The 288,358-nt window shown below is 39.8% G+C and overlaps 2 protein-coding genes across 4 annotated transcripts; one reads left to right on the forward strand and one right to left on the reverse strand.

The window, feature by feature from the left end:
* Positions 1-13,322: 13,322 nt before the first annotated feature.
* TAF4B (TATA-box binding protein associated factor 4b) lies at positions 13,323-142,201 on the forward strand. Of its 2 annotated transcripts, XM_054583480.1 has the most exons (16): positions 13,323-13,561; positions 13,678-14,130; positions 35,101-35,246; positions 36,337-36,444; positions 40,532-40,693; positions 40,799-40,921; positions 46,812-46,901; positions 50,258-50,872; positions 58,746-58,881; positions 59,254-59,359; positions 87,612-87,781; positions 90,233-90,363; positions 96,010-96,135; positions 102,047-102,103; positions 116,014-116,124; positions 141,805-142,201. In XM_054583480.1, the coding sequence occupies exons 2-16, from the start codon at positions 13,788-13,790 to the stop codon at positions 141,970-141,972; spliced, it is 2,592 nt and encodes an 863-aa protein (XP_054439455.1). In that variant the 5' UTR covers positions 13,323-13,561; positions 13,678-13,787; the 3' UTR covers positions 141,973-142,201. The 2 variants fall into 2 exon arrangements, with proteins under 2 accessions (XP_054439455.1, XP_054439453.1); XM_054583478.1 differs by having other exon boundaries at positions 13,323-14,130.
* A 54,787-nt stretch (positions 142,202-196,988) lies between these two features.
* KCTD1 (potassium channel tetramerization domain containing 1) lies at positions 196,989-284,258 on the reverse strand. Of its 2 annotated transcripts, none has more exons than XM_054583482.1 (5): positions 284,170-284,258; positions 239,105-239,283; positions 216,047-216,191; positions 201,351-201,656; positions 196,989-197,908 (listed from the first exon to the last, which is right to left on the reverse strand). In XM_054583482.1, the coding sequence occupies exons 2-5, from the start codon at positions 239,266-239,268 to the stop codon at positions 197,750-197,752; spliced, it is 774 nt and encodes a 257-aa protein (XP_054439457.1). In that variant the 5' UTR covers positions 239,269-239,283; positions 284,170-284,258; the 3' UTR covers positions 196,989-197,749. The 2 variants fall into 2 exon arrangements, with proteins under 2 accessions (XP_054439457.1, XP_054439456.1); XM_054583481.1 differs by lacking the exon at positions 284,170-284,258 and adding an exon at positions 282,029-283,836.
* Between the last annotated feature and the right edge of the window lie 4,100 nt (positions 284,259-288,358).

Genomic DNA, 288,358 nt, shown 5'->3' on the forward strand with positions numbered 1-288,358 from the left:
TTACTCCATATCTGCTGGATCTCTTCCTTCAGATTCTTTGGGGACAGGGCCCAGCATACATGCATGCAGCTTCACAGTAAAGGAAACCAGCTTTTCTTGCAGATCACCAGCATCATTAAGGTTGCAGATGGTGGGAAATACATGTGGGTACTGTTTGTCCTTAGGGGTTACAGTTTGTTCTCTCCCTTCTCACTTCACATCCAATTGTCCCTCCTGACTGCCAGACTGAGCTAAACGTAGTGCAATCAGATCCAACACAGAAGCAACAGTTATGCAAAGCCTTTTCCATCACAGGGAATTGCTTATCACAGTGGTTTTTTCCTCTAATTGAACCCAAACTGATATATTACTGATTCAAACTATTTTGGCCAATACATAGGTAAAATCTCAATACTTTTTACTTAAATTTTTTTTCAATACTTGATTTGCATGTTCTTTTATTATAATTGATGTCAACATCTTTATGTTTGATTTAAAGGCTTTTTTGAATTTTCCTTCCACTTATTGTACACATCCTTTGCCTAATTTTTCCAATTAGGCTTTGGGTATTTGTGTATTTTTCTCATTGACTTATAAGACCATTTTATATATTTGAAAATCCCCCTTGGCTTAGTTAAGGCAATGTTAGCTGCCATAATAAATGAACCACACAATAGAAGTGAATTTCTCAATAACAAATCTCACTACTGATAGAAGTTCTCAAAGCAAAAATCTAGGAACAAGCACTCCTCCCAATTTGTGCTTCCGCTATGTTTAAGATTTTCAAACACTCCCAAGATTTCTGTATCCACGAGCATTAAGCTACCAAATGAGAAAAAGAGTTGTGTTGACTCAGTTGTGATGCAAAACAATGTAGTAAACTAAAAATAGAAGGAGACTTCCTTAGCATGATATAGAGCATTTACGAAGAAGAGCCCAAAGCTGGCATCATACTCCACAGTGAAAGCCTGAAATGTTTGCCTCCAAGATCAGGAACAAGACAAGGATGCCCACTTTTGCTACTTCTATTAAGTCTAGTACTGGAAGTCCTAGTTAGAGAAATTAGTCAAGTAAAAGATATAAAAACTATCCAAATTGTAAAGGAAGAAGTAAAATTACCTCTGTCCAGAGATATTTGTTTATACCTTCTAACATCTTTTAAATAAAATCTTTTTTAATGCTAATTATTTTAGAAAACACTTTTTTGTAATATTTTATTTATTTTTAGAGAGAGGGGAAAGGAAGAGAGGAAGAGAAACATTGTTGTGCGAGAGAAACATAGATCAGTGAAACACTGATCATTTGCCTCTCGCATGTCCTCAAATGGGGACCTGGCTCGCAACCCAGGCATGTGCCCTGACTGGGAACTGAACCAGCACACTTTAAGTCCATAGGCCAGTGCTCAATGCACTGAGACACACCAGCCAGGGCTTAAATAAAATCTTTAGAACAGAAAACAAAGTTGCAGGATAAAAAGTCAACATGCAAAAATTAGTTGTGTTTTATACACTAACAATTAACAATCCAGGAAGAAAATTTAAAAATCCTATTTACAATAGCATCAAGAAGAATAAAATACTTAGGAATAAACATCCAAGGAGGTGAACAACTTATACACCGAAAACTACAAAACATTGCTCAAAGAAATTGAGAAGACACCAATTAATGGAAAGATATCCTGTCCTCATGGATCAGAAGACTTAATATTGTTAAGATGTCAATACTATCCAAAGCAATCTACAGATTTAATGCAATCCCTTTCAAAATCCTAATGTTTTTGCAGGAATAAAAAAAATCCATCCTAATAGGAAAATTAAACAAAAGATGCTAATTGTACTTCCTTATTTCTGTGGAAGAAAGTTACTTACATAATCTAAACTAGTGCTTCTCATACTTTAATGTATATATGAATCTCTGGGGATCTTGTTAGAATGCAGGTTCTGATCCAACAGGTCTGGAGTAGAGTCCAAGAGTCTTTTCTGTCAAATACCCAGGTGAAGCCTAAGATGGATGCATGCACATTACTTAGGAATGCGTTAGATCTTGTTAGCTAAGTATTGTGGACTCTGAGAAAGAAGATACCTACCAAAAAGGGCCCCTAGAGGCTAACTTGGCTCAAATTAAAAAACCAACCAACCAACCAACCCCAAAAACCCAGAGCCTAGCAGCCATGTGTGTACAGGGGCCTCTCATGCAAACTGTACTTCAGGGAGAAGCCTGCACTGAACCACCTGCCTCTGCACTGAATTGTCTGCCTATACTGTCTGAACCAGCTCTTATAAAGGAGTTCCTAGAATCCTATTTCAATGAACAGAACCGAAGCTTCCTACATCCAATCAGAGCCATGCAGCTATGGCTTCATCAGCTTCTTCACAAACCAATCAGAGTGGCTCTGTTTTAACAAGTCAGGACAATGTCTTCTGGGCCACAAATTTTGAGGGTTTGGAGTCCGCAGTTACATGAGAACAAGCCACTCAGGGACTTCTGTCTATATAATTCAGTCCCTATCTGGCTGTGAGAGAGCATTTTCCCTTTCCACCGTAGACTGAAGACTTTGTCCCTGGCTGGAGTTGAAACATTTAAGATGAAACACTAAATATGTCTCCCAAGAGCAGAACTGAGCAGAGAACACCAGGGCAGCTGAGAGCAGAGCAGACAGACACAAAGCAAAGCAGAGCTGTCCAGCAGGTGAGTGGCCTGGCCCCAAGGATGCTTGGCCCCAAGGCCACTTTGCAGCCATGCTGTATCACAACTAAGCTGTTTTGCACCAAATAAATTTTCTTTCTCCACTGCATCCCAGACTGGCAGTTCCTGTCGACACCAAATTGGCACCAAAAGCATTGGTTGATAGTAATTAGGAAAAATCTACATGTAGCCCCTACTGTGGCCTATGTCCTACCCCCACCTCTTTGCTTTACCGCCTGCTGGTGCAGCTATTTCTGCCTTACCTTCTACAGACACTCTTGCCTCCCCACTGTTCCTCAAATACATTAAGCAGGCTCCTTCCTCAGAGCCTTGACACTAATTGTGTCCTCTGCATAAGGAACATAACAGGAGAAAATACAAGGAGGAAAACAGAAACATAATGGAGGGTATTTGTTGGGGAGGTTCTGTAAGGAAAGCTTTTCCCTTACCTTTTCGCCTGTCAAGAGGAGCATGGTATCACAAGAAGGTTGGTGTGGGAAGAGAGAACTGGCTGGAAGTGATGGTAAACAGGGTCATGCCATGACATCTATGTTTGGGTTTTACTCTTATTTTTTTAAAGATTTTATTTATTTATTTTTAGAGAGAGGGGAGGGAAGGAAAGAGAGAGAGGGGAGCATTGACAGGTCTCCTCTTGCACATGCCCCAACCAGGAACTGGGCCTACAACCCTGTCATGTGCTCTGACTGGGAATTGAACCAGCAACCTTTCACTTTTTAGGATGACACTCAACCAACTGAGCCACGCTGGTCAGAGCTGGGCTTTACTCTTGAGGCCTTGGGGGAGGCCGGGGGGAAGGGAGCCATGGAAAGTTTTAAGTATGGAAGAAACCTCACATTTTTGTTCTAGAGAGGCAAACATTAAACAATTAAACCACTTGAAGAAATATATCAAGATCAAGACTAAGAAGCATATCATTTTTATTCAACATTTTAATGGAGATTATATATAATCAATGTAATAATAATACAAAAACTCATGATCTATAAATTCATTTATTCAGTCAACAAAATTTATTAAACACGTACTATAAGCCAGACACTGTTCCAAGCTATAAGAATATAGCTCTGAACAACAAAATGACCCTCGTCTTCATAAAACATCATTTTAGAAGAGACAAATTGAAATCTTGTTTACCTCTCAGCATTTCACTTAATTAACGCTTTATCTTGACTTCTTGACTTTACCTGTTTTGATTTTTTTTTTCACCTTAACTTTCTAACTTACCGCTTTGGGTTGTTTTTCCCTATTTCTCCAGCCTCACCTACTTCTCTAGTTCTGTTTTTTGGCTTCTTTTTCTATGCTACCACTAAAATGCTGAGGTTTGATATGAGTTCTCTCTTTACTGTACCTTCTCTCTCAGAGGTTACAGTCTCATTAGCTCAAATATAATCTATACTCTGTAAGGAAGTGCAGGGGAGAAAGTGATACAAAACATAGTCTGGGTTTCACTTTCAAGTTCCACTTGATCTTTCTTGAACTTGAACTCTTGATCATTCTCATCAGAGCTGCTCCATTTCCAATCAGTGTGAATGTAATCACCATCTACTCACATTTCTCAAGCAAAAATTCAAGTGTCATTTTTAACATTCTCACTCCCTCAGCTACTTTATTCCATCTACCACTAAGATCTATTGATTTTTACCTTCAAAATATACTTCAAGTCAGTCCACTGCCACCACTCTATTTCCATATCCACTACCTCCACCCTGTTTCCAGCCACCTTCATGTCTCATCAGACTTACTACAATAGCCGTCCAACTAGTTTGTTTCCTCCTTTGCCCTCTCGAAGTCTGCTTTCCATGTAATAACTAGAATGATCTTTTAAGAATGTAAGTTACTCAAAAAATGTAGTTTACTCAAAAAAGAATGTAAGTTACTCAGAAATGTCAAATAAATACAAGAGACAACCTCAAGGAGATCCTACTGTCCAAATCTGGGACAATTTGAGAATCAAAACAAATTGTGATAATAGCTGATCACAATTCATTGACTTAAAAAGAATGCATAAATTCATACTGATACATACATGCTAGCATGAAAAAAACTATATCTGGTAGAATGTCAAACGACAACACAGAAGAAATGACTTAGGAAAAAACACCATTTTCCAGCTATCATAGTACTAATTGATTCGGCCAAGAGTCACTAATGATACAAAAATTACCAAGTCAAAGCTTGATGAAGAACAGGAAATTTACATACTCCCAAAATATGTTTCACATACTGCATATTAATTATAAAGAGGAAAAATAGTAACTTCACAGTGAGAAACTTCACAGATACCATTACAAACAAGTGATCAAATTTAATGTAAACATTAATTACACTAACCTTACATCATGTGTCCCTTGATGTGATACAGAGGACAGAACATCACTCATGCAGTTTCTCTGTCAAAATGCATACCTGGAATTATCATGAGAAAACAATAGACAAACACAAATTGAGGACATTCTACAAAGTAAGTGGCCTGTTCTCTTAACAAATGGTGACATGAGCCCTGGCCATTGTGGCTCAGCTGATTGGAGCACTGTCCTGTAGACCAAAAGATCACAGATTTGATTCCCTCTCAGGGCACATACCCAGGTTCCAGGTTTGATTCCCAGAGCGTAGGAGAAGAAAGCAACCGATTGATGTTTCTCTCTCATATCGATGTTTCTCTCTCTCTCTCTCTCTCTCTCTCTCAAAACAAAGAAAATGTCCTCAGGTGAGGATTTAAAAAATGATAATATGAAAAAAAAAAAAGCTGCAGAACCGTTCTAGATTGAAGGAGACTAAAGAGATGAAAAGTATATGTAATGAATGGTTCCAGATTGGCTCCTGAACTAGGAAAAAAACCTGCTATAAAGGACATCATTGGAACAATTGGTAAAAATTAAAAAAGATCTGTTGATTAAGATCTGTTGACTAAATAATTATGTCAATGTTAAATTTTGTAATTTTGTTAATTGTATTGTAAGTGCAGATTTAGAGGAAATATACATTGAAGTATTTAGAGGTAAAGGGGCATGTCTGCGACTTTTCAATAGTTCAGGGAAAAAAGGGTATATACAGTTGATTCTTATTATTTGCAGTAATTATGTTATACTAAGTCACCAGAACTAAGTGAATAAATACTCAATTGCTCATGAAGGAAATACAGGGTTAGGGTCCCATAAGCCTCCAGTGTTAACATTTGTGTCCCCCCCAACAATATATATCCCGGTTTTATGCGTGTTTCTGTTTAAAGACACCTTGTTTGACATATGTAGTTGATTCATTAACCAACCGCACTATAATTCACTCCTAAATGAAGGTTAGCCAATACAAATTTTCTCTGTAAGGCACGTCACAACCTTCTTGTGCTTAGGAACATTAACACTTCATTCACCACTGCACTTGGGGTCCATTTTAAACAGCAAAATCACCAACAAAAAGCACAAAAATATGAAAAATGTGACACTAAATAAACTGCAAAAAGGACATGGGTTTACAGTATGAGAGCTAAAACAAGAAGGCAGAGCACCACCTTCTTCAGCCTCCACTGGGAATGTGAATTTTTGGCGACTCACATTTTTTTGCTGCTCTGTACATATCTGCAAAAGACCTTGAAAGCACAGTGAGTATTGATTTGGGGGGTACAAGTACATTTTAGAAAGTAGGTGAATATGCAAATATGGAATCTGCAAATAACAAGGATCAAGTGTGTATGTACACAAACACCCACATATACCAAAAGAGAGAGAGAGCAAATGATAAACAAATCAAAGTGTTAAAATTTGTGAATCTGGATGAAGGCAGTATAGGAGTTGTTGGCGCTGATTCTTGCGACTCTTCCCTAAGTCTGAAGTTATTTCCAAATAAAATGTCAAAAAATGTAAATAAATTTCTTTTATTCCTCTGCTTAAGACATTTCAATTGCTTGCATTTGCATGTCACACAAGACCCTGAAAGGGGTCAGGCCCCTCTCTACCTCTCCAAGTCTTTCAGGACACTCTTCCCCTAATTTACTCTGCACCCATGTTCATTACAATGTTCTTGTAATTCCTGGAGCACTCCTCTAGCTCCCTAGTTAAATTAGATCCTATTATCCTCTTTTAAAGCACTTTGTTCTTTTCTTTTGTAGCATTTATCACAATTTGTAATTATGTATGCAAACAGTTGTGCTCTTATTTATTAAATACCATGCATAAAATGATAATTATGAGGACATTTTAGAAATATGAAATTGTGCAAGTGATCTGATTTAAATGTTTAGGCATGGAAAATTAGGTAAAATTAAGTTCTATGTTATATACAAAATCAGACATACACTTCATATACTAGCAAACATATAATGGGCAAAGATTTGACAGTACTAAGCAAAAATGAGAATTCAGCCAGAACGAGGAAATTAGAAATAGTTAAAAACAGAAATTATTGTCTTTCTAGATTCCTTTCAGTAAAAAAGAAAAATAATCCTAAACCAAAAATGATGATAAAAATTATAATGTTAACACTAAAAGAACATTTTGAATAAATGCCTTTCTGATTGCAGACCACAGAATAGAATGAAGGAGAAACAAGGCTGGAGACATGGAGGGAGACCAGTTAGCGTAATTTAAGTGAGCTCACTTGGATATGAACTAAAAGAGTGAAAATAGGAATTAAAGAAGTCAGTGGACCCCAGAAATGTTATAGGGATGACACTAGGATTAACAAGATGTAATGACTATTGAAATAGGGATAACAAAAAAAAGGAGGGAAAATTCAAGGTCGATTCCTAATTTTATATCTTGGGCAACTGGGAGGAGTTTGACTGGCTCATTGAAATAGGGATCATGAGAGAAAAAGCAAGTTTGAAGATGAGATAATGAGTTTGGTTTTGAACCTATGGGATATGCAGATGGAAATAATAGACAGTTGCCTACATAGATCTGTAGGCCATGACAGATATCTGGGCCCAAGACAGATAGGTGTGAAAGTTATAATCATATAGATAGAAATTAACCCTGTTTGGTGTGGCTCAGCGGATTGAGCGCAAGCCTGTGCACCAAAAGGTTGCAAGTTTGAATCCCTATACAGAGCACATGCCTGGGTTGCAGGCTGGGGCCCAATTTGGGGACAAACAAAACGCAACCTATTGATATTTCTCTCCCTCTCTTTCTCCTTTCTCCTCTCTCTGAAAATAAATAAATAAATAAATAAAAAAGATATTAAGATGTAACTGAGAAATTTATCACTCAAAGAAACTATAGACTGGAAACAGGAAGCTGAAATATCAACCTCCTATTATTATATGGAGAATTGCCTTAAACGCCAGAGTTATACAGACAAGACAAATTCCCTACCCCTAGGAGCCAGTCTTAGAGGTTGCGAATGGGCTATGAGTCAGAGATGCACTCCTTGTCAATTATCTACTATTAGGTTCTCTCTTCTGATCCTGAGATAACATGACAGCCTCAAATAGCTATCAGGAAGTTCATGGTTTTTTTAATAGGAGAGGATACACAAGAAAAACAACTTGAAGACTATAATTTAATAAGGGCTATGGGAGAAGAAAAAGAGACACTGAATTCATCCAGTGTAGGTTACTGCCTTTTGAAGGCCCAAATGAAATTGGCCAGGTAGAACGTGAGTTTCAGATGGGAAAGGTCTTTGAAGGGAGGTAAAAACAATGTATGAAAATGATGAAGTTGAGAGTTTAGGATATTTGGGAAATTCCTGTAGTTATCTATAAGAGCAATGAAAAGTGTCCATGGGAACATGGTAGAGTAATATTGCTTGGACAAATGAGTAGGTACCAGATGGTAGTGAACCTTATATGCCATGATAGCTATTTGAGATTTTATCCTGTGGGTAATGGGAGGATGTTAAAAAGTTTTAAGTGTGAAAGTTACATAAATAGATTTGCATTTTAGGAAGATCAATCCAGAAACAGTAAGAGATATAGGTTAGATAAGACCCTGGCCCTTTTCTTCTCCATTTAAACTCCCTTTCTCCATGATCATATTGAGTCCAATAGTGTTAAAAAATACTATCTACATCCTGTGAATGTATGCATGTATATATGTATGTATTCAGCCTGGATCTCTTCCTTGAACTCTGGGTTTGCATTCCCAGCTTCCTATTGCGTACTCTATTTGTATATTATTAAACATTTCAAAATGAGCCCCTAATTTCCCAACCCTCACAGCAGTTGTCCCTATTCCAGTTAACAGTAACTCATACTTCCAGTTTGCTAAACACCTTCGAGTCACCCTTACCTCTTCTCTTTTACCTCACACTTGATCCATCAGGAAAATCTGTTGGATCTGTCACAGTATTCTCCAAATATCACTTTTACCACTTCCAATGGCATTAGCTTAGTCTAAGCCATCATCTCTCACTGAATTTTCAGTGGCTTCCTTGTCCTTTTGGTCTATTCAAACAGCAGCCATAGTGAGGTTTTAAAAATATAAGTCAGATAATGTCACTGCTTCTCAAAATCTTCTAATGCCTTTCCATCTCACTCAGGGTAAAAGCTAAAAAATTTACACAGGGCCCATGATAACTTTGCTGACTTCTCTTTTTTCCCTCCTCAACAGACCTACAGTATTTCCTATGCTCTTGTTTTATTTTCTTTTGCATGGCATTTATCATCAGCTAATATAATTTACTTTTTCATTTTGTCTTTTTCTACTGGAATGTATGCCTCACAGGGACTGAATTTTTGTCTCTTCTTTTTCAATTGATATATTTTCTACTGCCAAGCACATAGTAAGCATTCAGTAAATATTTGTTATGTGAAGAGAGGTACAGAGGAGGGGGTCCTAAGAACACATAATTTAAGAAAATAAGCTCTAGAATGGCAATGCAAGTACAAAATTCTGTGATTGAAGAATCTTCTAGAAAATATAAGATTATTTCTGGGATTGTGGTTTCTTGAGCAGTCTCATTACTTTTTCTACACTTAATATGAAATTAAAGGAAGTGCATACTCACACTATTAGAAAATGATCCATATTCCTAGGTTAAAGCAGTGTTTGTAGTGAGCTTTTGCTTGGCATAGCTCGAGCAGTCTAATATATTTGCCTTGCTTCATAAAGTTGAGTGAGGTTTCTTTGGTGCCATAAAGAGGAGACTAAGGAGTAGTTAGTTATACTTACAGAAATGTTTCTAAGAATATATATTTTAAGGAAAAAACTTGCAATTTTTTATTATGAAAATATTATTAACCCATTGTAAAAAAATTAGAAAATACAGAGAACTAAAAAGTAAATGACCACTTAGAAAGTCTCCAAACAGTGATGTTTTCTGTTAATAGTCTGGTATATAACTTAGATTTTCTTATGAACATATATTTATCCACTTATTGGAGAAAAGTTGTTTTTATTTACAAAAAAAAATCATACTTTAAATATTATTTTATAATTATAATCTCATTTTTTATTTAACACTATACACTGTAATCATTTTTCCATGTCAATAAATGTACCTCTACAAGTGTAAATCTTAATGGCTGGTTAGTGTTCCATAGTGTGAAAGGATCTCTTATATTAGGATTTGTTGTTTGTATCTAGTTTCCTTAGGAGCATTACTTTTAAATACTAAAAAATTAAGAAGTGTCTCAGTCCTCATTAAAACTTTAATGAAGGCATCAACATGGTTTCACATTAATATATATATTAATCATTACATTATACACCTGAAACTAATATATTAGGTCAATTATATCTCAATAAAAATGATAAAATATGATAAAGTGTTAAAATTTTAAAAATGGAAGTCATTAATAAAGTGAAAACTTTTTAAAAGTATAAGATGCATTCCTTTAAGAGCAAAGAAATGACAGACTGGTGTTGTAGAAGTGTGCTCTGTTGCAGAAAATTTTAAATGCTTTGCTGCAAAGGCACACAGATATTGAACTATATTCAAGGTACAAAACTTAAAGGTATTTGTTTCTGGATTTCTTTGAAGCTGATGCCATGACTATCTTAGCCAAATAGTTGTCTTCTTGGACACATTTTTAAACTAGTCTCGTCACAGATAAATAGTGTTTCCACTTTAAATTCTACACAGTAGAAACTTTGATTTATTTTCTGAAGAGACTGTAGGCACTTGAAAAAATTGTAAGGACAATAAGAATAATTTATATTGTCTACCAAATAAGTAGACTCTTGGCTTTCAGTTTTGCCTAAGTTAAATTGTGTTCTTGTGTGTGGTTGTGTGTCTAAAATAGCAAAATATTGGAAATAAAAATGTTGTGTTTATTCATAGTTTCATTACCTAAATTGATGAGCAGAATATTTGGACAATAAATGATGAAGCCCTTCATTTAAAATCCTTCATTTCTTGGTAAGAATGTTTGTGTCACTCCCAAATTGAATATTGAAATGTTTGTGTCACTCCCAAATTGAATATAGAAATCCTAACTCCCAAGGATATTAGTAGGTGGGGCCGTTGGGAGGTGCTTAAGTCTTGAGGGTGGAGCTCTCAGAAATTGAATCAGTACCTTTTAAAAGAGGCTCCAGAGAGATCTTTTCCTTGTTCTGCTTTGCAAGTCACCTGGACAAGGCCTCAATCTGGAAGGCCCTCACCTGTCCATACCAGCATGCTGGCACCCTGATCTGACTTCTGGCCTCCAAAACTGTGAGCTAAATTTCTGCTATTTATAAGCCACCCAGTCTGTGGTATCTTCTTACGGCAGCTCGAACAGACTAACATAGAAGGTACTGTAAATAAATATTTTTCAATTATCTTTAATTTTACCAATATTTTAACAGATAATCATAATAAAGTCGAGGTATAATCTTCCTCTTCCATTTTTTTTGTTATATATAGTGATAAAATGTATTTTGCCTTCTTACATATCCTGTTTTAGTAATACGTTTCTATAGGAAGGAAGTATAGTAAACATAATTATTACTAAACTCTAAATTCAGGACAGTAGTTACCACCTGTGCTGAGCAAGGAGTATATTCTTTCCAACTAGAGAATTAAAATCCCCATCAGTGGGTCAAATTATAAAGCAAACAAACAGTTATAAGAAAAATATGCTAGGTCACCTTAAGAAGAAAGTATGCTTACTCCACCATGCCTCATTGTAGCTTGATTGAGGTTATTTACATACTTAAACAAAATATGTGAGTTGGGGGTGGTGGTCTAATGGAAACTTGAAAATGGAGATCTCTCAGCACAAACTATGTGTTCCTTCCACAAGTGTTTATTGAGCTCTCTTATATGGAAAGAAAAACACCAAAGCTAAATAATTTGCTCAGCTAGTGAAGAGCAGATCTAGGATTCAAATCCACTTCACTGAAAATGTTGCATGGCTCCATTTAATTAATTCATTTAGCACATAATGTAAGTATCTTTTATGTGCAGTGCATTTTGTCAGGGGCAATGTGGGATAGGGTGAATCAGACGTTTGTAGAGTAGTGGAAAGAGATGTACTTTGACATTATACAAACTGGTTTGAATACAGCTTCTTGGATAAATTACTCCTTTAATTGCACTTTTTAAGTCAGTAAAATGAGCTCGTCGGGGGGAAAAAAGACAAGGAAACGTATCTCTTAGTAATCAGCACACTAAGAGGTGCTCAATTAATTTAATTTTCCTCCCCCCAACTCCACTACCAGTTTTCTAGAAGGTAAGTGATAAGGTAAGTCTTCATGGAATGAGGAAGGATGCGATTGATTTGGGTCATAAATAGGTTCTTGATTTGGACTTGTTCAGATGCTGGAGACAGTAAACCTGTAAAGACTGAGTAGATCTTGTCCATTGGAATTTACATGGAGGAAGAAAACTTTAAGCTGTAAACGTCGGGTTGCCTTTCTACTTGTAAAATCTCCTTCAGTTGTCAGCTCCTACAAACATGTAATATTATTACAATAGCCTGAAATCAAGACATCTGTAAGGGGCAAGTTTTTCCATGTGGAACTGTATTATTGATTCATTCAGCAAGCACTTTTAACTTATTCAAACGATATTTATGATCGCACTTAAGTGTTAGTTCTGAGGATGTAGAGGTCAAAAGTCGCTGTCCCAGCTTTCAAGGAGACAGACAGGGAAACAAATAATTTAAATAAGTTTAGAGGTGAAAAAACTATAACAGCAAGAAGGAAGAAACAGATTTTCCTTGGGGGCAGCTCAACTCTAAAATTACATGAAAATAGGCACCTCCTACAGACTATGCAATACTCTTAAACATTTAAAAGGGGGAAAAAAGGGATATTAAAAAAAATTCACAACGTCAATTTTAATGCTAATTTTAGCGACGCTTTAGAGCAAAGCCCGCAAAAAAACACTGAGGAGGCTGGATAGAGTTCTTACTGAGTTACTGTTTTCCAAAATTAGTTTTCCACATTTTTTGCTTATAAAGTAGCATCCTGTGGAAAGTCTTGTCTTGGCTTTTACGATACAAGTAACTGAGGACATCTAAGAGAGGAACCCAGAGGCCGCAGTTTTGGGAGTGCGGTTTGCTCCTCCCACACGCTAGACTTTTCGCTACTGGCCTCTCCAGACTCTGGATTCCGGGGAAGATTCTAACGCCCCTCTGGAGCAGTCCCTAGTGACGTCACGGACGCGATTCCAGTGTTTGGCCAATCACGCGGCCGGATTCCGGGGAAAGCCCGGGGCGGAGACGCTGGCCTGTGCGCGTGCGCGAGGTCTCCGCGTGGCTATATAAACATGGCTGGCGTGGTAGGGCGGCTGGGCTGTGCTGAGCGTGCAGAAGCTCCTCTGGGTCGCATAGGTTTGGGGTTTTGAAATTTCTGACGGGGTAACCAGGGCGCTCGGTTAGGCTGGGAGGTGACAGCCAAAGTGACGCCCTTCTGGGAGCCGCACAGTCCCAAGCGCTGCTGCAGCGGGACCCGAGGCTGAGGCGCCTGGCTGAGGCAGCGCACGTGGGAGCGCCGCCGAGGAAGCGGCAGAGCAGGTATTGCTGCTGGCGGGGCCACGCGGACGGGAGGAAGGTCTCGGAAGCGTGTGTCCTGCTTCCCAGCCGGCGCCTGTCATTGACTTCTGTGTCGCGGCCCCTGCGCCTCTTCTTAGCGATGCTGTGGAGCCGGAACTTAACTGGAGTCGGCTGCCGCTTGTCAAGCCTCCGCTCGCTCGTGATCCTGGAACGCAAGCGCTGCAGCTGCCACTGATCCACCTGGGGGATGTCCGCGGGCCTCACGGAACCGGCCGGCGCCGTTCCCCCCGCTGGTGTGACCGCCTCCGGTACCCTGACTGGGGCCCCTGCCGGGACTCTGCCGACCCGGGTTGGAAGCACTTCCGTGGCCCTGGGTGCAGTGACTAAGGCTCCTGCCAATGTCTGCGTGGAGTCCACGGTGTCCCAGCCCCTACGGTCCCCCGTGGGGGCACTGGTGACCAAAGTGGCTCCTGTCAATGCTCTTCCTAAACTCAGCAGCGGCCCTCGGCTGCCTGCTCCTCAGATAGTCACCATGAAAGCCCCGAACACCACAACAATCCAGTTGCCTGCTAATTTGCAGCTTCCGCCAGGTATGTTGATCACCTTTGCCAGTTTATCCATCTGTCCAGCCAGCGGTGACACAGGAAGCGTCAGAGTCGCTGATTGAGCCTTCTTGCTGGTAGCTTTACAAAAATAACTCAGCCAAGAGAACCTTTCATAATCTTGACTTTGCAGGACAGTGATTTGGCAATTGAGACAGCCTCGTTGACTACTTATTGCATAGTTTTTCTTTACATAGTTAAGGAAATATTATTTCACCTACGTGACAGTAAAAGCTGAAGCACAATATTCTGGAAGGCCTTTGAGGCACTGGCTCCTACTTGGGGAAGTATAGCTAAGTTTATTTCCACGTGGAGAAAGAATCAGTTTATATATTCACACACATTACGATGTTAACAAAAAGTATATATAAAAGGTTCTTGGGTGTGAAGATAGAGATAATTTTAAATTTAAGAAAAGTCAAAAATTTAAGCAAGGTTAATGCTTTATAGTATCAGGAAGGAATAATGTTGCTTTGTGCACAGTCTTTAGATGTGTGATGTATCTTGTGGTTAGGAGACTCCCTCTTCCAGGAAGAAAGTGTCAGAGTTGACAAGTAGATCAGAGCAATGCAGCTGTGACATTTGAAGCGGACTGTGAATGTTATAGTTTATGAGTATGCGACTTCTTTTTATCCTAGAGTTTACTCTTTTGGGCTCTTTTTCATGATTTATGCAAGAGTTTTGCTCTATGATCATTTAAATATAAATATGATGAAGGATATTTGAGTGTTCTACTTGGTTTCCTCAACTGAAAGTCTCTTGGGATTTCAGTGGGTTGGGGAGAAAGCACATCTCACGTTCCTCGGATTTTTCTCAGCAGTAATTGAAACTCTAACACAGCAAGATGGTAAAGAAGTCAAAACATTTGATTTAAATGATTTCAGTATCGCCTAGCAAAATGATGAGGGTTCTTTTGTAGCCAGTGTTCTATTTGATCATGAACATTGCAGAAATACTATGTTCTTCACTTCTGATAAATTTATGTTTCAGTTTTGTATGGTACACAGGTACATATATTTGTTAAGCTGTGCTATCACTGGATACATTTTCTGCTAGCTCTGAATTGTCATCCTGCATGCATTCTTATAAAGTAATGAATGTGTTTGAATGAAGTCACCCCCTAATTTGTTAGAACTAAACCTAGTCACTGAAGCCTGTTTAGAAACAATAAAAAAAAGTATCACAATGAGAGAACTTCCAAGAGTGAACACTTGCTGATCACTTACTGAGAGCATACTGATCACTTATTGAGAGCTGGGCACTTTTAACATATTATTTATATATTTTTTGTTTGTTGATCATAATAGGTAGAGAAATAACATTTCTCTAAGGTAATTTGCAAAACTCAGAGGTGTCAGGGAATTTGAATCCAAGACTGTTTTACTTTCCTCTTTCCACAACACTCTGCTTACCAGTTGGCATGTGTGTACAGTATTTCTCATTGAGTATCAGACTAAAAGATGATTTCTAAAATTTTAGAGCCTAATCTTTTTAATACATGGAGAAACCAAACTGAAACTTGCCAGAGCTAATAGCAGTAAACCAGGACTATAGCCTAAGTATGCATGGCAGTAACACATTTTATTCTGTTGATCATGGAGAAATTCCCATAGAAGAGAGGAGATAAATTGCCTTTAGCAATTGTTAGTTACAGAGAAAGTGGAAAGGTGCTTTTGAGGAGCATCTTTTGGAAATTTCTGCTGATGTGTGACAGAAGAGCATACTAACATTTGTGTTCTTATTGGTGCAGAATAAGACAAACCAGTAGTTTGAAGGATGAAATGGAAACACTGATAAACATTTTTAAAAGGTTATGATTCTCGTACTACTTCTTTTATATACTGAACATTAGCAATTGATTATTCAACGATGCTTTCTTAAATTATATCGAAGTCTTATGCTCTCAGTATAGTATACTTACAGTTAAAGTATTTGTTTTTCTCTTTACTTCATAATTTCCTCTGTGGACAGAACTGGTTTAAAAAATATAAATACGCACCACAGGTTTTTATAGGTTAACAGGGGCTGGAGCTATAAGGTAGGGGGTGCATTAGTGAAGAAATGAAAGAAACTATAATGAAGTTCTGAAAATTATTCTTCTGTTGAATGTTTTTGGTAACCTCTTCAGTCTTTCTTTGTGAAGATCAGGGATTTTAGGCCAGACTATGGTTCTTTTTGAGAGCGATGAGCAAGGGCTTGTTTATTTCTTTTATGTCATGAACTCTGGTAAATTCTGCTCGACAGTCACACTGTACAGAAAGTTACTGCTGAGACCATTGAGGTCCTTTTTCATCAATTCCTTCACGCTGAGATGTGGCTTAGAATTCACAGTGCTGCTGGGTTTCATGAAATGAGTGACTCTTCTTTTCAGTGCTCATCTTGTGCGCCATTAGCTCGTTGGATTTCAAAGGCTGTGGAGGCGGCTTAACCCTGATAATGTCAATTGCATTATTAAGTCTATGGATAGTCATCCCTCAGCTGGTGCTCCATTTGAGCAGCTTTTTTTCAAGGCAGGATTAGGTTCTCCTATTTTGTGTTCTCACTTGTACTCTGTACTCTCACCACCATGCGACTCACACTTTCGTTTTATTGTTTCCCTTTTTATTTCTTTATTTTTAGAGAAGGGGAAGGGAAGAAGAAAGAGAGGGAAACATCACTGTGTGATTGCCTCTTGCTGCCCCTAGTGGGTACCTCACCTGCAACCCAGGCATGTGCCCTGACTGGGAATTGAACCGGCAACCATTTGGTTCACAGGCTGGCATTCAATCCCCTGAGCCACACCAGCCAGGGCTATTGCCTCCCTCTTTGATGATAAGTTTCACAGTGAGGTAGGGACTCTATGTTGTGACTTTGTTATCCCCAGGGCCTAATATATTTCTTGACACAAGGGAAGGAACTAAGTATTTGAATGCACGCATGCGTGTATGTGGAGAGAGTAGGTAGGGGGCAATTGGGCTGTATCCTTAAGGGATTCCAAGGGCCATCACACATATGAGTGCATTTTATTTTTCATTTCTTCGCTTATTCTGCTTATAAAAGTGGTATATGTTCATGTAAGAAAAAATGTTCATGGAATGTAATACCGACTTCACCAGTGTATTACTATTAACAATTTTTTGTATCTTTTTCATGTTAGTACCTAGGAGTTGTCCTCATTTTTTGAATTACTTAGTAATCCATTGTGCTGATGTACCCTCATTTTGGGAACACTTTCCTATTTTTAGATTTAAAAAATATATACATTTTAAAATTATTTTTTACTTTAGAGAGAGGGGAAGGGAGGGAGAAAGAGAGGGAGAGAAACATTGGTGTGAGAGAGAAGCATCAATTGCCTGGCTGCCTCTATTCATAATCAGGGACTGAACCTGTAACCTAGGCATGTGCCCTAACCTGGAATTGAACCAGAGGACCTTTAGTTTGTGGGGCTACACCCAAACACCTGAGCCACGCACACCAGGGCTATTGTGTGTATTATTTTCTGCTATTACAAATGATGATATAATAAACTTCTTTGTATGTATATTTTGTGTGGCTTTGTATACGCCTTTTTTTTTTTAATGAACCTGTCTTTTTTTCTAAAGATAAATTTAAAAAAAGATTTTTTAAATTTACTTTTAGAGAGGGGTAAGGGAGGGAAAAAAGAGAGAGAAACATCAATGTGCAGTTGCCTCTCGCATGCCCCTACTGGGGAACCAGGCCCAACCCAGACATGTGCCCTGACTGGGAATTGAGCTGGTGACCTGCTCAATCCATTGAGCCACACCAGGCAGGAGTGTATACACATGTTTTTATAGGACAGATTGCTAGAAGTAGAATTGTTGGTTCAAAAGGTAATATTTTAATAGGTATTAACAAGTTTTTATCCCCAAAAGATTGTTTAAATACAGAATTAACAATGTTAATACTTAATTTTTTAAAAAGCTACCTAAGAAGTCGCTTTTTAAAATGACTTATAAGAAGTCATTTCCAGGCTTAACTTTAATTAAAAGTAAGAAGATGAGTCTTATAATTGAATGGAGAGAGGAAAATTTTGAATATAGAGAAACGTGGACTGAATGATGATGACATATAGATTTGTTACTTACTGAATAACTGTGCCTAAGAGGGCTCTTGTTAGCTTGAAGTAAAGTATATAATAGTATATAGTAGCTGGGAAGATTTAGTTCAGGGCCACAGAGTAAGGACTAGGTAGTGTTCTAATCAAGTATGAAGATAACAAGGGACTTGGAGGATTAGCTTTTTGGGGAAAATAGTGGAATGTAGCAATATAGGGTAGAATATTGACCTTGGAATCAGCAGACCTGGATTTGAATTCTAGCTCTTTGACTTAATAGCTTTGTGATCTTGGGCAAGTTTTTCATCTTATCCTAAACCTCACTCTTCTGTCTAAATAGTGAATCACACCTTTTTCTTAGAAGTATTGTAAGGATTAAATAAAATAAAAATACAGGCCCGCAAGTCATCGAACATTGAAGGCGATTTGTGTGGAATATAGTGTTGTATAGCAGGAATGTCCTGAATATTTAAGGTACCTGTATAATAACATTTGGCTCTAGGTACTCTGTGGTTGCTATGTTAATATGTATTAGCATCGACAAAATTCTAAATAGGATAGACATTTAAATAACCTCAATTGCCTACCTTCCCCTATTTTTTAAACTTGAAAACGGTAATTGTTGTAAGAAGTTTGGAAAACCTAGAAGAATTACCCCAAAATATTTTGAGTGTTGCTTTTTAGTCTTTTTTTAATACCAACTTTATTGAGCTACAACCAACCACTGTTAATTTTTTTAAAAGGAACATATTAACAGTGAGTTTTGAAAAAATTGACAAAGGCATAGCCACCACTGCAGTCAAACTATAGAACATTTCATTCCCCAAAAGTTTCTTTGGGGGAAAAAAATACACGCATACTTCGTCTATTTTTGCATAATTGGGATTCTTGATGTAATTATTATATCTTACTTTACACTTACCATTAGATAGTGATGTTATATGTTATAAAATCCAACATTTAATTTTAATGGCTATATAATCCATTATTTAGTCACTCTTCTATTTTGTCCATTTAGGTTACTTATCCTCTTTTGTTTAAAAAGTTACTATGGCCCTGGCCAGGTGCCTCCGTTGGTTAGAGTGTTGTCCCAATACATCAAGGTTTCAAGTTTGATCCCAGTCAGGGTACATGTAAGACTCAACCAATGATAATAAATAAGTAGAACAACAAATCGATGTTTCTCTTTCTCTCTCTTCCCTGCCTTCCCGTCACTCCCCCTCCCTCTCTCCCCTCATCTCTCTTTAAACTCAGTCAGTTAAAAGAAAGTTAACTTATAAATAAAAGTAAACCAAACATTTTTGTATTCAGATTGTAGTTTGCAACTTGATTATTTTCTTAGGACAGATAATAAGAATTGAAATTTCTGGATCAAGGAAATTTGAATATTTTAAAATACTCAAATATCTAAATATCTAAATACTAAAATGTCTTTAAAGATAATAATTTTTTTATGTCCTCATACATTTCAGGGCTAACTATATGCTAAATTCTATGCAAAGTATCATGGGTATATTAGTAAATAAGGTAGAGCTCTGGCCAGTGTGGCTCAGTTGGTTGGAGTGAGGTCTGGTAACTGAAAGGTTGCTGTTCGACTTCCGGTCAGGGCACATACCTAGGTTGCTGGTTTGATCCCATAGGGCACATATCCCCTACTGGGGATGTAAGGAGGCAACCAATCAATGTTTCTCTCTTGCATTGATGTTTCCCTACCTCCTGTCCTCTCTCTCTCTCTCTCTCTCTCTCTCTATCTAAAAGCAATGAAAAAGAAAATAAAAATGTTCTTTGGTGAGGAAAATAAGGTAGACATTATTCCTGTCCTGGAAGCCAAATAGATTTGCAGAATTTTCTTAGATTACTCTAAGCTTAATTTTCTCCAACAATCCTTTATCTTGTTGTAAGTTAATAAATGTACATATAAAAACAAAAGAAATATGAAAAGTTAAAATGAAGGTAAAAATCACCTGAAATCTTATGATCCTACTTTTAAAAGATGAAATTTAATAGAGGTAAATGGAAGTTCTCTTTTGACATATCAATTGTGTAAGTGGAGGGTGAGGGAGATGTACCGTAACTAATAGGAGAATCTGGGATTAAAATTTATTGACTGATTTAACTTTTTCTTTCTTTCTTTTTCTTTCTTTTTCTTTCTTTCATTTACTCAGTGAATTATGGGGATAAAGGGAATAGGAAAATTTAAGTGACTTTAAGCTTAGCAGAAGAAACTATGATATAAGAAAAATTAGAGAGATTGGGCCCAAAGTGCCTGAGGAAGAAACAACTTAGGATATGTTACCTACCTTTAAGTGTTTAAAGGACTGTCCTGTGGAAGTGAAAGTAGGCTTATTTTATGTGGTTGCATAAGGGTCTGTTGCATTTATGAATATTAATGAAAAGCACAGTTTGGTTCCTTATCAAGGAAGAACTTTGTATTTCTTATCTACCTGTGGAGTGACACTTGTACATCTCTGCCTTCCTAACTGTGGACTTATTTGACTAAAGACTAGAAGGTCATCAGTCGGTTGTTTATGTATAGGTATTAAATTTTAATCAATGAATTCTAAAGTTTTTCTGGCCCTTAGATCTGTTTGGGTCTGCTCTCCACATGGTAAATATTTACTATGCTGTGAATGTGAAGAAACCAGAGCATCCAGATTAGCTTGCCACCAAGACAAAGTAGGAGAGGCATCTTGGGACATAGCAGTTCACTGGGCAGAAAAATAACGTATGTTAAATTATGTACCAGATTAGAGGGTGGATACTGGACCACTTTATATAGTTTACTATCCTAATATTTTATAGGAAATGTGCTTTGTAACCTAATGTATGATTATTTTCTTTCAACATGTCTGTGGAATAAATAGTCCAAGGTGGCTGTTTTTTCATTATTGGAAAAAAGGAATCTTAGATACTTAATCAGGATTGGATTCAGAGAGATTTGGTAAGTGGTCTTGAGAAAAAAAGGCTAATGTTCAGTTTCCTTTTTATGTTTCTAAATATTTTTAACTAGGTTCTTGCCCATTGGAATTGGGCTTTTGGGCTAGATAGACACTTCAGTCAGAAGAATATCCAGAGTTCAAATGAGCTACCATATTTTACCATCTATAATGTACACTTTTTGCTCAAATTTTTGAGGGAAAGATAAGGATGTGCATTATACAATGGTAGTACTAATTCCATATTTATATAAATGTTTTTAATTCTTTTATTTATGCTTACGCGTTGAAAGTGCAACTCTGGAAAGCAATAACAATATCCATATGCAAAGTAATACCTTGGAATACAATAATCAGTTTTGTTAACAACGAACCTGCAATGAAAGCAGTTTTGGCCATTGATTCAACAAAACGTAATGAAGAGTGATGTATTGTTATCCACAGGGAAAAATACATGATGCTGATTGTTATTCACTTGGTAAGATAGGTGGCACCAACTTTATTGACTTTATTACTGTAGGGTGAACTATGCGACATTTCTCTTCATACACTTTAAGTGGGAGAAATTATTGGAAATTCCCTTGAAAAATATTGAAACAGTTTTCATTATTAACTTTTGCAAGCTTCAAGTTAAAAGTTATTAAATATGCTAAAAAGCATGGTAACAGAACTGCCGAGAGACACTTTGGACTCCTCCCACAGAGACTGTCATCAGACTGTGGAGGCAGCTGGAAGAAAAGCTTCATCAGATGCCAGGACAGAAGAAGGCAATGTGAGGGAAACCTCCAAAGTGGCTGGAGGTGGAACAGGAGCTGAAGACCTGGATTCTGGTGCATTGTCAAACTGGGATCTCAGTTTTGACCAAGATGATACAAGAAGAAGATAAAAGGATTGTGTGAGAAAAAAACAGTGATGATTTCTCAGGGACACCTAAACGGTTCTTTAACTTTTTGAAGAGAGACGGTTTGAGCCTGAGGACACGACGAAATTTGCCCAGAAACTTCCAGCGGCCTATGAGAATCAAGTTTTAGAATTTCATTCTTTTGTTATCAATCTTTGAAAGACTTTTAAGTTTGAGCTGTCCCAAATCGCCAATATAGGTGAGGTCCCGCTCACATTTGATGTGCCATCCAACAGTACTGTGGATGTCAAATGAGCAAAGAACATAGCTGTTAAAACTAGTGGTAAGGAGAAAACACATTTCACTGTTGTTCTAGCCTGTTGTGCAGATGGGACAAAGCTACGACCTATGATCTTTAAAAGAAAAGCATTTCTGAAAGAAAAGTTTCTAAGTGGAGTTATTGTCCACATGCATGAAAAAGGATGGATAAATAGAGAAGGCATGAAAATCGGGTTTAACAAAGTCTGGTCATGGAGGCCTGGAGGATTTCTTAAAAAACCAGCTTTGCTTGTTTTTGATCACGTCAAAGCCCATGTCACAGAGTGTAAAAGCAATGGCAGTGGACTTGAAAACCCAGCTTGCTGTGGTACCTGTTGCGCTAACCAGCCATCTGCATCCTCTTGATGAGTCAGTAAACAAGCCCTTTAAGGCCCTAATGAAGAAAGAGTGGACGTTGTGAATGCAGTTAGCTGGTAATGATTTAACATCTGCAGGCAGGATCAAAAAAATCATCCATCACCCAGTTTTGTGATTGGATCCTAAGATCGCAGGATGGTGTCAAGAAGGAAGTGGTTGTGAAATCATTGAAAAAATGCGGCATCAGCAATGCTATGGATGGAATTGAAGATGATGAAATTCACCAGAATGAGGAAAGTGACTCTTCAGAAGACACCTGTGATGTAGAAATTGAAGATGATGCTTTTGGTTGGCAGTGATGGAGTTCTTGGCCCTCTGTGATGCATAAATATTGTAAATTTGTTACCAGTACATAAAATTTCTCATACCATGTATATGTTCTTGTGTTTCGTAATTGTTACATAAAATTTCTTGTACCATAATATGTTAAAAAATAAATGCTAAAATTCCCTTATAACCCAAAAAACAAGTATCCAAATATAAATAAATAATTGAATTAAAAAAAATTTTTTTCCCCTCAAAGTTTGGGCAAAAAAACGTGGGTGTGTATTATACACGGCAAAATATGGTAGTTATTTTATTCTCAGTACTATAGTTCCTCCTTACCTAAGGAGGGATATGTTTTAAGACCCTCAGTGGATGCTTGAAATACAGATAGTACCGAACCCTGTATACACTATGTATATATTATATATAATATAGTATATAATATATAATATATATTATACATATAACAATACGTGTTAATATATAGTAGTATATGTTAATTTTTTTTGCATACACATGCACTCACAATATCTTTTTGGCCTATCTGAATTGCCAGCATCACTACTCTTGTACTTTGGGGCTATTAAGTAGAATAAGGATTACTTGAACAGAGGCACTGAGATACAGTGATAGTCGGTCTGCTAACCAAGATGGTGACCGATAGGTGGGTAGCATATACAGCGTGGGTATGCTGGACAAAGAGATGATTTAAGTCTTGGAGGGGACTGAAAGGGAAGGGGTGAGATTTCATCATGCTACTCAGAATGGTGTTCAGTTTAAATCTCAAAAATAGTTTATTCCCGGAATTTTTCCATTTGATATTTTTGTTGCACTGTTGACTTTGGTTAACCGAAACTGCAGAAAGTGAAACTGTGGGTAAGGGGGGAACTATTGTATTGTGCATTTGCTGCTATTCAAATCTTATCTCCTTGTGATACTTTGAGTACTTAGTTGAATAAAAGTGTGGATTGTGGAGTTTTTGGCATTAGTAACAACTATTACTGGTAACTTTAAAATATGAACTATCTTGCCCTGGGCTGGTGTGGCTCGGTGTGTTGAACACTGGCCTGTGTGCCAAAAAATCGCTGGTTCGATTCCCCTAGTAGGGCACATGCCTGGGTTGTGGGCCAGGTCCCCAGCTGGGGGCTTGCAAAAGGCAACCAACTGATGGTTCCCTTACCCGTCAGTGTTTCTTTCCCTCTTTCTCTCTTCCTCTCTCTCTGAAAATGAGTAAATAAAATCTTGAAAACAAATAAAACATGAACTATCCTATCAAATGTATTGTCTCATTTGATCCCTTTAACAATCCTGCAAGTTAGGTATTAAGTCTCTTGATGATGGGGATGTCTTTCTATTTATTTAGATTTTCCTTAATTTCCTCAAAGACATTTTGTAGTTTGCAGAGCATTAGTTTTGTACTCATTTTGTTAAATTTATTTCTAAAGTGTATTATTCTTTTTGATCTTTTGTAAATAGAATTGTTTTCATATTCATTGCAAGTGTATAGAAATAGTTACTTTTTGTATACAAGATTATATTACTGTGAATAGTTATACTTATTTCTAATCTTGATGCATATTTCATTTTCTTGATTAATTGCTCTGGCTAGAACTCTCAGTACAATGTTGAACTGCAGTCATGGTTGTAGGCATCCATATCTCATTCCTATCTCAAATATCTTTGTCTTGTTCCTGATCTTAGGAAGAAAACATTGAATCTTTCACTATTAAGTATGGTATTAATTGTGGGTCTTTTGTAGGTTCGCTTTACGAGTTTGAGGACATTTCATTTTATTCCTATTTTGTTGAGTGTTTTTATCATGGAAAAAAAGGTGTCGAATTTTGTCAAATACTTTTTTTTCTTCTTTTGAGATCACCACGTGGTATTTTTGGCTTTTATTCTTTCGATAGGGTGTTTTATAGTAATTAATGTTCAGATGTTAAACCAGCCTTTCATACGGAGATAGCGCTTGGTTATAGAGTTGCATACTCTTTATATGATGCTGGATTCAGTTTGCTAATACTTTGTTGAGAACTTTTGTTGAACGGTGAAAGTGGACATCCCTGTCTTGTTCCCAATCTTAAGGGAAATGCCTGTAGTCTTTGCCCATTGACACTGGCTGTGGGTTTATCGTATATGACCTTTATTATGTTGAGGTCATATTATATTCCCTCTATTCCCATTTTGCTGAGAGTTTTTATCATAAATGGGTGCTGGATTTTATCAAGTGTTTTTTCTGCATCTATCAATAGGATCAAGTGGTTTTTACCCTTCATTTTATTTATGTGGTTTATCACATTTATTGATTTGAGAATACTATATCAGACTTGCATACTAGAATAAATCTTACTTGATCATGGTATATATTTTTAATGTACTGCTAGATCTGCTTTGTTAACATTTTGTTGAGGAATTTAGCATATGTGTTCATTAGGGATATTGGCCTATAATTTTCTCTCTTTGTAGTCTCTTTGTCTAATTTGGAATTAGGCTAATGCTGGACTCATAAAATGAGCTTGGGGAGACTTCCTTCTTGAATTGTTTGAAATAGTGTGAGCAGGATAGGTGTTAGTTCTTCTTTGAATGTTTGGTAAAATTCACCCGTGAAGCCATCTGGTCCAGGACTTGTGTTGGGAATTTTTTGATTACTGCCTCATTTTCATTAGTTGTAATCTGTCTATTCAGAGTCTCTGATTCTTCCTGATTCAGTCTTGGAAAATTGTATGTTTCTAGGAATTTATCTATTTTTTCCAAATTGTCCAATTTGTAGGTATATAGTTCGTAATATTTTCTTACAATTTCTCGTATTTCTTTGGTGTCAGTTATTTCTTCTCTCTTTTTTTTTTAAATTCTACTTTGCATCTTCAGAATAAACTTTGTTATTCCATAGCTTACTGCTTATTTGGCCCTGATAAAAACAGCCAGCCTGGGGGAGTTAGTAGTTGGGTGGGAACCAGGGGAATGTGGGATGAGAAGCTTTTTTTATTTTTAAGTATATTTTATTGATTATGTTATTACAGTTATTTCAATTTATTTTCCCCTTTGCTCCCCTCTGCCAGGTACCCACATCCTTCCAGCAATTCCCTCCCGTAGTTCATGTCCATGGGTCTTGCATGTAAATTCTTTGGCTTCTCCATTTCCTGTATTATTCTTAACATACCCCCTGTTCATCTATTTTGTACCTATAAATTATGCTTCCTAATCCCTATGCCTTTTTCCCCATTCTTTCTCTTCCCCCTTCCTACTGATAGCCTTCCATATGATCTCCATATCTTTAATTTTGTTCCTGTCCTAGTTGTTTGCTTAGTTTGCTTTTTAGTTTCAGTTGTTGATAATTGTGAGTTGTTGTCATTTTAATGTTCACAATTTTGGTTTTCTTTTTCTTTGATAAGTCCCTTTAACATTTCATATAATAAAGGCTTGACGATGATGAACTCCTTTAGCTTTACCTTGTCTAGGAAGCACTTTATCTGCCCTTCCGTTCTAAATGATAGCTTTGCTGGATAGAGTAATCTTGGTTGTAGGTCCTTGCTTTTCATGACTTAGAATACTACTTTCCAGTCCCTTGTTGCCTGCAAAGTTTCTTTTGAGAAATCAGCTGATAGTTTTTGGGTACTCATTTGTAGGTAACTCCCTGTTTTTCTCTAGCTGCTTTTAAGATTCTCTCTTCTCTTTAACCTTTGGCATTTTAGTTATGATATGTCTTGGTGTGGTCTTTGGATTCAACTTGTTGGGATTCTTTGTGCTTCCTGGACTTACATGTCTGCATCCTTCACCACATTAGGGAAATTTTCTTTCATTATTTTTTCAAATAAGTTTTCAGTTTCTTTCTCTTCCTCTTCTTCTGACACCCCTAAGATTCAGATGTTGGTATGTTTGGAGATGTCCCAGAGGCGTCTTATTTGATCCTTGTTTTGTTTTTTGTTTTTAATTCTTTTATCTTCTTGCTGTTCTGATTAGAATGTGTTTTTTCTTCCTATGTTGCAAACTATTGATTTCATTCTTGGCTTCATCCCCTGCACTGTTGGTTCCCTGTGGATTTTTCTTTATTTCACCTAAAGCAGCCTTCATTTCTGCCCAGGTCTTTTTTATGCTGTTGCGGTACCCAGTGAGTTCTTTGAGTATCCTGATAACCAGTGTTTTGAACTCTGCATGTGATAGATTGCTTATTTCCATTTCTTTTAGTTCTTTTTCTGGAGATTTGTTCTGTTGTTTCATTTGGGCCATATTTCTTTGTCTTCTTAATTTGGCAGCCCCCCTGTGTTTGTTTCTGTGTATTAGGTAGAGCTGCTTTGACTCCTTTCTTGGTGCACTTGTTACCGTTTTAAGGGGTCTTATGTATTTGCCAGGGTGGGGCAACCCACTTCTCTGCTTTGTGGCAGTGTATGTTCGGAAGGGATTAGAGAGGGAACAATGCCACTTGCTTGGCCCTTGCCTGATCTGTAGTCACTTCACCCACTTCCCCTATGCGACTGATGCCCCTATAGCTATTGCCCTCGTGGTGGTTCCCAGAGTGGGTGGGTTTGTGTACATTCTAGTACCATGGTGGCCCTTTATGCAGACTCACCTGAGACTGGAAGTTTTTTCTGCTACCTGAACCCCCATTTGTTTTTACAGCCAGAAGTTTTGTGGCTTTATTCACTGGCTCGATAATCCCGGGCTGTGCGGTCTGGCCTGGGGCTGGGATCACTTGCTCCTCAGGTGTTCCTCCAGGTTTTTATCTACCACACATGAATGTGGGACTGCTTGTTCCACCAGCTTCCTCCTCAGTGCTGCCACACCGCGTCCTCTCTGCCTTGGCTCCCTGTCTCTGCCTCTCCTACCTGTCTGGATGAGTATTTCTTCTTTAAATCCTTAGTTGTCAGACTTCTATACAGTTTGATTTTTCTGGCAGTTCTGGTGGTTTTTTGTTTTGAGGTTAGTTGTGTTCTTTCTTATGGTTGGGCAAGGAGACAAAGCGTGTCAGGCAAAGCATGTCTTCCTATGCCTCCGTCTTGGCCAGCGATGTTCTGCTTCTCTTCTTTTATTTCTGATTTTATTTATTTGGGTCCTCTCTCTTTTTTTCTTGATAAGTCTGGTTAAAGGTTTGTCAGTCTTGTTTATCTTTTCAAAGAACTAGCTCTTGGTTTCATTGATCTTTTTTTGTTTTGCTTTTTTAGACCCTATTCCATTTATTTCTGCTCTGACCTTATTATTTCCTTCCACTCATTCTGGTTTTTGTTTCTTATTCTTTTCCCCAAGTTCCTTTAAGTGTAAAATGAGATTGTTTATTTGAGATTTTTCTTGTTTCCTGAGGTAGGCCTGCAATTTTTTTCTTAGGACTGCTTTTGCTGTGTTCCATTTTTTGGGTTGTTGTGCTCTCATTTTCATTTTTTTTTCAAGTTATCTTTTGTTTTCTTCTTTAATCTCATTGTTAACACAGTCATTGTTGAGGAACATGTTATTTGTGTGATTTTCAGTTTTCTCATTGTGATTGATTTTTAGTTTTATAGCATTATGGTCAGAGCAGATGCTTGCTGTGATGTCAAACTTCTTAAATTTATTGAGACATTTTATGTACTAATGTGGTGTATCCTAGGAAATTTTCCATGTGCACTTTAAAGGAATGCATATTTAGCTCTTTTGGGATAAAATGCTCTGAGGTTATCAATTAAATCCATCTGATCTAGTGTGTCATTTAAGGCTGGCTATTCCTTCTTGATTTTCTGTCTGGAAAATATATCCATTTATGTCAATGAGATATTAAAATCCCCGACTATGACTGTATTGCTGTCAGTCTCTCCCTTTATGTTTATCAAAATCTGCTTTACATATTTAGATATCTGTGCAGGGTGCATAAATATTTAAAAGGGTGATATTCTCCTGTTGGATTGCTCCCTTTGTCATTATGTAGTGTCCTTCTTTGTCTTTTACTACAGCCATGTTTAAAGCCTATTTTGTCCGATATATCTGTTGCTACCTCAGCTATTTTTTTCTCTTTGCATGAAATGTCTTTTTCCATCCCTTAACTTTTAGACTGTCTGTCGTTCATTCTGAGATAGGACTCTTATAGACAGCATATATTTGGACTTTGTTTTCTTATCCACTCAGCTACCTTGTGTCTTTTGATTGGAGCATTTAAGCCATTTACATTTAAAGTGATTGTTGATAGGGACATATGTATTGCCTTTTTATTCTTTAACTGTGTTCCTCTTTTTTTTCTCTTCTCTCTCACTTCTATCCTCTAGTCCTCTTCTGCAGTCCGTCTCTCCTTCCTCCCTCCTTCTACCCTTCCTTCAAAGACCCTTTAACATTTCTTGTAATACTGGTTTGGTGATGACATACTCCTTTAGCTTTTTCTTGTCTGGGAAGCTCTTTATTTCTCCTTCAATTTTAAATGATGGCCTTGCTAGGTAAGGTAGTCTTGGTTATAGGTCCTAGATTTTTATCACTTTGAATATTTCATGCTAGTCCCTTCAGCCATGAAATATTTCTCTTGAGAAATCAGCTGACAAATCTTATGGGAGCTCCCTTGTGAGTAGCTGTCTTTCTCTAGCAGCTTTTGATATTCTCTCTTTGTCTTTAAGCTTTACCATTTAAATTATGTGTCCTGGTGTGGGCGCTTTTGGGTCACCCATCTTATTTAGAAGACTCTGCACTTCCTGGGCTTAATGTTTCTTTTTCCTTCACCAGGTTAGGGAAGTTTTTGGTGATTATGTCTTCAACTAGTTTCTCAACTCCTTGCTCTCTTTTTCTGTTACCCCTTTGATGCAGATGTTGTTACACTTCATGTGGTTAATAGTGTTACAGTATCTGATTTCCTTGTCGATCTTCTTTTTAGTTGTCTCTTCTTTATTCAAAGTGTAAATAGGTGTTAACAGTCTCCCAAGTATTGTTCAATTGTCAGAATTTTCATTTATGTCAGCTTTTGCTTCATATATTTTTGGCTCTGTTGTTCGTTGCATACAGGGTGGGGGAAAAGTAGTTTTACAGTTGTTTGTATGGAAAACAATACAATAATTAATGAATAATAATACAAAAATAAGCTCTGTGTTTTGCATACTCACAACTGTAATCCTATATTTGTTGTCCCCCCATATGTTTAGAAGTGTTCAATTTTTCTGACCCACTGACTGTTTAATCAATTAAAATGCCTTTTTAGTAAGATTTTTTTGTTTTATTTAGTCTGATATTAGTATGGCCATTTCAGCTTTCTTGTGGTTACTGATGCATGATATATTTTCCCTGACCATTTACTTTCAACTCTTTATGTATCTTTGAGTCTAAATTATGTATCCTATAGCATATATTTGAATCCTTTTTTAATCCAGTCTAACATTTTTTGCCTTTTGATTGGATTATTTAATCCATTCATTTTTTAATATTGATATATTGTAATTAGGTCTGTCATTAACTTTCTTTTCTATATGTTTCTCTCCTTTCCCCCCTCTATTTTTTCTTTCCTGCTTTCGTTTGCATTAAGTGAATATTTCTAGAGTAACATTTAATTCCTTTATAATTTTAAAGTACATGTATGTATCTGTGGTTGCTGTAGGGCTTATACATTTTACTGAATCTGCTTCACATTTATATTGTTATTTCAACGAGATATAAAAACATTTAGCTCAATTTTCTTTTTATTTTTGTGCTATTACTGTTCTCCATATTACATTCAGAGATGTTACAAACCCAACAATTCTTCCTTGTTGTACTTATTATTTTATGTAATTTTATATCTTTAAAGAAGATGGCAGAAGAAAGAAAAGCGAGGATGTATTTGTAATATTTGTTTTATTACCTTCTTATTTACCATTTCTGGTTTCCTTCATTTATTGCTGTGGATTCAAGTTACCATCAGAAGTCAATTCCTTAGTGCAGTATAGCTTTGCTTTTACCCACTTCCTTTGTGCTATTATTTACAAATGTATTACATTTCTATGTTATTGTTGTAGGTCCAACAATATAATTACATACATATTGTTCTATGTGATTGTTTTTTAAAGCTACTAAGAGATGAATGGAAATGTTATATGTATTTATACTGTCAAATTACATAATTATCTTTGTTAGTGTTCATTTTTCATGTGAATTCAAATTACTACCTGGGGTCACTTGTTTTCAGCTTGAAAGTCTTTATTTAGTAGTTCCTCTATGGTGTGCATGCTAGCAATCAATCTTCTCAATTTTATGTGGGAATGTCTTTATTTTGCTTTCAGTGTTAAAAGATATTTTTGTGGATATCTGATTGTTGGTTAGCAGTTTTTTTTCTTTTAGCAATTGGAATGTTTTATTCTACTGCCTTCTGGCCTCCATTGTTTCTAATGAGAAGTCAACTCTTAATCTTGTTGGGGAGCTTAGTACATAATGAGTTATTTTACTTTGCTCCCAAGATTTTCTCTTATCTTTGAACATTTTTACTATGATGTGTCTTTGTGTGGATCTCTTTGAATTAATCCTACTTCAAGTTTGTTGAGCTGTTTGGATGTCTAGATTGTTTTTTTAATCAAATTTAGGAAGTTTTCAAGTGGATTTTCCTTGATTTTTTTTTTTTCCTGCTCCCTTATATATCTCCCTTTCTCCCTCCTCTTTCTTATATTCACATTATTTTTATGTTGGTGTCTTTGTCTGTGGCCCATGTTTCTCTGAGGCTCTGTTTATTTTGTTCATTCTTTTTTCTTTCTGTTCTTTGAATTGTGAAATCTCTATTAATATTTTTTGATAGGCTTTATTTACTTTTAATTTTATTGAATTTATTAGGGTGACATTGATTAATGAAATTATGTAGGTTTCAGGTGTATATACATCACCTGTATATTGTATTGTGCATTCACTACCCCAAGTCAGGTCTTCCTCCATCACCACTTTTCCCCTTTTTCCCTTCTTCTACCGCCCCCACACCCTTTTCTCTGTTAGGGCCAGTCAGAGCTGTCAGTCTGTTCTTTGTATCTATGAGTCTATTTCTATTTTGCTTGTTAGTTTATTTTGTTCATTAGATTCTATATATGAGTAAAATCATATGGGACTTGTCTCTCTCTAACTGGCTTATTTTACTTAGCCTCATATTCTCCAGATCCATCCATGCTGTTGTAAAAGGTTTCCTTCCTTTTGATGGCCAAGTGGTATTCCACTGTGTAAATGTACCACAGCTTTTTTTATCCACTTATCTACTGATGGGCACTTGGGCTGCTTCCAAATCTTGGCTATTGTAAATAATACTGCATTGAATATAAGAGTGCATATATTCTTTCAAATTAATGCTTTGAATTTATTCACATATGTTCCCAGAAGTGGAATCACTGGGTCATAATCTGTCCTTAAGCTCATTGATCTTTCATTTGCTCATTCAAGTTCATGCCCTCTAGTGAATTTTTATTTCAGTTATTGTACTTTTTAACTACTCACTTTTAAATTATATCTGTCTTTCTAATGGCATTCTTTTGTTTGATAAGATATCATTATATCTTCCTTGACTACTTTAATCATAGTTTTTGTTAGTCTTTTGAATGTATTTGTAATGGTTACTTTGAAGTCTGTTAAATCTGACATCTAGTCCCTCTCAGTGGTGGTTGCTGTTGCCTGACCTGTTTTTCCCCTTGTCTCATACTTTTTTCTTTGCATGTCCTGTTATTTGTGTTTCAAAACTAATGTATTGTAACAATCTGGTACTGGGCTCTACCACCTTGAGTGTATTATTGTTTGCTTGTTTATTTTTTAAAATGTCTGGCTGAATTATTTTGGTGAAGTCTGTTTTCTCTGCAGTGGGAAGCCTCTTATGTTTCTCCTTTTTTTGAGGGCATGCAGCCTTGGGCATGAGGACAGGCACCCTGGCTGGGATGGCAGTAGTTATAGTAGGGCTCTTTCTTTGATGTTTCTGGAGAGCTGTTTGTCTTTGCTGGTGTCACACCCAGCTGTTGGGCTGTCCTTGTTGATTTCTCTATTGTTTCAACAATGTCCTGGGGCCTAACTTGCTCCATAGTCTGATTTAATTAAAATTTGGTCTCCTTTACAGGGGTAGTTTTTAAGGTCATTGTTTGAGATTTGTTCTGATCCCTGGAGGGCTTTTCTTAGTTGTCTTCTTGTCTGGTTCTCTCTGGTAAACTAGAGCTAGGCCTATGGCTTAGTTTGTATCTGTCATGAAACTACCAGCCTTCTTTCATTTGTCATGAAGCTACCAGCTTTTTTTCATTTGTTCCATTAGATTTGGGAGTGTCCTTAGCCTTGGGCTCCCCCACACTCTGAAATAAAAAGTTTCTCTAGGGAGATACTTGGGGCAGGTGCCAGGACTGCGGCTTGCTTCTCTGTAAGTAATATCCATGCTTTAGAGGTGAGTGTGCGGGTTATGGATGGTGGGCTCTGGTCTTCTCTGCTTAAGTCTCCCAGCATGATAAATCCACCCTACAAAAGAACTGGGGCGAGGGCAATCAGAGCCCAAGTATTCTCTGTTCTATACCTGACATAGAGTCTTCCATATGTGAGTGGGGATGTGCAAAATAAGGTGGAATCTCTTGGACAAATTTGTCCTGTTCAGTGTGCATCTCAGGGTGGGGGAGATGAGAAAAGCTGGTGGCCTGCTCCTTGCATGAAGATATCATAGCCCTTCACTGGGAGTCTGGGAGACAAGAGAGGTTCTGCATTGGCCACCTTGACTGGAGTGGAGTTCCTGTAATGTTGAGAAGGAAAGGGAACATGGGTTGTAGATCATATGCCACAGATTCTTGCTGTTCTTCCTGAGTTTTAGTGGATTTTCTTTAATAATTGTGTAGCCATTTCCTGAATGCCTTAGGGCAACTTTGAAAGACTTTGTTGTTTTTAAACCAGTAATTTTTACCAGTTATACTTGTTTTGCTGGGGAGTGGGTTTATTGAGATCTTCCTGCTGTCATTCTGGAATATGAATATTCTTGATTGTGTCTTCTACTGACATGGATAAGAATTTCTTTAGATTTAGAACTGCTGGGTTAAAGGTTATGAAAATGGAAGTTAGTATGGCACAATCATATAGAATTGAACAAAGAACTTGTACCAAGTTATACTGCCACCACCAAAATAGAGTTCCGTTTGCTACACATCTCTGTAACACTCATATTGTCATAGGATTACTTAATTTTTGCCTACCTGGTAGTATAACGTGATATCTCACTGTAGTCTTAATTTACTTTTCCCTGTCATTGGTATCTGTGTTCCTATTTGCATTTTGGGTATTCATCCTTTTAATATATGTGAACTAAAATATTCTCTCATATTGTGGTTTATCTTTTTTACCTGGTGGTGCTTTTTGCTAAACAAAAGTTCTTTGATATGTTCAAATCTATCAAACATTACATATTTAAGAAAATCTCATTCCAAGTTAAGAAAGAACCCTGGCTGGTGTGGCTCAGTGGATTGAGTGCTGGCCTGAGAACCAGAGGTTGCTGGTTCGATTCCCAGTCAGGACACATGCCTGGGTTGTAGGCCGGGCCCCCAGTGTGGGGCACATGGGAGGCAACCACACACTGATTTTTCTCTCCCTCTCTTTCTCCCTCCCTTCCCTTCTCTCTCTAAAAATAAATAAATAAAATCTTTATAAAAAAATAAAACTAAAAGAACCCATATAGTTTGTTTAAAACAGAAATTATAAATAACAAAATATTTTTAAAAAAGAAAGATAATTTTCTACATTGTTTAAGAGTTTTAAAAGTTTTACTTTTTTACCCTCATATCTTTAATGGTTTTTGTGTATGGTGTGAAACTTTCCATTCTTTCCATGTAGATAATTTATTGACCCAGTACTAGTTATTGAATAGGCTCTCTTTTCTTCATTGATCTGCCATGTCTCTTAGGAAAATTTGATATTACATATCTCTATAAGTTATTTTGTGGTTCTTCCATTGGTCAGTTTGTGTAGTCTTAGGCCCTTACCATACCATTTTACTAACTGTAGCTTTATAAGTAGTTTCATGACATGAAGAAAAAGTATTTGGCCTCCTCCAGGAGTATGTTAGCTCTATGCTTAGACTTAAGATTTTAAGTAGTTTTGAGTAAAAACATTTTTTCATATTATATATCATAATAGGTAGACATGAAATTCAGTATGTACTAGTCACTTATTCAGACCATTTACATTATTGGAAGAAATAGGAGACGAAATATATGATGATTATGCTTCATTTATTAGCTGGGTCACATTTTTTTTCTTTTTAAATATAGGAACGGTTTTGATCAAAAGTAACAGTGGTCAGTTGATGTTGGTATCTCCTCAGCAAGCTGTAACAAGAGCGGAGACCGCAGGTAACATAATTTCAAGGCCAGCTGTACCAACGAATACTCAAACAGTCAAAATCTGTACGATGCCGGTAATGTACCTTAAAGTTTTTATTTCACATTCTTTAGTTTTCCAGCTGTTACCTTCATATAAACATGTATGTAATTTGCCAGTAAAAATAATTGAGGGGTAGTTTAGTTCAACTTTTGCAATTAAGCTACCTTCTTTGAATATATGCTAATTTAATCAAGATATTTGTTTTTGTTGTTTGGTGATTGCTAAAATAACAACAATTCAATCTTCATACTCAAATATTTTGTAGCCCTCAAGGAAATGTTCACAGGGCTATTTACATTTCTAAATGGAAAGAAAACCATTCTGCTTCAATTTGAATTTATGGCAAAATGTTAAGACTATAGTATTCATTTTTATCCATATCTTATAGGAATTGCCTTTAAGAAATTCAGAACTCTGCTGTAATATTTTATTAATTTGGCATTGTTAAGGAATCACTTGTTTTACATACATGATGATCTTTCTAGGTACCTGAAGCTTATCTTGTGTGCCGGAGTTTAAAATATATATATATATACACACACACACACATATATATATATATTTTTTTTCCTTTGGTTTAACAGAAAATGCTGAATGTACTACAATATTTTCTTGATGAGTCAGACTCATCCTTAAGAAAGATTGCATTGTTTTCTGTGGTTAGTATCACACCCTGCCTGGTTAAAATCCTCCCAACTCCCTTTTTTTACTCTTCTCATCTGATTCTGGGTTCTCAGCCAAACACTTTTCTCTTGTTACTGTATCTGTCAGTCCCTTTCTAGTTTGCTTTATTGAACGTTTTCTAGTTTGTTTATAATTAGATGGCAGATGAGAATCCATGTTTCTGTATGTGCCAAAGAGTAGAGTTCAAGATTTTAATGCTAAAATACTGTGATATTTATTTGTTCAATTAGTTGCCTCCTTAGGTATACAAAATGAGTTACCATCTTGCCAGTTGACCAGTTAGGTTCATAGTAGAGAATGTACATAGCATTTATGAGGCTATAAAGCCAGTTATAACAAATAAATTTGCTATGGTAAAGTGTTTTAATGTTTGCCATAGTACAGATTGATTTTAAATTACTAATGCCAGTGACTCTGTATTATTCCCTCAAACCTCCCAGAATTCTAATTCGCAATTAATCAAGAAAGTGGCAGTGGCACCTGTTAAACAATTGGCACCAATGGGAACTACTGTGGTAACCACTGCTCCGAAGCCTTCCACAGTACAAGTAAGTTGTGACAGACTTGTGGCCATGTGCGCACAGGTTATTCTCTCATCCTTCTTTATTATTTAGTTATTTTCTGTCAGATGTGTAAGTTGTTGAGTATGGGACATTGAAGAGAGAATTCAGTGATACGTGATGACACTTACCAAACTGGTAACTGTTGGAAGTTTGGGAAACACAAGATAAACAACGAAATACACTTTTGGAATATCAGTTCTACTTGAAAATACTAAATTAGTACAAATGTATCAAATAATCATGTGTCGCAGTGTCAGCAGGTAGGTGCTGAAACAGAATTTGTTGTATGGGATATTAATTAGGGAAGTGATACCTGTGGAAGGGAAGGGAGTGTAAGTAAGAGTTTGGGCTAGATGAAGGCCCAATAAAGCCTCCGTGAACCTGGTGGAGAATTTTGGAGCAAATATGGCCTGTCAGAGAGTTGTCCCATTGTGTGCCAACATGGTCTGCTGGGCCTCAGTCTCCCCTTGTGGTCAGTCATTGGATGGGAATTCTCCAGGGAGAGTTGTGCTCTTGGGCAAGGTAATTTTCTGCAGCTGAGTTAAAACCTGAAGGTACTGACAACTAGGTTTTCCAATAGCATTCCCAGCAGCTAGGACAACGCAGACCTTCCTTTGTGGTGGCATATCACAGTATACTCCTTGCATTACTGGAATCTCCTTCATCATACATTTTGAAGACCTGCTCTTTTGGGATTCCAGTGGATTACTTCCTCGAGGAAACAAGGAAGGAAGTTAGCAGGACTAATAACTCATCTAAAACTCATCATCTCTTTCTTTCATTATTATCCAGAGTCCTGTTACTCTCAACTACCACTCTGCTGGTCATGATAGCTTAACTGGTAGTCTGATCATACTACCAGTTAAGCTGGTAGTTAAGCTGAACCCCTCAGGGATATGAGGTCCTAATCACCATGTTCTTTTGAGGCAAGAGTTGCTGCTCTTGTGCATTTATCATCACATTTGGGCAGGGAAATACTAAGAGACACTTAAGTGGATCTCCTGTATTTACCATACATACTTCTCTTTGCTTCCATTATGTAGTGGTAACCCTATCTGTTCCAGATGTCAGGTCATTTACCCCATTATGGTAGTGAATCCTCACTTTCCTTCTGGTCTGGACACAAGGAATCTGAAGAGCCTAGGAGACAGCCATGGCGTCTAGTTTATAGGGACTCTTGCTATGTCCTTTGGTGAAAGTATGGTGGTGGCCATATAGGTGGAGTACCCAGACAGTGGGCTCAGCCAACCAGATGGGAGGCTGAGAGACTGTGTGGGGACAAGTGCCTTTATTGAAGGCTGGTCGGGAGTCCACAAGCAAAAGGCATGAGGAGACTTTATTGGTGTGTTTGAATGTCACTAGGTCAAAGTCAGAGGGGGACAGGCAGGCACCAACTTTATCACACTGGTACACCTAGTCACCTTGATGGAGTGCTCAGAGACTATTTGTGGGGATGTTGAGACGTCAGAAAAATAGGAAGTTTAAAGAATTTATTATATGATTATTTTATGAAAGGATTTTATGACTTCAGCAGTACTTTGAGTATATGAGCTTTTTCATTGAATCTATTTCTCAAAGATTTAGTACTTAAAGTTTTTCTAAAATGGTATACATGGGTTGTTAGTTCTTTTCCTTGGATTTTTAAAATCTATATATCTACCATTGCTATTTCCATGTAGATTATAACTTTTTCTACTTTAGTTCAGTGCATATTCTAATGTAGGCTGCTCCTCAGTGGTAGGCCAAAGCAGTAGAAATTATCAGAGTGGAGTTAATGATTAATATCTGTTTTTACCTTCAAGGCTAAAGCATCTCAGTTTTATACATTTCTTGGAAATAAGGAGCTAGAACTTGGAAATGAGAGAAGATAGAACTACGTGTATTTGACTAATAGATGATAAAGGCAAATGCATGTTAAGAAATTTTGAAAAGTATTTTCCTATTTGTAGGTATTGATATTTATTAAAATGGCTTAAAATGTGGTCTGGTCTAGTAAATATAACACAGGAATTAGTTTGAAATCTGTGTTCAGTTTTATATTGTATTAATGATGAAGACATAGCTTGATCCATTGTAAGGTTGGAATATAATATGCAAATGATTACATTTAGAATTAGTATTTCTAATTACAAATAAACCCAAAGTTGATTGCTTTTTCAGACAGGTGTAGAAAATTATCCTCCTTGAAATGCAGTTTAGTCTACTAAATTTGCATACACCTCATTTTACTGGCTCTATGTATAACTAATTTTTCACAGATTACTTCACATACGCCCCAGGTTGTTTTCCCCTCCTGTTCTGCATATATGCCTTGTCAGTGCCAGTGCAGTCTTGCAAGGCGTGGAAGTACCTACCACTGGCTGGTCTGTAGAAAGTCTAAGGCAAAGTTATGATTGAGTTTAAGGTGGTTTATCCATTATGACAGTGAGATTGTATAGCTAAAGACTGAGATTGTGTACCTTTCCATGCCTTTTAAGAGGTAGAATTCATGTGGGAAATGCATATATCTTACAGGGCCATGAGGACAAATTTGGTCCCAAGCACAGAATAAAATATTGACAAGGAATGTAAAAATGACATAAGTGCTTCCTCTACTCAAAAAAATAGGACACTTTTCCTTTGCCCATATTTCATTGGGCCTTATGAGAGGGACAAAACTCCCTGGAGAATCCCTGCTACCAGTATTGAAAGGTAACAAACTCATCAGCTAAAGTTCCACATTACACCTCTTAAATATAGTAACACAAAGAGTTAATGACTGAATATAAAAATATAAAATAGACTCACTGAAGAAAGAATATTTACTTACTGTACGTAAAGCTAAAAAGTTAATTAGAAAAATCTTGAAAAGAATTCAGAGGGAAGTGTTCAGTAGTCCTTGGAGAACAGAACTAAGGATAGGAATAAGAAGGAGACAACATTTCCATTTTTGCCTTTGAGATCTGGTCATACTTAATAAAATTGTACTCATTTAAGTGCAATTTTTTTTGTTTTAACATTAATTTAATATTTAATTTTTTTAAATTTTTTTTTGCTTAACATTTATAGGCATAATCACCATTATTAGTCAGTGTTTTTAACTTGTCACTTTTACCCTCAAAACATTCTTGTCTAATACATGCTCCAGTTTTTCTAAAGTAGTATATTCAAGTTTACCTACTTTTACTATTACAGAAGGAGATTTTCTTGAAGATGATGACAACCTGATCTTTCTGTGCTATATACCTATAGAACACAGGCATTTAAATTAAAATGGTTGCTGCAATGTTCAGTTTTCTGTGTGAATTGTAAATACTATTCTCCCTATACCCCCAAACTTTACTCACAGTCTGTGACTTTAGTGCCTGTCTTTAAAATAAGATTGTTGCTTTATCTAAATGTGGTTTTCTAAATTACTACCTGACTTGTGATTTCTTGTGTGAAACTTTTTATCCTGCAGGTGGTGCTATAATCATACCTCATTTCAATAGAGGGTGGAAGAAGCAACTGAAAATCTTTTCAGTGTGAAAATAAGATATCACTTTCGTAATATTTGTAATGCTTACTCTTATGATCTGCATAAAAGCAGCTTATCTGAATATAAGATGACCAGTAATCTCTCTGCTTTATCCTTATGAAAAAGCAGAGAATTACAGAAACAAATTCTATATTTTCATATAAAGGCTTACTATTTCAAATTCTTTTTAAGAAATATTATTAATATTTTTGTGAGGACTGAGTACTTGGCACTGTGTTTCACAAACGACTCTGAGATAGTTCGTACCATTGCTATTCGTGTGTGTGTATGTTTCAACAGGAATCAGAAGGTTAGAGGGATTAAGTAACTTGTCTCCTGAAGTCAACACTTAGTAGGTATCAGTGAAAAGGAGGGAGGTAGGTAGGTAGGTGAGACCAAAACTCAGATCTGCTAGAGACCAGAGTGTATATACCTGTTACATTGCCTTAGACTAGTAGGGCATAAAATACCGGCAAAAATTTCAAGTCTATTTGTAGTCTGGTAGGTGTGAAATGAGACACCCACTATGATACATATCATAGTAATACATATCTAAATATATACTTTTAATTTCAGTCTGTGGCTGTGCCAACCAGTGTTGTCACAGTTACTCCTGTAAAGCCATTGAATACTGTAACTACTCTGAACACTTCAAGTTTGGGAGCATCACACACCCCCTTAAGTGAGCCCAATCTCAAAGCAGAGAACTCAGCAGCTGTTCAGATTAATCTTTCTCCGGTAAGCTCTCAGTTCCACCTTACATAAATACATCTCTTTATAATTTTTTTGAATTCTCTTTTCTACCTAACATTTATGAATGTTTGTTTATATTTCTTTATGTAGACGATGCTAGAAAATGTGAAGAAATGTAAGAACTTCCTTGCAATGTTAATAAAACTAGCATGTAGTGGATCACAGTCCCCAGAAATGGGGCAGAATGTGAAGAAGCTGGTGGGACAACTTTTGGTAAGTTAGTAAGAATCCATAGAACAAGTTTAAAATGGAAAATAAGTAATTTTAAGTAAGATTTATTTTTAGTGGATTTTTTGATAAACTTTGCTTTTGCTTCTTGAAAACTTTGTAATGATTATAAATCTTAGACAATGAAATCTGCTGTAGTATATTACTTTCTGTCGGTCTTGCTTCTCTTAGCCTGAAAAGGGCCTTGGAGAGAAGGTTGACTGGTCAAATAAAAAGTAATTGTAAATGCCAGAAAGCCAGGCTATTAGTAAATAATAAAATTCAGTTCTGTATATGTCCAAACAGCAAACTTAGGGACCTGTGGAAGTAAGTTAAGTTCCTCGTGTCTGTTTCCTTCTCTATAAGATGAGAGGAATAAATGCGATGGTCTTTGAGGTTTATGTAAGTGCCAAGATACTATGTCTTTTAGTTACAAAATTACACATCCTTGGTTTCTTCTGTCTTTTTCCAGGCACAGTGCTTAGATATGTTAAAAAACAGATAAAGGTGGAAATTAGCAAATATTGCAGATCATATGCTTAAGAAATATCCTGAGGATATAACAGAAAAATATAATTTTAGATTTTTCAAAAAATTTTTATAAGAGTTTATTTGAGCCAAACTGATGGCATATACTGAGGAGCAAGATTCCAAATGCTCTGGAGAATAGCAGTTTTGCAGCTTTGTTTATGCAACCCATTATTTTTCCTTTGGATTTTGTTTGTTGTTTTGGTGGGAGAAAGTGGCTCATACTCTTCCGAGGGAGGGTGTAACCTCCTAAGCATATTGTATGGGTGGAGGTCTGTTAACTCAAAATTTTTATCTTGTTCCAGAGCACCTCTTGTTATCCTGTTAAAAACAGATACATGGCTGGAGTCAGTTAAAATTATTTCTGAACTTTTCCTGCTAGTACTCTGGGCCCCTCCCACCCCTCCTCCTTCTCTTAAACTTACACCTAACAAAAGAAAGCAGTTACCAACTTGGCATTTTCTCTACCACACCTTTGCAGTAGTGTAAGATGTCTCATTTCAAAAATGTCAGCTCATAACTTTCTTCATCTAAGTATAGCTAAAACGCCCTGTGATGCATGAAGGAATGCGAAAACGGAAAAATGGATAGCCATGAAGCAAGGAGGAACCAAGCAGCCATCCGGGCTTGCCACGGCCCCGACTATTTGTTTAATGTACAGCCGTTGCTTATCTATATGATATATGCTAGAAGTTTTCATCATTTATTTTACAGTGCTTCTCATGCAATTTTAAATATCTTAAGATGTTTTGAAACTCTGCAGAGTTATTCCTACATAAACTGAACTTTTTAACACTTGAAACCTTAATTTCTAGTGAAGACTAGGAAGTAAGCAATTAACATTCTTTAACTCAAATATTTTATAAACTCTAGAAACATTTTTTATAGATATAAAAGTCAATTATTAATGGATTTATTTTATAAAACTCAGGCAAAATAAAGACTTCTGTTACTTAAACCAGCAAACTTAAGCTAGTTTTTATTGGTTTGGCCAAAAAGTCCATTACTTTTTTCTGTACGATGGCTCTAGTAGTTCTTAGTTGTCCAATTTCATTTGTAACAATTTTGCTAGATGGGATTGTGACAGCTGTCATATCAGTGTGCATTTAAAAATAACTTTTCAAAATTGGTGAATTTTTGTGCAGCCATTTTAATTTTGAAGATATAGAACATTTTTGGCATATTATGCTTTATTATTTCAAAAAAGGAAAACGCACAACTGAAACACACAAAAAAAAGATTTGTGGAGTATATGGAGAAGGTGCTGTGACTGATCAAGTGTGTCAAAAGTGGTTTGTGAAGTTTCTTGGTACTGTTGACATTTTGGCCAAATAATTCTTTGGTGTGGGGCTGTCTTATGCACTGGAAGATGTTTAGCAGCATGCTTGGTCTCTACCCACTAGAAGCCAATCGCAAGAGATGGCTGACATACTCAAAATATCCAAATCAATCAAGTTATTGGTGAAAATGAAAAATATGTCTTTTATTTTACAGAAAAAACCTAACCATACTTTTTGGCCAACCCAATATTTACTAAGGATTAATCTTAGTTCATGTGAACTTCAAAAGCATTTAAGTTAGTTCTCTATTTCTGGGAATTTTAGAATACCCAGTCCTTATATGTGCCTGCTTTTAACAATATCATCTGAAGGTAGAAAATTATCTTACATTTGAACACACATAAATAGACAGACAGATACAAACAGTTGCATCCAAGTTTTGTTTTCCAGATATTTACAATTTATATCTGTCTTTTCAAGTCAAGTTCCAAATGACCTCCCCGCTTTTAAAATGACAGCCATTAATACCTTAAAGAGTTGGACTGATACCTACATAACATGATAGGTTGATCAATTTATCGAAATCCTTATTTGAAGCTCTGAGAGACCAATAAATGTTATTTATTCATTGTGCCTAATACATAGCCAGCTTTTTCTAATTGTGTGCACAAAAGATTAATTTAGAAGTATCAAAGGATCTGCTTCTTGACCATCTTAGTATTAATGGGAGGCTGGTGACTGTATGTCATGGGGCTTGTTGGCATCTGAGGCAAACTTCCCATGTTAATATTGAGATTGATAAAGCCCAAACAAATTTATAGGGAAAACTAGGCCTAATGTGTATGTCTGCAGATGAGCCAAATGTTGTGGATCTCTCTATAAGGACTGCTTTACACTCTAGAGGAAAGTTTCCCTCATGCAACCCCACGAAGATTCTTCGTCATCTAAGAATACCCAAGCAGGGGCCAGTGAAAGCTTATGGGATGCTGGAACCATAATGCTTTCCAAGGCCCTGGCCCTTATCTCAGGATGAATCCATTCCAGGGTGCCCTGCCCCTCTCTTCTCCTTGGGCCTTCCTGAGGCTTCTCCGAGATTGGCTGTGCTACCATGCTAGACAGCTCCTGGCTAGTGGTATTGTTACCTAGCAAAGTGAGATTCGGCTGCCTGCCGACGTACACACGCATTATGCAGTAATTGGTGAGGGATGAAAACGATTTTTACTAACAGGGTTACAAATTTGGAGGAGCTGGGGGCTCCTCTGCTCCAAGCCATTCTCTTCTGCAAAACATAGAAATTCCCTTGTTCCCCCAAAAACTGAAGTCCAAATCCATATGCAGAAACTGCCCCCTCTGCATTTCTTATCTACCCTTACAGAGTCCAAGGCTGCTACGCAAATGAGTCTCCATCTCTTTAGCTCCAGGTGCGCGTGCGCGCTCTCTCTCTTTCTCTCTCTCTCTTCCCCCCCCCAGTACTTGTGAGATCAGGATCTCCATTGCCTTGCTGCACAGCTCCTTCCTTCTCCCAGGGCTGGGGTGCACTGCCAGATCACTGCAACTGGTTGTGCTAAGGACTCCATGTGTCCTTGCTTGTGCCCCTGGTGACAGCAAGCTTTGCTGGCTTGCGCATTTGTGCACTCCTCTCAGAGTGAGTGAATGGGAGCGGTCCAGGGCCCCTGGCATACAGTGGGAGTGTCCAACTTGTTAGCCAGTTCAGGCTAACGTCCACCACGTGTGTCATCTTGCACAGTGTCTCTGCCCCTCCTCTGGCCACCATGATCTGGAAGCGGGTAGGATGGTTTTCTAGCTGCCTACAGGGGCACAGTGTCTTCCCCGGGTGAGGTGTCATGTACAGTTTGTTTACCCTTACCCAGGTGTATGACACACCCCAGCTGTGGCTTCAGTCACCACCGCCTTATGGTTCTGTGACCCTTCCTGCTTCTCCAGGTAGGGCAGCCTCTCATGCTGGATCAGTGTTCCTCCAGTGTTCCTACGCTCCCAGCGATCTGGCGCGTCCTCTCCCTGTTTCAGTATGAACAAGTTTTTAACTTTTGAGTATCTTAAGTAAGCATTGAGCTTTTGGCCTTCCATTTTCAAGGTATGCTAGTTTTAGAAGGGGACCTGGAGGCTTGTTTTTCTGAGATAGAATACTCTAGATCAGGAGGCATGATAGAAAGCAACATGTATTGAAGAAAACATTAAAATATTTCTAAGTACAAGGAATTTCTATGTATTTTGTGGACAGCTAGGGGCAGTTAGGAATTAATCAAATATCCTTTCTAGCATAAGACCTATTTAGCTTAGAACAACAAATAACAATTCTCAAACATTTTGGTCTTAGAATACCTATATATTCTTAAAAATTGAGGACTCCCAAATTCATTTTGTTGTGGGATTGGGATTAAAACTGAGAAATTAAAAAAGTAATAATTCACTGATTTATTTAAAAATTACAATAAACACATCACATGTTAATATAAACAACATATAAATAAAGATTCTGGTTTCCAAAACCAAAAATTTGAGTGAAAAGAGTGGCATTACTTTATATTTGTACAAATTCCTCTGATATTTAGCTTAGTAGAAGATAGCTAAGTTGTAATACCTGCCTCTACATTTAATCTGTTTCTTGATGTGTTATTTTGGTTGAAGTATTTGGAAAATATTCGACCTCATGCAGAGTGATGGTTTGAAAAGTGAGTATTTTATGAGCTTTTTGCCAGATAATTGTGGATATTCTTCAGATCCACTGGTTTATTTTGCACTCTGAATGGATCTTTTACTCATGTGTGATTATTGTAACAGAATGCATTTTGGTTATTTGGAAAATGTTGGTTCACTGAGTTGTGCAGATCTTCTAAATGCTGATGGATTTATTTAAGTTACCAGAAAATGATACTTGTAATCTGACCAACAATCTCATAAAGAAATTCTTTAAGTACTAAGAAGCTATCAAACTCAGGATCATGGTTACAAATATTCCAAAATTTTATAATACTTGATCTTAACCAAAAGGCCTAGAAGCCATCCAAAATTCTGATTTTGGCTTGAGGGCTCTAATTTTGATTTTTAACAACAAATGCTATCAGTTTTTTTTCCTTATAGTGACAGGCTTGGTTGGTTGGTTTGTTTTTGAGAAAAAGCCTCTCAATCTAATACCCAGGTCTTTTGAATAACCACAGTTGGTTTGACATTCTTTCCAGTAAATGAAAAAAATTGGCTAGTTCAGTTAGCAACTCAATCACAAAGTACTTTTCCTTGATCATCTTAATTTGGTCTGCAGCAGAAATGCTCTATTTCTAAGAAATGCTCTATTTTCTTATACACAATTTAAAAAATATATTTACTGAAGGATTGAGATTTAGTAAAATTAATTTTCACTGCTTCATTGAGTACATTTAAAAATGAAACTGGCTCTATTTTTTGTTTTCACCAGTAGTGTCTAGTAATGTAGAATATGATGACACCTTTTTTAATTTGTTGCTGTTGTCTCTCTTACCAGCAGTTTTATCTGCTCTTGCTTTTGTACCCTCAGTGCAAATCTCAGCACAGTGAAAAAGGCAAAAAACTTTTTAGGATTAATGTGAAAATAATTTAGACCTCATAGACCCCTGAAATACTTAGAATGTAGGGCAGTATGGAAGGTTTCCTAAGTCCTTTGGAACAATAATATATCTGTTATTATGGGCTTACAATAGCATTCTAAAAATCTAATATTATCCTGATTAAGGTAATTTCAAAATTGAAAAAGCAAAACAAAAAACCTCAAGGCCCCCAAACCAAATAACTTCTTATCTTCTGCCCTATGAAATTTAGGACTCCTGTGTCTTCACTTCTTAATTGTCCTTAGCAGACTGTGATGCAGTAGCTTTATTCAGGTTGCCAGCTCTACTCTTATTTTGCTTTCTGGGATGATCCCTGTTTGAACAAACATCTCTATTGTTTATGAATATTCATTTCACAAATGACATGAAAAAAAAAGTCTCCATTTTCACAGTTCAGAGCTTATATAGCTACAGTCATGAATACATTCTGCTCCTCTTTTAAAGTATTTGTAGACTTAAAAGTGTTGTTTTTTTTCCCATCCCCAGGATGCAAAAATTGAAGCAGAAGAATTTACTAGACAATTGTATGTTGAACTCAAGTCTTCACCTCAGCCTCACCTCATTCCTTTTCTTAAGGTAGAATTATGTATTTATTACATTGAAGAAATTCTTTGTTTACTTTAAAATAACTTAAAACCTGAATATTTCAACATGACAGGAACTTAAGGTGAAGATAACTAACAATGTAGGAGAAACCTCTCAGTGTTGTAATCTGTAAATCACACTGATAGTTTATATTCTTTGGGTTGGAACATATCGGGAAAACAGAAGTATATTCTGATTAATGAGTATAACTTGATTATGTTTTTTAATATCTGTATATGAAAAATTCTTTTCTTAATATAAATTTCTTTTTTTTTAAAGATTTTGTTTATTTATTTTTAGAGAGAGAGGAAGGGAGGGGTAGAAAGAGAGGGAGAGAAACATCAACATGTGGTTGCCTCAGGTGTGCCCTCTACTGGGGACCTGGCCCACAACCCAGACATGTGCCCTGACTGGGAATCGAACCAGCGACCCTTTTGTTTGCAAGCTGGCACTCCGTCCACTGAGCCACGCCCACCAGGGCAAAATTCTTGACACTTAAAAAAAAGTTGGGCCTTCTGCTTTGTCCTAATGACTCATATTTTCTTATAAATCACAAAATGTCAAATTGAGTGAAAAGGCTATTTTAAAAAAGTATTTTGTTAGTAGGCATATTGTTTTCTAAGATTTATTGACTAAAATAGAATTTTGATGGAGAACAATAACCTTAATAAAAAGAAATGGGTTTGGCAGTCTAACAATATATATTTTTGGATACTCACAAGTATCCAAATTGAATTGAAATTTATAAAGTCACTGAAGACCTGGGACTGTAGTGAATCAAAGACTCAGCCATAAATTTTGAAATAATGGAATATGGCATTGCCTTTAGAAAAATTTTGCTTAATTGTCTAGGGGACATGAAAGAGGCTTCATAGTGGAAGACTTTCTTTGGTTGCCTCATGAAAAAAAGGTGGGAAGGGAGATGGAGCACCACATTTTCAGAAGGAAAGGGAAGGTTGAAGGGTCAGCATAGTATCTAACATCAAATGACTAGTGTTCTTTTTTCAGATGACTCTCTTGATTGAGAAGTTAAAGTCAGTTTTCTTTGGGTCCCTTTCAGTGCAAAGGTTCTGTGAGCCGTAGGTACTCTACATGACACTGAGAGTTCTGTTGAGTTTACAGTCATACCTCGGTACTTGTGGCCTTCAGAACTCGTCAAACCCTGTACTCGTTGGTATTTTGATGAGAAAATAATGTTTTGGCATTTGGTGCTTGCTCAGGACTAGTGGCGCTTGCTCAGGACTAGTTGCACTTGTTAGAAGTTGTATGAGTCATGACGCCACCCAGCAAGAGAAGATGCTTCATCACTTGTTGCTTGCTCGGTACTCATTGGTTTCAGCACTCATCACGAGTTCCCGAATGAATAAACGATGAGTACCCAGGTACCACTGTGTTTTTATTTCATACTCACTGGAGACACCACGGGGAAAGAGAAATTAGTAAGCACCTTTTGAGTGTCTGATGCTTTGCTAGATGGTTTACTTTTAATTTGCATTGTTTTCACTTAATTTTAATATCAGTCTTTTGAGAATAGCTGCTAGATAGTATTTTCCATTTTAGGGATGAGAAAACCATGGAAGTTGTCTAACTTTAAATCAAACTCACAGGTCTAGCACTTAGCCTATCTGACTCTATTTCCTAGCAAAACGCTACCTTAAGTTTCCAAAAATTACTGTGAACTAGATGTACTTTTTATCTGTTTTCTAAGGACCTAGTAAGCCTTATGCATTTTCTTGAGACTTTTTTCCCCCTCATTTTTTGGGAGCTTTCTGGGGGTTGGATGTTGCATAGGGATGAGGGATTCAGACTTTGTTTTTAACTCTAACTAGGGGATCAAGAGATAATTTAGTGTCTTTTTAAATCTTACTACTTTAATATTTCTTTCCAATTGTGGTGTTCTCTGGACTCCCTTTTCTTAGATTTCTAGCTTAAATTTAATTAATCAAATCACTTCATTTGTTCATGTATTTTTGAAAAGGCATGTTTTTTTCTACTTTTAAAGTTTGGAAAAAGATTATTATGGAGACTTTCTCCTATTATTTTTTATATATACTTGAAAACCTCTTTGGATAAGAATTTTATCAATTTCTTCTAATAAAAAAATTAAGGGAAAGGAAAGAAAGAGGAACAGTAGTTCTCATTTGCTTTTTAAATGATAGCATTCTGACAATTTGTCAAAATAAGGAAGTCTTCCAAAACAGCCCATAAAATTGCCAAGATAGCCTACTATCCACTTACTTTTTCATCTTTTTTCTTACTCAAAAAAACCCCAAAACCAAACATATAAACAAACCCCAAATCCCCGGGATGAAAGGCAGACCCATCTACTTTTTAGCTTGAACTGTCTTTAATTCTTTTAACAGGATATAAAGATAACCAACTTAAAATTCAGTCAGAAAATATTCTAGCTCAATTAAGAAAAATTGACCATGTTTGTATTAGCTTTATTTTGATAGGAAGACTATTTCTAACAAAAGTTTGAAAGTTAGCCCTGGGTAGTATGGCTCAGTTGGTTGGAGTGTCTTCCTGTAGACTGAAGGGTTGTGGGTTCATTCTCCTGTCAGGGCACATACCCAGGTTACAGGTTCGATCCCTGGTCAGGGCACATATTAGATGGCAACCAGGTAATGTTTCTCTCTCCCTTCTCCTCCCCCTTTCTCTCTAAAGGCAATGAAGAAAATGTCCTTGGGTGAGGATGAAAAGAAAAAGTTGTTGAAAGTTGTTTAACAAAAAATTTGTTTAGTTTGCTTTTGTTTAAACAAATGTACAGATACTGAAGTTGTTACTGGTCTATTATGGGATATAGATGGGTAAAACCAAGTATGAAACTTTTTATTTTATTTATTTTTAAGATTTTATCTATCTTTAGAGGGAGGGGAAGAGAGAGAGGAAGAGAGGGAGAGAAATACCGATGTGAGAGAAAACACTGATCAGTGGCGTCTTGCACTTGCCCTGACTGGGGACCGAACCCACAACTCAGTCATGTGCCCTGACCTAGAATCAAACTGGCGACTTTCCACTTTCCAGGACAACACCCAATCAACTGAGCCACACCAGTCAGGATGAAACTGTTTTATTTTAACAAATTGATTTTCAGGCACACAAAATAAGCTTAATCCCCAGACATAATTTTGTATTGAAAAATAAAGCACTTTTGGGTTTTAAATTAATTGAATCTTGGATATAGACAGGATATAAATAAGAGATATCAGATTTCCTCAATTGAACTACTTGATGTACTTTTGAATTATTTTCTATTGAAAAGGTATAAAATACAGAATATTTCTATTATACTTCTAGCTAATTTATTCAGTTACTATTTTTTTTTCCCCCTTCCCTGTTTCTAGAAAAGTGTGAGTGCCTTACGACAACTCATGCCTAACTCCCAGAGCTTTATTCAGCAATGTGTTCAGCAGACTTCTGGTGACATAGTCATTGTTACCTGTACCACACCAGTAACGACTTCTGTGGTGACAACAACAGTTTCCTCAATCCAATCTGAGAAGCCTGTTATTGTTTCTGGAACAACAACACCCAGAACTGTGTCAGTACAAAGCCTGAATTCGCTTGCTGGTTCAGGGGGAGCAAAAACTGGAGTTGTGACACTTCATTCTGTGGGCCCAGCTGCTGTAGCAGGAGGAACAACAGCTGAAACTGTTTTGCTTCAGACTCCAAAACCACTTGTGACATCTATACAAACTACAGTTACAGATGTCTCACTTCATCCTGAAAAACCAGTAGTCTCCGGGGCAGGAGTGACACTGGCTCTTCCATCGGTAACTATTGGAGAAACTTCGGCATCAGCTCTTTGTCTTCCATCTGTGAAACCTGTTGTTAGTTCTGCTGGGATCTCGTCTGACAAGCCTGTCATTGGCGCTCCAGTCCAAATCCAGCTTACGCAGCCGGGACCCATCCTTCCGCAACCAGCAGGTGTTCCTCAGGCAGTTAAAGTCAGACACCTAGTGAGTAACATTTCATTCCTTCTTCCCCAGTTTCTTAATTTGAAAGTTTCAAACATTCAGAAAACTGGCAAGACTAGTGAAATGAGCCCCTGTGTACCCTTGACCAAATTTGACCAGTTGCTACATTTTTACCACATTTGCTTTGTTCTTTCTCTCTCTATTCACATACTACAAAACATACACATGTATTTTTTTCCTGAACCATGTGAGAGTTGCTTGCAGAAGTTGTGACGCTGCGCCCTTACATACTGTGTATCCTTTAAGAAAAATTCTGGGATTTTTTTGGTAATATAAGTACAACATATGTGGAAATTAATATTGGTACAATATGTATTTCCACAGCTGTCCCAACAATGTCCTTTATAGCTATTTTTTTCTCATGTTTCTGATAGATTGAATATTACATTTACTTGTCATTTCTCTTTAGGCTCCTTTAATTCTAGAACAGTTCCTCAGTCTTTTGTGGTTGCTTCTTATGTTAAAATATTTTAAGTGCCTGGGCTAGTTGTTTTGCAGAGTGTACTTTATTCTGTTTTGTCTGATTGTTTCCTCAAGATTAGATGCAGATGAAATATGTTAGCAGGGCTATTACATAGATGATATTATGGTAACATTTCTTTTAAAAAATGTGCTGAGGGTAGAGGGAGGGACGTGGTGAAAGGAGCAGATAAGAAGTTGTGTTGTTTCCTAAATTTGGTAGGTTGGGAGGTTCTTGGGTGAAAGAAATCTTAGCTGTTTACCGATGAGTGTTTAGAACATTCTACTTTATGCAAGACAAGAAAAGTTTTATGAGAAGACTGTGAAATATTGTTAACCTGTGTGAGATAGTACATGGTGAATTAATTAAAAATCATGTTTCTTTTTTTAAAGTTCTTCCCTACCTTATATGATAATTAAGCTAGCTGTTTTTTATTTTTGGTGATTCCCTTATCTGTTTTTGTAAGACTTTGTGGTAAAGGCTGTGTTTTGAATCTCTTTTTTTAGTTTATCCTGCTTGGAGTAGTATAATCTAATAATCTTCCCAGTCTTGTTTGTGTGATCAGGAGAAGAGGTTAGCATTTGTGGATGATTGTCCTTGAGGAAGAGGATAGCTTTGAATGTAGAATGAAAGGAGAAAGATTAATTCAGACAGCCTTCAAACTCTTGGCTAGGTAGGAAATAATAGTCATTTCCTGGATGCTAATCTTTTTTTCATCTCTTTCTGCTCTGAGTCTGATTTTCAAATGGAGAAATGTGCCTGCCTTGCAGAGGTTCTCTTGAGTGTCTGACTTTAATCTCAGTTGGAACCTTTTTAGAAGTGGTGATTCTTAAACACTGGTCAGATTTGGGAACCACTGGAACAGAGTAATTGCCCCAAGAAAAGGCCTCTTTTTGGCAGTACTGAACAGAATTGAAATCCTTTTTCTGGGTTGTAGCTGATTCTCAAATCAGTGTTAATCTTAATGGACCATCTATAGCATATTGGTCTCTGAAATGAAATAATGCTTTATAGCTACATAGAGTTTTAAAAGTATGTCATGTATGCACTGTGGATTTTAAAATAATTTTTTGATGCCAAAAGTCAGGAAGAAAACTGAGAGTCTGGAAATTTTAAGTGATTCATCCACTGGCATTCAATGAGTAACGGATCTCAGACTAGAACCCAGTGTCCTTCCCATTAGGTTATGGTGCTCAAGACAAGAACTTCTAGGTTTCAGAAATGTCCTGAAACAGAAAACTCTCTGGTAATAATATTTTGGCAGCATTTACATTTTGTAGTTTTGACTCATTATACATTAGAAATAATTTCCATTAAAAAAGGTAACAGAATCCATTGGCAAATATTAAGGATTTTTTTAAACTTCCTATTTTTGTCCTTGCAAGATTGTGGAATAATTTAATTTTACTTGTGAATTTTGCTTCTTGTATGGCCTCTATTTCAATTTTAGTCAACAAATCTGATGTCAGTATTCATACCTTCCCATTTAAAACAGCAAAAAATGGAGCAGCTAGATGCTGCATACGCATTCTAATCTGTTTTACAACAGATTTTTAAATTGATATTTATTTATTTATTTGTTTAACCCTCACCTGAGGACATGCTTATTGATTTTAGAGAGAGGGGGGAGGGAAGAGAAAGAGAGAAAATTGATGTGAGAGAGAATCATCCATCAGTTGCCTCACACATGGGGACCCAACTTGCAACTTAGGCATTGCCCTGACCAGGTATTGAACTTGATACCTTTACGTTTATAGGACAGTGCTCCACCCAACTGAGCTGTACCAGCCAGGGAAGTATTTATTTTTACTGCTTACACTATTGCAGATGTCCCTATTCCCTGCTTCCCCCGCCCCACCCCCGCCCCTGCTTTGTCCACCTCCACCCAGACCTTGCCCACCCTTTCCTCAGGCCACCACCACACTGTTGTTTGTGTCCATGCGTTAGGCATATACAATATCATCTTTTGGCTAATTCTTTCATCTTCTTTCATTCAGTCCCCCCGTTTTACAACAGATTTTTACCTGGGGCACAAAGTGACATAAACTGTTCTCAATGGTAGTGCAACAGAGAGGACTGAGCTAGGCTCAAATTTGAATTAGTATTTTTTGAGTAATTTAGACTATCATCAGTAAGTCCATCGCAGACCATAGGCCAGTGTAATTCTACGTCTAAGTGAGGAGGAACGCTTAGGGTGCTAGAAACATAAGAATATATTTAATGCAGCTTAGAAGAATTATGGCAAATAATGATTTAAAATACGGGAATTGCTAAACTGGATCAAATCTGTGGTTCATGTGACTCAGGATGCAGTCCCCCAAAATGGTCTGAAGAATACAAGTATGGCTGTCTTGTTCAGTGCTAGGTTTAAAATTTGTGTGAATTCCTTTAATAATTGACCATGAATTTAAAAATTTCCCTACTTTATTCTAGCCTGTGCAAGTTTTTCTGGAGACGTATATAGGTTTCCTGCCTTCAGGATAAGACCTTTTAAATGCCACATTTTCAAGTTATGAAAATCTTGTCAACCTACCATTGCTGGGTTTAGGTTTTGTACTGTTGCTGTTATTATTATTTTATGAAAGTAGAAATTTTTTCAAATTAAAGAGATCCTTCCCAATTTTTAAAAAATTTAGATTTATCTTATTGATTAGTGTATGTTTTCCCTGGGGATCTTCTGAAGCTCTCATCAAATAAATGAACTAAAATTGCTCAGTTTCTTCAGGGGTAAGTTTTTAAATTTTGTACCAATAATTCAGTGTTTTGTATATTTTTTTGGTCCTCAAATGCTTGAATTGTTGAAGTATGGACCTAATTAGTACTTCTTGGGATTTCACAAGAATCTAGTTCTTATAAATGGTTAACCTTATTATTTATCAAGTCTGGTTTAGTTATTATATTATGTTAAATACTCCAGCTAAATGTTGAGCTTAACATTTGTTTAAAAGTTATGAAAGAGAGTGAAATTGGATTATAGTATACTGATGATGGATAGATAATAAGTAGAAGCTTTCAGGAGTTTCAATGCTAAAAAGATTTTCTTAGGATATTTGTGAAGAAACTTATGCTAATAACTGAGCAAAAGCTAAATTAAATTTAAAGACTTAATTAAATTTAAACTTAATTAGCAAAAGCTAATTTAATTTTTAAAAACCTAAATTTTAATTTGATAAGTTTTAAAATTAAACTTTGGTAAATTTTAATGACCAATTTTACCACATAAAATTAAACAGTAAGCCTTTCAAATCCATAACGTGTGAATAAAGTTCATGAATGAGAAAGTTAATGGAAAATTCCTGATCTCTGTTTTTGGATAAAAGGTCAATAATTTTATAGAGTAAATTGTATATTATTACTCTTAATAATGTTATATTTATATATCACTTGAATAGCTGTGAGGATAATTTATACTTGGAGTTAGGGCAGGAAGTTTTAATATTGTCATAGATATTTTTTCTTGCTTCAAATACATATGTTCCCCCAAGAGACTCTGTTTGCATTTCTTCATTAGTGGAATTGTAAACATTTGACAAATAAGTGGCTAAGTGTATTCAACAATAATTCTCCAAATATCACTGCTCTGTGGATATAAGAGAAAAACAAATAATTATTATTATATTACTAAAGTGACAGTTTTCCATTTCGTTGTATTGAAGTAGAACTTATCCCCTAAAATTGACCCAGAATATTAGAAAAAAAATTTTGTTGTTGCATCATATGTTTTTGCTAGTACCTAATTATTTTGAAGTAATGAGGAACCATTAAAGAATTTTCAACAAATACATTTTTGTATGAAGTGCTTTGTGAGACTTAATTCTGCTAATTATCTCTGACTTCAGTTCTCACTGAATAATGAGAAAATTTTTTAAGGTATAAATTTTAGTCTCTGGGTATGCTGGTTGCCAGTATTTTCATTACAGAAGCTGAAACAAAAATTGAGTAGGAAAAAAAGAAGTATCATTGGTTGTTTTATTGGCTCAAGTTTGGGTGAAACAAGTTTAATATGAAACTCAACCTCAGTTAAGTTTCCAAACTTAAGATCCAAACTTAAGCTGTTTGTCTATTTTCTTCCTGTTTCTGCATTGTGCTAAGAGTGACTGTACATATACTGCAATGCACAAATTTTAAGAGTACTACTGGGTAAGCTTTCAATTAGTGCATACCTCTGTATAATTCAAAGCCCCTATGAAGATAAAGAATGTTACCATCACCTTGAAGTTTCCTGTGTCCCTTCCCAGTTGGCCCTACCCCCATTCCCTCAGAAGCAAGGACTCTTCTGATAATTTTCTCCCACAGATTAGTTTTGCATGTTTTAGAACTTCATATAAATCAAGTCATACAATAAGCACATTTAAATTTTTTAAACAAATTTGTGGGTTCTTGATTTGAAGCAGCATTTACTAACTCCTAAAAGCTGGTGATATAATTAAAAAATTCATTTGAGCAAAACTTAAAAAGTGTTTAGAAGGCCCTTTAAATTATAGAAGCAGCATATCCTGAGGTTTGAGGTTGAGTTTTAAACTAAATTGGACATGACATTAATTTCAGCTCCCATTGTAGAATTTTACTTGAGCTCTGTGTTCAGAGATATTCTGAAGCTGGATGTGGGCACATAGAATAGCTGGCATTTAGTGGAATATGCTATTGTTCCAGAAGATAAGGAATAGTGGCACAAGACCCACGCATTGGCTGTTCCTGGGAAATAGTTAGCAACTAACCTGTATTTTTTTTTCTTTTATGCTACATTTTTTGTTTACTTGGAGCCCTCTGTTTTCTAGAACTTAACCTTAGTGAGTGCATACCAGTAATCACATATTGAGTATTAAATAGAAATTAGAAGAAATAGTAGCCGCGATTCCATTAACTTTGTGTGCATATACTACTTGAGTTATTTAGAGGTAAGTATTTGGTTGCTGTGTATTTATGAATAGGGAGGTGGATGTGGGTTTAAATACAGAGAAAGCATAGTGTGCAGCATTATTCTCATCAACTTGTTTAATCCATACTTGTGTTTCTGTGGTTCCTTTCCATGTGGAATTTAAGAACAGTTCCTTGTCAGATATCCCAGATCATGGTTATGTAAAATCATAATTAATGTAAAAAAAAACCCCTATAACTTAGAGAATATTTTGTAGCTCTAGAACCATATTTTCTATAAACAACTAGAACATCAATTTGTTAATATCAAAACATCAGAATTTAATATGTTAAGAGAAGATGCTAAGGTATTTATTCTTCCTTTCTAGCAGTTTTTCGGAGGGAGAGTAAATAAAGGACTTAAGTTTTAAAAAATAGAATAGCTTTTTCTCTTGCTTGCCAAGAAGGAGCAAATATCTCTTGGGCCAATTTCCATCGCTCTAAGATAATTTCAGTCTCCGTAAGATGCCTGCTACAGGGGTGGGAAAAGATAGGTTAGTAATAATGATGATAACAAATAATACGATGATTAATAAATAATACAAGAATAAACTCTCTTGTACTCACAACTGTAAACCTACTTTTGGTCACCCCTGTATTGTATTTTAAATGGTACTTTCTTTGATAGAACACTGATGAATTCTCTTACATATTTTCACTCATAATTTTACTTTGTTCTCCAAATGTGCAGGAGTATGCTGCATATGTGCTGCCCCAAGAGTTACAGTTACTAAGATGGACAATGATGAGAATCCAAGATTGTTAGTCCCAGTTCAAATCTTTGTGATCTATATAAATATTCCATATTGTTCATTATATATACTTATATATGTATCAATATGAAATTTATATAGATGTGTATATCTTTTTTTTTTTAAATGGCACGTTTACCTCCGGCCAGTGGCATGAACTTTACCCTGATTGGTTTCTAGACCAGGCCATGAATAGCCCTGATGTGAGCTGGCACTGAGGTGCACCTTCCCAACCTTGTTCTGTGCTAGGGTGATACAACCAGCGTCTGGTCCAGTTGGGGCTGGACCCCTGCCTCATACCCTGAACCCCTCCTGCCTGGTCCCTGGGGAGTGGAGATTCAACCCCTCTCCACCTAGGGGCGGACTTCCAGGCTGTTATATTTTTGTGTACTCATCAAAAATAGTATGAAACTAACCCATAAACACATTTCTAACATTTTATTATTACCTTTCATAATTAAAATACTGAAAAGAATGCCTAACAAAAGATATAAAGGAAGAAAATATGAACAATAGGAAAATAGGCCAGAGTTGTTGATGAGTGTTTTTGTTGAGTTTCTTTCTGAATGTGTAAATGAGGCTCTGAATGTGTATGTATTACTTTGTAGAATTTTAATCTGACCACTGAGATCTTATAATACATTAAGTATGATAACAACTTGCTGAAATACATCATTGCTTCGAAGAGCTTTTTCTGTCTTTCGAGAGTCTGTTCTCAGAATGATGGAAATTGCATTATTCCAATTTGTATTTCTCCTCTAGAGGCATTAGTTCCTATAGGATTAATTTATTGGGGGCATTTTGAGTGTCTTATAAGTTACTTTTGTTTAGTGATGCACCCTGGATTTTAAATTTTATTTACAAAAAATTAAAGTATAGAATAAATTGTACTTTGAAAATTCTGTTTAGAAGTCTTATTTACTTACTCATTTATATAAGCCAAAAATGAGTTGAAGGACTTAAAAATAATTCACTATCAAGAGCTGACTCAAATACATGGTGACAGTTTTCTTCTTTCAGCTGAAATGAAAAAAACATGAAGCCCTGTTATCTGTTTTTCTTCTTTTTTGAAGCTAAAAATAAGGCCCTCCTATTACCTTAATTTTGCTTTCTTTATACCCAACTCTCACCCTCTCGATTTCCTGAACTGTTTATTTTGGAGAATGCCTTTACCATTGTCATTTTCCAGATATTTTTTTAAAACAGCCCATTAAAAGTCTTTATCTTTTTGGAGATATATTTTCAAATATTTATAGATAAAAAGATATATCTAAATGTGCTTTAAAATAATTGAGGATGGAAGGTGAGTGGGTAAAGATGTAGGCAAAATAAGATTGGTATTGAATTAATCATTGTTGAAGTTGGGTAATAATGACACAGCTGGTTTCATTCTATTGTTTCTTCCATTTTTGTGTATATTTTGAAATTTTCCATGATAAAGGTTAAAAAAATGAAGAAAGGATTTATATAAAGGTTTAAATTGGGCAGTATATAATATAATTTTGAATTCTACTCTAAAAAAATAACAAAGTGTGAGATACCCATAGTTTTCACTTTTGAACAAGTTAATCTTGCTACATACCAATGTAAATTTTAAGTAGGCTTTCTTGTTATGCTAAGATCAAGGTATTATATTTACAGTTAGGTGAGCACAGTTCATTGTTCTGTTGTTACAACTGAAGCAGGTTTGGCTGAATGACTATAATGATAATTCTCACTGTTTCAGGTAGTCCAGCAGCCTTCAGGAGGCATTGCAAAACAGGTGGCTACACTTTCCCATTCCTCAGCATTGACCATTCAGAAGTCTGGACAGAAGAAGCTGCCAGTGAACACTGCAATAACGACTGTTCAGTCATCTCCAGGTAGGCTCTGACCTGTCACACTGGGTTTGAAACATGATGGGGTTTTGTACTCAATTTTTATTACGCATTTTTAAAATCTACTAATATAAATGATACATTATTAATATGTTTCTTTCACCTTCTCTGAACAATATATTTTAGTGTTGGTAATTCTTTAGAAAATTTGAAGACTGGAGTTCTTGATTTTAGTAGATTATTTTGTGTTCAGGGAATAAATTCATTGTCATGTTTAAATTTAAACATAGTTTTAGGGTGGTTAAAATTTTTTTACATTATTGTTTGTATATTAAAAACTTTTGTCCTGAATTTTTCCTAATGTGGTGTGATTGCCCTTTTTTTATTATTATACTTTTTTCTTCTTTTGTATTATAGCTTCCATTCTAAAGCAAATTACCCTGCCAGGAAATAAAATTCTGTCACTTCAAGGATCATCTATTCAGAAAAATAAAATAAAAGAGAATGGAACAACATCCTTGAGGTAAAGAAAAATATGGTTAAAACTTGGTTTGGTTTAAGGAAGTAATATTTTTTAAAAGAATAAAAGAGATGACAGAATAATAGTTAGAATAAATAAATATATTTATGTCTTTTTAAAAAGCTAACAGTACTTGGAGCACAATTTATAAACAAAAAAGTGCACAGATTATAAGTGTACATCTCAATAAATTTCGACAAACAAACCTGTGTAATCATAATCCAGATCAAGATGTTGAATATATTCATCACTTTTATACTCCTTTCACATCAACTATCCTCAACCCCTGACTGTAACAGCCACTATTTTTGTATCTGTCATCATCGATCATTTGTGTCTATTCTTGAACTTCACGTAAATGAACAATTACATTATCTGCTCTTTTGCATCTGACTTTTTTCACTATGTTTTTGAGATTCATATCCTATGTCATTTTGAATATCAGAAGGTTGTTCTTTGTATTGGGGAAAAGTATTTGTTGTATGAATATAAGTTTGTTCTCTTTCCTGTTGATGAACATTGGGTTGTTCCCAGTTTTTGACAACTATATATAAAACCGCTGTAAATATTTACATACATCTTTTCTTTTTTAAACATAGTTTCTCATGTCTATGTAGTAAATATCTAGGAGTCAAATGGCTTGTTTAGTAGGTAGGTACATGTTTAGCTACAGAAGGTCCTGGATTTACTTCAGTTTTATGGTTTTTTGACCCTTTTAGTGGTTTGAAAGCTCTGTGCATTCTGTAGAAACCATACTTCGAATTTTGGGGGGAAAAAAGAAACCATATTCCAGTTTTGAATTTTTATTATTTCCTGGGCTAACAAAATGCCTTATTATAATCTTAGGGTGTGGGGCGGCAGCCACCAGATGATTTTGCCCCGCTGTCTGCTAATCTAAGTGTGCTGAGCAGGTTTAAGATAGACAAGGCTAAGCTATTGGATTCGATAGGTTAGGTGTATTAAATGCATTTTTGACTTACAATGTGTTTAACTTGTAATGAGTTTATTGGAATGTAACCCCATCATAAGTCCAGGAGCATCTGGAAACTATCAAACTGTTTACCAAAGAGACTGTACCATTTCATATTCCCACCAGCTGTGATGAGAGTTCCAGTTGCTCTCCAACTTTGGCAATGCTTGGTATTTTCAATTCTTTTGATTCTTACTATTTTAATAAGTGTATAGTGGTTATTATTGTGGTTTTAATTTGCATTTTCCTAATAACTGAAGATGTTGAGCATCTGTTTTTGTGCTTATTTGCTATCCACATGTTACTGGCAAGACGACGAGACCTTGGTTCTTGTCTTCTTGAAGGAAAAAGTGCAATCAAGAGGCAAACTGCTGCAAAGCAAGGAAGAATTTATTGGCTGCAGCAAAAACACTCAGGACAGTGAAATGAGGAAGAGCTTAGCATAGAAGAAGCAACAGGAGAGCCTAGGCTGGGCTGCTTTGGCTCACTGGGAAGTCAGAGAAAAGGGGGCCTTGGAGACAGATTCAGAGCTTAGCCTGGGATGAGCTGCGGCTGCCCATTGTTCTCTTGGTCGCAAGTCTTAAGGGGTCCCTTGGAGTTTAGGAGATGCCATGGGGGAAGAAGCGGGGAAACAGAAAGGCCTGGGCATGCTCCCTAGAGGGAGAACACGCTTTGTCCTGAGGATTTTTAATCTGTCTCTTGCAGGTAGGAATCTTAGGGGAGGTCTCAGGGAAGGATCCTAATAGACTGTTCATCAGCTTTTCAGATGTGTCCTTTCAGGGTTGTGGTCTCCACTGATTGGTTGATGCCAGGGAAGGGGGTCATTAGTCAATGCAGCTGGTCCTGAGGCAGCCATGGCATCACTTGTCTGGTTTTGATGCTTTTCTGGGCCTGGAGCGGAAATACAGCTGAGGCCTAGGTGCTCTCTTGAGGGAGGAAAGGTCAGGGGTTCCAAAACACATGACGAGTGATATACTAGGGGACAAAAGTTTACCCTGAGGGTGAGATCTTGGTTTCCCAGTTTAATCCGTTGCTAGGCACCCTGAGCTCTCCCCTCTGGTGCCCTTCTGTACCTGGCCCACGGTCCTCATTCTGCTCATCTCTTTCTAACTGCATACCACACACTTACCTTCTTTGATGAAGTTCAAACCTTTTGCTCATTTTTCCTTATTGAGTTGGATTTTTTTCTTCTGGTTGAGTTTATAGAGTTCTTCATATATTGAAGAACCAGATCCTTTGTCACATAAAGGATTTGGAAATATATTCTGTGGTGTGTATTATTCTCTTACCAATCTCTTTAACAGAGCAGAAGTTTTTAATTTTGCTGAAGTCCAGTTCATTAATTTTTTTTGTAGGTTATGCTTTTCATGTTTTATCTAAGAAATGTTTGTGTAATCCAGTGTTAGAAAGATTGTCTCCTATGCTTTGTTCTAGAAGTTGTACAACTTTAGGTTTGTTCTTTTTGTATTGATGTTGTTGAACTTTCATTTATAGTGTATGTAAAAATCAATGTGTGATCATCTATTTTCTTATTTCTCTGCCATTTCCAATTTGTAGCTACATTTTTTTTTTTTTTGGTCAAAACATATAAACATTTGTTATTCTTCCTTCCTCATCATCCTTATCTACATTTTAGTTGCAGGTCTGCTTTCATATTAAAATATTCATCTTTGGTCTTTTCTCTGAAGCTTTCTCAGTCATTTCTTGGTTAGATAAAGTTCATTGCTCAAGAAAGACTCATTGGTGTAGAATTCCCTAAGTTCTTGCACATTAAAAATAGGTTTTTAGTGTCCTTGATAATTGAAGGACAGCTCATCTGGATATGAAATTAACACTTTTTGTGTTGCATTTTTAAAAATGTCACTCCATTATTATCTTGATTTTTTTATGTTGTTTTTAATTTATTTGTTTTTTTTTTTTTTATTCTGAAGCCCTTGAGAGTTTCTTTACCTTTGAAATCTAATAGTCTTATACTAAGATATGTTGTGAAACATTCATCATTCTGGCTTAATTTTCCCAGTTGACCCTTTTAATAATTCTAGTTTTTTAAAATTTCTGGAAAGTTTTCTTGGATTATAGTTTTTAATATTGGTTTTAGTCCATTGTTTTGTGTTTTCTTTTCCAGGGACTGCAATTGTATAGATTTTGTTCCTTTTACCTTTCTCTTATTTCCATTATTTTGTCTCTAACCTTTTTATTGATCTCATTTTCATTCCCTTAGTTGTTTTTCCACCTTTCTTCATTGCTTTTTAATAGATTTTTTTTTTGTTTGGTCCCTAATTTTCTTGTGATGTCTTTGTTTTTGGTAGCAGGGTAATAGTGGCCACACAGAATGGGTTAAGAAATATTTCTTCCTCTTTTATTTTGGGAGGGGGATGTATGAACTATTGACATTTATTTTTTTAATATTTCATAGAATTCACCAGTGAAGGCATCTGGGCCTTGGCTTTTCTTTGTGGGTAGTTTTGTTTTATTTTGTTCTCTTCTTTGATTACTAATTCAATCTCTTCTTATAGGTCTATTCAGATTTCCTATTTTTTTCTTGAGTCAGTTTTAATAGTTTGTGTCTTTCTAGAAATGTATCCATTTCACCTAATTTATCTCAGTCTTTTTTTAAAATTTATTTTCTTTATTTTTTCAAATACATTTGTCTCTGCCTTCCCCCCACCACCTTCCCCTGTCCCCTCCCCCACAATCCTTCCCCTTTGGTTTTGTCCATGAGACCGTGCTACACGTTCCCGACCCTCCCATTCCCTTCCTTTTCCCCGCTCCCCCCTCCCTCCATCCCTCTTGTCTCTGTTCCTTTCTTTTCCTTTCAGTGTTGTTGGTCTTATTTTCCTTGCATCTTTGTATTGCTGGTTAGGTTCCGTTTACAGGTGAGATCATACACAAAAATAAACTCAAGATGGATAAAAGATTTTTCTTTGCATCAATTTGCCTTTGAAAACCTGTTTGATTCTGTTTTGGCTGCAGCACTTTAAATTTTCTTTCACCAAAAGGTGCTTTCCTCTCTCTTTTTTGCTCTCCCTCATGCCCAAGCTTATACATTTTAAAATTATGTTAAAATGAATGTAGTCCATGGTTTGCTCTACCAGGACACTAGTATTTTCTTATTTGGGATATATTTAGTCTTCTTGCCAGCAGTTTAGTCATCCTTGTGCCTGCCACTGATTCTCAGCTCTCTCTCTTTTGCAGTTTTTCTCAGTCTGCTTTTGCCATCAGCCTTGAGTTAAAGGAGGTTTGGGTGAATGGGTTGGGGGGTGGTGAGCAGGGAGTTCGGGTGGGGAATTGGTTGCCGGAGGACAAGGGAATAGGCACTGGAACTTGTTTTCCTTTTTTGTTATACTTATGTTGAAGTGTTGGTTCTACTTTGTCTTCAAGTTATGCTGAGGCTGTGGTTTTTGTTATTCTATATTGTTTTGGGAGGAAATGTTGGAAGATGGTGATTTAGATAGTTATTATTGTCTTCCAGGGCAGTAAGTTTTGACAAAAGGTTAAATTTATGTACCAGTACAACACCTGTAACCCATTTAACATTTCCATCAATAGTTCACAAGGGTTTAAATTTCTCTACATCCTTGTCAACACATCCTTGTTATTTTCTGGGTTTTTGTTTGTTTAGTTTGCAATTTTTAAAAAAACATAATGGCCACTCCAATATGTATAAAGTGATATTTCATTTTGGTTGTGATTTGCATTTCTATAATGATTAGTGATGTTGAGTATTTTTAATGTACTTATTGGTCATTCAAGTACTTTGCTCATTTTTAAATCAGGTCATTTTATTATTGTTGAGTTTTAGGAGTTCTTTACATATACTGTATATTAATTTTTATCAGATGTTTGATTTGCAGATATTGTCTCCTCCTGTTCTGTGGCTTTCCTTTTTACTTTGTTTATAGTGTTTATTGATATGCAAAATTTTAAAATTCTTATGAAGTTCATTGTTTTTCTAATTTTTCAGTTGTTACCTGTGCCTTTGGTGTCATATCTAAGAAATCATTGCCAAATCCAGTGTCATAAAGCTGTTGTCCTGTACTCTGTTAAAAGTTTTATAGTTTTAGGTCTTACACTGATGTCTTCAATTCATTTTGAGTTAATTTTTATAAATGGGGCTGGTAAGAATCCAACATCATTTATTTGTATGTGGACGTCTAGTTTTCCCAGCATGATTTGTTCAAAGTACTACTGTTTCCCATTGAAAGATCTTGGCATCTTTGTCAAAAATCATTTGACTATATATGTGAGAGTTTATTTTGGGGCTCTCTGTCTATTCCATCTGGCTATACATCTGTATTTATGTTACTGCTACACTGTTTCGATAACTGCACCTTTGTGGTAGGCTGGCATGGTTTCTACCTTGCACACCAGCCCTCATGGTGGACTGCTTCACTACAGACTGCAAAGCTTCTTGCTGCTTTTTCCTTCAGACCTCACGGTCAAATCCTCCTACTTCATGGCTTCTTCCTCATGGTTGCCTCCCCACTCTTAGCCCACCCTTATTTTCAAATGCTGACCAGGAACTTTATGTGTCCTCATATCCAGCCCCTCCTACAATGTGCTGCCTTTTGCCAGTTTCCCTGTATTTTTTTTACCTCTTTTTGGCTGCCATCTTTAGTCAGGGCAAGAGTACCCCGTGACACAGGAGCCTCTGGCTCCTGCTTCTCATGCAGGTGCTTTATAAGCTTCCCCAGCTGCTTCACAAGTCACTATATGGACTGAAAGATCTTTTACTTGGGGCAGCAGCACAAGCATCAACTAGCTATCAACTTGTCATTGTTTTGAAAAGTATTTTAACTACCATATCATTCCCTTCCCTCATCCCCCAACCATGGGTTGTGGGGAATACTTTGGGGGACCCCTGCTTGGCCCCTCATTTCAGTTGTACAAGTCTTTGCCTCCTTGTTTAAGTTATTGCTAAGTATTTTCTTTTTTTAGGCTCTTGCTTTCTAAATTTTCTTTACAGATCGTTCATTGTTAACGTATAGAAATGTAGATGATTTTTGTGTGTTTATTTTGTATTCTGCTACTTTGCTCAATGAATTTATTAGTTTTAACTTTTTTGTGAAATCTTTAGGGCTTTCTAAGATATGGGATCATATCTGTGAATAGATAATTTTACTTCTTCCTTCCCAATTTGGTTACCTTTCATTTCTTTTTCTTGCTAACTGCTCTGGTTAGTACCTCCAGTACTCTGTTGAATAGAAATGGCAAAAGGGGGCATCCTTTCTTGTTCTTGATCTTAAAAGACAAAGGTTTCAGTCTTTCATCATTGAGTATGGTGTTTGCTGTGGGTTTTTCATATATATTTCTTCACTAGGTTGTAGCTTCTTTCTTTTCCCAGTTTTTTGAGTGTTTTTATTATGAAAAGGTGTTCAAGTTTGTAAATTCTGTACATCAGTTTAGATGATCAGATTTCTTTTCATTTTTGTTAATGTGGTGTATTACATCGACTGATTTTTGTATGCTTGACAAGAGTAAATCCCACTTGGTCATGGTATATAATCCTTTTAATATGCTGTTAAATTCAGTATATCAGTATTTTGTTGAGGAATTTTGCATCAGTGTTCATAAGGGATATGGGTTTATAGTTCCCTTTCCATACTGTCTCTGGTTTTGGTATTATGGTAATACTGGCCTCATACAATGAGTTAAAAAATATCCTCTTGTCTTTAAATTTTTTTTTTGAAAACTTTTAGAAGATTTGGTATTAGTTCTCTTTAAAATGTTTGGTATAATTCACAGCGAAGACATCCGGTCCAGGAATTTTCTTTGTTTTGGGATATTTTGATTACTGATCCAATATCCTGTAATTAATTTGTTAATTTGACAGTTTTACTTTTGTTGGTGATTTCTAACTCCATCCCATTGTGGTCAGAGAAGATATTTTGTATGTTATCTTTTCAAATCTATTGAGACCTCAATTGTAGGCTAACATATGGTAAATCCTGGAAAATGTCCCCTGTACACTTGAGAAAAATACGTATGCTCTTGTTTGGGTAGCATATTCTATAATATATGTCTGTTAGAGTTAATTGGTTTATTGTGGTTTAGTTTTTCTTTTCTGTATCAAGACATTTGTGTCAGTCAAGAGTGAGAGATAAAGCTTGCCAACTCTAGCCTGTTTTCAAGGGTGATGCTGCTGGATTAGCCAAAACTTTATTTTCTCAACATGTTGCTAATCCATTCAACCAGTGTTTGTTATATAGATGACTGGGTTGTTATTATTCTAGTTTTATTCCATATTGTCTTTCAGGAATGTCATGAGGCATTTAGAAATTATTATTTAGAAATTAATCATATCTTTAGTCCTAGGCTTTCCTTAACGTGCCAATCGAGAGACTCATTTAAAATGTAGTAACTTGGCAGTTTCCAGTTATATTTATTCACTCCTTATACTGCACTGGGTATTGTATTTAGAAGACAAGTTTTATAACATCCGCTTTTCTAAATACCTCAGTGAGGTAGACACTGTCATCATATCCGTCTTATAAAGGAGGACATTAAGGTTTAAGAAAAATTTTATTATTTGACCAAAATTACATAGTTAGGGTAATGGTAGAGTCAGGATTTGAGCTCAGACTGCCCTGTATTAGCGATATTTGCAGACTCCTGACAATCCTCCCTCCCTCCATTCCTTCCTTCCACCATTCTTTTCTTTTTTTAATTAATAAAACTTTTTCTAATCTTTTATTTTAAAAATTGCCACCTGTCAATTTTGTGATAGGTACTCAGGTCTGAATTGAAATCTGAAAACCTGGGTTCAAGTCCTAGATTTGTCATGATTTAACCTTTGATCTTTGACCCTAATTCTTTTCACCTGTAAAATTGAGATTAAAATTAACTCTTTTACATAGAACATGCAGATTTTAAAAGGATAAAAATGATAACATTGGAAAATACCTTGAAAATTGTATCACTAATATAAAAGCAGAATATGTGCACTCTTAGAAACTAGTGTAAGTGTAGTTACACTGCTTTACAATTGCACAGACCTCCACAATCCATGATCTATATAATCTTTATAGTTTTGAAGAATCATTTTACTCAAAACAAGTAGGAAGAATTTTTATATTTAAATTTTGTGCTGTCACTATAATTTTATATGTCTAGAAATACACTAATCAAGTCCAGGCTTGAATAAAAGGGATATTTGGGTAAATCTAAAACTGGTTCTGTTCCATCATGCCATATTTGTTATACCATGTAAGAGAGGTGTCTCAGCAATGCCTACATCTAGAGTTCGTCTCTACCTTATTCATAACATGAGTCTAGTCTATTAAAAAGATTTTTTTGTTTTACTTTGTTAAGTCCTCTGTATCTTTAGTCATCTTTTGTCAGTTCTATCCATTATTGAGAGTGGGGCATTGAAGTCTCCAACTGTTACTGCAGAATTGTGTATTTCTCTTTTCAATTTGTTTCATACATTTTGCTAGTTTCTTAATAGGTATGTGACTGTTCATAATTATTATATCTTCTTGCTGTATTGAACCTTCTTCTTATATATAATATTTTTTTCGTCTCTTGTAACCTTTTTTGATTTAAAGTCTATTATGCCTCTTATTAGTATAGCCATTCCAGCTCTTTTATGGCTACTATTTACACAGAATATCTTTTTCCATCCTTTCGTGTTTAATCTGTGTTTTTGGATTCAAAGCAACTGTCTTATAGACGGCATACAGGGTGTGGCAAAAGTAGGCTTATGGTTATTCATATGGAAAATACAATAATTAAAAAATAATAATGCAAGAATAAACTCTGTTTAGTATCTCACAATTGTAAACCCACTTTCCCCAACCTTGTATATTAGGATGGTGTGTTTTTGTTCATTCTGTGAATTGCTGTCTTTTGAATGGAAAGTTTAACCATTTACATTTAAAGTAATTACTGATGAGGACTTTTGTCCTTTTGCATATTTTTTTCTGTGTGTCTTACAGCTTTTCTGTCCCTCATTTCCTGCATTACTATATTCTTTTGTATTTAGTTGACTTATTTTGTGTAAAATGTGTAAATTATTTTCTCCTTTTTAAATGTATATTTTTTAGCTATTTTCTTCATGTTTACCATGGGGAGTACATTTAACATCCTAAAATTGTAACACTGTAATTTGAAATTGCACCCATGTGCCACATAATGATGTTTCGGTCAGTGGTGGACCACATATACCACAGTGGTCCCATACAATTATCTTGGAGCTGAATTTTCTGTAAGAAATGGAAGGATATATGGTTCAGGAGTAATTATTTCTTTCTCTGATGGGAGCAATGTCTGTGGGGATTGGCAATTGATTTCCTCTCACTCACAGCACCTCAATTTTGAATGCACAGGTTATATCCTAAATAGTCAGTCACTGACCTGTTTTGACACCAAGGTGCCTGTCCCCACAGTGTTGCATATTTAGAGGGTGCTACAGTCCTCTGAGGTCTAGCTTTATGGTCTTCAAAATACATTGCTATAAATTTTTTGTTGAGGGGCTAGGATCCTATGCAAGGACACAGGTTCACAAGAGCTATCTTAACAAGTATTAAGTGCTACTACCACTTTAGTAAAGCTTTCTGTGATAGTGTACAGCCAGCCTGTTCCTGTACTTAGGAAATATTTTTAGATTGTAATGATCTAAAGCACAGATAAGTTTTATTTCTTCCATCAAGTCAATGCCACGGAGAGCCCTTTATGCCAGATAGTGTCAATGGAACCAAACACAAACTTCCGAAGTCAAAATGAGTCCTCAGTTGTATACCTTTTCCATTTTAAACCTATCTTTTTTTTTTTTTTTATGAATACCACAGAGTTCCTTAATCTGATCACTGATTCAGTATGCACTGGCCAAAACCACATTGCTGTGACAATTCCCTGTGTTCCTTGATTGCTCCATCTTGATTTCTTATTCCTGCTGTTTCTCAGCCCACTTTTCACTCCTTCCTGACAGATTACTCCCTTCTGTACTTCCTGGTGATCTGTACCTTACCTGGTTTTGCTTTGATATTTTCAGTCAATTCAGTTCACATCCCTGTTCATGGAGCAGCATTGGCAGCTTAAATGTACTTTTTCTGATCCTATCAGAAAGACTCAGGAGGAGGGCTTGTGAGACAGTTTTTATAAAGTCTACAGTAGTGTAGAGTAATGGTCTGGGCCTTCGTATTCACTCAACACTCATTCACTGACTCACGCCGAGCAACTTGTAGTTCTGCAAGCTCCATTCATCGTGAGCTATCCACGTGTACCATTTTTTGATCTTTTTTTTTACTGTATCTTTTTTATGTTTATATATACAAGTACATAACCATTGTGTTACAGTTGCCCACAGTATTCAATACAGTAATATGCTATCAAGGGTTGTAGTCTAGGAGCAATAGACTATATCATATAGCTTAGGTTTGTAGTAGGCTATTACCATCGAGGTTTGTCTAAGTTCACTGTGTGATGTTCACACAATAACACAATTGCCTAACGATGCATTTCTCAGAATGTGTCCTTGCTATAAAGAGACATATGACTGTATACTAGCTTAACTTATATGATGTACAAAAACTCTGCTTCTTTCTTGTTATTTCCCTATTCCTTTAGGTTGTTAATGTTGCAAAATTACGTCTTTACATTATACATGCCCCAAAACATAAAACTTAAAATCTTTTAAATGCATTGGTCTCTTAAATTATGTGGAAAACAAAATATGGAGATGTAAATCAAAGTTATAATAATTCTAGCTTTAAAACCAATAATTGTTTTTATTTAGTGTTTCTCTAAAGTCATAGAAAACAGAAAGAGGACTTAAAACCATTATGAAAATAATGCTAGTGTTTATAATTGCCCATGCATCCTTTATTGAGATTAATTTCTTTATGTGGCTTCAAGTTACTGTACAGTGTCTTCTCATTTTACCCTGCAGGACTCTGTTGAGCATTTCTTGTAAGGCAGGTCTACTTGGGCAAAAAAATCTGAACTCCCTCAGATTTTGTTTCTCTGGGAATGTCTTAATTTCTTTTTCTCTTTAGAAGGGCAGTTTAACCACATATGAGGTTCTTGGTTGACTTTTTTTTTTTTTTTTTTTTAAAGCACATACCTTCTGGCCTCCAAAGTTTCTGATAAAAAAATCTCAATCTCATTGAGGATGCCTTGTATGTGATAAGTTGCTTCTTTCTCAGTGCTTTCAAGATTGTGTCTTTGTCTTCTGAAAGTTAGATTATCATGTGTCTCCAATGGGTCTTTGTGAGTTATCTGGGAGTTTTTTTGAGCTTCTGAGGTGTTTATATTCATGTCATTCCTCAAATATGGAATGTTCTCAGTCATTATTTCTTCAGATATTCTTTCTGCCTCTTTCTTCCGCCACCTTGTGAGACCCTTGCAATAAATGTGTTTGACCTGATGGTATCCCAGAGGTCCTGTAGGCTTTGTTCATTTTTCTTCAATCTTTTTTCTTTTCCTCACAATCAGTAATTTCCATTTTTCTGTCTTCTAGATCACTGATTCTTTCTTCTGCCTTCTCTAGTTTGCATTTAAATCCCTCTAGTGATTTTTTTTTTTTTTTCCATTTCATTTATTGTACTTTTCAGGTCCAGAATTTCTTTTTGGCTTCTTTTTCAGTTTTCTATCTCTTTTTTTGATTTTTTTTTTCCATTTTGCTCACACATCATTTCTTTGATTCTCCCTAACACCTTTAAAACAGATTTTATTTAAAATTTTTCTAATCCTCAACTGAGGACATTTTTTCATTGCTTTTAGAGAGAGAGGAAGGGAGAGAGAGAAACATCAATGTGAGAGAGAAACATCAATTGGTTGGTTCCTGTATACACCTGGACAGGGGATTGAACCCGCAACCTAGGTATGTGCCCTGACCAGGAATCGAACCTGCAACCTTTCAGTTATGGGACAATGCTCCAACCAATGAGCCACACCAGCCAGGGCTAAAACAGTTGTTTTAAAGTATTTGTTCAGTACATTCATCCTCAGATCTTTTTTCAGGGACAGTTTCTGTGGATATTTTTTCTCCCTTTGAATGGGCCTTGCTTTTATGTATCTTTGTATGTCTTGTGATTTCTTTGTTGTTGTTGAAGACTGAACGTTTGAACCTAATAATACAGTAACTATGAAAATTAAATTCTCCCCATCCCCCAGGATTTGCTGTATTTTGTTTCAGTGGTTTTGTTTGTTTGTTTGTTTGTTTTTATTGTAGGATAAACCTAAGAGTTGAGCTTTAGATCTTTTCAGATGTTCTTTAGCATGTGTTCTGAGTTTCTGTTTCCCCCAACATGTGCAGTTATCTTTGAATGTCCTAATCTTTTATGTCCATTTTTTAAAAGGAAAAAAAGAGGAAAGTGAGGGGAATGGGAGAAAGAAGGACTGACCCTTTAAATGCACTGGAAGTTACTTTGGCTGGAGGGTGAGAGACTTGCAACAGAGGGAAGAGTTACAAGCAGGGCCTCTCACCTAACTGTCTGCTCCTCTGAGATCAGAAACAACAATCAGAACACGTAGTACTGATATTTGGAGGACAGATCGTTTTTGTTGATCTTAGCTCCCCCAGGTGTGGGCAGACTGCTCCAATACATGTGCATAGCTGTGTCCCTCAGGGCAGGGGGATTGGTAACCCCTGCCAAACTGACAGCTGAAGTTGACTATAATTAACCACAATTTACTCTCTAAGCCTTCCCCTGGAAGTTGTAAGCCTTCTGTAGACTCCAAAGTTCCACAGTATTATCAGGCAGATGGATTCCTGTTGCCTACTATTCCACCATCATCTTAGAATCCTCCTCAGAGTGCTTTTCAATAAGCTCTTTGCTTGGCCTCTCTGACTTTAATTCTGCAGAGCTTCAGTGCTAAATGCCTTGAGGCAAAAATCATCAGGACTGCTTCTTTTGCCTCATTTCTGGATAGGGTTATGGCCCATCCCTCAAGTCTTGGCAGCCTGAGAAGCCTTAAACTCTGACTTTTTTCTGTCTTTATGAGATTGCCTAATTCTCTCTTAGCTTTTCTCCTTCTTAGTAGCTGCCCTCTCCCAGGGTCTCTTAGTATCTTGTTCCACATCAAGATTAGCACGTACCCAATGGAAAAATAATGGAAAACATTGGGATTCCTTCAGTGAGGTTCTTTTCTCTTTGGATTGTTGCCCTTTAAGACCTGGTTCCCTTGGCACATCTCTGCCTTCAAACTTTTTTTTAAAAATCCTTACCTGAGGACATGTTTGTTGATTTTAAAGGGACAGCAGGGGTAGGGGCGGAAAGACAGACAAACAGACATCAATGTGAGAGAGAAACATTGGTTGCCTCCTGCATGCGCCCCGACCAGGGATCTAACCCCCAATACTCTTGGTGCATGGAAGGATGCTGTAACCAACTGAGTTACCCCACCAGGGTGCAAACAAACTTTTAAAAATTACTTTTCTGGCTTTATTAGTTTTTCTTGATCAGGACAATTACCTATTATAAGTGATAGTCTACAACACAAGCAGAAGTTCTTGTGTAATTCTTTATGTACTATTTATTTGTATCCAGATATTTATTGGAGTTAGTAGTTTCAACTCACTTTATAGTATATTTTGATGACTAGAAGTTGCTAATTTCGAAGTAGGTGAACTTAGCAATTTATTTTATGAATCCTTTATTGATGTTTTATTTATCCTCCTTGGTATCATAAAGAGTCTCCTTTACAGTCTTCTAAATGTTTTGAAATTTTCCTTTTAGTATTGAAATCTTTGTTATGAGTATTTAATTTTTTCTCCTAGGTGTAGGGTAGGGATAGTGGTTTACTTATTCACATAAATCCCGTGGTACCTCGGTACTCACTGTTAATACATTTTGATGAGTGGCAAGCAAGCGACGATTGAGGAAGCATTTTCTTATGTGGGTTGTGTCGTGACTCATACCAGTTTTAGCAAGTGTGACCAGTGGTGAGCAAGCGCCATGCGCTGAAACATTTTTTGTCATCAAAATGTGACAGGTACCAGGTTTGACAAGTTCTAAAGACGACCAGTACCAAGGTACCACTGTGTTATCATTTGTCCCACAGCATTAAGGAATAATCTGTCTTTCCTCGCTGATCACTCTTTTATGTCATACATGCATGGATCTTTTCTGTGCTATCCTTCTAGTTTATCTTACTTTTATCTCTCTTTTATCTTATTGGTTAATTTGTTCATTTTCAGTAGCAGCATACTCTCAGTTTATTATAACTTCAAAATAAATTTCGTATCTGTGAAGGCATATTTCCTACTTACCTCTCCTTTATTTTCTTTCCTCCACCTTCATATCCCCCTGCCCTGTTCTTTTATGCATGTCTTTAACATCTTGCAATAAAGTGATATAATTTAATCTGTACAGTTTATACACAATTTAATTTACCTGTAGGGCTTATTCCTAGGCAACTTTTTATTGTTATTACAGATAATATTTTTGGGAATTGCCATTCTGTTTTTAATTTATAGAAAACAGGTTTTTAAAAAAATAAAACTCATAATGCCAACTGCCTTGTGAAGTTCTTACTACTGACAATTTTTAGATTGTTTTGGGTTATTCATATAGGCAATGTCCAGAGTGAGATTATAATTATGGGTTACCTTTATTTTCCTCCCCTTTTAGCACTTTAAAAATGTCTTTTCATTGTTTTCTAAAATCCATGTATGTGTTTACTTTCAAAAGTAAAACAAACAAGGAAAAGTCACCCTGAGTTAAACCACAGGGAAACAGCAAAGCATTTGGAACTCTAATGACTTCAAACATTGGATGACCATATATTCAGTATTAAAAACTATTATAAGGGGGTTAAAAGTAAAATGTGGAATCACAAAAATGAGCAAGTAAAAATGATCTATTAAGAAATGAACACAAAGATTTGAAAAAGAGCCAGTTAGACATTGAGAAGTGAAAAATGTAATTGTTGAATTTAAAACCTTATTGGATAGGTAAATTAGGTAAAGCAAATCGAGTTTGCTTTACTCCAAAGAGGATTTTTGACTGTTTCTTGTAGCAAACAGGGATGACTATTGACTTGAGACCACTTTAGCCTTTTTCTAGGAAACCTGACTTAGATAAAATTTCTACACTTTAATAGAGGCCCAAGAACTAACGCTAGCCACAGGCATTTGCCCCTACTGCAGTTCTACCTTTACACTGTGCTTATTTTTACTGACACTTTTTTGACAACTTCTGTGCACTCAACACTGGAATGAAAATGTCTTATGCCGGTCTAGTTGTAATGCCATGTAATTTCTCCTCAGTAAATGTAGTCCACTTACTGCCTGAAGCAAAATTGTCACCATTAGTATGTTCTTTGGGAAATTTCTAGCTTATTACTTTTCCTCATTTATCTACCCAGTGCTTATTGCTTTTCACATTCACATGAATATGAATGATGATTTGTTATATATGTTTTAAATATTTACTCTCCAGTATAACTTGTAACTTTGTTTTTAGTGTCTTTTATTATGTGAAGATTTTGTCGCAATTAGATTCCTATATGGCTGTTAAATTTTACTTTATTCTAAGAAATCCTTCCCTATTCTGAGCTTATAATGATGTGATCCGATACTGTTTTTCAAGATATCTATACACACACCCCTCACATATGCACACATACCTTTTTTTTTCCTCCCCTTTATTCCCCTCCACCCTATATTACTCCACCCCTCAGCCTTCCCCTCTTAGTTCATGTCCATGGGTCATACATATAAGTTCTTTGGTTCCTCCATTTCCTAATACTATTCTTAACCTCCACCTACCTATTTTGTACCTACTATTTATGCTGCTTATTCCCTGTACCTTTTCCCCCATTCTTCCCCCTCCCCTCCCCTCTGTTTTACTGTTAATCACTTTTGATCTCCTTTTTCTTAGATAAGTCCTTTTAACATTTCATATAATAAGGGCTTTATGATGATGGACTCCTTTAACTTGACCTTATCTGGGAAGCACTTTATCTGCCCTTCCATTCTAAATAATAGCTTTGCTGTATAGAGTAATCTCCAATGTACATCTTTGCCTTTCACGATTTTGAAAACTTCTTTTGAGCCCCTTCTTGCCTGCAAGGTTTCTTTTGACAAATCAGCTGAGTCTTATGGGAACTCCTTTAGAGATAACTGTCTCCTTTTCTCTTGCTGCTTTTATGATTCTCTCCTTATCTTTAATCTTGGGTAACTTAATTATGATGTACCTTGGTGTACCTTATGGTGTGTGCTTCCTTGGGTCCAACTTCTTTGGGACTCTCTGAGTTTCCTGGATTTCCTGGAAGTCTATTTCCTTTGCCAGATTGGGGAAGTTCTCCATTATTTTTTCAAATAAGTTTTCGATTTCTTGCTCTTCCCCTTCTCCTTCTGGCACCCCTATGATTCTGATGTTGGAATGTTTAAAGTTGTCGCAGAGGTTCCTAAGCCTCTTCTTATTTTTTTGAATTCTTGTTTCTTCATCCTGTTCTGGTTGAATGTTTATCTCTTCCTTCTGCTCCCAGCCATTGATTTGAGGCCCAGCTTCCTTCCCTTCACTGTTGGTTCCCTATATATTTTTTTTGTTTCACTTTGCATAACCTTCATGTTTCCCTCCATTTTGCAGCCATATTTAGCCAATTCAGTGAGCATTCTGATTACCAGTGTTTTGAAAAGTGCATCTGATAGGTTGGCTATCTGTTCATCGCTTACTTCTATTTTTGCAGCTTTGATCTGTTCTTTCATTTGGGCCATATTTCTTTGTCTCAGTGTGCTATTATGTTGGATGAGGCAGAGCCTTAGGTATTCACCAGGGCAGGACATCCCAGAAAGAGGAGTTTTGATGCTCTCTGTGGGGAAGGGGTCCGAGAGGGAACAATGATGCTTGCTCGGGTTTCAGTCACTTCCCCCTCTACTCACATGCAAATTGGGCTCTTCTGGTGTTGATTTCCAGGTGGGTCGTTTTTTGTACCTTTTAGGTCCCTATGGTCTTTCCAAGGAACACTCCCGTGAGGTCGGGAGTTTCTCCTGCCACCGTAACCCCCACAGATCTAAAATCTTTTTATCTCAAGAAGTTTTGAGGTTTTCTTTTCCCACACTGGAACCCTGGATTGAGGGGTCTGTCTCGCTCCCCAGCTGTTCGTCTGGTTTATCCACATGCAAATATGGGACCACCCTGTCTCCCAGCCACCGCCTTGCTCCACTCCTCTCCGCCCTGACTGCTCATCCTACATACCTTCTCATATTCAGAAATTCTTGATTTTATCTTTGTAAATGTCTTACGCTACAAATTCTTTGTAACTGAGTTAATATTTGCCATTTTGCAGCTTCCTGTGAAGAAAAAAATGACTTTAGATTATGAATTCTATTCAAATAGTGACTTAAAGTAGGGTCCTGTTCTGGACAAAGGAAATTAAGAATTTTTCCAAATTGGATTGCTTATCTCAAAAGTAGTTACTGAAGAATTCATCATTCTTACCTTTCTAATTTGAAATGCTACTATTTATCTTATAGCAAATTCTCATTTATACAAGGGTACATTTATAGAATTTCATTTTAGTGCTGTGTTTTGTTTTATTTCTATACTGATATTTTTGCATTTTCAATTATAAGTTCGGTATTTTTATGTCTGATAAAGCAAGCATTTTCTTTTTATTCTTTTTTAAATCAAAGGTATATTGGTTTTCCTTGTTATTTTTCTTTTGCAGATTAATTTTAGACAGGACAGTTTTTTGAATATTTTATATTGAGATTATATTATTTAGGTTAATTGGGGAGGATTGACTATTTTATGAACCCTGGTTGTGGATAACAGAAAAAGTAAAAAACAGTGGTTTAAGCAAGATAGAAGATAATCTCTCATATTCAGGTAAACTGGAAGTAGGTATACCATTGCAAGTAAAATGGTTCATGGTGTTAGGGACGGGAGCTCCTTGTTTGCAACTCTTTCTGGTTTTTAAAAATTTATTAACTTACTTATTTTTAGAGAGAGGGGAAGGGAGGGAAAAAGGGAGAGAAACATTCATCGGTTGCCCCTCGCTTGACCATAACTGGGGGCCTGGCCCGCAACCTAGGTGTGTGCCCTAACTGGGAATGGAACTGGTGACCTTTTGGTTCACAGGCTGGTGCTCAGTCTACTGAGCCACACCAGCCAGGGTTGCTTTCTGTTCTTAAACACACTAGCTGTGTCCCCACTATATTTTTTAGATATGGCATTCCCTGGACTCTCAGTTTAAAAGTTGCTATCTTTTATTTTTGCACTAAGCTACAGTTTTCCATTTTGTATAATGCTGACTAATAATTTGAGTCATGTGTGGTTTTATACACATCTTTTTAGAGTGATATATTTTTATTTCAGTTTGCATTCTTGGATATTTAATATTAATATCATTTCGGTTATTGTTGATGTGAAGTTTAAAATAGATCCTTGATGTTGACTTTTTTGTTAAGTAAGAGGAGGTATTGTGTGGCATTAAATCTGGTCTTCACGTAATGGAATGAGATATAATAACAGAGTGATATCTGCCTATGTTTTCAAAACTACCTCTTCAACTGAAAAAATTTTTTCCACTTAGAAAATCATATTTTCTCTTCTGCTCAGTGTACCTGGGATGAGTAAGGGAAGCAATGTAGTTCTGAAACACCAGAGGGTGCCAGAGATTCATGTTTTATTCTTACTGTTTCAGAAGTAACAAATATATAACCTCTGCATGTTTGTATAGTTAGGGCTGTTTAAACTGACTGGCTGTTTGATGATAATAAGGAATTGTTGATTTTTTGAAAATGTGATAATGCTTTATGGTTAACTTTTTTTAGAGTTCTTACATTTTAGAGAGAAATGAAATATTTATGGATGAATAATGCATATACGAGGTCTGTCCAGAAGGTATCCAGCCATGTACTATGAAAAACAGAGACATTTATTGAAGACTATACAAGATATAAGAAACATTATACATAGGACAATGACGCCTCAGTCCCCTTCAAACTAGGCACCTTAGGAACCCACACAGTTCTCCCAGTTGCCATCAGCTGCCCTGTTGTTATTTTCCTGAATCTCATCGGAGCTGTGGAATCTCTTCCATTTCAAAGGTGATTTTAGTTTTGTGAAAAGCCAGAAGTCACAGGGCACCAAATCTGGGCTGTAGGAGGTCTGAGTCACTTGGGTGATTTGATGTTTCGCCATAAAACTCTGCACTAGATGTGATGTATGAGCAGGTGTGTTGTTGTGATACAGCTGCTGATCACCAGTTGCCCATAGCTGTGGCCTTCTGAATCATCTGAATAGGTTTCCATGGAGTATTATTCAAGCTTAATGCAAAATTCGATGCAGGTTCGTTGTTCTACTCACTCATTTTGAGTGTGACAGCCACACAGTACATATGCTCACTCAGTGGAGTCTATCGCCCCCTCTGACTAGTACAGTGAAGTCATTACTGTCCTCGCATGCACATTCCAGCCCACTCCTTGGCTGCCAGGTTACATCCAATGTCATGCAAACCATTCTCATATTAACAATGGTTGGACTTTTTCCAGACTGACCTTGTATATTACTTGTTAGTGAAGGTCTTTTAAAAGCTACGTGTTTAATGTGATGTTTAAAACTTTTCTCTAAATTTGCTTTTAGAAAATAATAGAGGACAAGGGTACATGCTATTTGCATAGATAGTATTATCCCACCAACTTCAATGTCCACTTTTTCATGTCGCAGGAATCAGATTCTCTAGTGTAGATTAAACATGTGTTCTACCCTGCCTCATACAAAATTTATTGTTTTATTGTATTAAGAGGCTGTTTGTCCTTAAATGTACAAGTGTATCAATAATACATAATAGTCATATAATATATGGCATAGTGTATGTGATTAAGTAATTACAGAGCAGGGACTTAAAGAGAAAACAGTCTCTAACAACAAAAACTCTCTCATCTTGGAAAGACAAAGGAGACAGCAAAGAAGCATCCATGTGAGCTATGCCCAGATAAACACCAAATCTAGGATGATAAGTCGACAAAAAAAGTCTTTTTAGAGGACTTTTGCTCTAACAAGCTAGAGCTTGTTAGAAAATGGGTTCTTACACATTCCTCACAGGGAGATTACAGGAATGAAGACTTGGAGATAAGATTGTGACATCTTTCGAAGTTTTTAGTCAGATTTTCATCATAGAAGTTTTATCTAAGAAAAATTATATTTTTTACTTTCATGCAGATTGAGCTGGGAAAGAGAGACTTTAGAGGCAAAGGTTGAAATTAGGAGGGCAGGAGACAGCGCATATCTTTTTCATATGCCATGGGCATCTTCAAGAAGGATGAAAGAGCCAGTGATAATACTATGGTATGATTTATTGTAAACATTCTTAACAGGATTAATCATTCAATTAAGAACATATAATATAGGAAAGGGATGGTAGATTCTTTTGAAACAATTTATAAGTATTTTATAGTATAGTAGAGATCAAGAATTTCAGAGTTACCCAGGGAACTTGTTAAAATTCTTGATTGTAGGGCTCATCCAGAATGAAATCTCTGGACACTGGACCTGGACGGGGATCTATATTTTTTAATTGGTATCTTTTTATATTCAGTATAGGTTTAGGACTATAAGTACAGACCATCGGGTCCCAAATTGTGATCTATAGAAAATAGTTTTGAAACTGAGACTCTTTCTGGGAGTTTGTGGTGTCTCTACAGTTTTTATCATCATCATCATCATCATCATCATCATCATCATTATCATCCATGTTATTTATCCTTTTCAGTATATTATTTGCATTGATGGTTTAAAAACCATGGCGGTGAGAGAGCTGGCACATTAGTATTGATTAAGACAAGGGCACAAAACCTTACTTGTAGCCATTTATTCTTTACACACACAGTAAATAAAAAGAAAAACTTTTTTTTTTAATAAAAATGTTTTGAGTGAAGCAGCACACATTAGTATTTTTATGAAGTCTCAACCCTTGAGTGCATACCTTTTTAATACTCAGTATGACAAAATGAGAAGTTTGCATAAAGCTCTTCTTTCTGTTCATGTCAAAGTGTTGTGGTTGCCTCGAGTATTGGTGCTTCTGTTTCAGGTGAGAGAGCTGAACTAACTACTTTTCCCATGGAGTATAATTTTCACTTGAAAGAACAAAGAACAACTGACAAACTGGTTACTTAGATTTGGGAATTTGACAGGCATTTTCTTGAAAATGAAAAAGTGAATCTGTCACTTCAGGGAAAGCAACTGACAGTATTTTTTGCCAGTAATAAGGTTGGAGCTTTTCAAAGAAAAAAAATAAAATTTTAGGAAACCTGTATCAGCTACCATGGACTTAACAAAATCTCAAACTTATATTTTCTGATTAGATTAACATGTGATTTTGGATTATGTGTAGTGAGTCTAAATTTGGAAGATCTGTGTAACTCAATGAACCAGTGTTTTCTGAATTACCAACACACTGTGTTCTAAAAAGAGCCATCAATAAAAAGAGCCATTCAAAATGAAGAGAGCCAATGGAATTTTAGATTTGCAAAAATAAAAAACATTTCCACTCTTTTAATTATTTTTAAATTTTGATATTTTTAATTTCCATAAAAATGTTATCTATGTTAACGTGTAACATTTTATTGTATTTCAATGAATAAATAATGTTCACTTTTAGTTTCTAATACAGTTTTTATTCAAAATTACATAATAGATACAGTTCTTACCTCCATTCTGCAGATCGGGGAATTGATGAATAGAGATGGCAAGAAGCGTATTCACAGTCATCCTTTTAATAATTGCCAGAGCAGGGATTGAAACCTTGGCCTCTTTAACTACGGAATTGGTACTCTTAATTTTATTAGCTCAGTATTTTTCCAAGCTTGTGTAGTTCACAGACTATTTCCATCAGTCACTTAAGTGTGTTTGTTAGAAAACTCTGGGTTTCTGGTCTCTGTCATAGAACCACTGAATGAAAATCATGGATGCTATGTGGCTGTGTGTTTGATTGTAAGATCTACATTTTAGGAACTCCTAGGTGGTTCCTAAAATCACTAAAGTTTGAGGAGTACTAAAATATGCTATGCTACGTCCGACTTCATAAGAAGAAAGACAATATCCTATGAGGAAAATGACTTCAAAAAAGGCATAGAAGGAAGAATAAACAGGGTGCTGGTTAATTTACATACTTAGTGAAGTTATACCCCAGTGTGGTGAAAAAGGGATGCTGAATACTCTATACCAGGAATTAGTAATCTAAGGCTGTGCTTTTCAACCTTTTTCGTCTCATGGCACACCAAAAAACATGTACTTTTTTGCCAATCTGATGAAAAAAATAGCTGTAATTTTGCTTCATTCACACCAGATGGCTATTATTGTGTTGCTGTTGTCCTTTTTTTGGGGGGGGGGGCAATATAAGGGGAAAGTGAGTGCCCCTAACTAGTCAGATATTGCATATTTTAAAAATTCTTGCTGCACACTTGTTGAAAATAGCTGATCTAAGGGAAGATCTTGATATTTGTTTTTAACAAAAATTTTAAAGCAATTTATTTACTTGACTAAGTAGTACATAAATTTTTATACAATTCAGAATGTACAAAATGATAAAGAGTGAAAAAAACAAGGCCCTTTATTGCTTATTTTTCACTCTGCTACCCAGGCCCAGCCTAGAGCTAACCACTCTTAGCAGTTGCCTATGCATCTTTGTAGAAATACGTAATGTTTACATTTTCGTTTTTGCATCTTAGTAGTAATAAATCTTGGAGCTTGTTCTAAATCAGAACATATTTCATTGTGATTTTGTAACTTTAGCAAAATAAAATAATGATGAACATTTAGGTTGTTTCCAATGTCTTGTGCAAGGGAAACAAAACTACAATGACTGTCATTTTACATAATTGCTGGGAAGAACAGTTTATTCATTTTAAATTGTCAGATAATATCAAACTACTCTTCGTGGAGGTTGTGTTAACAAATTATACTCTGACCAATAAAGCTTAAGGTAGCATATTTTCACATGTTTTAGTAAACTTAAAAAATTTTTGCCAATCTAACAGGTGAAAATTTTTATTTGCCAATCTAACAGGTAAAAACTCATATTTCTCTTATGAATAGGGTAGAACATCTTAGAGTTGAGTCATTTTAAATTTACTCTTAACTGAAGATTCATATGCTTTGTTTATTTTTTCCATTGGACCCTTGGTCTTTTCCCTGGGAATTTGTAGGAACTCTTCAGGATAATTTTCCTGTGATATGAATTACTTCTTCAATCCTTAGTGTAAGGTGTAGGGGCCATACCGTCCCCATTTTACTGAAGATGCAAATGTAGAGAGGCCAATTGATTTGCCTTATTTCACATAGATTAATAAGTGGCAGAGTCACTACTCTATGGTATATAATTTGACTAAGAGCCGTCATCATTGTTACCTGCTATTCTGCTTCCCAGGATGTTGTAATAGAAGAACAGCACACTGTCAGAGTACATAGAAATTCCCCAGCCATTTAAGTACCATTTACATACTATGCCAGGAATGAGAGGTAATAAAGTTGATTGACTATGATCAATAAAAAATCATTTGACTTGGAGTTTAACATTGGTTATTAGAAGACTGAGTAAAACCTACCATAGCAGAGATAAAGTGTGTTCTCAGAAGTTCAGAAGTTATAGCAATTGGATGAATGCCTTAGAAGTACAAAAACAAATTAAACCAATGTTTCTAAAGTAGGCATTTGAAGTAGGCCTGGGATATAGATAAGGCTCTGACAGATGAAAGATAAAGCAAAAGGAGTCTGTGACTAGAACAGGTGGGGAATAGCCTGAGCAAAGGCCAGAATCAGTGGGAGCTAGTTGATGGTTGAATAATGGGAGCGTAGAGGGCTAGTTAAGGTCCTGGAAGGCCTTGAAATCAGGTCAAGTTCATGGGAACAGGAAAAGTTTTGAACAGTTAAGTAATGTAATTCACTCTACTCCTGAAGAGTTAGTAGTCTGGTGCTATTACTGAACTTAAGAGGATGGAAGAGATTTAAGGCAGGCACAAGTAGTGGTTAGCTCTATCAAAAGCTAAAGAATTAGATCAGTTTCAGAAACCAGAATGCAAGGCATTAATGATAATTAGGTAATACTTCTTTAATTTATGCATAGTACCCTATTACACTCCACAGAATTTTAAGTTGGAAGCCTTTTTCTATAGAGACAATATTAAATTTCTTTTTTGTATGTCTTTTAAAACAAAACAAAACATTGTTTTTCATGGAGCTTTCATCAGAATTCACTGCATTAGACCAGAACACTTGAAGATGTGGTTCCAAGATTCTCACTTTCTTCTTTAAAAGTTAAGCCAAACCACAATCACATATATGCCTCAACATCAAAACCTTTATTACTATCCAGGCCTGTTTTGCTTTATTGATAATGCTGCTAAATCACTGTGCTGTCTTTGCTTTCCTTCAGTCTGCCTCCTTTCTTGGAGGAAGTTTTAAATGGCTTGGGTACTATTTATTGTGGCACCTTTTCCTCTTCCCTCAGGGGGGGTCTTCCTCTAACTCTTGCTGCTCTCTGTAACCATAGCAACTGACAGCTGTACTAGAGGGAGCTGTGTTCTGCTTAGGGCCAAATATGAGGAGGGAAGACAGGAAAGAACAAATCTTAATGGGTGGTTAGTTCCCTGCTTATTTGCAGAAAAGGGCTGCAAGAAGATGCTATTAATACAAGCTGGACTGCTTCCTCATTGATGAATTCTGTTGCATTCTAGTACTGTGCTAAGCACTGGTAGTAAGTAGGCCTGGCTTGGTCTCCCCAGCCTATGTGTGAGATCTTAACAGGGACTGTGCAGAACTCTCCTGTGGAAGCAAGGTGCAGTTTGCAGGGCCCGTGTACCTGGTGCACATCTTGTAAACAGTCAATTGTGTGTATCTGTGTGTGTGTGTATAAAGACTGTATTTTATACCTTACACAATTCTGATTTTATTTTTTAAAGAAAGGATAAGGTTCTGTGTATCAAATACATCTGAATTTCTAGCTCCAGTTTTTTTTCTCTAAATGTTTATTATTTTGTAAAATATCACTATCACTTTGGGTAATCTGTATATACAGAAAGTTATATAATATGGCATAAGTCTTCTTTCTATCTCTGCTTCTCTATTTCCCTCACCAAAGGAGAATTTTCATGTATCTTTATAGAAATATGCTATGCCCATGTGTGTATGTGTGTGTGTGTAATTTTTTCAAGGTACGTTGTATTCTATGCCTTATTTTGTTTTTTCCCTTCACAGTACACCTTGGTGACTGTTCTGTATCAAGTCAAAGAGAAATGCCTCTTTTAAGTGGCTGAGAGGGAACTTAGCACCTACTCTATGTTATTCATTTTTCAGAGGAGGAAAAAAACCGAGTCCTATAGATATAAAATAACTGGTTAGGATTCTGCTTTGGAGTAAACTGACTTTTCATTGGTGTGTACTTGGTCATTTTGAAAATAGACTTTGTTTATTAGAACAGTTTTAGGTTCATCATAAAATAAAGTGTAAAGAATTCCCTCTGCTTTCACACATGCAGAACCTTCCTCATTATCAACATCCCTGGCCAGAGTGGTCCATTTTTTAAAATTGATGAACCTGCATTGATACATCATTGTCACCCAAATCCCATAGCTTAAATTATGGTTCTTATATTCTATAGGTTTTGACAAATGTATGACATGTATCCTCCTTTATAGTATCACACAGAGTAGTTTCACGGCCTTAAAAATAACTCCTGGGAGCCACTGGTCTTTTTACTGTCTCCATAGTGTTGCTTTTTCCTGAATGTCATATAGTTGAAATTACCAATATGTACCTTTTGAATTTATCTTCCATCACTTAATAATATGCATTTAAGTTTCTTCCATGTCTTTTCATGGTGTGGTAGCTCCTACCGTTTTAGTGGTGAATAATATGTCATTGTCTAGATGTACCACAATTTATTTACTTACTGAAGGACATCTTGTTTGTTTCCAGGATTGGGCAGTTATGAGTAAAGCTGCTACAAACATTTTGCACATAGCTGTAAATATTCATCTCCTTTATTAGTAAACACCAAAGAGTAAAGTCTCTGGGTCATATGATAAGAGTATGTTTAGTTTTGTAACAAACTGCCCAACTGTCTTTCAAAGTGGTTGTACCACTTTCTATTCTCACCAGCAATGAATGAAAGTTCATGTTGCTCCACATCCTCACTAGTATTGGGTGTTGTCACTGTTGAAAATTTTTACCATTTAATAAACATGTAGTCATATCTCATTGTTTTAATTTGCATTTCCCTGTTGACATAAGATAGATCCTCTTTTTCATATGCTTATTTGCCAAGTACTTATCTGTATTCTTTGTTGAGGTTTCTGGTCACGACTTTGCCCCAGTTTTTAACTGGGTTGTTTTCTTGTAGTTGAGTTTTAAGACTTCTCTGTACATTTGGGATAACAGTTCTTCATCTGATGTGTCTTTTGCAAATATTTTCTCTGAGTCTGTGGCTTGTCTTTTCAGTCTCTCTTTTCAAATTGTTTTTTAAAAATTTATTTATTTTAGAGGAAAGGAAAGAGAGAGAGAAAAGGAAATGTTGATTTGTTGTTCCACTTATTTTTGCATTTATTTGTTGATTCTTGTATGTGCCCTGACTGGGGATCAAACCCGTAACTTTGGTGTATCAGGATGATGCTCTAACCAACCAAGCTACCTGGCCAGGGCTGTTTTCATTTTCTTGATGCTTGGATTTTTAAAAATACTTTTTCTCAGTTCTCTTAAAATGTATTTCTAGACATATTACTTTATTTACATAATTTACATAGATAACAAATTGATTCTTAGAACCATTCTAAGCCTCTCATACCTCTAATATTTGATAAGGTGGAGTCCAACCATTTACATATGGTTTCTTTATAATCCATATTTAATTTGGCAGTATGAAGTAGTGACTTTTTTTTTTTACTTTTTTCTCTTCCTCATTGCAGAAACACACCTTTTAATGCTGAGCTTTTAAATATACTGTTCTGATTATAAGACCATTGTTCTTTCCCTTACTTTTCACTGCTGAGTCTAGCGCTGCACTTTCTGTCATTGGTTTTGCATCTCCTATCTATGTTTTGAATAGGAACCCTTCCACACCCCAGTGTACTGCTTTTTAAACATCAGAGGCCCTTATTTCTTGAGCACTTGACAATTATAATTTATTTCCCTTTTCTGTGCACAGTGCATTACCACAGGGAGGTTCATAACTTAAATCTGTTGACATGAGACCACATGATATACCATTTGGCTCATGTAGTAAAGAGAAACATCTTTTTATATTATCATATTTGTTAAATTATGTTATACAGTGGTGTGTGAGTTATGATTGGTAATGTGCTTATTATTATATATGGTGATAAAAGTGCTGTGAAGGAATTTTAGTCTCTCTCCTCCTCCTTCCCTCTTTCTGTCCGTTCTTCCCTGTCTCTCCTCCTCCTCCCTCTTCCCCTTAAACATCTATACTCTTCTTAATACTGTAGCCATGTAGCAGTTTTATTAGATAAAAACAATTATTTAATTTTGCTGGTGCAATATAAGATTCTCAGACCTATTTTGTGTTTGATATGTATGTCTTTTATGCCTGTGTGTGTACAGTTTTATATGTTATAAGTAGGCCCTTTGCAGCCATTTGCTTGAGGTTGTGGTTTAATGAATACAATTCGTTCAGTTGGAGCACACCTAAAGTCTGAAGCGGAAAAGCCAAAATGGTTTTAACCATTTGATTTTAGAATAGCTAGTCAGCAAAGCTTCTTCTCAAGCGCCTTTATGTGGGTATGAACTTTTCAGGGCTGGGTAATTTCTGCTGTCCCCTCAGTGGAACAGTAGAGTGCACTTGGGAAATCCGAGGGGCTTTTAATCATCCTGGATGAAAACAAAGAAGTCTTGTTTTCATTGTAGGGGATTTGTGTATAACTTAGTATAAGTTGGTCTATCTCATGTATTAAATCATGAGAGGGAGAGATGGGCATTAGAACAGGGGTCCTCAGCCTTCCTCCTCCCTAGCCTGAGCTCTGCCTCCTGCCTCCCCCGCAACAATGCCCACCACAGTCTGTGGAAAAGTTGTCTTCCATAAAACCAGTCTCAGTCTCTGGTGCCAAAAATGTTGGGGACCGCTGCACTAGAAGACAAAGTTGCTTCTGATTTATTTTTCTGATGTTAAATATACACAATGGTTAGAGATACCAATTAATTTTAAGAGCTTACAGGGAAAGATAGCAGCCAGTCTTCATTTCTTCTCTTGCTTGGATGAATTGAATAAAATCATGTTTTTTGCTGTGAGGAGAGATTTGTAATTCTTTGCTCCCTTAAATCTTTCATACACATCAACACCACCACCACCACCCCTACCAAAAAGCTATATCTTTTTTTCTATTAGAGATGAAGATGACTTCAATGATGTGACTTCCATGGCAGGGGTCAACCTCAGTGAAGAAAATGCCTGCATCTTAGCAACAAATTCTGACTTGGTTGGCACACTTGTTCAGTCATGTAAAGATGAACCATTTCTTTTCATTGGACCTCTGCAAAAGAGAATTTTAGACATCGGTAAGTGCCAATTTATGATTGTTGACCTGATAGGACAGCCTGTTCCAGGGAAAATATTATCAAGAAACAGTCTTGGTTGATCTTCCTGGAACCATAAGGCTTACATGAGACTCTGGAAATTCAAGCTTTCATGGGTGTTATAGAAAGAAATACTTTATTTTATTTTTCATTTATTTATTTTCTTTAATCCTTGCCTGAGAATATGTTTATTGACTTTAGAGAGAAAGGAAGAGGGAGGAGGGGACAGAGAACACCAATGTGAAAGAGAAACATCATTCGGTTGGTTGCCTCTTGTACTTTTCAGTTCTTGATGAAGCACAAACTTGTATTTTAATATGACAAGAAATTGCAAAACTTCTGAATTAACTAAGCTTTACAAAAAAGACTATAGAGTAGATGGAGTTAGGTATTTCTAGAAATATTTTTCATTTATAGTACAATTCCCTTTTTACAGAACAGTTAAAAACTAAGACCATTCCTTAATAACTGAAATTATAAATTTACCCCAAAAATATTTTTGGAAAAAGATTTTTCTGCTTAAATATCTTAGGAGAGTGAACATGCCAGTGTTCTCTCTCTGTAATTACCTAAATTAAATTGCACAGACATTCTGTAAAATCACATGACAAGCTTGCAAGCACCAACTATGTCTTCTTAATCAGTTATGTTAACTTTTTTTAGGTGTTTTATTTAAAAGTGGGAATTTTTACAGTATTCACATTGTAAATTTGTCATTTTCTTGTAGGTTTAGTGAAGATATTGAAACATTTGATTGTTCACTAACCCCTAGAAATTTTTGCAAATCCCAGCCTCGTTTATTTCTAATATTTTAAAAATACAGTCTTTTACCTAGGATCGATTATTTGTTTTAGAAATACATGTAAAATTATTTTCAAAGTTTCTCTTCAAAACCAAATATTTTTAAATGTTTGTTGTCTTAATTTAAGCAGGAACTGGCATATCATTCCCTGTCTACTGATGTTTGGTTGTAATTTTAATCATTGGATTGTTTTGAAATTGTACTGTCCCTTCTTGTAGAAAGCCCCCACTATTTGTTTATGCTGATAGTTTTAGTAAAGTAGATTTGACTTTGTAGTTTTTGTTTTTTCCCGTCTTGAATCTAAAATTGGTGATGAATTCAGTTTTGCTAGAAAGTAATAAACTATATTTTAAAGGTTTGGCTTAGGAGAAGCTGGATAATTTTATACCTTCTTCCTGTCCTGTTTATTTTAGTCCTCATTCTGAATTAAAGTTTAACATTTATTATCGAATAATGTTGAAGAATGTATGTAAGATTTGTTGGCTTTTAATTAAAGTTTCTTTTTGCTATACTCATTCATATTTTGATGAATATATAAGAATATTTCAGATAGATTGCAGTACTAAACAGTGATATTTTAAAAACTTCTGTGTATATACCTTGTTAAAAATGAACACAACAACACGGCTATTCTTGTTTTTAACGGAAGAACTATGGATAGTTCTGTTTTCTTTAGTGATCTGTACTCTGCTAACACTCCTATTCCTTTTAATAAGTTAAATGATTACATTGAATGCTAATACTGGTGCCACTCCTTATCATTGTTGACTGCTTTTAGAAAAAAATTAAAAACAAGAATAACCTTGTTTTAAAATTAAAAGCTCATTTAAATTAGACTCCCTAATTGTCTATATTTTTAGATTTAGGTCTCTGTTGATATAGGTGGTTTCACTAAGCTGAACAATTACTACTTAAATAGTGATGAGGTTGATTTATAAATGAACTTCTCTCTTTGGCTGTGTGGTCCAAATTGTTTTCCTAAAAGTTTCTTCCTAGATAGCAAAGGAAAAATAAAAGTTTGGTTCGTTTATGCAAGGAGATATAGTGAAAGAGAAGTTATTCACCTGGATAGGTGAAATGATGAGGCTTTGAACCCATTTCAACTTATAAGTTAATTACCAGGTCAATTTATCTGAGCACAGCATGATTGGTAGTGGGCAAAAAGAGTAGAGGTATATCTGTAGACAAGGCGTTAACAGAGATTCAGAATCTGAATTCATTGAAATGTCATAAATTGTTACCAGTGTCAAATAGGACTAAGTGTAATTTTCCATTTTTTTAATTACTAAAATTAACAGAATATGGCATGATTTCTGCAGTTACCATTTTTCTCCCTGAACACTAGACTTGATTTGTGTTCCTATTAACTTTGTCCTATAAATGACCTTGCAAGGAGAATGATTCTAGAGGCTAAGTAAAACAATGTCTATATTTTCTGAGGCTTCAGGCTAGGTTTTATTAATATAATGTCTAAGATCTTTGAAGTTGTGACTTTACCAGGAAAATCATAATCTCCAAACCTTTATTCATAATGGGTATGACTTCCAGGGGGAACAGAATACCTGCTGTGCTAATTATTTCAATTATCAGCCTCCACTAAAACATGTAATGGATTTTCTCTGCTTCCACAGGTAAAAGGCATGACATTACAGAACTCAACTCTGATGCTGTGAATTTGATCTCACATGCAACACAGGAGCGATTACGAGGCCTTCTAGAAAAACTGACAACAATTGCTCAGCATCGAATGACAACTTACAAGGTAAAGGGAATCATTAGAAAAGTACAGACTCTTTTTCCTCTTTGTCATGTCCAGGGTAGTTTTTAGGTATGGATTAATATTCTAGGTATATTTTTAGAGAAAATGGTTGAGACGTATTTTATGTTGCTAGAAAATCAGTCTCATTCCTAATTTGCTTTATTTAGATACACTTACATGACAAATAAAATCAAAATAGAGTTTAAAATGGTATCCAAAGCATCTCTGTTGGTTTAAATTGAAATATGCATTTGTTCTGCCTGAGGCTTCTCCTCCTAAAGCTTTTGATTGGGAAGGAAGATATGTTAGTATGGAATATTGGATAGTTCTGTTTTCTTCAGTGATCTGTTCTCTGCTAACACTCCTATTCCTTTTAATAAGTTAAATGATTACATTGAATGCTAATACTGGTACCACTCCTTATCATTGTTGACTGCTTTTATAAAAAAATTAAAAACAAGAATAGCCTGTCTGTCCCTAATGGTATGAACCAAATCACTTACCATCATCAAATGAGAGCCCTTGGTTTATTTTAAATATGGTTTTGAAGGAGAGGTGATGAGGGATGAAAAAGAAAAAAGATAAACCTTTTCCCTCTATATCAAGAAGTGTTTATAGCTAGATTTTGTACAACATGGTGTGGGGGTAACCTGAGATTTTGAGTTTGGAAGAATGGTCATTGTGATGATGTCCTAGCCTTAGGTTATATGGAATCAAGGACAGTATCAGCTACCACATCACTGGTTGTTCCCTGGAGGAGTCATTCTGTTTTCTCTCCTTTCTGTTTAATTTAGAACCTTAGAAGGACTATTTGTATAGTCCTGAGGTCCTCACTTGTATAAGTCTTTGTGAGAATTTGCTGCACTGACTTAAAAATCATCAGAAGAGAAAGATTTTAAAAAGAACCAGTGTCAGTATTTCTTTGTGTATATTTCTAGAATTTCTCTGTTTCTTCTAGGTTATCTAATTTGTTGGTATACAGTTGTTCATAGTATTCTCTTACAATCTGTTTTATTTCTGTAAGGTCAATAATGATCCCACTTCCATTTTGATTTTAGTTCCTTAAGGTGTAAAAGTAAGTTACTGATTTGAGATTTTTCTTTTTAAATGTAGGCATTTACTGCTATAAATTTCTCTCTGAGTAATACTTTTACTGTATTTATGTTTTGATACATTGTGTTTTGTTTCTATTCATCTCTATTTTATAATTTCCCTTGAGAGTTCTTTGATTCAGTGATTGTGTTAGAGCAGCAATATTCAACTGGTGTGCTGCGGCAGGCGCACTGGTGTGCCACAAGAATTTGTAAAACATGCAGTACCTGACTATTTAGTCAGGGGCACTGACATCTTTTCCCTTAGATGGACAAATTAAAAAATGACAACAGCCAACACAACAATAACGATCCAGTGTGAATGAATCAAAAGTATACCTTTTTCTTCTTGTCAGATCAGCAAAAAATGTAATACATTCTTTGGTGTGCTATAGAATTTTAATAATTAGTTTAGGTATGCCATGAGATTTAAAAAAAAGATTGAAAGTTGCTGTTTTAGGGTATGTTGTTTAATTTCCACATATTTTTTAAATTTCCAGTTTTCCTTGTATTGTTGATTTCTAGCTTCATTTTATTGTGATCTGAGAAGATTGTATAACCTAATCATTTTAAATTTATTGAGGCTTGTTTTGTGGCCTACCTTATGGTCTGTCTTGGAGAATATTCCATGTGCACTTGCAAAGAATGTGTATTCTCCTATTGCTAAGTGGAGTGTTCATATATTTCTGCTAGATCTAGTTAGTTTATAGTGTCATGTTGTCAATTTCCATAATGGTCTTATGTCTAGGTATTCTCTCCATTATTGAAAGTGAGGTATTGAAGACTTCAGCTGTTATTATAATACTATGTATTTCTCTTTAGTCCTGTCACTGTTTGCTTCATATATTTGGGGGCTCTAGTGTGTATATCTTGTTATATCTTCTTAATGAATTGACTCTTTTGCTATTATATAATGTTCTTGTTTATCTCTTTTAACCATTTTTGACTTAAAGTCTATTTTGCTTGATTATCGTATAGCCACCCCTGCTTTCTTTTGGTTTTTACCTGCATAGAATATCTTTTTCCGCCTTTCACTTTCAACCTGTTCATGTGCTTTCATCTAAAGTGAATCTCTTGCAGACAGCATATAGTTGGATTATGTTTTTCGTCCATTCCGCTAGCTCTCTACCTTTTGATTGGGGAGTTTAATCCATTTATATTTAAAGTAATTACCATAAGGAAGAACTGCTCTTTCACTTACAGCTTTTTTTGGCTTTTATTTCCTCTGTTAATGCCTTTTTTGTTTGTTTGATCTATTTACTGTGTACTTCTCATTTCCTTTTGTGTGTGTGTGTTTTTTGAGATGTTTTCTAAGTGGTTACTTTAGGGATTATAATTAACATCCTAAATTTGTAATATTTTAGTTTGAATTGATAACAACTTACCTTCAATTTTAGGATGTGGGAGATTTAACCTTCCTTTTTTGGCTTTTTACTGTAACTTTTTAAAGAGTCTTATAATTTTTCTTTTTCCTTTTTTCTTTTTTTTTTTGCTTTTTAAATGCATATTTTAATTGAGGTAAAATGTGCTTTAACAAAATTTTATCCTTTCAACCATTTTTGAGTGTACAGTTCAGTGCATCAAGTACATTCATATTGTTATACAATTATCATCACTATCCATCTCTAGAACATTTTCATCTACCCAAACTGAAACTCTGGTACCCTTTAAACAATAACTCTCCATTCACTCCTCCCTGCAGCCCCTGGTAACCACCGCTCTGCTTTTTTTCCATATAAAATTGACTATTTTAGTTCCTCATGTAAGTGGAATCATACAATTTTTGTCCTTTTGTGCCTGGCTTATTTCACTTAGCATAATGTGTTCAGGTTTCATTTATGCTATAGTGTGTGCCATAATTTTATTTCCTTTTAAGGCAAAATAATATTTTTTTGGTTTTTTATATTTGATATTATTTTTTAAATGTATTTATTTATTTATTTGGTTCAAATACATTTGTCTCAAACTTGGTTTCTCCCCTATTCCAATCTCAGTCACCCCATTGTTTCGTAGATACATAGTGTACTTTCAATTACAATGGGCAGTTTCTATACAAAATGTAATGTGTATAATTTAGTATGACATGGAATTTTTCCAGGTAGAGTTTACTATTCTGAGTGGTATCCAAAGCTCTATTGTGTACGGCCTTCGGATGGAATTCTCTTGTCAATAGCATATGTTCCAAGGATTTAGTTACCCTTTGCAAAATTGACAGTATCTACCCACCTGGAAGCTCCCTGAATAATTTATTTTAAAGCTAATACCTCCTTAACCTTCTGTCTTGTACACATCCTATCCTGATTGATTTTCCCCTTCTCATTCCTTTCCCCACACTCATTCCTTAATACAGCTAATACCCCTGTCTGAATTTGTACATAAAGAAAGGTAGATACATTATCATCCTTCTTTAAACAGAAACAATCATCATTTAGCTAGATTGGAATCTACTTCTAAATTATACGTACTTTGTAGACTTTGATTGTAATAATCTATGTGTCACAGATTTGGTCCCATCCTCATATTTCAGTTCATCTCTGACAGGATTTATTTTTATCTGTACAATGTGGAAAATTTTACTCTATAAATTTCACAAAATGAGCTACTTTTATTAAAAGCAAAATCCCACCATTTTTTCCTGTTTGATATCATTCTACTTTTGATAATCTTTCACCTGACAAATACAACTCTCTAATCAATCACAGTTCATAAACTGAGATTTCAGCAAAGAAGTAGAAAGTGACATGTGGACAAAGCTTTTGATCTTTCTGGCCGGTGGTTTTGCACTGAAGGAAAATTATAGGCTTCTGCATGTCAGTGGCTGTGGAGAAGCTTCAGTGTTTTCCAACTGAAAGGGGCTGTAATGTTTTTTTAGGTAGAGTTCACTTGATGGTGTTATCATTTGATCTACATCCTTATATTTTCGTTGCTAAACCACTGTATTCTGTTGCATGAAGACTTTCCTTAGGTCAGCTGGGGAGACAGGAAAGAACATGATAAGATTGGGGTTACTGTGGTTTAAATAAGGTTGGGGACTCAGTAGGAGTAGGGGATGCATTCACTTGTTTTGTATGTGGAAGACTGAAGGAAGAATGCATACATTAAGCCAGAGGTGGTTGTATCCAAGTTGGAGGAGAAAGGAGAAATCTTAGCCTGAGAATGAGATTGATGAGATTGGGTTAAAGTTTAGAAAATCTGTGTCCCTTTTTCATTTAGTGTTTGTTGTCTTTTTAAAATTAAGTTGTCAGTAAACTCTCTCCAATGTATCTGAACACAGAAATGGGAAAGATGAAGTACTTAAAAAACTGCTGGTTACTATGTTTATATTTCTGTGGTTGGCCTATAATGTATTCCATATTCTCTCTTGTATTATTTAACTTTACAAGCATTTGAGAATTCTTTTTGTATTATACAAGAAGTAAAATAAGTAGCATTAATAACACATCCTTGTTCGTTATACTATGTAATACTCTTTTGATCTAGTTAAATACCAACAATAAAAATTTAATTTAAAAAGAATCTTGGACATACGAAATCTCTCAGTCCCAGTTAATTGAATCAGCCATAAGCATGGAATAAAACAAAGATGGGAGTGGTGCTGTACCCATGATTTACAAGCCAGGCACTGACTGTTGAACTGAATGTTTAAAAACATTCCGTTTTCCAGTTATACACTTTCCCTCACTCTCTCTCCTGTAGCTTGGATGTCTGAATTACTGAGGTGAGTAGATGGCAGGATGGCTTAAATGCTGATTGGGAGACTTGTCCTCTGCTGTGCCCTGCTGCAAGCACACACTCACTCATATATGTATTAGAGAGGAGGGACAGGTCATTGTATCAGGTGAAGAAAATAAAGTATTTGCATTGGAAAGCACTGTTTTATACTCTAGAATATCAGAAAAACTGGAACAATGTAAATTTTATCATTTTATGAAAGAGTTAAATAATTATACTTATGGCTCTCATTTATAAATTGTATACTTAATTTCTTTGCTTAAGGGAAACATCAAAACAGGTTTGGGATCCTAATGTTTGCCATTTTTTCTTATGCTGTTATTCTGAATGGGAGTTGTGTTCACTTGACAAGACCAATTCAACAATGGAAACAAGAATGATGACTTTCATCTTTGGTATATTTTTCAGTGAAGTGGTTGTTTTTTGTTTTTTCTTTCACACACCTAAGATTTAATTAATCACGTTAAAGTCTGCTCAGATGGACAATAATTTAACTAAAAAAATTTAGATTATAGTTAAATGCTATACTCCATTTGCTTTCTGCTTCCTGTTTTAGAATCTGCTTGGCTTCATTCCCCACCACTTCCCCAATGAGGCTTACTAGGAAAGCTCTTTGAAATTTAAATGCTTAATCACTTCTCAAGTCTTAAGGTGATTAAAGTTCTTCTTTTGTGTTATGTTTGTCTAACAGAAATAAAAATGTTACCTCCTGAAAATTTAGCTCCCTATATATGTTGGTGTTGTCAACAGCCTTTAGCTGATTTATAACAATACCTAATGTAGAATGTGTTGCCTGGGATCATCATAAGACTTTTTGTTTTTTCAGACAAGTGAAAATTACAGCCTGTCTAGTGATACCAGGTCACAGCTCAAATTTCTTGAACAGCTGGATCAATTGGAGAAGCAGAGAAAGGATTTAGAAGAAAGAGAATTGTTATTTAAAGCAGCCAAGGTAAGTGCCTGCCTGATTTATGAGTGAACCTGGCCTGGCAGGGAGGTCAGAATTGGCGTTGACATAGGTTGATTGTCTTGGCTTTAGTGGGATTTTAGATTCTCTGAAGGATACCTTAAAATAAAGTTACTAATAAAATCTTTCACACCTAGGATGGTATAGTACAGTAGCTTTCAGTTAGTTTATTTTAATGAGATATCTTTTGTCTCCACATTCTCAATTCTGTGTGCTTAGCGTCATCCTTACGCCCTCCCCAAAAAATGTTTTATACAATTTTCATGGCGTTTTTAATGATATGATTGATACCTGCCATGTTGAAGTTGAGAAAGGAAAGTTTAGAAAGTAGACAGGCAGAGTATGAGTAAAATGAAGAGTAATTAGGATTATATGGAACAAAATATAGGATTCCAGAAATGGGTTAGAGAAAGAGAATAAAAGACAGAACAGGTGAAGCTATTATTTATTTCCTTTCTCCCTTATTTAAACATTTTCCTGGACTCTTAGTGCCAGTCAGATTGAAAGCTAATTCCATTACAGTTTGCATTTTGTTTTGCTCCACATTTCTTTGCAGGTCTAGGGCCTTTGTGTGTAAAGTTTGGGCACCAGTTTTATTTTGTGTTTTAAACACCTTAGTTTTAATTTCTAGTGTTCTTAGCAGCCACCCCTTTTAGAGTATTTGTTCCTAATCACATGTGCATCACTTTATAGAAACTATTTATTTTAAAATTATGTCATACTTACAGAAAAGTTGCCAGAACTATACAAAGAACTCTCATGTCCTTGACTCAGACTGCTCACTTTTAACATTTTAGTGCATTTACTTCATGTCCACCCTTCTAGACACACATACTCATTATCATTTTTCATTTTCTGTTCAATGGAGGGTTTTTTTTGTATATTTACAATGTTGTGCAACTGTCGTCTCTATTCTTTTTCTGAACCCTTTTGAAAGCAAACTTTAAGCATGATGTCCCATCACTCCTCAACATTCTAGTATATATTTGTGAAAACAAGGACATCCTTTTATGTAACCTTCCAAGTCAGGGTGTGAACGATGTTAATACTACCATCTAATCCACAGACCCCGTTCAAATTTTACCAACTATCTCAGCTCTCTTTTTCCTTCATGGTCCTATACAGAAGTATGTGTTACATTCAGTTATCATATCTTTTCAGACTCTTTCAGCAGATTTCCTCAGTGTTTCTTTTTCTTTAATGTCTTTGACGGGTTTCAGGAATATAGTTCTTAACTTCTGTAGGCTGACTCTCAACCTAGGTTTGTCTGGTATTTCCTCAAGACATAACTTAAATCATGTATTCTTGGCAGGAATAGATAGAAATGATGCTACATTCTTCTCAGCTGATAATATCAAAAGGCCACCTTGATCACCTGGTTGTGTGGGTGCCTACCAGTTCTCTTCATTTTAAATTTGCCATTTTCTCTTTTGTAATCAATTGTTTCTCATAGGAAGGTATTCCAAGATTATATATACCAGTATGTCCCACTCCTCATCAAACCTCTACATATCAGCTTTGTTTTTTTTTTAAAGATTTTATTTTTTTATTTTAGAGAGAGGAGAAGAGAGGAAGAAAGAGAGGGAGAGAAATATCAGTGTGTGAGAGATACATAGATTGCTTGCTTCTCTCATGCCCCTAACTGAGGACCTGGCCTGCAATCCAGGCATGTGCCCTCTCTGGGAGTCAAACCAGCGACTTTTCTGTTTGCAGGCCAGCACTTAATCCACTGAGTCACACCAGCCAGAGCCCAACTTTAGCATTCATAGATGATGTCTACCTGAATCAGCCACCTCTATGATGTTTGTCAACTTGTTGTTCTTTATTCTCACCATCTCTTTTATACTTACCAGCACTCTACTATATGGAAAAGCTTTCCTTTTTCTCTTATTCATTCATTCATACATGCATTCATTTATATCAGTATGGGCTCATGAATGTCTTTGACTCGACAGATTGTAATCTATTACTATCATTATTTATTTTGATGCTCAAATTGCTCCTGAGTGGGAGACCCTTCCAGCTGGCAATTCTGTCCATTAGTCTTGTCTCTATCATTCAGTGAACATGTCCTTACTTTCTGGCGCAAGTTATTCTAGGCTCAGCTTTTACTCTTCCTTTCCAGCCCTGGAGTCAGCCATTTCTCCAAGGGAATCCTTCACATTTATATGAAGTCGAGGACGATATCCAGAAACCAATTAGAGCATTTTGTGTGCTCATCACTAAAGGGATGTCATTACATGTAGGCCCTCTCAATGGACAGATCTAGAAAGTACATGTATAGTATTATATTTGTACGCATGTGTGTGCATATACAATTATACATCTGTAGATGTATATGTATGTACATGCACACAGATTTATCTGTGTGTATATGTTATAAAACCATGAGTTTATATGGACACCTCCAACTCAATCAATACCTTAGGGTTCTTTCTAGACTTATCTTTTCCATGTTTATAAATACTTTCTCCATAGTCAGAAACTTGGCTCTCAGATTTACTTATGTCCTCGATTTAATTATTTGATCAATGTAATTAATCACCCCAATAGCCATGCTAGGTGACTCCTCTTGTCTGCTGCTACTGTGACCATGACCCTCATTTCAGTGTCCGTGTCATTGGCTTCCGTTCCCACTGGCCCATGCCTTGGTGAGTCCCCGAGTTTCCCTCATTACCCTGCATTCTTGGCCTCTGGTCTATACCTTCATGTGCTCCAACCCCCCACAAGGATGTGGGGTACCACGACCTTGTCGTTGGGCAGCTTTCTGCTCTCCCACAGCCTCAGTCCCCATGCTGACTCCTGTGATGGGAATGGCAGCTGGGAGAGGAAGGTGCTCTTCCTTGAACTTTCAAGTATTACAAGCAAGTGGACAGCCAGTGTAATGAAGTGGTTTATGGGTGTTTTATTTCTAATTACCGTGCTGTAAACAAGGTCTTACACTTAAATACTTGCTTAGTTATTATTGGATATAATATATTCTACTTCCTCTCACTCCCTCTTGGTTTCTTCTCCTCTAACAGACTTCTAAATATTGGAGTGTCCCAGGATTCAGCTCTAGGCCTTCTTGTCTGTCTGTATTTCCTTATAAATTTATATTTCCAGCTCAGTCTATATTCTGGAACTCTGGACTCATATAGCTAACTGCCTACTTGAAATCTCCACTAAGTTGGCCAGTAGGTACCTCAAATTTAATGTATCCAAAAGAACTCCCAATTTCCTCCCACTCAAAATACTTTTTACTCTTACAGGTTTTCTTAACTCAACAAATGACACCATTATTCACGTGGTTCAAGCCAAAAAGAACCCTAGGAGTCATCTTTACTTCTTTCCTCTCTCTTTACATCTGTTCTGTTTCTTAAATATATCCATCTTCTCTTCATCACCATCATCACCACTCTTAAGTTGTCTTTCACATGGACTTTTACAATGTTTTCTGACTGATCCATTTTTAAATACATTTTTATACTACCTTCAGAATAATGTTTCTGAAGCCATGTGTGTCTCTGTTGCTTCCCCTGCACTAAAATAAAACCCAAGCTTCTTACCAAATTTGCAAAGGTCTTACATGATCCTGCACCCCCCTGCTGCGCTGAACTTGCCTCATATCACTCCCCTTCTCACTTAGTCTGCTGCAGCCACACTGCTTGTGGCTCCCTACCCACCTTAGGATATTAGACTGCTACTTAGCTTTAAAACTGAACATTGAATTCCCTTCCCCTAAGTCTGCTTTAATTTCTTTACAAAGAAGTTTAACTCATTTACGAAGAAGGTAAAGCAGATTTAACTTCTCACAAAGTTGAAATTATCTTCCTGGTTGCTTAAGACAGAACCCTAGGAGTCATCCTCGACTCCTCTTTTTACTTCATACCCCCCATATCTAATCTGTCAATAAATCTGGTTGGCTCTACATCCAAAATATATTTAGAATGTAATCATTTACCATCATCTTCTCTATGATATTAGTCTAAGCTGCCCTCATCTTTTTCCCAGTCTTGCATTTACAACATTTGTTTTAGAACAATCTCCTATTTGCTGTGTGCCTGAGCCTCTAGTCCTGATGCCTGTCATACACCCTCTACATAGCAGACAGACTGATCTTTTGAAAGTGTCATGTCAGTGGCTTCTTCTTCCTGTGCTCCATACCCTCTAGCAGCTTGTTCTTATAATTAAACCCGAACTCCTTATCATGGCCTTCCAGGCAACCCATGGTCTCCAGCCTTGTCTCCCTCAACTTTTCTCTGTGTTCCAGCACAGGCTTTCTTTCCTCAAGTATTCCAAGCTTGTTCCCATTTTAAGTTTTGGCAATTACTGTGCCTTCTGCTTGGAGTGTTCTTCCCCCAGATCTTTGCATGGCTGCATCCTTCTTGCCATTCAGATCTCTACTCAGATATCACTCCTCAAATATGTCTTCCCTCCTATCCTAGCTAAGGAAGTGCCTCCCCCACCCCTCTCTCTTCCTTTCAATCATTTTACTTTTTTCGTAGCTCTTATCACTATCAGTAATTATTTGTATTTTATTTTTCCCATCATAAATGCCTTACATATTACATGTGTGTTTACCTTTTATAAAATTGTTTTATTTTTCTTAAAATGTAAATTACTTGAAAACAGAAACTCTGTCTTGTTATTTCATTTCTGTATCTCCAAGGCCTAGAACAGTGGCACAGAGTAGAATTTGTATTATGGATAACCAATTAATATTGGTTAACAAAGAATCAATAGTCAAGTGTACCTATGTTATACTGGGACAAAAAAAAATTACGCACACATATACACATATTTTTATATAAATACATAAATATATACTCATTCTCTTATAATATTATAGGTGGAATAACAAAGGAATTTGCCTTAGTTTGAGCTGAAGTGAAGTTGTTTTAGTAGTTTGGGAACAAAATGAAGAAAACAATTACTAGTTTGGGGTAGAATCTTAGGTAGGTATTTAGCTAAGATGTTTAAAATTAGAAGGCACTCTTAAATCTAAGCAGTTTCTTTCTTGTGTTTTCTGTTAACAAAAGTACTAATAAACCAGTAAACCTATCACGTAAACTTAATAAATTAGAAAAATAACTTCTAGCTTTTATTTTGGTAGTTATCTTCAATTAGCTAATGTTGCATTTTATAAAACAAATATTCATATTTTTAAGAAGCTAAATAGATTTGTTAGAATGAGGATACACCTATTCCAAGCATATTTGTCAGTAGACAAATGTTCATGGTATCAGAAATAAAGCTCCTCACCCTTTGTTTTACCACAGCATTAGCAATCCTGTAAGACTGTTCCTGTTTAGACTGTTAAACTGAACCAGTGTGGAAAGTGACATTCAATAGTCATTTATTAGAGGACCCAAAGATGATAAGATGCTCTAATGGAAACATTGGGATGTATTTTCTACTTAATTTTTTTTTTTTAATTATACTTTCCAAGAGAAAGAGATTTGGTTCAAAGCTCATCGGGTTCTTGATTTTAATAGTCTTTGAAATACCATATGTTTTTTTCCAAAATAGGTTCACCTGAGGTTTAGCCAGTGTTGATTGTTTTCATTCATTTAAGCCAACAGTTATCCTCCTTTTCTTTTCCCTCACCCATACCATTCGTTTCTTAGTTTTCAGTGTTCCAACAGGAACAACGTCATGCCTCAACTGGACCTGACCGCCGTTGTTAGCATCATTTTCGGTATAGGCTTCCTCCGGGCTAGAACTGCAGCGGCGGCCCAGGCGATGAGCGGGAGGGGTGGTCAGAGAGGGAGTGCACAGGACTAGATTGAGGCATTTTCCCCTGGAGCTAAGGTTTTCAATCACAAGAGAAAATTGTCATTTATTAAATATTTAACGGCAACTATAGTGTTTAGATGCTAGTAATTTCTATTAAAATTTTCTCTTCCTTTGATAGAGTCGTTCCAATAAAGAAGATCCAGAACAGCTGAGATTAAAGCAGAAAGCCAAAGAGGTAGGACTTTCAAGTTACCATGTTTGTCTTTGTGTTCGAGGGAAGGCTGGCAGCCCTCTCCTGGCAATTAGGTCAGGGTTTATTTCGCTGTTGCATACCATTTGCAGAAGCCTTGGGGAAGGACAGGAACTGCTGAAGGCAAGGGCAGTACTTCAAATGAGGTCAATGAGTGATGTGCTCTCTTTTAAAATTTATTTTCAAGGCTTAGACCTGTCTAGAAATGGCTCTTTGTAAACTACAGCAGCACACTTGGAGGAATATAATGTGGGATTAAGAAAAAAAAGAAACTTCTGAGATTTAGCATCTGGGACTGTACAATAGGCTACATTTTTCCAGGGTAATTGTTCGTTTTGTAAATCTGATACTGCTTATAATTCTTTGGCTGGGAGGCGGTACTGGGATTTAGTTTTAAATGGAAAATGCCTCTGGCTTTTAATTTTCTGGGCCCAGCAGTTTTCTGTTCTGGAATGGAGCCCTTGTTTCACACAGTTCATGTTTAGCTGCAGGGGTTTTAGTTTATAGCTTAGACTGGTTAAGCTTTTACTCCCAGAGGCCTCTGCATAGCAACTGTAGAAATCAACAAATAAGTTCATTTATGTCTGCAGCCTCCTCTCAGTAGCTGACTTTTTACATTTCCCAATATCCATTTCCTGACTTTTCTAGCCCCAGAGAAAAAAGCTCCACTAATTGGAGCTTATTTTAATTGAGCCTTAATATTGGATCTCACTGGAGTTGCCCCCAGAGCTGCTGAGAACAGAAGGAAATGAAAGTACCCAAGGTTGAAGATGTGGTGTGTGTATGGGGCGGGGGGCGGGGGACGCGGGTGTGTGTGTGTGTTTGTGTGAAATTTTTTACTTGACCTACAGATTCTTTTCCCTGCTGAATAAATCATCAAGCCTGTTCACATTTCTGATTAAGGATCTGACAGCAGACAATAATAAAGACAATTGAGGTGTGAGACGTGTGACATGGAGCTGAAGAAATTGGTTTCTATAGTTACTCAGCTGATTTCATGCAGTTTTTAAGGATCTTTGTGCTAAATTTCCTGAGCAACCTTTTTCCTTAACTGTGCCTCTTGAACTATGAAATTTGTTGTTGCTTAACATTGCTGCACTCGGCTTCTAGGTGCCAGCAGCAGCAGGTTATTTATGAATGTTTTAAAGGCCCTTATTGTTTGGATTAATGTAGGAGCTGAGGCAAAACAAATGGAAATCTAGTAAGAATCTTAACAATCAACGTGGTGTGTTTTCACTAACGTGGAGAAGGAAAATACATGAGCTCTGGATGGGAGGGTTTCTGGATTGGGGTGAGGAGAACTGGAAAGGGAGAATGTTAAAAAGAATTGAAACCAAAACATTTAATTTCAACAACAAAAAATTTCTCATACTCATTTCTTTCCAGTTGAAAATTTACCTAGTAATATCAGAAAAGATAATGTGAGAATGTACTTATAATCCTTTTTAAGCAAGCTTGGCTTGATGATAAATTATTTGGAAATGAGCAACTAGTATTGCTATGAGTCATGGGTATCCCTCTTTGTTTTAATTAAGGACCGATAAGATGGTTATGCACTTCTAATTGTATCCCTTTTTGGAAAATATATATCATAAGCGTACCCTCTTATCATTAAAGAACTTAACCTGTCTGTACCTCCTTCATAAATATCTGAACCATAGATTAATTTTTCCTTCAGGTTTATATGGGATGGTTTTGTTTGTTTTTTTCTTTTAATATTATGTATAATTATTCCCTGAGGGATGAATAGGTGGACAGCATTTTTCAAAAAAAAAGAAAAAATTGTAAGAGTAAATGTGAAAAAAAAAACAATACCTCTCTTAATGAGAGCAGGTTATGCAAAACCTGTTTTTTTCCCCTTCACTCGTACCTCCATATATTTCTTTTTCCTAGCAAGATTAAATAGACTCAATATAATTTCTTTCCAAAATATTTTGAAAGTTTTCTAGTTGTTTCCTAGCTTGTATCCAATTGACTAAAAAAAAGAATCAAACACATTGGCCCCATTCCAAGAACAGAGCCTCTCTTCTTTAGTTGCAAATGTTTGATAAAAGTAAAATATTCTTATTTTGTCATCCCCCTGACCCCTAGAGCTCTTAATAACTTTAATATTCTAAGGGGAGGGGCACTAACTTAAAACCAAACATATAGGGATACTATATTTTGTTAAGTGCAAAAATCACTGACCCTATCTTAATATAGAGTTGAATTGTTCTCTTGTATGGTAATCTGTAAGGTTATTGTTTGGGATATGCTAATTGTTATCACACTGCTATAAATTACAAAGCTTTAGTTGTGATTTTGGGGGGAAGTTTTCTTCAGTTGTGAAAATTAGCACAGATTCCTTATAGTTTCTTGGTTTAGAACTGCTTCACTTTCATTTTCCTACCTATCTACCACTGCTAGTCATAGGAAATTAATTAATGACAGTATTTTATGAAAGCAGAACTCTGAAGAACTGTTTAAAGAAGTTACAGACTTTATTGTTGCTAGGAAATGTTTCAGCAACGATGTTTGTCATAAATATTAAGTCACAACTTGAATCCCCTTCATACGTACTTTTATAATCTATGTTTGCTTTCACGTGTTAAGGACTAGAGTTTTGATCTTAATCATATTTCCGCTGTGGGTTTTCTTCTCTCTAATACAGTTTTAGGAGATACTCATTTCTTCCTTGCATTCTGGAACTGTTAAATTGGGCCAGTTTTTATAACCTGCCTGATAATTTTTTTTATTCTTTTTATTGACTTCTTCCAATTTTGTCATTCTCATTTGGCACGTAAAAAAAATAGGCAGCCTTTGGGTTTGCCTCCAGCCTAGTCTTATTTCATTGAAGTAGCTCCTGCTGCATACTGTTCTTATTGACCTGACAGGTTATCTGTCTATTTGAAAACCTTATTGTTGTTTGGCTAAAATGTCTGTGAATATTCCTGTAATTCAGACATTTTAGTTTCAACTTTGGGGCTTTTTTCCCTTTTGCTGTTTTTGCCTGAAAAAGTATTATATGTGTTCTCTCTATTGTAGCTCTATATTTTAAATGATAATATTTAAAATTTTAATTTAAAAAAAATTTTCCTAGATACCTTTCCTAAAATGTACATACTGACATTCTTCAGTTTCACCCTTTATATGAGAAAGGTTTTAAATAGATTAGTAATTACCCAATTCTAATTTCAAACAGGCAGGCACATCTCTGTTAAATGCAGCTGCAGATTTGTCTGAAATGTGTGCTTTGTGTCCTAAATTACATCTAGCTCTCAGTGTTTTCCTTTCTTAACACATCAGCTAGAATTCTGCAGAGCAGGCCATCTGACCTTGGAGTTCAAACATCCTGATTTTTTACACATTTGTTATATATATTGCAACCTTTATTTCCTTTTGAATATCTTCTTTCTCCTTTGGGAGATGTGAGTTGAGTATATCTGTGAAGAGTTAGACAAAGAATTCATTTACTTTCTCTTTAGCAGTTCCTACCATTCCCACTTTCACCTGTTATCAGACAATATAAGGAAGAGAAAGGAATGCTGAACCTGCTGACACATTTTGCTTCACAGTGCAACCTGTAGAAACTGGGCAAAAGAATAAGTTTTGAATGATTGAAATGCATAACAGATTAGAAAACTTGTAACCTGAACTATTTAGAATTTTTGTTCATGGAAAATGTAGGATATAAAAACTCTAAGTAATGCAGTTCTCCATAAAGCATTATTGTGCAAGAAGAAAAAAATAATAAGTCACATTACTGATTAGAAAAATACATGATTTAGATATGAAAAAGGCAAGAGACAGTCTTAGAACAAAATTGAAAAAGGTACAGAATCAGTAAAACATATTTAATGCTAACTATTAAATTAGAGCAGTTTATGTTTAAACTTAGGCTAGTGCTGCGTGAGCCAGAACTGATGAAACACTGGAGAGGGCAAAATGAAATCTGTCATCGAAAGTACTGTCTAACAATCAAATTAATTCAGTATGAAGAAGACATTCTCAAAATGCCTAGTTGTAAAGAACTTGTATACATAGCAGAGAACTAGATGCAGATGTTTCAAAGCATTGCTTGTCCAGGGTTATAATGGTTCTCTAACTGGCATGCATGAGAGTTATTGGGGAACGCTTGTTAAAAATACAAATTGCTAGGCCCTACCCCCGGTGTTTATGGTGTAATAGTCTGGGTGAGGCCTGAGAATTTACATTTCCAACAAATTTCCAAGTGATTTTGCTATAGCTGGGGCTGCTCTGGAGATGACATTTACAACCATTGGTCTTAGGGGAAAGAAAGGGAGCCTTTAAAATCTGTCATTTTTAATATTCCATTGACTAAATGTTCATAGAAGTTTAAACAAAATACTGTGATTTGGGAAGCTGAGAGTTGGCATCTTAGATTGGCATAGTTCAGTTACTACCAATTACTATTTCAATAGGTGCTCTTTTGGAACCAGGAAAGCTACACTGGGTTTTGTTTTTAATAGATACTTTCATAAGAAACCTTTATTGGTTGTATCTCTTGATTGGTATACCTTACATAGAAAATATTTTTTCCAGAGCTTCATGAGAAGGTTATCTGAATCTTTAATTTTGAAGTATAGGATCTGTGTGTCTTGAGAGACGTGTTACCCTTTTGGTGGAAGAGATGAATATTAGTTTAAAAATATCAGAGAACTAGAAATGAGGAGTTTTGGATTCTTGATTCGGCCTGCCATTATCTAGATACCGCTTTGGGGAAGTTAAACTTCTTTAAACTTCCCTCAATTATCTTGTATTTTAAAAAGAATGTAATAATACATGCTCTGCCTATGTTTCACAGTTGTAATTTAAGAAAAATGAAGTATAAGAGGCAAACCAGCCCTGGTTAGTGTGGCTCAGTTCGTTGGAGGATCATCCCATAAACTCAAGGGTCGCGGGTTTGATTCCCGGTCAAGACACATGTCTAGGTTGCAGGTTTGGTCCCCAGTCAGGGCATGCATGAGAGGCAGCCAGTCAATGTTTTTCTGCCTCCCTTCTCCTCTCTCTAAAATCAATAAGCATGTCCTCTGGTGAGGATAAAAATAAGTCTTAAAAAAAAAAAAATGAAAACCAGTAGCCTACAAACATTAGCTGCAAATATTTAAGATAGATTCCATTGAGCTCTTAAATGTAAGCTAGAGATTGACCATGGATATGTTAGGGTTTTTTTTTCATTCCAGGACTGGAAGGAAGATTGAGAAGTAGAAAGAATGTAATGGTGAGAACTGGGGGGAAAAGTTATATAATATAATGTGACTATAACACTGTTTTAAATAATACATAAATCAAGCATTATGTTTAAGTGCAAAAAGAGAAAGTGTCTAATTGAGATTATGTGGAATATGCTATTTTCCTGAAAGACAGGGATGGATTAGAAAGGCTGACTAGGAAAGCATCAGAGTATGCATTTCAAAGTTTAAGAATCTCAGGTATCCTAGACGGTGTCTTGATATCATAAGAACTAGCCTTAGTTGTTGGGAGAATAAAATAACCAGACCCCGTACTGTTTGATTTGGTGGAATGCCTGCTTAATAATTGTCTTTAAGGGGTTGAAAAGGATCCTGTGTTTCTATTGTGGTATCCTTAAATTTTGGGTGGGAGGTTGATTTTTTTGATAACTTGCTTTTTTTGGTTTCTTTGGTTTAAGATTCAGCTGCTAATTGGTTTTGGTATGGTATGTTTGTTTTGTTCTGTAGCTTAATACTTGGGACTTAACCTTGCTTTCCCCATTAAATTACAATAATTCAGAAATGATTATATAAACATTGTAGATATTTTAGTTTGGTTAATTCTTCCAAAGCATATCCAAAAACCTGTTTAAATTTTTATTTTTAAAAAAGTCTATTGTTTGGTGGTAGGTTGTCACTGTTATCTCTGTGTACACTTAACTTTAATTTTGAAACTTAAGCAAGACATCATTCTTAAGTCTTTGTATGCTAAATTCAAAGCCTGGTAGTATACTTTATTAGTCTTACTTAGATTCTTTCGAATATTCTTGTTGGTAGCATTAGCTGTTTTTCATTGCTACTAATGTATTTATTGTTAGACAGCACAGATAATCCCTGGGGGAGATGTTAATTTACCACTCAATTCTTTACCTTATACCTTATTATCACTTTACAAAAGTTTGTAGCAAATCAGACTGAAGTGACACCGCATCATATTTCTGAATCAATCATTTATTGTGAAGGACAGCTCCGCAGTTGTCTTTTGCACTGTCAGTGCCTGCATATTTTATATCTTGCTTTCCTTAAACATGGGAAAGAAACATTTTTGGGTTTCCCATACTGTCAGTGTCATAACTGCCTAGATAAGTTAGTCCTTCCTCTTAAGTATGTCTCTGTATCTGTTGAGATTTGGCTATATGATGCTTAGTTTATTCATTCTTCATCTAGTTCCTTGGATTTGATAAGCTTTTGGTTTCTGTTTTCATTAATTTTAATTTTTTTCCAGTATATTTTGTTCTTGAAAACTGTATTTAGCATCAAGAAGTACCTTTATTGAACTTTACCTCTGAGAGTTTGTGTGATCTTTAAGGTAATCTTTTAATGTGTTTTGGGTCTTGATTGAAGTCAGTGCTATCGTAGTTAAAAATGAACAAAGACAAGTACTAAACACAAGGGATGAAATAATCTCTAACTACTATTGCTCTATTGTGCTCAAGGGCACTGACTTCAATTTCATGGGACCTCTTCTTAATATCAGAGAGACTGTGATAAGTGAAATGCAGGCTTTGTCACTAGCCATAAAGGAATGAGTCAGGATTCTCTCAAAAAAGAATATGCCAAGCCTGTTAGGAGCAAGGTGTGTGTTGCTGGTATAGGTGAGCAAGCAAGCTTAAGTTTTATAAAACAAAGTCTATTTGGAATATAATTTAACTGAAACCTGTTGTTAGAATCCTGGTTAAACTAACATTTAAGGGTTTCAGTGAAGATAGAGTTAAATCACTCCATATTGTCTCTCCCACTGAATGCAGCTGTAAAACCTGGTCAGAATGCATGGAGTAGCTATTTGAGGGCTTTGAAAAGTAAATAATGGGAACATTGGGGAAGATGAGACTTCAAAATACCACCAAACCGTTGGTGAGGTTGCGATCCCTTTACCTCTCCCACCTCCTGTCCCCGACTCCCATTTTTCCTGCTGCCTGACCCTAGACATGGACACAGTCATAAAAGTGTGCAGCAAAGCATAGTGACTAAAATTCCAGCTTTCTGGCTGGAGGACCATAAAGATGAATCCAAGGAATCAGAAAATACTGGGAAGATTACAGAAAGGTAAGAGATCAGGAAAGCACCCCCATTATCATTTTTAAACTCTTAGCCCTACTCTTGAGCTACACATTTGTCATACGTAGATCTGATTCTAATCAGCATATCGAAGACTTTAAGAATGGACACTGCCAAGTCCTTTAAAACACTATTGCCAAGTTTTAAAGCGACTACTAAGTGGCATGTGTTTGGGAAAAATCCATATAGCACTGCAAAGGTTTTGAAAACTGATGTTGGAGTGACAGACCACAGAAATTAATTTGGAATTTGTAGGCTATATCTAACAGACTTGTTTTGCATGCTCATACAAAAATATGTACATTCTCTAAGGATTTAAAGAAGACCCAGAGTCTCATAGCATAACATTCAAAATATCCAGGATACAATCCAAAATTACTTAGCATGAAAAACCAGGAACATCTCAACTCTCATGGGAACAAACAACAACAGATGCTAACCCCAAGGTGACATAGATGTTAGTTATCTGAAAAACACTTTAAAGTAAGTAGCTACTATAAAAATGCTCCAAGAAGCAATTTAAAATCCTCTTGAAATGATTGGGAAAATAAAAAGTCCCAGCGAAGAAAACAGTCTGAAAATGATTGGAAAGCTAGAAAGTCCCAGCAAAGAAATAGAAGATACAAAGAATAAACTTCTAAAATGGAAATTTTATTACTGAAAATGACAACCAAAATAAAATGCTCACTGGTTGAGTTGGATATCAGGGAAGAGAAAACAGTAAATAATCAGTTAACTTGGATGGATACATAGAATTCATCTAATCTGAAAATCAGAGAGGAAAATAGATTTAAAAACAAAACAGATCCTTAGAGACCTCTGGGACTATGGTCAAAGGTTTGACATTTGGGTTATTGAAATCTCAGAAGAAGACAAAGAGTGAAATGCTAAAATTTTTTAGAAAAAATAATGACTAAACTCCCCATACCCTAATTTAGAGAAAGCAATAAACCAGAACATTCCAGCTCAGTGAACCTCCTCCCCCAAACAAGGTAAAAACAAAGAAACTCTGGCTCAATCACATCATAATCAATTTCAGCAAATAAAGACAGAAAAAATTTTGAGACTAACCTTAGAAAAGGACACTTTTTCAACAGGTAGACAATAATTCAAATGACTGTAGATTTACTGTCAGAAACCATGGAAACCAGTAAGAAGTAGCAAAATATTTTTATTTAAAGTCCTGGAAGAAAAGAACTGTCAACCAACCCAGAATTCTATATTCAGTGAAAATATCTTGCAGAATGAAGGTGAAATAAAGACATTCTCAGATGAAGGAGAGTGAATAGAATGTTGCCAGCCAAACTGCTGTAAAAGAACTACTTAAGAAAGTTCTTCAGAATAAAGTGAAATGATACCAAAGGAAAACTTTAAATATCAGGAGGGAAAATAGAGCAACAGGAATTGGTATTATAGGCTATTTGTCTATTTTTGAGTTTTTAAAAGTGCTTAATGGAAAGCAAAATTATAACATTGTTTGGAATTTTCAGTGTATGCATATGTAAAATATCGAAAAACTATAACAAAGTGGAGAATAAAAGGACATACATATGGGTCAAGTGTCTATATTCTATTTGATGTGGTAAAATATTGATTCTAAGTAAACTGAAATTTAAAGTATATATATTGCAATCTCTAGAGCTACCACTAAACTTTTTTATATAAAAAGACATAGAAAAAAAGATAAAATGAAATACTAAAAGTTTAAATAACCCCAAACAAGTAGGGAAAGGGAAATAAATGAAAAACAGAGGGAAGAAACAGAAAACAAATTTTTAAAAATGGTGAATCTATATTCAAACACATCTAAATCATTATATTAAGTATAAATAAAAAACTGACTCAATTCTGTCTGTAAGAAACTTCAAATGCAATGATATAGGTAGGTAAAAATAATAGGATGGGGGGAAATACATTAGAAAAGAAAGTTCTCAAATTAATAATCTAAGCCTTTACCTTTAAAAAAAAAACTGGGAAAAGAAGAGCAATTTACACACTCAAAGTAGAAGAGGGAAGGAAATAATAGTTAAAAGCAGAAACCACTGACTTTGAAAACAGAAGGAAAAAAATAAAGAAAACCAAATAAACCAAAGCTGATTCTTTGGTAAATGAAATTGATAAATCTCTTAAGACTAACAAAGAAAAACCAGATGTAAATCACCAATATCAGGAAGAAAAAGATGGAAAGGCATGACAGACCCTGCAGATGTCAATAGGATAAGAAGTGATTATAATGAACAACTCTTTGCAAATAGTTTGACAAGTTAGATGAAATGACCAATTTCTTGAAAAGCACAAACTATCAAAGCTTGGCTAACATGAAGTAGATAGCCTCAATATTTCTGCAATTATTAAATAAATTGAATTTATAGGTAAAACCTTCCAATAAAGAAATCTCAGGTACAAATCATTTTATATAGTTAATTCTCCCAGTTACAGAAGAATTAACACCACTTCTACACAGTATCTTCCAGAAGAAAAAAAACAAACAAACTCTCCCAATTCATTTTCTAAAGGCAGCATTACCCTGATACCAAAACCAGAAAGACATTACAAAACAACTATAGACCAGTATTCCCCATGAACAAAAATGTAAACCTCCTCAACAAAATATTGGCAAATCACATCTAGCAATATATAAAAATAACATGGCCAATTAGAGATTACCCTTGGAATACAAAGCTGGTTTAATATTAAAAAATTAGTCAACATAATACCATGTTAACAATCTAAGAAAGAAAAAATATGTAATCATGTTAGTGCAGAAGTATATTTGACAAATTTAAACATCTATTAATAATAACTCAGGAATCCAGGAATAAAAGGGGGGCTCCTCAATCTGATAAAGGGCAGCTACTGAAACCTTACCACTAATATCATTCTTCTTTTTTTTTAGATTTTATTTATCTATTTTTAGAGAGGGGGTAAAGGAGGGAGAAAGAGAGGGAGAGAAATATCAATGTGTGGTTGCCTCTCACGAGCCCCCTACTGGGGACCTTATCCACAATCCAGGCATGTGCCCTGACTAGGAATTGAACCGGTGACCCTTTGATTTACAGGCCAGCACTAAGTCCACTGAACTACACCAGCCAGGGCCACTGATAACATCTTAATGTTGAAAGGACTGATTTCTTCCAAATATTAGAGAAAAAAGACAAGGATGTCTACTCTATCACTATTATTCAACAATATATTTTAAGTCCTAGCCAGTGCAATAAGGCAAGAAAAAGAAATGAGGCACACAGATTGGAGAGAGAGAAAAAAAATAGGTTGCACTTTGGTTCTCTTAACTGTTTCTTTTACAGAGCAAAAGTTTTTAATTTTGATGAAGGCCAATTTGTCAAAAAATAAAAAACCCCTTTTTTATGGACCCTGCTGTGGGTGTCATGTCTAAGAACTCTTTGCTGGGCCCAAGCTATAAAGAATTTCTCTTCTGCTTTTTGCTAAAAGTTTATAGTTTACATTTGGAGTTCATTTTTGTATAGGGTGTTAGGTATTGAGGTCAAGGTAGTTTTTTTATTGCATATGAATGTCCAGTTCCTTCAGTATTTGTTGGAAAAAACTGTGTTTTCTCAATGGAATTGTTTTCTATTGTGATCAGAAGTCAATTGGCCATATTTATGTTGTTTATTTCTTAATTTTTTTCTTCTGTCCCATATCTGTGTCTATACTTTGTCTATCCTTTGTACTGCATTATTTTGATTACTGTAATTTTATAGTAATTCTTAAGATTGTGTGATACAATTTTTTCAATTTTGTTCCTTTTTTTCCCAAAACTGATTTAGCTTTTCTAGTTCTTAATCAGTTTACCCATATTTATAAAAAGAAAAAACTTATTGGAATGGTATTAAACCTGTAGATCAACTTGGAGAGAATTGAAATCTTTACTCTATTGAGTCTTGCATTCCATGAACACACAGTATTTCCACTTATCTATGCTTGATTTTGTTACTGTAATCTGTATTTAGTGGTTTATAGAATACAGATACCTGTATATGATAGATAGATCTGAAACTATTTCATTTGGAGGAGAGCTATTCTTATATGTGGCATTTTAAAAATTTTATTTTTCCAATATTTAGAGATATAATTATTCAATATGTTGATCTTGTGTCATGGAACCTTGCTAAACTCAATTATTAGTCCTAGGAGGATTTTGTTTTTTGTTTTTTTGTAGCTAACTTGAGGTTTTCTGTGTAGATAATCGTCATTTGCAATCCTGTTTCCACTGGCAAGCAGTTCAGTTTTCACTGAACTGAGCCCGTCATCTTCACCCAGTGTATGTCAAATCTTCGTTAATGCCCAGAACGCCCTCCTGTTCCTGTTAAAAATGGCTCGTTTTTCTGTACTGTACTGGCCAAGATAGATTGTTTTTGAGAAAGTTTGTTATAAATATAAGGTCAGTCAAAACTGTGGTCAGTTTCATTTTTATTAGGGTTTTGAAATATTTTCTAAAATATGTATGATATTTCAAACAACCAAAGTACAATTCACGGAGTGGGAGAAAATGTTTTACTACACGGGGACAGAAATTTGAAGACAGAGGTCAATTTTGAAACTTTTTATTTGGTGTGACTATCTTGCAGGTGCCATTTCTCTACAGAGAAAGACTCTAAAATATAGTTTGTTTGATTTGTTAGGTAGATTAACTAAAATCCATTTTGTCACCTAGAATTTCAGGATGTGACAGCATCAGACTCTAAAACTACATATTTTATTAAGAAGACCAGCATCAATAAAAGACCATTTATAATTATTGAAAACAGTCTTTTAGCAATTTATACATAAGTGAACACTTTTTTGTGTGTCTGTTTTTGTGCCAATACATTATTAATTCGATTACTATCGTTTTGTAATAAAATTTGAAATCAGGGCATGTGATAACTCCAACATTGTAATTTTTTCTCAAGATTCCTTTGGCTATCCTGGGTCTCTTGTGGTTTTATATAAATTTTACAATTACTTGTTCTAGTTCTGTGAAAAGTGCCATTGGTATTTTAATAGGTATTGTGTTGAATTGGTAAATTGTTTTGAGTAGTATGCACATTTTAACAATGTTAATTCTGAGTACATGAGCATGGTATAAGTTCTCATTTATTTGTGTCTCGTTCACTTGTTTTAAATTGAACACAATTTAAAAAAAGGATTACTACCCTGTAATTTGTGGAACAGACAGACAATGGTTCTTAATTCAATTTTCTGGTTAAATGTTTTCTGCTATCCTTAAGATTCCGTTATCTATGGTTTATTCTTTGTTATTGTCTAAAATAAGCTGAAGTGGCCTTTACTTTTTACCTCCTTGAGACTGCCTGTTTCACCATACACACTATTTCTTATTTTCATCCTGCCCTTTTTTAAATATGTTAAAAACTTGGTTAGTGTTTCTTTAAAAATATTCTTTATATATTATGTATATTATATATAAAATGTGTATATTTTATATTTATAAAATATAAAACTATTCATATACACACACATGTGTGTGTGAGGTTCCCCAAAAGTTGACTGTCCTGAAGTCTGATCCTGTTTGAATACTTGCTGAGCAACCAGAGCCAGGGTCTTTCCTCCTTTCCTTCCATAGTAGTAAGATTTTGATAGGGGTTGAACATTCTTGCTCTTCTGGAAAAGGTTAAGGACCTGTGTAGTGATATTTTATTTTGATTGAAATAATACCATTTAACACTTACCTGCTTTGGTAAAATGATTGTATATTCCATGTTTTTATTTTCCAGTTTTAATGTCTTATTGATCTGACTTTTAATGGGGAAATCTTTCCTGAGTCTCCTTGTACAGTGTGGTACCTACCTACTAAAAAATTATACCTGTGTACTTGGTTATTTTGGGTTAAGTATGATGAAAGTTATACCATAATACTAACTCACTGAATTTTTTGGCATGAAGATAAATGTAAAGTGAATCAATGAGAAAGTGTGCTGTATTAAATGTTGTGATTAGAACAGCTGACTCTGAGTTCTGTTTCTCCCACTTACTATTTGTGTGACCTTTATGAAGTTTTTCTAACATCCTAAAGCCTCACTGCCTCCTTAGGGGAAAAAAAAAAAAAAGGATGAAGTGTATGTATATATTACATAGGTTAAAACAGTCCATATGTACCATTTGGTGTGGTTATGAGAGTTAAATGAGTTAATTTTTAGTGAAGTGTTTTATAAATCATACAGCATATAACTATTTCCTATAAAATACAAAAACTATCTTTAAGTGATTTTCTTTTAATCTGAAAAGGTTGACTATGATTTGGTTAATTTTTCTCCAATTTACTGTTCAATTTTATTCTTTAGGCATTTCTTACTTGTACTTAAACTAAGAGATTTAGCTCTAGATGCCTTTCTTCTTTTTTTTCCTTCTTGTATTCTATACTTCTTCCTGAAATTCTAAATTCTGCCTCTTCCACTTAGAGATTGAGGACTGAAGACTGTTGGAGTAAGTGGTTCAGGAAATGTGCTGTTGGTTGTGAGGAGAATCCAGTGTTTATTTTACACTGTAACTTATTTGATGAATAACACAGAACTAAGCTTAGTGATCATTTTTCCGCCTCTGACCATGACTATGTGTAAACGTTGCCTTTTTTTTTACTCCGTCTTCTAGTTACAACAGTTGGAGCTTGCACAGATACAGCAAAGGGATGCTAACCTCACAGCCCTTGCTGCTATTGGACCAAGGAAGAAGAGGCCACTGGAATCGGTGTCTGGAAATGAGGTAGTGATATAATGTTTGTTACTTTATTTTTCATGTCAAGACAGCAATCCAAAAGGAAGCAAAGGCATGCAAATATACAGTTTACCCTACCTTGCACACTATTGCTGCCAAATGCTTATGAAAATTCCCCTTTGCCTATCTCATAAAATCGTAACTTTTGTGGGGTTTTTTAATGTTTGTATCGCCTTGAACTTTATTCCTACTTATTACGTATTTTATACTTCCTCCTATCCCCCATAGCTAGTCATATGGAGTCTCACTATTTCAGTTTTTTTTATTTCTGTGCATTCTTTCTAGTGGTCTTATGCAATCCTTTCTCCCCTCTTTGTATCTAAATCCAGCTTGTCTATTAAGATAAAATCTGCCGTCTTATTTCTTCACGAACTTCGACTATTCTTTCCCACAGTGACTTGTTTCCTGAGCCCATAGTGTTTGCATGGCATTAATCGTTCTCGGTTCCTTGTATGTATGTTTTCTTTTGTGAGGTTTAAACCTCTTGAGCAAGACTATAATCCTGTTTTTTGTATTTCCCACAGAACTGGGCATATATATACCCAATAAATATTGTAATTGTGTAATACCTGCCTTACAGGAAGGACCTTACTTACATCTCTAGAGCAATCATTTGATATAATACTAGATTTTCAGATTGCTCATCAGAGCTGAGATAGAGGTACAGTGAGAGCCCCGAGATAGGGGCAGCAATAAAGAGCCACGTGTATCTGTCTGCTCTGTAAAATTTAAATGTGCTTTGAGACGAGCCTCTCCCCAGCATTCACCCTTAACATTGACAATCCCTAAATGAATGTCACCTCAGTGGAGAAAGGATTGTTTTCATTATAAATGTAATGTATGCAGTGTGCGTTCACACACACACACAAAATTCACAGTATAAAAATACTTGAAAAAATAAATGTTCATTCCTCACAAATTTCCAGTCTCCCATCCCCTGCCCAATCAGATGTAACCACTGTTAAGGTTTTCACATAGCCTGAAAGAAACGTATGAATGTGGGCATGTATCTCATGTGCATTTACAAATCCACATGTTTGATTTTGTTTATACTTAAATGAGATCAGACTAGACCTATTGTCCTGTCCTTCAGATTTTCCCCTTTTCCATATAATCTCCCTCATATAATTTACTTCTGTACTTTTAAAAGTGTGACTTACAGTCAGCCCCCCATATCCACAGGTTCTGCATCCTTAGATTCAACAGAAGGAAAATACTTGAAAAAATGTTACATTGTTGCCGTGTATTATGTAGTTAGGCCTATGATGGTTCTTTCTGTACTGAACATGTACAGACTTTTTTTCTTGTCATTATTCCCTAAACAATACATTATAATATATTAAGATATTAAAATAACATCTATTTACCTAGCATTTATATTCCATTAAGTACTATAAGTACTCTGGAGATTATTAAAGTATATGGGAGGATGTGTGTAGGTTAAATGGAAATACCATACCATTCCTTATAAGTGGTTTGAGTGTCTATCTGTGGGGGTCATGGAACCAATCCATCATGGATACCAAGGGACAGCTGTACTGTGTTTAGATAAATATAACCTATCTGACCAGTCCTCTAGTGGGCATTTACGTTGTTTGCATGTTTTTTCTTTAATTGCCTCACAGAACAACATCCTTATACCTACATTGTTGTGTGCTTGTTCAAGTAGGCTAAATTCTTAGAAATTGAATTTCTGGGTTAAGGGGTGTGTACAACAGGAAAAACTTTTTGGAAAAATTCAAACGTATACAAGGAAGGAGACAATAGTATAATGAATTTCTATATATCCTCCACCCTGCTACAACCACTATCAGTGTATGCCTAATCTTATTTCATTTATATCTGTACTAACTTCTCAGGTAAATTTTCCACCTCTCAGGTTATTTTAAAGCTAATCCTAGACTCAGTATAGTTTTATTCATAAATATTATTTGTTGCTTACGATTCTTGATAAGTATTTTAAAATTACCCCCTGAATAAGTCATGTCAGTTTTTATATCCATTCGTGCCTATTGTCCCACACTGTCATTAACAGTAGGGATCATCTTTACCATCTGTGCTTAAAAATGCAATTTTTAATAGAATATTTACATTAACAGTAAGGTAGAGCATGTTTTCATGTGTATGCATATTGGCACTTTCAGTTTTCCTTTTCCCCTCTGTATTTTTTAATTGAATAAGAAAATGGAACACTCCATACCTCCCTCCACTTTTCTTTCAGTTAGGGCATTATTTATCGAAAAGTCTTTATTTTCCCTTTAAAAAATGTATTTTTTTGTTTTCTGGGCTTTTATTATTTAGAAAGCCTTTCTTTTTTTAATTTTTATTTATTCATTTGAGATAGAGAGAAACATCAATTTGTTGTTTCACTTATTTATGCATTCATTGGCTGATTCTTGTATATGCCCTGACCAGGGATCGAACTGGCAACCTTGGTGTATTGGGATGACACTCTAAGCAACTGAGCTACCAGGCCAGGGCCAAACCTTTCTTTTTCTTTTTCTTTTAATTGAAATATAATTGACATACAACATTGTATTAGTTTTAGTTATACAACATAATGATTTGATATCCTATGTATATATTGTGAAATGATCACCACAATAAGTCTAGTTAACATCCATCACCACACATAGTTCCAACTTTTTTTCTTGTAATGAGAAGTTTTAAGATTTACTCTCCTACCAACTTTAAGATATATAATACAGTATTTAATTGTATTTTCCATGCTATACAGTACATCCCCAAGATTTATTTTATAACTAGAATTGTGTACCTTTATTAGAATTATGTTAGTACTTCTTTTATTTTATCTTTTAAATACAAATCTTTGATTCATTCACAATTTCTTTTTAATAAGCATTGAGATACAGAATTAGCTTTATTGACCTCAGTTCTCCCTCATTTTCCCCCAGGCTAGCAAATTGTCCCAATACTATTTACTGTGTAATTCTTTCCCCAATGATTTGAAATACAGTGGTACCTTGGTACTCGTCCTTAATTCGTTTTGGAACTCGTGATGAGTGCTGAAACTGATTAGTACCAAAGATAAGGCGTTTTCTCTTGTGAGGCGGCATCGTGACTCATACAAGTTCTAACAAGTGCAGCAGGTCTGGAGCAAGCACCAAGTACTGAAACATTTTTCTCTTGTCAAAATGCGATGAGTACAGGGTTTGACGAGTTCTGAAGCCAAAGAGTACCAAGGTATGACTGTACCACCTTTCTCACATACAATTTTGTATTAAATACAAATTCCCATATGTATTTGAATCTATTTCTGTATATTCTGAACCAGTGCTATCTGACAGAACTTTCTTTGATGAAAATATTCTGTGTCTGTGCTGTCCTGTGCTGAAGAGCCACATATGGCTGCTGAGTAATTGAGCTGTGGCTATGTAACTGAAGAAGTAGTTTTAATTTTTAAAAATTAATGTAAATTTTAATAGTCACATGTGGCTAGTAGCTACTATATTAGTGTAGCAGGACTACTGTAAATGTGCTATATCAAGGTATATCTGTTTATGCCTATTTGTGTATTAGTACCAAAGTTTGTTTTTTTTTACTATCTTAACCTTTTTTAATGTACAGTCAGTAGTGTTAATCATATTCACGTTGCTATGCAACATAGCTCCAGAACTTTTTTATCTTGCTAAAAAACTCCCCATTTTCCCCTTCCCTAGCCCCTAGTAACCAAAATTCTACTTTGAGTCTATGAATTTGACTACTTGGATGCCTCATATAAGTGTAATTGTACAGTGTTTGTATTTTGTGATTGGTTCATTTCACTTAGCATAGTGTCCTTGAGATTCCAAATCTTAATATGGTGTATTTAAAAATACAGTAAAACTAGGCTAGTAGAGAGTTTTTTGTTTCTACTTCTCTGGCACAGAACAACCTACTGCCCTTTATTTTTGGTCAATTTGTATATAAATATTTGTGAGTATTTTGTTAAAACTGGAGCATGCTATTGCATCATTCAGAATGTTCCTGTAAATATGGACTACTTAGGCCCTGGCTGGTGTGGCTCAATGGATTGAGTGCTGGCCTGTGAATCAGGGGGTCTCTGGTTCAATTCCCAGTCAGGGCATATGCCTGGGTTGTAGGCCACGTCCCCCCAGTAGAGGGCGGGTGAAAAGCAACCATATATTGATGTTTCTTTCCCTCTCTTTCTCCCTCCCTTCCCCTCTAAAAATAAATAAATAAAATCTTTTTAAAAAACTGGACTAGTTAACGTGCGATTGTCTTTTTGTGGTAAGAACAGTTATGTGCGATTGTCTTTTGTGGTAAGAACAGTTATTTGTAACTTTTTTCATTCACATAGTTGTTATTATTTATAATATTATAACTCCTTTAAGAAAGAGCTACAGGGATTTCTAAGTCCCTGTCCTACTTTTCTATACGGTAGCATTATTCAACAAACTCTGTTAAATGTTTGCTTGTGGGGAAGCATCATAGCATGTTGAATAAGTACATGTTCTTTGACTCAGACAAATATGGGTTTGGTTTTTCATTGTTAAGTTTTGTAACTTTTGACAAGTTCTTTAAACCCTATACCTCAATTATCTTCATCTGGAAAATGGATGTAATATATTGTTTTATATTGTTTTAAGGACTCGATTATATAAAGTGCTTAATTAGTTCCTGACCTAAAGTTACAGGCTTAATAAATTGCAAATAGTTGTCACCATAGTAATAGTACCATTATTTTAGCTTTTAATCGTATTTTATAAGTAGCATTAATGAGCCATAGTGAATTTGAAATGTTGTCCATTAATCTCTCCAGAGCTTTGCTTCTCTGTCTCATTTGAGTTTGTCACAATTTTAGAAACATTAAACATTTTCTAGGTTATAAAATGTATATTCATTGACTGTATATTCGAATCTCAGAAAGTTCATAGGGAGGGGATGTGAGGGTGGGGGGGAAATGTACTGTTTCAAAACAGGGATAAAAATGAGTTTATATGATTTATGTATCAGTATCAAAATGAAAAATTATTTTCAAATTTCAAACCAGATGTGTTTTAACTTAGATGTATATATACTGCATTGTCTGTTTGCTTGGTGCTTCTGTGTTTTGAAAATTTAAGCATATATATTTTCCCCTGTATTTTCTGGACTTTAAGACTAGGTAGTTGTCAGACTTTCACTGAATTATTCAACAGCCAGCACTTTAATGCCACCCTGAATTGAAAACATCCATTTCTTTAATGAGCAAGTGGCATTTTAGTATAGCCCTTATTTTGAAATTAGCAGAAGACTATCTTTTTTGTTCATTTTTTAAATTCATAGTGTTTTTTAACTTGAAAGACAGTTTTCTTTTAAAATGTGGGAAACCAGAGAGAAACCTATTGTATGCTTTTTCAGTGTTTATTAAGAATACTGCTAAAAAAGGAAAAAGAATACACTGACTTAATTTGTCCCTTCAGTAACTTAAACTGCATTCGTCAGGACTGTATAGAAGCCCTTTATTCACTTGTTTTATTCCCTCGCAAATAACAATAAAATGATATATGAAACCATTTATATTTTTAATATTCTAGACCTTGGAAACCAAGGCTTTACTTTTTGTTAGCTTTTTTCTTTATAGACAGGAAACTGAAATCTTATCTTTTTAATATAAATTTTCTGGAATAAGCATATAATCCCAGAGGGCAGAGAGCTAGAGTCTAGTTCTTTGAAGACTAACTCTTTATCTTTAGTTCAAATGTAGGTTTTTTCTACTAACGGAAGAACTTTCAGTTTGGAAGGTTGAATATAATGATAAAAAATTGTAAAATTCAGCCCTGGCTGGTGTGGCTCAGTGGATTGAGTGCCGGCCTGTGAATTGAAAGGTTGTAGGTGTGATTCCCCGTCAGGGCACATGCCTGGATTGCAGGCCAGCTGCCCAGTTGGGGACATGTGAGAGCCAACTGATTGATGTTTCCCTCCCTTCCCCTCTCTCTAAAAATAAATAAGTAAAATCTAAAAAATAAATAAATAATTGTAAAATTCAGAAAATTAATCTAAATTAAGGTACTAAGCATTCAGTAATCTATGAATGCTTAGCACCTTAAGAATTCATAGATTACTGTTTTTCTATGTAATAAGTCAATGATAATAATAAATTTGGAGAAATTAGTTTTAGATCTTCATCCTTTAGTGTTTTTTTTCCTGCTATATAAAACAAAGCAAAACTGCCTTTTATCTTTAGAGACTTTTTGTACAGTTTATACAAGTCTGGCACAAATGACAGCCCTTTTATTACAAAATCTTTTATTACAAAATCATAAGCATGTAATTCTGTAACATAACAATGTTATATTCAAGCACACCATATGACATTTTAGGTGAAATGTGCAAATTAAAACTATAAATTATTATACCCATATCATCACCCTACCAACAACACTCATGCAGGCCTTACTTCTGCCAGATCCTGTATATTATATTGGCCTCTTTACAGAATTACACTTGATATTCTCAGAAGTTTTGGTAAAGTTGAATAGCATTAGCTACTGTCTCCTTGTATTATCCTAGCAAAAAGCAACAACTGTCAATGATTTATATAACCAAATGTTTATACAGCCTGTTGGCTTTAGCGGAGGAAAATAGTTAAAACTACTTTGCAGTACTTGAATTTGTCCTGAATTTACTGCTGTGGTTTGGAATATAAATGTATTTCAAATACATTTATATATAAATACACTTATGTATGTATATAAATGTATATTTATATATAAGTATATACATGTATATTTATATAAATGTCTATAATATATTTATATATAAAACATATATTTTAGATTAATATAGACTATATAAATACTTAGAATAAATTAGAACCTGCTTTAAGATTTAGAGTATTTATATGTGTGTTTCGTGTGTGTATATTGCTTAGGTGATGTGTTTGGGCTTTCTTGGAATGTTAAGACATTTTAATAACTTTACTTCCTGTATTAATTTTAGCTCCTTGGATTAGAAATCATCTTTTTTCCTATGAGCAACACTTTCAAATACTTCCTGTAACTTATTAATGATTCAACATTGATAACAGTGTTTCTTTACTTTTGTTGAATGGGTCTAAAAATTCATGTCATTATACATAGAAGTCATTTTAGAGTTATAAAAGTACAAATTTTGGAATGTCAGCATGCAGTTTTTTACAAGTGTAAATAAATTAGGCCCCCTGAGAACATAATTATTCAATGGGCTTGAAAATGCTTATTAAAAATAATTAAGTTGGTTACAGTACAAAATCAACTACATGATACTTATACTGTACATGTTCTTTTTTGTGTTGCTTAAAATAGTGTTCATTTACTAACTGAAATGAAGACTATTTCATATAGATAAGTATATGCACTTTCTATCTAGAAGCAGGTTAGAGTACTCCCTTGTATAATTCTAACTCTTGGGGATAAAAGGCAACAGGGCTTCTATGAAACTTTGCTCAGCAATAAATTAGAAAACTTGATTGAAAAATTCTGATTTCAGATAAATGTATTTTTTCCACAGTAGAATTTTAGTTCAGAGATGGGTGTCAGATATTAATAACAGTTTTGTTTTTGCTCCCCACAATTAAGGGTCCATCCCTAAAAGGCATTTCTTCTTGATTATACTTTTTAATTTACACAGCTTGAAAATAAAGCATTTCATTTGGGGCATTCTTATAAATAATTATTTTTAAACTAAGCATTCTTTATATATTAATTACCACATATTTGGATATAATCTAGAAAATGCTTGTATTACAGAACTCTAAATCTATATTTCTAACCATGTATGTTTGATGGTTTCATTCCAAGATTAATAATAGAGATTATCACATTGCTGTGTTATATGAATAGATTTAATGAATATAGGGGAAATAAGATGAGAAGGACCCTGTTTGAATAACATGTTAAGTTCCATTGTCAGGGATAGTTTATTCTGTATCTTACAGACAAGTGATTGGGAAAGAGATCAACTTTTGAAAAATCCTACACCACAAATCACTATTCTGCAGCAGTTGGCTGTAGATACTGTTAAAACTTTTTGTATAAATGTTAAGGTGTTAGCAGTATCTATTTAGCAAGTGCCTTTTGTTTCAACTTACATTTCCCTTTAGCTCTGATTTGATGTTTACATCATTAGGTAGTGTGTTTTAATTTGGCAGGGCAGGGGATGAGGTAGGCAGAAGAAAGGGAATTTTCAGAATGTTACAGGCAAACAGCAATTTTTTAAAAACAGGATAAAGAAATAAATGATACTGTAAAGGAAACAAAAGAGTTGTAAGAATTTTTCCCATGTGATTTTTGTTGTTGTTATTTGTTGTGTCGGAGTGCCTTAAAACAAGCAAACAGACATACAAAAATGTGGTTCTACTTTGCTAAGACACCTGGTTCTCTGAAGGGCAGAATGTCATTAGTGCTTAATGTGTTTTAGATTAAAGATATCTCAAGGTTCAAAAATTTACCCCATCAATTTTTGTGGTACCAGGTGTACAACTTTAAAAACAACATAGGAAGTAAAGCTGTTTTAAGAGAATAAACTGAACTCATTTGAAGAAAACTCAAATTGTCTATGAATCAGTGCTGAGACAATGTATAAGTAATAAAATGCTTTGTGTTTTCAATTTTTTTTCTTGATCTTTGTTACATAACAAGTATTTGATAGGGTTTGAGGTAGAAGAGAAATAATTTGTATTAATTTGGCAAATTTATATTGAGTGCCTACTAATTTGAAATTTTTATTATTATGAAAAAGAAAAATATTTGTAGTCACTTTAATAGATAGCCAAAAATTACGTGGGCATTCCACTAATTTGAATATATTTGAGAAAAAAATGTATCAGTCATAGTGGCACAAGCATGATCTCTCTGTTCCTCACGATTTAAAATACACCCTCAATGCCTTAGGATGTCATAGGTATTCAATAAAAGAATTGCTTAATGGAGTCTGAGAACTATCTCTGGGTTTTTGAAGAAATCTGTGTAGAAGGTAGCCATTTTCCCCCCACCCTACTAATCCTTGCAACAGTAGTCTTTCTCTTCTTCCCATTATTTCTGTGCTTTGATGGTATGCTCCTTCTGGAAAGTGAAAGACAGCTAGTTCAGTGCCAAGTAATGATGCATCTAATTTTTGAAACAAGCACAGGAAGCACTCAGCGGCAGCTTCCTGCTCATAACCAGAAATGAAGTCCGGAAAAGGTATGTTCTGCGAAGGCAGTGACAGTCTGAGAGTGTTCTGTTCAATAGCAGATGAAACTCATGGGGGGAGGGCAGGCGGGGGGGGTGTCACATAAAAGAAAAAGTTGGGAGACTGAGATGGAGTCCGTTGCCTTGTCTTCTTCAGAGAAGACGGTATTAGGGATTTTTGGACTTAATTATTTACCCCATTATTGTCTTTCCAAGAATCGTTTCAGTGTAGAGCAAGATGGGGCTTCCAAAGCACTAGACCAGTGGTGGCCTTCTCAAACAGGGTGCCTGTGCATTTCTTTGTACCTGTTAGAAAAATATTATTTTGTTTTTATTTCTTGACTTTTATTCACCATTCCCACCCATCTTTATGTAAAGATAGTTATATACAAGGATAGTTATATAGAATTATTAAAACCAGAGCTCTTTGGAATATAATTAGATTAGATATCAAGGATGACTTTCTGACAGTATTAAAACTAGCATGGATTTACTTAGGTATGTAATCTCTAAGATCCTTTCCAGTGCCAGCATTTTAAGTCTTTAAATTTCTCTGAAGTGGAAATGACTTGTTCTAGAAGAGTATTATCAGAAGGTAGATTGCTCTTTCAACAAATGATTATTGATTTTGCAGGGGAAAGAAGCAGGTCTCCAATGTCTTGACGTTCTTTTAAGATACTATTATGTAAAGCAAGGAGAGTAAAGCAGATAGCTTTTTATTTAGGAGAAAAGAATGTTTGTTATCTCTGGTCAAAATGTCTAAATGGTATAGAAGAGTATTAAAAACAGCTTTTAAGTCTCTTGGGTATCCCTTCCAAAAATTTCCATGCATATATTAGGTTAAGTTATATGAATTTAGCATTTCTATAGGAGAAAAACTATTGTTGACAATTTTTTCCATTTTATTTTTTAATTTATAAATCATGTTTATTCTGTTACAGTTGTCTCAATTTTTCCCCCTTTACCCATCCCACCCCCACCCCCTGCTCTCACAGTCAATTCCCACTCTGTTGTCCATGTCCATGGGTCATTCATACATGTTCTTTGTCTAGTCCCTTCCCCTTCTTTCCACCATTGTCCTCTTTCCCCATCCCCTCTGGTCACTTTCAGTCTGCTCCATGTTTCCATGCCTGTGGTTTATTTTGTTTGTTAGTTTATTTTGTTGAATAGAGTCCACTTATAGGTGAGATCATAGGGTATTTGTCTTTCATCAACTGGCTTATTTCACTTAGCTTAATATTCTCCAGTTCCATCCATGTTGTCACAAAAGGTAGGAGTTCCATCGCGCTCGCTCGCTCTCTCTCTCTCTCTCCCTTCCTTCCTTCCTTCCTTTCTTAAACACAGATTGATTTTATTTATTTTTTAAATGTCAAAGTTAATTATAAAATATTAAAAAATTTAAAACCATTATAACGTCTCAGAGATTAAACCAACATGACACCAGCACAGAAGTAATCAAGTAAATCAATGAAATATAATGAGCATTCTAGAGACAAATGTATATATCTGTTTAACAATGTAATATATGATTAAGTTGATATTTCAAATCAATGGGTAAAATAAGGATTATTCAACAAATAAGGTGCATGGACCACTATTACTTGAAATAAAACAAAAATAGAGCCCTGTTTCACACATACAAGAAATATTCAGGTGAGTTAAAAATCAATATGGAGAACCTAAGGGGTTTTAGGGGAAAATACAAACTAATATTTTTCTTAACCTAAAGTAAAATATTCAAACCCAGAAGCTATAAAGTAAAATATTGACAATATGACTATATTAAACATTTAAGACTGTACAGTAATATACATATAAAAAGTTAAAGGACAAGTAATAGAATAGGAAAATATTTGCAACATATCTAAAAAAGGGTTAATGGTTTGTTTTGTTTTATTTTGTTTTTAGGGAAAAAATTATACAAACATTTAATCAAAAAATGGATAAAGAATACCAAAAAGTAATTCAGAGCTTTTTAAAAATAATAGAAATAGGCAAGAAATATACAAAAACAGGTTTAGTTTCAACACATAATAAAGGAACAATTAAAATAACTCATCATTGTCACAATCAGATTAATGAATGTTAAAAATATTGGTAAATTCAAGTATTAGCAACTTTGAAAGGAACTGGGTATTCATAGACTCTTTTTCTTCATCTTAAAGTAGTCCCTTTATCATATTTTGCAGTGTTGGTTTGGTGGAGGTGTATTCTTTTAGCCTTGTTTTGTCTGGGAAACTCCTTATTTCATCTCCATTTTAATTGCAAGCCTTGCTGAGTAGAGCAGTCTTGGTTGCAGGCCTTTGCTTTTCATGGCTTGGAATATTCCTTGCCAGTCCCTTCTGGCTTGCAGGGTTTCTGTTGAGAAGTCAGCTGGTAGCCTTATTGGGGCTCACTTGTGTGTTACTACCTGTTTGTCCCTTGCTGCCTTTAGGATTCTCTGTTTGTCTTTGATATTTGCCATTTTAATGATGACGTGTCTTGGAATGGGCCTCATTGGATTCCTCTTGAATGGGACCCTCTGTGCTTCCTGGGCTTGTGTGACTTTTTCTCTCCTCCAATTAGGGAAGTTTTCCATCGTGACTTTTTCAAACAGGTTCTCTATCCCTTGCTTCTCTTCTCCTTCTGCTATCCATATCATACGGATATTATTACGTTTCAGGTTGTCCTGCATTTCTCTAAATGCCTCTTCATTCTTTTTGAGTCTTTTTTCACTTTCTTGCTCTTTCTGGGAGCTTTTTTCTACCTTGTCCTCCAGCTCGCTGACTCAGTCCTCAGCTTCATCAAGCCTGCTTTTGATTCCTTCTACTATGTTCTTCAATTCAGAAATGGTATTCTTCATTTCCTCTTGTGTCTTATTGATAGTTTCTATTGATAGTTTCTATGTCCTTGTTCATGCTGATAGAGTTTGCAGTAAGTTCTTTGTAGTTTCCCTGTAGATTTTTGTAATACTCTCTGAGCTCACTGAGCTCATTGAGCTTCCTTAGAACCTTTGTTTGGAACTGAATATCTGATAGTTGACTTGCCTCTATTTCATTTAGTTCTCTTTCCGGGGATTCCTCCTTTCTCTTCAAGTGGGGGGTATTTCTTTGTCTTCCCATTATTTGTGAGACTCTTCTGTTTTGCTTCTGCTTCTTAAGTTGATTTGTCTTGATTTCTTGACTTTGTGGTGTGAACCTCTATGGTTAGAGACTGCTGTTTTTACTTTCTGGATCTGCCTCTGATGATGTCAGATGTCGGCCCTGTCTGACCTTAGACACTCTGTTCCAGACTTCCAGGAATCTGTCTGTGGCTGTTTCCTTCAGCTGTTAATCTAGTCACTCTGTACTCAGCAGGCTGCTTTAGACAGCTCAGGGCGGGGCGGAGTCCCCCCTGGGGGCAGCGTTTGGGTCCTCTCGCGCTGCCTTATCGGGGGAGGAGCCAACACTGGGATCCCATCGGCTACTCTCTCCATTCTCTCCCCAAAGCCTCCATCCCCAGTCTCTCCTCAAGTGTCTCCAAACCTCTCTGTGCCCCCTGTAGCCAGTGTTCTACTATCTGTGGCTGCCACTTTGCACTCAGCAGGCAGCTTAGACAGCACACGGCAGGGCAGAATCCCACCTGGGGGCAGGGCTGTTGGGTCATCTGACGCTGCTGCCACTCATGGGGAATGGTCTCTGCCTGAGCAAGATGGCTGCTGCCACATGGGGGATGAGTCAGCACCAAGATCCCACCGGCTACTCTCTCCATTCTCTCCCCAAATCCTCCTTCCCCAGTCTCTCCTCAGGTGTCTCTTGCCCACTCTGCCCACACCTTTGCTGGAGACCAGGGTAAGTGGCAGTTAGATTGTGCTAAAGCCAACTCTCCTGTCTCGGAGTTTACAAGGCTCCTCTCTCACTATTGTTCAGTTATTTGTTCCAGGTGATTTCTCCACAATTTACTTGTAATTCCAGGTTGATCCTGGGAGCAGGTCAGGATGATTTCCACTCTTCTGCCATCTTGATTCTCCATTTTTGACAATTTTATGTAGTTCTACATAACGCAGTCATTCATATCTACACACACAGACACACACACACACTTTCAAATGCACATATAATACTTTATCAGGCACTTAGATTGTATCATCTTCTTCAGTCCTCATAACTCCTCTGTAAGATCATACTGTTTTTCCTCAGTGAAAAAATTAAGGCATAGGGAGGATTAGTTACTTTTCCAGAGTTCTACAGTTGGCAGGTAGAGGAGCCCATATACATATCCAGAGACTCTGATGTTAATGACTATGATGGGATGATCCTGAAAGTACTATTTTACAACTTGTGGAGCAATGTGCCTTGGACATTTGTCCATAGTGGTACATATTGTTTTGTGGCATAATTCACTGGTCCACTAATAGATATTTAGAATATGTTCATTTGTTTTTTATAAACTGAACATCCTATATCTTCATGTACTAATTTATTTTGCAGACTGATTTCTCGAAGTAGAACTTCTGGGTCAAGGGTTAGATTTTAAGAGATATTTCCATAATGCCTTTCAAAAAGTTTGTGCCAGTTTCCACCACTGTGTGACTGCATATTTCCCCCATTCCCTTGTTAGCGACATATATGATCAGTTGTTTTAAAATGTTCTAATCATTACACTTTATCATTAAGTGTATCTCTACCATTTCCTGTGCACCCTCTTCAGAGGTTGAGGCTCTATTTTCTGTATGGAAACAAGTTGTAGAATGTGGAACAACCTTTTCAATACCCTGTGGGAGAAATACTTGGATTTTTAAAACTTTAACTATTACAATTATTATGAACAATGTTTTTTCATAACTTAGAAATGTGTGTACTCTGAAATAGAGAACCGAGGTGAGTTCTTAGGGATATTCAAATGATATTCTGTAGATGTCGTTTCGTTTACTGTATTTACTAGTTTTCATTGTTTGAGGATATGAGATTATAATTGAAATATTAAGCCTGAAGTGATTTGGGGAAACTCAACAGTTTAAAATCTGTTAGGGAACAAGCAGAATCTGTTGAAGATATTTGTCTCTCTTCCTGGTTTACAGTGGGTGATTCTTCACTCCTAAAAGTGCGTAAGTTACTTAACTAAAAGGCTATTGGAATGAAAGGGCATGGCTTTAATCTTCACATCCTTGAGGGGCACAGGCAGTGCCATTCCTCACCTCTGTTCTCTTTTGCCAGGCTATGAGGAAACCATAATTACAGCTGACTTATTAGATATTTAAACAGATTTATTGTTATCTAACTCTTTCGGTAAACATCTTGTAGACTCGTTAGGATTTAGAGCATGTTATTACTTTAGATAAAGAAGCTGTTCCTAATATTTTGTAATTTTTTTACCTTTTATTTTGTTCACACTTTCATAAATAAATCTGCCTTTTTCATTAATGACTTAAACATAAATCTAAATTCTGGTGTGGTCTTTTAAATTTTCCAGAGATGTAAAGGTTGACTGTCAGCTATCATCAGGGACTTCTGTGAAGTATGTTGAATTTTACATTATGGGTTTATCTTTTCTTCTTCACAAATTCCCCTTAAATGTTAGTAAAGGAGTGAAAATGACATAAATACACAGGAGTAAAGGAGAGAAGAGAAAACAGCAATAAGTATTCAGTGGTATTTCAGTTAAAATTGACTTAGATTAGAGACTAGGGGCATTCTTTCTGGGAAAGAAAATAAATAGCCATTAGAGGAGGTCTCAAACAAAGGACAAAGATGGTGTGGTGGATTTGTATTGTGTCAGATTATCTAAGATGGAGCTTCGCTTCCCAGAATTCCTTTTCTCTCATAGCTCCTTAAGGCATTTTGATTTTGAAAGGCAGAAGTCAGGCTGCAGCCATATTTTTCTTATTCTCCAGAGGTCAGTGTGGAGACAGTGGAAGCTACTGCAGCTCACAAACAGTGCTGGCATGGGAGCAGTGGGGCTCCTCAGCTCTGCCCAGATCTTCTGTTCTGGTTTCTCTTAACCCTGGGCCAGACCTGGCACCAGGCACACAGTTAACAGCAGAACATACACTGTTTGACCAGGTTCACAATGATGTAAGGCTTAATCTATGTAATAATGCTACATTCTGTATTATCTCTAGTGTTGACTGATCAAATGCTGACTGATACACATTGTACTGTAGTTGCTACAGAGAACCAGCACCTTAATGATGGACTAATGAATTAGTCCTGGGTTTTCTACAGCTGGTTCTCTGGTCTACTTAGATTTAAAGGCATTAATGACTTTGTGTCTAGTAGCAAAGGGGACTTTGATGATCCATGGAATACATGGGCAAAACAGTTGCTTTATCACTGGTAGATGGGAGTAATCAAGTGCCTATAGAAGACAAGGCTTTCAGAGACAGTATTCACTACCACAGAACATTTTAGTGAAAATAAAAATAATGGTATAGGTTGGTCCATTAATTGTACGCTGAGGAATTTAGGGAAGACAAGTCTTTAGATTCTGAATTTTGTGATTGTCCTAAAAGAAACCTTATATCTTGTAGACAAAGCAGAGATTTGTGAAAACCAAACCCAAAGTCTAATCCTGCAAGTGGCTGAATTACAATGCAAAGTGAATTTCTAGTCTTGTAGAGTCTCTTGTGTTAAATTTATGACATTGGGAAAGAATAGAAACAGAAGATTGGGATGGGAATATGGGCAGATTTTAGTGAAGCTGGGTACCTAGAATTCTCTAATTCTGCCTAGCCACCTTTGCCAGGTCCTTCTACCTCGGTCTGAGGGAGCTTAGCCTCCTGAGGAATCACTTCCCATAAGTAGTTGTCCTATAAGAGACTACTGATTTTCTGAGGACCTATCCCCACCACCTCTCATTCCTTCTATAGCTATAACTATTCTCAAGTTCCAACAGCTCCCAGAGGGTGAGGTACTAAATATTACTATCAACAAAGAGGAGTGATACATACTGAAAGAATTACATGATTCTGCCTGCATTTACCTGGATTGTAGTATGGAAGTGGGTTTCAAGAGTGTAGGATCAGAGTAGAAAGAATATAAAGTTGGATCATGCTGAACTTATTGATATGTGCTCATAAGCAGAGATTCCAGATCGAAGCTATTAGGTCAGAGGGCCAGGGGTGGCTCTGACAGTTTGCTCATTTGGTTGACTGAAAACTACATTAAAAGGTGACCTAAATTAAATAAAGTTGAGATACATGTTAGAATTTTATTTGTATACTGTAGTGGAGGTTGTCTGAGGGCTTAGGGAGATTAGAATGCTAAAATGGGTTTTTCATTAAAAAAAAAATTTGATCACATGTGTCCCCTGAGTAGGTCCAGAGGACACTCCTTTTCTCAGAGCTCTGAGATGTACATTCATGAGGGGAGCCTCAGCATCCTTAAGAGCTCTGCTGGCTGTTCTCTGTAAGCCAGTAATGATGGGAGTTGTTGCCATCGAACTAGTATCCTAAATTCAGTGGGAATGATAGAATCTCAGGTGGGAGAGACAGGTGGCACTTCATTGCTGAAGTCAAATTAGGTGTAGTTACTGTAATGGTTAGCAAAGCCAAAGCACTAATATGAGAATAATCTGAGTTTTAGGGATCTTTAGCATTGGCTATTTGATATAGTATCCCTAGAACTGAATAGGTGGACAACTCTTAACTCTATTAACTCTTCATTGATTTGTATAAACAAAAGGGCTCTAGTCCTGGGAAACCAGCAGTGTGACTTGGATGCCCTCAAGAAAGAGCTAGAGCCTCTCACCCAGTCCCTGGACTTAAGCCAGTTCACAGACCCAGAGAGGTCTTCTTAGGAAAGACTTTGCTGTACAACCAAAAATTTATGCTGTGAATCTCCTACTAGCCTCTCCCCAAAAGACTTATAGCCATTTACTAGAGTGACTGGGCATTGGGGAAGGGAAAATTAGGACTTTTAGTGATTGCTGAACACTGTCTCTGAACCTGATGAACTCTAGGAAATCCAAAACACCTCTGTTTTCCATCAGTCAGAGGCATTTTAGTGCAGGTCCACCTCACAGTAGGCCCAATCTGATTATTTCCATATTTCTGGAATGCATAGTTGGAATAGACATACCTAACAACTACCAGAGTTTTCACATTGGAAGTGACAGAAGGCCAAAGGGAAGTCACAAAAATATCCTCTGCCTACCAAAATAGGAAATTGTTACCTTGAGAGATTGCAGAGCCACCATTAAGGATTTGAAAGATGCCGAAGTCGTGATTCCTACCACATTTCCCTTCAACTCATCTATTTGGCATTAAAGAAGACAGGTGGATCTTGGAGCATGATCAGTGATTATCATAAACATAATCTCTTATTGGCTTCAATTGTAGTTGCTGATTGTTCTAGCTGGGGTTTTGTTGGTGGAGCAAATCAGTGCAAACCTTGGCATTTGGTATGTAGATACCGATCTGGTATATGCCTTTTTTCCCTCCCTTCTATACTTTTTAATAAAGACCATCAGAATTAGTTTGCTTTCAACTGGCAGGCCCAGCAATATACTGTCACTAACCTAAGTGAAGCCTTATGTCTTAAGCCAGTCTTCAAGGACCTGGATAGCCTCCCCCTTCCACAGGCCATTATACTAATCCAAATACTGATACCATGTTTATTGGAGCTAGTGAGCTAGGAGTGACAACTCCAATGGACATTTTGGCAAGGGACATATATGCCAGAGGGTGAGAATCCCACAAAAATTCAGGGACCTGCTGTCTTGGTGAACTTGCTAGGAGCCCAGTGGTTTGGAGCATGCTGAGATAACCTTTGCAAGTAAAAGACAACTTGCCATATATGTCTTCGGCCATCCCCCAAAAAGGGACACATTTGGATTTTAAAAGCAACATTTACCTCATTTCATCTGAAATGGGGACTGTCCTCCTTTTCACAAGCCTAACTCTGCTCTGTTGCCCTAACCAGGAGCTCCCAAGCCTGCCCTTTGCTCTTCCATCTAGTGTCTGGGGTCTATTCTGTCTTCCTCTGTTTTCTTTCCAGTGGGCCCTTCACTCTCAGCTCTCCCAGGTCCCTTTCCTTTCCTTAGCACGCAAACCTTTGGAGTCCTCAGACGGGTGGCTTATTTAAGGATTCCTCCTGTGATTCTGTAATATGAGTTATTATATTTAAAATGTTTATTTTCATCAAAATAACAGGTTTATTGTAGAAAACCTAGAAAAAGAAATTAAAGTTATCCACATTTTGTCACATATTTATGAAATTCATAGTAATATTTCTGTTAACCTGTGTTTTCACTTAATGATATAATGTACATATATTATCCATGTCAGTAAATCTACACATTTCATTGGCATACTACAGTTTATCCATCTCCCTTGTTGGACATGTTTTAGCTTCCAGTGTAAAATTGTGTGGTGGCAGCTTCATGAAGATGAGTAGGTGAGAGTTGTTAGAGGGCTGAGTAATGCTTAGAAACAAGCCATCAAAAGACTTTACCTTTCTATTTTTCTTCCAGATGTATTTAACTTAAAGCTAAGAATGACAGAAGGACCTTAATTTAAATGCTTCAAAGTCCGTAATCTGGCTCATATCCACTGTTTGTTCATCCATATAGGTGATATTATTGGGCACTAGACACTTGGTCATACTACAAACATTGATTGTATATCAACTAAGTGCCAAACACTGTAAAATATTCAGAGTTACAAAACCCTTCTCGTGAGTGAGAAAGTTAGAGGTAGTTGCATTTCACTGAATACCTGTGTAGACTCAGACACAGAGTAGTACGAAAGTGCACAGGAGTTGTACCTCATCTAGACTTGGAATTTGTGTTTGTAACGTTGGGAAAACCTGCTACCTGTGTTGTCTTAAAGAACTTAGGTGATAAGATACGAGGATAGAACAGAATGATTGGAGAAGGAGTTCCAGGAGAGAATTTCTGTCAGGAGCAAAAAGAAACAAATATTTTGTGGCATGACCAACAGTTTGAGACAGGAAGAAAGAATTGAGAGAGAGATGAGACTGTGGGGAGAAACTTTGATGTGCTCATGGATGACTGTATATGTCGTACTTAGATACCTGGACTTGGTCCTCTAGGAGATTTTTAGCCATTGGTGTATGTTAAGCAGGAAAACGTACTATCAGATTATGTACCCCTTTAGAAGTATTCTCATTGCAGTGTGAGCAATATTAAAACTGGTAATAGTGAGGTTTCTTAGCAGATTGTTGGAGTAATCTAGGCAGAAGATAATGGAAGTGAAAATGTAGAAGGATAGATGATTTGGAAATTGTTCTGAGTAGGTAGAACTGATAAGAAGTACTGGATGGAATGCAGAGGAAGAAAGGGTAAAGATGACACCTGGTTTTCTGGTTTGGGCATTGGAAGTCGACTAGTATTACCATTTTTTTAAATAAGAAAAGGAGAAAGGGGAGGAATATGATTTGAACATGTTGAATTTATGATACATTCAATTGGAGACATCACTAGGAGATTGAACAATGAGGTCTGGAATTTAAGAAAACATTCTTTTGGATAAAGATGGGAGGGTTATCATAAACATAGGACAACCAGTATTACCTTGATTGCTCTCTTAATTATACAACTAGTTAGGAACTCAAAGCCCACAATTACATGTCACATAGTCTGTTTTGACATATTACTTTTATAAAAACTGTTGAAACAGATTTAGAAGTGACAAAACTCTAGGGCAGAATTTAACATGCAAGGTTGTCAGTGTTCTGAAATAATCTAAAAAGAATAAAAGAATGGTGATAAGGCAATTCTGTTGCTTCAAAAGTTCTGCTTGTTGACCAGCAGAGGGCAGTCAGACTCGAAGCTCAGTATTTCCTGCTCTGTGCTGCCCTTAAGTCCCAGAAGCTCAGGTCTTTCGAATGTAGATTATCAGTTTTCTTCTTACACAAGGCCAGACAACCAGGATTACTTTTTATTTACCCTTGTTTCCAAGACTTAGAATATGTTTGTTTTTTTCTTCTAAAGCCACATCTTCATTTTGCTCCCTATTCCTATATCTAGTTCTTGTTTTCTCCTAAAAGTTTAAAATTTGAATTATCCCTTAAGAGTCATGGTAACATGGGGTGAGAGTAAAACCAACTAGACAGCCTGAGAAATGTAATGAAGCTTTGCCACTCTTTATTAAAAATCACAATTTTTGTTTCTAGTTAACTATTAAGATTCGGGGACACATTTCTGTTTTCTTAGTCTTTGATTCAGGGAATAGAGTGGAAGAAGTTGACCTCAGCTCTAGAGACAGTGTTGATAAGCTTGGCTGATTCTGTAAAGCAGCAAGCTCCTCCACTGTTTGATTGGCGGAGCTTATGAAAAACTTCCTGTCCCAGGATATATCCTTCATTTGCCTGCCACATGTCTGAAATGCCCATTAGTCTACGTTTTAGCTTTAGGCATTCAAAGCTCCACTAAATTCAACAATTTCACTGGCACAGACAAGGGAAGTGTGGCAGGACAAATTAGTTCTTTAAGTTAGCTAGGACTTAGGAGAATAGAACATGGGCAGGAAAGTTTAATTAGTTTTAACTAGGGGGTGGAAGGAAAGGCCTGGAACTAGGATTACACCGTTTCCTGTGTATAAGCCTTCCATGCCTCCCAACTGACTAATGAATTAATTTATTATAGTAAGGGCCAACATTTATAGAGTATATATACTGCATACCAGGCATCATTCTCATTTAATTTTCAAGCCAACCCTATGAGATAATCATCAGTACTATCTGTATTTTACAGATTAAGAAGCTGAGACACAGAGAAATTAAGTAATTTGTGTGAGGTTGCTTATGGAGGAGAGAGCAATTTTTTTTTTTACCACTCTTCGGTCCTTTTCTATGTCTTCTGCTGCCTAAAACAGTTTCTTGCCCATCGCAGGTGCTCAGTAACCCAGATTACCTTTGAATTGAATTAACACCTGGACTAGCATGAAGCCGAATCGCCTTGGCTGGCGGCTCTTAGAAACAGAGGTCCGTGTGAAGTCGCTGGGCCCCTCCGTAGGGTTCGTGAAGCCCCTGGGCTCACGCAGACGGGATTTCCGCCCCTCAGTCAGTGTAGCGGTAACGCAAGGGACGGTGGGGAAAGGGAGTAGAAAAGCTCCTAGAGATTCAGCGTCACAGAACCTACTCTCTTAAGTTGAGGGAATAAAAATAAGTGGTTACTTATAATTACTGTCATTCTTAAAACAGTGTTATTTCTTTGAAATTGGTGACCAACAGTGTTTATTTTTTTCTTATTAGAGCAGAAGAGTACCTCAGAAGTTTTTTTACAAAATAAGAAACTTGTAGTGATATAATTGAACAAATCAATGAAGGCTAACTTAATGGACCTGGCAGTGTTAGGATATGTTAACATTTGGGTTTGATTACACTTCCAAAAAATATCTGTTTTATACTTGATAAGTGAATTATTTCTGTCCATCTTCATTGAACTTCATCTTCCATTTTACCATCTTTTCATCCAGGCGAAAAATCCAGATTAAGGAATATTGGCATGTGGAAAGTCGATTAGGAAAACCCTCTATTTCAGAAATAGGTAGTACATTGTCACACAAGTATTTTTTTTTATTCTTACAAATTTTGGTCTCCTAACTACATTAGCGTTCTTTGGCATTGACAGTATAGTGTGACCAGAAATCAGTCCTAAGTGGCTTTGGGGAAACAACTTGGTGGGGTCAAAGAAAGTTAAAAACTGATGATGAAATGGCAGGTTTGAGTTTTTATGGCTTTAAGTTATCCATTCATGCTATACCCTCTTACCGTGGTAAATTGAGAGGTAGCTGATTACTCTGCTAGGTCATTGTGAAAATGACAAATCATACTGTGGACTTTCCTAAATCATAAGCACAGGAATAAAATAGTATGCATTTGTATCCAGGTTCAAGAAAGATTGACTTTCTAAGTCACTCACTATTTGGGGGAAGAGAATGCTATCTCCTTTGTAAAGTTGTGAATTATGAAAGACATTTCTGTGGGGTTACTGAATGTCCCTTGGGGTTGGTTTCATTTATAACGTTGCCTCAGGCCTTCTGCTGCATCCTGTTGGAATGACCTCCTTTTCAACCCTGTGCTGGCAGCTGTAATATGGCTCTGTCCCGGGGATCCTTCAGGCCTGTCACATGACAAGCATGAACTGTGACCCCTTTGTTCCTTAACCAGATCATTAGGTCTCTGTAAATTTTTTCTATTTAACAGTTTTGCCTTGTTTTCTTTTCTCTTTTTTCCCTCTTTGCTCCCCTTTTTATTTCCTACCTAGGCAAGCTTTGTTTTTTAGTGCTTTATTTTTTTTAATTGATGTAACATGGATGCAGAAAAGTACATAAACCATAGGCTTACTGAGTTTTCACAGCACGGACACACTAATGCACGCAAGAAAGAGGACATCACCAAGAAACCTTTCCTCTCCCCTTCTAGTCACTGCTCCTCTCCCTCCAGGGGAATCATTATCCTGACTTCTGTAGCTAGGCCTGTTTTTGAACTAGATAGATATGGAATCAAACGATATGTATTCCTTTGTGTCTGCATCCCTTCATTTGACGTTTTTATGATAGTCATCCATGTTACTCAGTTTGTTATTGTTATATAGTATTCCATTTGTATGAATATTCCACAATTTATTCTACTCTTAATGGGCATTTGCATTGTTTCTCTTTTAGCACTGTTAGGAAATTTAGTGCTAAACATTCTCATACATGTTTTTGGATGAATATATGACATATTTCTAGGCATATAAACAAAAGTAGAATTGCCAAGACATAATATGTTCATCTAAACTGTTCAATTTCAAAATTTATATACAACACTAAACAACTGATTTTAGGCAAACTCTTGGAAGAAGACAATTGTAAAAATATATAGATTCAGCTTGAGCATAATATATCCAATTTTTGTCTAAGAAAAGTGCCTCTACTTAAATGTACTATATTTTTAAACAAATAACCCCTATATACAACACAGTTGCCACTCACTGCCCATGAGACACTTTATTAACTTTCTTCCTAATATATACTTTTTAATCCAAAGCTAATGGGCCCATTCTGCAAAAATCTTATGAAAATATTTTGATAATTTACAGTAGTTAAGATTACATCTGAGTTACACAACCTCTAATGTTAGCAGGGAAGAGTTACATACTGCTGCTTGACTTCCACTCTTAGCTGAAGTTACAGGGGCTGACACATACTTGTACAAATTGCACTCATTACCAAGAGCCCTGCAAAAGAGATAGAGACTGGTTCCACACGGTGGAGGGGCTCCATGACAAGCAAGCAGCCATGCAGTTGTGCAGCTGAAAGTCATCTTTTTGTCCTTTTTTAGTGGACTTTCCAAAATTTGTTTCATGACTACTTTTGAACAAGTTTAACCTAAGGAGTATAGAAATGTGATTATGATATCATGTCCCCCCAAGCTGAATAGTATCTTTTAAGGAAATTTTACTTGACCATTAGATAAAGTGCCCCCCAGTCATTCTGTGAACATGCATGAATTAAGTTGAAATTACATTGACTTGTTTTTACCATGCGTTTTGGAGATCATAAAGATTTTCCTCCCCTCTATCCAAAAAAAAAAAAAAAAATGTAGAGGAAATAATTACAATTTAATGATTATAAAAAGATAGTAACAGAACCGGAAGATTTGCTTCCTATGTTAAGTAAATATCTTTTCTCATACAAGTTTTCTGGGTGGAGAAAGGAGAGCTCCCAAGCCTATCAAGATGTTTTTAAAAGAAAATATGGTTTAAAAAAAAAAATAGAGAATCAAGGATTTTGTTTTTACAAAATTATCCCTTGTCCAGGAATTCTGTATTTTTTATTTCTTCAATCTTATTTTTAAAATAGTGGTATGTAGACATACTGATATTTAGAAAACTGTTATAATACAGGTGTATTGTGTCATTCATTTTTTTATTAAATTTATTGGGATGACATTGGTTAACATGGGTTTCAAATAGACAACTCTGTAATACATTATCTGTATATTGCATTGTGTGCCCACCACCCAGTCAAATCTTTCATCACCATATATTTGACCCCCTTTACCCTTTACTACCCTCCATTGCCCTTCCCACTGGTAACCATCATACTGTTGTCTGTATCTGTGAGTGTTTGTTTATCTTGTTTATTTGTTGCTTTCAGTTTTTCCCCAACACATGAGTGAAATCAAATGGTTCTTGACATCTTCTGACTGACTTTGCATAGCATGATATTCTCAAGATCCATCTCTGTTGTCGCAAATGGCAGTATTTCATCTTTTCTTACGGCTGAGTAGTAGTCCATTGTATATATGTACCACATCATCTTTATCCAATCATCTATTGAAAGACAGTTAAAACTCACATTGATTCTATTTTAAACCGCTACATTCAATTCAGGAAATGTAACTGTTAATCTGCATTCATCTATGTACTCTACTAAGTCCTAGAGGCCATAGAAATGATAGTCCTGATCCTCAGAAAGCTATGTCTAGTGGGCGTGGGGTGGAGGTGGTGGTAGCATATGCTGTAATACTGTGTAAGGAAATTGCCACGGTGCGAATTCCTTGCAGGAAGAGGGAGAATAAGTATACCTATTTGCAATGGATCTTAAAAGATGAGTAGATTGACCTGGAGTGGCTTTTCACTGATCTTTGCCTTTTGGCTGGAGTTAAGATGCTACTTTGTAAAGGAGCAATGGGAAGTAAAGGTGGAGGAAAGCCAGTGACGTTTGTGCCTGATGTGATGGGCAATATAGCATAAGAGCACTCCCTTTACGTCAAATTACAATTTGAGTCCCAGCTCAATATTGCTATGTGATCTTGAACACATTGCTTAGCCTGTGTAAGCTTAGTTTCTGCACTTGATAAATGGGACATTACCCATATAACTTGCTGCAATTTTATATAAAAGAAAAGAGATTATGTATTCAAAGTGTGTAACAAGTGCTCAAGTAGCTACTCTGAATAATGGGGAGCCATTGAAGTTGATTTGTTTTGACCATCGTGTTTTGGAAACTGTAAAAAAGGACTTCCCTTCTTTCCATGAAAACAACAGAAATATTATGGAATAATTAAAATTTGATGGTTATAAAAAAGATAGTAATGAAACCAGAAGATTTTTGAAACAGTAGTGGGATTGGAACTATGTAAGTATTTTACTTTTATTTTTGACACACAAGACTGCACACATTGAAAGTGTATAATCTGATAGGATTTTACATACACATACACCTACGAAACCATCAGCACAATCAAAATGGTTGACCATACCCGTTACTCCCACAAGTTCTGTCTGAGACCTTTAAAGAGGAGAGCCTGACCTGCAGCCTGCGGCACAGAACGGAATGAAGTCAAACCTGGGAGTAGGGAAATCAGTTAACAGGCTATGCCATGGTCCTAGTGAGACAGAATGAAGGAGGCCATGAACTGGTGTGCTGGCGGCTGGGCATCCCCTAAGAGACCAGGCTCCTGGAGGACAAGGTTGAGCCTGCGTCATTACATTATCTCCAGCACTAACCCTGTGGCCAGAGGCTTTTACTTGGTGAATTGACATGTTTCTCTTTAGGAAAGATTGCTTATTTTAAATGCATTTCTCTTTCTTCTGTTAGGGCCTAAAAGACAACTCTTTTGCTTCTGGGATATCCAGCCTGACAGCCACCAAACAGTTGCTTCGTCCAAGAATCACGAGAATCTGCCTCAGGGACTTGATATTCTGTATGGAACAAGAAAGGGAGATGAAGTATTCTCGAGCGCTGTACCTCGCCCTTCTGAAGTGACCACTCCACTCCCCACCCAGATCTTGCTGTTGACTGCCAAAGAAGACACAGAGAAAGCATTGTTGCACTCTTCTGAAATTTCAGTTTCTGGGGAAAAAAATCACCAGTAGGGAAGACCATTGTTTACAGTTATGGACTTTCATTAAATCTTACTTATACATCCCTTGGGGTTCTTAATGACCAGAGCCTTGTTTTCTGAAAATTGGTTATGAAATCAGATTACACAGAAGTGGGCATATGCCTAGCTATGCATTTAATCACAGCACAGTAAGGCCCTGTTTGTTACTACCTGCTTCATTTGTCAAACTGTTACAGGTGAGGTGTCTTTCCGTACTATAGCCTGGATTGAGATGCAGGGGAAAGGAAGGAAGAGTCATTGCTTACCAAAGAAATTGTATTTCAGCCTGTAATGAACCTGTCTCAAAGTGTTAGGTTTTCTGGGCTAGAATCAGAAGTTGCTTAGCTAACTATGACAGTTGCCTTCTGTAGTTGCCATGGAGTTAGGGCCTGTGGTGATTTTGGTCCGGTGAGTCCCGGTGTTGTCAAAACCGAGATAAAGGGGATAGTTTGTGCCTAAGGTTGCTATTTTCTGGTTCATGTCACCATATTCTGTGTCTGATACCAAATGAGGGGACATCCTTGTTAGGGAAACCTTAAAATTGGAGCTGCTGATATACCTCACTGAAAAATGGAAAAGGTGGAAAGCATTGGAAGGAATGATGGGGCATTGCTTTCAAACTGATGAGGGGAAAATGGAAATAGAATCATAAAATGGGAAATGCACCACGTAGGCCTAAGGGGGGCAGTGGTGGAATTGGAACGCCAAAGCGACTGTACATGTTTTGTTGGCAGAAAACAATCGCAGCCCATCCAAAAAGGAAAATGTTACTAAACATTTTCAAGTTACAGTATTTCAAAACAAAGTTCATTTTGTTTTGTGTATTGTTTTAAATCTGAGGGACAATTTCGTAAAATCTTTTAGTTATCATATGTTTTAAGCATCTTGATGCATTAAAAATAAATCCTAATCGATGACTAAAAATTTTTTAACAATAGGGACTCTATTTTGAATTCTATACTCAAAAAATGCATCTCTCGGACTCAGCTCTAAATATATTGTGAGAAGCATGTTATACATATACACCTGAGGAGGAAGCGGATGTTTTGTAAAGCGAACCCTGTTATTTTTTGTTGTTGTTTTTTAAAATATTCCACTTGTGTGGTATATAGGGGTGACAAATAGCTATAGTTATAGTCACATAAAGAAAGAATAAGCTCTCTGAAAAAGTTTTAAAAAATGGAAAAGCTGTGCTTCTTAGAAAAAGAATGCTGGGGGAAAACCCCTCAAGTATGTTATTCTTCATCCTGTTCTTCCTACCGGGATTGTTATGGCCATATTCTATACTCCAGTAAGTTTTAAATTGGCCACATTTTTTTGTTTCAGGAAGTTATTATGCAAAATGTTATAAATTATGTATATGTTAAGAGTACTTTACAAAGAGATCTCTACGTAGTTGTTTTTGTATATTTAAATGCTTAGCTTTATTTTTTGTAAAGTGCAGCATATTCTCATATTTGTGTATAATCTTATTGATCAGATGTCTAATATTATTTCAAATACTTCATTAAAATAATTATTTTATTATAAGAATAACTTCGTTCAGTCTCTGACTTAGAGAGCTGGTGTCTTTGGTGTCTTTAGTAGTCATTTCTGAAGCTGGGGCTGGGCAGTGCAGCACATCTCCTGCGGAAGGGGAGCTTTCTTTTTTCTAATTACTTTGAAATGTCAGCTTTAGGATTCCAGAGCCTCACTTCAGATTTAAGTTTTGCTCTATCACTTTCTTTGAAATAGTTGTAAATTTGCTATTCTATTTGACTCACAAAAAATGTTTAGTGTTTTCATTACAAAAACTTTCCTTGGCCCATCAAGGTACTAAGGTACTCTTTTTCAAAGTTTATTTATTACTGTTATTTAAATTTTACACCCTAGGATATATTTATTGATTTTAGAGAGTTGGGCAGGGAGAGAGAGAACATCGACCTGTTGCCTCCTGTACCTGCCTCAACTGGGGATCGAACCTGCAATGTTTTGGTGTATGGGACAATGCTCCAACCAACTGGGCCACTTGGCCAGGGCCAAAGTTTTTCAGGAATCAAACTGGTGACTCTTCGTTTTGCAGAACAATGCTCAACCAAAGGAGCCATACTGGTCAGGGCTATTTTTAATATACATCTTAAAACTTCGTGTCTTAAAGCATAGTTTATGTACAAGAGAATGAGTAGAGCATATCCACGGTATTCTGCTCAGTTTACAAAATGGTGGCCTTGGAGTGGATTTGATTTATAAATGCATTTTCTGTGACTCACACAGTGCTGACGATGTTTTAATTCACAAAAACCTGTATTTCTACTTCTTTTGAAAAAATTAGATCTGGAATCACTGGATATAGCCTTTTGTATGGTAATGCCCTGGAGCCAACCAGTGGCTCTGCAGTTTAGATATGGGGGCATATGTGCACCTTCCCTTGTCTCATCCCTTTAAGCATTGAAGTTTATGGCCCTCTGCCTTCAATATATGTCTTGGATGATGACTAGTAAAAGAAGGTACCAGAAATTCTCCATCTATTTGCTTTTCTTAAGCAACTTTACTGAGGCATATTTTACATATGAAATTTACCCATTTCATCCACTTTACTTTTAATGTGACTGATTGGCCTTTAAATGGTTTCCTGAACATCTGTAAGAACCTTCTCTTAAAAAGAAGCCAAGTTTAACATTCTTTTAAAGCCTGTATTTCTTAAAACTTGCATGTGGGGTAAATTTTGTTTCATTAGAATTTTGGCAAAACTTACTTAGAATTAAGACCATTTATAGTATTTATGACATGGTTACAGTATAAAACACAAAGCAATATTAAGGCATATTCTGTAGAAAAATAAGGAATCAAGATCTCAGGCTGATTAAGTTGGACTTTATCTCTATACCTAGCTGTACAATGAACCAACAAAGTGTTCATAAAACTTTGACCTCAACAAGACTCAGTGATATGTAAGTATAAAATGTCATATGTTTGTACATGACCTGGTAGCCAGTTCCTGTTTTGCTGTTTCTAGCATTATTTCCAGATATTTCACATGCCTCACCAACTGAAACTTTTTTTTTACATGTAGGCATGATTTACATCTGGTATCAATATTTTTTCTTTGACTTTTAACTCTCTCAGTATTTTCACATATACTGCAATTGCCTTGCATTGGTGCATTCGCTTTTTTGCTGAAGTAGTTCCACCAGTTGGAAAGTGGCCCTCAATAGGACATATTTGCCACACTTTTGGGGAATAGAAAGGCATGTATGCTTGAATGCTGACTGGTTAGGTGAGACAAACATCTATAACTAATTGTGAGAAAATATGCCTATACACTCATTTGAAGACTTTTGACTTTGTTGATAAACCATAATGAGAGCAATTTTAATAGCAACTCTTCTTTAAAATAGAATGCCAGGGAGCCATGGACAGACAGTGGAATCGACTTTCACACATCCTGGTGGGTGAGAAGTGCAGTGGAGGCTCAAGAGGGTGGGCTGGGCACCGGCACCGGGGAGACATTGAAATGGACAGTTGGATCCCCCTGAGGAGAACGGGGTCTGAATCATAAGCAGGGACCCCTAGACTACGGCATCTGAAACCAGAAAAGCATACAGACAAAACTCAACCGTAAAAAGCTTAGTGGCGTTCTCTGCCAGAGACAGGTGGCTGGAGACACACAAAGATATTTGAAGGGCAATGCAAAAATTTGCAGCCACCTTCCTTGATCTCTGGGTAGAGGTGGGAGCAGAGTGGGCTGGTGCCTGAGGAAAGATTGATGAGGAAAACTTTGTGAGGAAAAGTGAGACGGTGGCCAGCAGAGCCCCGGTGATGACTCACCTCCCACTCTGCAGCTACCATCTTCTCGGGCATAAGGGAATCAATAAAGCTGTCTTCTGCGCGCTCTGCCCGGGGCTTGCACACGCGTGTGCTGGGGTATTGAGTGTAGTGTGGCCGGCAGAAATAGTGGATCTCTGGCCAGGAGGGACACAGCTGCCTCGAGACCCTTGGGGAGAGACTGGAGAAGTATCCCTGGATTCCAGGAGCTGACTCCTCCCCTATTCCGTAGTCTCCATTTTGCACAGGCAGGCCATGCCCTCAAAGGGGCAGCAGCGGCAAAGTACACAATAGCAAGGCCTGGCAAACCTGCCAGGGTTTGCGCGTGTGCAGGCAGGCCAGGGTGCTGAGTGCATTGTGGCCAGCAGAAATAGTGGACCCCTGGCCAAAGGGGGTCACAGAGCTGCCTAGAGACCCTTGAGGAGAGACTGGAGACGGAGGCGTTGGGGAAAGAACTGGAAGAGTAGCCAGGGATTCCTGGAACTGACTCTTTCTGCATTCCGTAATCTCCATTTTGTGCAGGCAGGCCACGTCCCAAAGAGGCAGCAGCGGGAAAGGAAATAATATCCCTGCCCTCAGGACAGTCCGGCTGGGGCACGAGTTGCATGCGGGCCTTGGTACTGAGAGCAGAGCTGCCTGCAGAGCTAGTAGACCCCGGGCTAAAGGGGACACAGAGCTGCCTAGAGACCCTTGAGGAGAGACTGGAGGCAGAGGCCTTGGGGAGAGAACTAAGGGAGTAGCCGGGGGTGGGGGCGGGATCCCGTGCTGACTCCTTCCCCATTCCATGGTCTCCATCTTGCTCAGGCAGACTACTTCTTTGAGTGACAGCAGCCTGTAAGGACATGATAGTCCTGCCCTCAGGAGGCACTGCCCCATCCTGTGGTGCCTAAGCCTGATAGCTGAGGGCACAGTGACTAGATTAACAATTGCAGGAGACAGACACAGAAAGTAGTTCCCTGGAAGGCTCAACCAAACGGCCTAAAGTGAGACAGGGTCAACAACTGACACCATCAGAAGCAGACCCAGAAAGAAAAGAAAAGAAAAATAAATAAATAAAAACACCCACCTACTACCATAGAAGTTTAATTAACAAAGTCAGGGAATCAAGACTGATCAATTGAAGCAGAAGAAAAACAAAAAAAGACTCTCACAAATAATGGGAAGGAAGAGAAATACCCCCCAAATGAGGGGAAAGGAGGAATCCCCACAGAAAGAGCTAAATGAAATAGAGGCAAGTGAACTATCAGATACTGAATTCAAAACAATGGCTCGAGGGAAGCTTAATGAGCTCAGTGAGCTCAAAGAGAACTATGAGCAACTACAGGGAAACTATCAGGAACTTACTGCAAACTATATCAACCTGGAAAAGGACATAGAAACTATCAAGAAGACACAAGAGGAAATGAAGAATACCATTTCTGAATTGAAGAACACAGTAGAAGGAATCAAAAGCAGATTAGATGAAGCAGAGGATTGAATCCACAAGCTGGAGGACAAGGTAGAAAAAAGCTCACAGAAAGAATAAGAAAGGGAAAAAGACTCAAAAAGAATCAAGAAGCATTTAGGGAAATGCAGGACAACCTGAAATGCAATAATATCCGCATAATAGGGATACCAGAAGGAGAAGAAGAGGAGCAAGAGATAGAAAACCTGTTTGAAAAAGTAATAATGGAAAATTTCCCCAATTTGAGGAGAGAAAAGGTCTCATGGGTCCAGAAAGCACAGAGGGCCCCATTCAAAAGGAACACAATGAGGCCCACTTCAAGATACATCATCATTAAAAAGGCAAATATCAAAGACAAAGAAAGAATCCTAAAGGCAGCAAGGGAGAAAGAGGTAGTAACATACAAGGGAGCCCCGATACAGCTAGCAGCTGACTTCTCAACAGAAACACTACAAGACAGAAGGGAATGGCAAGAAACACTCCAAGTAATGAAAAGCAAAGGCCTACAACCAAGACTGCTCTACCAGCAAGGCTCTCAATGAAAATGGAAGGTGAAATAAGGAGTTTCCCAGACAAAAGAAGACTAAAAGAATACGTCTCCACCAAACTAGCACTACAAGATATGTTGAAGGGACTGGTTTAAGAAGATGAAGAAAAAGAGTGAGAAAGAGAAAAACACAGGTACAAAGGAAAAAAATGAATAAGTTTCTATCAATAATAACTCTCAATGTAAATGGACTAAATACCCCAATCAAAAGACGCAGGAGAGCTGAATGGATAAGAAAACATGACCCACACATATGCTGCCTAAAAGAGACCCACATCAGAACAAAGGACCTACACAGATTGAAAGTAAAGGGATGGAAAAAAAATACTCCAAGCAAATGGGCAAGAAAAAAAAGCAGGAGTCACAATACTTATATCAGACAAAATAGATTTCAAAACAAAGGCCATAAAAAGAGATCCAGAGGGACACTTTATAATACTTAAAGGAATAATCCATCAAAAAGACATAAACATTGTAAACTTATATGCTCCCAACATTGTAGCACCCAAATATATAAGGAAAATCTTGGAGGACTTCAAAAAAGATATAGACAGCAACACACTGATATAGGGGATTTTAACACCCACTGTCAAAAATGGACAGATCTTCTAAACAAAACATCAACAAGGATATCATGGAGCTGAATGACACATTAAATCAAATGGACTTAACTGACATATATATAACCTTACATCCCAAAGAAGAAAAATACCCATTCTTTTCAAATACGCATGGAATTTTTTCAAAGATAGACCACATGATAGGACACAAAGCAAGCCACAACAAATTCAGGAAAATTGAAATAATAACAAGCATTTTCTTGGACCACAAGGGCTTGAAACTAGAAACCAACCTCAAGGAAAAAAGTCAAAAACATTCGAACTCATGGAGACTGAACAGCACACTATTAAACAATGAATGGGTCAATAAAGAGATAAGAGAAGAAATCAAAAAGTTTCGGGAAACAAATGAAAATGAACATACAACATTCCAAAACCTATGGGACACAGCAAAGGCAGTCCTGAGAGGGAAGTTCATAGCAATTCAGGCCTACCTAAAAAAGAAGCATTTCAAATAAAAGACCTAACCCTACGACTAACCCTAGAACTGAAGAAACAACAATAAATAAATCCCAGAGCGAGTAGAAGGAAGGAAATAATCAAGATCAGAGCAAAATTGAATGACAAAGAGATGAAAAGAACAATTCAAAGGATCAACCAATCCAGGAGCTAATTCTTCGAAAAGATAAATAAAATCAACAAACCTTTAAGCAGACTCATCAAGAAAAAAAGGGAGAGGACCCAAATAAATAATATCAGAAATGAAAGAGGAGAAATAACAACTGATACCACAGAAATACAAAGGATTGTAAGAAACTATTATGAACAATTATATGCCAAGAAATTTGAAAACCTTGATGAAATGGACTAACTTCTAGAAAAGTATAATCTTCCAACACTGGACTAAGAAGAAGCAGAAAGTCTCAACAGATTGATAACAGCTGTGGAAATTGAAGCAGTAATCAAGAAATTCCTGGCACACAAAAGCCCTGGGCTGTACGGTTTCAAAGGAGAATTTTACAAAACTTTTAGGAAGAGCTAACCCCTGTCCTTCTCAGACTATTCCAAAATATCCAAGAGGAGGGAAGACTCCCAGACTCTTTTTATGAGGCCAGCATCACTCTAATCCCAAAACCAGATAAAGACCCTACAAAGAAAGAAAACTACAGGCCAATATCGCTGATGAACATAGACGCTAAAATCCTCAACAAAATATTGGCAAACCGCATCCAGCAATACATTAAAAAAATCATCCACCACAATCAAGAAGGATTCATCCCAGGGATTCAAGGATGGTTCAATATACTCAAATCAATAAATGTAATACATCACATAAACAAAAGGAAAGACAAAAACCACATGATCATCTAGATAGATGCAGAAAAAGCATTCAATAGGGTACAGCACCCATTTATGATCAAAACACTCAGGAAAATGGGAACAAAGGGGACATACTTCAACGTAATAAAGTCCATATATGAAAAACCTACAGCCAACCTCATACTCAATGGGCAAAAACTAAAAGCTTTCCCACTAAGATTGGGAACAAGACAAGGAAGTCCGCTTCCACCACTTCTATTCAACATAGTATTGGAAGTCCTAGCCACAGTTGTCAGACAAGAAAAGGAAATAAAAGGCATCCAAATTGGAAAGGAGGAAGTAAAACTATCATTGTTTGCAGATGACATGATAGTGTACATAGAAAACCCTGTAGACCCCACCAAAAAACTATTCAACCTAATAAGTAAATTTGGCAAAACAGCAGGATAAAAAGTGAATATTCAGAAACCAAAGCCATTTTTGTACACCAGCAATGAAATAGAAGAAGAAAAAGTCAGGAAAAAAATACCATTTGCTATAGCAACAAAAAAAATAAAATACCTAGGAATAAATTTAACCAAGGAGGTAAAAGACCTGTATGCAAAAAACTACACAACACTGAAGAAAGAAATTAAGGAAGACACAAATAAATGGAAGCATATACCGTGTTCATGGACTGGAAGGATTAATATCATCACAATGTCCATACTACCCAAAGCAATTTATAGATTCAACGCAATCCCTATTAAAATACCAATGACATATTTCACAGAAATAGAATAGACATTTCAAAAATTTATATGGAACCATAAACAACCCCAAATAGCTGCAGCAATTTTGAGAAAGAAAAATAAAGTAGGAGGGATCACAATACTGGACATCAAACTATATTACAAAGCCACTATCATCAAAACAGTCTGGTACTGGCACAAAAATAGACCCATAGACAAATGGAACAGAATAGAAAGACCAGAAATAAGCCCATGTTTATATATTCAATTAATATTTGACAAAGGGGGCAGAAGCATAAAGTGGAGTCAAAATAGCCTCTTCAAAAAATGCTATTGGGTGTACTGGACGGCTACATGAAAAAATTGAAATTTGATCATCAGCTGACACCATACACAAAAATAAACTCGAGATGGATAAAGACTTAAGTATAAGTTGCAACACCATAAAAGTCCTAGAGGAGAACATTGGCAGGAAACTCTCAGATATCCCATGCAGGAATATTTTCACACATATGTCCCCTAAAGCAAGGGACATAAAGGAAAGAATAAACAAGTGGGACCTCATCAAAATAATAAGCTTCTGCATGGCTAAAGAAAACATCAGCAAAATGAAAAGGGAGCCAACCGTATGGAAAAATGTATTTGCTAATGATACATCAGATAGAGAGGTTTGATCTCCAAAATATATAAAGAATTCGCACGACTCCAGTCCAAGAAAACAAATGATCCAATTAAAAAATGGGCAAAGGACCTGGGCAGACACTTTTCCAAGGAAGAGATACAGAGGGCCCAGAGACATCTGAAAGGATGCTCAGCATCACTAGCCATCAGAGAAATGCAAATTAAAACCACAATGAGATATGACATCACACTGGTCAGAATGGCCATCATAAACAGATCCACAAACAACAGGTGCTGGAGAGGCTGTGGAGAAAAGGGAACCCTAGTCCACTGTTGGTGGGAATGCACTCTGGTGCAGCCATTGTAGAAAACAGTGTGGAATTTCCTCAGAAAGCTGCAAATGGAACTGCCTTTTGATCCAGTGATTCCCCTACTGGGACTATATCCTAAGAACCCCAAAACTCCAATTTGAAAGAACCTATGCACCCCAATGTTCATAGCAGCACAATTTACAATAGCCAAGTGTTGCAAGCAACCTAAATGCCCATCAGTAGATGATTGGATCAAAAAAGTATGGTACATTTACACAAAGGAATACTACTCAGCAGAAAGAAAAAAAGAACCACTACACTTTGCAACAGCATGGATGGAACTAGAGAGCATATGCTAAGCAAAATAAGCCAGGGGGCGAAAGACAAATACAATATGATCTCACCTGTAAGTGGAACCTAACCAACAAAACAAAGATGCAAGTAAAATATGGCCATGAACATTGAAAGAAAAAAGAAACCAACAGAGTCAAGAGGGAAGGAGGGAGGGGTGGGTGGGGAAAGGGAAGGGAAGGGTCAAGTCAAGGAACATATATCAAGGACTCATGGACAGACCCAAAGTGGGAAAGGATTGAGGGAGGGATGTGGGGGAGGGGGGCAGGGGAAAGCAGTGGTGGGAAGGTGGAGACAAATGTATTTGAACCAAAAATAAATTAATTAAAAAATAAAATAAAATAGAATGCCAGATTGATACCTTTCTAAGTTCTCTTATTATAGATGGTATTGAGGCAATATTGCCCGGGCTGCCCACCTCAGTCTTGCCTGGGCACACAGCTGGACCACGTTTCTGACTCTCCCTGTAGTTAAACGTGGTTATGTGCCTGAGGTCTGGCCAGTGACACATAGGCAGAAGTGATATGTGACATTTCAGAGCTGGCACATGACAACCTGTTCAACCTGTTGTATATGATCTCACATTCTCTTTCCATTTCCACAGGGGCCACAGAGGGCCCCTGATAAAGATGACAGAGCCACCAGGAAAGAGCCTGGCAGCTGAGTTATGGCTTAGAACAAAGCTGCCTGCTAATCAAGAACACCAATTTAGGATACAAAGTGGGAAATAAACATCTAATGTAAACCACGAACACAATATATGTTATAGCAGTTAATGAACTAATATATATAAGTATATATATTATCATGTATAACGATAGCAGCTAAATGAACTAATATAGAGAGCTACTGCTATTATTTCTATTTTACTGAAAACACTGGTGTATTAAGAAATTTGCCGATTTAGTGCAAGTCACAGAGAAAGTAGGGGAGTTGGGATTTCATCCCAGGTCTGTGCAACCCCAGAGCCTGCCTTCTTCATCCCTACACTGATTTAGGGGTTTGTTGTGTTGCATTTTGTTTTTTAATGCTTTGGAGCTAATCTCTGTCCCATGTGATAGCACTTTAAATATCTAATCCTAACTACCCATTTCCTTTCCTACACTTAGTATTGCTCTCTATAGGCTGAACTAGAATCCACAATATGGAATTCTAGTTCTCAGTATTAATTAATTGTTTTCTTGGTCATATTCTGTTACGCTAAAGACCACTTAAGACATGGTTCCCCTTTGGCCCATATGTGTCGCCCCCAGCCCCACCGTGCCTGCCAATCTCAGTGGTGACTATTTTGAGGGCTACGTGCTGGCCTTGGGTATTGACTTTATCACTCATAAGATAGCCAGGTTGCTGAAGCCAATGAAAGTGATTGAGAAATGGGGATTCTTTTACCATCCACACATTCAATAGCCTAAGGAACTACCTTGTCCAATTTAAATTTGAAGAAAAATTTGATGAAGATAAAAGACCTAGATAACAGAAGATGCAAGGCTTGGTCTCCTGGGACAATGACAGACTCACTGGTATCCAAAGAGGGGAAAGGCAAAGAAGAACAGAGGCTGGATTCATTAGATTGACGGGGATGAACTCTAACTAGACACGTTCCGTGAAGGCCAAGTATGCAAGCAGACATTCCAGAAAGCCTGATCTGTATCCAAAGACAGCCACATGTGGGTGCCGCTTAATGCCAGATTATATTCCAGAATGAACAGATGCTAATCTCTCCTGATTTAGCGATGGGGCCTTGTGGTCAGAGAGATGTCATAGCGCTCATACCAGAAACCGTTTGAATTGTGGGGAAACCGCTCGGCTTCCATAAACGTGTCCAATGACTTAAAAAAAAAAAAGAAAAGAAACATGCTTTCCCTTTAGGTGGTAAACATAGACAATACAATATACAGATGATATAGAATTGCATACTTGCAATTTATGTGTTTTTATTAACTAATGTCACCCAAATTCAGTAAAATTAAAAAATAGAAGTGGTTCCCTATGCTAAATGCAGCCCAGCAGGTGGGGCTGGAGAGAGGGAGGATAGCAAGCCCATTTACTGCGTAGGTCAGAATTCCGTACCGCTGTCTCTGTGTGGAGTCAGACTGTGGTGTGTGAACTCGTGGTTAACTAATCACTGCAGGGCTTTGCACTCTTGCTATTCTGAGAGTAGCGAGAGGACCAGCAGCATCGTGTTCACTTAGGAACTTGTTAGAAACACAGAATCTCAAGCCCCACTCCAGACCTACTGAGTCGGAACCTGCCTGTTAGCAAGATCCCCAGCCGATTCCTGCACTAACTCAACTTCAGAAGCACTTCTCTAACTGATCAATTAGATCAACCAACAGGGAAAATACTCCTATGTTCTGCTATGCTTCATTTCGTTGGTTTTGGCCTATTATTCTAACCAGTCATGATCATTTAAATTTTGATTCTGTCACTTATTGAGAACATTTCAGGTAAAGTGACTAAATAAACTATTCAGTGCATTGTCCCTCTCAGCCTTGTGTCTCCCACAAATTTCATGAGCATGCCTTCTATGTTCATTCAACTTGTCCATAATGTGTTGAACAAGACAGAAGCAGCTATAAAATTATAAAGTATGTTGCCAGCCTCCAACTTCAGTCTATTAATTAGCAGATACCACTCTACAGCCAAGTGTGACTGTATCTAGTTGGCAGTACAACTGCAGTGTTCACGAGGCTTTCACGAGCCACTCTGGAGAACTTGCTCAGTTATATGCACTGCCTAGCACATGGGTAGCCAGCCTAGCAGCCATTTCAAAGAAGAACATGACAATGGTTTGGAAGATCTGCATCTGTTATGAGCTAAATTGTGTGTGTCCCCTGATTCCCCCGATTCATATGTTGATGTCCTAACCCCCCTGTACCTCAGAATGTGACTGTAGTTAGAGATAATGTCTTTAAAGAGGTAGGTAAGTTAAAATGAGGTCATTAGGGCAGGCCCTAATCCATTATGACTGGTGTCCTTACGAGAAGTGATTAGGACACACATGGGTACAGAGGGAAGTTTATGAGAGGTCACAGCAAGAGGGTGGCCAGCAACAGGCCAAGGGAAGAGGCCTCGAACCCAGCCTGTCGACACCTTGATCTCGAACTTGAAGGCTCCAGAATTGTGAGAAAATATATGCCTGTTGTTTAACAACCCCGCCACCTCCTTCCCCACTGGTGATACTGTTACTGCAGCTCACCCAAACTCCTACACCCGTCCCTCCCCTCTTTTGCCATGGCTCTTTAGGGGAATCAGTCATCTGGCTCTGGCAAGATGATCTGAGTTGGTACTTTACTGTCTGTGTGAGGAAGTTGGGCACAAACTACATTACATTGAAAATGTCTCAAGGGTGTTTCCTACAGTAAAATCCTGGGGAAGTAAAGGGTGGCCTCAAAGGGAACAGGTGCCTTAAGGGTCACAAAGGTACCAAGGAATGGCGGAGGTGTCTGCTCTCACGGGGTTTAATCAGCCCTTACAGGGGAAGTCAGAATACAGCACCCCGAGGCCAAGCTGCTGGGAGAACAAAAAGGTCACTCACCATGCAGTACACAGTCTAGCAGCCCTGTCATCTGTCCCCTCAGAGTCAGGATCACTTTCTCAACCCTAGGCCTTCAATGTGACGGTTCCTCAGCTGCTCTGTGCTTCCCCTGCTAACTCTCCTGCCATTGCTTTTGCTCTCTGTTCAGTGCTTCTGAGCAGTTTTCCATCTGGGTTCAATTCTCCACATGGCCCAGTCAAATCTCCTGAGAGAGAGGAAAAGGCTGGGTGTATTAAGTATTCTTCCTTTGGGATCTCAAGGGTGGCTGGCCAGCCTGCAGATGGCTACCCTGGAGTAAGGTGCTGGTCCCTGGTGCAGGCAGCTGTGACCAGCACAGCAATGTCACAGGTATAAAGAAAGGCAGATCACGTGCAAGGAAGCTCCTTGGCAGGGTTGTTCAGAAGGAGGTGTTAACATGGCAGGCAGGCATGCTACTCTCTTACCACTCACAGTGTGGTCCATGGACCAGCAGCCTGGGCATCACTAGGAGCTGGTTAGATGCAGAATCCTAGCCTCACCCCAGAGCTGCTCAGTCAGAATCTGCATTTCATTTAACAAGGTGCCCAGGGTATTTGTATGTGTGTCATAAATTTGAAAAATACTTCTACCAATATTCATTTATTGTTAGTAAATCTGGACTTTCCTGTATATTAGGTTTGCCTAAAACTGCATACCCCTGTGTGTCAGATCAGACCCAGGCTTAGGAATTTCAAAGTTCCCCTGAACCTTGCCCTGTAATCAGATTGCAGAAGGAGACGTTGAAGCCCAGAGAGATTAGGTGATTTGCCTGAGGGCACAGCACTAGACCGCATCTAATTATGCACAATTTTCTAGGAACACTGGTACTATAACAATATATTTTGTTACGCAAACTGGCAGTGCTGAGTGTTTGAGTCAGATAAACTTAAGAACTAGGCCTAAACTTATTAAAGCAATGGATGAATGAGTTGGCTACATACCAGTGCTTTCAGAGGGGCTAGGTCAGTGGAGGGTGGGAGACAGGGTAGGGTTGCCAAAGAGAAACAGCGCCGCTCTCCCAGTTAGAGGGGCCAGCCCACGGCAGTTAAAGTTCCAGTTGGATTCACATCAGAATGCTTTGGCCCACACCATTCTTTAATCTAAATAGACACCATGATAATAAAAGTGCTTGTAGTAATAGCACCGATAGAAATAATAGTAACAAATCATTTTAGGTTCACTATGTGAATGAGTTATGTATGTCACATGGATATGATTCTGAAAAATGTGTCCTCATAATCTTAAGGGTTTTCCCCCTGATGCGTTCTCCATTTGACGCATGAATTGAGTATATTTTAAAATGTTTTTCTTTAGTTTTGTAACGGTCATTGTTCATTCAGTATTTACCTATAGAATATCCACTTTACTGAGCTTTTGAGGTGGTAGAATTATACACATCAATTACTCAAACGAATTTTAGAGAGCCTAGAATAGGCACCTAATTTTACAGATGAGGAAAACAATATCCATGAATGGTTGACAGCAAAGCAGAAACTGGAACCCAGGGACAGGGGTTTGAATCAGCCAACATGCCAATCAAGTCTTCTCTGTGGTCCTGAGCCTGAGAGCCTGACATCCAGGCATGTGCTTGGGCCACCTGGTAAGATATTTACCCTTGTTCCTTTCAGATCTACAGGTTTCTTGTTTGTAAATTGGACACAATTCAATTCACTCTCCCACTTTTCCTCAACGTGCAGCACTTTGCTCTTGTCTGTGGCTCCCTCGTGTTCACCGGTTTTGTAATGCATCCAACAGATGTGTGTTTGGTGCCTACTGTGTACCAGGCTCTGCGTCTCATAGGTGGGATTCCAAGGTGGAGGAGACAGACGCCCTGCCTCTAGAGGCTTCCTGCGTAGGACATGAGGCACCTGGGCAGCAGGCGATCGGAGCACAGCGTGGCAAAGGTGAAGGATGAGCCAAGTGCTGTCGGAGGTGTTTTGTTGTTTGCATCAACCTCTGTTTGTTTCACTTTCTGCCTTTCTTTCGGTTTCTTTTTCTTCTTGAAAAAAGAATAAATATCAAATAGCTTAAGGATAGCAATACCTTGTTTTATTTTATCACACATCCATTGTACCCAAGCACAGGGATGAGTGCACAGAGATGAACCACGGAGGGGAGACAAGCCCATCACCCAGTAACTTCGTGAGGTGCGCGAAGTGCTGTGACAGGGTGTGTAAAGCCCCGTGAGGGACACGGGACAAGGGCCTGCTGTGGAAGAGATGGGGAGGTGAAACTTTTACACTAATTCTTGAAGAATAAATAGGAGTTTTACTACATATGTATATATTCCTAAATAACATATTATTTAGTTGTCTATTCTCTCATTTTGGGGGGGCACATAGTTGTGGGATTCATCTATGTTGATGTGCTATCATTTGTTTACCTTATATTGCTGTGTATCATTCATTGTATGACTTTGCCCCCATGTAGCCATCCTTCTGTTAAGGGATATCTGAGGGAGTTTCTATCTTATTTTTTTAATTTAATTTTTACTTTTTTTGTCATTAAAAGCTGTCTTGTTATTACCGTTCTAAAAAAGAAAGAGAATAAATAGGAGGTACCTAGGCTGCTGAAGAAGGTTGTCCAGGCAGAAGCAGAGCCACCACAACATGTCTTAGTTGGGGAATTGGTACTTTACTGTTGAATACTGGAACAATCAAGCGCCAAGGGCAGACTGACAGCTTTTGAAAGTCAGCCTAAGGAGTACATGGTAACCAGACTGCCCGGTGCAACCCTCTGGTGGTCACACAGGGGGCGCACATATCCCAAACGCCCTCGACTCTGAAACCCTTTAAATTACAATATGTTTTGTTACACAGGACCCTCATGAGAGATCACGTCCTCTTGAATTGAGGTACCGGAGATGCTCAGCCTTCATACAGACTTCACTTCTGCCCACTGTGGACCTACATCCGTTGGCTTTGGTCTTTTATATATGGCTGGTCTAGTGACCAGGCATCTCCTGGTGGCCCTGCCTGCCAGCCAGGCACCATCACAGAGAGAACGAGAGGATGGCTAGTAGGTGGGTCACTGCCCAGCTGCTGAGCCAGCATTTGAGGGGCCCCACTGAGCCCCTGCTCCTTAGAACCCTGTCTAGGGGCTCTTCGACCCCACCCCACCCTTTCCTCCTTTTTGCTGAGATTTGTGGGGGTGAGGACACAGCGCTGGGCCGTCTACAGCTGGCCTCTCCTGTGGGGTTGGCCCTTGAGGGCCTGCTTGACTGGTGGTGTCACAGGCAAAAGAAGTGCCCCTTTACTGCACCCTCGCTTCAGAGAAACCCGCATCTGGTTAGTGGTGTGAAGGCCGAGGGAGGGCTTGTGGGCCCTGGCAGGCCTGGGGGGCTCGGCACCAGCAGGCGCCGCCCCCGCCCGCCCCGCCCCCCCGGGCACTCAGCACCTGGGAAGTTTCTTAGCTGCCTGCCAGGTAGCTTGAGCCTGGGGGAGGAAGTGCCTACAGAAGCCATAATTAGGGACTTTATCATCTTTTTTTAGTTCCTCTGGAATGGAAATTCTGGAAGTCAGCAGGAGCCAAACAGGCTGGGCAGGGCCTGGTGGCCCTGACTGTTGGTGGCAGCACAGGCCACCTTTGAGTCACAGGCACGATCCTCCGGACTCTTCCCAGAGGGCTTAGGTGAGTCCTCCAGGTGCAGACAAGTCACCTCCTGGAAACCACAGTCAGCAGGGTGCCTTGTGCCATTTAAACCATGAACCGTGGTTAAGCATTTTCAGATGTGTTCTATAATAAAAAGATTCCCCCCAGCTCTCTGGGCATCCAGCCATGGGCCCACGGGCCCGGCACAGCCGTTCTTCCCAGCGCAGCTCTGGCCTGGGAAGCTGGCTGCCTCTCCGCCTGCTGCGGCCCCTTCTCCCTCCGGCTGAGGGTCATGAGGTAGCACGGCCACTTCTACCCCAAACTGGAGAACTGAGATGAGAAGCTTGGTGTTTCCACCTCTCATCACCGCGTTCTGGGAACGACGCCTCCTGGAAGCTCAACGTCAAGGTGGACAGACCTGTTTTACTTCGAGACCCTTCTCTGACCGGAGCTCCACATCTTCCACTCCAGCACCAACTGGCTCCCTAGTCATTTTACTGGGGGAGTTAGTTTGCTGCCTACGAGTCTAGTCTGTCTGTGGTAGGAAGGGGTTCAAAGGAAGAAACTTCTTCCTGATACCATTGGTTCCTGGTTGTGCCCCAAGGAGTTAGGAGGGGCCAAGTGGGCATTAATGGGTGCCAGGGAGCATAATCTTTCCTGAGACCCACACATCCCTGTCACCCTCCAGGCTGGAAGGGAAACCCTGAGTTACAGCAGGTCCAGGGGATGTTATCTGAGCAACAGGTGGGGGGCAGACTCCTGGCCTGGCTCACAGGCCACACATGTCAGAGGCCCCGATTCCCGCTGCTCAGAAATGGGGGACTGGAGTTCAAGACAATAAAGACATTTGTTCCCCACCTGAGTGTGGGACAGGCCAGCCAGTGTCCCCAGGATGCACTCCAAGGAAGGTCTTCAGGGAGAGCTAGCAGCCAAAGGGCAGAGAGAGGGTCACTGAGGGCTTGCAGTCAGTGCCAACCTCCCTGCTCAAAGTCTGGATCAATGGCTTCACATCGCAGCCCAGAGGTGCTGTCTCGGTAAGGAAAGAGCCTGAGGAACCAGGTTAGGTTCACGCTGTGTGTCAAGGGTGCTCGTAGGCCTCACAACTTGCCTACTGCGATGGCAGAAAGGCCCCAAGGAGGGGAGCAGGAAGGGTTCCAGCGGGACAGAGTTCCCGCGGGACTGCCGGTGCTCTGCCTCCCAGACCCTCGGCGACCAACGGGGTAGCCTGGCTCCTGGCTCCTGGGCCCCTAACGTTCCTCTCGCACCTCTGTGGGTCTGTCTGTGCAAGGGCTGATGACTGCATATGCAAATGGCCAGGGCCTAGGCTAGTAAACTAACAGGTAAGCAAACAAACTTCCTATCAAATCTGACACTCGGTAGACATTTCCTTCTAACACAGGACAACCTTTGCTTCAAGAATTACAGCTGTAGAGAAGTTAGATGGAAAGAAATTGTGAAATGTTCCCTGGCAGGGAGCACACAGTTTGGAAATGTCTCAGACTGATCAGTAATCGTGAACCGGAAAGAAGCGATGGGGCGGGGGGCGGCGGGGGGCCGGCGGGGGGGGGGGGTTCGCTGTCTCTGCACCACCCGCTGCGAACTCACTGGTGTCCACGCCAAACCTCTGCAGGGTCTAAATAAGCAAGACCTAATGCAATATATGAAACAGAACCACGAGAGTGTCTTTTCATCCTGGATTTAACAGTTTCAAACTTTCATCTTCTGTTTTTTCAGGGGAGGGAAGGAGAGGGTCTTAACTCTTAATAAAAACACAGATGTCAGCGTCTTCTGTAGAGCTGAGGCCTCCAGTACTGGACATGGAGCCTTTGAGCTCTGAGTTTATTGTAAACATTAGTATCGCCAAAACCCACAACTGATACTGGGAAGTGCATGGGTGACTTTATTTATTTATTTATTTATTTATTTGATTCAGCTATAACGTGGCTTCAATCTGTATCTTTACTTCTCACAGCCTGTGAATTTGCCAAGCTGGTCAATCTCTTTTATAGAAAAATATGCACCCATTTTATTAAAACAAAAGCCTCTTAAAATGCAGATGGTATGCTTCCTGCTTGCTAGTCTTCACAGATTCCTTGTTGCAACCGAAGCTGGCGTGTTACTTTGATAGTCCTATGAAATAACCTTAACTTTGCCTGGGGATATTTATAACAAAACATGCAGAATTATTGCACCATAAAGCCTGCTTCGCTGATTCTTGCTGATTAAAAACTTGAAGACTAATGTAATAAAAACCGAAAAGACCCAACAGCTGGAGCTCTGAACACAGCTGAACTGGAGCCTCAGTTGCTCCCCCTCTGCCCTTTGATTCCAACCGGGTGCCTGGAAAAGCCGGCCAGTTCCACAGCCCCTTCCCAGAGGCCCTTCATGCGTCACCTGCCTTCCCACCCCAAGCTGAGGCAAAAAAATGAATGGCCTGGGAGGGACAGGCTTGTTTTTCTGCCGTGCTGGAGGCCAGTGCCAAGCTTTGCTTCAGGAAAAACTATGGCAGAGCAATCCCTGGTATTAGGTGAAGCTGAGTATTCCACCCAGTCCCCGGGCAGAAGGGCCCAAGAGGACGGAAGCATTTTTAATTGATGCTAGAAGCTTGCAAACGTAAGAAGCTAGCAGAACTGACATAACCCTTTATTCCTCCTTCCAAGGTGCCCATTTACCAGGCACCTGCTCGAGGGCACTGTGAAATCGGGCCCAGTGGGGTTTCTCTCCCTTGGCTGTTGGCCAGAATCAAACCGGTTTCATCAGGCCCTGAGAGTAGATGCAATGTGAGTTAATTGGTGCATTCGGAGTTAATCCTCATTTTTCTCTGGGTGTTCTGAGGAGCTTTCCCATAACCTCTCCCATCTGGTGCCTCATCTTTCCGCCCTAACCAGCAGCACCGCCACCCTTTGCTCCTTTCTCGCTTCCCTCAGCCTTCTTCAACCCCGCCCACGGCCACACACAGGTTCACACCTACATAATCCCCAATCATCAAAGTCAGGCTGCCCTGACTCAAGCTCAGGTGGAAAGCCTGTTTTAAAAAGAAAAAGAGACAAAAAGCATTTTTTTTATTCTTGGGGGACGATTGAAGAACATTACTGCATATTCTTCCCAAGGCCCGCCGGCGGAAGCTCGGGCTGAGTAGGAATTGCTGTTCTGTAGAGACACCCCTGGCCACGCCAATTCACCAGTCCTGGGTGACCCTCACTGTGTGTTTTTAATAAGATTGAATAGAATAAAAAGACTAGTGCTTCAGGGAACGCAGATGTGCCCAACAGTCACTTGAAATGAAAGACCGTCTCTCCTACTCTGGTGTCTCCTGGGTCCCCTTCTTGTTCTGTCCTCTCTCTCCCCTTTGAAGTGACTCACTTGAATCGTGTGTTCCCCGTTTCCTTGTTTTTCTTGATATTCTCACATATATTGGTATCTAACTAGGAGATTCAGTTTGTAGGTTTCTGGACTTTACATGAGGGAAGAATATTCTTCTGCAACTTGCTTCTTTCTGACAGCATGAGGCACCTGAGAAACGTCATTTTGGCTGCAGCTGTGAATCTCTGTCTGGCTTCCCTGCTGCACTGACTCCCATTTTATAGCGGGCACAATGATTCTGATGGACACTTAGGTTTTTTCAGGTTTTTGCTGTTATAGACTTCCTTGCTGTGCTGTGTACATTCGGGGTATGTCTCCTATTTAAGACTTTCTCCAGAAGTGAAATTACTCGGTTCTAGGCTATGTACTAGGTGTGGCTAGATGAGTTCCCACTCTGCCATGCAGTGTACTAAGTGTGCTATTTGTTTCTTTACTAACACTTAATGTTCTTTTTAATGTTTGCCAGTCTGGTAGGCAGAGGATGATAGCTCGCAGTGGTTTCAATTTGAATTAGTGACGATAGGTATCTTTTATTATGCAAATTAGCTATCGTGAAGCATTTGTTCAAATCTTTTACCTGTTTCTCTTAGTGGATTTATAAGTGTTTTTATATATATTTTGGATACCAATCCTTGATCAATTATTAGTGTTGCAAATATATACTTCCAATTTTGGCTTACATTTCACTTCCTTTTGTGGTGCCTTTTAATGAGCAGAAGTTATTAATTTTAACAGTTAAATCCTTTAATCTTTCCATTTAGAATTTGTATAACTGTGGCTGGTTTCAGACACTGCATACCAATTCATAAAGATGGTCTATGTTGTCTTTTTAAAGTTTTACAGTTTTATCTTTTGCATTCAGCTCTTTAGCCCACCTAAAATTGGTGTGAGTTCAGGGCCCAATATAAATTTTCCCCCGATAAGCTATTAGTCAACTCTTTATCGAATAGTCCATCCTTTCCATTGATCTGAAATAATGTCAATTTCATATGTAAATTTGTCTCTTTGAGGGTCTCAATTCTATTGGTCAACTTGTCTATCTCCAACACTGCACTATTTTATGTATTAAAAGAATATCAATACCTTATGGTGCACTTCTCTTCCTCCATTCTTCTCCAAAAGTTTCTTGGCTACTATGCTATTCTTGTTCCATATAAATTTTAAGATTAGCTTATCAAGTTCTATAAAAACTCTGTTGGTATTTTAACTGGAATTGAACTAAATCTGTAGATAAACTTGGGATCTTTACTGATTAAAAATTTTTACTACTCAATGTCACCCCAATAAAATTCAATAAAAATGAAAAAATTGCTAGTACTTTAAATTTTATTCTTAAAACAAGTTTTCTAGCAGTTGCTGTCAACGGACGAAAATAAACTTGGTTTTGTATATTGATTTCCTATCCATCCAGTGCCTTACTAAAATTCCATCAATACTGACAATCTTCTATAGATTTTTTAAAAAGATTTAATTAATTAATTTATTTTTAAAGAGAGGTGAAGGGAAGGAGAAAGAGAGGGAGAGAAACATCAATGTGTGGTTGCCTCTCACAAGCCCCTACTGGGGATCTGGCCCACAACCCAGGCATGCGCCCTGACTTGGAATCAAACCAGAGATCCTTTGGTCCACAGGTTGGCACTCAATCCACTGAACCACACCAGCGAGGTTCTATAGACTTTTGTAAAGAGTTGTTTCTAAAGACAACTGTATTGCCTGCATATAACGAACAGTTTTTCTTTCCTTTGCAATCCTTACACCTCTTAATTTTTCTTGCATTTCTCTGTTGTCTTGAATCTCCAGTACAAAATGGATTAGAAGTAGTGAGAGTAGACACATTAGTTTGTGCCTTATATTAAAGGAAATACATGTGATATCTCACCCTTAATATCTGTGAATGACATCTAGGCTGAAGAAGTCCTTTTATATCCTTATATTGTTAGAGTTTTTTTGTTTGTTCTGTTTTTTTAAATCATGAATGAATGTAATATATTAACAGCTATTTTTTCTGCTTTAATTGACAGAGAATTGTTTTCTCCTTTAATCTGTTAATGGAGTTAATTATATTAATTGATTTTCTAATGTTTATGACCAACTAGGTCATAATGATTTTACACAGTGCTAGAGTTTGTTACCGATCCGATTATCTCTTGATGAATAACAAATGGCCCTCAAAACTTAATTGATTAAAATAATGTCTATTTTAATTTATCTATATAATTTTGCAGGTTAGGAATTTGGGCAAGATTCAGCTCAGGGACTTCCCTGCTCCATAAGGACTGCTTAAGGTCACTGGGTGGAATTAAGCTGGCCAATGGGCTGGTATGGCAGGTCCGAGACATCCTCACTCGCATGTCTGGTTCCTTGACAGAGGTTGCTGAAAGACTGGAATTGTCCGGTATTGCTGGCTATGGCTCACATTCTCAGGGTGGTCTTGATTCTTACATGCAGCGAAGGGCTCCTAGAGAAAGTTTCTGAGAGATTAAGGGGGAAACCACAAGATTCTTCTCACTAGTCTAGAAAGTTAGGGTGCCCTGGGTCTTTCTTCAATCACCTGTAACCTGACTTCTCCCCTCACCTCTCTATTGAGATTACGCTCTTAAAAAAGAAAATTTTCAAAATTCTTGACCCTGGCTGGGTAACTCAGTTAGTTGGAGCGTTGTCCCAATGTACTGAGGTTGCAAGTTCAATTCCTGGTCAGGGCACATACAAGAATCTACCAATGAATGCATAAATGGGTGGAAAAACAAATTGATGTTTCTCTCTTTCTCTAAAATCAGTAAGTTTAAAAAAAAAAGAGTTTTTCTTTCATTACTCCCACCTCCTCTACTTGGCTTCTTGTCCCAGATTCTGAGCACCTCTGCTGGGGTAGTGTCCTCTGCTCCAGGTCATCTGCTTTGACTTCTTTTTCCCTGCCCCTGACTGCTCTCCTTTACGCCCACCCCTCCTCCTAAGTCTGTTTTTAGCTCCGGAACTTTTCTCTCTGTACTAGGGATTCTACTGACTTTGTGATTTTAGCTTTTATTAATGTGGCTGCTTTTTCACATCTTGGTTCTCTGATTCATCCTTTTCTGCCCTTGGCAAGTCTCATCTTCCAGCCTGCTCAGTACCAACAGGTTTCAGTTGTTCATTCTAAAATCTCCTTTAAGTCTAAGATCTTGCCTCTCTCAGTTCCTCCCAGACACTTTCATTTAGTGTCCCTATGCTCAAAATGGCTCACTTCCCTAATTTTTTTTGCATTCACCTCTTCCATTACCACTTAGACTCAAAACTCTCAGTTTTGTTGGGACCCTCCCACTTTCTTATTCCTCTTTCCCTCACCTCCTATCAAGTCGGTTCAACCTTCACAATATCTCTTTTCTGTTCTAGTTGCTGTTCCTTTGGTTTCGGACCACATCCTCTGCATTAGTGTTCCAGGCTCCCTGCCTATATCTCTGGTATTGGTCTCTCCTTTCTCAGCCATCTTGTATGTCATTACCTGGTATTCCTGAAATTTCTATATCCCCTAGGATATTATGTAGGGATGTGGAAAAGGAGTATAGATTTTGGAATTAGAGAAACCAGGATCTGAGTCCCAACTCTATTCTGTACTTGCCTGGATAATGTCATTTTCCTCAGCTTCTATGAGGCTAACGTCACTCATCTCATAGGTTTTTAGTGAGTATTAAGTGAGATGATATAACGAAGTTACCCCTATACGTTTAGAAATTTTAACAGATGAATAAGCAGTTTCAGAGCAATTATGTAATTTTCCCAAGGTCACAGTCTGTAAAGCAGAACACAGTCTAGAGATTTTTCTATATCCTACATCTCACAGTTCTAGGTGAATATATAAGCTTTTACTGGTCTAATTAATGAGTCCGCATTCCTAATGTCTGGAAATAAATTCTAGATTCACCTAATTCTTCAGGATCGAAGAGAAGACACTGACCATGCTGGGGCGGGAGCAGGTCAACACTGTCAGGAGCCGAGAGCGGCAGGGAAGGCAGGCTGTGTGGGGTCTGCATGGAGGCCACGAGCCCGGGACACTGAGGGGAGACATGGTGACGTGAGAGAGGGACTCCTGCCCGGCATGACTGTCACTGGAAAATGAGAAAGGGTGTGGAGCTCATTGCTGATTCTTATGATGCTGAGTGAATTTCACCCTTTTCTGCCCTTGGTGATTCACCCTTCATGGGGGTCTTGGGGATTTGGCTAATTGTGAGAATGTCCACGATGATACAAAAACTCATTCCACGAGGTTAGCAGCCCTTCCTTTCAAATCCTTTAAAACAATAAGAATGTCGGCGTTGAAAAAGTCCCTTTGAGGATGGAAACAACAGTCACAGAAAACACAAAAAACTCAGGATACCCACTTCTGCCTTGGTCCTGGATATGAGCTGTGGCCAGGTGTCTGGTACCACGAGAGGGCCTGGAGCCACTCACGCTGAAGGCTTTGCGATTGATGCTGCAGCCGGACAATGAAAACGCCCAGAAGCGTGCACTTTTAGAAGAATGGGAGAGAAAAAGGAAGGGGAATACACTTCAGTGCATGGCAGCCACCCTTTGCTTGTTTCCAGGGTCATGCCTCTCCCTTCTCCAATATAGTGGCAGCATGGCCTGACTTACTTGCTCTCTCCTTGTGTCCGGGAGCTGTGTCTTCATCTCCTCTTGCCTCATGCCCCTAGGTCAATGCTTGAGGAAGCCATTCATTCAGAACTCCTCAAATAAAAGCATTTTGTGGTGAGTTCTGTTTGGGAAATGCTGCATGTTATTCTCCCTTTCTGGAGACTCACACTGAACATCAGCAGTTGTAATTAAGACTCTGTTATTTTGCTGGTAGCCTTCAGAGCCAGGGTGATAGTTCTTGGGTTGTTTCCAGGGCCTAAGTCAGGTTCTGTAGGAGTAGGGCTTAAGAAGTTACAGAAATTCCCACACCTCAGGGATTCCCCTGTTTCCATTATTTTTTGGCAGCAGCTCATGAGTGAGCTGGTCAGAGCCGTCTGTGGAGCAGGAGCTGAGTCTCACCTTCCAGGCTGCTCGGGACCAAGAGGTCTCAGCTGTTCATTCTAAAAACCCTTTAAACAATTTTCCCCCATTCATTCCTCTCTCTAATAGAAGGGAAAAAACCCACTTTTCTGGGCTGACAGACATTCTGTTGCTAGTTTAAACATGAAACGAATGGTTCAAGGATATAATAAACCCAAAGCAGTGTTTTGGGAAGCAGCTAGCATTGTTGTGGCAACTAAAGACATTTGCTGGTGTGCGGTGGGTACGGGGAGGTAGGGGTGGTGGGCAACTCAAGAGAGTCGCAGGGAGCCCCATCCATGGCCATTAGCTGGGGCCAAAGGGACACATAAATCCAGGCGAGTGGGGTCACAGGGGAAAGCTGGAGCCGCAGGGTGGCATCCCACCGGGGTGAGGGTGGGGCAGTGAGGACCGTAATATTATGAAAAAAAAAAAATCTTCCTTTTGTTTGGACCATTTCTACCTGCTTGACTGCTCTGAACCCTCCAGGTTGAGAATATTTGGTTTTGGGAACTGAGCAGAAATCATAATATTAGCGGAGATTTATTAGACACTCCGTGTGCCAGGGTTAGACAATGCTTCATGTCCGTCTCCCCACTTCATACTCGTAGCACCTCTTGACTCGTGGTAGCAGAATATCATTGTGCCCATTTTACAGATGAAGAAAGGGCGGCTCCACAAAGCTAAGTCACACCCTTCCTGAGGCTAGGTAGGAAGTGCAGGCGTGTTCTGCTTCAGCATACAGTTTGGAGCCTTCTGTGGAAACTTCCTCACTTTCCAGGCAGAAATGTAAGCACTAGAGAAATAAGAGCCTAAACATCACATCTATGTTCCAAAGGCCGCCCCCTTCCTTCCACACCGCCTGTGTGGAGAGGGCTTGGCACTTCTCAGCAAGGTGAGAACAAGCAGTCTTCTCTCTGCTGGCTTCCTGGAGTGAAGAAGGGGAGCCTCAGCCGTGGGCTGGGCCCTTCTGTGGGACGTGGGGTCTGACCGTGAACCCTGGCAGGATTCTGTAGATCACACTGGGCAGGGTGCACAGAGATGGATGGCCTCAGGGTTCAGGGGCTAAGGAAGGTGTGCGAGCTCCCAAAAGGAGGGTCCTCACCTACCCTTTTAAATGCAATTCTTCTCTCCAACTCTACCTCCTCCTACGGATGTAGTGATAGCAATGCTTGGGGAGTTTTGGAATGAATTTGGCTGGCTTTGCAGTGAAATATGTAGAAGGAGAGTTTCAAAACTCTGCTGTTGCGGGAACTAAAACCTTAGGTGTTGATGCACAAAGCAGTCGAGGCAGCGCTAGCTCCTGGCGCAGCAGTGAGCGGCCTGCCGGCCCGGCGAACCCCGGACACCCACCGGGCTTTGGTGTTGGGCCTCAGTCTGGAGAAGAGATCCTGAAAAGTTGTCTCTGAAATAAATTTCTATTACTGTAATAATTTGTGTACCAATGTTAAAAAAGTTGATATCCTAGAAAAGAAAAAAAAAATTTTTTTTAAATCTTGTATTTGAAGAAAAAGTAAAATAGCTATAATATAAAGACAATACGCATGCAAGGCCTCACCTGCCTGAGACCAAAACTGCCATCTACTGGAGTAGGATTCATGCTCCCAGGATCAGCTTCCAAGAGTGTGGCTTCTGGCGCTCCCCACGCAGGTTCTAGACCCGGGCCTTGCTCCTGCTGACCCTGCCCTGGGCAGCCTCCCTTCCACCCCCCCACCCCGCCCCCCAGCATCCCTCCTCCTGGCCACTGGCACTCACATCCCTGTGCCATCTCCCACAACACATGCCCTGTGACACGCTCACTCTCTGCATCTGTCTCCCCCTGCTCCGCAGCCCCTCCCAGCGGCACTGCCTCCGAGCCTTTCCCCACCCCTGACAGGTCACAGCAGTCAGCCAGCATCCAAATGAGGAAAGAAGCTTTGTTTGGGGGACTGCTCTGTGGGAACACCGAGAGGGACTTACTCCCCAGCCAGATAAGATGGAATTTTTTCTATCTTCCTCAATATCCCTTTTTTAAACTCAACTCATTTCCTAGCTAAAAATCCATTGTCCAACATGAAGCTCTCGAGCGTGTGTGTGTGTGTGTGTGTGTGTGTGTGTTTCCTAAGGCTACTGATAGATTCAAAACACGCTGTTTAAACTGGCCCTCTTTCATTCCTCATGGTGTTAGTCTTCTAGGGGAGCTTCCGTTTTTGCTACGGAGGCCCTCTGTAGCATCGTATTTCGGCACGTGCAGACTTTGCACGGAGGGTTCCTTCATTCAACCAGCTTGACCTCTCAGGGGGATGGATGGCTTATCCTAAGGGGGTGGGCTCTGTGCTCTGGGTATTGCCAGGCCCTTCAACTTTCCTGGTTTCAGGGCCAACGTCTCTAGGCACAGCACACACAGGGCCTCGGGCCCATGAAAATGGTTTAATTTCTTTTAAAATCAGAAGAAAAATGAATATAATAAGTATAGACTATGTAACATATAAATCCAGTTCGGATTATATTTGTCTTCATGCCAACGTAGTCATAAAATATAACTTAATATTTTTCATGGAGGAAGGACCCATGGAGGTAAAGGCATCTTGGCGCGCCCCCCACCGCGGCCCCCGTGTGTGTGATATTGCCTGTGTTGTTAGACGCCTCACTTCCGCCCTCGGGTTCTATCACCAGCAAGAACGTAAGCCAGCCAGTTTTGAAGGTTTAGTGAGAGTGGGTGGGAAAGTGCCCCCAAAGCAGCCCTAAGAGGACACTGCACTGTGATTGCGGCTCTAGGGATGGAGGGCTCCTGTGACTGCCGGTCCCACCAAGAGCGCTGAGGTGACTCGGCCCGAGGCCAAGGCTGGGCCTCACTTCCCCTGCGTAAGTGAGCCCCTGGTGAGGCCTGGGGTAGGGTGCACACTGCCCACTCTCCTTCCGTGGAATGAATGCCCTCTGGGGTCCCGGGGACCCAGGCAGCCCTCAGGAGTCTTTGCTAAAGTAGATGCCTGTCATGAAAACTTAACTTGTGCCTTTATTGTAATTATTATTTTTTAGGAAAGTTCATTTTAACTCCTGGATTTGTGAAGAATTGAGAAGCATGTGTTGAACAGAAAAGGTTCTCCATGCCTCGTGGGTAAATTAATTAGCTCCTCGCTATATCCTAGAACAGCAGGTGCCCTGGGGCAGAGGCCCATGGGTAAGTCATGAAGCTCCCCTGAGGTTAAGGGCTTAGGGCGGCAGACCTGTGTCACTGAAGGGCCCTAGACCAGCACAGAGGCAATCTAGATCCAGACGGTAACTCTACGACTTCTAGCTGTGGGTAGGGCAGGGCCCTTTCCAAGCAGTGCACCCAGTTCTAGGCAAAAGAGTCTATGTGCACTTTATCTCTAACCTCACTGCATTCTTCTCAGGGAGGTGCTTTTATACCCATTTTACAGATGAGGAAACTGAGCTGCAGAAAGGCTGTGGAGAGACAAGTGAATTGTTCAATGGATGACCCTCCAGTTGCCTGGCAACCAGGTCTCTAGGATCAGGTGCTCCTCTCCCTGTGGTGGGAGGAGCTGTGTGTGGTCTTGACTTGCTAGCAGTTGCTAGGTCCTGGGCACTAGCATTCCTGATACCTCCCTAAACAGCTCACGTCTGTGCTCAGGCTTCCTAGTACCCTGGAATGAGTTGTCCTTCATGCTGCAAGGTTGCTTTTATGCCCAATAGTAAAGGAGAGCCTTCCTCCCCGGAAGCACAAGCATGGTGTTCCGTGCCCAAAGAATGCAGCACCCAGGCCCCAGTTGAGCCTTCTCCCTGTGAGTCCCAGCCTGCCCCGAGGATGCTGTGCATTTGCCTGTGTCCGTGAGCATGAACAAGGGCAAGCCGTTTCCATAGTCACAGAGCTAGCAAGGGTGGGGCCGGGGATTAGGCTGGGCTGACGGAGCCTAACGCTGTGAGCTAAGCCATGGCACTCTGCGTAAGTGTGGTTTCTTCCTCAAAAACAGCTTCAACAATTCTTGCCTTGGCTTTCTCACGAAGCTTCTGGGAGGGAAAAATGAGATCATGTATGCCAAAGTACTTTTTGAGTTAAAACTGCCATGTTTCCTGGTTTAATTACTCCCCTGCAGCCCACTTACCCTTCTTCATCTTTAAATTCCTTGGTCAGCAGCTGGTTTGGTTGTCTCAAGTGGGGCCATAGCAATTTCTGAAAAGCAAAGTTATTGACATGTGCAAGGTCAAAGCTCTTTAGGGGATTGTGTTTCAGCAGGGTGTAGTGATAGGAGATAGAAGACTGATATCAGGATATTTGATTTCTAGTCTTGGCAATGTCATTGTACTTATTTTCCACCTTTCAAAGGGCACTATGCTTTCATTGTTGTGTACTTTACTATAACTGGATTCTGTGCTAAGCACTGGAGGCACAGGAAAAGTCGTGATTCTGGACTTCAACACGTTCAGCCTAGTCTTCCTGGCAAAGTTTGGAGTCATGCAGTAGACCATACTACAGTTTGCAATTATTTGCTGCCCTTCTTGTGAGAGGGTTATTCTTCTCTACCTCACTGATATTGGCTTGGGCATATGTGCCTTACACTGATTGAAGAAATGTGGGCCAACGTGGCACATGCTGCTTCTGAGCCATTGCATGTCACCGCCAATTTTCTTGTTCTTTTTTCTCTGTCATGAAACCAGCTTGGTTCTGGAATGAAAGGAAGGCTGAGCTGACTCCTAGAAGATGTGAACCTAGAGCAAGTGAACTGCTATAAACTCAGATTGGTGGGCGGGGACAGGGGGAGGGGGATTTGTTATGCAGCTTAACTATCGAAAGCTGAGTGATACAAAAGGGAAGAAGTGGGCTTTATTTTTCTGATCCCTTGTTTACAGCAGTTTGGTGATAAGAACGGTAATCCCCATGTCTCAATTAGTAGATATCTTATGGCTTAGAAACTCTTTTCATTCATTTCTTGTCTTCAGAGCCTTGGGGTCTGCGCAGCCAGGGGCCTGGGCAACCAGGACATGCCCAATCTATGGAAGTTCACCGGCCGCTTGCCTATGGTCTTGGTGGCCCTTGGGTCCCAGGCTTGCATTCTTCTTTGCCACTATTTCTGGTGAATGATTGGTTCTTTGTCTCAAAATTTCCCTGAGCTGCTTCGCTGCCCACATTTGTGAGGCACGATCCTGAGGTGGTTTGTGTTGGGTGAGGACTTTACATTGCAAAGAAACTTCCTATGTGACAATCCTGAACCAGGGACAGAGCATGCTCCTGCCTGTCTCCTTTTCCTCCAAGTCACCTATGGAGTCCTCTGAGGTGCATTCCTGAGTCCCTTCTCTGTCTAGTCCTCCTGTATCTTTTCTTTCCTCATGATTACTTTATTACTTTCCCATTTGATAAAACTGAAGGGGCAGAATAAGTTCCTTCAGAACATAAAACCTGGAAGAGAAACCAAGCTTTCTTGTGCTAATATTGAGTGTCTCTTACAGCCTAACTTTCATGTATGATCATACCAACCAGGGCTCTCCCCTCCCCTCACCTCCCTCCCCCTCTCTTCTCCTCCTCTCCGGCTCCTCTTCCCCCCTTCTCTCCCCTCTTTCTTTCCTCATTTCCTTCCTTCCTTTCTTCTTCTTTTTTTTTTTTTACTCCAGCAAGTATTTACTGAGCCTCTGTGATATTCTGAGGTGCTGCACAGGGCGATGCAGTGATTACAGTGAATAAAAGGGAACAATAGCTCCTCCCAAGGCTCTGGGGAAATGGTACAAGGTAAGTGCGTAAGGAAGACAACATGTACCTTCTTTTTATATAGAAATCTGAAATATTGGTATCGTCTTATTATTATTATTATTATTTTAGTTATTTTAAATGTAGACCTCTGAATGAAGGTGAGAGAAGATGGAAAGATGAGGATGAGGGAGAGAAATGGTAACAGTAAGTCACCAAGAGTTTCTCCTGAATCTTCCAAAGGCTGGTGCTAGGATGGGGGTCAAAGGTCATTAGGCCTGTGTTCCCCAGGCCAGACGCAAAGCAGCCCTAGGGGCAGAGCAGCAGGAGCCTGGATTTAGCACGAAGCTGCCAAATGCGAGGGAAGTTTCTTCCAAGTATCTCTGTGAATGAAAAATTAATCTATTTTCACATGCTTTTCATAACATAGCTGTTTGTTTTAATATAAATGTTGTCCTCTCTATTGTATGAATCCATTCATTCCAAATGACCAGAATAGATAAATCTATAGAGACAGGAAGTAGATTAGCGGTTGCCCAAGGCTGCGAGGGCTGGGGGACATGGGAAGCGATGGCTCAAGGGTACGTGGCTTCTTTTTGAGTGATAGAAATGATCTAAAATTGATTTATGTGATGGTTGCACAATCTGTGAATATATTAAAAGTCATTGAAATGTATGCTTTAAATGGGTGGATTGTATGGGATATGAATTTTATTTGTAAAGCTGTTTAAAAAATGTTGTCCTTCTCTATCTTCAAATAAAATTGGCATTTGAGGAAGGGGAATAACTTACAAATTTTCACCACTGAGTAAGCTGGGGTTACATGCACCCATTTAAGAGGTGAGATTCTGGTACAATCCCATCAGTTGACAGAAACCTGCGGGGGTGATGTGACTTGCCCGAGGCCACCCAGAGGAGGAAGCAGAGCCAGGTTCCCCGAGTCCCAGCCTAGGACAACAGGGTAAGGCTCCAAGTGTGCTCTGCACTGGACTTGCATTCACCTTGTTTCGTGTTCCTGAATCATTTACTTACCAAGTCTGTCCAGCTACACATGCTCCCTGGTATTTGTCATTCCTTCTACTCTTGGCCTTTCCCTGGCTTTCTACATCCTCACTGTTCTCAAAAGAAGTGGCTAAGCCTGCAGATCCCTCACCGCCCCTTTCCACAGGCTCTGGGTGGGAATGGCAGGAGGAGGAAGGGCCTCATTCTTGCTTTGGGCCTCATAGAGCCAAAGGCCAGCCCTGCCTTCCAGAGACTGGGGGAGTAAGATTCGCTATCTGTTTAATCACAGAAGAACCAGTGGTATCTGGATGGAATCTCGACCGGACACTTTCATCCTAACCTGCCCGGCATTGGGCAAGCCGTCAAAATGAGCTGCAGGGATCAGATAGGAGGAGGGATTGTGTAGTAACATGCAGTCCTCACGGCCTTGTCTTCTCCAGAAGACCTCATGCCCCGGGGGCCTTGGGCGTGTCCAGAGCATGGCCCCTTCTTGCCAAGCTGGACCTTGTCAGTGAGGTGCCGCTCTGAGGATACCTGATAACCTTGGGGCCTCTCTTTTGTGTGCTTCTAATATGTTTCTGGTATTCATTCTATCAGGAGATCTTTACTAAGGTCCTGTGAGGTGGGAGAGGTGGACATTATTTACCTTCATTTTTTAAGATGTGGAAACCAACGCTTAAGAATGCAAACAATTAGCCCAAGATTTTTAAGTCAGCAAATAGAAGAGCTGGGTCTGTTCCACACATCCAGGCCAGGTTGTTGCCACCAGGCCCTGAGCTCAGGGGAGCAGTCGGGGAGGAGAAGAGTGCAAAAGGTTGCCTCTGGCCCAAAGGACAATGTGAGCATTAATTGTCAGTCGGTCCTTTGTCCTCAGTCCTTCTGCCTCTTCTGCATTTGAAGACGGCTTTGTTTTAAATTCATGCCCTGGGCTGAAATTGGATTGAAAAGATGTGAGACACAGCAGTTCTAAGTATACTCCAGTAGTTTTTCCTAATAGCTAACTCTCTCTTTCTTGACTGCCCGAGGTTAGGGAATGAGCGGTCACAGGCAGAGTCGGCAGTGTGAGAGGATACCTCGCAGAGGAGGTGTTTCAGCACCCCGAGTAGAGTGGGCGAGCAACTGGCCCTGCGGCTCCTGCTAACTGGGAGCTAGTCCTTACCGGCCCAGTGAGGGAGGCTTGGGAAGCTTGGGGCTGAATTCTGGGCCTGGGCCGTCCGTCACACTTCCCTTGCTGGGCGAGAACTGCCAGCCCACTGTGATAGGAGTTCAGACATCTTATCTTCTTTTTTTTTTTAATCTTTACCTGAGGATATGTTTTTATTGATCTTAGAATTAGAGGAAGGGAGAGGAAGAGAGAGACAGAGAGACAGAGAAAGAGCAACATTGATGTGAGAGAGAAACACAACCTGACCGGGGGTCAAACCCTCAACCTTTAGGTACATGGGACAATGCTCCATCCAACTGAGCCTCCTGGCCAGGGCCATTTTGCCATTGTTTAATTAGATTCATAGGATTAAAAATTATCTGATTATCTAGTCCAGAATTTTTGAAGCACTTCAAAAAAATCTGAAGGATGCTTTTTTCCCAAAATACACAAAAATTCACCCTGACCAATATCGCTCAGTTGGTTGGGCATTGTCCTGCAAACCGAAAGGTTGCTGGTGCAATTTGAGGTCAGGACACATGCTTGGGTTGTAGGTTCGGTCCCCAGTCAGGGCACATATGTAAGGCAACTGATAAATATTTCTCTCTCACATCAATGTTTCTCTCCTTTTCTTTCTCACTCCCTTCCCCTCTCTCTAAAAATAAATTAAAATTTTAAAATAAATAAATGGAAATTCATTAATCTGAGGAAAGCAGAGCTAGAAAAAAGAAGTTGGGTGAGTCAGACAATGCAAAATAATCCTAATAATGTCGTCAGAGGTTGTTGAGCATGCACGGTGGGGGTATAAATGGTCGATAAAGTTCCTCAACGTAAATCTATTTATTTTTAAATTATATGCATGTGTGTCTGTGCTATTCTATACTTTGTACATTTAAGTCTATCCTCAAATAGAACAACTTAAAGAATTAATTAGAATATACACATGAAATTCTAATATTTTCTCCTCCCTGGTTGGACTGTGTCATGGATAAGTTTAGAGCACTCACTTTGGAGACCTGTGGATCAGCCACCCTCCAGACTGGGAAAGTTAGGAACCGTGAGGTCAGATGGTCAATTACAGGTTACTTTTTATTCTGAGCGGCAACCCTCACTTATAATATCATTACTTCATTCAATTTTTTTATTTGATAAAATATCCATAACATAAAACTTCCCAGCATTCAGAATTGCTGTGCAGCCATTATCACCATCCATTTTGAACTTTTTTGATCCTCAGACTGAAATTCTGTACCCTTTAAACAATAATTCCCACTCCTCCAGGCCCCGATAACCAGCACTCTGCTTCGTGCCTCTGTGCGTTTGACTACTCTAGGTCAATCATTATTTCTAAGCTCCTATGAAGACTCAGGTGGTTTGGAGAGTGGGATTCAGTGGTGAGCAAAGCAAATGAAGTTTTTGCCTTCTAACCACCAGTGAAGTCTGTTTTAATTAACTTAAACTAACCTACCCTAGGTTAGTGTTTTTGGAGAGGCCAGGAGGCAGGCTATATTCGAACTTGTGGCCAAGCGTGGCGGCCAGGGCAGGCACGATAAGAAGGGATGGAAGAGCTGAGGCTGGAATTGAGTGAGACATGGCAGGTGACTGCAGGACAAAAGAGAAATAGCTTCCCAGGGAATACCTTAGAAATTGAAAGAGAGGTGGACTTCCTGCATTACGTAGGTTGAGGCTGAATTTATTTTAATTGAATGCTATAGGAAAACGTGATCCCAAAAGGCTGGGGGACATGAGAATATTAGGGTGTTGTCATTATCAGTAACCTTCCAATGACTCAGGCTTCAGGGCTGGGGAAAAACAGGTTTCAGGGGCGGAGAAAGCATGGGAGGGAGAGGAGGTGCACCTCCCAGGGCAAGGCTTTGCTGTGTGGCTGAGAACCTGCCCCACATCTACTGGATTCCAGGCTCTGCCCCTCCACCCGTCGTTACCTCAGGATAAAATTATTCATTGCCAATTACATGGCTGGTCAAAAATCAATACAAAGGTGGGAGAGAACAGATCATTTTTCTTATGGAAGTAACCGTTTTCATTAATTTTTCATTAGTGCTGCCTTTGTTTTGCTATCCATCACTGGCGGAGCCCGAGCCGGCATTTCAGCCGGCGTGCGTGCTTCTTGGATTCAGGAGATGCCGGTTGAGAAAGACAGCCAGCTTGCTGCCCAGGGCGAGTGCCTGTGGAACCGGTTTAGCTGACTGTTTTAAGATCATCGTGTTGGTTAAAACATGCTTCAGAACATCATGGTTGCACTCACCAAAACTCAGTCCTAGCTCTGTTGTGGAAATTCTGTTTATAGAATCAGCGCATTTTGAGCATCTGTCGTATTTATTTTCAGTATAAGAGTCCATCTCTCCATAGGCACTTTTGATATTGATTGACACGATGGGCCCATTGGGCTGGGGTTGCCAGGTGTATGCTTTTGGGACCTGGGGTCTTGGATGGTGAACGGGGGCGGGGGGGCAGTTTCTTGTGTCTTTGTGTACGTGCTTCCCTTTGCTTTTAATGTACTTATTTTATTTTTATACTTTTCTTCTCAGCCCCTAACCTTGACCTGCCCCATCCTCTCAAAAGCTTAAATCTTCTCTGTGAAGGCTTCTCACTTCTCTCCTTTGCAGAATTGCTTGACCAGTAAACCTTATCCCCCCTACCATGTGCTCTTCATACTGCATAGTGTACTGTGTTCACATGGGTCTCCCCTAACCAGCCTTGAGTTATGTGAGAACAGGGACAGTGGCTTTTCACTTTTGGGTTTTTCAGTACCTAACAGCACCTGGCCAATGGTAGGTGGTTAATGGATGCTTATTAAATGGTAAAAAAAAAAAAGAAAAGAAAAAAAAATGACCGAAGTCATTCCTGGCTTTGTGTAAGCGAGGGTAAGAACCCCCAATAGCAGTGGGAGGAAAGGGAAGCCTGACACTTCTCCAACTGACTTACCCTATTGATGTAACAGAACAAAGTGCTAATCCCAGCCCTGTGGCTAATTAGCTGTGTAACCATGAATAAATCACTAGCACCGCATCCTTATCTATAAAGGGGGGATTCTCTCCAGCCCTAATGTCCTTAACCTCAAGAACGTGTGCCCTTGGAAAAGAACGCTCCCCTGTGCTCATTCCTCCAGCTGAATGACGCATGAGCCTCCTGATGCCGACTTGCCCAGCTGGCTCCTGTCCAGGCCACGGAGCTGCCTCTCCCTCCTTCGGCCTCCAGACAGGCCTCTGGAGCTAAGCCCATCTCTGGTTGTTAACCCGGCCTCTCAGCCTGCCCTTGGCCTTGCTCCATCAGTTATCTCTGGGCCCTTTCCTATTTTCCAAAATCTGTTTAGATATGACTACATTTGGGACAACCACCTTCATAGAAAACGTCTTTGTTACCCTAGAAAGTGCCCTCGAGCCCTTTTCTAGCAGCTCACCCCCATCCCTCACCTCCACACAGCTGGGAACCACTATTCTGCCTTCTATCCCTGGAAACTAGTTTTTCCAGTTCTGGGACTTCATATTAATGTTGCCATACAGCATGTGTTCTTTTGGTTGCCCAGTTTTTCATTCAACCTCACTTTTTCGAGATTCATTCCTGTCGTTGCAAGTTCTCGGTAGTTCACTATTTTTAATCACTGAGTTGTATTTTGTTATGTGAATAGACCACAATTTATTTACTGAGTCTCTTTGTTGGAGGACACTTGGATTGTTTCAGGTTTTGAATCTTTTGTGTTTTTAACTTGTACATCTTGATGTTTTCCCTTTATTTCTAAATATAATAAAATCATTAAAAACATTCACCTCCACTTACTAGATACATGAACTTGATCGGGATACCTAACCTCTCTGAGCTACAATTTCCATGCCTATAAAAATGGAAAAGTAGTGCCTTTTTTATAAGACTGTTTTGTTTTGTTTTTCTTTCAGAGGTTACAAATGTTATATTTGAGACATTTTATATTATTATATTTTCAAAGAGAGTCTCATAAGAAAGCAAAAATCTCATCCTCCACCATTCTAGAAATAAATAAGTAGGGCATAAAATTTCTTTTGAAATTACTACCTTTGGAAGTTTAGCACTAGCATCCGAAATGAAGAAAAAAGAAAAAAAAAGGCATTTACTATGTATTTCAGATTACTTGGTTGAGGTTCTCCTCATGTGGTACTAATAATTTTTTTTTCAATTCTTATTACCCAAACAGTAAAAACCAGGTGAAAATATATATATTTCATATATTCATATGAATATATAACCAAGTTATAATTATTAGGTTTATATATTAGAGGACTTAGGATATTGCCTAGAATATAGTGATGACGATTTAATGTTTGCTGTTATGTGTATTATTTTGAAATGTTGTGAGGATTACATGGGTCACAACCTGTTCATAGCAACACATCTGTCTGTGATGCAAGTGTTAACACAAGAAGCATGGATTTTGAACCTCATTCTTATCACTTACATTCCTTCTTATAAACATCAGGTAAACACACTCATAACTTTGGTATTAATTTTTTACTGCAAAAATATGAGATGATATGAACAGATAAAGTTCTCAAATATTCAAACTGAAACCTGTTATCACCCTAACTTGCTGAGTCTTTACCCTCTGCAAAGACATTGTTAGGAACTGATGCAGTAGAAAATATTTCTAACTATTCTTAGTCATAGAATGCAGAAAATAGTAACTAAATCAAATGACTTGTGTTAAGGCATGCCATTTTAATGAAAGGAAGAGTATTAAAAGAAAAAGAAAGGATCTGTGTATGTCATTCTGCCATTTCTTTGGGCTACTACGCCAGCTCTCTTTTCCTTCACGAGTTCCAAAAGAAGAGTCTGCGATCCCCGTCTTTCTTTCCCTGCCTCTGGTTCCCTTCTGGGCCTGCTGCATCTGGCTCTGGATCCCAGTGCCTCACAGCAGTTTCCTCCAGGGTCGGCGGTGGCCTTGTCTTTGCCATACCTGGTGGACAGGTCTCAGTCCTGTTCCTAGCTGACTTCTCTCACACAGTGGACACTCACCTCTCTTTGAAACTCTCCATCCACCCTACCCCATTTGACACTGGTTTTCCTCCTCCCTTTGGGCTCTTCCTCCTGGATCTCCACCCACTGCTGAGAGTTGGTGGCTTCTCCAGGAAAGGACTGCACGCCCCCGTACACACTCTCCATGGCGTCATGGGCAATGTCTTGCCAGTCACCACTCCAAGGCCATATGTTAGGTTCAGCTCCTCCTCCCTGGGGCTCACTCTGACTGCCAGGGCCCGCGTCTCTGGACATTGCGTTGCCCACAGGCAGCTCCCTCCTGTGCCACATGCTCAGAGCTAAACCCCGCTGAGAGAGCCCTTTGCCTGCCCTACACATGCAGGCTTCTTCCTGGCCTCCATTCCCTTTTTCTCTTGAGAATCCCCCCACCCATCTGGAAGCCTGAGGTAGCAACTTTGGAATTATTCTTGATCCCTTTCTCCCCTTCACCACCCACATCTAATTGCTCATCAAGTTCTGTTGTTTCTACCTTGAAAATATCTCCTGAATTTACCTCTTTTCCCACCTCCCTATTGCTTTCATTTATCATAGCTCCATGAGACAGCTGGAATAATCTCCTCATTTATTTCTTCAGTCTCTATCTGCTGTACTTTTGTCTCCATTCTGTCACAAAAAATAGTGTCTCTTAAAAGCAAATCTAGTTACACTACTCTTCTGCTTTCAAATGCCGATAGCTGGTTTCCACATGGGTCCCACCTGGCTTCAGGGTCCCCTGGAGGGAGATTTCTGGAGCCCACCCCAGGGATTCGGAGTCAGTCATGGGACCCGGCTATCTGCAGTAAAAAGAGCCCCGTTCTTAACTGCCCCAGGCGGGTCTCCAGCCTCCCCTTTGCCCCTGCTCCTGGCCCACGGGCAACCTGCTCTTCTTAGTACACTGGCCTCCTGCTCTTTCAAGCCTCTGTGCTTTGCAGCCTCCACCTGGCACACCCACTGCTTCCCACTCCCCTGCCCTTGTCTTCCTGATGGGGTCATCCTATGAGGTTCCGCTCTTGCCCCGAGCTCTGGAAAGCCTTCTCTGGATCCCTAAAATGAATTAGTTGTTCCCTCCTTTCATGTTCGCAGGACAGCGTTCACACAGTCCCGTCAGGGCGTTTATGAACTCAGCCGATGCCTGTACAAGTCCCCCTGCCTCCATTTGCTGGGAGCGTTCCCCTCACAGGCAGGACATCACCTCCTCCCGCCTGCATCCTTGATGTCTAGCAAGTGCCTGGCACACCAGCCCCACTCAATGCTTGGCCAGCAAGTCAAAGAATGAACCTCCCTTGTTCCTTCTCTCCTTATTTCAAGCACTGCTTGTCAGATGGTGCCATTGGCAGCACTACTAGTTAACAAAAACCAAGTATGGTTTTGTAAATAGTGCTTCAGTTAGGGCCTCCAGTTTCTCTGCGTCAGTTTTGGTAAATTTTATTTCACTTATTTATTTTACTTCAGTAGAAGAAAATTAAGGCGGGGTTGAGGAGGGCAGGCAAGAATTCTGAGCCTCCCTCCCATGTGAGGCTTCCCAACCCTGATGCCTAGCAAGGCTGTTGTATTTGGGTATAATGAGAGACTCCCCCATTTCTCTGTGAAGAACTTTCAAGCCAACGAGCCCCACTGAGAGAGTTTTCCTGGTTCCTGGGGTAACGTTCGTTTTTTCCCCAACAGGGCTCGGCCTTCTGGCCTAACTTTTGTGGCATGGGGAGGGGAACAGCAGCAAAGTCCCAGGTCCGCTGAGGATGACGTCTGGGAAGAAAGGGCAGTCTGAAAAGGCAACTGTAGGGTCAAGCACCCATTTGCAGGGTGTGGTGAGACATTCCAGGAGTGAGTTCTTATCTGTGGGCTTGGCTTTTTAACTCAGTAGTTGGCCTTGGTTTTATTTTCTTTCTTCTTTTCTTTTTAATCTTCACCCAAGGACATGTTTATTGATTTTAGAGGGAGAGGAAGGTGTGGTGGGGGGGAGAGAGAGAGATGAGAAAAAAACATGGATCAGTTGCCTCCCACATGCACCCTGACCAGAAATCAGCCCACAAGCTAGGTATGTACCCTGATGGGGCATGGAACCCACGCCTTTTTGTTGTATGGGATGATGCTCCAACCAACTGAGCTGCCCACCCAGGGTGGTTTTATTTTCTTATTCACAAGAAAGTAGGAAGACCCTAAGGGAAAAAAACTTAAATATGAAAAAATGACAAGAAAACTAAAAGTGAAGCTTACAGGAACTTTGCACATACAAGGGAGGAATCTTTTATTTTAGCTCTAGTCAGAATAAGAAGAGAAAAAAGCAATCATGAAAATTTGATGCCTGTCCTCTCTATATGTATTAATTTTAATTATTCAAATCCTCACAAGAGGTGGATACTGCCATCAGCCCTAGTATATAGACGAAAACTTGGAGGCCCAGAGAAGTTGCCCAACTTTCCCAAGGTCACATGGCCAGTGAGCAGAGGACAGGGATGAAGCGCCCTGATACCCGCTGTGCACAGTGCTCCTCAGGGCAGGACGGGGAGGGGCCTGCTGCCGAGAGGAGTCAGTGCAACGAACTTGTGATGGGGAGAAGGTGGGTCGCCCGCACTGCGGCTTTACTTCTGCCTCCCTGACCTCAGAGAGCGTGGACTTTAGGTTGGAAGTTGTAGAATAAACACAATAAGGAAGGAACTGGACTTCAGACTTGGTACAGACTGTGGGCTGGCCCCTGGACATTTCACATGAATTTAAGTCTTTTGGTTTAGATGACATACATTTCCAGCTAAGGAAAGGTCGTGAAGATGCGTTAGCTATGAGATTTCCTAGAGAAGGAGGGGAGAGAATGAAATTGAATGTCAATAATGTTCAGTGATCCAAAAGAATCTAAAAGTGGACCATGAATGACATCTTTTCTATATTATGTCTTAGGTGGGATTTTTAAATTGCAAATAACAACTGTTGTAAACAGTTTAAATGAAGTAGAGCTTATTAGGAGGTTATAGGGCTGTCTCACAGAGAGGAGAGCAGAGACCCAGGCCTCTGGAGTGAACCAGGGAATCCATTGCGGTCATTGCTGCTTTTGCTGTATGTTTGCCTCTCAGTTTTCTTTTGGCTGTGAACTTGGTGACTCTCAGAGCCCAGGTTGAATGTTCCTTTTCTCAAGAGCCCAGCCAGACCGAGACCAGAGTCTCTTGGACCCAATTATATATTCAAAAGTAAAGGACTCTGGGCCGATCAATGCAGGCAGGGTCCTGGGTAAAAAGAGCTGCTTGCTCCACCTATACATGGGGGTGGGGTGCAGAGAGGGTGTGTGTACGTGATAAGTTCACAGAGCAGAGGGGTAGGGAACTGTTCAGGTGGGGGCAGGGTCTAAACTAACACCCCAATTTCTGGCCAAATTCTGGATTAAATGTTTATAAATAGTTTATCCAAAAAAGCAGCTACTCCTAACATCTGCAGAGGAAGTCATTTCCTTTTTGACAGATTTACAGGTGGACAAGGAGGATGACACAAACATAGTAACCAGGATGATATCGTTGTGGAAAAGCTATAAGGGCGCCAATATCATCTTCTTTGTCTTTGAGTGGCTGGTGCGCATGCAGTGCTGGTCCATGGCAGGTGCTCCGTAACGGAGTGAACAAATGAACGGCGATGTTGAGTGATAGCACAGTCCTGTGAGGTCACAGCTGTTGAGAACACCTGTCCCCACAGAATACTGATTAATGGTCTGGTGTCATCCTGGAGTGAGAACTCTTGACAATGTGCTTCAGTCAGACAGGCCATGCTCACGGGTTCTCAGATGCCCCAAGACTCGAAGGAGCATGACTGGGCTCCTGGGGGACAAGTGTAAGAGACAGGGATGAGACGCCAGTTCTGTGGATTTCACTGAAACTAGTGGCAAGCTCTTCATTTGGTTATAAATGATCAATTGCTCAGGAGACACAAGGTAACTGGCTTGCCGGGAGTCCAGCTCAGGGTGGTGTCTGCTTCTTGGGCTGCATTAAGACAGATATCCATTTGGCCCTTAAACAGTATGGGTTTGAACTGGGTGGGTCCACTTACACGAGGATTTTTTTCAGTAAACATACTGTTGGTCCTCTGTATTTCTGGGTTTCAAATCCGCGCATTCAACCAACCGCTGCTCAAAAACAGTATTTTCAATCTGAGGCTGGGAATGCACTGTTGCTGGGTGGGGGTGGGGAGGGGGCTGCTGACTGTATGCATTGTTCTAGCTATTTTATACAGGGAACTTGAGCATCCTTGGATTTTGATATCAGCTGGGGCCCTGGAACCAATCCCCCTTGGATTGAAAATTTACAGAGGGTGGAAGTTTATAGTGGATTTTTCAACTCTGTGAGGAAGGGAGGGCTGGCAGCCCTGACCTCCTGTTGTTCAATGTCTGACTGTAGTCAGGATCAAGGGCGTTTTAGTTCAAGGAAATGGGACTGCTTAATCTGGTGAAGAAAATATTAAGGGCAGATCCAACACCTTTCTTCAAACAGTGAAGGACTGTGGACCGAGGAGAAGACGATCAAGGTAACAAGGGTAAGTTGCAACTGATGACAGCAATGACTTAACATTTGTGCCGCGCTTGGCCTTCCACGTTCTCTTTCTTGTTTGTTCCTCGCACAGCCTGCGGGTAGAGTTGAGGGAGGTGATGATGCACTCTCATTGTAGCTAAAGAAAATGACTGGCTACAGAGTGTTGCAGTGACCTCTGCAAGGTCACGTTGCTCACAGGCTGCAGAGCTCAGACTGGGGAGCAGGTGTTCTGGCTCCCAGTCTGATGACTCCCTGAGCTTCTCATGATCAAGGTGCTGAAGGGGAAGCTGGAAGACCATGGCAGGGATGCTGTGGAGGTGAGTTTTTTCATGCCTCCCCACCCCCCACCCCAAGTGTCTAATTGTGAAGATGCCCCGGGGCAGGGGGCTGTCATCCGGTGCAGGATGTCTGTATCCCTATCCCTGACTTTTACAGGTCACGGGAGACTGGGACCAGATTCAAGTGCCAATGTCCCCCACCAGCACCTCCCCCCCACCCCCAGCAAACCCCAGCATGGCTTGCAAGGGGAATATTTGATGTGAGGGCTGGAGGACAGTTTTTTTCCTTGACTTCAGTGCCCTGCACCATTTTTCAATGAATTATGTCATTTATTCAAAAGGATGATTTAATGAAATAGCTCCTTCTGCCTTGTGAAAGAGTATCTACTACAGAGACTTTACTTCCAGAGCTATAGCTTCTGAATTAACTGCAAAACCAAACTTTCACATATCTGAGACTTTCTAACTGGTGGGCGTGGCAAATCAGACATTTAGTGTGGGTTAAAGAGTGCTCAGCAATATGATGACTAAATGCAATGTGTGGTCTTTGACTGCTTTCAGGGTCTGCAAACAAGATAGTTCTAAAAAAAAACTACTGGGACAGTTGGGGAAATTTGAATATTGACACTGTGTGTGTGTGTGTGTGAGAGAGAGAGAGAGAGAGAGAGTGAGTGAGAGGGAGAGAGAGGTAGAGAGAGGGAGGATGGGGGGGGGGAGATTGTCACATCAGGTTAAGTTCCCGAGAGCTGTATAGGAGTATGTTCTTTTTCTTAGGAAATTCGTGCAAAGTATTTACGGTGGATTGTCATTATGGTTACAATCTATTTTCAAATGGTTCAGCAGAAACAATACACACAGAGAGACAGGAGAGAGCATATGTGGCAAATTGCTGATAACTCATGAATCTAAGTGAAGGGCTTATGCTGTGGTCTATACTATTATTTCAACTTCTCTGTAGGCTTGAATATTTTCAAGTGAAAGTTTGGGCAAAAGCAGTAAACACTGAAATAAAAGCAAATTGCAAGAAATACTTTTACTGTATTGTGAGCCTAAAAACGAAAAGTTCCCATGGTAAGTAGGCGAGTTGAGGCAAACCATCTTACCTCTTCTCAGCCGCGGAAAGCCAGTAAGCCACAGAGTAAAACAAAGGCTATTTTGTGTGGTAGATGAACTCATTTATCAGCCTCATCCAGGCTGGAGAGGCAGAGGGAAAGATCAGACTGTTTAAGTTTCTTTTCTCCACCCCATCCAATTGCACTGATTAACCCTGTAGTTACTTCCCAATGCTTCTGAGAAGAGGAGCAGCCTTATCTCAAATTCAAATACAGCCAGAATTCAAGTATGTCGCCAGGCATAAAGCATCTTTGAAATACAAGCCATGCTTATTTTTGATTTTCTGACAAATATTCTTAGTTGTAAAAAAGTACAGAATTTAAGAATCTATTTTTAAAAAAATATTTTACTGTTTAAAGTCAGACAATTTTTCTAATAAAGAAGTAATTTAAAAGAAATTCATTACAAATTAATCTAGATAGACACAAATTTTTTTTTTTTTTTGGTTTAAAAAGTGTGTTGTCGGGCAGTGTTTGGGTGGCAAACGTGTAACTTGGAAGGTTATTAAACTTGTTAGAAACACTTTTAAGGACCTAGGAAAGCTTACTTTACACAGGCAGCACCCAACCTGCCTGTCCATCCCGGGTGCCTCTGAAGCGCGTGGAGTCGGTGGGGCGCAGGTGAGACAGTTGGCCGGTCCTGGCTCAGAGGCTGGGCTCCTTCATTAATTCATTGCTTAGCTCATTCTGGTTACTGACTATTTGTGTTTCTCACATTTTTCTCCTTGATCAGTGTGTCTAGAGGTTTATCAATGCTACCGACTTTCCGGGAGAACCAGCTTTTGATTTCATTGCTTTTCTTTACTGTTTATTATTTTCTCTTTTATTGATTTCCGTTCTGATGTTTATTATTTTTTGTTCTGCTTGCTTTGGATTTCATTGGCTCTTCTTTTTCTAATTTCTTAAGGTGGAAGCTGGGATTGGAACAGCCTTTCATCTTTTCTCATGTGGATGTTTTCTGTAATTTTCCCCTAAATACTACTTTAGCATAATCCCACACATTTTGGTATGTCATATTTTCATTTTCATTAAATACTTCCGAATTGCTCTTTTGATTTTTTCTTTGACCCAGGATTGTTTAAAAATGTATTACTTAGTTTTCAAATATTTGGGGATTTTCCAGATATCTTTTTGTTATTGATTTCTAACATAATACCATTGTGGTTAGAGAATATCCTTTGCATGACTTATCTCATTTCTTTTTTTAAGTTGTTAGCATTGTTCAAGTCATCTATATCCTTACTGATTTTCTGTGTACTTTTTCTATCAATTCTTGAGAGAGCTGTGTTGAAATCTCTGACAATAATTGTCATTTGCCTATATCTCCTTGCAATTCTATCAACTTTTAGTCCCAGTATTCTATTGTAATGCTCTGTTGCTATGTATGAAAAGAAAAAAAATGGCAAAGTGTATGTTCTCTTGACCATTTTATAATTATGAAATGCCTTTTTATCCCTACTAATATTCTCTGCTCTGAAATCTGCCTGATACTAACAAAGCAACTTGCTTTCTTTTGATTAGCTTTAGTACAGTATATCATTTTCCATTCTTTCACTTTTAACTCACTTTTAATTGAAAGTGGGTTCCTTGTAGACATCGTATAGTTGGATGTTATATTTTCATCTGATGGGACAATCTTTGTCTCTCGTGTGTAGTGTTAAGCCATTTGCATTTAATGTGACTATTGATATGGCTTGGTTTAATTCCAGCTGGGTGCCTTTTTTTTAAACTTATTTGATCATACTTTGTTGATTTCCTTCTTTTTCTGCCTTCTTTTGGACAAAATGAGTATTTTTTTATTATTTCATTTTATCCCTGTGGGGTTATCGGCTATAACTCTTTGTTGCCTTGTTTCAGTGGCTGCTTTAGTGTTTATGGTCTTGTCTTCAACATACAGTGGTCTGCCTTCAAATGATATTCTATCACCTGATATATGAGAACCTCGTACTTCCATTTCTCCCTTCCTTGTGCTATTCTCATACAGTTTACTTCTATACATGCTATAAATCCACTATGTCTCTTTTGTTCAGAATTCCTTGAGTTTCTTGGATCTGTGGATTGATAGTCATCTTCAAATTTGGAAAAATATTAAACTATTATTACTTCAAATATTTTCCTGTTCCTCCTCCCACACTCCAATTACACGTGCATTAGGCCACTATGAGTGGTCCCGCAGCTCAGCAGTGCTCGGTTCATTTTGCTTCAGCCTTTTAAAAAATTCTGTTTTTCACTTTGGGTAGTTTCTGTTGCTCTAGCTTCATGTTCACTATTTCTTTCTTTTTCTTCTCTACTATGTAAGCTGCTGTTAATCCTCTCAGGTGTAATTTTTAGATATTGTAATTTTTATTTCTAGAAATTAATTTTTTAAAAAATATTTTCCATGTCACCACTTCACAGGTTCAGCCTTCACTTTGGCTTGTTGAATATGTGGAATATTAATATTAATAACTGTTTTAATGTCTTTGTCAACTAATTCTATCATCTCTATCATTTCTAGGTGGTTTAAATTGATTTTTCTTGTCTGTGTTGTATTTTCCTGCTTTTTTGCATATCTGGTAATTTTTTATTAGATTACATATATTGTGAATTTTACCTTTTTGGGTGCTGGATATATTTGTATTCTTATAAATATTTCTGAACTTCGTTTTCACATGCGGTTGAGTTACTTGGAAATAGTTTGATCCTTTGGGATTTCCTTTTCAGCTTTGTTAGGTGAGAGCAGTGCTAGGCTGAGCAGAGGGCTGATTTTTCCCTACCACTGAGGTGTTCTGAGTTTCTCAGCCAATGCCCCGTTAGTCATGAGGTCTTCTACTCTGGCTGATGGGAATGGGAACTTTGGCTGGCCCCGTGTGAACTGTGGTGTGTGTGGTCTTTTTCCCCCTAATTCTCACACAAGCTCTTGCCTAGGTTTGGGTAGTTTCCTCAGACACATGCACTGATCAGTACTTAGCTGAAGACTCTACGGATTCACCCTTAAGTTCTTTGGTCTTCTGTGTGCGTGCGTGTGCGTGTGGGCGTGTAACACTCTCCTCTCTGTTACTCTGCTCTGTAAAGCCCATCTGCCTTGGCTCCCCTAGGCTGCCAGCTCTGCCTCCTCAACTCAGGGAGGCCACTGGCGTCTGCCTTGGTTTCCCTTCCCGGCACCATGCCTGGAAACCTCCTTACGGCAGTTTGTCAGGGCAGCTCTTATCCACCTCTCAGAGATCACTGTCCTCTGTTGTTTAATATCCAATGTCTTAAAAACCATTGTTTCATATGTTTTGTTCAACTCTTGAGTTGTTTCAGGTGGGAGAGCAGATCTGTTACTCTAAATTGGTTAAATGTGAAAGTCTTCCATAACTTTCAATTGAGCAAAATCTAAAATAAATGTTAAAAAAACCCATAGTGCTTGAGGATTTACTATTGCTAATAATTGATTCCCTACTACATCCTACTTACTTTACATACATCTTCATTTCATCTAGTTTTAGTGAGTACTAACAAGCTGTCAAAGTGAAGGCATTAGTCACATGAAACCCATACTCTGCTTTGTTCTAGGACTAACAGACTTCACTTACTTATTTCATCTATCATCAAGAAACATTTCCTTAGCACCTACTAGGTGTGACATACATATAAATAAGTCAGATTTCTCCCATTGAAAATCCAAGTTTGGTCCTTCAATATAGATAGGTAAGTAGGTATTTCAATATTATATGGTAAGTGCAATAATAAAAGTACAAATAGGGTGAGTTAGTACCACAGGAAAGGACCAGCCAGGTGAGGTATACATGGGAAGGTGGTGGTCGGTGAAGGAAGTCTTGAAGGATGAGTGGTAGGGGAGTAGGCAGTGAAGAGGATGCATATGCGTTTATCCTGAAGCAGAGAGACTTAAAACAATACGACCCTTGCGGGGGCTAAAATCATGATGCAGAAGGCTTGGGCAGCCACAGATGAGATTGAGGGGTAGGCAGAGTTAGATCAAAGAGGACCTGGATGCCACACTACCGAGACAAGATAGTTCTGGAAGCAATAAGGAAACTGTTGGGGGCTTTTAACAGGGCAGTGAGCAGGCTGTAACATGGAGGATGCCTTTTAGGGGCAACACTCCCAGTTCCCCGCAGAAAAATGAATTAGGGTCTTATAGGAATAGTCTACACAAGAGGAGTTGATAATGGAGAGGGAGAGACTGATCTGGGAAACATTTAGGAGACACTCTCTGTAGAACTTGGTGGCCAGCTGAAGAGGGGAAGGCAGGAAACGGATTCCTGGTGTGGATGGAAAGGAGCATCTTGAACTGAGACAGGAAATCTCAAAGGAGAAAGGAAAGGTCTAGGGGCCAACATAAGTTTAGTTCTGTAGAGTCAAATGGAAACATTTTATAGACCCCTCATCTGTCATTGCTTTTGACCAAATATATTGAAATGATCTGATTACAACTTACTGCCACTGTATCCCCATGGCTGGCTACCCTGCCTGAAGCTCTGGAAGAGGTCAGGCCTGAAGCACAAGTGACAGGGAAGCCATCGATGGATGAGAGCACCCAGGGACAGAGAGAGGAGCCTGAGAGGAGCAGTGACCCCCATGAAAGAGATGTTTACACCTTGGGATGGGCATTTGAGAAAGGAGTGACCCGTGGCCTCACATTGTTATGTGGCTCCTCCACGGCCGTGAAATACCACCTACCTGCAGCCGTGCTGCTCTGTCAGTTTCTCTCTTAGGGAAGTCATTCTCTTTGTATGTTTTAAATATTCACACAAAAGGCTTTTAATGATTGTGCAGAGATCATTTCAATTCTCCACTTGACTAGCTTTGCTTAGAAGAAAATCTCCAAAGGGTGGGCGGGGCTGTGAGTGGGGCATGGAGGGCAGACTGGACAGAGGCAAAAACCTATTGGGAGGAAGGGCTGGGGCAGGGGGTATGTAGTCTGGCTTCCTCCCCCTATAGCTATGGGAAATCACTCTGATTTTGAAATTATAGTGGCAGTAGGGAAAAGATTATAAAATCAATGTTGCGTTTTAGAAACATATCTATTCTGCTTGAAGAGGTATAACTGAATTATTTTCATGAATATGTAACCTACTACAGAATTCCCAAATTTTAGGGATCTATAGATATTAAGAGACCAAGTATTTGGGAACATGACTTTTAGAAAAACAATATTTTAAATAATAAAATGACGTTTCCAATAAAGAATAATAAATAAAAATATCTAAGTTTCAGCAGCCATGAGCAACCTGCCTCTCACCGCACCTTTTCCTCTTGCCAATCCCCTTACTGCTGACTGATGGGAAAACTGGCTTCACCAAACAGGTTGCTCAAGTTGCAGACCTTTGGATGGCCCTTTTAGTCTTCCTCACACTGGAGGTACTCAACTGTGCCTTCTGGTCTTGTTTCTTTTCCAACAAATGGGATGCTTCCATGACAAGGATTTGGTCTTCAAGCTTCCAGAACAGGATTTCCAGAACAAGTTCCAAAATCTGAATGGAATACACAGCAAGTGCTTCTCTGGCTTTCTCAGTCCTGTTAATCAAGAGCATAATTTAATATCTGTACTGCCTGTGTCTTATTCTGACAAGCACAATCTGATAGATGGATTGGGAGGAGTGAGGAAACACTGGGTTCCACCCTGAGAGTGAGGGGGAGAAGCAGAGAGAAGCAATGAGCTTGGAGTTGAGTGAAACAGATGGAGCTTTCTGAATATAACACATCCAAGCAAATAAAAGGAGACACACATTCATTGTGGCAAATGATTAGGGTTATAGTTTTACACACCTCTTCAAATTCTAAAGGTTTGAAATAATTTAAATTTCAAGGAGGCTCACAAATTAAAATATAAGGAGGAAAGGGATTCCGGCACACCTGTAATAAGCTATTGTTACAGGTGGTAGATGCTACTGTAATTATTTCTTGTCTGTAAAGTTTTTGTTCATTCCAGTCTCTGATAGCTCCTTAAGAAGAGGTGGAAAAATTCTGTAGCTGGTGCACTTTTTCCACAGGACGGGGCAGTTCTCTACTTAACCAGGAAAGGGTTAAGGTCCTTGGGTTAAATTTCAGGTAAGTACTTCTCCCTCCCACTAACTCCATCTGAGGTATTCAATTGGGCTTTCAAAAGAACAGGGGAAGCCAACGGTTGTTTAATAAACAGCAGTGAAGTCACGTAATGGCACATCACATACGTACTCCCGGAATACGTCTACTGTTCTTAGCCTAGATTGAAGGAGCACAATTACCCAGTCTTTTCCAAACTTGCCTGATTGCAGAGTTGCCTATGGTGGGCACTGTTAAAATACAGAACCCCAGGCTCTTCGGTTAGAGATTGAGATTCAGGATATTTCTGAGGAGATGGGGTGGTGGGGGCGGGGATGGACTAGTGTCTACAACTTTAACAAGTGCCTTTTGTGTGTCTTCCGAGCAGGCAAGTTTAGGGAACCCTGATATAACCAATGTAAACTTTCCCTGAGAACAGCTGCTTGACTGTTAGAAAATCAGAGACAACTGTCTCCTCAGGGCTTCCGTTGGTCACAGATGTTATTAGTAATTCTTCCTCTGTAATCGGTAAATTACTATAGTGACATTTTTGTCTAGTGTCTTATAATAAAGTTCACTGTGCCAATAACAGAATACAATCATTTTTTTTTTGCATGTGTTAGGAAACCAGAAAGAGCTGAGTACAGGTATTAATCGAACACTGTGTGTGTGTGTGTGTGTGTGTTGTTGTTGTTGTTGTTGTTCCAAGTTTCTTGCAGACTTTGGAAATTTTTTTGACTTACCAATGTCCTCATCTATAAAATTGGGATACTAATGGAAGCTGACTTCATGGGGATTCTATGGGGATTGAAGGAGAGAGCATCTGTAAAGCTCTTAGCAAGTGCCTGGCACATGGTGAACGTTCCATGGGAGTAGTTTATTCTTGCTATTGTCAGTTACAGACCAGGGCAGAACTCCTTACAATCAAATGGTATTATTCCTAAAAGTTTGCCTCGAATTTTCATTTTTTATAAAACTTATGTCCTCAAATGATTTAGTTCTTGTGTCATTACATATGATTCCATCCAATTGGGATCCTTCTAGAATGTCTAAGACTGCTTTATTATTTCATAACTTTCAGAGTTACCACTCTGCAGATGTCTTCTTCTGTCTGTACACTTGAAAAAATGAATTGGTTCCAACATCTGCATGTCTGGAGATCCCACACAACGCTGAGTGTGCAGGAGCCTTGCTCTCTTGCTGGCGAACCTGTGGCGCTGAGTGGGGGCTGCCCTTTGAATGGGGCACATGTGCTCCTGTTTGTTTCTCTCCTAATTGATGCAACTCACCTGGCCCTTGTAGGCACCTGAATTTGTCACCCCTCTACCCAAGGCGATTATTTTCTCATGTATCTTTGGATTCTCAGCTCTTAGCCAGGTAGGTCATGATGAAGCAAATGGAAAAATGGCCACTTAACTCCCCCACCAACAGACTGTTCCCAGCCGATCAAGCCTGCAGGGCCTCGGGTGACTGCACACCTTCTGTGACTCTCCAACAACTGCCAAAGGAGGTCAGACCCCCAGCCTGGCACTCAGGATCAACCCTGCTCCAGGCGAATTCCACCTTCCTTTCACAGCATGTTCCACGCTTCCCCACTCACACAACTGCGCCCCGCGCCGCACTGGGGGCCGGCCTTCTGCTTCCCCGCTGAGCCCCTGCCCTCCTTCCGGACCCCTTCCTTGTGAAAGCCCACCCGTCTTTCAAGTGCCACCTCCTCTGTGATGTTTTTCTCATGTCCCCTTTAAGACCCAACTAGATGTGATCCCTCATCATTTGGTATGTCCATGTCCTTGGTTTACAAATACGAAACGGCACACATCCCTAGTGCCTGGTACTGTCGTTAGCTATGTGCGTCCCCTAATTCTGCCGCTTGATGTGCAGGTCCCTACCCACCCCAGCCCCCGTGCCAGAAACCATATTACGCATCATAGTACCACCAGAACTGAGTGCCCAACATATTGTAAATGATGATCGAAATATTTAAATACAGGAATACATTTCCACTCTAAGGAGAAAATGCTTTTAATTAGTAATCTATCTTCTTCCTCATCCCAGTACAACATGAAAACTTACTTTTTCTCAAATACTTTGTTTGGAGCCCTCCTTATAAAGCTTAACTGCACATTAGCATTTATCGTATTTATTTAGTGTCTTGGAATTTTAGTCACTTGAACTGAGAGATGTGGATAATACAACCTCTAGTATGATCATAAGGATTCAATGAGTTAATGCGAGTTAAAGAGCTTGGCACAGTGCCTCGCATGGAGCAAACATTAAGTGCATGACTGCTATTATTACTACTCACCGAATACTTAGAAATCATTTTGAAAATGGCGTGCTTCATTATACTTTTCTAAATGCTTCTTAGAAAAGAGCAGGTCAGGGATTGTAGTTTGTGTGCCCTAAAAGATCGTATTTTGTTGAAAAAACAAAAAAAATCTTTCAAATACCAATGGTGCAGGCAGTAGAAGGTTTTTTAAAAAGTATACTTTTATAACCACCAAAGTAAATGATTGATTCTGGAAAAGATTACCATGGATGTTATAAAATCATTGGTAAAAGTGTGTCGAGGGACTGGATATTTGTGTAGTTGACTACTTAGTAGTTGCAAAAGGAAAAGCTACTTTTACATTGAAGAAATGCGGTAGCTGTCATTTCAACCAAGTGGTCAAGGTTGCCATCACCAAAGAAAAACCACAACTGGCATGCAATAAGATTAATAATAGCAAAAACTGAAAATAAAAAATAGAAAAATTACTGTCCCCACGAGGGGCCACTAGACCCGTGTGATGTGACGCAGTGAGGACATAGCATCATCTCCGTAGTATTCTTACAAAGGAAAAAAAAACAAAACCTGCCGTTACCAGTGCGGGACCAACCAAATACAGATTGTGCAACAAACTATAAAAAAAATTGACCTAGACTCTTTAAATAAATTAATGTCATAGAAGACAAAAAAAAAGGGGGGTATAACCTTTCTAAATTAGAGTCTAAAACGACATTATTAACAAATGCAACACATGAACCTTCATCAAATCCTCCAGGGGGGAAATGAGCATAGCTATAATGATCCTTATTGTGACAACTGGGGAAGTTTGAATATAAGCTGAGTATTGGATAATAAGGTAGGGAAAAATATAATTGACCAGCTTTTTCCTGGAGTACTTTGGTATGTGGGAATCGATATGTTTTAAAAACTAAAAATGTGAAAATTGCATGTGATATGGTAGCTCCACTGAGTTGCATCAGTTTTATAGAACATGCAATTGCACAATGGAGCGTACGGGTGTCTTATTATAAAGTTGAACACCTGCAATTTATACAATGTTATCAGCCAAGGTCACCCAAATAAATTTAGTTCTTAAAAATCCAGAGAAAAAAGAATGTGCAGTTGGATTGTAGTTGTATAAATGGGCACAGAACTTAGAAAAGAACAAAGGGAATGGTAAGAGCTGAGGCACAGAATTCAGTGGAGTGATTGGTTGGGACAGTACTAACGATACATAGGGAATGCGGGGTGAATGTTAACCGATGACAACAACCAGCAGGATGTCCCGAGGTGAGGGTTCTTGATTTAGGAAAATTCTGCCTAATGAGAGTGGATTGCTAGTAAAACCCTATCACAATGACCTTTTCCTTTCAGTAGGACGTGGATGACCAAGCAGCCAGTGGGAGCAGCCTTGTTCCGTCTGAGCCAGTGCTGTGTTAGTTTCAAATAAAGGAAAATTAAACAACTACATAAAGGCCCGGCTGGCAGTCATTAGAGTAATTGAGTGTTTGGACCATCTCTGTGTTCCAGGGGGTGATAGGAGCCATTAACAACTTACTCTTAGTTTCAGAAGCCTGAGATATTTTCATTACTAGTGTCCTCAGGCAGAGACTTTTTAAATTAAAAAAAGAAAGAAAGTTCAGGATGGAAATAGCCCATCACTACAGGAACATCTCTGTAGCAGAAACACATTGTAGTTTGCCTGTCAATCTTATCATCATGCCAGGTTTATTTTGAGTGCCTGGAATGAGGAAGAGGAAGTAGGGCAGAGGGGTGGTGGCAGGGCTGACGGAGGGGCTTCCCAAATCACTAACACCTCAGAAAAGCTGAGGGCTTAATTCCAAAGTGGTACTCAAATCTCAGGCTCCTTCCCTCTCTGGCTAGTAAGAAAGTGTTCATTCTGGCACTGAGATTTTCCTTACTTCTTCCAAAGCCATAATGCCCTCATTTTTGCCTCTTTTGGACAGGTGTTCCAGGAGGTTCAAGTTGGTTACACATTGTTTGCCACTCTCCCCAACGGGTGGGCATCATTTCCCCCCCGCCCCTGGAATCAACAGATTGCTGCAGAAGTGCACAGAACAGCTCCAGGCCTCCAGGCGTACCCTTTCGGAAGACTGCGCCTCCTGCTTCCGGCCTCCTCCGGAGGAACACCTGAGCTCAGGGCACTCCCTCTTGGAAGCCAGCTCCCCTGCTGGGAGGGGCCCCAGCCACATGGAGAGGCCCACAGCCAGTATCAATTGGCAGCCCTGTGGGGGAGCCATCTTGGGCGTGTGTCCCAGCCCAGTCACACCCTGGATGACATCACAGGCAGCAGAGGCAGCCCTGCGAAGGCCAGTCCACACAAGAGAACCACAGAGTCACAAGAGAGAGTAAAATGTTGTTTTAAGCTGCTGCGCTGGTGTGGTTTGCTCTGCTGAGATAGGTAACTGATATTTGTAAATGCAGAGTTCAAAGAAGCAAGATGCATCTTGCTCTCCAGTGCAGAATAACAAAGTGTGGGACGTAACTCTGGCTGAGTGGGAACAGGACTGCTTAGCACAGGTGATGACATCGGCCTTTTAGTGGGTTTTGACTCCAAAACTGGCCTTAGTTTTTAGGCCTCTTTTTGATGCTCAAGACAGAAAATTTAGAAAAGGAAAATTCGTTTTAATATAGCTTCACCCCAACATGTGTTTCACACAGACCTTATTTTTTAAACAGAGTTTATTGTATTTAATACATTATAAAATTTGAAAAACTGTAGGAAAGCAGCAGACTCAAACTGGTGCAACTCTAACAAGTAATAATTCTGGCCCCTTTGCAAAACTGATCAGTTTAAAAACAAAGTAACGTTCACATCTGTGAGGCGGACAAAAAAGTGTGACTTCTGTACAAACTACATTTAAAATTTCATGTCTAATGTCTTTCGAATGCAATGTGCTCATGAGTTTTTCTGAAGTCCTGCCTGGTCCCAGCCTAAAGAGAGACATGAAACCTCCATATGCAAAGATACTGAGTCAAGGTGTGTTTTTTTTTTAAAAAAAAAAAAAAAAGGAAAAAAGAAAGACAAAGGAAAAAGAAACAATGGATGGCTGTTGGCAATGGAAACCGTAAGGACACGTCCTCACTGCTCATGGCTTGTTTATCGGTCAGAGGCCTCAGGAGGCCCAGGACACTTCACGGCCATCACAGCACCATCTGTAGCTACCACTTTTTTTCTTTTTCTTTTTTTTTTTTTTTTTTTTTTTGCATTTCCTACCTTTTGACATATATATATATTTATATATTTTTTACACCTTGAGGATATCACTATTCCAATTGTTCCCATATGAGTACAGATGTGGTCTCTATCAGATATAAATGCGTCTTGTATTCAATTTTAGGTCCAGGACTTGTTTGCTGTCCCAACTGCACATAAATGTCCCTTTTTGTGGTTTGCGTTATTGGTTGTATATTTTTTTTTCCTTTTTGCATAAGAAATATGTCCATTTAGTCCAGAGGTTCTTGCTTTATCCGGATGACGGAGGGTCCGCGGGGCGTCCGCCTCAGTTCCCGCCGCAGGACATATTCGCTGAACTGAGACGAGTCCACTCCTCCCCCACAGGAGCCCACGATTTCAAATCCTCTTTGCTGCAACCTCTCGAGGACCTGTGAGGGGCCAAGACAAGCATCCGGTTAGGGGCGAGGTGTGTCCTTTGGCCCCATCAACAGCCCAAAGTTTGTCCCAAAGTTTGAGATCATGCACAGCTCTGGCTGAGCTTCTACAACCCCTAAGTCTCTTGAAGTTTCTGCTTTCAAGCGAAGACTGAATTAAAGGGCAGGAAGGAAGGGAGTGAATGTTTCTAACATCTAAAATGTGCCTTTACATGCTTGCTTTCCATGTGCCAAGTTCACCAAATCATTACAAACTCCTGGCATAATGGGTGCTATTAGCCCATTTCATAGATAAGAAAACTGAGGCGCATGGTAAGTGATGGAGTTGGGTTTCCAGCTCAGGTCTGTTTGGCCTCAAATCCTATGTTTTTTGCGATGTGGAACACTACTTTCTCTGGGGGAAAAAAGGCTCACATTTCAAAGCTCCTTTGCTACTAAAATATATTCTATGAGGTGAAGAAAAGTCAGTGATATTATTTGAATTTACTCAGTCAGTGATTCACGCTCAACTCATTCACTCTTAACTCTGCCATTGTTCAAGTTTCCCAATACTGAGTAATATATTTCAGCTTGGAAGATTGATGTCATTGCAAAAGCAGAACAAACTGAAGACAAATGAGGTTTACCTACAAGTTTTCAAGTTCATGGCATTTCAAATAGGTTTATTGCCTTGTGTGCACATTCAGGGAGGCAAAAATACATGTAATGGTGATATATTAAAACACATATCCAAAATAAATTCTAAATGTCCATACAAACATGAACCACCTAATCTATTCTGTAATGAATCAAATACCTAATGCCTAAAAAAATCCCTGGGTTTGTCACTACATGTCTGATACTCTTAAATGCTGGAAACAGTTCCTACAGCTCTTAGGCAAAAATATAGAAAACTGAACTAGAGCATTCTGTTTCTTTAGGAATCCAACAAATATTAGACTTGCAAGAGTTCTCTGCCAGGATTCTGGATATAATTAAATTGCTTCTATGCCACTTTAAAGGAAAGATGGCTCAATCATAACTTGAAAAAATATATCTGGCTCAATTTTTTTTTGAATGATGTGAAATGTTACCAAATAACTTTCAAAATATAGTCAATGTAAAGTGAATTCTTACTGTTTTTAAAAATTATTATTCTTTTTTGGTCACCTACTTTTATATGAACTATGATCTGCTATCTTGCCAAACAGCTAACTAGATAAGATTAAAAAACAAGAGTAAGCTTTCTGAAAATTAAAACTTCAAATGCTGGTAAATTTTTTAAAAAGTCCTCAAGAGAGAAAAAAATGAACTTTCTACACTGTATTTCTCTGTTTCTGGAGACAAATTCATAATGTATGCACACCAGACAACAAAAGGACCAGATGAAGAAGACACACCCGAAGTTCAAAATCAAGATGGGCTTTGGTGAATAAAAGGTGAAGAACACCTCACTAGAAGGAGTTTTCCCCAGTAGAGGCAGGAATGTAGTCTGTTGACAAGAAAAACCCCCGTTTGCTGGGCCAAACCACCTCAAAAAAGATTCTTTGCCATGATGAGGAGAGGAATTACAAAGGTAGAGGAAACTCTGAACAATAAAGAACTGAACTCTGATATCTTTTGTCTTTCAGTGTTGTTGCAGTTGCTAAATTGCTAAAAAGGAAATCCCAAAGCTTTCTTCCCTGGGGGTTAAATATGCATAATACAATAATTTTTTAATATGATCCAACATTACCTTGGATGTGGTCAAAGCTTATTCCAACAGAACGCAAGTAGCTTATGCTTTCTGGCCATTATTTTTTAAATACCAACTTAAAAGTTCCTCAAAGTTAGCAATCATTTGAGAACATTAAAATCACCCCATGGGGTCTCAGGACTCAAGTGCCTTGTCTCGAAGCCTGTGAAGGCCTAGAGGACAGTGCCTAGTTCTTGGTCAGTGGAGCAGGAAGCTAGAGTGGGTCAGGGTCGTGTCCTGCGATGACATGCGTCCAGGTGAAAATCTCCACATGCGCTCAGACTTGAATGACGGGGAAACTTGTCAGGTACATGATTTTATGACACTTATTCAATGGCCCAAAGGTGGACTGAGGCTTTGTGGGGGAAAGAGGGAGCCCTGGAGAAGCAATGAAATGCTGCCCTGGCTCTGAACAGCTGGCTCTGCCCCTCCCTCTGGAGAGGAGAGGAGGGCGAGGCAGGGTGCGTGGGAGGGGCGGGGCTGTCCGCAAGGCCCGGCTCCGGGACGCTGCCCGGGGCGCTGTGGGGGGCACCTCCGGGCCTGGAGGACCTGGCAGCCTGGGAGTGTGTGACCGCCTCTAGCATGCCCTAGGCCCAGTTTCTGCCAACAGTTACTGCTGTCCTGCTCTCAAACATCTGTTCATCCATTTAAACAATTATAAACAGTTGTGGAATACTCGTCAAGAAGCAGAATGATAGAGTGGGTGCTTCTAGTCCTGGTGCGCCCCGGTTGCCGGTTTGATCCCTTGTGCGGGCACATATAGGAATCAACCAATGAATGCACAGATGGACGGAACAACAAATCAGTGTTTCTGTTTCTCTCTCTCTCTCTCTCCCCCTTTCTCTCTAAAATCAATAAAAAATATATATTATTTAAAAAAATGACAGTAACAACAAATTTTAGTCATCTTTGGCTTCTGTCTTACAACCTGCAGCCATCATCAGAAAAGCTCGTTAGCTCTACAATCGAGAGAGTCAGAATCGGACACTGCTCAGCTCTTGCTTGGCCCACAGCTTTCTAACTGGCTCCCTTCCTTCCACCGTCTTCCACCTGCTGCTGGAGTATTCATTTTCAAATACGAGTTGCATCATGCCACTCTTTTACTCAAAATCCTCAAATGGCTTTCCATTTACTCACACCAGCAAATGAACCCAAACCAAAAGAAACCAAAACCAAAAGTCGCGGCGTGCTTACCACCCTGGAGGAAGCAATCCACAGTCTGCCCCTGGCCACTGTGGCCTCGTGTCTTAGCACTCCCCGTCCCGGCCTTACTCTCTTCAAGCCCCACCGGCCTTCCTGATACCCCTCCATATCCCAAACATACTCCTACCTCGGCGCCTTCCGAACTTGCTGGTAACTGCTGGAATCGTCGATCCCAGTTGTCCTCTTCTCACTACCTGACCAACATTTGTGTTGGTTACTATTTGCACCCTCCAACTCTACCCCCATAATGTAAGTTCTATGAAAATGGAGCTGTTGACTGTTTTCGTCTTTTCTATCTCCAGTGCTCAAACCAGCACCTGGCACATGGTAGATATTCAATAAATATCTGTGGAATGATTGAATGAATGCTGTAGGGGGTGAACAGGTTTAACGACCCAACAGAAGTGTTACCACAGGAGAGTTTCCCAGCTCTGGAGGACAGGCACCGCGTGAAGGCAAGGTTAAGTGACAGCATGAAGAGTGACATTTGATGCCACACAGTGTATGACAATGCTATACCTGGACTGAGTTGAGGTGACAGTAGCCATTCAGTGGAAACCTAATGACGTGCGTTGAGTCGTGATTCCAGCCTGCGTTGACAGAGTTACACATCACATCACCAATCTCTGGAAACACTTCTTCTATCAAGGATTTGTCACCGCTGAGTGTGATCCTTTCTCCGAGGTCTGGGGCAACACGCACCACTAGGCACTCACAGGGCCTTGAAAAGCGACCAGTTTCTCTGTCCTGCTTCCATCTTTCCATCTCCAACAACATGGGCTGAAGCTGGAAATATTTTGCCTCTTCATATAACAAAGTATAGTCCTGAAAAACAAACAAACATATTTCACAGTGCAAAATACAAACATGAAGTACCAAAAAGGCCTACATATGAGAGGTGAATTTTTCACCTCTGTTATCTTAATAATTAAATCTGGGGTATAAATTTTTCACTTATAACACATTTGTACAGACTCAGTTTGCCTTCCCTCACTCATTCAATTCATTTGTTCAGCGATTAGAAAACGAGCTGAGTATTAAGGGCCAGGTGAGCCCTTAATAATAAAATTTCTAAGTGCTTCATGTGAATGAAGTCCTATAATCCCCATAACTGCCTAGTGACTTGGGAATCATTATTATTCTCAGTTTGCAGATGAGAAAACTGGGACTGAAAAGATGAACTCAAGACTCTTCTCTTTTTGTACAGAAATGTCTCTGAGAATTTAAAGTCTGACTGTGTTGGTGGGAACTCACTTTATATCTTCTCCAATGAAACACCAACATCAGCTGAGGTGAAGGAGACACAGCTGTGCGCCTCTCTCCGGAAGCCTGACCCCCGTTCACTGGAAGCCTGTACTCCTGCTCACCTTTGGTGGCAACACCAGAACTTTTTGCAGAAGAGTTGGGGGCAGCGTGACGTCAGAAGTGGGGCTGGAGAGGTGGTGGGTGGGCGCCTGGAGGCCACGCTGCTTCCCCCTAAACTTGGGTGTTGATCTGTGATGTGCGGGGGAGGATCATGGAGACATGGGGGCTGACTCACTGCCCTTGGCCACCGATCCGTGCTGCCGTCATCAAGTGAGAGAGGCAAACGACATCGGGCCTTGGCCCCTCCAGGACGGAGGTGCAGAGAAGGAAACAAGTCCATTTCTGAAAGCGCTATCATCCCATCTCTGGGCATGGCTTCTTTTTCTCTTGCCTTTAAAAATCTGTTTGAGTTAAAGCAGGAATCTAGCAAACAGGTATTAAAACACACACACAAGCCACTGAAGGGGAGAACAAAGCAGGATGAGGGGGAGGCAGCAACTCAGGAACAATGTTATCGTGCAGGTCAATATTATGTCTAAACGTAGCTATGGCCACAATCATCTCTGGGTGTGAGGTAAGTGGATGCTTGTCCAGACATGTCGACTGAGAACACTGTAATCACCTGACACAGGCATTTCTGCCTCCGTCCTCGGGCAGGAGCTGGCAGGCGGTGCCTGGTGCCTGCAGGAGGGTGGGTGCCGGACGCCCGGGCCTCAGTGCTGTCGGAGGCCTCTGCCTTCTGTGTGGGGGGAGCACGGGGGCAGGATGACCACAGGGGAGCTGTTTTTATTAGGCACTTTGCTCCTTCTCTTGCAAATCAAGCAGCGGCATTATGATGTCCAGAGGAAACAGCGCGGAAAGATGAGAAAGCACCAGTGGGCCTCTAGCTGGCTCATCCACTTTCTTTAGTGAGAAACTTGGGCCAGGTGGAAGTGCTATCATTGATACTCATCAGCATGAATGGGCTGCTGCCTTATTCTGTCTTTTCCTAGCAACTCCATTATACAGGAGTCTTCGTTTCCCACAGGAGGGCAGCCCATTGCTCTGATCATCTTCATGTCACATATTGCTCCCTGCTGAGCCTCCTGACCCACAGGAGGCACTGTTTGGTTTGAGGACTTGCGAACTAGGCTGAGGTGTGGCCATTCTTAAGACAGAGTAGGGAGGAGGAGACTGCAGGTTCCTCCTGGTCGACGTAAGGCCCCCCACTGTGGCGGTCTTGCTGTCTTTGAAGTACGACTGTGAGATGCTGACCTCAATATTTTACTTATCAAGACGATAGCTCTCAAGGAGATTTAAAAACAGCATTGAAATTATACAAGCAACAGAAGTGAGAACCCCTGCCACTGCCTTGTATTTTCCTATGAGATTTAATTACAAATTTTAGCATAAGGAGGACTTGGACTCCAGTGAAAATATGCCTCGTCTTCCTAGAGTCATCAAGTCCTCAAATCATAAAGATGCTTAGATCAGTTTTCTTGACCAGTCTTGGCCCTGTGGAGGAAGTCTTTCCAACACGTCTGAGTAGTGGTCATTCAGCCTCTGACTGAATACTTCCAGGGATGGGAAGCTTACCACCTTACAAGGCACAACATGTATTCTGCAGCTCTGATTGCTGTAAATGTTTTCATTAAAATGACCTGAATTTCCCTGTAACTCCAACCTATTTGTTATAATTCTTTCCTCTGGGGTTTCAATGATCTTAATCTTTCTTTGATATGTTAACCCTTTAAACATTTGAAGACAACTGTTATGTTAACATTATTCATGGTGAAAATACACAATCTTTTCTGGTCCTTTTCATTTGTTATGACACGTAACATGTATTTGACATTGTCAATATGTTTCCTAAAACCCAGACCAGAACTGATGTGATCACATTTTCGATGTGATCTAATGAGTACATTGTAGAACCTGTGCTGGCTGGACACTCGAACCACTTTTAATGTAGCCTGTATTAGTTGAGTATGGCTGCTGTAACAATGACCACAAATGTCATTGTTACATGTCATTGTTACATGTCATTGGCTTAAAACAACACACATTTATTATCTTATGGTTCTAGAAGCCAGAAGTCAAAAATGGGTCAATTAGGCTGTGTTTCTCCTGGAAGCTCTGGGGAAGAATCCATTTCCTTGCCTTCCGCAGCTTCCAGAGGCTTCCTGCACTCCTCGGCTTATGGTCCCGCATCACTCCTACCTCTGTTGTCATATCTCTTCTCTTACTCTGACCCCTCTGCCTCCTTCTTTCACTCATAAGAACCCTGTGAGGACACTGGGTGGGCCTGGATTATCCAGGATAATCTCCCTATCTCAAGATTCTTAATTTTATCATATTTGCAAAATCCCTTTTGCCATGTAAGGTGACATATTTGTAGCTTCCAGGACCGAGGGCATGAACATCTTTGGAGGCCATCATTCTGCCGAACACACAGCATAAGGCTGCACTAGCTTTCTTGGAGTCCCATTACTCTCTTCACATTTTGCTTATAGTGAAATCCCTACACCTTTTTCACAGGAGCTGGTATTGAGCTAAGTCTTCCTCATTCAGCTTTTGTAAAAAAATTTAAACCTCCATTATTTATCCTTTTATTTTTTAAAAATTAATTTTTCAATTACAGTTCACATACAATATTACCTCTCTTTAAATTTCATATCATAGGCTCTGAATTTGTTCTGATGTATTGAGAAAAATGCGGATTCTCATGGTATGTTCTAGGATTCCCTCTCTTTTTTGTGTCCTTTCGAACTGGATGTTCTGTTTCTGTATGTGAATCATTTCTTAAAGTACTGAGAGGACGGGGCTATACACAGGACTTTGTTCAGACTGATGCTCAGGTAGTAAATTAAGACTCTGGATTTTGGCTGTTCAAGCAGTTATAAAACCTGTAATTCTAAGATCATCCAGCCCATAATTGTGGCCTTTGCTAGATGTCTTGTTGAAATGCCATGTGTTTGGGTGGGACTCCCAGGGAAAGGCTGGAGGTTGTGGGCGGGCCCGAGTCTCCATACTGCCCAGAGACTCTCCTTAATGAGTTAGGGCTCAAGTCTCCTATCTGTGAAGTACATTAAAGGGGCATCTAACCCTGATATTCTGTGAGTCTATGCCCATGACAATGCCCTGATCTACCTATTTTTCTCGCATAACCCAAAGGCGATGCGGTTAACAGGACTTGGGGCTACAAGCCCCCCTAGGCCGACTCTGAATCTCCACCACCACCTCTTCCCCTCTGAGTTCACAAACACACGTGTGATAATCCACTCTGACGTCTGGCCATGGACTGACAAGAGTGCCTCCCTATGGAGCGCTGTTCATGTTCATCGTGATCTGCTTTTGGAAAATTACAGAAACACTGGCCCTTACTAGACTTTTGGCCCTGCTCAGTGATCTCGCAAGGATCCTGCTAGTCGTCATTAAAGTGAAGGTTTAAAAGGGATCCCCCAAGGTCATCCTGCTCTTGGGACGTAACCTCCTGGGCCTACCCTGGATCTCCTTCAAGCCATCAGGGGTTGGTTTTCCTGGGCTCCATTTCTTCCTTTCCCACACTGTTCTGTCAGGTCTGTGCTCGGGGGAGCAGACACTAGCGAACAGCTGAGCACATGAGCTTCGCTCGGCCCTCACCTTCCGCGCTGACTTGCCTCCAAGCATCGGCCAGCTCGAGAACCGAAAAAGGTCCCTGTTGTTGCTGTTACCATTTTCTGCGCAGTTAAGCACAGGCTGGCCATTCATTTTCTTGGCAGGCTCCTTTGTGTTCGGCTTTCTCGTCTTTCTACTGTGCGCCTCCAGCCGGGGCTCCTCAGAGAACTCCCTGCAGAACAGACTCGGTCCCCGAGGCCGCTTTCTTTAGAAACCCCATCCTCCTTTCCCTCCTCAATCAGGATCGTTTCACTTTATTGTCTGAATCCCATATTTCTAAGAGTTTATCATGTTTCCTTTCAGATTTTCTGGCCTCGTGCTCATTTCTTTCTGGCCTCTGAATCTTTTGAAATCGTCTTTCCTGAAGCCTCGCTTCTCATCTGACAATGCCCACCATTCCTTTCTCTGGCTTCTACAAACTCTAGCTGACTCGGTTCTTACACTGAAGGTACAAGGGGGAGATGAGCAGGAGTTTATGAGGCAGGAGGAGGTTTGGCCCCAGTTCGTCTTTTGAAGGAAATGAATCCAAAGCATCCACGTTTGCTTTTAGCAAAGCAACTCCAGGATGTTCTGGATGCCATCACTTTTCTCTGTTCCCATGCCAACTTAATCTTCTCTAGTTAAGAAAGCCATCACCTATATTTCTTGCTTAGCCTCGTATCCAGCTAAAGGGAAATAGGCTATTCACACACCAATTATCATGTTTGAATAATTTTCAAATCCTAGAAAACATATTTTTAAAATAATTATTTTTTTTTTTTGAGATTTACAATGGTTTTTCGAGGCAGAAGGATCAATATCTCATTTTACAGATGAATAAATTGAGCTTCCCCAAGACCCTGGAGATAGATACATGGAACAAGAAGGTAAATACGGGTGGACTCCAAACTGCAAATGGGCCACAGTTCAAAGCTTATCTCTTGATTAAACATTTGGAATACAGAAAGCATTTTCCCTAGAAAGAGAAAAGTGATATATTTACACACACACAGTATTGTTTTCCTATTGCTGCTGTAAGAAATTACCACAAGTTCGGTAGCCTAAAACACCACACATTTCTTCTCTTACAGTTTTGGGAGTCGGAAATCAGAAACGGGTCCCCCAGAGCCAGAGTCGAGGCGTCGGCAGCACTGCCTTCCCTCTGGAGGCTCCAGGGGAGAACCTGTTTCCTTGCCTTTTCCAGCTCCCTGGGGATGCCCACCTTTTGTCTCGCGGCCGGCAATCACCTCCCTTCCTTCACCACGTCTTCTTGTCTGACTCTGCCCCTCCGCCCTCCCTCTTTCACTCCTAAGGACCCTGGTGATTCCACAGGATATGCTCCCATCGCCAGACCCTTAACTTAATCACCCCAGCAAGGCCCCTTTTGCAACGTGACATATTCACAGGTTCTGGGGATTAGGAGATGGACGCCTTTGGGGGCCACAATTCAGCTTATCACACAGCGTTTCTAGCTCTGCAACAGTTCAAAGGCTTATTTAACTCCTAATGTACCTGAAGTTTTATATAATAGTTGACGGGTCCTTACACTCAAAAGGCAACTCAACCACTCATTTTAAGATCTGTTCACGCACCAGATGGCATGCTGGGCACTGCAGGTACAAAGAGGGCTGAATGTATCCAAGTCCTCCCAGGAGCTCTAGCAGCTCCTCTCCTACCCCTGCTCGGGGCCGTGGGTCCTGCTCCGGGGCCCCTGGACAGTGCTTGCTTCCCCGGAAGGCAGAGTACATATAGGGTCTGGCGGAAGTAACGCCTGCTTGAGCGTGGTTGGTAGGGTAATAATAAGGGTGTAATAATTTATAGTTTTAATTTGTCATATGTGTGCTTGAGTGTGATTTGCTATGTTACAGAATTATATGCTTATGATTTTATAATAAAAGATTTTGTAATAAAAAAGAGGCCACTTTTTTTGTGCTGGACCCTGTACATATTAGGGAAGCTGCCAAGAAGAGGCATCAAGAAAATGAGGGGAAATGAAAAGATTTTATATTTTACGTGTCAAAAATAGCATTCCATTAGCGGTCATCTTAGAAAAAACAGACCTCTGCAGGACTGACTTTCCTTTAAGGGCTTTTGTGAGTGGGAGGTGAGCCACCAGAGCTTTTCAGCGTTCGCCTGTCCACTGGCACCCACTTCCAGCTTTTCTCAGCTGCTCTTGTTTTTCTGGGGCCATGATACCCAGCCCAAGACACACCCTGATGGTTATTAAAGGAAACGGAAGCAGGAACAAAGTGCTCTTTCTCTCTACAAGCAGTCTCCAGCCCCACCCTCCGAATCTTGTAGAGAAAGGTTAAAAGTATGCTCGGGCGATAATGACGAGGTGCTGATGGCAGAGCCGAAGACAGATCGCTCTGCATCTTGAGGCCACTCTCTGGCTTGGCAGGTCACCTGGACACTGTGCTGCGGGAATTGGGCCTGACGGGCAGGGCGTGGTGAGGGCAGGGGCTGGCGCTGCCTGGGATGGTGCTGGGGCTGCAGGAGGGATGGGGCTGGCTGCGGCGGCTAGTCTCGTCTCCGAGGGAGAGAAGCGGCCTGGGCGGGAGGGCGAGGAGCGCAGTCTATGCACCAGGGACACGCTCCTAGGTGGCAGCGGCAGACTGTGGGCTGCAGCAAATGTTCTACGTGGGCACGCTCTCAGTTCCCAGAGAAGCAGAAATTTCCTGGGGGTCCACCCAGCTCGCCACGCTGCCTCCTCTGAGAGAGCTCGACCGTCAGGAGTGGGAACCTAGAAGCCACGTCACTGCTGATTGACTACAACGGAAGCACTGGAGCCAACCTGGGCCGATCAGGGGGCCTCTCTGCAGAGCCAAGAAAGGAGAGAGACCCTGGGCATCGCCAGCCAGAGCCGCGTGAAGGGCAGTGCTTGCTTTAGGAGCCCATACACTTTCACGACCAAGGTCTGCAGAGCCGCCCTGCTGTTTCCACTCCAGAGAACGTTCCCACTAGTTCCATGAAATAATCTAGTGTTCTTCCCATAAATGCCGCCTTCCTCTTTCCCTTTAGTTACACTGCTGGTCTTCAGCTGGACGTTATCTTGACCTAGAGGACATTTTGGCAGTGTCTGGAGACATTCTGGGCTGTCATAACTGGGAAGGGGTGCTATGGCACCTGGCGGGCAGAGGCCAGCGATGCCACTCCACGGCTTACGATGCACACAGCACAGCCACAAAGAATTTACGTCCCACCACAAAGAATTATTTGGCTCAAAATGTTAACAGCGCAAAGTAAGAAGCCGACCTTGACAGAGATTCTTTCTACTGCAACCTAAGGAACACGTCAGTCACCCTGATCGAACCCTGGTCAGTCCTGGCAACATTAATGGTGGTTCGACCACATGTATTTGCTAATGTGATGTAACGTAAGGCACACAGTATCACTACAGGTATATTCTCCCCAAAATGTTCAACTTAACCCCATCGGTCCTCAGATATAGCTTAAAGCTTACAGGAAACTACAGGATGGAGTAATGGACTAAACGACATATCACAAGGCAATCATGCAAATCCGGGTGCTGGGTCGTTCTGAAGGGCGATTGGCACTATCTCTTCAGCAAGTCGGCATCATATGAAAAGAGACTATGGTGGATAACAAAAGGGAGGGGCATCCCTGGATTCAAATGTGGTCTTGGATCAGATACCAACTTTGAAAAGCCACCTATATGTAAAGGACATTTTGGGGTACACAAGAGAAATTTGACTATGGTTACAATATTAGAGGAAATAAAATTTTATTAAAATAAAAAATGTAGAGATTATTGTCTGAAATAAGCATCCACAATTCAGAAGGCTAAGCACTGAGCTTTTAAGACTGGCAAACTCTGAGTGGGGGAACTATGAAGTTAAAACTTTTTTCTTTTACTTGTCTATTTTCAAATTTTTTGCAATGCACATATAGGAGGGGGGACCCGAAAAAACAAAATTATCTTCTGGAGGGTGGGCCCCTTCTAGTACAGAAGGGTGAGTGTTTTAGGGACCCATCTGTGTCAGTGTACCGGCTGGGGTTGTTGTGAGAGGCTGTGTTTGGCTTCAGTGAATTTTTTTTGAAGACTTAAAGTATTTGCTCATTTCATACTGGGTGACTTACGAGCACATGTGCCCACACTGCACTGAGTGTTCAGCAGTTTTTGACCAAAAACTGGCATGACTACTATGCCCCACCATTCCTATTCACCCAATCTTGCACCAAGTCACTTTTTATGTTGTTTCCCTGGATTAAAAAAAAAAAGTTCTCAGAGGGAAACAGTTTGCCAATGTGGAAGAGGTGAAACAAAAAATGGTGCTAAAAGGCATCAAGATCGATGAGTTAAAAACTGTTTTGAACAGTGGAAAAACCACCTCAATAGGTGTATTGCAACAGATGGAGAATACTTTGAAGGTGACTGAAGTTTAAACATTAAAGAATACATACACAATTTTTTATAAATAAGTTCCGGGTTTTTTGGGTCCCCCCTCATAATTCTCTATTATTAAAAGTTTATTTAAAATAACTAATAGACTTTCAAACTCAAACCAGGGAGAGGTAATGTGGGGGCTGCCTGCCAGCAATAGAAATGTTTCTATATCTAGGAAGGGTGGGCATTCATCCAGAGACCACAAAAGGTGCTAGAAACCTGGGGGACACTTTCCAAATTATTATGTTCAGAATAAAAGGCTAAAGCGAGAATTTTGTGGTTCTCCATCAAAAAGGGAACCAGAGCTTTGGACTCCTGGAGTACTGGGAATTATAACTCTGTGTGTGTGTGTGTGTGTGTGTGTGTGCATGTGCGTAAGCAGAAAATACAAGTAACAATGAACCAATCAGTATAATTTCGGAGGAGGGGGAATTAAAGGAAGATGGAGACACAGTCATATCCATAATAAAACACTGCAGAGAAGTTCTACAATAGCTTATCTAGAGAACAGATTCCAACAGCTTTTAGTGGGCTCAGGGCACAGGCAGCTGCCACTCAAATGGGCTTCTGAAATACGAAATTATCTAAATTGTTAAATGGATATCTAGCTCAGTCAGCACATTTGCAGAATGAGATTCTGAGGCGTAGGATGCTGTGATTTCGAGATGTCATGCATTTGCTCAACCCAGCATTAAATAGCTGGAGAGGGAAGCAGGTAATCAAAGACCACTCTCCCAAGCAAATTCAGTGGAAGAGTCTCTTCACCTGCCAAATGCTATCTATGCCCCTTTTCCAAGGTCAGGAAATAAACTCCGATGAGGAAGAAAGAACCTACTGCATTGCTCAGGGACAGGCAGATTTCAGAGCGCATCTGTGAGCCTGTATTTGTGATTCCTACACACTGGCTGATGCTGTAGGTGCAATTCCACCACCAGCCACAAGGGCCGACAGGCTGCCTCAGCTCCACCAGGTTCCAGATCACCCAGTAATTTATAGCCTGTCACCCAGAGTTTCCGTGGGAAACATTTCAGGGCCCTGGGATACGTGAGTTTCATCTGACATGCTTTCTATCTTCTGTCTGCCTGATGTTCTTTCCTTGGCCTTTATTTGTCACTCAGGCTCATCATATTCATTATCATTACTAAACTGCCTTATGCCTAGTCTGGCTTAGGTTTGCCAGTACCCACCCTGATTCTCTGTGGTCACAAACATTATATTTGTAATTATTCATCTCTGTTGTTTAGGGAAGAGCATCAGGCAGATAGAACTGTCTGTCCTGAAGAGGGCTAGAACACAGTGTGTTTGAGGATCCAAGAGACGTTCTGCCGGGCATTGTCCGTAGGGTAAGAGTCAGGTGAGGCGGGCAGAGGCTGGAGCCTCCTGCGTCTTGTGGGCTCTGAAAGGGTGAGCTGCTTAGTTTCGTAAGCAAAGGGTAGCCCCTGCAGAGTTTTAAGCAGAGCGAGTTAGATATACTTTCTTTTTAAAATGCATTCCTTGGTGAGGGACAGGGTGGGAGATGGAGGAGGGAGTGAGGGAGAAGGGTGTGGCTCTAAGAGCAACAGGAGGGATCCTGGTGATGGTGGAAACGTTAGGGACCTCAACTGTGTCAATGTCAATATCCAAGCTGTGATGAATTATAATTTTGCAGGGAACAGGGTAACATAGGATCTCTATTATTTTTCTTTTTTAAAAGATTTTATTTATTTTTAGAGAGAGGGGAAGGGAGGGGGAAAGAGAGGGAGAGAAACATTGATGTGTGAGACAAACATCGATCGGTTGCCTCTTGCAAGCCCCCAGCTGGGGACCTGGCCTGCAACCTAGGCATGGGCCCTGACTGGGAATCGAACCGGTGAACCTTCAGTTCGACCTTTCAGTTCGCAGGACAACGCCCAACCCACTGAGACACACCTGTCAGAGCGCTGTCTGCTATTTCTTACAACTGCATGAGAATGACAATAACCTCAAAATAAAAGTTTAATTGAAAAAAACTGTCTCCTGTTCTCAACATGAAGAGTGTATGAGAGGGGGTAAGGGCGGGAGAGGGGAGACCAATTATGAAGCGACTCCAGGTCATCCAGGAGCTGCTGGGTCTTGGACTAGGGAGGGGGATGAGAGGAGCAGATTGATTCAAGACGTATCTTGAAGGTGCTATGGACAGACTCACTGATGGATCTCCTGTGGGAGGTGAAGAAGAGGAAAAAGTACAGAATGGCTCACAGGTTCCTGCCTGCAGCAGGCAGGTGGATTCTGGCATATTTTACTGAGACAAGACATGAAGGAAGAGGAGCAGGTGTCATGGTGTGGCAGCGGTGAAGGCGAGGCCAGTTCATGTTGGGGCGGCTAAAGTTTAAGGAGCCAATGAACTACGTACGCAGGTGGAGATTCGGAATGGCCATTTGAAAATGCAATCACCTTAAAACATAACTAAAAGTGAAATTTCCCTCCTTATCCCCTTCCCAACTCCAAGGCCTTCCTTCTAGGAAAACATGAGAGAGTCAGAGACCATTAGCCACCTCCCTTGCCTCCACATCGCACCTTTCCTCTCTGCTCACTTAATTGCTCTCCCACACAGGAAAAAGTCCAGACCTGATTGGTGAATGGCTGACATGGGCGACACCAGGTTAGGGGGGCCCAAGTCCCTGCCCACGTACAGCTGGCCCTTTCCAGACGCCTTGGGTCTCCAGGTGGGGCCAGTGCCTACTTGTTAGAAACAGTCCTTTCTTCCCAGCCCTCTGTTCCACCTGCAGCTAGTGTGCAAAGCGGCCTGCTGTTCTCAGCTATGCAACAGGTTGATGGAGCAGCCTCAGGCCCTGCCGTCTCAATGCAGCCGGCTCTCTCTGCAGTCCTGCTTGAGCAGGTGTGTCCCCAGGTTTTAGACGAGGACTGAGGGTGAGAGGCCTTCGCTTTGGTCTTTGTATAAGAGGCTTGCTGGATGAATAAAGTGGCATGAGGGGAAGGAAAGAGGTCTGAATGTTGGCCTCTGAATGGAAAGAAACAGTATACAGTCCAGGGATCCCCAACCCCTGGGCCACGGACCAGCCCCGGTCTGCGGCTTGTTAGTAACTGGGCCGCACAGCAGGAGGTGAGCAGGCGGTGTGCAAGCAGAGCTTCACTCACACTGCTGCCTGGGCACCTCCTGTCCCCCATTCCCAACTTCCGTCCCCCGTCAGGGGAAAAATCGTCTTCCGTGAAACCGGTCCCTGGTGCCAAAAAGGTAGGGACAACTGGACATGGTTCACTAAAGATTACCCTTGAAAACCTTCCAAGAGGTAATCCAAGAGGCGTCATATTAGAAATGGACCCTCAGTACATTTTCCTTCCTGAGTTGGAAGAGATCATCACTGATGAAGCAGTGGACTTTAACTTGGGAGCCACATGGCACAAACCAACTTCACACGTCTTTTAATCCTGGAATCGTGCTCAGCACCGTGAGACGCATGCTCTTTGAGGGGCTCTGGGACCTGTCACTGACTGGGGAGCAGCGGGGTCGCGAGTCTTACTCATGCTCATTCCAGGGGCTGCACATGCTAGTTGCAGTTACTTTCTCTTCTTTTCTTGCCCACTGTACATAGTTGTTTTCATGTAAGGTAAAGGTGTACATGATATAACTCTTCTATACTTTTTTCCATTTGGCTAATCATCCTTTCTTTTTGCTCAAAATCCTGAACAAGAGGATCAATGAGAGGTTTCCTGAGCCCCTAATTGATTTGGGATCTATTCTTTCAGACCTTTTTCATGTATTTATACATAAATGTACATACTTTTTACATAAATAGGAACATACTCTACATATTCTGAACTTAATATTTTCACTGAATGATAAAATTTTGGTGATTTTTGCCCCCACACATCAACAGATATAGAGCTACTACATTCTTTTAAACTATTCCATAGTATGGATATTCTATAATACTTATAACCATCTGCCATTGTAGAACATTTTTTAGCTGTGTCCAGTTTTTACTATTGCAAATATGAGTGCAATAAGCATCCTATGTACATATATTTTTGCATATTTATGTGAACATGTCTAGAAGATAAATTAACAGATAAGCAATTGCTAGATCAAAGAGTATGTATGTTCAAAAATTTGAAAATGACTGCTGAATTGCCATGAAAAATATTTAATTTTTCACTCCCACCCATACTGTAAGTTTCCCAAGACTATATTATCAATTAATTTTTTTTTGTTTTTGCCAATCTGATTGGATTAAAAAGAGGTATCTCATTTAAGATTTGTTTCTCTGATACTAGAAAGATTGAATATCTTTTCAAATGGTTATTGGCAATTTCAATATTTGTCTTTAGGAAATTTTTGCTATATCTAAAAGTGTTTTCATCAGGTTTTTCGCATGTTTCTCGTAGACTTTTCGGAGCTCTTTTATGATTGATATTGACCTTCTGTTGCAAATATTTCTTCCAGTCTGACACTTGTCTTTTATTAATATATCGTATCTTTAATTTAAAAAAATGTTTGAAGGATGCCTTCTGGGTATTAAGCCTTGCTTAGGTAGGCCCTCTCTGCCTCAAAATTATACTTTCAGAAATTCCTTTATATTTTTTCAGTTACTTTTATAGCTTTAACTTTTATGTTTATTTTCTAGAATACTTGTGAATTTATGAGATAGGACTCTGACTTTACATTTTTTCCAAATGTCTTGATGTTTATTGGCTCAATACCAATTACCAATTATTTCTTTCTTTTCCCACCTTTATAATATATCAAATTCCTAAATGCACACATCTGTCCCCGGACCCCGTCCTCCACTGATGGATTTGTAAATTTCAGCCCTGTCAGGACCACACTGTTTAATGGCTATCGTCCTATAGTATGTTTCGACACCTGGTAGAACACAGTCACCACTGCCTACGACTACTACCACTATTACCATTTACAATAATTGATTTAGCTGTTCTGAAGCATTTTTTATTTTACACAAACCTTATAAATGAATCAAATCTCATTTTAAAAAATATCTGTGACTAAAATGGGCTTGCATTGGACAGGTAGAGTGGTTTGGGGACAGCTGACACCTTAACAATATTGAGGCTTCCCATCCAGGGACACAGACTGTCCCTTCATTCAGTCAACTCTTCTTTTATCCTTGTACATAGACGTTTGCAGTTTTCTTAATCAGGCTTTGCGTTTTTCTTGTTAGGTTTATTCCTAGGTGTTATAGTTTTTGTTGTTACTGTGAGTGGTATATTTTTTTCCATTATATCTTATAATCGGCTCTTGCTATTTTACAGGAAAGCTATTGATTATAATATATTGACCCTGAATTTGATGCTTTAATGAGTTCTTTATTAGTTCTACTAGTATTCAGTTGATTCTTTAGAAACTTCTATTTAGAGAAGTATTGACAGCTGCATTTGATTACATTTTTGTGTATTCCCTTTAATTAACACTTTCTATTTGTTCTTCTTATCTGATTCCATTGCCTATGCTGATATTTGCCAGCATAATGTGGGACTAACTTTAACAGTAGGTACTAACTTTAAAGAGAGAAATTCTAAAATTTTATTGCTAAGTATAATGTTTCCTTTAAATCTCTCAGAGAAAATATCTTTATCAAGCTAAGGAGATTTTCTTTTATTCTCTCATTAGGACATCAGAAATAAGCTATGAATGTAACCAACTTATTTTCAATGGGTCAAAATGAATTTTAATTCAGTTCTTTAAATAAAAAGCAGTCCTCTTGCTCATGTAAAACTTTAATGACCATGTATTCTATTTCATGAAGAAAGTATAATGAAGTCAGAGACCTCTGGTGCCATTCGAGTTGGTATATGTTAAAAATGTAGAATTAGAAATATTTGTGGAGGGGGAGTACATCAAAACAAATCATATATTTATGCTATTGGTAATTTAACATGAATCCCTCACCTTGAAATCATCGGGAATGAGGAGTTTTGATGTTCGTAGAAAATTCAAGATATATCTGAACATCTGTCCATCTCTGTCAATGAAATAGTGCTGTTTGAGACTGTCCAAAACAATGGGCTCTGTACCATCAAAAAGTCTTCCGATTCTGTGATAGAAAAGAGGGAACAGTGAAGACAATTAGAATCAATTGTTCAGCCACTAAAACTAAGAGCTACCATTTTGTGTCACTGTCAATGGTAGCAGTTTTGAAGATGGCAAGCAGGAAAAATTACCCTTTAAGTAGTTACGGTTCTTTGCGAAGTACTGGTCCCTGCTTGATAAATATCTCAGGACCAGCAATTCAAAATAGTCACAGGCTTTCTCAAGTAAATTCTTTCATTCACTGTCTTTTATCTGAAAAGAAAATGTTCCTGACATGGTGATTATGGCTTCCACTATAATGGAAGATCAATTCTTTCCCCCTGTATTACTTAAAACAGCCTTTTCTATACTTAAAAATGTTATTGTTCCAAACTGCCTTTTAAATGAATTTGGAAAAAAAAAATCAATTTTGTTTTTAAGAATCTGTTTTCTGAGCTTTCCCACCCATGAAACCCAAACTTTCCAAAAATAAAGATATGCCTATATGCTAACATCTACATTTAGTTAGAAAAAAGAGCCCTGGCTGGTGTGGCTCAGTGGATTGAGTGCCAGACTGCGAACCAAAGTTTGCTTCCCAGTCAGGGCACATGCCTGGGTTGTGGGCCAGCTCCCCAGTAGGGGGTGGGCAAGAGGCAACCACACATTTATATTTCCCTCTCTTTCTCCCTTCCTTCCCCTCTCTCTAAAAAGAAATAAATAAAATCTTAAAAATAAAACCTCTGCATATATATTAAAAAAAAGAATAACTGAAAAATATCACTCATCTAGGAGAATGTATTTTCCATGAAAAATATACAGTCTAATTTCTTAGGTCTCACCAAAAATCATTTGTAACGGCCAGGCATCATTATAAAAAACACATATTTGACCATCCCAAAAATATGATTAAAAAATACATCAGACTGCCCAAAAAATATGACCTAGGTTCTGGAATTTAAGTGACTATGCGTAACTTTTAAAAACTGCAATCCGTATGTTTTTCCCATTTGTAGAATAAACATTTGAACAGTGTGCTATATAGTTAAAGTGTATTGCATTCATTATCATTTAACCCTTTAAAGAAGGCTGAACTTAGACACTTTAGTATATATTCAGTTAACAGAAAGTGGTCACATCTATACTAGGAGCAAGTAAAGGACTGGCTAATGATTATTAATTATAAAAAATAAATAAAAATAAAATAAATTTTTAAAAGGTGCTTTTTTGCTTTTCATTAACAGTGTAGGTAGAAAAAAATTGTGACATGTTTTAATGAAAAACTTTTGTGGAACTCATATCTTTGATTTGAAATATCATTTTATTGCTTGGAAGATGATTTTGAAATCATACATTTCTACGGTTATGTTGAAATGGGACAGATGTAATGGTAGATCAATAATTCCACCGCTGTTAAAATACAACAAACAAACAGGAAAGCTGCTCCCCTCTCTCCCTCCCAAGAAAGGCATGTGAATTTCTGTTTCAATAAATATCTTTCAAGATAATCAGAAAAATCATGTCCTACTTGAAAGTAAATGCAAAGAAGAAAGGAACTAATTATGATCGGGTCACATATATTTTTCTCAGCTAATGTACTTCATCCGACTTTCCATGAATTGAGGATGATTAACCAGGGTGTGGGTCACAGCCGTCCCAGGATTGCTGCAATGCATTCTACCTCGTCACTCATTCCTCATTAACACATCAATCAAACAGTAGGCTACATGAAAAAGAGGCAGTGAAACTAAAATACACTTAGTCACTTATTTATAGTGTTTCCAGGATGAGAAAGAATGAGAATGGTTTGACTATTATTAAAGCATTTTACACTTTACTGTGAATAACATAAATTTACATTTACAGGGGAAGAAAAGGGAGCTATATTTATTAAGTGTTTTCCAGATACCTTGCACTATCCTAAGAATTTTATATATCTAACAAAATCTCCTTTTAACAATGAAGAAATAGGCTCAAAATGATGAATAACTTGCCCAACTAGTTAAGTAGCACGGGGGATTTGTGCATGGTCTGTTTGATCTTAAAGGGGCCTCCCAACAATGACTGGAATGAAAAGAATTACCACTTCCTAATGAAAGCTTTTGGTCTAGCGTTTTTATTTCTATCTTATATTTGTTCAGCAGGAGCTTTATAATGAAACCCAAGCATGTATAATGATTATTATTATGGTCTGAAAAAATTAGTATCAGTGATTGTAAATCACCTTAGTAAATACATAAAAAGTAAGTATTTTATTCTTAAATAAATCTCACGCTTTTTAAACTTACATGCCCATTTCCAAAATTTAAACTTGGATGTACACTGACACACAATGAGTGATTAGTAAAGCTCTGTGGAGCGAACAAGTGAAGCAGGGACTGGGTGTGGAGTGGAACGAGGCTTGGCCAGTTACTAGCTGTAATCTGGGTGAAATAAATTCTCTGTGAGACCATTTCTGTTATAAAATTGCCTATTTCTTCTATAAAATTACACTAACTTTTCCTTGGAGTTGATGAAAAGAGCAAATATGTTCATGGCTGCTCACAAAGAGGACAGTAACAGAAGGTATTCCAAAGTAAACAAAAATTTCTATGAAATCAGTTTTTAGAAGACTGCAGGCACAAAAAAGGAGTGAGATTTAAGGAGTAAAACAATCTTGATTGAAGTGTATTGTTGTCCTTTTCTAAGGTAGGAGAGACATGCCATTCAGGATGCCAAAAGAAAACAAAACAAAAACCACCTCTGCAGATGGAGGAACTTGGGCATAGTTGCACTCAGAAGCACCTTCACATCTTAGATGAAATGGGAAAGGGAAAGAGGAGGGAAAGCTGAAAAAAGGCCCCAAGCAATGGGTGGCGGGGCGGGGGACAGAGAGGTGGCTGAGGCCTCTGAGCAAGGCAGTGGGAGAAGTGGAGACTCCAGGCTTAATCATCCAAAGCAAAAGGGGGCAAGAAGCTGAGGAGGAAAGACTGGACTCCACCAGGCAGATAAGAACCCCCAGCCGCGCAGCTTTCCCCGTGTGCGGAGCTGGGAGGGCCCGGAACTTGCACAGGCCCTGGGACCTTCATCGTGAGCTCCCTGGCAGGAGGGGAAGAAGCGCTTGGTGGACGGGAAGGCCGAAGATGGCGGGAAAGCCCTCCTGGCCTCCTGCTCAGGGAAGAAAGAGCTGTGTGGGCAACAGGGGAGCTGAGGGGGAACCCGCTGGGAGGAGAAGAGGGGAAAGGCTCGGAAAGGAAGAGCCCAAGGGCAGTGGCTGATGCACATTCCTGATTCAGGGGACAGACCTCTTGGAGAAGAAAGAGTCCCCATATTTGAGGCAACAAATGTTAGGAATAATAAAAGAAAACACAGTGGTGCCGATCTTCAATTTTCTTTTCGCCAATTTTAAAGGCATGAATGTTTGGAGTCCCAAAAACAATGTGGAAGGACAAGGCTGTGTCAATGATCGTAAAAAGGTGGCCCAGGTCAGTTCTGAGACTGGGCTGAATGTGCTGTGGAAACCATTGTTTGGCTAAGCAAATAAAGGGGAAAATTGACACAGGCTGTATTTCTTGTAGACATATGAATGGAGTTACAAATCAAAACTACAGTGATTTGTAAACTCTAGTGCCTGAAAACTGTGTGGAACTGATTACAGTTTACTAACCTTGGAGAACATTCCTGTTTTTCAACTGACCAAGACCAAACTGGCTCTGGATGATGTACCATTGTTTTGTTTTGTTTTGTTTTGTTTTAAATACTAATTGAGCCAAGTGGCAGTGCTGAGGGAAACTTCCTACCACGATTTCATTTTTTTAAACATATATTTCTGGCATTTTCAAACTTAAACCAAAGCAGAGAAAATAATATAACGGAGCACCATGAGTCCTACCAGTTTCAAAGGCTGTCAACTCTTGGCCAATCTTATTTTACCTTATACTTCAATGCCTCATTCTCCCACTGGGATTTATGAAGTAAATTCCAAAAATCTGTCATTTTATTTGTAAATATTTCATTGACTGCTAGGATTACAAAAGTACACTAAAACTATACTTAACAGATAATGAAATATAGTCCTCTTTCTTGTTTGTTAATATTACCACACTATCGATTACTCATTTATGGAGTAGATAATGCAGAACCATATCTCCGTGGAAATTAAGCTCCTTTTGGTGGAAGTAGTAAGTCTGGTTCCCCACTAAGGCCCTCTGCTCTCTGGGAGATTAAAGATTGGCCTTTAATGAAATGAAATGAGAGGGATAGGACCTGATTTGCCTGGCTCAGTGTGAATCAGTCACTAAGAATTTATTTTTTCTTGTGCATTCATTCATTTATAGGATCTGGTTTCTCTAATTTACTGTGACTCAGTTTTTCAAGAATTTCTCTTCCCTTCTTTCTTGTGCAGTCACTCAATTATTGATTCATTCTTTGAACCAATATTCACTGAGCCTGACCATGCGAAGTACAAGGCATACAGTTGTGAATAAGCCACCTTCCTTGTTTTCATGGAATTTAACAGTCTGTGGGGTGGGAACACAGATCGAGTGTAGCATGATGGAGTGTGTCGCTGGGTGAGTAGAGAAAGGTAGGGGTGTACACAGGAAGTGCACTCAGCTCAATTTTGAGGAGGCAGGGGAGAAAGACAAGGTTCACTGGAGACCTGAAGGACAAGGAGAAGTTGGCCAAGTACAGAGATGAAAGGTAAGGTTAGGTAAGAAAGGAGCGGGGTAGGGAAGTTACAAAGACTTGCAGCTGGAAAAAGCCTGGCATGTGATTTCTCTCTGCTGGGGTGGAGAATCAGGTCACGAAAACTCAGCCTGAAAACTGAGGCTGGAGCAGCAGAAGCCAGATCACGAAGAGCTGTATCAGCCAGGTCAAGGACTTGGTTTCGAGGGCCATGGGGACTGATGACAGGCTATGTTCTCAGCGATGTCAAGGAGAAGAACAAATTTAGAAGTGAAACAAAATCGAAATATCATATCTGAAATGACATCTCCCAGGCGCAGCTTGTGGCTTCTGCACATCCTGTCTCCTTCGCACTGCCTCCGACTGTGTTATTTGCATAGAGCGGTGGTTCTTAACCCTGGCTACACAATGGAGTCACCTGGGGAGCTTGTAAAAAAACACTGATGCCCGTAGACAGATACTCTGAGGTTAGGGTTAGGGCCCCCATGTCTGTCTGCATTTTAAAAACTCCTCATGTAAGTCTAATGAACGGCTGATATGAGGACCAGTGCAAATGAGTGTGGGCAGAGAGACTAAAGAGGAGCAAGTCAACGCCATCCACTGGAGGTGCTTTCAGTTAGTCATTCTGTTGTTCTGACAGACGTGTGGTTGGCTATTTAAGAAGAACTGTCACAGCACTTGTTTTTAAATAGCCAACCACACTTTTAGAAGTGAAAGATCTCCAGGATGACCCAGTTCAGCCTCCCGTTTTACAAATGGATAAAGAGTTTCAGATATGAATGCTCAAGGGTGCACAGCTGGCTAGGCACAGAGTTGGCTCTAAAGCTACAATGCTGTCCCTGGACAGACAACAGTCCTGTTCAAACCCGTGGAGGACAACTGCTCTAATGCTAGTTACTATATATTGAGTAGCATTATGGGCCAAAGAATTGTCTGGCTCTTTGAAGGGCTTTATCTCATTTCATTCTTAAGATGATCCTGTGAGGTAGCCACGTTATTCCCATTGCACAGGCAAGGAAAATGAAGCCCAGTACAGTTGTCACTTGGCTTAGATTTCAACCTGGGTTTGATACTAAAGCTTGCACTCCTGACCACTAAATAAACTTTTTTATTTATAATTTCAGAAACATAACAAATACAACAACAAAAACAAGACAACAGCTGAACAACTTCCCTTGTGAAATACACAATTTTTGTGATTCAGGAGAATTTGCTGATGTTGTATGCTATCCCAAGCAAATTTAGTGGTATCGGCTTTGTAGGGAGACTGATTTACTTAATAAGTGGGATGTAAAAAGTTGAGGCTCAGGGACGTGGTGTACTTGAGGTCCGGGTACACTTAGAGAAGATGCCCTAAACTGAACCAAACCAAAACACCGCAAGACTTCAGGGGTTACTTTCAAACAGTTTGTATAACTGTGAAGGTGTGTAATAAAGGATGGGAAAGTGAGGATTCTTAGGACAATGAAACTTCCTCTGGGGAGAGGAATACACATGAGGTTCCAACTCCATTTATCTTGAGCTCTTATATTCCATTATGTGCCGTGTCACTACATTGAATCCTGACAAACCCCTGTGGGATCTGTCACTTTACAGCTAAGAAAATTTAACATAAAGAAGCTTCCAACCCTTCTGAGGCGCCACACTCCCAACCCTCCTAACACACTCAAGCCTCCTAAGCTGCCTGAACATAATGTCTGTCCAGCACTGCCGGATGTTACACATACCAGGACCTGCTTCACCAGAGGCGAGGGTTAATCCTCCCAACTCTCCAGAGCTGGTGCACACATGGTAATTACACAGGGAGGGAGGCTGTTAACAGAAGGGCTCATCTGCAGTGCCCCAGGGAAGGTGGAGAAGACTCTACCCAGGGGTGGGGTTGGGAATGAAGTGCCAAAGACAGACTATGGGATAAAGATGGTGAGAAAAGGGCAGGACACAGGTTGTTGGGTCTTTTTACCTGCTGGCTCTCCTTGGCCAAGAGATGCCTTTTCTCCATCTCTGGGTTTTCAAGCCATGGAAAATATCCTTTGGATTTACGAAGAAGATTTAATTGAGTTTCTGGTCCAGGTTTAATTTGCTAAACAATTCAGAGGCAACTTCGATATTACTTCTTTAGCACTGCTTCCTTAGATATTTTTAAATTATAAAAGTCACACCTACTCTTTGTTGAAAATTAGAAAAGTATGAAGGATGGAGAAAGAGCAAAGCCAAAAAATAACCTGCCATGAGTCCACCAGCCAGTAGAGCATTACTTTTTAAAGAAATCCAATTTAAGGAGTATTTTTCCATTGAATAATTTTGTTTTCAGAAGCAGTTGTAGCTTTGTACATTTTTCTAACTAATCCAAGTTAGTAGATTCCCAATTAAGTTTCTGTCCTAATATTTGAGATCTAAGAAAGATGGCGAATGGGGTAGAGGGCTGGGTGAGGGCATGTGTGTCTGTGCACGAACAACTGAGTATGTGCACGCGCGCGTATGAGCAAGAGGTGTGAGGAGAGCCGGCACTGTAGGTAGAACCTGGGCTCAGAATAGCAGAGAGGGAAGGGGATATGGCTGGAGGGGACCAATGGAGACCTTTCCCTCTTTTCTGCTGAGATGGGAGAGGAACGAAACAAAGTGGGTGGGTGGAAAGAGAAATGAATGCTAAGTTCATATCTGAAACTTTTTAATTTTTGAAAAAGATTCTATTTAATTATTTTTACAGAGAGGGAAGGGAGGGAGAAAGAGAGGGAGAGGAACATCAATTGGTTGCCCCTCACACACCCCCAACTGGGAAACTGGCCCGCGACACAGGCATGTTCCCAGACCGAGAATTGAACCTGCGACCTTTCACTTTATGGAATGACATGCAACCTACTGAGCCACACCAGCCAGGACCCATCTGAAACTTTTTAAAATATGGGGCTTCAATACTGTATTCTCTCTCTATATGCGTATGTTTTTTAATGCTCATAGTAAAAAGTTTTTCTTTTTTAACAAGGAAATGGTATGCTAGGCATAACTTTAATGTAAAAAAGTAAAAAGAAATCATCAGTCAACTTACTGTTTTAAGAGTCTGAATGATCATAAACAGCATTTAATTTGCTTAAATTATTGTAACTGTTTTAAAAAAAAGTAGAATAATTCTTTATAGTTTTCACACTTGGGAAATTTCATCTATATTTCATGAACACAGATAAAAATTAATTCAGAGCTTGTTATAGAAATGGATGGAAGTAATTTAAGAGAAGGGAGACAATACCTTTTTAGTAAAAACAAACAAAACAAATTACTCTACTTATGGGGAAGTAATGTTTCCAGTACGTTCCCTGAGGCAGCATCATTTTCTTAAATGATACATAGAGCTGAAGAAAGTAGGGGAGAAAGGAAAGACAAGTTTAAAATTGTGAGAAAAGATCTGAGAGCAAAAACAACTCCGGAACCCAGCATTCTGGAGAACTGGTGACAGAGGGCGACACCGGCGGCTCTGGGGGAGCTCACAGCCACTTGGGGCTGCCAATTCCCCAGGGGGCCCATGAGTCCTGCCCATGGCTCTGCCTAGAAACATTTTTAAAATTAGCAGATACATTGTTTACTATGAACAATGTATTATTATAATTAACCTGATTTAAAAAAACACACCAAAATTTACAGAAGTAGACTTTTAATTTTGGAATTTATTGACTGTCTACCATGTTCCTGGTGCTCTGCCAGCCCTTTAAAATGAGCAAGATACAGTCCCACCGGGTGCCCGGCAGGACAGAGGAGAAGGCCTAGCCAGCCCGAGGCAGGCAGGGAAGGCTTCCTCTCGGAGGGGACGCCTGGGCAGCGCTTCGACAATCACCAGGTGTGTGGAGAAGGGCACACAGGGGCTTGAAGAAGGGATTACAGGCAAGAAAGGACATGATGGATGAGGTGGGGACACAGCAAGTGAAGAGCATCTTTCAAACGGTTGACCTCAGCAGAGACTATAAGGGCCCCATTATTCACAAGAACTTGGGTATGGTGCTTCCAGTGATGTCTTAGGTGCATGGCACAATCAGCTCTGAAATTCAGAGACCTGGGTTTGAATCCTGGTTTTACATCTTTAAGGTTAAATCAGTTTGAGTTTTGATTTCGTCATCTGAGAAATGGGATACTATAGAGCTCAAAAAATTCTTCGGAGGAATAAATGACTGTCCAATAAAAGCTACGTTTACTGAGTGTTCACTGTATGTAAGACATGGTATTGAGTCTTCACAACAATTCTACCAGGTAAACACTATCATCCCCATTGTACAGAGGTAGGCGCTGCAGCCAGCTACTTAACACTGAGGCCAAATTAACCATCGGGTGGTGGGACTGCCGAGCCAGCTGGGAGCCACACCCTCACAGCCCAGCGGCTCCCTTGCTGCTCCTGCTTAAACACTGTGCCTGCCTGGCATGGGATCAGTAAATGCTGACAGAATCTCACCCTCCAGAGAGTGTGTGCTATGCCAAAGCCGAGTTCTGACTGCATATAAAATCCTGCTGTGCATCTGGAATTGGAAGGACCCTTTTAAGATTACCTAGTCCTGTCTTTGGGTTTGAACAAATGCCTGCTTTAATATGATTTCTAGGGGAAACAACTATTTTTCTAAGATCAGTCAAGGATCGGATCGTCATAATCTCCCTTGGGAGCCCACTTCAGTATTTTTGGCTCCAACTGTTTCTGCTGAGGTTTCTTCTTGCTTTCTTTTGGGGCATCAAGCACACACATGCACACGCACACCCACACACATGCACACACACACCCACACACATGCACACCCACACACACCCACACGCACGCACACCCACACGCACGCACGCCAGCCTGCTCCACAGCCCACCTCCACCTGCCTCCCAACAGCCTGTCTATATTTGGAGGAATTTCTGACGAACTCTACTTTTCTCTTGATTCAAAACTCTAGAATATGTTTTCCATTAATAATTACTATTGGAGACAAACCATTATAATAGCTAACTCTTTTTTGTTTGTGTTAGACGTTCTGCTAAATTTACAGATGATCTGTATGATGAATCCTTACAACTCTGTGTTTACAGATAACATTTTGATTTTACTGATGGAGAAACCAAGGCACAGAGCAGTCAGATAACTTGCCACGGGCTGCTGAGCTACGAAGTCTCTCTGTCCCCAAGAGCGAAGGCCAGCTCACCCTCCACACTGTCCCGGACTCTCAGTGTCCCTCTGTCCCAGACCTCCCAGCTCCTTTCTGGCTCTAGCAACTCCTGCCAATCTTTCTTCATCTTGCAGCTGCATTCCAGTGTCTTATTTCTAGTTTCTTGTCACATATACCCTTTTGCATGTGTTCCCATTGAATTTAATCTGTTTTTGAGTAACTGCTCTTACTCCTGGGCTTCTGAGTATTAGCGGCCTTAACTACTGAACCAGCGCCTTCCTATCTGACGACACGTTCCTGATTCTTCCATCTGTGCCATCGATCTCTCTAATAAATGGAACGCCCTCCCCCGTGACTGCGGCTCTCCCAGTGGCCCCCTTCCCTGCTGTACTTGGAGATCATCAATGACAACAGGACGTGGGATGGAACCTACCCCCGCTTCCTTTGGAGTTTACTGTTCCAGGCTGTCTGGATTTGCTTACAATGTCACAGTAGTCACTTCGAATGAAAGCATCATATTAATTACATGACACTAAGAGAGCACCATGGCAAAGCCAGCTGTCTCTGTTTTCAACGTATCCGTTTTTCCCTCCTTGTAATGGGGCCAGCAAAGCAGCAGCTTACAGTGAAGTATGTAAATTTTTTGCTTAGTGCCTATGAGTGAAAAACCAGAGGCTTAACACAGCGCTTAATAAAAAAGAATGAACAAGAAAAAACATAACCTCTCAAGAGACTAGGTAAATGCCTTTTGAAAACCTAATAGAAGCTGTATGGAAGAAAACAAGTGGCTCTGCCCCGAAGTGGGGAAGTGCACTCGTATCCCTTTCCCAGCGCTACACAAACGCGCACGCGCACACACTGCTGACACCATTCAAGGGCCTTCTAACAGCAACAGAGTATCAGGCAAATACTCCAGCATCAAAAGGTGGTTGGGTGAATGAAAATGAATGAATTATTCTCCCGCTGCATGACTTCAGAATGACTGGGAAGCTTAAGGACACTTTCAGAAACTAGGTTTTACGAGGACTAAGCCAAAGGGAGGAGCCTTCGCCACAGGACTCTGAGTTATACTCCTTAGATGAAGGGAAGAAAGCTGAAAACTGGAGAAGAGTTATGTTTATGCAGCTTCAAAGTATCTAAATATTTTAAAGAATATGTAAAATGTCTCTACCACCCTTTTACTTAAAAAAAAATCTAATTGCTTTCAGATCACAATGGACGATGTGCCTCGTTGGCTTGATATTCTGAGAAGCTTAATTAAGATTTCAAATTTATGTCAAATGATTATTTAAATAGTCACCAACTCAAAATGATGTGCAAAATATTAAGTATAAACCAGCTCATGATTCAAAGACAACATTCTCGGGTGTGTGTGGTTGGGAAATAATGAAAGAGGCTGCTGACAGCGTGTGCCTTTGGCTGCACCGCAGCCTGCAATGCGCTGTCGTAGGTGTGGGTCTTGTGTAACTGTCTACACCCTGCTGGGGCGCAGGCTTGGTTTATCATAGTTCAAGAATTTACCCAGAGGCACCAAGCCGGTCCCTCGACACGTTGGGCGGTAGGTCTATCTATTGATATTTCTCCCTATCCCTTTCAACAAAACGCCAAGCCCCAACCTGTGAAACATTAGAAAACAAAGTTTCCCGGCTAATAATGAGAATTCTTTTTTTCCTTCTCCTTTTCAGATGATCCTATAGAGAGGTGGACACATTGTACTAGTCAATGGATACCATTATTTCCCATTCTTGTTGTCCCTGTAACTTTGCTTGGAAATCCTATGTGAGAAGTGCACTAAAGCCAAACCTCGGTTTTCAAATACATACTTCTGCTAAATTTTAAAAATCAACAGAAAAGATTACAAATGGCTTCTTCAAGAGCCTGACAGGACGTATACTTGGAAAGACAAACTTTATCATTAATGTTTGGTTTTCTAATCGTCAGACATCTTGCCATCGTGAAGAACAGAGTTTTATTCATATTTAACATAGTTCCCTGGGTTTGCTTGGTTGTTGCAAACATATTCCAGTGCGTTTTAATGTGTCCAACAATTTTCTCTGAATTCCACCCTTCATGCCACCTGGTTCCTCCCACAATGTATCATCAGAACGGTGATGTTTTGACAAAGTACCTTCCTGAGGGCCCCTAAGATTATGGATTACCGGGATACACTTAAAAAAGATCCTTCTTTTTTCTTTGATATTGACTATTTGCACTGCTCCGAGACTAGGAGAGGTTTCAGTTTTTAGGTGAGCTCTCAAGCCCTCGGGGCCTTCTAAGCTGTTGCTTAAAAAATCAGTTTTCGGAGGGGTGGCAGGGGCCTAGCCAAGCCTAATGAGGCTGGGTGGGAGTTCTGGAGCACATTCAGCTCAAATCACGACAACAAGTTCGGGCGAGCGCAAATTCACCTTTCAATTACGAAGCCCTCTCCGCCTGGCAAGGTTTCCCACTGTTTGAAAATGGTGGTTGGCTATTAGGCACGGTTGTACTGTATCTTCTGAATATGGGGAACACAATAAGAACAGTTGCACAAGAGTAAAAATAATCATTACCAACAAGAAAGATAAACAACAAACAATGACATTATGAAGAACACGGACACGTGTAGCCACGGGAAGCCATTATCCAGTGACGGTGTCGTTTCCACTGACACTGCCTCTTGATTAGACTCAGACAGTCCAGCAAATAGCCAGTATAATTGTGGGGCTGAAGAAAGGATTTTTAAAAAATATTTTCTTTTGTAGATGGGTTTGCCACCACACTGGAGTATCTGCTTTTGTCACATGAATACATGGAATGTGCACACCTTGTAAGGGGACCACGGCCTTCTCACCCTCCCCCCACCGACCTCACTGCCTCGGTCTCCCACCAGGACCTTTACAGGAGCTTCTGGCTACACTCAGAAGCGCAGCATGTAAACACTGTGCGCCCACCTCAGTGTGCTGCTTTGGGAAGGAGCTGTTGCTACTTTCTATCTCCAGGCGGGATCCAGATAATTCATCTGTTTGAGGCTGTACATCCTGCGTTTCTACTGAACAGAAATGGCATTTTCATGGATTATTGATATAATAATAGACTGAACTGCCTGGCAGACACAGTGAACCGAACTTTACTACGAACATACCTCAGGTTTTGGTAGAGGGCATCTGCGTGGTCAGTGGACCCAAAAAGCCTCCCTCAGCGTAAACTGATCACAAGTTCTGTTTTTGTTTTTTAGGTCCTTAAAGTTTAAATGCAAGTTATAACATCATGAGTTCTGGTTGTGAATAAATGCATCTGCTTGGAAGTTAAGAGGGCAAAAGCTATTTTCTGTCCTGGCTTAATAAAAAGGGATTCCTCCAACTTGAGAAAAATTGGCACACTGTTTTATTCCAGCAAGAACACACCCAGCACAGACACCGCACTGTGTTCTGAGGCAGGGCCCTTCCTCTCTGATACAAGATTTCGTATCTCTGTGGAGGAGATCACAGTGGCTTGGGAAGAAGATATCAGAACTACCCAGCACACACAAGAGTACTGCTCCGGGTGTAGCATTCCTGCCCACAAAGCTCTCTACATGGCCAAAACGCGGTTTGTCTTTTGGAAATTCATCTCAAATGTTTTAATGTTGGTCTTCATTGGCCATAAAAAAGCTCTCAAACGAAGCACGAAACCGGAATCAGAGTCACGTGACTGACACAAACTACAGGGTTCGCGGGGCCGAAGTCACGCGATGCGGGGGCTGAGCGTATGAAATAACAATGTCAATTTTAAGCCCTTTTGATGAAATTGTTCTCAAGACACAATAGACTATATTTTTCTCACATTAATCTTGTAAGAGATTATTGAAATCTGTGAAATACCTTACTAATTAACTTTTCAAATGGTAAATAGCTTATTATTATAAAAGTTCTTTCCTGTATGATGAGGGGAAGCATGAAAGTATAGTCAAGAAAAAAAAGAGCAAAACGATCCTGGCATTGCGCAATGACACTATTCATCACGACAGATAAAAATGAGTACAGCAGTATTATTGTCCCAAGTGATAAGAACCAAGCCAGAATCAGTAAGAAAAGCGCTGCTTAAACAGCCTGTCCCCTGCCACAGCACTGTGGCCCCCCTCCCCTCCCCACAGATCCGTGCCCCAGCCCTGAGATGCAGGTGGGTCGCCTGGGGTTGATGAAAACGGCAGATTCTCCTCACATCCTGAGATACGGGTGATGTACATAGTGGGCAGAGCCCAGGAATCTGCATTTTCAAGTCTCTCCAGGTGACCCCTGATTTGGGGGATTAGGGAGGCGGTCTCAGTTGGAGGGAGTGCGCTGCAGGCCGGTGTCACCCTTCTGTTAATCTGTTTCCTTGGTATCTGGGTTGTGCCTGGGTTGATTTATTCCCTTCTCCTTCCTTTTTCCCTTCAGGGTAACTAGAAAATCCCTTTCTGGGCTCTGCCTTGAAGGAAAAAGGATGTAAATCCTTGCTGCCCAGATTGGACTAGGTCTGCCATTAAGCCCTAGCATCACCTTAGCACCTGATGATTCAAAATGTTTGATTCACACTGCAGCAGCCCTGTGGTGGCCGAGCTGCTCCAGATCATAGCAAAACGCATTCAGCCACATTCAACAAATCCTTGTCAAGCATTTGCTGTGGGCTCTGCACCATGGGCAAGGCACGGAAGACTACTGGTGGGTCTAGTGTTGTTTAAAAACCTAAGGTATGGACTTAGAGGGCATGTTTTAGAAATGAATTTTAAAAGCCTTTATAGTTAGTTTCTGATTGGTGCATGCATGTGTGTTTTGTGCACAGGTGTGAACCCTGAGACAGTTTGCTGCATTGGTGGGCTCTTATTGGGTCTACTATTCTATTAGCAATGGGAAGGGAGGTGTCCAGCAGGAAGGGGGTGACAAATGATCTATGGGCCTAGACACCCCCATATGCGGTAAGCAGTCCTCCGTAGCCTCGTGCTGCCCAGTGTACCATTTCCAGCACGGCAGGCGCAGCCTGCTAGGGCCAGCGCTGGCCATTGCCTGTTTTGCTAATGATTTTCTCTTGACAAATACAACCAAGCAATCATCAGCAAGTGGCAGGGTCACTGGTCCAAGGCCAACTTTGTCCCTTGCTGTGGGCAGACTTTATATTGTACACTAGACATTGTACACTAGACTAGAACGTCCTGAAACCCACAGGCAAATAAGAGAAAGACCCATTTATCCCACTGCCCAGTCTAAGGCAGTGCTTTTCGGACTTTTAGTCATGACACATTCAGACAATGACAGACGTGAGAAGGCTGTGGGTGACCAGCTTGGGGGTACCAGCTACCTCGAGGGCTGAAGGGGAATTAGGTGAAGGACATCATGAGAAGAAAGTGGCTTGAAATATTGTAGGTGATCTCCCCTCTTGGCTAAAGACCACCTTTAGAACATAGTTCCAGAAGGTGGTAAGATGGACCATGTGGCTGAACACAGGAAGCATTAAAAATCCCATGACCCAGACCTGCCCCAGACCAATAAAATCAGAACCTTTGTGGGCAGGGCTAGGTTTCTAAATAACGAGTCCCAGTGGATTCTAACATGCCCCTGGGGCTGAGAAGCATGGCTATAAACCAGGGAAAAGCAAGGGGCCTGGAGTCAGAGTGGGAGTTGGAGGAGGTGCTCTTCCCCATTTGCTGAGTGAGACCAAATAGGTTGCTTATTCTCTCAGTTTTCTCATCTGTAAGCAGAGGTAAATAACAGCCCCTACCTACCAGGCTACTTAAACGTGATAATGCAGATAATGCCCCTTACTAGCAGCCTTTAAGCTTACCTTTCCATTTAAATAAGTTTATTCAATTATTTGCCCTCCATTGTCCTGAGGATCTAGCTTCTGTCTACAATATTTTACCCACTAATTAATTCATATTCATTAACTTGTGCCTACTTTTAAAGCAGCCATCATATGCTAAAGAAGATTTTGGAGTTCCACTCTGCAGCAGGTGCAATACTAGGCACCAAGAATACAAAGATGACACTAAGTGAGAAAGAGCTCTCCAGGGGCAAGGTTTCTTTCTAAGTGAGGCTGAGTGCTTGGTAAGTGAGAAGTTAATAAAATTCAAGACCATGACCCACAGTCCAGCCTGGAGTTGTGTCCCGCCTGATACCCACTGCTGTCCCTGCTGTTACTGCTCCACTGCCGCAGGCACAGGCACAGAGGTCTGTGCACACACGGTGCCTTCGCCATCCTCCTCTGTGACCTAGGAGTGGGCTAAGGGGTAAACCAGCCTGACTATCGCTGGCCTCCGGGGAACTTCTGCCTGCGCTGATTTCAACATCTTTTAATTTTGCTTTAGTCAAAACCAAATATAACATCAGTGACCAAAAAATGCAAAATGAAAGGATGTGTACCAGAAACCGTATTCCAGTTGTATACTAGTGAGGTGACCTGAAGATGATCTGACCTTGAGTTGTCCCACATCTGCGGCCCAGAGAGTAAACATCACCATATATTTCCCTCCCACTGAAATGCAGAGTGAATATATATATGAATATACTCATCTGTATTTGCCACACATTAGATAACAGGAGGTGAATAACAAAACAGGCAAAGGGTCATAAATTAGGGATGATTTGTGATATTGAAGTGACAAAAATACGCTTCTACATTTAAAATGTAAACTAGATTTTTGTCTTGAAAATGTAGATGAACAAATAAAAATGTTCTTGAAAAACAAAAACAAAGCATAAGAATGAAACTATCTTTAGGCTTACAATAAGGGCAAATTATATACCAGGGTGGGCCTATTTGTTGTTATTTTTCTTACTTCCTACTTCACCCGGTACTAATTCCAATATTGTTTACTGATTGTTGGTTTGTTGATTGTCTGTCTTCCCCTCCCCCAAATAAACTACACAAGAGCAAAGACACGTGTTGGCCAGTATATGCCCTGGCCAATGGGGCATGCAGAAACCATGTGAATGAATGAAAGAACGTAACGGGGGAAAGCTATAGGCACTAAAGTGTGGCTGCATTTTCCTTTGAATTATGCTCTAAGACAAGACTTTATGAGTTAAATTACTTTACGGGCTAGGCCTATTTTGTTTCCAAGTGACAAAGGAAGTTTGCTGAATCTACCAGAAGCTCAGAGTGTTTACTGAAGAACTTGTTTCTCAGCACTAAACAGAAAATTCAGTTTCATGATTTAAAAAAAAAGGCTTTTGCAGCTGGTTTCACTTACTCTTTGCCTATATAACTGAGGAGCAGTTTTAGAGAAGCAATATTGCCAGATGAAGAGAGAAGAGGAAGATTTCTCCTATTACCCTGAAGAAACTTTCCATTTTTCATTTGCTAGGGACTTTTCCTCCTGCATAAACTAAATTTTTTGAAAGATCAACCAATCTTACCAATCAAAATTGTTCACCATTAGTTATACTGTCCTTATTTTATGCATTTCCACAGATGTTTTCCCAGCAACAAGGATATGGTTTCTCTTTCTACTTGTGCTGAGGCTACAGACCCCAGGTTGACTTCTAATATTCTATAAACCCCCCAAATCTATTCTTTCACTTTTAACTTGGTATATATATTGACTTATAAATCATGATGATCAGCCCTGGCTGGTGTGGCTCAGCGGTTTGCGTGCCAGCCTACAAAACAGGGGGTCGCTGGTTCAATTCCCAGTCAGGGCACATGCCTGGCTTGCAGGCCAGGATCCCCAGCAGGGAGCATGCTAGAGGCAACTACAAATTGATGTTTCTCTTTCTCTCTTTCTCCCTCTCTTCCCCCATCTCTAAAAATAAATAAAATCTTTTAAAAAAATAAATCATGATGATCTAAGAAACTGGTTAGAATTAAAAGCTTTCTGTTCACTGCCATGCAATCATTCTGAAAGAAAGCTCAGGGAACTATTTGGCAAATAGGATGCATTAATTTTTTGGCTCTTTCTGTTGAGATTCTCAAATGTCGGTCTGATGCTGCTGGACCCACGTCTAGGGATGGGAGTGTGACATCGGAACTGTGAAGCCCTGAAGTCACAGCACAGGATCCTCAGCACTCGGACAGGATTACAGAAAACTCCCCGGGCTGGCACACGACGGTAATGTGGAAACCCAAATGTTAGAATAAAGTCATCCTGAGAGTGTGTGCACCAATCCCTTAATACGGTTCTCATCCAATTTTCCTCTCAGGGCAGGACAGCTGACACATCAGAGCGAAGCAGAGGCCAGATCTCTGCTGGGAAGGCCTCTCCATCCCCCAGCTCCCCGTGCACACACCACACCCCTTGGGTGGCCATGGCTGTCGACAGCAAGGCTGAGTCTCCTGAGTTTTGCAATTACCTGTGTATGCCAGTGTGCTTAGTAACTCCGCTGCTATTTAGTAGACACTGATTTGGCATCATCTACTTATGTGGGAGTTAACTCATGTACTGGGCTTAAAATATACCAAAGCCCTGTCCAGTAATCAGATTGATGGCTCGGGGTTGTAACATGAGATCTTGTCTTTCAGCTTTAGGTCACTGGCTGGCAGTCAGCTCTTTTACCCAAGACCCCTGTCTTATTACCATCCCAAAGGTTTAGTTAATTAGGAGTGTCAGCCTACTTTCTGGTTTTAAAAAGCCCACCATCACTATAGCTGCTATTAATATTGATTTTGTTTGAGGTGATAGTAGAGGATGAAATGGACCTGACTTTGAAGTCAGACTTGTGCCTGCTTTTAAAGCAGCCGTAAAATCTGTCTTCAATGTCACACACACATTTGGCTCAAAAGATATTTCAGTGTTAACAGCAGATTTTAAGAAGGTCATGTTATTTGGTACCAATCTTAACTACTTATGACAAATTAATTAGATACCTAGATTTCTTGATATCAATGATGTTAACAATGATTTCTGAATCAAATATAATCAGCTCTGTCTTTAAAATTTGCCGGGCCCAGGCCAAGAGTGTACCAGTGAGGACCACCTCCCATATGTCTAGATATTTATGACTTTTAAATCAAGCTGTTAAATAAAATACATTCTATTTTCTTTGCATATCCATTCAAAATCTTTTTATCATGGTGATATATTTTTCTTGACTTTTTTGTGTTACTTATTTGATGTAAAATTACTGCAGATCTGAACTGAGTATTTTTCTTGGTGATCACAATTTAAAACAGAAATGAGAAATGGAGACTCGGGGGCCCCTCTGGAAGGGACCAAACAGCGTTCATCACTGCGGTGGGGTGGAGCAGCTCTGGGCTCAGCAACACCTCCAAAGAGCCGTTTCGCATTTTACACCAAAGACTGATAAAGACAGAACACATCACTGATGCATGCAAAACTTCCATTAATTTCCATTAAGTTCAAAATTTCAGTCCCTTTAACTAAAAAAACACCTGATGATAGAAGTAACAATGTGAGTGGTTAACTTTGTTGTGAGATAAGGTTATTGAGTTTCTGCTCAGTCAGGCCTTATAAGCCAAAAAAGTGCATGGATGTACGCACAGTAGAACCAGGTGACCCTAGTAATTAAAGAAATGAAGATCAAGGTATTTTGTTTTGGTGGGATGACCATTAGGATATCAATGAAACATTCATTGAGGAAAAGGCCTCCAATTGTTTGGAGAATCCATACACTTTGGGTTGTTCAAAGCCAGATGGTGAAAATCAGGATCTCTTAGGAAATTTGCAGTTTCCTATTTGTTGGGGGCAGGGCCTCACATGGCCTTTTAATGCTTCTGATGTTCAAGCCATGTGGCCCATCATATCACTTTCTGGGGACAGCATTCTAAAGATGGTCTTTAGCCAGGAGGGCAGTAAAGAGAGACAGAATAAAAAGAAAATCACAATATTTCAAAATGGAGTAAAGGCTCTTTACTCCAATGGAGTAGGGTCTTTGACATTGTAGAAAGACATTACATCTTTTAAGATCAATTGTTACACACAAATTAGTACTTTTACACTGTAAGTCTGCCCTTGAAATCCTAGAAAACAAAGCCAAGAAAAAGCCCTCCTCCCCTCTGGGCTACACTAAGGAGAGGGTGTGTGAGAGGAAGCAGGGTGCCGTCAGGGAGTGGGGTGGGGCAGGGAACGGTCCCCGAGGGTGGGACGGTTCGCAGTGCCCTGGAATCTAGAGACCTGGAAGGAGAGTTGCTGTAATTCTACATTCATGGGCATTCTAATGTCCTAGGATTTATCTCGAAAGGGTTGATGATATGCAGGAGATGTTCCCAGACGTTGGTAAGAGCACCCAATATCTATGGGGTGAGTGTGAAGAACTATTTCTTTCCTGTATCGTTGACTACCAAAATTTGTGTATGGGTCCCATGAAACTGATGGTTGCTTTGAAATGAATATTTAATTGCTTACCAAAAATACAAACAAGAAACATAAAAACGCAAGATGGAGCAAAGCAACGCACAATGGTCAATTTAACATCTAAACCAGCATCGCCTGCTTGTTTCAAAAACAAGTCTAGACACATGTTTAAAAATATCTCCTAACAATGAAGATGATCTTCAAATGGCTTAGCAGTTCTGTGACAGACGGGGGTTTTTAAGATAAGGTGCCAGAAGGTACAGGTGAGGAATCCCTGAGCCCGTAGTGATTCAGGCAAGAATCCAGAAGTAAGGCTGTTTCCATGGTCTAGGAAATGAATGAATGAAATATATTTGAAATTTGGAAGGCAGTTTTAAGAGAAGCAATTGCTGAATTTGGCAGAGTAAGTATAAAGGCAATGCTATGTGTTTGGAATGGCCATGGTATGTTTCTTGTAATCAAATTTAATCTTCCTGATAACTTTGCATTAAGACATATTTGTGTTGACTGTATAAGAGGACGGTCACTCAGAAGTTGGAACTATCTGTGGCCAAACAACTATTAGATAAATGGCAGCATCAACAGTCAAAGCCAGGACAAAGGAACCACAAGTTATTTTTGATGTTGCTTCCGAGATCCTGTGACCCGCTGGTGACAAGGATGCACAGGGAAAGATCGGGAAAGGAAGATGAATAATTTCATCTTTTCTAATTAAATTGGTGAAAAAGAGATTCACATATGATGCACAAGTATCAGGTTAGGGGAGGGGTATAATTAATTAGATTTTTAAAAAATCTGTGTAATTCAGCACTGTCCAACAGAAATAAAAGCGAGACACATATGTATTTTTATGTTTTCCAGTAGTCACATTAAAAGTAAAAAGAAACAGGTGAAATTAATTTTAATGACATATTTTATTTAACTTAATATGTTATTATTCCAACAGGAAATCAATATAAAAATTACTGAGATAGTTTACATTTTCTGGTACTCTTTAAAATTCAGTGTATATTTCGCACTTAGAGGACATTTCAGTTTGGACCAGCCACATTTCAAATGATCAACAGCTGCCCATGGCTAGTGACTACCCTAAGACAATACAGGTATCAAGGACTGGGATGCATGAAATCTCGGGGTGTGGCTGATGAGGGACAAAAAGAAGGCTCAGAAATACCCATGAAGAAAATACCCATGGGGGAAAAAGCCATGGAGAAGTGCCCTGGGACTCTCCCAATAAGACACTATTCGAGGTCTTTAATTATTATGAAGCACTAAAATGATTAAAGTAGCAAATTATGTCAGAGAACAGAACTGAATGAACAGGGCCTCTAACCACTGCCAATGGGCCAAGTGATACCTGGGAGCCTCCCGAAGGCCTGAACACCTGTGGGGCCTCAGTCAGTGGGAAGACGGCCAGCCAGATGCAGTGAGCACTAGGGGAACACCTACTGCTTGCATCACAGGCAAATGGTGTCATTGTTACCTTCCCTCCTGGATCGGAGTTTAAAAATCAGACTGAAGCAAACAGCCATCAGACCAGACCAGTGAATTTTTCTGTAGATGAGGATTTGTTTGCTGACTGTTATGTATGTTTTGTGACTTACCCTCTAGAAGTAAGTGTTAATTTGATAAGTGTTTATTATCAAATTAACACTTACTCTTCAGATAAACACTTATCTATCTTATTTATCTGTCGCTGATGCTGGTATTAGCAAAAGGTTAGAAGAAATGCAAACAGACATTTATTTAAAAAGATTACTACTTATACAATAATATTCTGGAGAAATATAACTATCGTGTAACATGATTTTATAGACCTACCACAATGATCTCAGGTTACGGTGGGGACACAATAACACTAAGTGACTGGTATGATCATTTCATTTAAAATTATATAGTTATTTTGGATAATTGTGAGATCGACTAAACAAAAAAAAAAAGTCTTTGTGCAGTTATCAAGATGACAGTGATTTTTTAAGTCACTGCTCTCTACATAGGCTGTAAGGTATCTGTCACTTTGTAAGAGAGTCTTAAAAATACAACTGGTGCCTTCCGGAAGCTCAAGTGGCAAGTTCCCATTTCATAGGAACAGAAATAGAGAAGCCCCCTTTTTCCTGACATCATCCCACAGGAGTTTGTGCCTCCTCCACCATCCACCTGCAGGGCTGGTGAGAATAAATTCCCTTCTAGGAGGAGGGCACGGCCCCCAGTCTAGGCAGAGCCAGGAAGACTGTCCCAGGAGGGGACCAAAGTCAACTGTTTCCTTGGCACTCCTTTACAAATGGCTGGGTGGGGTCAAGGGAGGACACAGCTCATAGGCGTAGTGTATGCTGCTTATTTGTAAACCTTCTTCATATACTTTCTATATTTATTTGTTGGCCTTGAGCTCTCATAAGTTCCATTGCTCTTCATTTTTTTTTTTTTTTAACGAGACTATCTTGGCTTCCTGGACTTTTGCATACTGTTCTAAATATACCGACTCACTGATAACAGTCTCTTTTTTTTACCCCTAGTTCACAAGTTGGTGGGACAAGTGATTGCCTATAAAACTCTAAAAACTGATAAGCAAGTATGTTTTAGAAGAAGAGGACAGAAGAAAGGTCCAGGGTAGGAATCATTGTCCTTTTCGTACTACACTAAAAAATGTGAAGATCTTTGCAGACTGAGGTAGCTCAGACGTCCATTCTCATGTGACATTTTTACGTGTCCCTCACTAAGCTGTGCGTCAAGCCCTGACTCGTAGAAGATCTATAGCATGTCAGGCAGCCTCGGGAGCAGGGTGGCCCGCATGGCGCTTTCATGTCCTTACCCGGCCCTAGCCAGGCTAAGATGCTATGCTGGTCAAAGGAGAAACAGTTAGATCATCAAATACATGCACTTCTGAGTGTGATGTTTCCGTTTTTGAATTACCTTGATTCAGGGTATTTGGTGAGGGTGGCCAGGCTGCTGGTGTACATGTGGCCGCCCACGTCAATGTGGACGGGCGCATTGGATTTTGTGAGCTGTGCTGGAGTAGGAATGCCTTGGTTGTTCAGTGGAGATGCAGGAGATCTAGTGATCAGAGGTCTTGACATATTGGGCCGACTGTCCTACAGAGAGATAAGCAAGTTAGACACGTTCTCTTTTTTCCAGTGGAGAGAAAGGAAACACATACATCATAAAGAGTAAGCCAGTGACTAGAGCTGACGATACTCATTAGGCAATAAAACTAGCAAGCTCTCACTTTTGTTATAATGAACGTTAGAAAAACAAACTCGGGAACAAAGGAAAAACTTCCCAGGCTTAGAATCAAGGAGCTGAACTAATGTTCATGTCAAATCATTCTGAGCACTATGACAAATTTTACTCATGAGTTCTCCCATTTAACAACTGGTAAATGGCATGTGGAGAAGCACTATTCATTCCAAGTGAAAAGATGATCAACACTTAAAACAATACACATCTAAATAAAATATGTATGCTTTATCCTTCTCTTGGAAAACTTCCTAAATGTGATGCAGTTGAAGTTAATACAGACTTTTCAGCACCTGTGTTCCATAAAATGTTTTCAAACCATTTTTCAAATCAGGAAAAAGAGGGCATGACTGGTTTATCCATCAGTTCACGTACTCAGAGCAACCTTGTAAATAGGGACCCTAAGTTTATCTGTCAACAGATGAAAAAAAAATCTATCCTCGCTCTATTATTTGTTCCCTGTTTCTCTCCCTGGAAGGCTGTGGGTCTGGGGATGCTTTGAGAGAAGTGCCCCCCCCATTTGTGGTCTCACTTTCCATGGTTTCAATGACCCAGAGCCAACTGCAGTCCAAAAGTACAAGAGGGAAAATTCTAGAAATGAACAGTTCATAAGTTTAAAATTGTGCACCATTCTGGGTAGCAGGATGAATGTAGCAGTAGCTGGAGAGAATCTCTCTCCAACCAGCTGTGTGGCGCACAGGATGACTCATCCTCTTGTCCCAGGTGTCCATGCCGTAGACACTCCCTATCCATTAGTCACTTTACCAGGTAGTCTCGGTGATCAGATCAACGGTCACAGTATGGCAGCGCTTGTGTTCAAGTAACCCTATTTTACTTCATGGCCCCAAAGCATGAGAATAGCTTGAACTTTATTATAGGTACATGTGCATAAGAAAAAACATGGAATATATAGGGTTCAGTAGCATATACAGTTTCAGGCATCCTTTATAGGTAAGGGGACTACTGTATGCTCCAGGGATAAGTATGTGCTCATAAGCCACAAGCAAGCTGTTCTTCTGTACCGACTTCTTGAAGAAACCAAGTTCCCCAGGTGCAGTGGAGACCGATGTCAATGTAGCAAGTTTAGTCCTACAGGCAAAGGTGCAATGTGGGCAAACGGAGAAGATCCACGGTGGCAGTGAGAACATGGAGAGAAACTGTATTCTCTGAGAAACTGAAATATTCCATCCTTTCCACAGAGACAATGTAAATATTTCAAACACTCTCCAAACATGGTTGATTGCTTCTAGATCCCAAACCACAGACAAGTCAAGTCAGATCTCAGGCACTCAATGAAGGCGTCAAATATGTAAAGTCTACAATTGAGGAATAAGCTAAAATAGCATTTATGTTTGAATTCTGAACACCGCAAGTACACCCTCAGACTTATAATGTAGCCAGGGACTGTCTTCAAACACGCAAACGACATGTGCCAAAGCCAGTGATGAGGCATAATAAAAGGATTTTGAAACATGCCTTTGAAGGAGATTACAAAGGGGAAGTCATCTAATTTTTGTATTTACAACCCAGCATGATAAAGTATAAATTTGCAAAACATCATAGATTTTATGGTCTGAAACAGCTTTAGGAGTTACCTGGGGCATGGTTGTTAAAACTACTTAGCATTAACCACATGTCCAGGCAGGACAGCAGACTCCCATGCTTTCTGAAACCCCTAATCTAAGCGTGAGCCGGGCAGTGATTGGGCCTTTCCACGAAATGCTGACCACCTGCGTGGGGCTCGCCTCTATGCTGAATTAAACAGAGCCCAGGAGCAGTCACAGAAAAAGAGCGGATGCTTTGTTCCTTAAATTCAGTGGTGGGTTCATGGGTGTTACTAATTATTCTTTATATGTTCCTAGATATTTTTAATAATGCAAAATAGGTATTAAAAACCCCAAAAGGATGTTTGTAATGCAGAGAAAAGAAGTTAAAGAGGTATTGGGGATGGAGGAGAACTAAAACACAAAGACTTCGTTGGTAGGAAATATAAAACAGTTAATGTTCGGAAATATTAAAAGTAGCATTTTAAAATCTGGGTGACAGAAAAAACGTTTTCCTTTGAAAATGCAATCCTATGACCTCTACTTTTAAGAGAGACATACTACCTAACTTCCTTTTAGAAAATTATTTCCTGGCTCAAGATTCTCCCCAAACCCCTCCCTGTTATAATTCAGCCCATCACAGCACACTGCAGTGTCCGTAATAGTTTTTCAATTGGACACATTCTATATCCTGCCTGAGGGTGCCTGGGCGAAAATGAACAGATTTGCAGGGTTAATACTGTAGTTAGACTGTGACCTCATTCAGCACAGCGCTAACACTGCGAGGTCTATCTAGAAGGGGAAAAACACCCGTAACTGATTGGTTGAAGGATTCCAGATTTCTCGGACTATAGACCACTTACATTGTAAATCATAAATGTATGGATATTGCTAAATTTAAAATTAAACCAGTGTTGCTTCAGCTGGGGTTGGGGAGGGGGACTAACGCCCCAGGGCAGGCAGGGCGTTTCAAGACGGCTGCTCTCGGGCTGCCTAGGTCTCTGGCGAGCCCTGCCAGCTCTTCTAGATTCTTTCCGTTCTGAAAGCTCTTCCTGTTCTGTGTCCGTCCCCTTAGCTAAGATCACTTCTAAGGCGTTAACTGATAGCTAAAGGGGTCAAGGGTTTTCATTCCGTCTGTTCTGCTTGGTGCGGGCTGAATGCACTTTTACAACCCACAGGCTGGGGCTGGGGAGGATACTGTACCCGGGCCGGGGAGGTCTTGGGCACGCAGCAGCTACTCAGTATCTATTATTGCACCTACTGCAGATGCTTTAGGTAACAGTTCTGGCAACCCCCTTCCCTCACCTGTGACTGCAGCTGACGTTTTCTCTTCTACACATGAAGGTCCCAGATGGAACGCCTATCCTGGCAGCAGCCATTTCCCTACCAGCCCATGGATGAGACCAATGCTCCAAAGAGCCGGCTAAGAGCTAGAGAGAACCTGGGCTCTCACTGACACCGTATCAGCCAGCTCTGACCTCCTACCTCTAGGCTTCCTGTTACTTGGGAAAATAAATTTATTTTTAAAGTGAGTTTGAGTTGGGATTTCTGTTACCTATCCTGACAGAATACCCGGACCCCCACACTACTTTCCATGACTGCCTCCCCATGAGGTCACTGATTTGGTGACACTTTGCCCATCATGCCAAGGACAGCTACCAGCTGATAGATGCAGCTGAATTTTCCATCACATTATCACCATTCATCAACTCTACTTTCCCATCGGTCCTTTCCTTGAATCACTCACCCATCGTCATCTCAGTTTGCATGTTTTTTCATATTATTTCTCATGAAATGAAAACCATAAACTTTAACCAGAAAGGGGAACAAACGATTTAGAAGTGCATCATCACTACTGAAGAAACAGCTCAGAGCACTGATGTGTGTTCTGAAAGGTGGCCAGGCAGAAGGCTGTCTCCGCTGGACCCCCTTCTGAAACGCACTCCTCATCCAGGGGCGAGGAGCTCCGCCCTAACACTAAGCTCCTCAGTTACTGCCCTTCCCTGTGCAGGTCCGTGTTCCTTCTTTCCATATTATTTATGAACAGCTCCTACGTGCCAGGCACTGTACCAACAGCAAAGAGATATACAACCGCAGAGATGACAGCTTGGTCCTTGGCCTTATTAGGCTTGTTGTTCAGTGGGACAGAGAAGCAGAGAACAAGTAACTATTACCAGGCAGGGAGGCCTGGTTACTATGGTTGCTTAATCAAGGAGACACATAACCCAGGCTTGAGGGCAGGGAGGTGGGGTGGGGAAGGTCCCCGGAGACACTGCGTGCTGAGATCTGACTGATGAGAAGTCCACACACAGTGGGACACAGGAAAGAGGGTTCCAAGCACTACTGCCAAGGCCTCAAAGTGGGACTGCGTACTTTTTTGCCAAGGCGGAAAGATAATATAGGGAACAGAAGCTTGTAACATCATGGTCTGAGAACCACAGAATTGCGGTTGACCCTTGAACAGCAGGGATTTGAACTATGTAGTTCAATATACACACTTTTTTTTTTCAATAAATACCTCTACAGTTCTTGATCGGCGGTTGGGAGTCCATGGACGTGGAGGGCTGACTGTATGCACTGATCTACCTCATTTTCTATAGGGGACTTGAGCATCCTCAGATTTTGGTATATGTGGGGAGTCTGGGACCAAGCCCCCTCACGTACAAAGAGACAATTTAAGTTCTGGGGGAGTCAAAAGTTATAATCAAATTTTTGACTGCAGGGGAGTCAGTGCTCCTAACCTCTACGTTGTTCAAGAGTCAGCTATAAATGATAATTTACAATAAAATAAATAAAACCCACCATAACATCCTTATGTATGAAAAAGAGTAAGATGACAAGGAAGGGAGCTAACAGCCAGCTCTGTAAACAGCACTGTCCAACAGAACTTTCTGCAATAATGGAAAAGCCTTCTCTGTCTACACCATTCGTACAGTAGCCACTAGCCACCTGCGGCTAATTCAGCATTTGAAGTGTGGCTAGTGCAACTGAAGAACTGAATTTTTAATTTCAATTTAATTAATTTAAATTTTAATTTAGGCCACCACCGGTAGCTAGTGGCTATTATGTTGGACAGCACAGTAAACTTTGGTTGAATTTTTGTTAACACGCGAAGCCCAAATCATGACAAACATGAACTTATCATTCGTGTGGAAATGGAGAGACAGCGGCGTTTTAGAATTGAATACAAACATGCAGCATATGCAATTCCCTCTCCCCTTCTCACACTGTTTCTCCCTTCTTTATTGATTTTATGAAAATAAAAGAAAGTAACAGCCACACAGGAGGAAAAAGAATGATGATGCACACAAAGCATCTGTGGATCTCACAGAGAAAGTGCTGGGAGAAGGTGCCAGACGCTGAAGCACATTCTGTGTGATTCCGCTCACACAAAGTAGCAGACAGGAAAGCGAATCTGCAATGACAAAGCTCAGAACGTGGTACTGACTGGGACGGAGTAAGAAGAGGCCCTCCGGGGAGCTGGGAAAGTCCGAAATCTTGATCTGGGTGGTTACACAGTTATATCCATATGGATACCTAAGATTTATTCACTCCCCCCGCCCCTCAATTCTACTTTAAAAGAAAATCAACCAAAAATAATCTTAGAAAAAACTCCTCCAATCAAAACACTTTTCTGTTCAGATACTCATTTAAATTTGTATGAAATGTTGCTTTTTTAAAAAAATCCAAAACGATATTTATTATTTCCTCCTACAGCATTTGCCAAATTTCACTAAAATAGTCTGACATGAGACAGCCGTCTGAGATTTTTACTTCTAATTCTTCTTTCCCCATTTCTACCCTGGATAGATTTGCCTGGCATGTTGATGGGTTTACCCTTAACATTCCCATTTCCCAGCAGCGTCCACTCTGTGGCTTCCTTGTAGCTTAACCATCCATCTCACCTACCCAACAGAGCAGCAACGATTTTTTGGTAGGAAAATCCTTTAACGGATTTGACTTCAGGCATCTTTCAAAAGAAGCTAATGAAAAATTTGCCTCCTAAATCTCACCTAGCTGTGTGCTGTTCAAACCGGAGCCCCAGGGGCACTGCCTTGAACGCAGGAGCTGAAGTTTAAACAGAAAGTTTTAATGACTTTATTTGTTATGAACGCATGCCCCTGTCTTATGTCGGGTTTTGCTATCAAGATGGACTATATTGCCTCTTTCACTGGGAAAAGAAACATGTTTCTTAGGGATATTTTCAGAAAAGCATGTCAATAGTAAAAAAACTTACCTATATTATTTGATATTGTAATTCTTATCATTCAGTAGAGTAGCAAAGGAATGTGATACAAATCACACCTTTTCCAAATTTCAACCTGGTTTAAAATACTTGTGTACATGCACACATATCACACACACACACTCAAGTAGCATCTATATTATATGGACTGTCTGGAGCATAAAATGTTTTGATTAATTCTACTTCCTGACAGCTGACCGACCATTTAGGTCATGCAAACTGTAATCAAGGTACCTTAGCCAAGGACCCTGCTTCCTAGGGTGATAATTTGTGGTTGCCTCAGGAGTGCTATTTCAGGACTGACACAATCCTTTTGGACTCACCGTAATGGTGCTGTAGAGAAACATCACTTTACTGACCACAGTTACTTAATCATATAACAAGACTCTCAACCATAATGTCCATGTATTTTCTAAGAGGCCTCATTTGTTTCTTCATTCATTCCAATATTATTTATTGAACTCCAACCAGGTGTTAAGCTCTATGCTTCCTACTGACTTAAACAGCAGAATGATCCTGGAGAGAAAAAATCTTTTCTTATAATTTCATGAGTTAAAAAAAAAAAAAAGCCCCAGCAGTGCTTTCAGATTGATGAATACTGTATACATGATTTATTTAGAGGACAGTTTCTGTCAATCTCTGAAGTCAGCAGAGAATCAAAATAAAAAGTCTTCTGAGCATCCAAATTTGATATCAGATCTTCCATTCACTTTATTCACAAGAGCCCCCTTCAAACTCATAGAGCCTACTGATTCTTAAAATTCATCCATTCATTAGCAAGTGTGATCATTGGTTTTTCAGCTCATACAAAAATCATCCACAATGAAGTCATCCCAAAACTAAACCCTAGACTAACTTAAATTAGAAAGTATATAACATACTATTGAAGAAAGATTTCCGTCCCAAAAAGAGCAAAAGAAAACACTTTTTTTAAAAGGAAAAACAAGATATATAGCTGGGAAAGTCACCTACACAGAACATCTGGAGGGTACAGGAGAAAGTACTGTGATTTTTTGGAATCTGAAAATGTGGTCTGAACTCAGGCTTAGCCTTTGTGTCAGCTGGAAAAAGAGATCAAACCTATTGAACTCCAGTTTCCTCATTGCTAAGACAGGGAGGAATCTTCCAGCCCTACACAGAGGTGAAGCTGGCCACGAAAGAAACGTTTGTGACGGTGCACAACACAGCACGTGGCACAGAGCAGGGTAAAGGGAGTTTCCTTTTGCATGTGAAAAATGAAGTCTGACAAACCAGTAAACCAGATGTACAGAGACTTCTATGGATCTAGTGAGATGTTCAGAGAGCTTTTAAAGTGGTTGAGAAGGTAAAGATCCATGGGTGAGAAAGACAGCATTTTACACTGATAAAATAATACATTGTGGGGCATAGACAAATTTAAAAAACAGGACAGATCATACATAACAAGAGGCTAGTTACATGCTTTAGACAAAGTGTATGAAAGGAAGCAGAATGGAATCATCATAGCAGATTCATAAAATGAAATGGCATTTGAGCTGTATTGGCTTTTCAGATCAAAATATTAATTTCAGAGCTTTAAAAAAAGAAACCCGCAGAAATAAAAAATAGGTTTCGAACTTGTTTCAGAATGACTGCAACTGTGTTACATTAATCTGCAATTACACCCTAATCTGAAAGAGCAAAATGTTACCCTTCTCTTACTACTGTTTATCTATTTCCATGCACAACCTCTGCCAGACATGGAGTGACTTCCCTCAACGTGCCTTTTTTTCTTTCATAACGAAATAATGTATCTGAGAAGCTCCCTTATTAGATTACCAAACTGGGACCAAGAAAAGAATGACTATTTGCCAAAAGTTCTCTGTTTCTTTTTTGCTTTGTTTTGTTTTGTTTTCTCCCAAAAGGGAGGTGAACTTGAAAAAAAGAGAACATTGTGATAGAATTTTGCTGTTTTTTATAATTGGATTTTTACATTAGGTTCCTTGGGTGTTTTTTGAATGTACTTAAAACATCACAGAATATTCTTATTTATTTTTCTAAAGATTCTACTTATTCATTTTTAGAGAGAGGGAAAGGGAGGGAGAAAGAAAGGGAGGGAGAAAGAAAGGGAGAGAAACAGCGATCGATTGCCTTTCATTCACGCCCCAAAGAGGGCAAACCTGCGACCCAGGCACATGCCCTGAGTGTGAACTGCACCAGCGACCTTTCGCTTTGTGGGATGACGCCTGGCCGACTGAGCCCCACTGGTCATGGCTCACAGAGTATTTTTAAATACACACTCCAGCTCTACTATACATGTTACTAATTTCTTAACAATTAAAACAGCACTAAAGTGAAAGTCTCTGTAACAGTTCTAAATGGAAAGGCCATTTTTGCAAAAGTATGAGTATGTAACAATAAAAAAATGCTGGAATCAAATACACCAAATATTATTAGGGGTTAAGACCAGGTGATGAGATTACAAGCAAATTTTGATTTTGTCTTTATTCTTTTGTGCTTTATGATGTTGAACATTTATTACTTTTGAAATTGTAAAGAATGCTAACTTTAAAAAGGGAAAAACTTACTGCCCAATTAAATCAACCAACACTCGGCATGCTGCTATATATTTTACCTTCATAATCGGGATTTTTGGGGGGACATTTTTAAATGAAGGAATGAATAAAGAAATACAGAAATAAAACTGAATGTAGGGATAATGCTTCCTTTTCTTTTATTTTCTTGCCAGAGAGGAAATATGTGGAACAGAAAATTAAATGGGCCTCAGGTCATGGTAAATCATATTTAGCTGACACAGAAGTCTATTTAGTGTGATACTAAAAGAAAGGGACTGGAGCCTATGGTTTCAACACTCTTGGGAACTACCTGGCCATCTGTCCATTCCCCTAGCTCCCTCCATCCCCAGATCTAAAACACAGCTAGAGTAAGACGGCCCAAGCTATACATGCACACTTGCGTTTAGAGAAGCTGGCATTCTGCACACACACTCTTGGATGGAAGATGCAAGTAGCAAAGGCTGGCAACGAAGCAGCAGCCAGAGCTCACAGAAGGCCTTCTAGTCTGAAATCAGAAACCTCTGCACAGTGTTAAGTGTTATCACCATTTCACAGAGAAGGAAGTTGACTCTGAGGTGAAGAGGCTCAGCCTGTAATTATCCAGTAATGAATTTACTGGGATGGTAATTCATTACCAAGCCATTGTGTGCCAGGATGAGGTTACCACTCTCCATCACTGAGCTCTCTGTGCTCTGGCTTCACAAGAGGAGAGAGAGATTTGCCATGGTCCATCCACATTCTTCCAATTGGTCTGTTCCAGGATGAACACAACTGGCTGAGGGTTAGAAGGATGGTCAGGGTCACACAGAAGAAGGAAAGAGCCGGCGGGCCTGGGAAGTGAACTCCTGCCCCTGCCAAGGACTCTTATTTCCCCACCACAGAGATCCGGCATTTTATTTACTCCTCTAACTGCTAGTCCTAGATGTTTACTGCAGGACACATCTGCCTCTAAAAAGACAATAAACTTGACTTACTGACTTTTTGGACGTGGTCATAAAAATTCCTTGTCCAGCAGTGTCAACAGCTAAATTCTTTCTAACCTTAATTGAGTCCCTAGGAGCTTCTGAAGATTCTTAGATGCCTATTGGCTTACTTGCATAAGAAGTAAAAAATTAAGATTCACAGGCTTGCAAATATACTGGCTCACTGTAACTTGCATAGTAGGTGTGTTCGGAAAGTTTATTTGCTCTTTTCCATTCATTTAGGAGACGTTGGCTGGCTCCTCTCTGGCGCTAGGCTGGGCACTGAGGAAGTCAGCTGTTGAGGGAGTTGAGAGTGTAACGTGGGAATCAGCCATATGCACACGGAATTCCTGATGGCAGGAGATCCCCATGCAAATAGAATGTTTAAAGATCAAATTATACTTTAAGTTATTTATTGACACTCCTAAGGGAATCACTTTGGGGCAAATGGTAGTTTGGTATAGCAAGGAACACACCATTCTCAGTTTTATGAATCCAGGGCACATTATTTTAAATTAAGACATACCTATATTTGGTAATTCCACATTACAAGGATCACACTCCCCACTCTGACCCAATTACCTTCTAAAGAGGGAAGCAGTTGCAGTGCTTCTCGTGGTGTTGACATCGATCAAGGTTTCTAAATTCAGAAACAGATTTCCGAGGATTCAAGGAAAGAGAGACCCGCGTTTTAGCCTGGACCATATCACTGAGGAGCTATGCGGCCTTGGCCAAGTCTTTCGTCTCTCACTTCATTTCTTCCCGTTTATAAACATGCAGTTGAGTCAGTTGGTCTATAATACTTTTTTTCAGTTCTGATTTTTTTACAATTCTATGATTTAAAAAAGTGTAAACCATAGAGATTCGAATGTCTGAAGAAAGTTAGCATTTTAGGAGGTCAGAACTGGAATTTAAAGTCCCTATGAAAGAAAGGAGACGTGGTCATGAAATGAAAGGCATTCCAAAAGTATCGGTGAAAAAAACCCCCAAAACCCAAAGAAGCCAACACTGAGAGATGTCTCAGCAATCACAGCATTTTCTCTGGCTGATTAGGAAGATTAATTTTAATCACTAATGGTTTTTATTTGCCTTCACTGACAGGAGGAAATGGCCAATAAAATATACTGCTTCATGAGCGGAATGCCTCCTTTGGAGAGATTCTTTACTTTGTCCCATTTTACTGGAGCCTTGTTTACGTATTTATATCCTGCATTGTTCTAAAAGACTAGAGTGGTCTGAAAGCATCTCGTTGCAGATTCCCTTACAAAACAGAAAAAAAACTGTTTTGGTGATGTAATATCCATCTTTTAAAAACAGATGCTTTTTAGTAAAGTAAGGATGCCTTATATGCAGAACCAGTGTCATCTTTTCAAAAAGACATACTGGGTAACAGAAAATTGGCGTGCTAGAGGACAGTGGTCCCAACGCTGGCACGCCAGAACCAGGGGCCGGCGTGTTGTGTTGAGAGGCAGGCCGCAGGTCCCGTGGTTTGCCGACAAGGCTTCTCCTTGGTGGTACTTGGTCCTGGGTATCTTTATCCTCATTGATGATTCTTTTCTGGCTGTTTGGGTCATTCTGGTTCTTGATTACATTATTCCCATGTGAATTGCATTACTCTCATTTGAACTGGTATGAAATAAAAGGGGAAGTGAATCAATGGACTGCTTTGGCTCTGTCCCTTCTGACATGGCCAAAGCCGGGTCTGCTGGCAGTCGGCTGCGGCCAGTGACCCTGGGCGGCCAACAGAGCTGCATCTGGACTGCGAGCCCTGGAAAGAGCACTTATTCCTCGGGATGTTTCAGATGGGACATTGATTGATGAAACTTCCTGCCTAGGACCAGATGGGAAAGGAGATAGCACAGAAAGCACAGATTAGGAAGAATGTGAATGAGCAGTAAAGACAGAAGCGATGTAATCATCCTCCTTGGTATTTTATTGCAATGAGCTATTCTTTACAATATTCACACTATAAAGGAGACATCTGTGTTCTGGGAGAAATATCTTAAAATAAATACCAACAAGAGTGAAAAAACAAACCAACCTTTTAAAGATCAAACTAAGTAGCAAGAAAAAAGTGGTACAAAAATGGAAATGCATTAGCAAAAAAATCATACCTGGAGTTTATAGAGTGCCTTATGCATATGAAGTAGTTACCTATGGGATCCCAGAAAGCCAAAGACCTTATAAACAATCATGACCTATAAGTCTTTTAAAAGGTCCAGGGAGGGAGGAGGGCAAGGCCAATATTCTCTTTTGCAAAGACAGAAAACAGACAGGGAAATGTAGATTAATTGCCCAGGGTCAAAAAAGTTCGTTGATTCAAAGCAAGAAGAAAGGTATCTGGGATCTAAGCCTGCTTTCTCCCGTCTCAGATGTGCTGTCTCGGTCTGCAGCAATCCGGCGGTGTCTGATCCACGGGACTTGGATCACTCTGAAAACAGGCCTTTCAGTTGCCCGTGGCAGCAGACGGCATCGCACCGGAGCCTTTCCGCGCCAGGAAGCGAAACGTGCAGCAGGATGTCTTTGGTATTCTTAAAAAACCCAGCTTAATTTTATTAGATGGTTATTTAACCACAAGACATGGTATATAATGCCACGGCGGGGGTGGTAGGGTGAGGTGGGTAATGAAATTTTGCCTAAGGAGGAAAGTGGTCAATGCTAGAGAAGAAAGGGACAGAAAATAGCTCAAGTACAGAGGCTAAGAAAACAAACGAGAAGACGAAAAGGAAAGGAAGAGGGGCAGAAAGTGAGAACAAAAGGCCAGTGATGTTCAGGGAGATGGGAAGAGAAATTGATGGAAAGGAAAAATACAGGAGAGACAAGAAGGAACAGAGTGTGTGCTGGGGGGAATGAGGTGGATCCGACTAATTTTATCTCATTTTCCAAGCACCTGCGTATTTTACTATACAGAAGCCAGTTTCTAATCCCTGTGAACTTGCCCACAGCTCCCTTGTTTATTCCATAGTAGGATCTTACTTGATCTCTCCAAGTGGGGAGCCACGAAAGAGGTTTAGGAGGAGGGTTTAAAAGGTTCTCCATATTAGGACCCATGGACGAAGCAAAAGTGGGGGAAGGACTGAGGGTGGCAGGTGGGGGTGGGTGGGGCAGGGGACAGTGGTGGTGGGAAAATGGAGACAGATGTATTTGCGCAATAAAAAAATAAGTAAATAAATAATTTTAAAAAAAAAGTTCTCCAGGTCTTGCAATTTGCTACGATCTTCTTGATAACAAGTCTGAATGATCCCCCTCTGGACTGCTTCCTTCGGAAGATCGCGGGGCTAAAGCCTAATTTTTAGGGAACCATGTAGGTCCTTGACCCAGATGGAAAGTTGGCTGACAAATGAGCTCACAGATAAATGGTTCTAGCCTGCTGAATGGAGGATTATAGGCATCCGTTGAAAGCCTACAGATACAATCAGAATGAAGTCAGTGGGTAAGCACTACTCAGTTATTTTTCCTATCAACCCCCCACAGTACTTAATGAAATACTTTTTTATTTTTGCACACAGCAGAAAATGAATAAACAGTACTGATGATGACAAAGCAAGTCTATAAGGCTCTATAATTGAGTGCTCTGATCTCCTTCCAGTAAATGATCTCAGTGATTTTTCTCCCATAAGGCAATGGCCCTTAACTACCATTTGATTTGTTACCTACCCATCCTACCTGTCAAATAAAAAGAAAAACAATCTCATGGCATTAATAGGCACAAACGTCAACTAAGGAAAAATTAAACTCTAGTACAGTGAAAGGGGTTTTGTGGAAATAAACACCTCGTACTTCCCAACAGGAGAAGCCTGGTGCTGTCATATTGCACAGCAAAAACACCCGTGCTGTGAGGAACCCCCAGGGTTAGCAGTCCGCATTCTGAGAAGGAGGGCATTTGGGGCGCTGGTATCGCTACCACGGTTTACCAAAGTGACAAGGCGGCAGCCAACCAGCCCTGTGATGCTGGCTCTGGATCCCTGCGGCTCCGAGGGACAGACCACGCAAGCGGGGAGGGGCTGGTCAGCACCAGAGAGTCCCACCCCACCAAATCCCAATTCAGGATGAAGGGTTTTCACAAATGACATATACTCAGAATCACCCTGGAAATCAACCAGAATGCAGGCTCCATGCGGTTGCAAACTGTTTTGTTCACTGCATCCCAGTCTCTAACATGGAGCCTGGCACTTACTGGGCCCTATTGCTGAATAACTTCATAGTGAATTCCAGAAGAGAATGGAAAAGGTGGGTGCTCCTGAACTCCCCGTCTTTCACCTTTCTTCACACAGACTGTGTGTGTGTGAAGAAAGCCTTTCTCTCCAATAACTATATAAGGTGTTAGATCCACTTCAGTGTATGGAATAGGAGCAGAAGGGGAAAAAAAAAAAACTAACCTGGGGCTCAGACAGGCTGAATGCTTCATGTAACATAATTCAGCAACATAGCAGCACATTATTTAAATGAAATAAAATATTTTATGGTATAATCTCATGAACTGACAGTTACTCTTTATAAATTCTATTTGAAAAAATATTACAACACATTAACAATGGCTTATAGAGGCAGAATGGACTCATGAGCTCCAAGGCCAGAGTGCTAGGCTTCAATTCTACTGCCGCCACGTGCCTGCCACATGGTTTAACTGCTGTGCCTCGGTTTCCCCATAGTTGCGATGACGTTAATGTCTTTTATGATTATTGTGAAGAAATCAGTAATACATGTAAAAAAGGAAGTTATGAAAAGCATTTTCCTAATGCCTGAAATAAACTTTTAAAAAAGCTATTATTTTTAATAATGGTTTAAAACATTTTACAAATGATAATTACTTTTAAAGAATTTAATGGTTATTTGTAAGGGATATTTACAAAATACTGGTCTATACATAGTTCATGCAACCATTCTTATTTCTTTTTTAAAAATCCTCACCTGAGGATATATTTATTGATTTGAGAGAGAGAGGGACATCCATCAGATGCCTCCTGTACATTCCCTGACCAGGGATTGAACCCAAAACCTAGGTATGTGCCCTGACTGGAGATCGAACCTACAACCATTTGGTGCATGGGATGATACTCCAGTCAACTGAGCGACCTGGCCAGGGAACATTCTTATTTCTTTATTCCCTGTTTTCCAGTGATTCTGAATTTGCTGTAAGATCCCAGCTTATTTTATACTGCATAGTATGCAGCGCTACACAAATACAGTTGGCCCTCCTATCCATGGGTTTCACATGCATAAATTCAACCAACTGTGGACTGAAAGTAATATTGAAAAAATATTATTTTTCAGTTCATGGTTGGGAATTCGCAGATGTGGAGGGCCGGCTGTATGCACTGACATACACCATTTTATGTAAGGGACTTGAACATCCACAGATTTTGGTACCTATAGCGGGGCGGGCGGGCAGTTCCTGGAACCCATCCCCCCATGGATACCAAGAGAGAACTGTACCCAGAAACTTAAACTTTACAATTATTACCTTTTCTGCTGAGGAAGATAATACACATTATTTGATATATACATGTATCCATAAGCCTTTAATGTTATTAACCACTAAAAATAATAAGCTGCTTTTACTTTATTCTCAAATTGTTTAAGTACAACTTCTATTTCAATGAAGACAGTGAATACTTTGCCAAACTTTCACAATTATGTTAAATCACACAAGTAATGTTTCTGACAGATCTTCAGAAACTCTTAACGCTAATGATGGCGTTAGTCGCTGCTGGAAGAATTTCCATGTGAACGGAAGTGCCCTCGGGAACAGACATCCCTCCTTTCTGTATTTCTTCTGTATGACAAATATGTGTAAAAGGTGAGACTCTGGTATGACAGTGGTGCTAAGATATTAACTACTCATTTCTAAGTCAGTCCACTATTTTGTGGAAAAGTGTTCTGTTAAAGTGCGCGCGTGCGCGCGCACGCGCGCGCACACACACACACACACACACACACACACACACTCTCTAAATCTTTACATTTGAAAATGCACTGGCCTTCTAATGGAAACTCTACCCTAAAAAGTAATCAAATGAAGTTTATAATAATGGCACTTAACTTTCTGGCCTGTTGACCAGCATTTGGAGAAGGTGACCTGAGTATTAATATTCACTCAACCATTCATATAGACTAGGACTCCAATAAATTCCATCACTGGAATCATTTTACCTGCTAATAATGTACTTGATATCCTATTTCATGTAATTGGTATACAAAAATTAAAATGTTAAACAAATTAAACAGTGATTACCACTTCTCTCTCAAAAGCTACCTTTGGTTGCACTAATATAACCTAGTTAGATGGGAATAAAGAAGAAGATAGGATGAGGTAAGAAATTAACATGTTTTAAATGTAAAAACAATTGGGGAGAGGGACGGCGGCTGGTTGGGGTAAAAGTCTATATACTTGGAACCAATCACCATTTGTTACTCTTAATGTAAAAATTTGTAAGAAAGCATTAAAATCAATTCAATTCAGCCTTAATGAGACAGCTCTAGCCGGAGCCTATTCACTGTACCTGTCCTAATGAGCATGAATGTGTCCTCAATGTCAAGTCTGACAATACGCTTAACGAAATTAATGTTAATCTGTAACACAGGATCATATTTGAGTTAGCAGCTCTGTAACAAAATCCGCATATTAATATTTTGAAAATGAGTAGCAAATGAACTCAGGGCTAGAAAAGAGCTGATTGGTGATGCCCCCCCCCCCCGCCCCCCAAAGCGCCAAAGGCACTGCGGCTCAGGGAGACCGCTCAGCCCCACAGCTCAGGATGGCCAGGTAGTCTCCGCTCTGTGTGCCCAGCGATTTTCTTTCTGCCGCCTCCCCGGAGAGAACTGGAGTCCTGTGTAACCTTGTAAAACTACATGGAAGTCAGATAATAGCCCATCTAAATTATTGATGACGAATAGTATTTGTTAAGACTCCACAACAGAGGACCTCAGGTACCCCCGTGGAGGTTATTAAGTGTAATTCTGGCTTTTTAATTGCCACTTACCCTGAAATTACTACCTCTTCAAGATTTATATGAAGATAATTCGGAGATTTGGTTTGAGGTGGGTGTCAACACGCCTGCTAATAGACCTTCATCACACGTATTTCAAAAGTGATATGAAGGGTAAGTAAGGAATGAGAAAAATATGACAAGTTGGAACTTAAAAAGCCCAAAACTAACATAAGGGCTAAAAAGATGGTGCACGCCAGTTCCATGTTTTAGCTCTAATATGTTTTACATGTCCCAAACAAGGAGCCGTAAAATGATTAACTCACTTATGCCTGTAAACGTTTACTCTGGCCTGGCTGGAACGGGAACTGCTGAGACGGTAAGAACAGCCCAGCTCTGAACCGGGACACTGCACCGTCTCCACGCCGGCCGGCACCCCCGGCCTTGGCTTCCCGAGGGCTGCAGGTCTGCAGGGCTGGCCTCCCCGCTCCTGCGCAGGCCCGCCGGAGCCACGACAATTCTCCCGGCCCCGACCGAGGCGGCAGAACTCCTCTGGGGCAGTGCCCACAGCTGTGTCGGGGATCTTTTCTTTTCAGCCTTACGACGTAGTGGCAGAAGAAAAGCATAAAAGGCAGCGCTGCTGGGGGCGGGGAATGAAAGAGGGGGGCGGGGAATGAAAGAGGGGGGCGGGGCCACCCTCCCTCCCCCAGGCCACCCGGCTCCGGAGGAGCGGGGACTGCCCCGGCTCTGACGCGGGAAGAGCTGGGGCCTGGGCTACAGCAGAGGGGCTCCGGCTGTGACGGCCTCCGAGTCCACCAGTAACAGCCCCGACAACGGGCCCTCTGGGGCCCTTAGTGTGTGTCAGCGCCATACTCAACACCCGGCTTCACAATCTCATTTAATCTGTACAATGACCTTGTAACATTTCACTAAACATACTATTACCGGCGTATTCCATTATTATGAAGCCCTAATCTCGGCAAACCTTCAACTTTTCCTCAATTAAACCCATTTTCCAAGTAACAGTGATAGAAGAAAATGCCTCTTTTTATAAATGGAGAAAAAAACACTCACCTCACAAGGCTGAAGAGAGAATTTAATGAGGGTATGAGGTGTCTCATATAGGACCACGGGCATGGTAAGGAAATAATAAAATTTTTAAAAGACCTATCAAAATTATGCTTCATCTAGCTACAGAATTCTAAGGCCTAGGTTTATAGTTACTAAAAACTTCTGCACTAGATTCCTGTGGATTACTGGCTTGCTTTAAAAACAGACAGAAACAACAAGGCCAGCACAGAATATATATGTATGTGCATATATACAGAGTATATATATATACACTATATATAGTGTGTGTGTGTGTATAGTATAATTTAATTTATATGAAATGCTAGTAAAGGTACCATGACAACTCACCTACAGTGGCAGGGAGCAGACCAGTGATTCCCTAGAGGCTGGGGTGTTGGGTGGGGGGCGGACAGGAGAAAACTTAGATGTGATCTGTATCTTGGTTGGGGTGATGGTTACAGAGGTATATACATTTGTCAAAACTCACTGAACTGCACACTTAAAATGGATGCTTTTTGTTGGGTAAAGATGATTGAAGAAATAGTTCTAATTTAAAAAAAGCAAGCACAAAACTTTCACAACTGTATACGACCACATATTTTCTCTTGAATGTTCTTTTTGGGATTGACCTACCACACTGCAATTGTGGACTGAACTGTCTCCCCCAAATATTCATATGTTCAAGTCCTAACCTCCAGCACCTCAGAATGTGACCTTATTTGGAAATAGGGTCCTTGCAGACGTGACTAACTAAGATGAGGTCATACTGGAGTAGGGTGGGCCCTACTCCAATATGACTGGTGTCCTTATAAGAAGGGGAAACTTGGACTCAGGAAAGCACACAGGGATAAAGCCATGTGAACGTGAAGGCAGGGATCCTGGTGATGGGACTATAAGCCAAGCAACGCCAAAGATTCCCAGCAAATCACCAGAAACTGGAAGAGAGGCCTGGATCAGACCTGACCTCACAGCCCTCAGAAGGAACCAGCCCTGGAGACAGTGTGATTTCTGGCCTTCGGAGCAATGAGACAACGCATTTCTGTTGTTTAAGTTGTTCAAGGCGCTTAGTCTGTGGTTCGTTGTTATGGCAGCCCTGGAAACTAATACAATAGGGTATAGTTTTTTTCTCCAGTTACATTAAGATTAGACACTATAGCCAACTGTAATTTTCTCAAGTGTAATTAAATCTTGGTGGCATCCATCCCTGAGACAAGAATCTTATCTACCAGACTCTGCTGAACAACAAATTTGCATGGAGCTCATGAATAATAAAGGTTAGTATTTTCTGAGCATTTACCATATGCCAGGCACTGTGCCAAGTGCTTTATGTGAATCAGTTCATTTAATCTTTGCAATGACCATAAAGTAGTAATTAATATAAATGTCATTTTCAGATAGAGAAACTGAGGTTTACAGAGGTTAAGTAATTTGGTCAAGTCACAAAGCCAGGAGGTGGCTGAGACCTATAGCAGGTTTCCAGTGTCTCCCATGGTGCCTGTTCGCTTCTCCATGTATCAGAAAAAAAGCGTTGGTGGCTGACAGCCATGTGGGTACCTTCTGCAGTTTCCAAATTATTACAGTAAAATTATTAGAGCTAACTTATTTTAAGTAGTACAAATAAACATTTACAGAGATATATTTTTTAAGTTACTAAAAAATTACATTTTTTCCCTGGCAATGTTGTAGACTTTCGTCTCCTAAAATGTTATGGGAAACAGCACTGTTGGATTTTACCAGGTGGGGAAGGTGGTGAGTTAATGATCAAATAAATTTGGAAAAAACACTGAGTTAAATAAGTTTCTTCATACAGGGCTTCCAAAATGATGGCATTTTTCCCAAAACTTCCCCAACCTGGGAACTCTATGTTTACAAACAGACACCTACTTTGCAGGACCATGTTTCCCCTCACTTACTCTGAGGAAAGTTGTACACAATGATGTACTTTTTATTTGAACTTGACAAGGGATTTGGCCATTGTAAGACTCAATTTCTACATCTATAATGTGTGGATGGGAATCAATGTTTTAACGTCTCAAAGGGCTGTTGTAAGAAAAATTGGAGGTTACTTAGAGTCCAGCACAGGATTTGAGGGCTTCAGGAGTGGCACCAGTCACAGGGTGGGCACAGGGCGGTGCTAACTCAAAAGCATCTTGACTGTTACCTGAGTAGCTTCTAATGCCAGTGGGGATGCCCTGCGTGACCCCATTTCCCCTTGCCTGGAGGTGAGGTGCTCACCCAGACAACTGGATTAGGATGAGGAACCTCACCTGCATAAACTGTCCCTGTTCCAGTGGGGGTGGGGGGTGCTGGTTGTCACTAAGGACAGCACGTCCCTCTTACTCGGGGACCACATTTAACTGCCGGGGTTCCAAAGGTGCTTCCCTCCACCAATTTCGGGCTCTGGAGGGAGAAAGAATAAAAGACGCCGAAAGATTCCCCACAGTATACGTAACGAGAATATTCTGGGTCCCACTGTATTTCCAAAACATTCTGTCTCTGCAGATAGAATTAGCTCCATTTAACTGTGTATACGATTTTTATTTTTTTCTCTTGGCCACGCTTTCTATTATTTATGGTAGCTTCCAAATTCACTCACGGTTGGGAATCAATATCCCCAACCATGATTCCATCTTCTTTCTATCTTGTCTTACTCTTTCCAAATCTTTGAGCAACTGCCATACACCCAAACATTTAAGAAAGCTCTGCCTTTTAAAAAGCATATGGGATGCATGCAATATGTTTAAAGATGCATATTAAATGTCTGCATTTATCAGAATTCATAAGAAAATATAACAGTGGTTGTCTCAAGGGAGGAAAATGGGGAAGGGAGAGTAAGAAGTAGGAGGCAAGGTTATTTTTCACGGTATATTTTAAAATTTTACCACGTACCTGTGTTAAATTATAAAACATTTTTTCAAATTTAAAAATACCAAAGGCACAACACCACACGTGCCGTTCCAGAGTTGTTACAGCCACAACTTTTGTTCCTCCTTCAACACAAAGCCTGGATCTCACTGTTTGTAAGTACTGCCTGGATGAGCTTCACCCAAAATGGCCTCTGGAAAGACAGCTGACTATCAGAGTTTATGCCCCAAAAACATCTCTCCTAGAAAATCCAGCCACCAGCCTCCAGAGCCTTCCTCCGAGAGGTCCGGGAGAAAACAGAGTTATCCAAACACCTACTTCTACAGTCTTGGCTTATTTCTCAATGCAACTTTCTTTCCAAAGAAAAAGTAATGACTTTCCAGAGGGCCTTAGGGGTTAAGGAAGATACTGCTAGGCTTACAGACACTGCCTGAGGAGGCAAGGCTGCTCATATCCTCACAGAGCGAATGTCCTAAGGAGATTACATCACCTGCTTGAGGCCTTGTGATCAACTGCAAGGATGCACGCGCTCTGGTCCGCTTTGCAATCTGCTTTGTTTCCGGGGCTGGCTTCTGGGAACAGGCTACCCAGTGAAAGCCAGTGTTCATAACTCCCCACCGACTCCAGCGAGGCCCAAGCGACTGCTCCACCTCATTCCCTTCTTTGCCTCCCAGAATGACATTGAATTGACCTGGTATTTCCCAAAAGTTTTGCACAAGCTATTCCCTCTGCCTGGAATGCTCTTCATGGCTCTGAGAGCTCTTCCCTGAAGGCCCCATCTAAGCAGCCGCACTCACCCACTGCCACCTGCCCTGTCCTTTTGTTTTCTTTTCTGTCGGACATTTACCACGATACCATCTTTTCTTGCTGTTACCTATTTCCCCTTTTAGTCTGGCTCACACCCCCTAGAATATTAGTCAGTGATCTGGCGGATCACTGCCATTTCCTGAGCCTGCACAGCTCCTGTGCTAGGTGTTTATTGAAGGGTAGTTCAGAGATACGGAAATTATTTAAGGATCTCTAAGCCCCCATCCCCCAGGGCAGGGGCCCTCGGTTTATAGTCCTGGGGCCAGGAGGACAGTCAAAAAGAGCATGTTTTTCCTGGATGGAAAACAAAAATCCAAGCATGCACAAGACTGTGAATTAGCTGAATGGGAGAAGAGACCAGCAAGGGAGCAGCCCTTCCTAGACATTTTCAGCACCCTGAGGAGGGACACCACCCTTGGCGCATAACGAGCGTCTGGGACCTCCCACCACAACCTTCAGGACACCTGGGGGTTCCCTCCCGCTCCCTCCCAACCAGCGGAGAGGCAGGCTTATTTTAGGGCGGGCATAGATGGTTATCTTCCTGTTTCTAGTACTTATAGTAAATATGTTTTACTAAGCATTAGAAAACATATAACCAGCCCATCAAATCTGTGTCCCTGGCTACTGTCTCTGGGATAGGTCTAAAATAGCCAATAGAAAAGTACTAGGTAAACACGAACAGTGGTAAACGAGAAGGAGCAAACGTCAGGCCGCAGTGCACAGTGACATCTGAGGGATTCCTGCCTCACTTGTGCCTCCTCCAAGGCCTCCAGAGGGATGCTGGGAACCCGGGAGAGCTGGGTAGCAACTGGTAATGAGGACACTATGCAGACAGATAAAGAAACTTAAGGCAGAGGGGGCCCTTCCCTGAAGAACTGGCATTTTGGTCCAATCCACCCTGTGCATTTCCCAACAACTTTCAAAAGTTAGGATTTACAGTTAACCTAAGCTTTAAAGCAACATATTTTCTGTACAAAGTAGCAATGAGTAAACAGCAAAGCCCTGAGCCCTAGTTCTTTAACCCCTTAATCACCAAACTACCTTTCTGTCTTTCTTTTTTAAGGTGTCCCTGCCATGAACATTGTCAGTACCTCTGAGAAGCCACAGCTTCCCTTCCTCAGCCCCCTAGGAACAGAAATGTACACTGCAATCCACAGGAGAGGCCCAGAATCCTCCTCCGCTGGAGGCCCAGGTCAAGGGCAGGTCTCTCTGCTGTCTCCTCCATCCACCAAAGAGGTAAGGAAAAAAGCTTCTGGTGCAATGTTCATTACTGAGAGCTTAGAAAGGGGAATACTTACGGAGAGAAGAGTAAAGCTGGAGTTTAGATGTCATTGCTTTAAAGCAGTGATTTTCAACTGATGGGCTGCAAGAATTTTTAAAACATGCAGTACCTGATTATTTAGTCCGGGCACTGACTTCTTTTTCCTTATCAAAAAAAAAAAAAAAAAAAAAAAGACAACAGCCTGTACACAACAATAGCCATCTGGTGTAAAGGAATAAAATGTATACTTGATTGTTTTCTCAGATTGGCAAAAAATATACTTTTTGGTGTGCTGCAGAACTTTAGTAATTAGTTTATGTGTGCCATGAGATGAAAAAGGTTGAAAATCGCTACTTTAAAGTCATACATCCAGGTCTGTGACTGAATTTCCCTTTGTGTACAAAGGTACTCAAACCAAAACAAAGCTATTATTAAGGCTTTGTCAAGATCTTCATTTTTGTTTACACGGAAGAAGATTCCCGAAAGCACCTGCAGGGAAGGGAGAGATGAACAGGTAGAGCGCAGGAGAGTTTGGGGGCAGTGAAAGTACTCCGGGCTGTGCTACGTGTGGGGGTGTGTCCCGGGGCATTTGTCCAAACTGGCTGCGCCCATGCCACCAGGAATGAACCCTAATGTCAACTATGGAGTGTGGGTGCTACGCTCATTCATTTTAACAATGTACCACCCCTCTGTCCTGGGGATGTTGATAGTAGGGGAGGGTGCACATTCCGGGGTGGGGGGGGCAGGTATATCTATTCATTCTCCGAATCTCCTGCTCAATTTTGCTGTCAACTTAAAACTGCTCTAAAAAATAAAGTTCATTAACTAAGAAAAATTAATGTAAAACAATTACACATTGCCAATCACGGTAATATCTTCTTCCAGAAAAAGCCAGTAAATAGAAGACTGTCTGAGTCCCTTGTGAACATCTACTTTACTGAAGCCCAACTCAGAATAAAATCTAGAAATTTTCTCTCTCGGCAGACAAGCATGACACTTGAAATCAGTTAGAGTGATACTAACGAGAGTCTGTTGGAATTCCAAGAAACTCAAGACCCAGCATGTTCCTAGCACAGAATGCAACTCATTCGTCTTCCTCTAGTCTGAGAGACATTTTCAGACAGTGTTCCTATTTTATCTAGCCTTTCTTTCAATCAAGTGGGCCCCTGCCTTGAACTTGATCCTCCACTTTGTCAGCGACTCAGTTCAAATACAAAGGGCGTTCAGGTCTCCCCCTAAGTGGGGAGGAGGCCGAGCAGAGAGGAGCTGCTGGCATGGAGCCACAAGAGGGGCTGGCCGGAGGGGGAGGGGGCGCTGCTGGGGCACAGAGGGGCAGCAGCCGTCTGGGCTCCGGGAGCCGTTGGCGTTGCTGATGCAGCCGAGCTGGGCCTCCGTGTGTGTCTGGCTTCCCTACAGAGTTGAAAGAGAACCATCCTTTAAATGGGAGGCAAGATCCCTTCTGCCCAGGAATCCGGGCACCGCCCGGGGAGCACTGTGGGTGGGTGCGAGGAGGGGGCTCTGAGGAGAATCCAGGGAGCTGAGGCTGCAGTGCTGTTTGAGTCCAACCTGGGTCAGTCTTTCCCTTCCATGGTTTTAGAAAAGTAAATGAAATATTAATAAAACAACCAGAGCCAGTAACCCCCCACCTCACCCCCGCCCCATCCTGCAGATCTTGCCACCACCTGTCCTCATTCTCTACCATCAGCATGTACACATGTCCAGGTCTCCCCCATCTTAAAGATATACAACATCTATATAAGCCTCCCCCCAAACTCATCTCCGGCCCCACCTCCCTCCCTCTATCTCTCTCTCAGGCAGTCAGACCTGAGAGAGGCCCCCTCCCTCTCCGCTGGTTGTTACCTTTCCTCCCCTCTCAGAGCTCCCTGAGCTCACTCTAGTATGGCCTCTGCCCACTGCTCATCCCCTCACAAAACTGCGCTGCAGAGGCCACGCAGGCAAGGCTTCCCTGTGGAGAAGCCAGAGGACACACCCCAGGCCTCCTCTCACCGGCAGGCTCAGCCGCAGGGACAACACCGACGGCTCCCTGGGCTCCTGCTCCGCGGGGCCCCAGGAGCGCCTCCCTCCCTCCTGGCCTGCCCCCTCCTTCCCTCCTCTCCTCCCCCTTTGTGGCTCTATGCCATCAACTCCTTCTCCGCCCTGCCTCTGAACATTCATGTTTCTTGGGGGTCCTCTTGTATTTTTCCACTATGATTTCTAAGCAAAATAATCTACACCAAGTAGCTGTAGTCATCATTGATCCACTGGTGAACTTCTAAATTTAACATCTCCTAAAGAGAGCTCGCCACGTTCCCAACCCCCCTCACTGGGTCCCCTGCAGTAGCCCATTTCAATAAGCAGCACCTCCATTCGCCCCATCCATGGCCAGAACACCTTCCGGCCCCCACCTTCTCCGACCTCCACTACCACCATCTTAGTCCTTTGACAACATGATCTTCACCCTTGCTCTCTAGTTCCTTTGCAACCATGGTCCACATCTCCACTGAAGAGAACTTGTTAAAAAAAAAAAAAAAAAGCCAGGTGCATCCTGCCTTTCTCTGCTAAAAGTCTTCCATAACTGCCCACACCACACAGGAGGGCGGAGACCTTTAATGTGGCCTAGACACCACAGGGCCCTTGCCGAACCCTTCAGCGTTCTCTCTCACCAACTCTCTAACCCCCTCTATGCACAAAGCCCCCCCGACCTCCTTTCTGTTCTGGAATATCTATGCTCTTTTCTGTCTCTGGGCTTTCGCTCATGCACTGCCCTCTATCTGTCTCTCAGATTAAAATCCTTCTTCCCTTCTCTGTTCCCTCTGTACCCCCTCAAGTGAAAACAGAGAGTAAAGCCCAAGGGAAGGTAACATAAGAACCAAGTAAAATATACCGGTTAAAAAAAATTACTTAGAAGGAAAAACAGACTGGTACTTTTAAATCCTTTCCTTAACTGTACTTTGCCCTCTCAGAGCATATTTTTTAAGTTTAAAAGGAAATAAACCCAAGGAGATTGTGCTTAAATCAGAACAGACTAAGTTCCCAAACAGTATTAAACAACTGTGAGAGAACTGATTTTATTTTCCATAGCTATGAACAATCAAAAAGGTGCCTGGAACCCATGATCAAACCTTGTAAAAGCAATCGATGTTTCTTTAAAAAGTGTACATGATATATACTAACATTAATAAAAGTAACATAGGAAAGTGAGAAGAGGCCAAATAACAACCATAGAAACCCCAGGTAGAAGGACAAGTCAAAGGAACTCTTTGGAACTCAAAACCCAGACTTTAACACTGATCCCCTAACGTTGGAGTTCCCAACCTAAGAAAGCCTCAACTGTGCAGTTAATTTTATAATTTGAACAAATACTGGATGTTTTTGTGAAATCAATGTATACCTTCATAAACAGTTTTCTCTTGGTTGTGATGAGATGGGAGGCTGAGCCAGGGAAAAGGGGAGGAGAAATGGGGGTTACAGAGAAAGGAGGAAGGAACAATCTGAGCAGGCTCGAGGTAGAGAGGTGAAGACGACAGAAGAGGCTGAAGTACAGGTTTGGTGGCTTCAGGCAAGTGGATCTTAGACCTGCCCCTCCCCACTCCCAGAGGACACAACCTGCCAGCCAGACCCACACCTGTGCTAGCACAGCACCGCTACCATCGCCACATTTACCGTGGCTGGTGATGTGCTTGGGTGTACGTGATTCCCACTGTGCTCGGAGAGACGAACAGAAGGGGATAAATGAAATTTGGAACATACGCAGTAGGAAACATAACTGAGTCTTCAGGGGCACTGTCTTAATCACCTGATCCTGCAGAGCACAGCACAGTGCCGGGCGCATAGTAGGTGTGCAACAAATATTTAAGGAAAGGTGTCCCCCCCTTAAGTGCTATTGGGGGAGCTTTTTATTTCTAATGTTGACATCCAAAGAATTAGTTTTCATTTTTTCAAATGGGTTAAAATACTTAGAGCCTTTCTGCTCAGGGCTGGGAAGGCAAAGATTATAAATGAACCTTACAATGTTATTATAAAATATTTGTATTTGTTTCCACAAATACTTTTGAGCACCTTAAGTGTGCTGACCACTGTGCCAGGCACTGGCAACAGAGCAGTGAGCAAGAGAGGAGATGTTCCAAGAATGAGTTTTTGTGGAAAAGAGAATGAATAAAAATCATGAAAATATTGTCTCACTCCTAGTTTTTGTAAAATGTCTAATCACTGTGTTGTACACCTGAAACTATGTGTATGGCAACTGTATGTAATTTAAAAATTATTTTAAAAAGATAAAGTAGCACCAAATCAATTAGAAAATTTTAATCACGGGTTGAAATACACTGAGTCAGATTCATTACTTTATACATCACATCAAATTGAAGATTGTATAAAGATATTGCGTGTGTGTACACACACACACACACACACACACACACACACATCCTTAAAACATAAATTCCAACGATAAATGGCAACAGACACTGTTAGTATACCAAGGTATGTTTAACTTTAAACAGCCTGACCTGATATCCTATCAAGGACAAACAAGGGCTCTCAAAACACAATTTCCCTCAGTGTAAATACTGCCATCTAATTTACAAATATTTGATTTGTCAAAAACTTATTTGCAGACATTTTTGCCAGGAGAGAATCACAGGTTTCAGGGCAGAAGGGATTCTAAAGGTCACAGGACCAGGTGTTCCGGTGAGAGGCGTCTTCCTGTGAGGGGCTTCCCAAGACTTGGGTTAGGTGCCTGAGCCTGATTAAGCCCAGGGAGGTTAGGATACAGTTTAGCCCCATTTAGCCTGCCGGAGGCCGGCCAGCTGACGCCTCCTTCTCAAATGCTAATCCCACAGTTCTTTAGCATCACAAGCACAGCCTCAGCGATTCACAAAGTGCCTCCCTTTGTTAGTATTTTCTTTTGATTCCATCCATACTTTTACCTGCCTTCGTTTCCAAGAGGGAGAAAGGCAGAGATTTTCTGACCCAAAAAAGACCTCGTTCCCTCAGCCACTCAGGCAGTATTTCCTGGCAGGGAGAGCCTTGCCAGGCTGAGAACCAACTGAATCAAGTCTGAAGCAATCTCATCGTTAACGGTGACACAAAACCTGGCAAGTGAGATGGGTCTTTGTCGGACAGGAAAGACATGCTGAGCCTCTAGATGAAGGTCAGTTCGCGGCTTGGCCCAGGTTCTGCTCCTCGGTCTCTCTGGGCCTCCATCTCCTCGCCCCGCCTACCGAGGTGGGGTGATAAAGTGTGTCACCCACTCTGAGTTCTTAAAAAAACTGTGCTAACATCCATTCTATACATTTTACCCACCCTTCCCTTGATATTTTAATCAGGGAAACACTAAGTCTGATGTGGCTCATCCAAAAGCGGCCACTTGATCTAGGAGAGGGGAGGCGGGTCATAGCTCCACCAGCTCTGCCCCACTCGGAGCCTCTGGGTGCGATCGCTTAGCAGGAGTGATCAGCGTGTGTGGCCCGCTTCTGGGTGCGTGGGACCCAACCAACGAAAGGAGGAGACTGCACGTCAGGAGGGAGGAACCACCCAGTTACTTCAGTCTATTTTAATTATAATTTTGTTAGTTTTAATGTCTGTCACTCCCACTTGAATGTGAAGTCCTTGAGAAATGAGTCCTCTTTTGTTCTACTCTGGGTCATCAGTGACTAGCACATAGTAGGTACTCAATAAATACTGGTTGAATGAGTGGACATGTGAGACATCTGCGATGTAGTCCTGGGTTTGCCATTTACTAACATACACTGAGGATTTATAGTGACATGTTACATATTGTTGGGGCCCATGACAGGCCACCCCCAAATATCCTGCTCTGGCATGGTGATTACTTTGAATTTGAGTTAGAAGAGTGGAGGAGGCCAGAAGGGCGTCTTGACCCTTCCTTGTCTCCTTGAATGCAGGACACAGGTGTCCCACATGAAAAGTGTCCTCCTCACACCTGGAGAACACTATTGTTCGAGTTAAACAACTCAGAACTGAAAAGTCTGTGCAATCTGATCTTACTGCCTCTTTTCTAATTTACTACTTTGTTTAAATTCCTCACTAAGGGATGCCTGTAAACCTGGCCTAGATTCCTTTCTAATGAGCACTAACTTTCTTTGTCCTGTCAATTTCTCACAAATTTATTGCTTACTTGTCTAAAAAGTTTTAAAAGGTGCCTGGTTCAAACATTTCTTTGAGCCTCATTTTATGACCTGAGCATCATACTATTCTTCTCTGATGTGCGCATATTAAATTGGTTTTTCTCCTGTGACTCTAGTTTTGTGTTAATTTAACTATTTTATTTTTCTTTTCACTACTTTTATTTTTGTTTTGGAAAAGTTATTTTTTAAGTACAAATATACTAACAGTTATTTTTGAATAATGAAAAACTATTTTAAAATTACTAGTTCTACTTCTAATACACTATCTGGGAAGAAAGACATATAAACAAATAGGCAAAAGATGAAGAAAGTGTAAAGAAATCTTACAGAGTGTTACTAGCAGGGATGAGGGGGACCCAACCTAGTCTGGCGGGGTGGGAGGGGGCAAGAGAAGACTTCCTACAGGAGATGATACTGCGCTGAGCCTTAAACCAAGAGGAAAAAACCTGGTGAATCTCTTCAATAAAGTTCCCTGACCTAGCTTAGACTGTGATAAGAGAAATGTGATCTTCATATTCAAATTTGATGTCCACATAGCTTATAAACTGGTTGTGACTAAGGGTACTAAGAGTATAAGCATTAAAAAAAAGTCACAATTTTGCTTACTACTTCTATCACATATGCATTGAACCTGATTTGCAAGATTTTCAGCTCAGTTCTCTTCATGACTAATCCATTAGAAGCTGGGCACAACCCACTTTTCCTTTTGACATGAACAAATTATTGAAGCCATCATTTTTATTTTCATTGTGGTTCTCTACCTGTGTCAGATGAACTCAATTTTTTAATTCATGAAACTTTTCACATACCTTACTGGCATGTGATTAGGCCTTAATTTCTGTGATATCATTTATTTGATTTTTCCTTAAAACCTAGGGCAGGGTGCATTCTGGTATCAAGAAACAATTAGAGCAATATTGGGGCTAAGAAGTTTAAAGAATGAAAGAATGACTGGCTAAGTTCTACTTATGGACTTTTGATTTCTCTATGTTGTCCTCTCAAAATATAGTAAGCCAAAAAGACAAATAAGGTTACTGTGTAGTCTTGCTCCTATTGGAGGAAATCTGCCTTTTTTTTTCTCTGAATAAAAAAATAATGTATCTCAGTTTTCTTTGAAATAAGCATCTGCTTAATAGTGGGACTGATGAACCTACTTTGTTGTTCTTTTGCATCCCTAATACCAAGACTAATAAACTAATTATAATTCATATTTCATAATGCAGATATTTCCTGACTTTATTTCTAAACAGGTTGGTATAAACTAAGATAAAATGTGAATTATTTGACAGTTTCTGCCAACTGAGCAAGTACTTTGTCAAGTAGGAAAAGAGGGTTAAGAGAATGACACAATGACACAATCTCTCTAAAATTAGCACTACAACAGAGTGCCACTGTTTGATCCAATACATTGCCAGAAAGTTTCATATTCTTTATTGTATCTGGATGAGATCTTTTCTGGTTGTAAAGTGGCCATGAGAATGCTTTCAAAAATATTATTAAAAAAACAAAACCCTGTAGTTTATCATCTGGTCATATATATTGCTTTTAATGATGTTTAAAAAATCTTAGTTGTATATATTTGACATGATTAAGATGTTTGTTTATTCAAATAAATTTAGAGCCCTGACTGGTGTGGCTCTGTGGATTGAGCGCCAGCCTATGAACCAAAAGGTCACTGGTTCAATTTCTGGTCCGGGCACATGCCTGGGTTGCAGGCCAGGTCCCCAGCTGGGGGCCTGGGAGAGGCAACCTACTGATGTTTCTCTCCCCCTCTGTCTCCCTCCCTTTCATTCTCTAAAAGTAAATAAATAAAATCTTTAAAAAAAATAAGTTTAGAATATGATTTGCTGGTATCACAACGTCCTAATGAAAAATATAAAGAGATCAATTTCTATAAATTCACTGCTGATAAAAAGGAAAATCAAATTGTATATATTTTAATGACATGGATAGTTTGAACACTGAAGACATATAAATACTTGGCTCTCAATAATCTCTAACCAATAGGAATTTTTAAAAAGTTACTGGTCACTGAGCACTTAATAGGGGATTTTACTAATCCCAACAGCAGTAATCCCACTATCCCCATTTAACAGAGGAGAAACTAAGTAACTTGCCTAAGGCCACTCAGGTTAATGACTCCTGTAACTTGAACTAGGTCTATCCTTTGGTAAGTCTAGTTGGAACTTGGAGAGCATGTTGGTTTTGCTCTAAACTTTCCATAAAACTGGATGTACCTTAGCTACTTACTTTCCATTTCTTTCCCTACATTTTCCCTTTTTTGGTCCTGTGTCACCAAAGCGTCATCTTTATCATAACTTTACGTGTCTGACATTGTGGCTTTCCGACACCATGCTTGCAGTAAGAAGTCAGGTGACTCCAGGATGACAGAATCTATTTTGCTCACCTGTTCTGGCTGGGCAAGAACTGTCTGCCTGCCAAGAGCAGCATCCCAGGAAAGCGCCTCCACAGTAAGGCCTGTTATCCTGTGCCAAGGGGTGAACCCTTGCCCCACAAAGCACTTTAGTATTATTAAACATTTTCTATTTGTCAAGCACTTAACAGTCATTTTTATTGGTGCTTTTTACTAGTCATAACTCTGCATCAGCACTGTATTCACTTTTCTTTTAATTAAGTGCTCTGAGTAAAGTGGAAAAGATGGAAGGCCCTGGGGAGCAAGTCTTCGGTTGCCCAACAGGAGGGAGTACACGGAGAGCCACAGAGACCAGCTCCCTGCTCCCAGCGACTGTCGACCTAGGAGGAGCTGGTCAGCACTTAACCAGGGCACGAAGGCTCCCCAGGACTTTGCATTAGGAAGAGATCCCCAAATTACGGTAGCTTTCAGCCACTTCCACCTTGAGCGCGTGCTGACAAAGACTGGCAATTCTATGTCTCCCTAATCAAGAATGTTCCCTTTTATTTTCCTGAAACACTGAAAACACAAAACCCAATGCCCTTCTTTCCTCTTTAATGACTAATACCAACGCTTTTAAAACTTTAGCTATAAGTTACAGCTAAAAAATTACCACTGTGTAAGAGGCCTGGACCTGGGATTGGAACTTTAACTTTGCTTCTTGGTAGCGAGATAAACTCGAGAAATTGCTTAACCTCTCTGAGGACCAGTTTTCCTCATCTGTACAATGGGTATCTCACTTCCACCCTCCACCTTCAACTTGCTCATACTCTGTGTGTGTAGAGTATCACAGGACTTACCCCACCATCAGAGTTTATTCTTCAGGTTCTTGTCTTTCTGCCCCACAAGACTGTGAGTGAGTCACCAAGGATAAGGACTGTACCTGTGTCCCCACCATCTATCTGCCCCAGTACCTGACACTAGGAAGTGATCTACAAAGCTTCCTTAGCATGAAATCACATACCAGAAAGCCCTTTTGCACACTGTAAAGCACTATCCACAAGTGCCTTACTAATCGGTTATTCATAATATGGTCCTACAGACCTGAGACGTGACAGAAATAATGCTGGCTACCAAAGGAACCAGGCTTTCAGTAATCAGTAAGGCCTATAATTAAAATACAAACTGTGGCGCAATACCGGTTCTGAACTTCTTTGGGTTGTTGCACTAGTACTTAGTTTCTCGGGCTGGGACACCTACAAGAGCGGAGCATACGGCTTTCCCAAGCGGCCTCACCGTGAGAGCAAAGAAAAGGCTTGAATGTTTGACGAGGCAAGATTCTACTTTTTCTAAATTTTCACCTTCTCCTTACATACTTTTAGGTTTAAATGTTTAGTCTTGGTTAGGCCAACTTTGGTCCCATGTCTTAGATAGTAATAGGCACTGCTGAATCTCCAGGGTATGCTTGTGAGCACTCATTAAATAGATTAGACCCTCTTCTTCCTCTCCAACAGTCCTCCTTCTGACTTGCCCTAAGTTTTCCCACACAATTTCTCCAGTGATGTCTCTGAACTATTTCTAAGTTATCCCTTAACTCCAAATTCCCTCCCTGGTCCATACATAGTAAATGTACCCTGGTAAATGTTCAATAGAAGCTTTTATAAATGAACCCTATGTCCAGGGATTTTCTCTATAGCCATCTTCTTCCTCTTGACCTTCCTCTTCTTAGATCATCACACATCCCAAGAGGTGGTTCTAAAATATATCACTTAAATGCCGGGAATAGAATCTATGATTCCATGACCTTTTTCATAAATTAAAAAAAAAATTGAGAAACATACCTGGGACTATACCACTCCCCATCCCCTTAGGAAATAATCCTGAAAATGGTGAAATCACCAGCACTACGAATGCCCTACTGTTAATTTTTTAAAAATTAACATGCACCCTGACCAGTGGGGCTCAGTTGGCTGGGCACTGTCCCACAAAGCGAAAGGTCATTGATTCGATTCTGGGTCAGGGCACATGCCTGGGTTGAGGGCTGGTCCCTGGTTGGGGTGCGTGGAAGAGGCAACTGATCAATTGATGTTTCTCTCCCTTTCTTGCTCCCTCCTTTCCCCTCTCTCTTTAAAATAATAGCCTTGGCCGGTATGGCTCAGTTGGTTGGAGTGTTGTCTCACAGACTGAAATGTCATGGGACTGAGCCCCGGTCGGGGCACATACACACGTTCAGGGTTTCACACTGGGTCGGGGCGCGCATGAGAAGGCAAACAATCAAAGTTCCTCTCTCACATCAAAGTTTCTGTCTTTCTCCCCTCCCTCCCTCCCTCCCTCCCTTCGTCTCTCTCTAAAAAGCAATGACAAAAAAAATGTCTTCGGGTGAGGATAAATGAATAAATAAAATCTTTAAAAACCATAAAATATAAAATATTAACATGTGAATAAATAAAAGCTTCAATAATCATAAAATATAAAATATTAACATGTGAATGAACACCAAGTTGAGAGAAAAAGAAAATTAAGCTAGGATAACCAGTTTTCTAATAATCTTGTTATATTTTATTTATGTTTGCATGCTTCTGCAGCAATGTATTTTTAAATTGCTACTTCAATCCACTGAAAAATAAATATTCTGTGAATCTTTTTCTGGAGTAAAAAACAATGAGATATTTGTTCAAGATGAAATACTGAAGATCTACTCATATGTAGTTTTGTCAGAAGGAATGTCATAAAGTAGAAAATGATATTCCAGATAAGCAGCCTTAATAAAATTAATAGAATTATTAATTAAAGTTATTAATTAAAATCATAGAAGCCCACAGAGCTATCCTATTGGAACTGTGATAGCTGAACACTGTGAATATTTAAAGGGCAAACTAAATTAGAGGCAATAAATCCTGCATAATATCAATCATTTCTATTTTCTAAGAGCACCTTGTCAAACTGAAAACAAGTTGCAAAAGTATTAATTGGTCAGCAATGTTGCATCAAAACCCCAACCAATTACCCAGACTTTGCAGTCTGTCCAAAATATATATTAGTACACATCAACTTCAAGTGGAACCTCTATTGATTTTTATAGTCTCCAAGAAAATAGTCAGGTATTAGAAAATTACAGCCCAATTATGCACCAGACAGGATGTAGCCAAATACAGGCCTTCCTCCTAGAAAATGGAAATTAGAATTTACCAAAGTTACTGCTATAGCAACTGTCAAAATGCTTTAAGAATACCAGTATTAGGGATTGCTCCCCTAATCCCAAACCACTCCAGATAAAATTTCATCTTCTGTGAAAAGCTGCTGATTTCATTTGAACCTGACTTTTGTGCATCTGCTGGAGTTTGGGCAGCCGTTACACCCACCAGAGCCCTCTCCCCCACTCCCTTTAGCACTTGAAATTTGCCAAGGCCCTAGAAAGAGAAATGGGGAGGGTCCCCAGAACAAACCTAGAGGCAGGTGTGGAGATAAATCCCTCCTGGGCCTTGGCACCTGTGAATCTTAAAGAAAAGTAGAAGAGAAGAAAACAGGCCTTGGGGTAAATGAGGCACCCCCGCCGAAGGGCTTGGGCCTGGGTGAGCCAGGGCGCCAGCGGCCCCTGAGATTTCCTATTAGAACAGAGGACAGGCGATGAGGTGAGTCGCTGGACGCCCCAGAGGGAGGACCAGCAGAGAGGCCCTGCACAGCACTTGGACAAGGTATTTCCAAGGGAAGAACTGAAGACTGAGACTGGGTCTTTATCATCAGATCAGCTGCTTCTTGAAAGTAAGACATTCAGTCCTAAGATAATAAAATGATAGAAAACTTTTAAAGCACTTTTCAAAACACAGCTCACTTAACACTGCAGACCCTAAGTATCACCACAGACCCCTTCTGACGGAGGAGGAAACTAGAACACAGGGAGGCTTTGGGCTGAGCTGAGATCTGGCCCCGGGGGGATGCGGCCTGCTCTAAACCACTAGGAGACACAGGTTCTCAAAAGAGGCTGTTACAGTCCCAGACCCAGCAAAGGCTGGGGACCACACTCGGCAAAACAGAAAGAAACATGTTATACACTGGGAACACGGCTGACCCTTGAACAACACAGGTTTCACTGCGGGGTCCACTTACATGCAGATTTTTTTTCAATAAACACTGTAAATGTATTTTCTGATGATTATGTTAATAACATTTTCTTTTCTCTAGTTTTATTGTATAGGATACATACAACATACAAAACACGTATTGATCAACTGTGTATGTCATCAGTAAGGCTTCCTGTAGTCAACAGTAGACCATTAGTAGTTACGTTTTGGGGGAGTCAAAAGTTATTCGCGGATTTTTGAGTTTGTATGTGGTGGGGTGCGGAGATGGAGGCACCTAACTTCCGCATCGTTTGGGAGTCAGTTATATTCTATTCTGTTTTCCGCTTTTTAATTTTTCCCTGTGTTTTAACAAGTTCTTAATTTCTTACATTGCTCTAGGATAGCATGCAAGGTAGTGATATGAATCCTGTTATATCACCTCCTTCCTGGATTCTTTCATTTGAACAGGTGATAAGACTTTGGGAATCAACAAACCATGGATTTAAAAGCAGGGATTCTGGGATCAGACAGGCCTAGATTCAAATCCCAACATAGTTACTTACCCTTTTCCAGATTTCAAGCAAGTTAGTCAACACCTATTCACCTTAGTTTCCTCCTTTATAAAAGAAATAATAACCATAACTCCTTGAAGGGCTGTGGGAGGATTAAATGAGGGACCACATCACCCACTGCTTATCACGATGTTCTGTGCACATAAATTGCCTGTGAATCTTGTTAAAATGCAAATGCTGATTCAGGGGACCAGATTCACAAGACTCCGTTATCGGTAAGTTCCCAAACGATGCAGAGGCTGCCAGGCGGTGACCACTCTAAAGGTCACAGTACATCTTGGTTGTTATTAATGATTGCACTCAGCTTCATCACTACAGAATCTGTGAGAGGATGGGACAGGGAACATTAAAACTCTGCAAGAAGGGAGCCACGTGTATCTCTCGAGACTGCAACCCACTGAAATGAGAGCCTCATGGACCCAGCACGCCCCTCTACCACTCCTGTGCGGATCTGTCCAACTGTCCTCACACTGACTCACAGCAGCTAGGAAGCTGGGAAAGCGGAAATATCTCACATTTCCAAGTTATGTTCCTTAGAAAATCCATGGCAAAAACCATCGCAAGTTTAGGTATCAGAACTAATCCACAAGCTCAAGAAACATCCTAAACACTGGTATCTCAGACTCTCATAAGGAAACGCAGGATCTTCTCATGGATCAAATTTGTGGGTATCTGAATCTATCTGAACATATTGTCCTTGAACATTTTGTCTAAACAGATGGGATGGTAGAGAAATCTGCAATTATTAAATTAGAATATATATAATGTATCAACCAGCTAGGTCTCTGGCAGGTGGTAGAAAGTGCCTGAATGGGAATTGGTGCCATAAATAATAGTTCCCTTTTTCTTGTGTTGAGAGGAAGGATGAGGATTAAATGGCGGGACACCTGACTAAACTGGGTTAACCTGGACAGGAGACATGGTGTAAAACCAGAAATTGATGATTACAATCTGCCAAATGAGTCTTGACATTCTAATTTGGTAACTGAATTACTCACAAAGGAAGCGACATTTATCTCTGTCATCCTTCAGCATTCCTTTCCAAATTCCTTTCCTTTTTTCCCAGAAGCCTACAACCAAATGCTCTCTTAAATCTGTCAGCCTTTTCAGGTAGCACATTTTTACCTCCTTCCTCACAGATCATATCAAAACGCCTATCTTCCAGTGTTCACTGCCAGGTGATTGGGGAGGGCAGTAATTCAAGGCACAATAGAGTCTAAATACTCCCAGGAAAGGTTTGCATTGTAAAGATAATTTTCAATGTCTATATTTGGGTGGAGATGTGGCTGGGGAGATGAGAGGCGGAGAAGAGGTTGGTGATGTGAGAATAACTGAGCTGTCCTAGCACATCCCCATCCTCTCCCCTTCAAGTTCTCCCCAAGGTCGCCAGTTTTCCAAGGTTACACAGGGTCCGGCAGAAATAACGCCTGCTTGAGTGTGGTTGATAACATGGGTGTAATGATTTATAGTTTTAATTTGAGCATTTCACCTAAAATGTCATACGATGTGCTTGGGTGTGATATTGGTATGTTACCGAATTACATGTTTGTGCTTTTGTAATAAAAGACTTTGTAAAAAAAAAACAAACGGGGGGGGGGGATTTGTGCCAGGCTCCATATAAATAGGAGACCTTTACCTTCCCCACACTGCCCCTTCGGTGTGAGGAACACACTCAGGAATTCCCTGTACCCCACATATCTAAGACAACCCAACTTACTGCCGGCAGAGTCAGAATGTGGAGAGCCACCAATCTCAGAATGCAGAGGGTCACCAGGAAAAGAAAGTTCCCACTGGGGTTCTCAAAGCACCCTGCCCTGGATGAAAACTCCAATTAAAGCCGAGACACTTGACTAACAATATTTTAAGATACTCCTACGTCCATTATTTTTGAAAATTCTGTTACCTAACATTTGGGCAAAGTTTAGGATATGATATGAATAAAAACGTATCAGTCAGTAATAAAAGTTTCCTGTCATATATAAATGTATCTTTTTAGGGAGAAAGAAGATTCTATGTCAGGTTTTTGAAGTATCAGCTGAAAGGAAAAAAGTCTGACTGTACAGGGGGTGTTGAACAGAAGGCCGTGGAGAATTCCTGAAAACCTAAAACACATCAAGTTGGGTTGGGCTTCCTGTAGTGCTGGGGGTTAGCTACACTGTGGTCTGCTGTTCAGTTTACAGCCATGGGTATGAGGTAATACAACCTTATTTGCGGGTTTAATCTTAGCCCAGAGCCCTTTTTATAGTGAGGCATCTCAAACGGCGTACACACTCACTGATTTCTAGATCATATAGAATAGCAGCTCATTCTCTGTTATAAAGTCAACACCAATCAGGGCCCAGTCTCTTTCAAAGGAGAATAGCAGGCAAAGAGAAACCTCCACCCATCTGAAAAACCACAGAGAGACTGAAACTTTATAGAGCTTAACATCTTAAAAGTTCATCTGTTTCCACTGTGATGTTCATGTAGCCAGCAGAGAACGACTTCAGCTTGCAGTCCACAAACTTGCTGGCCCCCTGACAACCCCGACGGAGGGCAAGGACTGGCTGAATCCTACTCCTCTGGGCAGCATTTAGCAGTAGAAAGAGGCTCAAGTAACAGTGGCTGAGCTGAATTCAGCATCTTTGGAACACCACTAGTGTTAAATAAAAAAGCTTATCAGGACAGTATGTGAAATCCTAAAGTTATATTTTCTTTCATTTTAGTTTATCAAGGTCAATCAATATCCCCTCTTGGACCAACTAATTCCCATGCCCCTATCCCCTATCTAAATACTCCAATAAAGCCTTTACAAAGGCATCCTAACCAACTGGTATACTGCAGTGAGTGCTCCATCAAGAGAAGTAGATTAGGCCCTAGTAATTAAAGTTTGAGCATATGACAGACCCACAGATTACTAGTATATTTGGCCCTAAGATTTTCAACATAGGTGACCACAAAGTAAACTCCTATATAGATTTTGCTTTTAAAATAGCAGTTATGATACCAGAAGATAACTTGACACTGAACTTTTTATTAAAGGACTGGAGTGGAATTTTGACTGGCCTAAACCAAGGTGAGAACCTGCTGAAGTGATCTCATCTACAACGAGCAGTCCTAGTAGAAGAGGAGGCACTTCTTGCTTCGAGTTCATTTGCAATGACAAGAGAATGGCCTTTCAGGTGTCATTTGTTAGGGTGACATGCATGTGAGTTAATATCAATTTAGAATAATACACCTGAACACTGACTGCAATATGCAAAAGTACAGATTTCTTTCCCAAAATAACTGTTGGAAAACTTTGAGTGCATTACCTTTTAACTTTCTTTATTTTGAACTAGTTTTAATATTTAATGAGGCCAAAATCTTGCTGATGAGACTACTTGCCAAGTAGAAAGTAGATTAATTTATAGAGATTCCTAGCACAAGAGCCAGATTAGTAGTTGCTCAGTAATTGTTTCCTGAGTGAATGAAAAAAAGTTACATAATGTTAATGACATTTACTTTCTCCACCAATTTGAACCTTCCATATAGCAAACACTCCTGCAGCAGAAAAAGAAATGCAGCCACAAAGTAACATTAAAAATCAGGAAAATGTCCATTTTAAACAGAGCAGTTAATCCTAATAGCTTCAGATAACCATTGCAAAAGAAGTTCCTACAATTGCTACGGCTGTTAAACACACTACTCCTTTGACATTTAGAGAAGTCTGTACACATTTTTAAAGGAGAAAAGAGTACCCCTTCTGCTTGGTTTCCAAATAAAAAATAAAACTATTAAGTAAATAGATTGAACATTTCTTTTCCCTTCCCACACTGCAGCACCTGAATCTGAATGAAAACTGGCTTCCCGGAGCCATCAGGATCTGGCTTCTCAAAGGCAAGGTCATGGATGACTGGCTGCGTGTGCCCTACAGGGAGGCTGTTCTGATTTTCAGTTTGGAAACTGTAAGGATCAACTCTGGCCCCCAGTGAAGACAATGAAACAGAAACAGTAGACATGCACCACTGACTCCAGAATCTTTCCACTAACAGACTTTCTACTTTCAGAATTCCTTAAAAGTATTTCTGGAAATAATCTGGGTTAGGGTCAAGTAAGTGCAACTTGCAGCTTTGAAGCTAACGTTCACATTTTTGTTTGGTACTTGAGAGGCACAGTCTATAAAAACTTAAGCAACAAAACTATATTTAAAATCTAAGCTCCTATTAGTATTCTATTTTTGCATAAACTATAAAGACTAACGTTAGGAATCTCTGTCATCTATCTAAGCTGAAGTACTGTTCTCCAAGGCAGGAAAATCGCTGTATTTTCATGAAGAACAGCAATGAAGATGTAGGAGGGGCCTGATAAACCTTTTTAAATGATCACCTGGGAGCTGGGAAGTTCCGCCAATAACTGGATCATCTTTGATTATAACAGCTCAGTGGGGAAAAGGGAACTAACACTATCCTTTACTTTGAACACAGCCATTCAAGGGAATTAAAGAGTCAATCAATTTAGAGTGTCATCTTGAGATGCCAAGGTTGCAGGTTTGATCCCTGGTCAGGGCACATACAAGAATCAACCAATAAATGCATAAATAAGTGAACAACAAATTGAGATTTCTCTTTTCTTTTCTCTCTTAAAAAAAAATCAAAAAGAAAAAAAGAAAAGCAAAGCCACATTTTTTTTTTTAAAAGAGTGAATCAGTTAAAGCAACCATCACAACCCCCTCCCCCAATAAAAAATAAAACCCAGGCACTTCACATGAGTAAAAAACCACGAATTCCATAATCTTTGTTAATCCTCAAGTACATTCATTTTTCAACCAGTCCCATTAATGACACACTTGTTAATGTCCTCAAGAAGTAGAGTCAATGCATTTAAAGCAATAGGCTCTTCATTTTTTGAAAAACTTGCAACGTTAAGAGAATTAAAGCATCATCAGGGTGTGGCTCCATTATCAAGAAGTCCAGAATAACACGGTCAGAAGTGGAATTCAGTGACACACCACTTGATGAGGTCCCATCAGTATGAAGGCTAGATAGCCTATGTTTATAATTAAGTAATAATGACTGAAGCTTAAAGTGCACATGGCATTTCCTGGGGAGTAATGGACAGCTAGAGGAGTTGACAACCTACAGCAATGCCTTGGGCCAGTTATTAATCCCCAGGAAAGGTCCTGGACCTCAACCGTTACAATGATATTAATAAACAGAGTTGGAAAAAGTTTAGTATCAGCTTTTTACTTCAACATTTGTTTTATACTTAGAATTCTCAGACTTCATAAAATGAGTTCTACAGTTACTAAAGAGTTCCTGTAAATTTCTTACTGCTGATTTTAAAAAATTACTTTAACATAAATGAAAAGCTGACTTAAAGATATGCAAGGAGAATAACTTTTCGTAGTATTTTAACTACAGGGGACTTAGTTGAAGAGCCATAGTAATCATATAATCAACACATGGCTACTCAAATCTACTTAACTTGGGGGTTAACTGACAATTTAAGAAAAATGAAAGAATCAGTATCCAGCTTTACAGAACTGATTTATCTCACTCGGTTAAAAATAAAAGACTGTGACAGAGTCACTGCATTCCTTAGAACAAAACACAGCCAACTAAACAAACCTGGCTTAACTTTTGTAGATATTAAGTCATGATTCTACAATGATACTGGTGTCACACAGATGCCAGTAGGCAAACTGTTTCACTATGACTCCAAGCAGATGTATACTTTAAAGCCTCTTGTAGGCTTTTAATTCTTAATCAGATGCTATTCTGAACCAGGACATTTTAATGGTTTTCACTTTAGCAGAAGAATGTGAACATTGTTTTTGCTTTTCAAAGAAAAAGCAAACCTAAAGTCTCCTCTCCATCCTTAAAACTCTCTAAAACAACCTCCTGGTCTGTCAGGAATGTACTGTACACACTGGAAGTACAGAAAGACAGACACATAGCCTACAGGTCTCATGTAGTTTAGAGACCTTTGGTGTTTATATTACTGTTCACAGCTCCTTTCACAGCTGGCCTTGAGGCTTGCTGATTATCTGGTAAATGTTTGAAAGGGTCAGTTTGTCCAGAACTGGAATTTCCACTTTGGAAAAAACACCGGGGTACCTGACATCTGCTCCTTGAAGGGCCTGCACTACCCCTGGAGACTTACAGTCTGAATTCCTACTTCTCCTTGATGGCGGGGAGGTCACGGTTGTAAAACCTCCAGGGGCTACTCCTGCCTGCAAAACAGAGCACAGCCCCCAAAGACCTCTGGTTCGGTTTCTGGCTCCTAAGGAAAAGTATCCAGAAGGTGGGCATCATTTTAATAATGTGAACATATCCCTCCAGGAAAAATCGTAAGATCAGAAGCGCCCACTTAAGCCCGACCTAGACTTTGGTCCTGCTTAGAATTAAATAATTGGAAAGTTAAAACAGTCCCTTTATCTTTGATGAGGACGCTGAAGCCCAGAGAGGTGAACTGATTTGCCCAAGGGGCTCAGCCTCCGGGCTACGACTCTCACTTTGGTGCTCCTGCCACACTCCTGTGCTGTTTGTCTTAATTATCCATATTCATAAGTCTTATCTACGCCCTAGATAGTGAGCTCCATGCGACTAGGGAAAGATGGCAATGTTTTGGCATCCACAGTGCTGGGCACCACAGGGCATATGCTACAAGTCCGAGCCTGGCTGGTAGGGCAGATGTCCTTCCCGTCTAATAACTTTAACAACTGACTTTAGTTAATGGAAACTACACCCCAGACGTCACTTTACATTCAACGACACGTTACTGGCACTCAACTGCCAGTTTCTCCACTCCCCACCCCCTACAGGAAGTGGAATTGGCGTGTTTTCTTTTTAGTAATTTATAACTGTTTTTCTAACTTCATAAGCTATGGTGAATATGTAATAGACTATTTTCATGGTTACTTTATTCAAATGTATTTTAAGTAACTGCTTCCTTGATATGTACAGTATTCCTGCACTCTTCACCTTTTAAAACGCATGCACTCAGTGTAGAGGCTGTAAGGGCTGCTTTTGTTCTGTGAACTTTGAAGATTTTAGCGTTACTGCGCAGCAGTGATTATTAGGGCGATTTCCCTCTCACATCTTTTAAGGCAAGGTGTCAACTTTCCTGAAAAGAACCAAAAGTTAAGCTTCTAAGGCTGAACTGAATTTGATTCAGCATATTTGCTACTTTTTCAAACTTCTCCCAACCCAGACCTGCATTAGCACAAGTTAGTCTCCAAGTGGTACCAAAGAAACATTTCATGCATAGAGTTTAGTTTGGTTACCTGGGTGGGGGAAACAATAGCAGGTGAAACTATGGTGGGAGAATTGGTGCTTCTGTGCCCATTGGCTTCTGGAAGAAGAGGCAGGGGGTCGTGTTTCACGGAAACCACCACCACCGCATCCACAGGCTCCGAGGGGCGAATACAAAGTCGTTTGGGGGAAGAGGGGCCGCAGATTTCCCCCGACCCAAACACCGATTCGTACAGGGCGCGCTTGGGCGCAGCCTCGGATTTCACGTCGGGCCCGATCTGACTGTCTTTGGGAAGGATATAGGTGTTCCCCAGCGAGGGCGGCTGGGGGCGGTGGTGATGGGAGGGATGTGTAGGGGGGTGGTGGGAGTGGTGGCGAGCCGCCCCGTTCAGAGCCTCGGCGTAGCAGCCCTGCAGGGCGGGCGAGCCCAGTTTGGTACCGATGCCCGCGATGCTGTTGAGCGTGGCGATGGAGACGGCGCCGATGCAATGGTTGGTGTAGGTTTTGGAAAGCTTGGCTGCCTTGGAGAGCATCTGCATCCTGGTGCCCAGCAAGTTCTTGCCGATGGCTTTGTTCTCATACCAGGTCACATCGCCCTCGCTGCAGTGGTCCCGTGGCCGCTGGAAGAACGCCTTGCAGAGGGGGTTGCGCTTCGACAGGTACTTGACAAAGCTGGCATAGGGGCAGAACTCGGTGCCCGTCTCGTACATGCGGGGCAAGTTTTCCTCGTCGCTGCTCTCCGCGCGCTTCTTGCTCCACGACGATGAGCGCGACTTGTGATAGGGCCCGAGGGACTTAAAGTAGACGAACTTGCGGCCGTCCTCGTCCATGGCCAGCCCAAAAGAGTCCTCCTCCAGCTCGCGCTGGTTCTCGCGGCCGCGCGTGCAGAAATACATGCACGTCTCGAACCAGACCTTGTTGAGCAGCCCGAAGGGCGTGTTGGTGCTGAAGACGCTGGAGGTGTAGAGCTTGCGCAGGTCGGCGCGCGTGATGGCTTGCTTCTGCACCACCGGCCCGGCGCCCTGCTCCTCGAGCTTGCGGATGACCGCGGCTAGCGTCAGGTTGGCGCTGCGCAGCTCTGGGTCCTTGGTGAGGTCGAGCGTGCGGCAGTACGGGGGCTCGTTGAGGTAGCGGTTGAGGGAACTGCGAATGCTGATGAGCGACGACTTGCTGTAGAGCTGGCCGCTCTTGGAGCGGGCCTCGGCGTAGAAGGAACGCAGCACGCGGCACAGCGCCCCCTTGTCCATGGTCTCGAAGTCCGGGCTCTGCGCCTTCTCGCTCAGGTACTCCCGGAAGATGCGCACGGCGTAGCGGGTGGCCAGCCGGGTGTTCTCGCTCAGCCGGGCCCGCTCGGGGCGCTGCAGCACGTCGGGGTCCAGCTCGGCGCCGTCCCCGGGAGGCCCGCCGCGGGCCCGGGGCGCCAGCAGTCGCGGCGGCGCCTCCGGCTCCAGCGCGGCGCTCTGGTCCATATTGATCATATGGACCGGCTCCGGCTCCAGCTCCTCCCCGGCCGAGTCCTCGGGCTCCAGGGGCTCGTCCCAGTCCAGCCCCATCTCTTCCTCCTCCTCTTCCTCCTCCTCGTCCTCTTCCAGCCCCCCACCTCCGTCCTCCTCGTCCCCCGTTATCCGCACCTCCTGGATCTCGTCCTCCTCCTCTTCTTCCTCCTCCTCCTCGCCCGCGCTGCAGTAGTGCGGGCGGCCGTGGCGGCGGCCGCGGCCCCCTGCACCGCGCTCGCCCTCGCCCCGCTCCCCATTGTTCTCGGCGGCGGCGGCGGCGCTGGCGCTGCCGCCCGCGCTGGTGTTACAGTCCCCGCTGCCAGGCATTCTCGCCATATTGCCGTCTCTCTGCCAGTCCTCGGGCAGGGCGCATGCGCTATATTGGACCGCAGCGCTGAGAGCTTTTGTGTTTAATGACCTTCAGCTACCGGGAGGCAAAGCTGGGCTCTTAAAGGAGCCGCGCTCCAATTGTCAGTTTGGAGCGCTGCTCCGGAGGGGCAGCGGCGCTCAAGGGATGGAGGGGAGGTGGGGAAAGTTAGACAGGGTGAGAGTGAGGACCGAGGCTGGCTGGACCCTCTTCCTCCCCCACCCTTCTCCTCAGTCCTAGAAAACTTTGAAGGGGAGAAAAATGAAGGGGAGGGAGAGCTGTCGGTGGGGGTGAAAAACTCCCAACTTACCCTCTGGCGGAGTGGCGCGCGGGCCCGGGCGGGAGAGAGGGAGGGCCGGCGGGAGGGCGGGGCGGTATCGCTTCTTTAAGTAATGCCCGAGGAGCAGTACCCCTTCCACCGCCCCCTCATTGCCCCCCGGAGCCGGGGGTTCGGGGAGGCGGCTGCGCCGAGCGGGCCGCGGGTGCTGCTTCGAGAAGCCCGTGTCTGGGGCCGCGCTGAGCGGAGTGGAGCAGGCAGGTTAATGAGCAGGGTGGAGAAGGCACGGCGATGCCCCGCACCCTCTCTGCGCCCGCGGCCAGGGCGCAGCGGGCGAGGCTTGGGAGCGGGATGGGGCTGGCGGCGGCTCCCCCACCTACTTGCTGGCGGCGAGGCGCGGGGGCCTGGGGCCAGCCGCACAGCTCCCAGCTCCCTTTTCGAGTCTTGCAAAGGAGCGAAACACGCCCTACGTCAGCCTCATCCCTTCCGACTTTTCCAACAGCCACTTTTAAGCTGTCATTAAAGACCTGGGGCGCTCCCCGTAGGTCTGGGGCAAGTCCGCGCCGGTCCAGCCAGCCTGGGGAAGGAGCGAGAAAGAAAGAGACTGGGAGGGGCGGTCGGGAGGGGAGACGCGGAGAGAGGCGCTCGGTACCCCAGGGACCCCTCCTCACCCGCCCAGGCCACCGCCCTCCCTGTCTCGGAGCAGTCTGACACATCTGGTACTGGTGAGGCGCTCCACCTGATTGGAGCTAGAGCAATGTCCGTCCCTAAGGCGCGTCGGGCGGGCGGAAAAAGTGAACTTGGGTCCCGGCCGCCCCCGCCGCTGCCACAATTCTGGCAATTCGGATCATGAGCGCGCTCGCCTTCCAAGTTTGCCAACAGCCACTCGTTGGCCCTCAGGGCTGCGCTGCCTCCGGCGCACGGGGGCGGACACCTGCGAAACTGGAAAGGCAGCCAAAGAGCTCGCCGGGTCCCACTTTCCCATAGGAGACACGGCCCCATTTCCAGCCAAACGCCCGCCCCCGGCGTGCTGAGGCTTTGCGCGCCCTTCCGTCGCCGCCTCCCGCTGTCCCGGCCCAGGGGCAGCTCCCCCAGAGCTGCCAGAGATCTTGGCTGTTTACTTTGGCGGCACAGGCAGGCCACCTCCGGAGCTGGTACTGTATTCTAACTTTGTCTTCCTCCGGTAGCCCCAGTGTCCCCTGGCGCGCGGGCCCGTCCCGAGCCCCAGGGGCGAGGGGAACCGACGGAATGAGGTCCGAGTAGCACGACTCTGGCCTTCCTGTGCGGCAGCCCCTCCAGCGAGGGAGCCCCTCCAACTCCTCGATTGCGCCCTAGGATTTGCCTCCTAGTCCGAATTCTGTGCTGGTCTACTGTGGGAGTCTTGTCAATTACCCATTGCCCTCTCCCGGACAGTTTATAATTTTACGCATCAATAGAAATGCATCCCTCATTTTGTAATTTTAAAAAAAGGAAAAGGAAAGAAGGAAGGTTAGGGCCCTGTGCCGCGAGAGAATCTAAGTGGGACTTGATGGTGTCTTCTCCACCGATCAGCCCTGGTCCTCCGCGTGCCTCCGCGGCCTTGGACGGCGCGGAGAGTTGGGGAAACTACGCCAGGTGTCAAGTTGGAGCAAGTTCCTGCCTCGCAGGCCCCCTCCCGCTCCTCGGGAAAACGCGCGCGCGCGCGCGCGCGCTCACACACACACACACACGCACATACACACTCACACACACACTTATCCGCCCTGCTCGCTACAGGGAAGCGTCACGGGAGGCGAGGAATTCGGAGGTTATACTCCCAGGGAATCGTCCCCGAGGTGCAGCCGGCTTTGTTCATACTGTATTCATTGTTCCTCCTCCCCCAATATGTAAAAAAGCGTGTTTGTTTCCCGGAGCCCAGAGGAGTAAGCAGCTAAGTTAGCTGCACACGCGGACCCGCGCATACGAGCTGGCACACGCCAGTCGCATAAGGCTACTTCTGGAAGGCTGGCCCTTTATCCCGGGATGCTCCCAGGTTTCCTGGCCTCCGGGACGCTCCGGCGGGAAATTTCAGCCGTGCTGAAAACTCAGGTGGGGAGCCAGGCAAGTTACCTACCAGGGGCTGCTCCCAGGCGGCCCTCGCCGCGAGAGCGGTGAGCCGAGGGGCTGCGCTCCCGGCTCCACCGGGGACTCAGGCCCACGCTCCAGCCCAAGAGCGAAGGCGCTCCCCGGGTCTCCCCACTTCTCCGGGCGGCGGGGGTGCCTCCATCCCCCAGCTCTCCTCTCAGCCCGGCAAGCTGCTTTGAATTGCTAGCAGTTTACCGGAGGCAATGTGCTGGGTTGGACGCTCCGGGAAACAAAGCAACCAAAAACAGCTCCCAGTTGACGTCAACTTACTTTCAGGAAAGAAAATAGTTTTGTGCTCTCAGGACAAAATATCCCCCAGGGCAGGTCTCCACTGGAAAAAGCCAGGGGGCAGGGGAGGAGAATGGCAGAACCAAAAAAATCCAAGCGCAAATAACGTTTTAACGGACTTGGAAGAACAACAGTTTCAGATGCTGCCTGGACAGTTTGCAAACTACCGTCAGGACTCGCGGTTACGTGGCATACGAAAAACGCACCTTGGAGAGTATGCCTTGGCCTGATTATAGGGAGACTGAATCTGCTTCGTGGCACCGGCTGTTGAAACGCTACCTAATTTTTTTTGCCCATAATGGTACGTCATCAATTATTGGAAAAGACCTCCTTAGGTTAGTATTTACCAGGAAGAACACCCAGAAAAACCAAGCAGTTATAAACCTCCCTCTCTCCCGACCGACCCCCCAAAAGTTGCTTAATTTTTTAAACCCAACAATACACAATTACAGTTGAGTTCATAGGGGAGGTTTAAGAAATGATCCCTGAAAAACATCCTGTGCTTCGGTACACACAGTTCCAAACTGAGAGAATTTTAAAAAGCTTTCTCTTTATTACTTTGGTAGAGTGGTAATATTGGTCCACTTCTGCCTGGCAGCCCGGCCCTCGCTTTGATGTTGCCCTGTCGTGAAATCCACTCTGCCCACCACTTACAACTGACAGCTGCTCTCGCTCTTTTGTCAGAAAGCTTTTTTAAAATTTCTTGTGCAGAATGCATAGCTTCTTTATTATCAAGTAATTCCAGGGCTGTATGGAACATTTGTTGCAATTATTTAACTGTCAGAATTCCTTACTATAAGCTACACTAAGGTGTTTACGACTTCAGCAAGATGCGCCATATTTTTATCTGTATCATCGTAATGATAAAGAACTATCTATGTATGTGTGTGTCTCCATTTCTTAGATTACTTGAAGGTAGTGACATCACTGTTTTGGAAGGAAAAATGCTTTTCCTTCATTTTATAACCACCTACTCCCACTTCAGATTCACACTTTATGAAAGGTAATGTTATCCAGAAACATATTCAGCTCTTTCTCCTCTTGGCTTCCAGTCTTGTGAGCATCATATTATGTAATTGATGTAGTTGTTTTTTATCTGCCTGGTTCCTCTACTAAACCAACATACCTTTGTGGTTTAGGCTAGTTCATGGGACCTGGTGGGCACTCCAGTCATTCACCTTGAAGAAATGCATGAACAGGCTCTGTGTTTAGGGAAACCCTATGTTTAGCAAGAAACTGTGTGTGTGTGTGTGTGTGTGTGTGTGTGTGTGTATGTGTGTGTGAGAAAAATCTAAAATAACATGGGTCTGAATTTCTATATTGAAAATCAGGACAAAAGTAACTATAAGGCATCATTATTGTTTGCAAGTTAAAAAGAATGTCATGACTGTTTTTGGCTTGATATTTCCTTACCGCGGATTCCCTCTCTAGTAGAACACACTGGAGGAAGTTATTGCAGGAGTTAGAGGAAAGTCGGGGAATGGAGGTATCCTTGTGCTAAGAGAGGTGGGTCAGGGAGGATTTAAACTGACAAATTCAAGGAGTTGTATGGGCTCCTGGGGACAGAGGCCAGGACAACTTTTGGTTCATCACTTAAAGTCACTTTTTAGGTCACCACTTGTTTTTAGCTTATTACTTTTAAGGCAGGCTTTCTTCATTTGATTACTAAAAAATTCCTAAAGTATTTTGGAGGTTACATATGAATTCAGATTGAAGCTATTTTGACATATGTTTGTTCCAGACTTTCACTACTAAATTCTATGGAATTCAATGAAGATCATCTTTTTTTTCTGAACTCAGATGAAAGTAGAACCCATACAGTCTAACTCTG

This window comes from Pteronotus mesoamericanus, unplaced genomic scaffold, assembly GCF_021234165.1.
Source record: "Pteronotus mesoamericanus isolate MK-2021 breed Mesoamerican mustached bat unplaced genomic scaffold, CSHL_Meso_final contig_74, whole genome shotgun sequence".
In the NCBI taxonomy this organism is placed as follows: Eukaryota; Metazoa; Chordata; class Mammalia; order Chiroptera; family Mormoopidae; genus Pteronotus; species Pteronotus mesoamericanus.

What these genes read in the sequence shown, in the direction of transcription:
- TAF4B (XM_054583478.1), top strand. Translation starts at nt 13,788, where the DNA reads ATGTCCGCGGGCCTCACGGAACCGGCCGGCGCCGTTCCCCCCGCTGGT. An exon ending in TTCAGATTAATCTTTCTCCG is followed by an intron (nt 40,694 to 40,798) that starts GTAAGCTCTCAG and finishes TTCTTTATGTAG; the next exon opens with ACGATGCTAGAAAATGTGAA. An exon ending in CAGTTAAAGTCAGACACCTA is followed by an intron (nt 50,873 to 58,745) that starts GTGAGTAACATT and finishes TCACTGTTTCAG; the next exon opens with GTAGTCCAGCAGCCTTCAGG.
- KCTD1 (XM_054583481.1), bottom strand. Translation starts at nt 283,828, where the DNA reads ATGGCGAGAATGCCTGGCAGCGGGGACTGTAACACCAGCGCGGGCGGC. An exon ending in CTATTGTTTCCCCCACCCAG is followed by an intron (nt 239,284 to 282,028) that starts GTAACCAAACTA and finishes ATCTCTCTGTAG; the next exon opens with GACAGTCGGCCCAATATGTC. An exon ending in GTCACCTCAACTCAGTCCAG is followed by an intron (nt 197,909 to 201,350) that starts GTATAGCATTGT and finishes GGCCCCTCACAG; the next exon opens with GTCCTCGAGAGGTTGCAGCA.